Source organism: Dendropsophus ebraccatus, chromosome 2 (assembly GCF_027789765.1).
Source record: "Dendropsophus ebraccatus isolate aDenEbr1 chromosome 2, aDenEbr1.pat, whole genome shotgun sequence".
In the NCBI taxonomy this organism is placed as follows: domain Eukaryota; kingdom Metazoa; phylum Chordata; class Amphibia; order Anura; family Hylidae; genus Dendropsophus; species Dendropsophus ebraccatus.
This window is the reverse complement of record NC_091455.1, coordinates 49,998,423-50,202,121: the sequence shown is the minus strand read 5'-3', so window position 1 is coordinate 50,202,121 and position 203,699 is coordinate 49,998,423. Positions and strand designations below refer to the sequence as shown.

The window sequence follows — 203,699 nt, the reverse complement described above, 5'->3', positions numbered from 1 at the left end:
ACACTATTGGGATGGATCAAGCTTATCAGAATTCACACCCTTTTACATGAGGCTTTTTTGCAAGCATGTTTGCCTGAACAGCATGAAAACTGGGACTAGTGCCTGTACTACAATGGTGTATGATCTATTATAAAGGACTACAGCATCATAAAGCCAGACAGGAGCAGGACTCAAGTCTCAAGGGAAGAAATCCTAGGTGGCGTCTCCCTACTGTACCTTTGATAAATCTCTAGCCTATACCCAAACAGGGAGAGATCTGTCAGTCTGGGCAGAGCCAGTTGGGAACAACCTTCACACACCCCGCCGCCACCCTACAGACAGTTTTATAATGATTTCACAGAAACGTTGCAGATGTAGAGAGCAACTCATACAACATTGTAATAAAGGAGCTGCCATGGCGCCCATGCTTTGGGCGGAATAAAAGATATGTTTCCTTTAATCATTTGGTGTTCAAGTATAACTATACAGAAATTTAGCAGCATTTTTCTGAGCCTCCTTGTAAAAGCAAATACACATTAGTGTTCACATGCAGCGGCTCTTAAAGGTGCACACAAGAAAAAAGTGCTTTTGAATCAACTGCTGTCAGAAATAAGATATGTAATTTGTTACTTTTTCAAAATCTCAAGTCTTCCAGTACTTATCTGCTGCTGTATGTAGTGCAGAAAGTGGTGTATTCTTTTCAGTCTGACAGTGCTCTCTGCTGCCACTTCTGTCCATGTCAGGAACTGTCCAGAGCAGGAAAGGTTTTCTGGTAATTTGCTACTGCTCTGGACAGTTCCTGACATGGCAGAGAGCACTGTGTCAGAGTGAAAAGAACACACTTCAGACAGCACATACAGCAGCTGATATTGAAACTTAATATTTTCTAAAAAAGGGAGGGTAGTAATTTACTTCTGTATAACTTTGTGCTGCCAGTTGATTTGAGTTCCTTTTTAATCCAATGAGTGTTTCCATGTGAGTAAAGCCATCTCTGCTTATATTCTGAAGTGTTAGGGAAGTCCCAAACTATATTACAAATCTAAAGAAAAAAAAAAAAAAAAGTCTATATTGCAAATCAGCAAGACTCAAATATGTGTATGGAGTATATGTCCACAGTTCATACACCTGTATATTCTTATTGACCAAGTGTCAGCCATGATAAATGGAATGAGGTTACACAGTGACCCTGGCATGGTGTCCAGGTGCAGGGAGTCCACAGGGCTGAGGGGCTCAATATTGATTAAGGGTCATCACAATGTAAAGCCGCCATCTCTACAGACAGCTTTCCTCTATTTAACACATCCACGGGCTTCAGGGGTAAAGAAATACAGGGTCAGAGTCACCTACAGCAGAAAGAAAATCTGACCACTTGACCTTTAGGATGACCAATTTATCATCTGGCAGACTCCAAGTGTCAAACATGATTTATGAAGAGCTGGAAGGTGCAGTGATTTTCAAGAACTATTGATTTTAGGATGTTACATTGAGGAAACAACATGTCCAATAGATGGCCGGTCACTCCGTCTATACAAGACACATCAAGTTCATGCAAGCTAATAGGAATAATTACTAGACATCCCATTACTGCACACATATGGAGACTGAGGTACTTTGCTTGTTACAATGTACATTCTATTGTAAACCTAGCGTCAACTTATTTCAAAAGGATCAATAAATTGTATAATTATGGCTAGAGATAGGCGTAGGAACTAAGCAAATCACGTCATTCCTATCTGAATTCTGCTCATCAGGCTGCAGGCTTTGAAGTCTGCTCCGCGCCATTCCTCCCTGGGTGCTGGGAAAAGATGGATACAGTCCATTTCTAATTATTCTTATAAAAGGACCAGGAAAAACTGAAGTATTTCCATTTGGAGCATGCCTATGTTTATTGCTAGCCAACATGCATGATAATTGTTGTCAGCAGTGAAATGAGGTTTTGCGACAACTTTGGATGGAGGACTGGAAGTAGTGCTGGGGGAGGGGAGTAGACAGGGTGGGAGGGTTGCGATGAGCAGCTGAGGGAAGGCAATGCATCCTCTTTTGCAGCTCAATGGCATTGAAGTGAGTGGAGCTTAATTGTAATACCCCGCACAACCTAAGCACAGGGGTGGCGCCGTTTTTGCAACAAAGCAGCAATGTTATTTCTAATGCCAGATAACCCCTTTAAGTTCACATGGGCCCTTAGGACACTGACATGGTCCCAATCACATTCCGCCAGTTTCTAGTCTAGAAAAGCTGACGTGGCTAAGAGAACTGAACACACGCCAGGGTTAACAGCATGTGACATTTCTGGCACAAACCACTGGTATAAAGTAACGCAGCCACAAGGTTGGTGTAAGAATAAATAGCAGGCTGCATCATGTCCGTGCCTCAGTGCTATAAGCTATCTGGCATCTTTTCTGCCAGTCTGGTGGAATCTTATCTAGATTTAGGAGAGGATGAACTCGCCCAGCTATAGTACAGTCACCGAATATTCTCCCAGCGGACCTCTAGTAACCCACAATACTAACAGCACATTCCTGGAACAAAAGATGGAGAAGCTATAAAGGGGCTGACTGAAGAGGAATTAAAGGGGTTATCCAGCGCTACAAACACATGGCCACTTTCTTCAGAGACAGCCCCAGTCTTGTCTCCAGCTTGGGTGGGGTTTTGCAGCTCAGTTCCACATTTGCTGAGTACATTACTGTGAGCAAGAAGGGCTCAGCAACAGGTAACGGCACCAGTAGCTTTTTCTCTATCAACCATAGGACAGGCGCGCTCTGTTTTGGCAAGAGAGTATCAGAACTTTAAAAAGATTCCATTCCAGATAGGGAGGACATGGGGTTTTGTAGGAGGTCAGGAGTGATGTCATAGAAAGAGGTATATAGCTGGGTGCCATCAGCACAGAAACACAAGTCTGATAAAGGTCAAGGCTGCCCAGAAGGGGGTGTAAGAGGAGAGGAGGAGAGGCCCTAGAAGTGATCATTGAGGGCCCTCATCTGTAGGGACAGGGAAAAGGCCTGATCTGTCCCTGTCTCAATGCTGTGACCCTCACCAGTTATTAGAATGAGCAGAGAAGCACATAGCTGTGCACTTCTCTCCATCCAGATGCATCAGATAGGAATAGGATCCATTAGGTCTGTGGACCCGGTCTTATGAAAGTGAATGGAGAGAGCAGGAGTGAAGCGCACTGCCCCGGGCTTCCTCCACTTATTGTAATGACCCAATACTAAGAGCTCCAGCCTCCTGCGTGGGAGATCTCCACGTATACACCAGATAGGCAACAGCTATAGCAACATACAGACACAATGGGCAGCTGAGCTACTTATCACATGGGAAACACAATACACTCTACAGGTTAGAATATACATTAACCCCTGACCATATAACGGAGTGAAGTTCGGCAGTGCGGCGCTTCCCCCGTGTGCAGCGGGAGATGAAGCAGCAGCAGACACCGGCGCCGCTCATCCTCCTCCTCCTCAGCGCTGGGGCAGCCGCAGTCTCCTCCCCTCATCCTACCTGCCGCTCAGCTCCGCACAAAGAGACGAGTGCGGCCTCACAGCTGCGCTTCTTATCAGGCGCGACCATAGAGCCGCCAGCCAACCAGAGCGTCCCCCTCAACCTCCGCCATCTTCAGAATGGGCAAGAATCCGCTTGTAGTTCGCTGCAGAGCGTTGCTGAGATGATGCGGGCGATATAACAGGTGCTCCGCTTACCGCAGTGTGTCGTGGCTGAGCTGGAGCGTGGCGCTGCCAGTAACCAATATGGCGGAGGCCGGGATGTAATTAACTAATTGTTGTCGCATAGAAACCTAATATGAAACTCTTGCGGAGGGAGGACTGCCTCCATACTGACTGCAGGAAAGACGTAGGAGCTGCTGGGGTGGCAGCAGTCCCTTAAAGGGGAACTTCAACTTTTATGCAAAAATATTTTCATAGAAATAAAAAGTATCATTTGTGTAATCCAAAGAGATGGTTATGGGAATGCACTTGCTTAGCTATTATGTCTCCATGCAAGAAATACGCCACCTTTAGGGGGAATTCACATGTCCCAGTTATCTGAAAGGCTTACACCATGCCCAATACAGAAGAATAGAACTGTATCAGTGCATGTCAGCTCACCTTTAAGGGGGGCCACACACATAGGCATACCCCCCAACTTTTTGGACGGCCAAAGAGGGACACTTGTGTTTTATGCTAGAAAAGTTTTAGAGACATTTCTATACCATACAGGATGTGCTGCAGATTGCTGCATTTAGTTACATTGATATCTGCAGCAGATCCTCTATGTGTGACTGCATCATTAGGCCATGTTCCCACTCTGTAAGACATCGGCTGTTCTGTGACCCGGCCGGAGTCAGAAAAGATCATCCCGGTCTGTATTGCAGTACCGGACGGATGATCTTCACTGCCGCTGAATTCGGATGCTCAATATGGAGCATGCGGCCTGTGAACTGACAGGTTTTCTGTGGGCGCTATTCAGTGAATAGCGGCTGCAGAAAACTGACATGTCAGGTTTTTTGCAGCACAGCTAGCGATACCGGCCGGAGTGTACACTATGGGTGAGATTTATCAAAGGGTGTAAATTTTAGACTGGTGCAAACTACCCACAGCAACCAATCACAGCTCAGCTTTAGGCAGTGCTGAAAGGAAAGAGGAGCTGTGATTGGTTGCTGTGGGCAGTTTGCACCAGTCTAAATTTTACACCCTTTGATAAATCTCCCCCAATGTGTATACACTCCGGCCGGGATTCCCTCCCCGTCAGCACTACGTAAGTACCGTAGTAATCACGGCCATGATCAACAATGGCCATAATCACTACGGTACTTACGTAGTGTGAACATAGCCTTAGGCTGCATTTACACGATCCGTCCGGCGATCTGTAGGAGGATCCACCCAGCACGGACCCCCCCTGACCCCCTGCAGCAGAGATGACAGGAGTGTATGATGTGCGCTCCTGTCATCACATCTGACTACTCACCTATTCCCCCGTGCTGAACTGCTAAAAACACTCACCAGAAGTTGCCTGGACTACGCTCCCGGGAGAAGAAGGCATGGTAGTCCAGGCCACCTCTGGTGAACATGTAGCTGACCTGCACGGGGGAATAGGTGAGTATACAGTAGGTGAGTAGTCAGATGTGATAACAGGAGCGTACATCATGCGCTCCTGGCATCTCTGCTGCCGGGGGGAGGGGGGTATTCGGGGGCATTAGGACATATCCTATTTTTTCAGCATGGATCATGTGAATGGCTGCATTAGCCTTAGGTCCCATTCACACATCAGTAACCCTGTCTGTAATTACGGAATAGATTATGAATGTGTTTCAGTAACTGTCCGCATTTGCAGGGACCCACTGTCAAATAGGTGGTGTGGATGCACAATGGCTTAACTTTTTTTTTTGCGGCTCAGATCATGTCCCCAAAACAGATCCGTAACACCTACAGGCAGGGCCGGCGTTAGGGGGGGGCAAGCAGGGCAAATGCCCAGGGCCCCCATCCCCCAGGGGCCCCCTACCGCAGTTCCAGTAGGAGAGGAGAGCACAGACAGCGTCCTCCAGCGTCTGGGAGTGATCCCTGGCTGCTGCTATCAGGGGTCACTCAGAGGCTGCAGGACGTGGGCTCCGTGTCTGCTCCCCCTCCCCCTCCCCCTCCCTCCAGCTCCTCTCACTGCACGTGACTTCCTCCTCCTGGTGTGGAGCTGTCGGGACGATGGAGGAGAGGGCTGCCGGGTGAGGATGACAGCCTGCTGCTGCTGCAAGGTACATGAGGGAGATGCACCACTGCACCCAGCATGCTAGAGGGGGTAAGTATTCTGTACATGTAGTGTGTAATGTGTATGAATGTAGGTGTATAATGCATGAATGTAGTGTGTGTTACATGTCCTGTGTATAGTGTTTGGACTGGATGGTTTGTATCTTTATAATGTGTTTTCATGGGTGTGTGAGTGTGTGTGTGTGTATATATATATAATGGTGTGTGTATATATATATATATATATATATATATATATATATATATATATATAATGGTGTGTGTGTGTGTATATACTGTATATATATATATATATATATATATATAATGGTGTGGGTGTATTAGCACTGCTGACTCCAAGTGTTGAGGTGAATAGACTGTATATAGGAGCTGCAGCCATTCTCCGGCCTCATCAGTCCTATGTAATTGCTGCAGCTCCTATGTATAGTGTATGATGACATCACTAAGGCAATACGGTGTATTTTATTGAGAAAAAAATAAGGTGGTATTCAGTCCTTAGGTGGTGGTCACTGTATGGTGGTAATATTGGTCTGTATATAGTGTCATTATGCAGTGGTCACTCTTTGGCATTAATATTGGTCTGTATATAGCGTATATATATACACTCATTACTGCCATAGATTGACTACCACATAATGACACTATATACAGACCAATATTACCGCCATACAGTGACCACCACATAATGACTCTATATACACACTATATACAGACCAATAGTACAACCATAGAGTGATCGCCCACATAATATTGGTCTGTATATAGTGTGTATATAGAGTCATTATACAGGGGTCAGTCTATGGCAGTAATTTTGGTCTGTATATAGAGTCATTATGCAGTGGTCACTCTATGGCGGTAATATTGGTCTGTATATAGCGTATATATAGAGTCATTATTGCCATAGATTGACTACCATATAATGACACTATATACAGTACAGCCACAGTACAGTATATATAGTACAGCCATAGAGTGATCGCCACATAATATTGGTCTGCATACAGTGTATATAGAGTCATTATACAGGGGTCAGTCTATGGCAGTAATATTGGTCTGTATATAGTGTATATAGGGTCATTATGCAGTGGTCACTCTATGGTGGTAATATTGGTCTGTATATAGTGTATATAGGGTCATTATGCAGTGGTCACTCTATGGCGGTAATATTGGTCTGTATATAGAGTGTATATAAAGTCATTATACAGGGGTCAGCCTATGGCAATAATATTGGTCTGTATATAGCGTATATAGCGTAGAGTCATTACTGCCATAGATTGACTGCCACATAATGACTCTATATATACACTATATACACCAATAGTACAGCCATAGGGTGACAGCCACATAATATTGGTCTGTATACAGTGTATATACAGTCATTTATTATACAGTGGTCAGTCTATAGCGGTAATATTGGTCTGTATATAGTGTATATAGAGTCATTATGCGGTGGTCACTCTATGGCGGTAATATTGGTCTGTATATAGTGTATATAGAGTCATGCGGTGGTCACTCTATGGCGGTAATATTGGTCTGTATATAGTGTATATAGAGTCATTATGCGGTGGTCACTCTATGGCTGTAATATTGGTCTGTATATAGTGTATATAGAGTCATTATGCGGTGGTCACTCTATGGCGGTAATATTGGTCTGTATATAGTGTATATAGAGTCATTATGGGGCGGTCACTTTTATGGTGGTAATATTGGCCTATATATAGTGTGTTTTCTTCAATAACGGTATGGAGGTAATATTTGGTCCTGATTATAGTGATTTTTTTAAATTTATTTTTTTAAAGCAATTCATATAAATAGTTCTTGTATTTACACCACTAGGGGCAGTCCTGGCATTTAGCGGCAGTCCTGGCATGTAGGGGCAGTCCTGGCATTTAGCGGCATTCCTGGCATTTAGCGGCAGTCCTGGCATGTAGTGGCAGTCCCAGAATGTAGCGGCGGTCCTGGCATGTAGTGGCAGTCCCAGAATGTAGCGGCGGTCCTGACATGTAGGGGCAGTCCCAGAATGTAGCGGCGGTCCTGACATGTAGGGGCAGTCCCGACATGTAGAGGCAGTCCCAGAATGTAGCGGCGGTCCCGACATGTAGGGGCGGTCCCGACATGTAGGGGCGGTCCCGACATGTAGGGGCGGTCCCGACATGTAGGGGCGGTCCCGACATGTAGCGGCGGTCCCGGCATGTAGCGGTAGTCCTGACATGTAGCGGCATGTAAACTTCTAAACTGAGTAAGGGCCCTAATACATGGAGCGAAAATTGTCCGAATCAGGACGCTATCGCTCTTTGAGGACACTGGGGAACATAATCAGGTAGTATATATCACAGACAAGGCCTGAGGACACCGGGGAACATGATCAGGTAGTATATATCACAGACATGGCCTGAGGACACCGGGGAACGTGATCAGGTAGTATATATCACAGACAAGGCCTGAGGACACCGGGGAACGTGATCAGGTAGTATATATCACAGACAAGGCCTGAGGGCACTGGGGAACGTGATCAGGTAGTATATATCACAGACAAGGCCTGAGGACACCGGGGAACGTGATCAGGTAGTATATATCACAGACAAGGCCTGAGGGCACTGGGGAACGTGATCAGGTAGTATATATCACAGACAAGGCCTGAGGACACCGGGGAACGTGATCAGGTAGTATATATATCTTTATTGTTTACTATATACAGCAAGGATTGCACACACATCACTAATGATATACTGTATATATATATACACATAGGGGGAGATTTATCAAACATAGTGTAAAGTGAAACTGGCTCAGTTGCCCCTAGCAACCAATCAGATTCCACCTTTCATCACTCAGATTCTAAGATGGTGGAATCTGATTGGTTGCTAGGGGCAACTGAGCCAATTCTTCTTTACACCAGTTTGATAAATCTCCTCCATAGCTTTTGCTGTAGTCGGCTCTCTAAGCGAGCTCCATTCTACCAGATTGGCGCTCACTTCTGCAGAATATCAGGCCGTGTAATACGGCCTTAAAAGTGGCCGTACACTTCCAATAATTGCTGGCTGAACAATCCTTCAGCTGACAATTATCTCTCCCATCTGGTCCCGTCCTCCCCATACATAGAAATTTGGCACATCTGAGTTTTCCTGTGTTTTCTATGAGAGGGTAAAGCCATAGCCATACAGATCTGATGGCGGCTTATCTCTCTTAGAACAAAGAGGTTGGGCATTGATTTTCCATCAAGCTTGATCCCCTATGTCCACTGGTATCATCTATCAGAGGACTGTCCAGAGAGCCCCATACACCTTACACTGATGGCCGAACCCACCAGGAGCAACAGGTACCACCAACAAAAGAGTAAAATGTATGGGGACCTTAAATTGTTGCTAAAATATTTCAGCATTTGGGGCCCCACCTTTAACTTTGCCCAGGGCCACATCTAGTCTAAAACCGGCCCTGCCTACAGGTGTGTGTACGGGGCCATATGAACTGCATGTGTGAAATAATGTGTGACAGGGGCCATAATGTCACATCATTCATCTGAAAATAACAATTTTTAGGATCCAATTTACACCACATGATGGAATAATATGCAAGTTTGTGTCTATTAGGGTATGTTCACACTGAGTAAATTCGGCGGACATGTCAATTCTTTGAACAGAGAGCGGAGACGCTAGCCCTCCCATAGAGATGCTGTTTGAGACTGAGGTAGGCGGAATTCCGTGGCGGAGAGCTCCGCAGCGGTATTCCGCCGAATTTGCAAAGTGTGAATATACTCTTAAAAACCAGTAAGAGACCAGGCACTTTCTAGAGCAACATAAAAAGTTTATTAATGCAGATCTAGTTCCTAGGTCAAAAAGAGGGAGAGAGGGACTTGGCTTAAAAGTAGGGACACTTGGGAGGAATGACATGGGGATAACACAGACGTCTGTTTTTATCCACATTACTGCCACTATCAGGCTATGTTCTCACGCAGTATTTTTGCTCAGTATTTTGGTCAATATTTTGCAACCAAAACCAGAAGTGGATTGTAAACACAGAAAGGCTATGTTCACACACTGTTGGAAATTGGACTGTTGAGTGGATGGCCGTCATTGAAGGCAAATAATTGCTGTTCTTTGAAAACAACAGCCATTGTTTTGAAATAATAGACATTATTTGCCATATATTGACAGCCATCCACTCACTAAACAGTGTGTGAACATAGCCTTTCTGTGTTTTCAATCCAATCCTGGTTTTGGTTGCAAAATACTGAGCAAAAATACTGTGTGGGAACATAGCCTTAGTAGCTAAAGTACAAAAGTACAATTCCTATCGTGCCTAAACAGCCAAAGCTAAAGGCATGATGGGAATTGTAGTTTTGCAAAAGCTGGAGGGCGTAAGTTTGACACTGATGATCTAAATGTCTGTGCCCTGCAGGCAGTGCCAAAAACCTGCATCCCAGCGGTGTCATCCTGATAGGGAGATGCTAGATTTGCTTTGCAATGGCCAGGTTCAAGCCTGCTTCACACTGCCTTAAAATCACTGCCATAGACTTCTATAAGAGGGGGGGGGGGGCAGAAAATACACCATGTATATAGGTATATTGGCATTTTGGGGGGAGATTAATCAAACTGGTGTAAAGTAGAATTGTATTAGTTGCCCCCGGCAACCAATCAGATTCCACTTTTCATTTTTCAAAGAATCTGTGAGAAATGAAAGGTGGAATCTGATTGGTTGCTAGGGGCAACTAAGACAATTGTACTTTACACCAGTTTGATAAATCTCCCCCTGTCTTTAAAGGGGAAATCCAGGTAGAGGTTAAAAAAAATGAAACTTCTGCAGAAGCATAACGCATTACTTACCTATCTATTCCAGTTTTGAAACTACCAAAAATCCATTTGTTTTTGTTCTGCATTGTGTTTCTGTACTTACTGGTTAAGCAGTTCCCAGAATGCAGTACTGGTTCCAGAATGCAATGCTTTCCCTGAGCTGTTCATCACAGTCCACAGTCCTTGCTGCACCTGCTTCTGGCCGGTCAGAGATGGTGAATCACTCAGGAGATTGGGTTATCCAGCCAAGCCTCCTGCGACATCATGCCCTGCCGCCTGTCTGCATCATCAGCCTGTGCTCAGCAAACACACACAATGTGAGACAGAGGCATGGAATATTTGTCTCCTAAGGGGGAGAGCAGAAGGAGCAGGAGACAATTTGGATTGGCAGAGAGGCCATTTTTCTTCACTTCCTGGATTTCTATCAGCTACCAGTGTGGCAGAACCGTAAAGATACGGTAATACATTATATATAGACACATCTATATAACTTTAATGTACTTTGAATAGAAAACAATTTTTTTCCTATGTGGAGTTCCCCTTTAATAGAAATCTTGAAATCATATGAGGGGAAAAAATCACATGACAGAGAAGAAACTACCATGTGGGGGCACTTGTGGGGGAGTAGTTACTATGTAGGACACTATTGAGGTAATTAACAAGTGTATAAGGGAACTATTTGTGGGGACTGATTACTATACGGGGCACTTTTGAGGGGGACTGACAACTATATGGGACACTATTGAGAGGCTGACTACTGTTGGGGCACTATTATGGGATTACCTACTGCATGGGGGGCATAATGGGGTAACTACTGTGTGGGAGCAACTACTTTATGGGGCAGTATTAGGGGTTACTATTGAGGGAGCTAACACATGGGCTACAGAAGGTGGCATTTTTGAAGTTATGGGCACTATGGATGTGGAGCTTTTATGAAGGTGGGTAGGAGGTGCTATAAAGTGTAGTGCCTAAGGTTAACCATAGACATGACATGGGGACACCCCTGGTATAGAGTAACGGCTATAATTGATTACATGGGCCACCACCCCAGGTGTGAACAGAGCCTTGTGCCCATATTTGTATTCTGAGCTATATGCATATATCACTTCATTTAGCGAGGGCCCAGCTTTATGATGTTTTTATGCCTCTATAGGACCTATAAATAGCAGTTGTCCTTGTGGTGAAAAAAAAATTTGATTCACAATACAACAAACTTTTCTGAATAATTATTTATTTATATTAATTCAATCCAAAACCCTCCAATCCAATAGTCCGCTATGGGAATGATAGAGTTAACTTAAGGTTCAGCTTTAGCAATCACAATTCGACATAGTTCCCTTTAAATCTACTTGTCAACAGCTTACCTAGTGGGAAAATGTGTCCTGATACAGGATTTGTTTAAGAACGTCGAAACAATAGAAATTTTTTTTTCACATATTTCCTATAATGTTTGGTTCTACGCAAATAAGAAAGAGAAACTCCCAGGGACCGAGAATCACTTTCAATAAATGAGGACTATTGTCCCTGATCTGACAGCCCACTTAACATGACAAACTGTTTGCCTATTGTCACATGCATTTAGTGCAAATGTTTTCACTGAGAGCGCATAGCCTTCCAGCCAGGCATGACAATTCAATTCTCTTAAATAGACGAAATTCCTTAAAAGCATAATGTAAATAACGCCAAAAGCTTCTCGAGCAGATTTAACATAGCAGAAGGAAGCAAACGCTATGGCACGTATAAACATGTGGACGCACACAATATCGAAATTTACACATAGATAGATTATGGTTATTATTTCACATCTTTTACACAAGAAGCAGATAGGTCACTTTACAACACAATAAACGTTCATTTTTTACAAGCAGAAATCTCTTTGTATTCTTTCTTTATGTACAGTGCATGAAGAGGCGCGATAGGTCAGACATCCGGAAATGGGAAAGCATAGTGGAAGATATGCAAGAATTGCCATGATAGTCACAAGGTAGAGTATGATTGGGGTCATGGTAGTATAGATTATGAATGGCGGCTGTACTGGTGGTGGGTTTACTTTAGAGTAGGTTCACACGTGGCAGATAGGTTCATCTGAATGGGCTTGTTTTGGAAGCAAAAAAACTCAAGTCTTCCAGTACTTATCAGTAGAGATGAGCGGACTTTGACGGCTCATCTCTACTTATCAGCTGCTGTATGTCCTGTAAGGGCCCTTTTACACAGAAAGATTATCTGACAGATTATCTGCCAAAGATTTGAAGCCAAAACCAGGAACAGACTATAAACAGAGATCAGGTCATACATGAAAGCCTGAGATTTCTTCTCTTTTCAAATCCAGTCCTGACTTTGGCTTCAAATCTTTGTCAGATAATCTGTCAGATAATCTTTCTGTGTAAAAGGGCCATTATGGTGCATTTACACAGACAGATTTATCTGACAGATCTTTGAAACCAAAACCAGGAACAGACTATAAACAGGGAACAGGTCATAAAGGAAAGACTGGGATCTATCCTCTTTTCAAATCCATTCCTGGCTGTGGCTTTCAAAATCTGTCAGATAAATCTTTCTGTGTAAACGCACCCTTATGCTAAGTTTACACGGAGCGATAATTGGCCCGATCGCACGATTAACGATTTCGAAGTAACGATTTTTTTTTTCATAACGATCAGCGTTTAGACGATACGATATATCGTACGGAAAAATCGATTTGCGATCGTGCGCCCGGGGATGTCGGAAGACCTGTTGCGCGGAGCAGGTAACGTATGCTCTTGGCCGCGGCGGTGGGGGCGATCGGAGCTGCGGCGACCGCGATCGTAGTGGCAGCGGGGGAGGCGATCGGAGCAGCGGCGGTGGTGATCGGAGCAGCGGGGGTAGCGATCGGAGCGGTGCGGGGGTAGCGATCAGAGCGGCGGCGGCGGGGGTGGCGATCGAGCCGGCGCAGGGGGCTGCGGATGAGCGGGGGGGCCGGCGGCGAGCAGGGCGGCGGGCGGCCGGACTATCGCGCGACAACTATTTACACGGAACGATCGGCGAATTTATTGCCAACTACGAACATTTATGAACATGTTAAAAGATCAAAATGAACGATTTTTCGATCGTTCGCCCTGTTTACACGTACGATTATCGTTCGAATTCGATCGCTATCGCGAAAATTCGCCCAATAATCGCTCCGTGTAAACGTAGCATTAGGGTCCATTTACACAGAAAGATTATCTGACAGATTATCTGACAAAGATTTAAAGCCAAAGCCTTTATGACCTGATCTCTGTTTATAGTCTGTTCCTGGCTTTGGCTTCAAATCTTTGGCATTCCATTGTGAACAGCCGTTGTTTAAGGCTACCTATGGACGGAATTAATGTTTGTGATTATTAATGGGTTAAACAACAGCTGTTCACAACGTAAAGGCTGTTGAAGGTACATTGCGTGAACATACCCTTAAAGTTGCCTCTTTATATTATATTATAATCAGACTCCACAGCTATAAATAGATTAACCATTCTCCTTCCTATTGTCCTTCATTCATTCATACATTTTTAAACCTTTATGGTTCCAGTATCTGACACCATGTATGTTATATTCTTCCATTTATAAAGGCTTTCGGGCAGACTGTGATTCATGCAGAGATTCCAAATACAGAAGAGAATATTTTAGCACAATGAAAGTCCCAGCCTCAGCTTTCCGATCTTTGGCCGTTGTCCTCTTGGTCCAGCCCTTCTGATCCTGTGGATTGGTGGAGGAACTGCCCAGAGGCTCCAATATAAAGTCGTGATCTCATGGGCCATTTCTAAAAAGAAAGAAAGAAAAATCAGAAACTTTTAAAGCTTTTGGTGTTTCTGTGCTCTCCGATTCTTTTGGAGGATTTGTGTTGCCCAAGTGATGGGTAGTGTGAATTAAAGGGATTTAAAAATACATATCTATAATTATCCCTATATAACCATTAATAATTGAGGGCTGGTCATGGGCTAGGGTCACACTGTGTAAAAATGACATCTGTCTTTCATAACACAAAATAACGTTATTTGCACAATGATGGACGTTGTTATGAAAGACAGACACCTTTTCAGGAATATATCGGGTAAACTCAACTGACTTGTTAAAAAGACAGCTGCTAATAATGATCATTATATATAACATATTATATAACAAAACGACTGCGTCCCTAAGTAGGAACATGGCCTATCACAGACTGGCGTTACTGGTGCTCATGAGTAAATGCAATAATATGGATCTTCTTGCCAAGGATCTTAGCGCTGGCTACAGCGTAGCCTATAGTTATGTTCCCAGCTGCCTACACTTCACTGTTTCCTTTGGCATATAGAAAAGACTGAAGACGTGGCAGCTATTGTGAGACAGGCTTATTCCTTTTACATAGGCTGTAAACGTCTAGATATTTATGTATTTACTTTTTCAGCATCAGGCTGTGTTCACACATTGTATAATAAAATAAAATACAGCTGTATTTTCAATGAATATTGCGATCTATTGATGTCAATAGGAAATTGGCCGGCACTGTGCACACTGTATAAAATCACGGCAGTAATCGATTACGACTGGCCATATAATGAACATGCTCATTCATTTATTTTTTCATCTGTTCATACATTGTTTTATTTTCACTCCAAATTATGGCCGTATTTAGCGCCTTTTTTACTGTGTGTGACCTTGGCCTCAGACTGCAGTCAATACAATTTTTCATGGTATGAATTAGCTAAATAAAAGCATTATATGGCTAAGTTCCCACTATGGGAACCGGCCCTTTCTTAAAGTGTCACTGTCATTTTGGTTAACTTTTGACATGTCATAGAAATAGTACCCAATCGGTACAAGTAGGAACACTCCGTCTGGACGGATCAAAACTTTTGAGATGTCTCTATGATGTCTCTATGACATGTCAAAAGTTTTGCAAAACTACAGGTTCACTTTAACGGCAGAAGATGGTCATCTATCAATAATAATGGCAGTAAATAATGATTATGTCCTAAATGACAACCCGTTCTCGTAGTGGTAACATAGCCTAGCACACATAACAGATATATATTCTCTGCAAAGTGTGAACAGCCTGCTTGGGGGGAGATTTTTGCATGAAATCTACATTTTGTGGAGATAGGTGGATTAATGTCTTGTGTCTAATAATGACTATACATTTGGAAAAAAAAGGTTGATATGTATTATGAAATGCCTAAAAAAAACTTAACACAACATAATTTACCAAATTGAAGACATATTTACAGAGATGCACATACAAAGGTACCTTGGTTTAAGAGTAACTTGGTTTAAGAGCATTTTGGTTTAAGAGCTCACAGTTTTTCAAAATTGTGACTTGGTTTGAGAGCATTGCTTTGGTGTAAGAGCTCCCTGTACTGGGTGGGAGTGGGGGAGTGGCATGGTCTGCATAGCGGGGTCTACAGCTCTGTACTCTGACCCAGGAAATCTCCGTCACCTTCCAAATCATAGCAGATCCACTTCAGGCTGGGGCTTACATCAGGGGACAGGACTGTGGATGTAATCTCTCCATAGCCAGAGAGTGCTGTATGTATGTGCCCACATCTGTCCTGCTCATTCCTTCATGCTCCCTGCAGTCTCTGTCAGCCCTTGTGTTTCCCATCCTCTCCATTACTGTACAGTAACTTTTAATATCACATTCAGCTGTTTCTGAATGCTTGTTTTATTAAATTTTTACATGTTATTAAGAATAATAAATCATTATTTTGGGGTGTGGAACCAATTGTCTGCATTTCTATGATTACTTATGGGAAAATTTGCTTTGGTTTAAGAGTGGATTTGGATTAAAAGCATGGTGCTGGAACGAATTATGCTCGTAATCCAAGGCACCACTGTGTGTGTGTGTGTACATCCAAGTGTACATCTGGTTTCTGCAGCCCCAAGTGTATTTAAAAGCACAGACAATTGCTGTATAATAATATATATACTGCATGGTATACATTATCATTTTCTTAGTAGTAGTAAACTGCAGATGTATGTAATTGTATATGCATTTAGTTACATCAGGGTGCATAGCCTGAACGTGATGTGCACCTATCCTTAGTCGTAGGTCTGCAGAAAGTGTCCATGTTTGAGCACATCTTGATAGGTCACTCATGGCTGAGGATTACACTGCCTGCAAATATTAAACTTTTATGTCCCAGATATAAAATAATACCATGTAAGGCCTAATTTACTACTTGTAGCCTAATAAATAAAACTAATGGTGCGGTACATTGCATTCTAATTGTCCCTAGCCTGGTCTGCCAGTCCTGGCTATGAGATCTCATGGTTTGGATGGACATCATCTCTTTGGTGATCCACTAGGAACATATTCCCATACCTTGACAGGATGTAGGTATCCATCCCCACTGTGCAGAGTTCCTAGAAGGTCTGGACTGACACTGCCAGAGTTACTGGGAGCTGCGGACTGATGGCTGTGGCTGTTTTCATCTTCTTCCTGGAGACTACGGGTTAGGTGTGCAATGTAGGTGGTGGCAAGTATGAGAACATCCAACTTTGAGAGTTTTGTATCTGGAGGCACAGAAGGCAATGTCCTCTGAAGTTCTAGGAAAGCATGTCGCAGAGTTTGCACTCGGTTTCTCTCCCGGGCAGCATTGGCAGCAGCTGGACGACCCACCATGTTACTTCCTCCAGCCTTTGGTTCTTCTAATTTTCCTTTTCCCAAGGAAATCTGCAAATCTTTCTCAGAGCCCTCTGGAGATTCTTCTCTGCTGTGCACAAGACTGGTCACCAGAGGGCGCTGGACTTTCTCCACCATAGCCGCACTGAATTCTGCAAGGATGAAAAATAGAAAAAAAAAGTTAGTTTTTATACCTCATGAGAAATATTGAGAGAGATTCATAAAACATTTCATGTCAGAAAAAAAGTCAGACGCTCCAGATTCTGTGCAATAGTCAGAAAAAGGTTCTATAGAAGGTATAAACTAACCGCACCTTTGTGTCAGGAGACATTGTAGTATGAAAAGAGTTCAAAGAAGGGGTTGAAGTCATTGTGAAAAATATGCTGATGCATCTTTTCACATATTAGTCACAAAAATAACTTTAGCCGCTTCCTGAAAACTTTTGCTACTATTCACACCTATTCTACGACCCCTGGGAAAAAGTATGCAATGCCAACACAAAGGCAATGTTCACACCCACATTGGAAGTTCTGTTTAGCTTCTAGGTTGCAGGATGCTATGATATACTGACCAATCAAATCACTAACACTATTCAAGAAACCTGACAAACCCCCTTAAAGGGGTTGTCCAATAAAAAACTTTTTCTTTCAAATGAACTGGTGTCAGAATGTTCTATAGATTTGGAATTTACTTAAAAAGTCTTCCCATACTTATTAGCTGCTGTATGTCCTGCAGAAAATTGTGTTTTATTTTCAGTCTGACACAGTGCTACATACTACGCTTACGCCATTTTCACATCACATTTTGGCTATGTTCCCACTATGTGAGGCGCTGATTGCAATTAATCAGCGTCCGTTCTATTCTGCAGCAGCATTGCATTGAATTCAATGCAATGCCGTCTGCTGCGCTCCCACTTTGTTGTTTTAACGTCTGTTCTTTAGAATGGACGTTAAAATAATGAACATGCCTATGATTTCCGCACGCTTTTACCGAACTGCATCCAAACACAATAGCTGTTCGAACAATGTAAAGTACGTCCGGTGGCCATTCTTTTGGACGGCAGTCATTTCGAGCCCAAATAACGACGGTTAATTTAAATCAATGTCCGTTTTATGTAGAATAACGTCCATTATTTGGGTTCAAAATGACGGCTATCCAAAAAAAATAAAAAGACATTGAGTGAGTGTATGTGAACATAACCTAAGGGTGCGTTTACACAGAAAGATTTATTTGACAGATATTTGAAGCCAAAGCCAGGAACAGACTATAAACACAGAACAGGTCATAAAGGAAAGACTGAGATTTCTCCTCTTTTCAAATCCATTCCTGGCTTTGGCTCCCAAAATCTGTCAGATAAATCTCTCTGTGTAAACGCACCATAAGACAAAAGCCTATCGGTTTGTTGACAGATTTATCTGACAGATTTTTGAAGCCAAAGCCAGGCTGCAATCACACGTTCCGTGTTCCTGTACTTGTTTTAGGCTATTTGTATACGCCCATTGTACAAAAAGCTACAATGTTAGGTGATGTACAAAAGTAGCAAAAGGTACAGTGCAGTCTCCAGGATCTTTCCCCATCACCTTCACACCAGCCGTATTATCGGGCGGATGAACTGTGTGATATTATTTTTTCATGCTACAAAAGAAGAAGAAAGATTTAAAAGGAATAGGAAATCTTCTGTCCTTCTGACAAGCCGATGAAATGTGTCCGCTGCCTATATAAACTGTGCGTCTCATCTGACGTTATCAGACCCTGAATGCTTCTGTATTAAATGTTGTTACATGGCCAATGATCCCTGCTCATTATTTACAATATAAAGTCTAATAATAATAATAATAATAATAATAATAATAATAATTCCTTTATTTAATCTGACTTGGATTTGGCACAAATAATAGATACTAAAGTAAATTACATATATATTATATACCATAGACTGTACTCAGGTCATAGGCTCATATACAAATCATTTAGAATAAACAATTTTGCACAATCAGTAAAATCCAAAGGTTTATTAGAAGTCTGTGTATAAATCACTTAGAGGGTATGTTCATACAATGTTTATTGAGGCAAAAATACACCAGTATTTTGATAATCACAGCTGTTAATAATGATCATAATTTACGGCCACAATGAAAAAAAAATACAGCTGTATTTTTTCACTCAAAAACCTTTGTGTGAACATACCCTGAGGCTATGTTCGCACATTTGTTTTCAGTTGTATTTATGGACGGCCGTCATTTTAAGGCGAAAATACGGACGTAAACAAACCTTGGGGAAAGGACTATAAGGCCCTTAATCGTAGTACGGAATAATGGATGAACATACAGTATGTAAAAGCAATAGAGCGATAACTGGTATGGAGCAGCACATCATAGCGTTCTGATGGATATCTCTTATGGATCTGTATTGACTTTGTAAAAAAAAAAAACTAATAAAGTCTAATAAACTTTGGATTTAATTGGACGTGCTACTTTTTTGGGGGGGAGGGGGGGGGTCTGCTCAGGAGCCTCTTCACAACGCACGGCAAGGAATCATTTTCTCAAGAATATACTGTGCGAGTACTGAGAAAACAAATCGCGTCATTGTTATGAAGGAGAACGTGTTTTCTGTGTTTTATAAAGCAGAAAAAAATGTAAGGCTATGTTCACACACAGAAAACACAGCAAAAGAGTAAAATAGGTACAAAACATTAAAGTCTATTAAAAAAAAAAAAAACAATTCATCTGTGCACACATTGTTAAAAAAAATTTCCATAGATTTTAATATAGCACGTTATTAGAGAAAAATCACACAAATTACCTGCATTTCTAAGGTTAGGTTCACACATAGTATTTTGGTTATTTATTTGTTTTTTTACCAAAACTGTTTGCAAAAGATGTCCGAAAATAATGACCATGTTCATTATTTTGACGTCTGCTGTAAAAACGTCCGTTATTCAGTGCATTGTGTGCATTGGACGTCCGTCTTTCCATTAACTTCAATGCATTGCCATTGCAGTCAGTTAAATCGCGGCAATAACTGACGTTTGTTTAAATATCAAAATCATCCGCCTTTTCTCTATTTTTGACGTTGTGTGAACATAGCCAAACTCTGAAATTCTCTCCATTATACTTTTCTCTGTTGCTTCCACTCCGGATTTTGGCTACAAAAACTGACCAAAATACTTATAGAAATACAGACTAAAATACTATGTGTGAACACAGCCTAACAGTGGTTTTTGGTTGCAGGTTTTTTTTTTATTAATAAATGTGTGTGTCTTTTTTTTCTCCTACAGAAAAGCTTGTTACCAAGGTGTTTCATAATTTCCATCTGCAGGGAGCAAGATGCAAAAATGTTTAGTATTTTCTTTGTTTTGTTTTTCTTTCTATTTTTCAGAACCAAAAACCTGTGTGTAAACATGGCCTATAAGTGAGAAATTGGAAATACAGCTGAGGATGTGAGAGGTGTATTATCTGGGGAAATAGACTGGCTGAGGACTGTAAGTTATAAACCTTTTAGTTATTGGCTGTAATAGATTGCTGGGACTTGTAGTTCTACAGATCATCTGTTTATTACAAAAAGGAAGCCTATAGGCAGGATGCAGGATTCACACTGATTTGGGGTCTGTTTTATGGCACTAAATGGTCATATATTATACTCTATCCTGTAATCTATGTGCGATAATCCTGTATATAAGTAAGTGCGACAGTTCAGTATAGAAGCACAGTGTCTCTGTGTATAAGTACAGTACTATAACACTGCTGTGCACGGTATACAGTATATACCACTTACCAGAAATAGAATGGCGGATTGATCCGGCTACAGCTCCTCTATACAGTTACCTATATACCTGTCTCCTGCTCTGGTGAAGTTACACTAAGAATTACCAGGCTTAGTATATCAATATTCATTGACTTCTCTATATTACACTGCGGGCTGGACCCGCGGTTCCTGCAGCCGCTCAGTGTGATCGGGGCCCAATACAAGCGGGGAAATCAGTCACTTCTATCAGATATATAAGAAGCTGCGGTAACTGAGAGGAGGGATGTGACCCCCGGTCCGGACACTAGCGCTAACACAGGCCGTGGTGATGTGTCACATTACAAATTATATATATATATATACTGTATATGATGTATACAGAGTTGTGTATTATTTGCTTATAATTCACCATATTAGCGTATTAGAGCTACCTTCATGTACATGTAAATAGCCCAAAACATCAGATATTTAGAAGATAATAACAGCAATACAATGAAGGGGAAAAATAATAAACTATACTACAGTGCTACTTTTAGTGTATTGTTTTTCATGATTACTGTACATAATATATATATATATATATATATATATATATATTCCAGCTGATCTAACCTGACTGCTCCATATTCAAGTAGTTTTAACCCCATTTTTAAGGTCTGCTCTTTAAGACCCTAACATTTTTGGACCCTGGTGAACAGGACTAAACAGTTCCTGATGGAACTAATACTAAGTTACTGACATGGGAGACTTCCATTACATATGTCATAAAACACCCACAGCTTTTGCTAGTTTGCTCATGGACTTTAAGGACTTTTAGGTCCCTGTCAATGTATATATACTGTATACTAATGCTGACTATGTATTTCTTCCCATACATATTTCTGCTAATACAAAGGTAGGGAACCTTGGCTCTCCAGCTGTTGCAAAACTACAACTCCCATCATGCCTGGACAGCCAAAGTTAAAGCTTTGGCTGTCCAGGCATGATGGGAGTTGTAGTTTTGCAACAGCTGGAGAGCCAAGGTGCTAATAGGTCCTCCTTTATATTCACAGTCAGTATTCTAGTACTATGTATCTATACAGATAATAAACTGATTGTACATGAATGATGAAGATGAAGTTCAAATAGAACAAAATATAATAAAGTAGAAGACATAATAATGCAGAGCTGTGTGAGTGAGGTACCTGGCTCCAGATGAGACTCCTGCAGACAGTCAGAAGTATATGGGGTGCAGGGGGTGATGGGGAGCAGTAGGGAGATCTTCTGTCCTCCTGGTTATGAGCATGGGGTAGAGCAGGGCCTGGCTGTCCCCAGCTGATCTGTCATCACTGAGCACTCAGCTGTCTGTGGGGCTGCTCTCTGCCACTTCCACTCTCATCTGGACAAAAACCCCAGTAGAAGGGGAGGTGGTCCTGAGCTCATGTGAAATGTTCCCATTGTTGCCTGCCCATTATTCACACCCCACCCACAGATCAAATGACCCTAACTAGTCATGTACATAGCCAGCATCTAACCTGGCTCCTAACACTGAATGAAGAACTTTATATAGCAGTAGACACAAGTATCTGTCCTCCATCACATATCAGAACATCTAAGGGCCCATTTACACAGAAAGATTATCTGACAGATTATCTGTCAAAGATTTGAAGCCAAAGCCAGGAATGAATATGAAAAGAGGAAAAATTTCAGGCTTTCCTTTATGACCTGTTCTCTGTTTATAGTCTCTTTCTGGCTTTGGCTTCAAATCTTTGGCAGATAATCTTTCTGTGTAAATGGACCCCTAAGGCCGTATTCCACGGCCCGACTGAGGAACAAACGAGCGCTATTAGCGCTCGTTTGCTCCTCGTTACCCGCTTGCTGCCGCCGCTATTCCACACGCCAGCAGCAAGCGCGTAAGTACCCGGGCTGCCCGGGTTATTGCTAGATCGTCCGAGCAGCCCATAGGATACAGCGGCGATCTGCTGCTGCTGCTCCTATTCCACGGACCGACGGCAGAAGATCGCTGCTATATAAGTCGTTTGTCTTTCAAAATGTTAAAGGACAAACGACTTCAATGATCGTTCATGTCGGCTGATCGTTGCCTCCTATTCCACGGGATGATCAACGGCCGTAACAGCCAATATTGGCCAAATATGGCCGATAATCGTTCCGTGGAATAGGGCCTTAAAGATGAGACACATCATCAGTTGCATTACAGATAACAATACTCCAAATTCTTCCATTACTTATTATTGGAAACTGACCTGGTGCCATCACAAAACAGGAAACAAAACTGCAACACAACCTGATCATGTGTTTTCACTAGAGATTAGCGAATTTACAGTATTAACGAAACAAAGTGCTTGGTACGCTCAGCAGTCAGCAGTCTATGAACTCTGTGCCGCTCCTCCCCCGGTGCTGGGAAAAGCTGGATCCAGTCCTGCAAGAGTTCAAAGGCAGCCGACTGCTGAGATTAACAAGTGCTTTGCTGCATTAATACTGAAAATTCGCTCATCTCTAGTTTTCACCCTCAGGCTATGTTCACACACAGTACAATAGTATCAAATATGACAGCAAAAAAGGTATGAGGCTATGTTCCCAAAATGTAAAAATAAGGGCAAATAACATCTATTGTTGTAAAACAACAGCTGTTATTAACGATCATGATCATTAGTAATGGCTGTTGTTTTGTAACAATGGATGTTGTTTACCCTTATTTCTACAATGTGGGAACATAGCCTAAAACTAATTATCTACTAATGTGCTATATGATAGTCTATGGAATCCTAAGTATGCATTAAAAAAATATATTATACATATATATACAGTGGTGCCTTGGATTACGAGCATAATTTGTTCCGGGGCCATGCTTGTAATCCAAATCCACTCTTACACCAAAGCAAATTTTCCCATAAGAAATCATTGAAATGCAGGCAAACAGGATGAAGCTGCAGATCCCCATAATGCAGTTGCGTAGTAAAACAGGCTAGAATAGTGAAGCAGGGCTGCTGTCAGAGGTCTGTGTGGTCACATGACAGCAATGAGGAAGAGGTGTGTGTTCATTATGGACCTATCAGGAAGTGAGAATTAGAGAGCTGTGCAGGAGGACAGTGACAGAAACCTCTCTATACAGCAGTGTGAATGGCTGAGGGTGAGTGCAGGCACATTATAGCAGCAGTGTGAATGGCTGAGTGTAAGTGCAGGCACATTATAGCAGCAGTGTGTATAGCTGAGTGCAGGCACATTATAGCAGGAATGGAGAGGATGGGAAACACACGGGCTAACAGAGACTGCAGGGAGCATGAAGGAATGAGTAGGGCAGATGTGGGCACAGTATAGCAGCACTCTCTGTCCGGGGAGAGAGGGGTTACAGCTATGGAGAGATTACCTCCACAGTCCTAACCCCTGATGCAAGCCCCAGCCTGAAGTGGGTCAGCTATGATTTGGAAGGTGATGGAGACTTCCTGGGTCAGAGAAAAGTGCTGTAGACCATGCCCCTCCTCCACTCGTGCTCCCACCCAGTACAGAAAGCTCTTACACCAAAGCAATGCTTTTAAACCAAGTCACAATTTGCAAAACGTTGCAAGACGTTCTCAATCCAGGTTACTCATAAACCAAGGTACCACTGTATATATATGTTTTAATGTTTATTTCACTATTTTATATAGCCTCAAACTTATAGTTTCCCTATGTTCAGAGATATATTATAGCTTGAGATGAAAGCAACTTGAGCATGCTCGTATCAGATCATTCAGCATTTGATTACCGGTGGCTGAAGAAGTTGGATGCAGCCCTAAGGGTGCGTTTACACAGACAGATATTTGAAACCAAAGCCAGGAACAGACTATAAACAGAGAACAGGTCATAACGGAAAGACTGAGATTTTCTGTGAGATAAAAACACCATAAGACTTTGTTCCCACTTCGGGAACATATTGAGTAAAGATATGTTATGTGCTTATAATGATCATTATTTTCCCCTAAGTGGGAACATAGCTATAGGCTGTATATGTATGGCTTGTGTACATATTTCAGTGTATTGTATCTGATTGTGTTACTTTATTAAACCCTGCCTCTAAGAGATTAGCTGGCTGAAATCAGAGTTATCTCCAATCCCAGCCACTGCTGTACAGTGTCAGCTATATTACACAACTGTATTTTTTTATTATTTTTAATTTATTTTTATTTTTTTAAACAAGGTAAACAGGAAGTCCTTTTTTAAGTTAGTATATTAGTAAATCAATGTACAGTATTATAGGTCATATTGCATCAGTTTGTCTTTAGACCTATTGATATGTAATACAGATGTCCTTCTGAAGATGAAACTGAACTGCATAAGACAACCGCTTCTAAAATGTGCGGAATACTGATGCCTTACTGACGCAATACCGATTACATATCGATGCCTTCATATTTTAAACACTCTCTATGTCCATAAATATGCTTTTTTTCCAATATATGCTTGTGTGAAAGCAAACATTGTAAACTGCATGAGAATGGACTCACTTTAGCACATTTAACGTCCTTTCAATAACCATATGTACACACTCTTACATTAAGAAAAGAGCATAAAAGAAAGGCACTAAAATTACTTAAACATTCCCGTCCTGCCCAGATGCCTGGAATAGAACAGGGAACATTTCGTGTACAGTCGTCTCAGGCTATTGAGTTTGTGAACCTTGGCAGTCACCTATATAAGTCTATGGCTTATGCTTCTAATGTCGAATCTGAATAGGTTGACAATGGAGCCTGCAGATGTGTCAGTGTGTACTTTATACTGATCCCACTTTGTGTACGTTTTGCAGCTTTTCTACTATAGAAATAAGGATTGGACCTGACTGCTGACCCACCGGCTATTAAGTGAGGAAAAGTAAATATATTAGTTGACACAATGAATACTAGCCCATGGGCTGAGTGTATCAGGTTACCACTTCACCAGCATTCAGGGCTTTCTATGGCATGTTCCAAGGGACAATTCCCAGATTTCCCTTGGGGAGGACAACAAGGGCCGAGCCTTTGTCCACATTATCCTGGCCTCTTACAAGCTGTCACTCTCCCTGCTACTGACAGCTTCCCTGTGTCAATATATATAGAGGCCGAGGAACATGCACTCACCTGGGACCGTGAAACCCCAACCATTTATCAAGTGACAGAGCCAGGCTATGCGAGGCGAGTGCAGACTGAGAATCAGCGCTTTGTGTGCACCCAGCGCTTTACTAAAGGCCGTATTACATTACATGGACACCGGCTGCAGCAACTTCATCTACTGATCTGGGCTGTGATCACAACATGGGACGGCCATCTTTTAATAAATAAATAATGTTCATGACCATTTTTTGTGACTGTTATTTTGCTTAAAAAAAGACGCTGTGGGAACATAGGGGGAGATTTATCAAACATGGTGTAAAGTGAAACCGGCTCAGTTGCCCCTAGCAACCAATCAGATTCCACCTTTCATTTTCCAAAGAGTCTGTGAGGAATGAAAAGTGGAATCTGATTGGTTTCTAGGGGCAACAGAGCCAGTTTCACTTTACACCACATTTGATAAATCTCCCCCATAGCCCTAAATTTTATTACAATTTTATTATTTTCTTGGGGGATGAGATTGTGCAGTAATTTGTGTGCAATGTTTAATCACTCCATAAAACCAGTATATGGCTATGTGACACAACATAGGGTCACAGAACAGCCGATGTTTCACATAGTGTGAACCCAGCCTAAGGCTATGTTCACACGTCTTTATTAGGCAAAATAACATACGTTGTTTGATAATGAAGGCCATAAATAATGTTCATGATCATTATTGATGGCAATTATTTTTAAAATTACCATTATTTGCATAAAAAATATGTTGCATGAACAGTTCACACTATGTTTAACAGCGTCCTTTGCATAGCAACGGATGCTGTTAAACTGACGGCTGGCGGGTTGTATTCAGGACGTTCCTGCAGCCGATACCTCCTTATCGGCTGCAGGAATGTTCTTAACATTCTAAAGAACGGGCATTAACATAACCATGTGTAAACAATGCAATGCCGCCCCTGCAGTAAAAAACGGACACTGATTCCATTGCAATCAGCGTCCGTTCTTTACTGAAATATTATGTAGTGTTAACATAGCCTAAGGCTGGGTTTACACTGCGTTTTTGCAATCCATTTTTTTCATCTGTTTTATGCAAAAATTAGATTAAAAAAAAATGGATGAAAAACCATGCATTTGTGTGCATTCATTTTGATCTGTATTGACTTCCATTATAAAATAAAAAAGTGGATCAAAGTGCATCCTTTTTTTTAGCATAAACGAAAATGTGGTCGACTGTGTTTTTGTGTATGCTAAAAAAAAGAAATGATGCATTTTGATCCTTTTTTACAATGGAAGTCAGTGGAAAAACAGATCAAAATGGATGCACACAAATGCATCATTTTTTCCATTCATTTTTTATCTGGCGGGCGCACTTTGCATTGAGGTGAATGGTTAATTGATTTGTGGGCACACCCAACGGTGCCTGCAAATTGTAAAAGAAGAACATTCCTGCAGCCAACACAGAAGTATTGGCTGCTGGAACATGCTGAATGCAAAGTGTGAACATAGCCTTATAATGTCCTCCATTGAAGTCAATGGCAAATTGGCTCACACGCACAGTATAGAATAATGGCCGTAATTGATTACAACCATCTAAATAATAAACATGCTTATTTTTTACCACCTGCTTTTGCAGAATACAGTCAATTTACATTGATTTAATACAGAATACGCCCCTCATTTTGAGTTTTTGGATGTCCATTATTGCAATGGCGGCTATTGGTACATTATTCCAGATAAGGTGGACTAATTGCCCTTTGGGTGTGTCTTTAATAGAAAAGCCCATTGAACTTAATGGTAAAGATGGTAAAATGATGATGAAAAAAAGAAAAACTGTGTGAACAACTAAAAAATAATGTCCGAAAAAAATTGACAATCATTATTTTCATGTTCCCGCAGACAACATCCATAATTTTGTACACTGTCTACATTGGGCGGCCGTCATTTCATTGACTTTTTTGACAGATGTAATTTTTAAAAAGAAAAAGTGGATGCCCTTTCTTTTTTTTTTTTTTTTACTTAGTGTGAACATAGTCGTTGAGTATATCTGGGCATCTGCCGCCTGATAATTTTTATCTACCTACAGCTGATTTATTCCATTAGTAGCCCTATCTATCCTGAATGTCCTATATATTTTCACCTTTAACCAGGAAATAGGTTAATTTAAAATGATCAGCTCCATTGTTTGTTTCACCTTTATGACTGGCCGTGGCTGCCTCCTGTACATGGCTCCCCCCCCATCCCCCCTCCAAGTACATCATACGCAAGGTCACATAGCAAATTTAAAATGTATAATTTCTGTTGCTGTCGGATAAAGCGTTAGAGGTATACAGCATGTCAGTGGGAGCTATGTTCATCAACAGCCAAGGCCATTTAGGGAGAATGTAAAAAAAAAATTATATAATATTTCATAATTTCAGTTTTCACATTTTATTTCTAAGAAAACGATTATTTTACTTTTTGAGTATGTGAATACTGATCTGTGCTTTTTAGAGCTAAATATGGCCCTAATTGTGGGTGAAAGTAAAACAATGTGTGAACAGGTGAAAAATAAAGACATAAATTAACTATAGGACAGTTGGGGCATCTGCTTTTTCTTTTTAAAATAACGTCTGTCAAAAAAGTAAATGGAATGACGGCAGCCCATATAACCCAGTGTACAAAATTATGGATGTTGTCTGCGGGAAGGTGAAAATAATGATCTTGTCAATTATTATTCAGACGTCTTTTGCAAACAGTGGACATTATCTTTTAGTTGTTCACACATCATTTTTCTATTAAAGACACACCCAATGGGCAATTAGTTCACCTACACTAGAATAATGTACCAACAGCCGTCATTGTACACACCCAATGACACACCCAATGGGCAATTAGTTCACCTATACTAGAATAATGTACCAACAGCCGTCATTGTACACACCCAATGACACACCCAATGGGCAATTAGTTCACCTATACTAGAATAATGTACCAACAGCCGTCATTGTACACACCCAATGACACCCAATGGGCAATTAGTTCACCTATACTAGAATAATGTACCAACAGCCGTCATTGTACACACCCAATGACACACCCAATGGGCAATTAGTTCACCTATACTAGAATAATGTACCAACATCCGTCATTAAACACACCCAATGAAACACCCAATGGGCAATTAGTTCACCTATACTAGAATAATGTACCAACAGCCGTTATTGTACACACCCAATGGGCAATTAGTTCACCTATACTAGAATAATGTACCAACAGCCGTCATTGTACACACCCAATGGGCAATTAGTTCATCTACACTAAAATGTTGTTTTAAAAAATAATGAATGGAAAAGAAAAAATGTCATGTGAACATAGCCGAGTACTGAGAAGCCAGTTGTCAATAAGATGTGTGGGTTATATTTGTAGGTGTAACTGAACAGTTGTCTGATTTGTTCAAGATATGTATTTCCTTTTGCAAACACTTATTATTAGTATTTAATATATTACGCCTTTATTTTTATGGAACATCCAGGAGTCTCTATAAGTTGGTGTTAAACTGGTTAATATTATTTCTTCTTGGTTTTTAAATGGTAAGCCCCTCATGAAAGGAATGATTATACTGCATGAGTAATAAATTCTAATAGTCCCCGCAAAACTCTGTTTTTATTGGAGTTGGGTGACACAAGAGCTGCAGGCTAGTAACTGAGCCCAGGCTCCAGATCAACTCTTTCCTCAGTCTGATTTTTTTTGTTAGTACATAGAAGATAGATAGATAGATAGATAGGAGATAGATAGGTAGATAGGAGATAGATAGATAGATAGATAGATAGATAGATAGATAGATAGATAGATAGATAGATAGATAGATAGATAGGAGATAGATAGGTAGGAGATAGATAGATAGATAGATAGATAGATAGATAGATAGATAGAAGATAGATAGATAGATAGATAGATAGATAGGAGATAGATAGAGAGATAGATAGATAGATAGATAGATAGATAGATAGATAGATAGATAGATAGGAGAGATAGCTCTGTATACGAAACCAATGTACTAAAGAACCAAACTATGTTACTATGTGAGAAATAAAGAGTAGATGTGCATAGGTTTTAGGCAGGTGTTGCAAGCCTTCAGCCTACAGGAAGCTACCCACTGGGGGGGGGGGCAATGTAGCTAATGAAGGGACTGTCTACCTACTAGATAAACCTATGTACCACCAAGTCACAGACAGGAGAAGACTTTGTGGGGGTTTTGGCCAGATGGAGAAGAAAAGGAAAGAAAATCTTCACGTCATTAGATGTTACTGTACTGTAATCATTTTTACAGTCCCTAGAGCCCGTGTACAACTTATCTAGAACTGCTTCATGCTACCATCAACCATCGGGTCGCCAACTTATAAAAATCATGCGGCGGGGTAAATCAGAGAGTGTAGCATGGAACCATAACCATATCATATACTATGGAAGACTGTCTTCCTGTCAGATATTCCTCTGGCTCTCTTTATGTTTCAACAATATATTGTTAGACTACCAAACCAAGCTCAGGGGCTTCTTCTTCTAAGTATTCTACCTCATCCTCCAACAACCCGGAAAGCTCTCCAAAGGAACCTTGTTCCTGCAAGACAACGCCTCTGCTGTCACTGCACAAGCGACCACAGCAAAACTGGTAGAGCTAGGCTTCCAGCTGGTTGACCACCCAACTTATTCACCAGATCTAGCTCCCTCTGACTATCATCTGTTTCCAAACCTGAAGAAACACCTCAAGGGAAGTTGCTGTGTGCCCTACAGCAAGTGGTGTATTTATTCCAGTCTGGAGAGCAATTTCTATGGGGATTTGCTACTGCTCTGGACAGTTCCTGACATGAACAGAGGTGGCAGCAAAGAGCACTGTGTCAGACTAGAAATAATACACCACTTCCTGCAGGACATACAGAAGCTGATACGTAGTGGAAGATTGGAGATTTTTTAATAGAAGTAAATTACAAATCTCTGGCACTCTCTGGCACCAGGGAGAACCCCTTTAATTGATATCATGATTTACATCTACATATTATACTGCAGAACTGACTTAGAGGAATAATCTTGGTATCAATATCCTAACTAGGGATGATACTAGCTGGGCACGCAGTAGAGAAGACAATTGCAATTGGAAAGTCTTTAGGTCGTCTGGAAAGTGTGTAAGAACAATAAATACAGGTTTCTGTGACTGATTGTAAAACGTGCTGCTTTCTGTATTGTTATATTTCACACCAGGCAGTCTGGCGATACGCTTGAATTCTTCATATATACAAGTTTTCATAAACTGTGTGAGAAAAGACCAAACACCTTTCTGGATTTACCAATAGCAGTATAGGCATAAGCAAGACTTACATTATAAAACAGAAAACGAATATCTCATATCTAATGTTTTCATCTAATTATACTAAGCTTGATAGATGGACATACTATACAGTAGATACAGCTCTAGAGACAGCTATACAATCTATGGGGGAGATTTATCAAACATGGTGTAAAATGAAACTGGCTCAGTTGCCCCTAGCAACCAATCAGATTCCACTTTTCAATCCTCACAGACTCTTTGGAAAATGAAAGGTGGAATCTGATTGGTTGCTAGGGGCAACTGAGACAGTTTCACTTTACACCATGTTTGATAAATCTCCCCCATATGTCTTGTAGACAGTTATATAATCTTGGATGATGTACGCTGCACAAACTATGTTTCTCTTGATGCTCTTTATGCTTGTAATAGAAGAAAAGTTTATTCCTTTCTCATTAAAAAAAAGACTCAAAGGGGTTGGATTATAAAAGAGTGTAAAATATAGACTGGTGTAAACTGCCCACAGCAACCAATCACAGCTCAGCTTTCAGCTCTGGTAGAATAAAAGCTGAGCTGTTATTGGTTGCTATGGGCAGTTTACACCAGGTGTATATTTACACCCTTTCATAAATCTCCCCCATAGTATACGTTCCGGCCAGGATTGCACAAAGCCGCACAGAAAACTGACATGTCAGTTTTGTGCTGCCGCTATTCATTGAATAGCGGCCGCACAGAACTGTCAGTTCACACAATGGAAAGTGCAGCTTCGGACCCAATTCCCATTGTGTGCTATGGTTAATTGGGATGCTGGCTACTGCAGTACCGACCGGGATGATCTTCACTGACACCGGCCATTCTTTGACATGGCCGGTTCACAGATTGGCCGGTGTCATACAGTGTGTGAGCCCGTCCAAAAGTTATAATGTGGTAAAGAGCCATTGACCTCTTGCCCTGTCTCTTTCTCTTGTATGCTGCAGGCTTTAAAGCATACCTATCACTTGGAGACCCAGTGAAAAAATCCTGCAGGTACACTGCCCTCATCCGACAAGAGCGGGGGATAGAACTCCTGGGAGTGTAGCATTAACTGCATTGTAATACACTTAAGGCCCTATTATGCACGATAACAATCGAATTCGAACGATAATTTTACGTATAAACGCAGCGAACGATCAAACGACGAGCGAGAAATCGTTCCTTTTGATCTTTTATCTTGTTCTTAAATCGTCGTTTGTAAAAAATCTGCCGATCGTTCCGTGTAAACAGTCGTCGCGCGAAAGTCCGGCCGCCCGCTGCCCGACCCCCCGCTCATCCGCAGCCCGGCCCCCCCACTCATTCGCAGCCCCTGCGCCGGCTCGATCACCCCCACCCCCACCCCCCCCCCGCCGCCCCAATCGCCACCCCCGGCTGGGAATTTTCAAATGGCTCCTCTTCAGCCAATCAGTGCTCCTCTTCAGCACTGATTGGCTGAAGAGGAGCCGCGGGGGGGGCGATCGGAGCGGCGGCGGGGGTGGCGATCGGAGCGGCGGCGGGTGTGGCGATCGGGGGAGCGCAGGGGGCTGCGGTTGACGGTGGGACCGGGCTGCGGATGAGCGGGGGGCCGGGCTGCGAGCGGGGGGCCGGGCTGCGGGCGCAAAACGATTTTTCCGTAAGATATATCGTACCGTCTAAACGCTGATCGCTATGAAAAAAATCGTTACTCCGACATCGTTAATCGTACGATCGGCCAATTATCGTTTTGTGTAAACCCAGCATTACACATAGCGATTATCATTTACAAATTCGCTATAACGATCGATCACAAGTGATCACAAGCGATTTTGTTGCAAATGATTCTGAGGTTATTACATTCACCAATTACTGTTATGAACGATTGTATTTATGTCGTAATATGGTCGTTCCTCAGTCCTCAAGACAACCCACACAACATGTTTTATCAGCGAACGACTTATTACACGAACAGATATGCGAACGATCGGCAAACTACCAACAATAATTTTTCAACATATTGAAAAAGTGAACAATTTTTTTGTTCGTTGTTCAATCGTTGGGTGTTATTACACAGACAGTAGATCGCTCATTTTTGATCGTTATAGCAATTTCTTTTAACGATAATTGCTCTGGGAGGAGAGGGGTGTAACTAATGGATATCTTCTGCTAATGTAAACGGCTACTGCGGCATATCAGCAGGTTCTCTGGGAAGAACTGCTGATAGTGCTGCTTTAAAGGGGTATTCCCCCCAAGAGCTAAAAAAAAAAAATTCTGCTAAACCTAACCAGTCTTACTCACCAAGTCCCCCTGAGTATTTTGAGCCATCTCCCATCTTTCTAGCTGCTTCCGTTCCATAGTTACAAGTTTTTTAAAAAGCCGATCTATATCCAACATGGCGCCGGCCAGAAAACTACATTTCCCATCATGCAATGCTTACGTCTGATTGGTACATTATGTAGCTGAGCTGATATTCACAAGATATAGCAGTTGAGCAAGTGACATAGAGTTGAGTGAGTTGTATAGCAGTGTTGAATAAGTGATACAGCAGAGTTGAGTGAGCAAAACAGTAGAGTTGATTGTGTGATGCAACAGAGTTGATTGTGTGATGCAGCAGAGTTGATTGTTCGATGCAGCAGAGTTGATTGTGTGATATAGTAGAGATGATTGTGTGATGTAGCAGAGTTGATTGTGTGATGTAGCAGAGTTGATTGTGTGATGCAGCAGAGTTGATTGTGTGATGCAGCAGAGTTGATTGTGTGATGCAGCAGAGTTGATTGTGTGATGTAGCAGAGTTAATTGTGTGATGCAGCAGAGTTGATTGTTCGATGCAGCAGAGTTGATTGTTCGATGCAGCAGAGTTGATTGTGTGATATAGTAGAGATGATTGTGTGATGTAGCAGAGTTGATTGTGTGATGTAGCAGAGTTGATTGTGTGATGCAGCAGAGTTGATTGTGTGATGCAGGAGAGTTGTGTGAGTCGGGTGAGTTCCGGGTGCGGGGGGGTGCAGCCGCCGGTATGCTCGGGTGAGCGGCGGATGACACGGGTGTCGCGGATAACACCAGCACACTCTCACTGGTGACAGGGGGGGGGGGGAGGTTGCCACCGGTAAGCGGCGTCTGTATATGACAGGGGTGCCGTGAGTGACGGGGGGGGGGGGGCAGTGCCGCAAATGGTACCTGCGGGCAGTGCCGCGAATGATACCAGCGGGTGGCCGTTTGCCTGTAAGCGCCGCCGCGGGTGACGGGCCGGTTGCTGCGGGTGAGCGGCGTGAGTGAGCCACTGGTGACAGGGGGGGGGGGGGTAGGCGCGGACACCAGTGAGGGGGTATAGTCATCAGGAGGTGAGCTCTGGGGCTGGGGCCACACGGTGCGGGTGACAGGGGTGGCTGCTGTTAGAAAGGGAGACAGTGACCGCTGCACTGATCACTGTCTCCCTCTCTTACAGAAGCTATCCCCTGTCAGTGTCCTCCATCACTTCTGTTTGGCTGGGATAGAAGCGCTAACCCAGCCCATTGAAGAGACTGAGGACATGTGATGCCGTCTCGGAGGGTCGGGGCCAGGAGCAGGGAGCGTGTCGGAGTGGACTGAGAGCTGATGATTCTATGCTGATGATTCTATGATTCTATGTGGGGGTGAGTGCTTCTAGGTAACAGCAAAACTGTGCAGAATCCATTATAACTTTATATTGGAAAGATAGAAAGCTACGGGTGGGCAACATATTAATGCAAAAATAATTTTGAAAGGGATACCCCTTTAATTAATATTCATCTTTTGTGCATCAGAATTTGTTAGAGCTCTGAAGTGGCTTGATAATATTTTTTTTAAAGTAATAACATTAAAAGATATGGTGCTGATATGGCGGGCGTTGGGGATTACACGGCTTGCTGGATTACAGCCTGTATCAACATTCTGCTGAGCTTCAACTACAGTCAACATTGATAACTGCAGGATGGATGCATTAAACAAGGAACATCCATACAGAAAACTTAGTATAGAATACAAGCAAATCAACGATCAACTTTAAAGCTATGTAGTGCAATGTGTTTCAATTAAACTAGAAAAAAAACATATCCATATTTAGAACAGCTGGTTACCCAAGGATCTAATGGTCCTTTTACACGGAACGATTATCGTTCGAATTTTTGCGATAACAATCGCATTTGAGCGATAATCGTTCCGTGTAAACGCAGCGAACGATCAAACGATGAGCGAGAAATTGTTCATTTTGATCTTTCAACATGTTCTCAAATCGTTGTTGATCGTTCGCAAAAAATTCGCTGATCGTTCCGTGTGAACAGTCGTTCAACAATTTCAACAATGTGTGAGATAAGCAATCGCAAAACGGTCGCATAACGATTTTTCCGTACGATGTATCGTTCCATCTAAACACTGATCGTTATAAAAAAAAACATTGTTCATTCAAAATCGTTAATCGGGCGAATTATCGCTCCGTGTACTCCGAGCACTGTGCTAGACTGGAAAGACTACACCACTTCCTGCAGGATATACAGCAGCTGATAAGTACTGTAAGGCTTGACATTTTTTCTTAAACAGAAGTCATTTGCATATCTCTATATCTTTCTGACTTTTAAGGCCCTATTCCACGGAACGATTATCGGCTGTTACGTCCAATAACCGTCCCATGGAATAGAAGGCAACAATCAGCCGACATTGTTTATGTCGGCTGATTGTTGTGTCGTTTGTCCTTCAAACATGTTGAAAGACAAACGACTTTGATAGCAGCGATCTGCTGCCCTCGCTCCGTGGAATAGGAGCAGTGGCAGCAGATCGCCACTATACTCTATAGGCTACCCGATCTAGCGATCACCCGGGCAGCCCCCCCGCAGCTCCCCGTGGTCCCTCCTGCACTCACCCAGCGGGGAACGAGGAGCAAACGAGCGATAATAGCGCTCATTTGCTCCTTACTGTCGGCCCATGGAATAGGGGCTTTACTCTGGAGCAGCACTTTAACAAATACATCTGGGCCATTTCCTACTCAAACTCATTATATATATATTATATATATATATATATATATATATATATATATATATATATATATATACTTAGCAGGATTCAAATGTGCAGTAGACAGTGCTTTTATGTTCCACTGAATAAATGTATATGTGGGGGAAGTGGCCTGCACAAATTGACTAATTCACTATGGGGGTGCTATAAAGGTGCCTGTATGCTGTAGTATATACCGTACTGGCATAATGTGAATTGAATCCAGCAAAAATACATCCAAATACTGATGTGAAACAATGACTGAAATAGTGTTATAGTGGCATATATTGGCTATGTTAACACATAGTAAATTAGGCAGATTTTGAGCCATAAAACAAGTGTAAAATGGCTGCACCAAACAACACCTAGTAATGAAACCAGAATGATGCTGCCTCTCCAACATTACTACACATTTTACAAGGAGGGGCAGCTGAATGCATAGCAATAGTAATCACCCGAAAACAAACGGAAGAGCCACGTTTATTAGTTCGATCTTTTTATTTTTCGGCACATTACCTAAATTTCTTTTGAGGGCTTTGGGCTCTAGAATAAAGATCTTTTTCGGGTCAGGGTTTCATGACGGCACAGAACTGCCAATGATCTGCTGTAGAACTTCAGTGTTCCTCAATAGAAAAAGGCTGCAATTTTCATTCCAATAGTGAAGACTCCGAGATGGATCTATCACGCTGCATGGGCTAAACAGACAGCAAAAAGCCACAAAATTCAGTGACAGGGTACAGGCAGCTCCAATAAGACGGGATTTATTTAAAGGTGTGTGCAGTTAAGCAGTTAATGCACACAGTTCCTTAGATTGTTTGCAGAGATTTTAGTCAATGACTAGCTGGCTGTCCTACAGAACATTAGGGTAGAGATGATTAATGGAGCATTACATGGGAATGCCCCCCGCTCTTCTTTATGTACTCAGAGCACTACTTGGCTGCGTAGGTGTGGCTCGAGAACGTCTTGTCCAGGCAGTGAGCTCGCAGGATCCTTTACAGCTAATTGTCTGTAATGACAAAACAAACCACAGTATTACAAGCACAATTACATCGGTCAGACTGAAACAATAAACAGACAAACGTCTGATGCCAATGACAAATCTGTATTACACCCATAGTCTCCAATTCATCTTTCTTACAACACATGTCAAGCCTCTCAGGACTCTCTAAGGCAGGTTTATTCATTGCATAGAAACCTATAGGCAGGTCTTAGCAAGTAGCTATTCATATTTCTTATCCGTCACAAAATCCTTTAATCTACATATTTTTCCAGCATAATTTTATTCTTCCTTTTACTTAAAAATCCACATACACGTTTGTTTTAATACCAATCGGTTTGTTTGCCTGGGCTAGGACACTTGGTTGCTGGTTGCTGTTCAGACGAGACGTGACTGGGATAAAACCGAAAACAAGAAGTTGAAAGGAAATCAGCAGTTTAAAAAAAAACTGTGATACTCTTGTGGGTGATTCCAGTATGTAGTGGATACTACCTACCAAAAGTGGTCCAAGGAGGAACAGGGGAACCGACTTGGGACACCAAGGTCTATTGATGTGTGTGGGGAACAATGCCTTGCCCTTCTGGTCCAGCCCCACAATACAGTTAAAGAGCTATGTTTTTTTTCACACTTCTATTATAAAATAAATGGATCAAAATGCATCGACAGATGCATTTTGATCCCTTTTATTATAATGTTAGTCAATGGAAAAACAGATGCACACAAATGCATTCAGCTTAGTACGTAGTATGAACCCAGCTGTAGATAAATGTATGTTGGATGGACGAAAGGGACATGCGAGACAAACATAGATCTAAAAAACGTATTGTACTCATCATTACTGTATTCACTGCTGTTTTCGCTGATCTGTAGAATACACATATGTCCTCTGTGCTGCTTTCTATGGGACTCAAGTTCAAGTTTTTCCATATGAAAAAAACACTTGTGGAAAACGAAACAGAGAATAGATGTGAACGTGTTCTCAGCACGTGTCTTTATTTTATTTTTATTCAAACTACCTGAAATAAATCTCCAATGTAAATCAACTTATTATTCAGGCTATGATTGCTAGTGAATGAAGATAGTGTACCCTGGGGTATAATCCTTGTACTTGCAGAATAGTGATGAATAATTTCAGGTTAATATATGCCATTTTAATTTCTGAAATGATTACAGTAGCAATGCTCAGGAAGCCCGTCCCGTCAGCTTTATTAAGTGTACGTATTAGCAATGAGGCCAAGCTTATCAAAACACTACAAAGAAAAGAACATTTATGCCCAACTTTTTTGATTAATATCAAGAGACAAAAGTATCAAAGAGGTGAACATTAAATAATCTACATGTTGGTCCTATTTCTGCATATTTATGCATGTGCTCTGTCATGTCGGGTCACAGCTACCTGTCACAATGTCAGACTGTTACCCAGGCTGAATGGCCGTTCACAGAGACTCTTGTAGAATCGGCTGATTGATGGTGGTTTTATATATTCCTCCGGCCACAATGCAAATTTTGCTGTGGTAATAGACTACACAGATTATGTGTATTATTCATTACAGGCTATGGTGGCTGAATGACAGTACTGATTAAATCATTGACTTGAATGGGTTCCATAATAAATACGCTAATCATGGCTTCTCGATACAGGATGTGAGGGAGGTTTTGTGCAGAAATATGGAAAGTGAATTACAGCACAGTGTTAGAGCTAAACTGTAATAGGTGCCATGTAGACAGCAGAGAAGAGCATGCTGAAGATCATCCAAACCTGGAAGTCTCTGCATTTGACTCCCGACGGCTGAAGAAGTTGGATCCAACCCTAGAGCGACCTGAAAACATGGATGCATCCAACTTCTTCAGCCATCAGTCATCAAATGCAGAGACTTACGGGTTCTGATCGAGTTGCACTCATCTCTGCAGCAGAGCCATAAGGTACCACATATAGTGCCAAAGCTATTCCAGTGGCGCACTGTGCGTTACATTTAATGCATCTTGGTAGACATCTTATACACTTTTCTATTCCTTACGCCATATCTTGGTTAACCTCCTTTACTCCAAGATTTACACCGGAAGATGCACATCATTAACTCTAATACACTGTCTGGTGATGAGTAAAGATTCAAACTTGAGTCAAACTTGCGGCCCTCCAGCTGTTGCAAAACGGCAATTCCTATCATGCATGGACAGCTTTAGTTTTAGCTCTCCATGCATGATGGGAATTGAAGTTTTGCCATGGTTGGAGGGCCGCAGTTTGACACCTTTGGTCTAAAGCACATTACAAATTTGGCCAGATATGTCATGAGATGGTAGATGGATGGATTTCTTGCAGCAGTTCACATCTTTGCACCAAATTTAAAGATTCTTTTTAGGCATAATGAGCTTGATCAGAAATTCTGGTATAAATTTTTTTTATTTTACCATGCAGTAATTGTTTTTATAGTTTGAGTCATTATGGAAGCACCACTATCTGTTCTGTGTGCCCTTTTTCATTTGTTTCCTTGACATAATAAAGAATTTTTAATTGGAATTTTTTTTTTATTATTTTTTTTTACATTTACATTTTACATTTTTATTTTAACCCACTAAAGTCTAATAGGTGTACAAAAATGGCTGGTCTGGAGGCTGACATTAGGTTCCTGGCTACCATGCCATGACAACACATCGATGGCCTGCACTCTTGAATGTGAGCTGAAGGAGTGACTGAGCGGCCACTTGCACCTATGCTGCCTCTATGGGGTTAAATGACAAAGATCAGAGTTATCTGAGATCCAGGACACAGCAGTGTCAGCTGTAATATGTTAAAGTATGGCAGGTTGTGGAAAATACTTTGTGCTTCTCTCACTGTTCGTTCTCCTGACCACGACTGATATGAATAAAAAAAGATATGTTATGCCAGTGCCTTGCAGTAAGATCTTAGCCCTATTGTGTTTTCCATTCCTTTTATAACAAAACTTTTTGCTGATATTTTGCCCTGGAATATAACTTATCAAATGTGCCCACATACATAGTTATAGTACGGTACCATAGAACCACAGAGAAAGAAACGTACACATCTCTCGTCAAAGCTCTGAGAAAAATACAAAGTACATGGCTCATTAATCTCATCTGCCAAACAGTCTTTAGAAGAACACAAATCCACAGTGTAACACCGGGAATCTGAATAGGTGTTTTCTGCTGCGGTGGACACCTTGCGGTTAGTTTTTCTTGTCGTGTACACAATAATGCTTTCATTTATCATCACAGACTAAATAAATATAACGTACAACTGTAAAAGGGCTTTTCTGATTTCATCACTAAGTAACCCTTATATAACAGCTTCAGTAATATAAAGAGGAAGGGGCTGAATACACACAGTATTGAACCCTGCCATATACCAACAGGAGCAGCTCCAACTTCTTGTCATACGATGATAAATTCATTACAGCAAAAAGAAAACTAATTATGCTGAAATTCCCTTCCACCTATCACTCAAAGCCATAAAAAGTAGAATATTTGCATATATTCTTTAAGAAGAAAAGCTTCTGGATGAAGTCCCATGTAGGCATTGAGTTTGGGCACTGGAGCATGACATGGTAAGGTTCTACATTTTTAGACACAGCTGAATAAAAGTCTAGGAAATCCAGATAAATAAGAGGAGGAATAGTAGGCTAGAAATATACGGGGATCTTACAAGCCAACAATATACAGTATACGGGACAGATACACCTAAGGAAGATTTTCTAGGTAAATAGTTACAGTTCCAAGTGCTCTTAATAGGGCAAGGTCACATCAAAAAGCTTCTGACACGTAGTAGAGACATGTCAAAAGTTTTGATCGAATGGGGTCAGGGTGATCACTAAAACAAGCAGGGAGAAGGGCGCACTGAGCAAGTTCTGTCCAGGCTGTGTCCCATGTGAACCAAAGGAACGTTCAACCTCTGTAACATTTAAACCAGACTTCCAATGCATAGACATTCTGCAGGGATAGGAAGCAACCAGTCATGCAATTCTCTCCCTGCTAGTGATTGGCTGGGGTCTGAACAGTCAGACTACAACGTTTGACATTTCTGTATGACATGTAAGAAGTTTTTTTTTTTAAGTAACAGGTGCACTTTAAGCCTAATGCACATGACAAAGCCATTTCGGCTTCTCTAGTGAAGAATACTTCTGTAATACAGAATGCAATGGAACATGCCACCTTCAGTGGGAAATCTGGCGGCTCATGAAGGTACACAGTACAGGCCCAAGCGTTTTATAAAGAATCGATAATATGGCAATTGCAAACACTTTGCCTATCACCGCTACAAAGAGGGGAAGAGCAAATCTTCAAGATTTCTCAAGGCAAGAAATCAGACACCAGGACCATAGCCTCTGTGAACAGAGACAAAACAGATCCATAATATGGCAATTTGGTTTTGTTTGTTTGTTTTATTTTTTGTGGATTTTCAATTTCTTATCAAAAATTCATGTATCAATGTATTTACCCCAGTATTCTGGAGAAAATGCATAGAAAAATGTATTTAAGCCTGGCATCAGTTTAGAGTGGCGCTGACATTTTTAGACGTATGAGACCGCGGTTCCGTGACCTGGCCGGGTCATGGAACGGCTGGTCTCTGAAAAGATCATCAGTATCGGCCGGAGGATCTTTAGCGCCACAGAGTTCTGATGCGGGCGCATTCGTGCACGCCCGCATCAGAACTCCCCACAGCACACTATGCAGCCGCTCGCTCCATAGTGTGCACTGACAGGGTTTTCTGCGGCTGCTATTCACTGAATAGTAAATATACTAATATACTATACTAATATAGTAAATGCGAAAATCTGATAAAAATGTAAGAATATAACATTTTTGGCTCACCGTATATCTTCACTAATATTAATGGTTTTCTTTGCCATTGTTTTTTGTAGGTGACTTGGCCTGTAATCGCTCTGCATCTGAGGCATAAGGAAGTACTGCGGCTTGTCTTTGTCAAAATATCTCTGGTTCTGATACTGGGCCGGCAGAATGGACTGAGGATGATCCAAACCATCTGTTATAATAACAATAAAAATTGGTAAATACATAGTGCAGTACAGTCTGATGAATGAAGTCATCTTACCAAATGTATTACTGTTTAGTAATGTTCTGTACTTTTATTTTATTACATTCTGCAATGTAATTTATTACTGCAATCTGCCCCCTCAGTCTAAAAATCCAAGATAAACCTGTGCCCCCCCCCTCATATTATATATTACTACTGTGACATTACTAGGTTAGTCCTGATTCTCTCTCTCAAAATAGGTTCACCCTATGCTGTACCCCATGCATTCTGTTTCTAGCATCAGGTACAGCGGAGTATGCATTGCAGCTATGCTCTGCTGTTCTCGACTACTGACGTATAAAGCTGCGAGTTGCTCCGTACATTTATCAACAGTTTAGCCCCTTACATAAATAATATTAACCCCTTTACCACATGGATTCTAATATTAACCGGTTTACTGCACTAGATGGCAAGGTATGCTGATATTAGCCTCTTTAGTGCTCTAGATAAGCTGAGCTGCTAATATTAACCCCCAAGTTAGTTAAAGGGGTTATCCAGCGCTACAAAAACATGGCCACTTTTCCCCACTCTTGTCTCTAGTTCAGGTGTGGTTGGCAATTAAGCTCCATTTACTTCAATGGAACTGAGTTTCAAACCCCACCCAATCTGGAGACAAGAGAGGGGGGGAAGTGGCCATGTTTTTGTAGCACTGGATAACTCCTTTAAGACCTCCAATTTGTCTCTTACTTATCACCAATATTTCACCCTCACCACATAGACAAAGGGAGAGAAAAAAATGTCTCTCCAGGGGGTACAGAAATTCTAAGGGTTGTCCCACTTTATCTGGGTGCTGTATGCAATATTTCTACAGCCACTGTATAAAACTCTTTATTTGTGTATCTGGCGGTTGTGCAGTTGGTTATTTGGGCACTATATGGCAATCCTGGATAACCCCTTTGGAGAACCTTGTATGGTTGTTGTATTACATGTATAGGAACAAAGATTAAAATATCTTCAACATACAGTATACATGGAAAGAAGCAACAGAAACAGGAGAGGGTAACTAACATCCTGAAAAAATGTTACAAACATATACAGATACTATTGTCAGCTAATCATTATTATTAATATGTTACTTACACAGCTGCTGAAATACTAGTCGGCCAGCCATACTCTCCTCTCTGCTTTTCTTCCTGGCATCTTTTGAGGCCTTCCAGTTTATTAAGAATTGCCTGGCTGTTTCCTTGATTTCTCTACCATCCAGGATTTCTGTTGTGAAGAGGCACAGTGTATAAAAATGGCATAGCCATCATACATATAAATCAGTAGACAGGGACTAAAAAATGTGTGTATGTGTTTCAAAAGGACCAGTGACAATGTCAATTATCATATTACATTTCCTTTGCATCAAAAACACTTAAAGTGTCACTGTTGTTTCATTTTTTTTGGAGAAAGCAATAGTACAGACGATTTTAAGAAATTAAGAAATTTAAGAAATTTGTAATTAGGTTTATTAGGCAAATATGCCATTATCTGCATTCAAAAAGACTTTCTCCAGGTCCCTCCCCCCCTCCCTCCTCTCTCTCATTCACTGCTCATTATCAGGAAATCTCGACTCTTTTACATCATTCGGATCCTGTCTGTTCTATGGAGAGGGGGAGAGGGAGGAGGAAGGAGGGGGAGGAGGAAGGAGGGGGTTTAGTTGCCAGCAGAGAGCAGAGAACAAAGGATCACACAGTGGGAGCTGCATAAAAGCTGGTATTCAGAGGTCAGAGAGGTCAGTGCTGACTTCAGAGGACATAGCCTGGTGATGTAGCTGTAAACTAACTTTTTGTTGTCCTGTTTTGGTGCCTCATCTCCCTCTACCCCTCTCCTCTTCATAGAGAACAATGAAGACAGGGGGGAGAGTTTCAAACTGCTTTTTTATGATAAAAATGCATTTTTCGGCAAATAAACCCAATTACAAAGTTTCTTAAAATCGCCTGGACTATTGATTTCTGCAAAAAAAATAAAATAAATTAACGACAGTGACACTTTAAGAAGTGGGTTCCTGTTGTTAAAATAGGTGTCCTGTATTAAACCTACAGGACACCAAGGTCAGCATCTATTGGAGAGCAATATTAGGTGCTGGCCTTCGCTGGCAGATGCATTTACTGCAAATGACAACTAATATGTATGTGACTATACCAAAACTACAGTACATAGCTCACATCTCTTTGCATTGGATGTGACTGCGTGCCTGGGAAACAGTATTATGCTAAAGACACATAGCTGCCTGTTAAGGAAAACAGGTTCTTTATAGAAGAATTATACCTTGTATATGCAAGGTAAGTAGAGTAGAACAGACCTTTGCAGCTTTATCTAATGATCGGTGGGGGTCTGAATACCCAGACTGCGACCGAGCAAAACTTCTGACATGTCTCTGTGACCAGGACACTTCAGAGCATTTACTTACTTAATTACTTACTTACAATTAATTACTTTAGAGCAATTACACCCATATCCTCTAAAATTGCTACCTTTGTTATCACATAAATGTTCTGTATCACATGTTCTTACAAAGTTTTTAGGTAAAATAAAACAATGGTATACATTTACCCAGTGCCTTTGAGAGCACTATAACTTTATCTCTGTATTTTGGTTTCTGACAAACTGGATTTCCAGTGAGATCCATCCTCCATAGCCGGGGCCATTTGCCCAGAACAAATTCCAGATCCTATAGGAAAAAAATAAAAGATTGTCTAAGCAAATAACTCTGCTATGACAATGCGGACATTTTTACTTGAGGTTATTAAAGGGGTATTCACATCTCAACTAACATAGTTATACTTATAGGGCTAAATATTTTTGAAAATACATTAATTCAGCAAACTTGTCTCCTTCTTCTGATATACTCGCTCTCTTTTTCTCCCCTGTCAACAATGGGAAGAAAAGAGGGACATATTAAATTTGCTAAATGAATGTATTTACAAAAATATATTTTGATGAGCCCTACGAGTATAACTATATTAGGTGACCTATAACTATACTAGGCACCTACTAGTAAGGGTAACTAAAGGTGGCTAAATTGGATGACTAATAGATGAACCTGCCATTTACCTGGGAATGAGTGACTATATAATATGCATGAGGTATCACACGCATCCTTGGATGTGGAGGTAACAAAATAGCCAAGTCGCAGAAAAGTTAAAAGAAAGTCGCGTGCGACTTTGTTTCTATACACCTCAATGCAAGAAAGGATGTTTTGGTGACTGTTGCATTGCAGTCACATTATGTTGCAATGCAACACCACTCACTAACTGTTGCATGTGGCCCTCGCCTAAGAGAGTATTAGGGTGGTATTACACGGAGCGATTTTTAACGACTAACGATAAACGATCTCAAATGAGATTGTTTATCGCTAACCTGAAATCGTTCACCATATTACACAGGGCGATAATCGTTAGCTACGTTCGTTACTACGATCGTAATTGCAATCGTTACTATGATCGTTTATTCCTTCTGATCCCAGCAAAATAATGAACAATGTGCAATTACACTGAACGATTAGTGAAAAAATGCAGAACTTGGGCGAACAAACGTGGAATTACAGCGAATGATTAGCGAAGATTAACGATAATTTTAGGTTCAGATCTAAATCAACAATTAACGACGTACGAACAATTTTTCGATTGTTGCCTGCAATTACACAGAACGATTATTGTTTAAATTTGAACGATATAACAATTTTTCGCACAATAATCGTCCCGTGTAATAGGGCCCTTAGTAAATCTGCTTCAGTATTCTCACCCTGATCATTTAGAAGTGCATAGCACTGTTGCAATGTATATTTTCAGTTACTCCTGCCTTCCTGCTAGCTTGAACTGGTACAACCATTCTTCTCTCTATCAGGTAAATATACAAGAATTCCAGCTGACATACTCACACCACCCTGCCCACCATCAAACAATCATTCTACAGAGTCACACGGATCACATTTTGGTTTTATCCTGGTGTTCCATCCGAACCACAACCGAACCTCTTCCCCAGATGTTTTAGGTTGTTGCCACATGGCTGTATAACACAGGCATTAAAAAGCAGGAGTACTGTAACTGCTGGGTGTAGACACTGATACAAATCATACAGTCTAATGCTAAAAATTCATCATTAAAGAAAATCACTTTAGTAATTTCCCTGTGCGAGAGACACACCACTGTCCATGCTGAAGAAAACTGTTAAAGCGTACCTGTCCCTACATGTTTTTTTAAAGTAATCAACAAGGGTTGTGATCACAAGCAGTTTGGCAATATACTCACTTTTTTTAACGTTTTCTATGTTGCCAGGCTCCCTTTGTGCTGATATTTGGTCTTTTTAAAAAAGGAGACCAAACACAAGGAGTCCCAGTACTTTGTGCACTCACAGAAGGAAAGACACCTGCTTATCATGCAGGTTGCATATCAACTGAGGGCAATGTCCCTGTGAGTTTACAGAGGTTCTGGTACTGTGTGACAGGAGAGCTGACAATACAATGCGAGCACCCCCAGGATTCTGTGCTACTGAATGTGGATTTGCAGCAGCTTTTAACATGCCCAGTAAAGGGAAACATCTAGTGGCCATATGTATAATGGGATCACAGCCCCTGTAAATCTTTAAAGGGGAACTGTCAGCAGGTTAGACTAATCTAACCTGTTGATAACCCCCTATAGCCCCCAGGACACTGAAGAGGGAGGTATGTGTCTTACCTTCTTCTTCGGCGTCGCTCCCACGTTGTAAATTGGCGTAATCTTCGGCCAGGAGCAATGTTAGGAGCACTACCCCGCACCGCCAGGAGCCCGCTCCATTGATAATCAATGATCCTAACAGTGCTCCCAGCCTAAGATTACACCGACTAACAGTGTTGGACCAGAGCCAAGGAGGAAGGTAAGACACATACCTTCATCCTCAGCGTTCCAGGCACTATAGGGAGCTATCAGCAGGTTAGATTCACCTAACCTGCTGATAGTTCTTCTTTAAGCATTTAGGGGAGATGTTGTAAGTAACAGGTCACCACTGTGCGCTAATATCTCCCATTTTTAAAGTCCGTGTCACTGTTCCTTGAACTCAGCCTAGTGTTCTTAACACATACTAACAAAGAAAAGTCTTACGGCATTAGTGTTTATTTTTGTGGTTTTTAGATTAATAATGTTCATCAGAGAAAGGAGAAAGTGATACATTACAAAGAAACGCACAATTTGTAGCAGCGGCCCTTGATAAATATATTGCTCCTCTGAAGCACTGGTTGCTGGCTGCTACTCACTTGATAAATGACCCAGAACATGCCGGTCCCAGTGTATGTTTATCTTAGCATAGTCTAATCCTGCGGTGAAATATGATTACTTCTTTGGATACGCTCTAGTTGTTTATTGCCTTCCTGTCTCTAATAAAGTGCTCTCACTTTCCAGCCTTTCAATAACTATTACTAGAGGGACCGGCTCCTTCTTCTACAGCTCCTACTTGATAAATGATCATGTCACAACATCACTTAGAAGTTACTGAGAAATCATAAGTCGTCCACCAGGGACGTAGCACTGGCCGTAGCCTTCTCATTGTTAGCACTGCCCATTTATGAACTTGCATCTGAACAATGGAACATCACTTTTATTGGAAATGTTTAACTCCGATCCTTAACTAAGACCTCAGACGGCAATTTGTCACCCGTCTGACAGCTTGTCATAATCTCTGTGGGGGGAAAAATCTATATTGTCCGTCTTGGATGTGACTAAGACATGAGGTAAATGAATTCTTCTTCCTGATGATGTTCTTCCAATAATCAATACCGGGCAGAGGTTGAATACATTAAGGTCATAATGATGATAAATCCACTTAAAGGACTTCTCGACAACATAATCCCGAGCAAGGCGCAAAGAAAATAAACAGGGTACTTTACTTTTATGTTTAGCTGTTTAGGACTATAGGCAGATGTGAACAGAACCTAAAGGGCCTTTTTACATAGGGTGATTGTCAGCTGAATGGGCCAATGTGTACAAGATCAGCTGATGCCCAAGTGTAGAGGAGCAATTCCCTACAGTATGTCACATTATATAAAAAAGCTCTAGTTTAATGTAAAATAGCTAAATGTTCCCACAGTGTCATTTTAGGTAAAATAACAGCCGCTGTTGCTGTGAGTATGTCAGGAAACCTCCCCGTTAACCTCCTGCCGGCCAGAGCATATACATTACCTGCTCCGCGATCCGGCTTGCTTTAGGGGTTCCCGGGTGGACGTCCCGCTCAGCCAATCAGTGTGCTGGGGCAGCGCATCACACTAATTGGCTGAGCGGGACGTGTAGCTTTTCCCAATCTTTGGCTCTGCAGCTGTTGCAAACTACAATCCCCATCACGCTCCGACTGTTGAAAGCGGTCATGGCATGATGGGAGTTGCAGTTATGCAACTGCTGAAGAGCCACAGATTTGGCAAACATTTTATTGTTATTACCTGTAGGTTCTGATTCACCTTTCAGTGTTTCCATGAAGCACCATATTCTCTAAATATCTGTGTAATATGGCATGGGATGTTTTTATATAAGCCCACGAGAAAAATAACTTGTTTTCTTCCCAGTCTGACATAGTGCTCTCTGCTGCCACCTCTGTAGTGTGAGAAAAAAACCCCCAAAGGGAATAAGCTAAAATATCACCTTTATTGGTATGCGTAATAAAAGTATACTATATATACAGAATATATAGTATACTTTTATTACGCATACCAATAAAGGTGATATTTTAGCTAATTTGTTTTTTGTTCTTGCATAGATGATAGCTTGGGACTACTATTGTCATTATATGGTTAGTATACCCTACCTATACATACAACATATACACCTCTGTAGTGTGTAAAACAAGAGTCCGTGGAGCCTCGGTTGCAAGTCTCAAAACACAGGAATAGCCAGATATCTCTAGCCTGTTTCCACGGGGTGCCTCCATAATGGGGAGAGCACCACACCACCCTGTTAGATAGCCCCCTAAGACCCACTCGGTTGCGAGTATTGGAACATAAACAGGGAAACGACAGGGTGGCCCCTATTGTGTCAAAGTCTAACTTAAGGTGCGAGTATTGTGACATGACAAGGGCTTGCCAGGGCAGGCATCCATCCACAGACAGCCGTTTTGGGGTATTTGCCCGTTGTCAGTGTGGAGCAGGATTCTGGCTAGTTGGGGCAATGACAAATCAACCAACAAAAAACACACCAATAACTGAACTCAAGGAGAACAGTGAAAAATTCCAATGAAGTGCTCAATCAAGAGTCTCCACTGATGCCTCCAAAAATGTAGATCCTGCCACCTCTGTAGTGACAGGATCTGTCCAGAGTAGTAGCAAATCCCCAAAGGAAACCTCTCCTGCTCTGGACAGTTCCTCTCACAGACAGAGGTGGCACCAGAGAGCACTGTGTCAGACTGGAAAAAATACACCACTTCCTGCAGGACATACAGCAGCTGATAAGTACTGAAAGACATTAGATATTTTAATTGAAGTAATTTACAAATTTGTATAACTTTCTGCCACCAGTTGACTTGAATTTTTTTTGCCAGAGTACCCCTTTAGTGGTCATATAGGTAAGATATGGTCTTTTTTGAATGGGTTTACATATCAAAGCATTACTTAAAATGTGTATTCCTAGTAGCGTAAAGTGCATAATACAGTGGTAACTTACTATAACAGGTGCACAAATCCAATTCACCCATTGCTTAACAGTTAAAGATACTTCTGCCTTCTTCTCAACCCAGGCAAGATAATGTGAAACCAGAATGACCCAGGGTTAAACCTTCCCCACCTAGAGAGGCCCTGCCATGTCTATTTTATGTATACTTTAGTATAGCATGCCCCCAACAGCTTCTTAACCCCTTAAAGACAGAGCCAATTTCGTGCTTGTGCTTAAAAGGCCATAGCATTTGCATTTTTTCACCTAGAAACCCACATGAGCCCTTATTTTTTGCGCCACTAATTGTACTTTGAATTTTTTCATAAAGTACACTGCGAAACCAGAAAAAAAATTAATGTGTGGTGAAATTGAAAAAAAAAAACGCATTCTGTTTATTTGGGGGGGTTTTGTTTTTACGCCGTTTGCCCTGTGGTAAAATTGACTTGTTATATATGTCCGTTACGATTACACCGATATGTCACATGTATAACTTTTATTTTATCTGATAGCTTGTAAAAAATGCAAACCATTGTTAACAAATACAGTATATGTTCCTTAAAATCGCTTCATTCCCAGGTTTATATCGCTTTTATCCTTTGGTCTATGGTGTGAGGTGTCATTTTTTGCGCCATGATGTGTTTTTTCTATTGGTACCTTGATTGCGCATATGCGACTTTTTGATCGCTTTTTATTACAATTTTTCTGGATATTATGCGACCAAAAATGCGCAATTTTCCACTTTGGGATTTTTTTACGCTTACACCGTTTACCGTGCGAGATCAGGAATTAAATAAATTAATAGTTCAGGCGATTACGCACACGACGATAACAAACATGTTTATTTATTTATTTATATTTATAACATGGGAAAAGGGGGGTGATTCAAACTTTTATTAGGGGAGGGTTTTTTTTTATTATTAACAACACTTTTTAAAATTTATTTTACACCTTTACTAGAAGCCCCCCTGGGGGACTTCTAGTATAAGCACACTGATCTCTCATTGAGATCTATGTTGTATAGTTATACAGCATAGATCAATGAAGCAATTGAGTGCCAATCCGGGATCAGCGTCATTACGGCGCTGACCCCGGCCGGTGAGGGATGTGTGGATCACTCCTCCGGGACAACGTCCTGAGGGGGGCGATCCACCCCACTAGACACCAGGAATGAGGCTGCATAAAGGATTCAGATGCAGCTGTCAATTATCAGACCGTGCCCGGTAATTGCCGCAGTCCCGGGCTACATGTGGCACCCGGGACCGCGGCGGTACAGAGCGGGGTCGTCGCGCGACCCCGCTCTGAACTCCCCGAGGCGGCCGCAGGGTGTAAATATACCCCTGCGGTCGTTAGGGGAAAATGTGTATTTTTCAATGTATCCTTTACTACTGTTGCCGTTTGAATACACGTGCAACAATTTAGCGTTCTCAACCAAACAGTTAATACATATAAAAATAACAAATATGTCAGCATTTAATAAGAAGTCTAAAAGTCATACCTCAATATCATTAAGATGGTTGTCCACAGCCACGAGTTGGGTTATGTTCTCCAGAACTGCAAGTTCCTTCAGCTCATCAATATTATTATTGCTGATATTGAGTACAGATAGAGACTTGTGGGGGAAAAAAAACACACCAATAATTTTTTTAATAACAAAGTTGGTGAACAAATTAACTTTATTGTAGAACCATACAGGAAAAAATCACTGATCTTAGGAAGACCAGTCAAAGATAACACTGTCGGCTGCCGGTTAAAGTGCTCAATACAGTGAAATCCTAGGTGTAATGCTCCCTGGGAAATACAAATATGCAAAAAAGAGTCTGCGGAGCCTCATTCAAGAGTCTCAAAACAGAGGACTAGGCAGATATCCCTCCGGGAGTGACTCAGCCGAAGAATGGCTCCTGTAGGGAAACCACCAAAACCACCATATTAAGTGGACGATACTGTAAGTCAATTTAATGGCAATGGGAAAAACCAAGGCTAGGTATCCATCCACAGACAGCTGTTTCAGGGTGTTTCCCCTCATCAGTGTGGAGCAGGATTCTGGCTAGGTGGAAACAATGCCATAGAGCTATACGGGAAACAGATCGCTGATCTCAGGGAGACCAGCCAAAGATAACACTGTCAGCTTTCACTCAATGAAGTGAAATCCTAGGTGCATTGTTCCCTGGGAAATAGAAATATGCAAAAAAAGAGCCCGTGAAGCCTCATTTAAGAGTCGCAAAACACAGGACTAGCCAGAATCCTGCTCCACACTGAAGAGGGGCAACACCCTGAAACAGCTGTCTGTGGGTGGACACCTCGCCTTGGTTTTTCCCCTTGTCATTACATTGACTTATAGGGCCACTTAATATGGTGGTTTTGGTTGTTTTCTTACAGGAACCGCCCCTTGGCTGGGTCCTTCCCGGAGGGATATCTGGATAGTCCTGTGTTTTGATACTCTTAAATGAGGCTCCACAGGCTCGTTTTTTGCATATCTTTATTGTAAAATGCATTGAAGTAAAGACATTGAAGACAACCCCTGTCCATATGCCAGAGGAGGGCATATGAATGTGAGAAATGTGGGGTCCACTGCTCAGGACCCTCCTCTATAAGATAGAATGGAGAGTAGCTTCCAATGTGGTGGGCTTATACAGTTCACTGAAGTCGTGGCTTCCATGACTGAAATGGGTCTGCCAGGATTCACTTTTTTTTTTTTTTTACTGTACTACATGAAAAATGTGATGGAAACCCCAACAGCACCACATTTCGCCCACACATCACCAGTATACACCAGCAACCTGTCATAAAAATTAGTCGATGTATACTGCAACATGCACCTAGCACACCTGGGGCCGAACATATCATTTAGTGACTAAAATGTGGTCTCCTGTGCTTTTGAGCTTTATTCAAAAAAAAGTGTAAGTTCGGAAATAGAATGAATGCAGTTACTAGTTGATATGTTCAACCCATTAAACTCAATAGGCCTTTTGGCATTATGCTATGGTATACCTCAGCATACCTTTGTTTACAGGTTGCTGATGTATGCCCGACAAAGCTGGTCAAATCGTGGTGTGAATGGTCTCTAAATTATACTTGACATCTGCAATGTGATGTTTAGGCAATAATTCTTTTTCACAGTCTCTAATATACATTAATATTACCAACTTCAATGACTAAAACTATTACATCCAGATACTTACAGACAAGGAATGAAGCGTCCTGGGATCAAACAGTAACTTCTCTCCTGGAGGAAGCTTCTGGCTCTCAATGTGCAGCTCTCTGAGTTGCTCAAGACCTTCCAGTCCCTCAATGACAGTCAGATAATTCCCTCCCAAATACCTGTGGAGAAAAAAAAGCCAAATCTGAACAGGTTCAAGAGAAATAGACAAAACATAGTGTTCTAGTGACAATACACCATTGTTCAGCTTTAGTGAAATCAAAGCAAATACAAGTGGAAGAAGACAGATGGGAAACCACTCTCTCTTTTCCATAAAAAAGTTTCTTTAATTTTTTTTTTTGAAAACACCAAAAAGACACAAAGCAAACAGAGCTCATACCTGCAAGTTTTGGTGAGTTTAGATGACTGTCGAAGTGCCCTATTAAACACACACACAGTTTTATCTGACAGATTATTAAAGCCAAAGCCAGGAACAAACTATAAACAGAGAACAGGTCATAAAGGAAAGACTGAAAATTCTCCTCTTTTCAAATCCATTCCTGGCGTTGGTCTCATCAACCTGTCAGATAATCTGTATGTATAATAGGGCTGTAAGGTGTGTGGTGGACTCCTAACACTACACTGACAGATGTCGATGGAGAGGAGGGTCAGGCCAACCAAATTGTTCTAGGAGGGATAGGCTGGTGCCAGAGCTGACTGGCTGCAGCTGACCCCTCCCTATAGAGAACACATAATCAGCCGAAAGTTCATGTGTATGGGGAGGGAGGGACAGATAAAGCTGACAGCTATCGGAAATGGAATATATAGCCATGTTTAGAGAAAATTATTAAGAAACTATAGAAAAACCTATATAACACATAGAAATACTTACAGCTTCTCAAGTCGTTTGAGGCCGCTGAGACTTTCTATACAGGTAATACAGTTATTCTGGAGGTAAAGGTGAGTTAGCGTTGTTAGGAATCCAAGACTCCTTATTTCTCTGATGTTATTGTCATAAAGGTATAAGACTGTGAGATTTCTGCACGCAGACAGGTCATCCTGAAGAGACAAAGAAGACAGGATTAATATATAGAGAATTTAATCTTCTAGCCTGATGTTCTGGTTGTTACAGCTATAACTACCTCTTTACAAATATCTGAGTGCTTTTAGGTATATAGCCTTGTCCTGCCAGCCCCTAATATCATTTACTGACCCACTGAACAATATAACCTGCTCCCTGTGGATATCAGCTTCTATGTGCATACGTTTTTTAGACTCTTTAATATGTTCTAACAGTTCAAGGGAACAGCACAGGCCAAAGTCCTAGGTAGAAACAATAGATATAGAGTGCTCGTCTCACCAGACAGGACCCCTCCGTCCAGATGCAACTACTCAAAAATCAACCGGAGACAGCACTTCAAAGTGAAAAAACGTGATGCTTTTATTCACATCCTACTTCAGCAACGTTTCGGCTGGTTCTCAGCCTTTCTCAAGCGCTAGAGAAAGGCTGAGAACCAGCCGAAACGTTGCGGAAGTAGGATGTGAATAAAAGCATCACGTTTTTTCACTTTAAAGTGCTGTCTCCGGTTGATTTTTGAGTCTTTAATATGTTCGTCCATGGCTCCCAGTCATAGATATCACAATTTTTATTTAATTTCATATTTGTTTGTCAAGTTCTAGGCAAACATATATCCAAAGCTAAATCTATCAAGAGCGAGTATTAAAGGAGGCCCGGTCACACTACCGAATCAGCGCCAGAATTTTGTACGGAACCCCCCCTCTGCGCCAAATCCTGCCTTCCATCTGTTTGAATGGGAGGGCTCGCGCCTCCGCTCTCTGAGCCTTTCCACTCCAAGAATTGACATGTCGGCGCGATTTCGTATTGTGAACGGCCTCTAACAGAGGAGAGAGAACAAGGACAGGAAAAATAAATAAATAAATAAACAGGGGGGTGGAAAGTCAGCAGTTTTAATTTTTCTTTTTCCCTTCATCCAGTTACACTATCACATGTACCCCCCAAAATAGGGATCCCCATCAATCAGTTGTAATCTACAGGGGAATCTAACAGCAATTGTACAGATCCTTGCAGCGCTCCCACAGGGGAAAAAAGCATTACATTGTGCCAGCTGAGATCAAAGAGACATAATACATGGACATGGTGGGTCTCCTGGGGAGGGAGACACTCTCTATAGCTGTGATATGCTCTGGCAGATGTATATCTCAAATAGGAGACTTCCTTTATACGGTATGACATGGGGCATGCAAACAAGCAATGATCGATGATCGATTGTGCGGCCATTTCAGGAAGGGAAAGTGTCAGCACGGATATGCATATATACAGGGCAGTCGGGGGATCCTATTTCTACGATCTCCAGAGTGGGGGCCTGACTCTTTGATATGAGCGCTGAGTTGCACATGTGTGCTGCCATTCTATTCATTGTCTATAATGTTGCGGAGGATAGCCGAGTACAGCGCTCAATCCCTTGGGCAGCTATCATTGAGAATGCCCCATTTCTAACAAACAAATAGGAGGGGCAGAGTCTGGCCCTATGCAATCTGACATTCATCCCGTAAATAGGAGATAAGTTATTTCAACTTGGAATATTCCTTTAACTAAGAGTGCCATAATATGCTATTTGAAATTAGTTTTTGTAAACCGGACAATCCCTCAAATTTCTTAGCAAACACACATTGTTCTCGCCCTCGGAGACCAGACAAAAGGCTTTTGTAATGCAATTATTCTCCTTTAATTTAATAAACTGGATATATTTGGTGTAATATCCCAAAGGAACATTATGTCTGGAAGTGACAAGTTGCTGTAGAAACATTTATCATCAAGTGGTCAGAATGCTCTCCGGAGGATGTGGTCTTATGTAATACTAGAACATTATATTTGTGTGCAATGCTTTACATTAAATCTGACAAGTGCGCTACAGTCCTGTAACATACAGCGCATCACATCCTATGTTTGTAAGGCTTCGAGTCTCTCCATGAAAGTATTAAATGTCACCTGACATACAATTTGGGCAGTCTCCTTAGACAATGTCTAAAATAGTTAATTCACTTGAGTACAATCCCAGAACTAGCAGGAAAAGCTCTGCTGACAGAGGTGAACAAGCCAAGGTGAACCCACCAATTACCGCTAAACTGTAGTTCAGCTATGCGGAATAGCATGAAATGTGAACACGTCAATGTAATGGAACATGAAAGCAGAGCGAAATGTGATGTGTCATGGGAACCCAGGCCTGCAAAGCTACACAGGCGACACTGCCCTTGCACATACACCGCACACATATATAGCTCTATATTCCTTTTATTGTACAATGGACACATGTATGCTGATGACAAATGTCTCTTTCATCGTAATATTGGTTAATTTAAATTATTCTTAGGGTACAAACACACACACCGTATACGCAGCAGATACGCAGCAAATACGCAGCAGATCTGCAGTAGATTTGATGGTGCAGATTTGATGCTGTGTTCAGTTATTTAGATCTAATCTGCTGCGTATTTGCTGCGTATTTGCTGCGTATCGCAGCAGTAAATAGGCTGCGTATACGGTGTGTGTGTTTGTAACCTTAGTCACAGTCGAACGCTTGGTGGCCCGTTTGTATTGGTGTAATAATATTGGCACATTTTTAAACTGTCTAAAGGCCCTATTCCACGGGCCAACAGCGAGGAACAAATGAGTGATGTAAGCGCTCATTTGCTCCTCGTTCCCTGCTGGCTGCCGCCGCTATTAAGAATATCTGTCTACTGTGCTCCTTTCAGCTTTCCATGAACCATGACCAGTCTCTCCCTGTCCCAGCTACCGAAAAACTCCTGCACAGCATGATGCTGCCACCACCATGCTTCACTGTAGGGATGGTATTGGGGAGATGACAAGCAGTGCCAGGTTTTCTTTAGACATCTAAGAGTAGCATAAACTAGTGATAGAGAAGCTGAACAGAATGATGTATCACTTACGTTGTTCTGTACAGCTGATTCAGAGATATGCTCCTGAATAACAATGACTCTGAGCATTGCAAACTAGTCTTCTCCATTATGTGTGTGTGCTCAGTAGACCTGGAAATTCATGAGTACCAGCACACTCAGGCCAACTGCCAATCAGCCCTGCTGATTGGCAGTTGTCTATTTATACCGTGTGTATATACTGTGCATAGGCAGGCAGTCAGCTGTCAATTAACATCTAGAGGGCGGAGGGATTAGAACAGCACAAATCCCATTCTCCTGCATTTCAGGAGAACAACTGAACAGAATGATGTAATACACCAATCTTTCAGCATTTATTTCACTACTTTATGTTGCCTTTATTTAAGGCAGCATAAACCTAGTGATAGATAGAAAAAGTTTGCTTTCTGCAAAGCAATTCAAGGAGGCCTATAATCTTGTAGCCATACCACTGGCAAAGCTGAACCAAGCATATAGAAACGCTGCCTTTAGAAGTCAAATGGATGGCTACACTCAAGTATGAAGATATCAACTACTTAATGTGGACTTAGCTTCAAAATAAAATAAAAGTGATATTATAATATGCACCACTCTTTTATATTTGAGCTGCTGGAACATAAAATGTGGTCCATAATGCATTTCACACAGAATCCCAATACAAATATTCCTAAATATAAGATAGACAGGCATATAGATGGACGGGTGGATTTAACTAGATAAAACACTTACAAGACAATCAATATGTTTGCTAGAGAAATTCAGATGAGTCAGTCTTTTCAGGTACTGTGTGAGGGTTTCATCTTTCCTGTTGCGGAGGTGATTGTTGGTCCGTGCGATGAGATCAACTGTCAGACGCACCATAATTACTCAGTAGAAACAAAAGACGAGGAAGTTGTGTATGTTGTTAGGATATCTGGTTCATCGTTGCCCTAAAGAGAGAAGAAAATAACAATCAGCCATTGACTGTAGGTTTCGTGTTCGTTACTGATCTACGTATCACTGATCACACAAAAATGCCAATACAAAGTTACAGCAGAACATAAAATCAATACCAAGTTTCCCTGACATTTGGAGGTGTAATTCTCGATATCAGAAGACAAGGATTGACTAGCTGGCTATGACAGTGAAAGTCAACATAATGGATGTGATCCGTCCAGAGACAACACAGAAAATTAAAGGAAGAGTCCAATTTGTTAGAATAAGCCGTTCAGTTGCATTCAAATAAATTTGATTCAATATGGCCTATTTATGTAACAGACCCGCTGTAGCCTGTATTCACACATGACATACATAAGGGCCTCCTCCTCTATCCAGTCCCACAGTGGGCATAATGAGCTCCATATTTATTACATGTCCTATAGCCGTTATGGCCCCCCTGAGAAGTTACAGTTTTGCAACAGATGGAGATCACTTTCCTGTAGTTAGTGATTTTGTGGTGTTTTTCATCCAGTTTTCCTCATTGACGTCAATAGGAAAACCTCAGCATTAAAAACATCATGTACAAAGCCCTGCTTCTGTGTGTGGTACCTGAGTCAGAGAAATGGTTGTACCATCAGGTAACAGGGTAGTTGGCACATGACATCAGAGAGTAGCAGACTATGACGGGAAGATCTATAGGTGTCACACTATAAGAGACACCAGTGATTGGCACACTATTATAGAGGGCACCAGTGATTGGCACACTATTATAGAGGGCACCAGTGATTGGCACACTATTGTAGAGGGCACCAGTGATTGGCACACTATTATAGGGGGCACCAGTAATTGGCACACTATTAAAGAGGGCACCAGTGATTGGCACACTATTATAGAGGGCACCAGTGATTGGCACACTATTATAGAGGGCACCAGTGATTGGCACACTATTATAGAGGGCACCAGTAATTGGCACACTATTATAGAGGGCACCAGTGATTGGCACACTATTATAGAGGGCACCAGTGATTGGCACACTATTATAGGGGGCACCAGTGATTGGCACACTATTATAGGGGGCACCAGTGATTGGCAGACTATTGTAGAGGGCACCAGTGATTGGCACACTATTATAGGGGGCACCAGTGATTGGCACACTATTATAGAGGGCACCAGTGATTGGCACACTATTATAGGGGGCACCAGTGATTGGCACACTATTATAGGGGCCACCAATGATTGGCACACTATTATAGTGGGTACCAGTGATTGGCACACTATTATAGGGGGCACCAGTGATTGGCACACTATTATAGGGGGCACCAGTGATTGGCACACTATTATAGGGGCCACCAGTGATTGGCACACTATTATAGTGGGTACCAGTGATTGGCACACTATTATAGGGGGCACCAGTGATTGGCACACTATTATAGGGGGCACCAGTGATTGGCACACTATTAAAGGGGGCACCAGTGATTGGCAAACTATTATAGTGAGTACCAGTGATTGGCACACTATTATAGGGGGCACCAGTGATTGGCACACTATTATAGAGGGCACCAGTGATTGGCACACTATTATAGAGGGCACCAGTGATTGGCACACTATAAGAGACACCAGTGATTGGCACATTAATATAGAGGGCACCAGTGATTGGCACACTGTTATAGAGGGCACCAGTGATTGGCACACTATAAGAGACACCAGTGATTGGCATATTAATATAGGGGGCACCAGTGATTGGCACACTATAAAAGACACCAGTGATTGGCACACTATTATAGAGGGCACCAGTGATTGGCACACTATTATAGGGGGTACCAGTGATTGGCACACTATTATAGGGGGCACCAGTGATTGGCACACTATTATAAAGGGCACCAGTGATTGGTACACTATTATAGCGGGTACCAGTGATTGGGACACTATTATAGGGGGCACCAGTGATTGGCACACTATTATAGGGGGAACCAGTGATTGGCACACTATTATAGTGGGTACCAGTGATTGGCACACTATTATAGGGGGCACCAGTGATTGGCACACTATTATAGGGGGCACCAGTGATTGGCACACTATTATAGGGGGCACCAGTGATTGGCACACTATTATAGGGGGCACCAGTGATTGGCACACTATTATAGTGGATACCAGTGATTGGCACACTATTGTAGAGGGCACCAGTCATTGGCACACTATTATAGGGGCACCAGTGATTGGCACACTATTATAGGGGGCACCAGTGATTGGCACACTATTATAGGGGGCACCAGTGACTGGCACACTATTATAGGGGCACCAGTGATTGGCACACTATTATAGGGGGCACCAGTGATTGGCACACTATTATAGAGGGCACCAGTGATTGGCACACTATTATAGGGGCACCAGTGATTGGCACACTATTATAGAGGGCACCAGTGATTGGCACACTATTATAGGGGCACCAGTGATTGGCACACTATTGTAGAGGGCACCAGTGATTGGCACACTATTATAGAGGGCACCAGTGATTGGCACACTGTTATAGGGGGCACCAGTGATTGGCACACTGTTATAGGGGGCACCAGTGATTGGCACACTATTATAGTGGGTACCAGTGATTGGCACACTATTGTAGAGGGCACCAGTGATTGGCACACTATTATAGAGGGCACCAGTGATTGGCACACTATTATAGAGGGCACCAGTGATTGGCACACTGTTATAGGGGGCACCAGTGATTGGCACACTATTGTAGAGGGCACCAGTGATTGGCACACTATTATAGAGGGCACCAGTGATTGGCACACTGTTATAGGGGGCACCAGTGATTGGCACACTATTATAGGGGGCACCAGTGATTGGCACACTATTGTAGAGGGCACCAGTGATTGGCACACTATTATAGAGGGCACCAGTGATTGGCACACTGTTATAGGGGGCACCAGTGATTGGCACACTATTATAGAGGGCACCAGTGATTGGCACACTGTTATAGGGGGCACCAGTGATTGGCACACTATTATAGGGGGCACCAGTGATTGGCACACTATTATAGTGGGTACCAGTGATTGGCACACTATTGTAGAGGGCACCAGTCATTGGCACACTATTATAGGGGGCACCAGTGATTGGCACACTGTTATAGGGGGCACCAGTGATTGGCACACTATTATAGGGGCACCAGTGATTGGCACACTATTATAAGGGGGCAACCAGTGATTGGCACACTATTATAGGGGGCACCAGTGATTGGCACACTATTATAGGGGGCACCAGTGATTGGCACACTGTTATAGGGGCACCAGTGATTGCACATAGTGTAGAGGGCACCAGTGATTGGCACACTGTATAGGGGGGCACCAGTGATTGGCACACTGTTATAGGGGGCACCAGCTGGATTGGCACACTATTATAGTGGGTACCAGTGATTGGCACACTATTGTAGAGGGCACCAGTGATTGGCACACTATTATAGAGGGCACCAGTGATGGGCACACTATTATAGCGGGCACAAGTGATTGGCACACTGTTATAGGGGGCACCAGTGATTGGCACACTGTTATAGTGGGTACCAGTGATTGGCACACTATTATAGGGGGCACCAGTGATTGGCACACTATTATAGAGGGCACCAGTGATTGGCACACTATTATAGGGGCACCAGTGATTGGCACACTATTATAGGGGCACCAGTGATTGGCACACTGTTTATAGGGGGCACCAGTGATGGGCACACTAGTATAGGGGGCACCAGTGATTGGCACACTATTATAGGGGGCACCAGTGATTGGCACACTATTATAGTGGGCACCAGTGATTGGCACACTATTATAGGGGGCACCAGTGATTGGCACACTGTTATAGGGGGCACCAGTGATTGGCACACTGTTATAGGGGGCACCAGTGATTGGCACACTATTATAGAGGGCACCAGTGATTGGCACACTATTATAGTGGGCACCAGTGATTGGCACACTATTATAGTGGGTACCAGTGATTGGCACACTATTGTAGAGGGCACCAGTCATTGGCACACTATTATAGGGGCACCAGTGATTGGCACACTATTATAGGGGGCACCAGTGATTGGCACACTATTATAGGGGGCACCAGTGACTGGCACACTATTATAGGGGCACCAGTGATTGGCACACTATTATAGGGGGCACCAGTGATTTGGCACCACTATTATAGAGGGCACCAGTGATTGGCACACTATTATAGAGGGCACCAGTGATTGGCACACTATTATAGGGGGCACCAGTGATTGGCACACTATTATAGAGGGCACCAGTGATTGGCACACTATTATAGGGGGCACCAGTGATTGGCACACTATTATAGAGGGCACCAGTGATTGGCACACTATTATAGGGGCACCAGTGATTGGCACACTATTATAGAGGGCACCAGTGATTGGCACACTATTATAGGGGGCACCAGTGATTGGCACACTATTATAGGGGGCACCAGTGATTGGCACACTATTATAGGGGGCACCAGTGACTGGCACACTATTATAGGGGCACCAGTGATTGGCACACTATTATAGGGGCACCAGTGATTGGCACACTATTATAGAGGGCACCAGTGATTGGCACACTATTATAGGGGCACCAGTGATTGGCACACTATTATAGAGGGCACCAGTGATTGGCACACTGTTATAGGGGGCACCAGTGATTGGCACACTATTATAGGGGGCACCAGTGATTGGCACACTATTATAGGGGGCACCAGTGATGGGCACACTATTATAGAGGGCACCAGTGATTGGCACACTATTATAGGGGGCACCAGTGATTGGCACACTATTATAGAGGGCACCAGTGATTGGCACACTATTATAGGGGCACCAGTGATTGGCACACTATTATAGGGGGCACCAGTGATTGGCACACTATTATAGAGGGCACCAGTGATTGGCACACTATTATAGGGGCACCAGTGATTGGCACACTATTATAGAGGGCACCAGTGATTGGCACACTGTTATAGGGGGCACCAGTGATTGGCACACTATTATAGGGGGCACCAGTGATTGGCACACTATTATAGGGGGCACCAGTGATGGGCACACTATTATAGAGGGCACCAGTGATTGGCACACTGTTATAGGGGGCACCAGTGATTGGCACACTATTATAGGGGGCACCAGTGATTGGCACACTATTATAGGGGGCACCAGTGATGGGCACACTATTATAGTGGGCACCAGTGATTGGCACACTATTATAGAGGGCACCAGTGATTGGCACACTATTATAGGGGGCACCAGTGATTGGCACACTGTTATAGGGGGCACCAGTGATTGGCACACTATTATAGGGGGCACCAGTGATTGGCACACTATTATAGGGGGCACCAGTGATGGGCACACTATTATAGAGGGCACCAGTGATTGGCACACTATTATAGGGGGCACCAGTGATGGGCACACTATTATAGAGGGCACCAGTGATTGGCACACTATTATAGGGGGCACCAGTGATGGGCACACTATTATAGGGGCACCAGTGATTGGCACACTATTATAGAGGGCACCAGTGATTGGCACACTATTATAGAGGGCACCAGTGATTGGCACACTATTATAGAGGGCACCAGTGATTGGCACACTATTATAGAGGGCACCAGTGATTGGCACACTATTATAGGGGGCACCAGTGATGGGCACACTATTATAGGGGCACCAGTGATTGGCACACTATTATAGGGGGCACCAGTGATTGGCACACTATTGTAGTGGGTACTAGTGATTGGCACACTATTATAGGGGGCACCAGTGATGGGCACACTATTATAGGGGCACCAGTGATTGGCACAATATTATAGAGGGCACCAGTGATTGGCACACTATTATAGGGGGCACCAGTGATTGGCACACTATTATAAGGGGGAACCAGTGATTGGCACACTATTATAGGGGGCACCAGTGATTGGCACACTATTATAGGGGGCACCAGTGATTGGCACACTGTTATAGGGGGCACCAGTGATTGGCACACTATTGTAGAGGGCACCAGTGATTGGCACACTGTTATAGGGGGCACCAGTGATTGGCACACTGTTATAGGGGGCACCAGTGATTGGCACACTATTATAGTGGGTACCAGTGATTGGCACACTATTGTAGAGGGCACCAGTGATTGGCACACTATTATAGAGGGCACCAGTGATGGGCACACTATTATAGCGGGCACAAGTGATTGGCACACTGTTATAGGGGGCACCAGTGATTGGCACACTGTTATAGTGGGTACCAGTGATTGGCACACTATTATAGGGGGCACCAGTGATTGGCACACTATTATAGAGGGCACCAGTGATTGGCACACTATTATAGGGGCACCAGTGATTGGCACACTATTATAGGGGGCACCAGTGATTGGCACACTGTTATAGGGGGCACCAGTGATTGGCACACTATTATAGGGGGCACCAGTGATTGGCACACTATTATAGGGGGCACCAGTGATTGGCACACTATTATAGTGGGTACCAGTGATTGGCACACTATTATAGGGGGCACCAGTGATTGGCACACTGTTATAGGGGGCACCAGTGATTGGCACACTGTTATAGGGGGCACCAGTGATTGGCACACTATTATAGAGGGCACCAGTGATTGGCACACTATTATAGTGGGTACCAGTGATTGGCACACTATTATAGTGGGTACCAGTGATTGGCACACTATTGTCGAGGGCACCAGTCCATTGGCACACTATTATAGGGGCACCAGTGATTGGCACACTATTATAGGGGGCACCAGTGATTGGCACACTATTATAGGGGGCACCAGTGACTGGCACACTATTATAGGGGCACCAGTGATTGGCACACTATTATAGGGGGCACCAGTGATTGGCACACTATTATAGAGGGCACCAGTGATTGGCACACTATTATAGAGGGCACCAGTGATTGGCACACTATTATAGGGGCACCAGTGATTGGCACACTATTATAGGGGGCACCAGTGATTGGCACACTATTATAGGGGGCACCAGTGATTGGCACACTATTATAGGGGGCACCAGTGATTGGCACACTATTATAGAGGGCACCAGTGATTGGCACACTATTATAGGGGCACCAGTGATTGGCACACTATTATAGAGGGCACCAGTGATTGGCACACTATTATAGGGGGCACCAGTGATGGCACACTATTATAGGGGGCACCAGTGATTGGCACACTATTATAGGGGCACCAGTGACTGGCACACTATTATAGGGGCAACCAGTGATTGGCACCACTATTATAGGGGCACCAGTGATGGCACCACTATTATAGAGGGCACCAGTGATTGCACACTCTTTATAGGGGCACCAGTGATTGGCACACTATTATAGAGGGCACCAGTGATTGGCACACTGTTATAGGGGGCACCAGTGATGGCACACTATTATAGAGGGGCCCCCCAGTGATTGGCACACTATTATAGGGGGCACAGTGATGGGCACACTATATAGAGGGCACCAGTGATTGGCACACTGTTATAGGGGGCACCAGTGATTGGCACACTATTATAAGGGGGCACCAGTGATTGGCACACATTCTAGTGGGTCCAGTGATTGGCACACTATTGTAGAGGGCACCAGTCATTGGCACACTATTATCGGGGGCACCAGTGATTGGCACACTGTTATAGGGGGCACCAGTGATTGGCACACTATTGTAGGGGCACCAGTGATTGGCCAACTGTTATAGGGGGCACCAGTGATTGGCACACTGTTATAGAGGGCACCAGTGATTGGCACACTGTTATAGGGGCACCAGTGATTGGCACACTATTATAGTGGGGTACACAGTGACTTGGCACCACTATTGTAGGAGGGCACCAGTGATTGGCACACTATTATAGAGGGCAACCAGTGATGGGCACACTATTATAGCGGGCACAAGTGATTGGCACACTGTGTATAGGGGGCACCAGGATTGGCACCACTGTTATAGTGGGTACCAGTGATTGGCACACTATTATAGGGGGCACCAGTGATTGGCACACTATTATAGGGCACACTATTATAGAGGGCACCAGTGATTGGCACACTATTATAGGGGCACCAGTGATTGGCACACTATTATAGGGGGGCACCAGTGACTGGCACACTGTTATAGAGGGCACCAGTGTATGGCACACTATTATAGGGGCACCAGTGATTGGCACACTTTTATAGGGGGCACCAGTGATTGGCACACTATTATAGTGGGCACCAGTGATTGGCACACTATTATAGAGGGGCACCAGTGATTGGCACACTATTATAGGGGGCACAGTGATTGCACACTATTATAGCGGGCACCAGTTGGATTGGCCCAACCACTATTATAGAGGGCACCAGGGATTGGCACACTATTATAGTGGGCACCAGTGATTGGCACACTATTATAGGGGGTACCAGTGATTGGCACACTATGTAGTAGGGCACCAGTGATTGGCACACTATTATAGGGGCACCAGTGATTGGCACACTATTATAGGGGGCACCAGTGATTGGCACACTATTATAGAGGGCACCAGTGATTGGCACACTAGTTATAGGGGGCACCAGTGATTGGCACACTATTATAGGGGCACCAGTGATGGCACACTATTATAGGGGGACCAGGATTGGCACACTATTATAGGGGCACCAGTGATTGGCACACTCGTATAGGGGGCACCAGTGATTGGCACACTATTAGTAGAGGCACCAGTGATTGCACACTCGTTATATGGGGCACCAGTGATTGGCAACACCTTATAGTGGGCACCAGTGATTGGCACACTATTATAGGGGGCACCAGTGATTGGCACACTATTATAGAGGGCACCAGTGATTGGCACACTATTATAGGGGGCACCAGTGATTGGCACACTATTATAGGGGGCACCAGTGATTGGCACCACTATTATAGGGGGCACCAGTGACTTGGCACACTATTATAGGGGCACCAGTGATTGGCACACTATTATAGGGGGCCACCAGTGATTGGCACACTATTATAGAGGGCACCAGTGATTGGCCACACTATTATAGGGGCACCAGTGATTGGCACACTATTATAGAGGGCACCAGTTGATTGGCACACTGTTATAGGGGGCACCAGTGATTGGCACACTATTATAGGGGGCACCAGTGATTGGCACACTATTATAGGGGGCACCAGTGATTGGCACACTATTATAGGGGCACCAGTGATTGGCACACTATTATAGGGGGCACCAGTGATTGGCACACTATTATAGAGGGCACCAGTGATTGGCACACTATTATAGGGGCACCAGTGATTGGCACACTATTATAGGGGGCACCAGTGATTGGCACACTATTATAGAGGGCACCAGTGATTGGCACACTATTATAGGGGCACCAGTGATTGGCACACTATTATAGAGGGCACCAGTGATTGGCACACTATTATAGGGGGCACCAGTGATTGGCACACTATTATAGGGGGCACCAGTGATTGGCACACTATTATAGGGGGGCACCAGTGATGGGCACACTATTATAGAGGGCACCAGTGATTGGCACACTGTTATAGGGGGCACCAGTGATTGGCACACTATTATAGGGGGCACCAGTGATTGGCACACTATTATAGGGGGCACCAGTGATGGGCACACTATTATAGAGGGCACCAGTGATTGGCACACTATTATAGAGGGCACCAGTGATTGGCACACTATTATAGGGGGCACCAGTGATTGGCACACTGTTATAGGGGGCACCAGTGATTGGCACACTATTATAGGGGGCACCAGTGATTGGCACACTATTATAGTGGGCACCAGTGATTGGCACACTATTATAGAGGGCACCAGTGATTGGCACACTATTATGGGGGGCACCAGTGATGGGCACACTATTATAGAGGGCACCAGTGATTGGCACACTATTATAGGGGGCACCAGTGATGGGCACACTATTATAGGGGCACCAGTGATTGGCACACTATTATAGAGGGCACCAGTGATTGGCACACTATTATAGAGGGCACCAGTGATTGGCACACTATTATAGAGGGCACCAGTGATTGGCACACTATTATAGAGGGCACCAGTGATTGGCACACTATTATAGGGGGCACCAGTGATGGGCACACTATTATAGGGGCACCAGTGATTGGCACACTATTATAGGGGGCACCAGTGATTGGCACACTATTGTAGTGGGTACTAGTGATTGGCACACTATTATAGGGGGCACCAGTGATGGGCACACTATTATAGGGGGCACCAGTGATTGGCACAATATTATAGAGGGCACCAGTGATTGGCACACTATTATAGGGGGCACCAGTGATTGGCACACTATTATAAGGGGGAACCAGTGATTGGCACACTATTATAGGGGGCACCAGTGATTGGCACACTATTATAGGGGGCACCAGTGATTGGCACACTGTTATAGGGGGCACCAGTGATTGGCACACTATTGTAGAGGGCACCAGTGATTGGCACACTGTTATAGGGGGCACCAGTGATTGGCACACTGTTATAGGGGGCACCAGTGATTGGCACACTATTATAGTGGGTACCAGTGATTGGCACACTATTGTAGAGGGCACCAGTGATTGGCACACTATTATAGAGGGCACCAGTGATGGGCACACTATTATAGCGGGCACAAGTGATTGGCACACTGTTATAGGGGGCACCAGTGATTGGCACACTGTTATAGTGGGTACCAGTGATTGGCACACTATTATAGGGGGCACCAGTGATTGGCACACTATTATAGAGGGCACCAGTGATTGGCACACTATTATAGGGGCACCAGTGATTGGCACACTATTATAGGGGGCACCAGTGATTGGCACACTGTTATAGGGGGCACCAGTGATGGGCACACTATTATAGGGGGCACCAGTGATTGGCACACTATTATAGGGGGCACCAGTGATTGGCACACTATTATAGTGGGTACCAGTGATTGGCACACTATTATAGGGGGCACCAGTGATTGGCACACTGTTATAGGGGGCACCAGTGATTGGCACACTGTTATAGGGGGCACCAGTGATTGGCACACTATTATAGAGGGCACCAGTGATTGGCACACTATTATAGTGGGTACCAGTGATTGGCACACTATTATAGTGGGTACCAGTGATTGGCACACTATTGTAGAGGGCACCAGTCATTGGCACACTATTATAGGGGCACCAGTGATTGGCACACTATTATAGGGGGCACCAGTGATTGGCACACTATTATAGGGGGCACCAGTGACTGGCACACTATTATAGGGGCACCAGTGATTGGCACACTATTATAGGGGGCACCAGTGATTGGCACACTATTATAGAGGGCACCAGTGATTGGCACACTATTATAGAGGGCACCAGTGATTGGCACACTATTATAGGGGCACCAGTGATTGGCACACTATTATAGGGGGCACCAGTGATTGGCACACTATTATAGAGGGCACCAGTGATTGGCACACTATTATAGGGGGCACCAGTGATTGGCACACTATTATAGAGGGCACCAGTGATTGGCACACTATTATAGGGGCACCAGTGATTGGCACACTATTATAGAGGGCACCAGTGATTGGCACACTATTATAGGGGGCACCAGTGATTGGCACACTATTATAGGGGGCACCAGTGATTGGCACACTATTATAGGGGGCACCAGTGACTGGCACACTATTATAGGGGCACCAGTGATTGGCACACTATTATAGGGGCACCAGTGATTGGCACACTATTATAGAGGGCACCAGTGATTGGCACACTATTATAGGGGCACCAGTGATTGGCACACTATTATAGAGGGCACCAGTGATTGGCACACTGTTATAGGGGGCACCAGTGATTGGCACACTATTATAGGGGGCACCAGTGATTGGCACACTATTATAGGGGGCACCAGTGATGGGCACACTATTATAGAGGGCACCAGTGATTGGCACACTATTATAGGGGGCACCAGTGATTGGCACACTATTATAGAGGGCACCAGTGATTGGCACACTATTATAGGGGCACCAGTGATTGGCACACTATTATAGGGGGCACCAGTGATTGGCACACTATTATAGAGGGCACCAGTGATTGGCACACTATTATTGGGGCACCAGTGATTGGCACACTATTATAGAGGGCACCAGTGATTGGCACACTGTTATAGGGGGCACCAGTGATTGGCACACTATTATAGGGGGCACCAGTGATTGGCACACTATTATAGGGGGCACCAGTGATGGGCACACTATTATAGAGGGCACCAGTGATTGGCACACTGTTATAGGGGGCACCAGTGATTGGCACACTATTATAGGGGGCACCAGTGATTGGCACACTATTATAGGGGGCACCAGTGATGGGCACACTATTATAGAGGGCACCAGTGATTGGCACACTATTATAGAGGGCACCAGTGATTGGCACACTATTATAGGGGGCACCAGTGATTGGCACACTGTTATAGGGGGCACCAGTGATTGGCACACTATTATAGGGGGCACCAGTGATTGGCACACTATTATAGGGGGCACCAGTGATGGGCACACTATTATAGAGGGCACCAGTGATTGGCACACTATTATAGGGGGCACCAGTGATGGGCACACTATTATAGAGGGCACCAGTGATTGGCACACTATTATAGGGGGCACCAGTGATGGGCACACTATTATAGGGGCACCAGTGATTGGCACACTATTATAGAGGGCACCAGTGATTGGCACACTGTTATAGGGGGCACCAGTGATGGGCACACTATTATAGGGGGCACCAGTGATGGGCACACTATTATAGGGGCACCAGTGATTGGCACACTATTATAGTGGGTACCAGTGATTGGCACACTATTATAGAGGGCACCAGTGATTGGCACACTATTATAGAGGGCACCAGTGATTGGCACACTATTATAGGGGGCACCAGTGATGGGCACACTATTATAGGGGCACCAGTGATTGGCACACTATTATAGGGGGCACCAGTGATTGGCACACTATTGTAGTGGGTACTAGTGATTGGCACACTATTATAGGGGGCACCAGTGATGGGCACACTATTATAGGGGGCACCAGTGATTGGCACACTATTATAGGGGGCACCAGTGATTGGCACACTATTATAAGGGGGGACCAGTGATTGGCACACTATTATAGGGGGCACCAGTGATTGGCACACTATTATAGAGGGCACCAGTGATTGGCACACTATTATAGAGGGCACCAGTGATTGGCACACTATTATAGGGGGCACCAGTGATGGGCACACTATTATAGGGGGCACCAGTGATGGGCACACACCGTATTGGGGTATCAGTGGGGGTCACACTATTAGAAGGGGCATCACCTGGTGGCACGGTGCACATAACAGGCAGTGGGGCAGCATTTAGCAGTAATATTCCTTCTGGGACTCTGAGGACAGGGTGTACCCCCTCACATATCCAGCTAATGGCGGGTGTGCATGCAGTCCGGGGGTGATGTCCGGTATCCAGCACGGGCTGTGATATAACGTCCGGTGTACCGGGGCTGTGCCTGCACTCACCTCCCGCGGTCTCCGCAGCCTCTCGGTGCTCTCCCCGCTCCATGCGCGCTCTGTGTACACGGTCGGGCTCGGCGTGGGTTGCTATGGAGACGAACAACTGCGCAGGCGCACACACATCTCCCCTGCTGAGTGCGGTCCCTCTGTACCACTGATCCCAACCACACAGGCTGCAGGCACCGGCCTGACAACCAGAGAGGGCGCACTGCTTACAGGGTCACGTGCTGGATCCGACGGACAACGGGCATGCTGCACGTGGAACATTAACGGTGCTCAAAGCAGCCTAGTGACTGTGATTATATGGCGATATTGGTCACTACGGGGGTCGCATAACCAAAACGCCACAAGTGGCCATGACCCCGCAGCCTCAAGACAATTCATCTCATAAGACTGCGCCCCCTAGTGCCGCCTCATTGACCTGCACCCAACAGTGTGACATCGGGGCTTTAGCCTTGTGACCCTTAGGGCCAGTTCACACAGTAAATTTACTCCGTGTGAACTGGCCCTTTAAGCAAATTCATGTTTAGTATGAAATCTGTAGAAAGGAAAACCCCTAGAATTAGCAAAATGTATTTAATTCTTTCAATTTCACTAAACAAATATATATTTTTTCTGTTTTGCGAGTACATTTGTGGTAAAATGAAAAGTGTGGCTAGAAGGTACAATGGCTCTAGATAAAAAAAAAATATTAAAGGGTTATTACTATCTGACCTAAGGCTTCATTCTCTCATCCAGCAAGTTTGTCCGTAATTGAGGATCTGCAATTATGGATAAATTTAGGTCCTAATTATTCCAATTGGGCTGTTCACACTGTCCGTAGTTTTACAGATCCGTAATCCTTAAAAATTGTCGACAAGACCTGGTACGGACTGTAATTGCAACACGGATTCTCCCATAGAAGTTTATAGGAACTTCCATAAATTTAGCAAATTCTGTAATTTTTTATTTTTTTTTGTGAAGAAACATTCATCACGTCTGCAAATCTGTTTTGTAAACATTTTAAACCATTCCCACTTATTTTACTATCACCTTCTCCTTTTTTCCTGATCTATAAAAAATAATTACAGATTACGGATGCATTCTTTATAGATTGCGGATCAATCATAACTAACGACTATCATTCTGTGTAAAGGTCAATTTACACAGAAAGATTTGAAGCCAAAGCCAGAAATGGATTTGAGAAGAGGAAAAATCTCAGGCTTTCCTTTATGACCTGATCTCTGTTTATAGTCTGTTTCTGTCTTTGGCTTCAAATCTTTGGCAGATAATCTGTCAGATAATCTTTCTGTGTAAATGGACCTTAATATGGTGAACGATTTCAGGTAGATCTCGCTTGCGATTGTTTATGGTTAAAAATCACGTCTAAAGGCCCTATTACACAGAACGATTATTGGCTGTTACGGCCGATAATCGTCCCATCGATCAGCCGTCATGAACGATGTTGGGTGATCATTGCAGTCGTTTGTCTTTCAACATGTTGAAAGACAAACGACTCATATAGCAACAATATGCTGGCGTTGCTCCATGGAATAGGAGCGGGGGCAGCAGACCACTGCTATGTGCTATGGGCTGCCCGGACAATCTAGTGATCACCTGGGCAGCCCCCCCACACCTCTCCGCGCACCCCCCCCCCTCCCGGACTCACCCGCTCACTGCCGCCGCGTGTAATGACGGCGGGAGCAAGTGGGGAACGAGGAGCGAACGGGCACTGACAGCGCTGGTTTGCTCCTCTGCATCACCCCATGGAATACAGCCTTTAGGATGCCTTTACACAGAGAGATTTATCTGACAGAGTTTTGAAGCCAAAGCCAGGAATGGATTTGAGAAGAGGAGAAATCTCAGTCTTTTCTTTATGACCTGTTTGTTCTGTCAGATAAATCTGTCCGTATAAAGGCAACCTTAGGGTCCTATTACACGGAACGATAATCGCCCAAATCAGGCCAATTCGGCCAATTATCGCTCTGTGTAATAGAGACAACAATCAGCCGATGACAATGATCGCCGGCTGATTGTTGTTTTAGTTTTGGACCTAAAATCGTCCGGTGCCAACCGCACAACGCTGTGTGTAATAGCGATGCACGGCTGGCGATTCCCCAAACACCTGACACCTTACCTCTCCTGGTCTTCTCTCCTGTGCCCCGCAGCTTCCCGGTCCCGGCGGCTGCAGCGTCTGAGCGGCCTGTCAGCCTGGATCGGGAAGCTGTGGAGCACAGGAGAGACGACCAGGAGCGAAGGAGAGGTAATGTGTTTGGGCAAGGGCTGCATGGACATCGCTAAAGATGTCCATTCAGCCCTTACTGCACGATTCGGGCCGTCTAATAGGAGCTTGTTTCCTAAAATGATCAGGCCGCAGTCAGTCCATGTTATACGACCCAGTGATTGACAAGCAATAGACTGTGATGTTGCCAATAATATTGTTTTTTATTGGTCTGATCATATGACAGATGACCCCCGCAGAGAGGACAGCCATGTCGGTTTATTTTACTTGTAGGTGAAGACTATACACGATTGCGTCATGTATTCTTAGCTTCTATCATTCATTGCTATGATCACATTTGTTTCGATTTAACTATACTCTCCTTTTCCCCATGGCCAGGGGTATAAATGAAATGAATGCGTTTGGCCTAACTGGTGTAAATAGATCCAATGGGTCAGATGGATGTAATTATTAGTAAGTGTGTGTCCTTTGGTTTCTGCACATAGCACCATTTCCTATTTCATACATTATTGCCTGTGTAGTGATATACAAGCCCTAAGGTGAAGTGATCTAAGGTAAACAGCACATTTCTCCGAGGACGTGATAGATGACTTGTGTAAGAATCTGAAACATGTTTATATTCATGAGGGATCGCTCTTACAATAAGGGACACTGGCATCTTCTTGCATAGCTTCATTGCTTTACATAACTAGGCCATGTTCACACAATGTATATTTTCGTAAAAGTACGGCCGTTGTTGCCGATTGCAACAACGGCCGTGATTAATACGAAAATATACATTGCGGGCGCATCTGTGCGTGCCCGCATCAGAACTCTCTACTGCACACAATGGAGCAGGTGGCCGAAGCCGCACGCTCCATTGTGTGCACTGACATGTCAGTTGTTTGCGACGCCGCTAGAGATCCCGGCTGGAGCGTATACCATGCGTATACACTCTGGCCGGGATTCCATAGACGGCAAGGTAATGTATATTTTACTCAGTGGTGCTAAAGATCATCCAGCCCTTACTGGAGTACCGGGCGAGATGATCTTTAATGAGACTGGCCGTTCCGTGACCTGGCTGGGTCACACAACGGACGGTCTCATACAGCGTGTGACCGTAGCCTAACAGTGAATGTTGATGAGATGTTGTGGTAGCAATGTGTATCACTTTGAGCCAAAATATATCATGTCTGATCTGTGTCCGTAATCTCTAATCAACATAGATACAGTATATGGCAGAACACCCAGGGTTTAGCATGAGGAAGCCTAGTGGTGTTCCCCTAGTTTTTGCAGTGCTGGTAAATTCACATTCATTTATGAAATCTTATTCAGCTATGTTCCCACAACCAATAAACAGCGGCCGTTATTTGGCACTCCAAACAATGGCTGCTGTAAATGAAAAATTGCATTGAAGCCTATGGACAACGGCCGGAAATATATGACATGAACATTATTTCGACGGCTGTAGCAAACAACTGCCATTGTTCAATACATTGTGTGAAACAACCTCAACAACTTCAATGCAAAAAGAACGGCCGTTCTTTTCATTAAAAGTACGTTTTGTGAACATAGCCTACAGCTCATATGCAACAAATGTGTGTGAATGAGTAAAATAGTTACTCTAAAGTCTCAATCATATCATCGGAGCGACTGCTTACGTCTAAGAAGAGTCAGTCTATGCGTGTGAAAAAAGATCCAAGAGGACCAGAAGATAAGACGTTGTGACCTTTACATCTAACAGTTATTGTAAAAAGAATTTGAGTGACTAAGCTCCCAAACCTCTCACCGCCGGCTATAACCAAGTATACAGGCCAAGTGTTTATGCAGAGTAGCAACACTGATCACCCTGCAGGGTGTAAATAGAAACCCAGTCTGTGTCATGCGGAGTGGCTGGGAATCTATGCACATACAAAGCTAATAATACCTATATGGAGATTATTATAATGGTGAGATTATGGTGGGTTATAATTATTTATCATATTTAGGAAATTACAATTGATAGAAACATTAAATTCCTTAAATGGGTAATCTGGTAATCTGGATATTAACTTTTTTAAACATTGCTTTAGAACTTTATAATATAATTTAATTAAAAGTTCATAAACCAGTATACATTGAGCCGAAAGAGGCAACGCTGACCTCACTGCTGCCGCAAATGCTTATGGAACTGCAGGGCTGTCCAAGCCCTGGTCCCTGTTCTCCCACTGTGATCCAGCACTGCTGCACAGCTCTATGGGTACATCAGAATATATAGAAAAAAGGGGAAGTTGGCTGTCAGTAGCAGCAAGACAGTTATTACCATTACCGCTCTCTCTGTAGCAGTGGCACTAGATTTCTGCAGTTCAACTCCCATTCACTTTAATCAGAGCTGTGCTGCAGTCACCTATTTATTTTGTTATGAGGCCTTTTTCACACATTTTTGAGGTGAAAATACGTCCATATTTTGATCATTACGGACAAAAATAACAATCATCCTTTTTGTTTATGGCTCCAATTATCTATGGGTTATTAAGAGATTCTCAAGGAGCTACAATATTAATACAGCTTTAAATGGGCACTACCAGCACCAATAAATAATCGTAAATTAGCAGGGGTGGTGATATACTACATCTTTGCAATTTACTTCTTTGCAATTTACTTAATTTATTTATTCTTTTGCCTGTTTTTATATGAAATTCATTGCTATACATTCGGCCACTAGGTGTCTCACTTACTGGAAAACTGCAGTTGCGGCTCCATCACTAAGGCCATTTGATCTTTAGTAAAAGCAAAAAAGAGACCAAATGCAGGAAGTGATGTCAGTTTGCCAAGTGAGGATGAATGCTGATTGACCAGCAGCCCTGCACGTCCCTGTACACTGCTGCAGATGAGTAAACTGATAAAAAAAAGACCGCCCACCAGATCAGAGTGAAATGCAGAAGCATAAGCAGCACAATGAGGCACTAAACAGACAGCTAGAGCTGCATTATAACATTTTAAAATGGAAAACATACATAAGGCAAACGCTAACTATATATTTGCTGGCACTTTTAAATTTTTATATGTCACGACAGGTCCCCCTTAAGTACTGATATTTTATTAAATTAATGGGTTTCTGAACATACCCCAAATCCCTGCTGTGTTCATTGTGATGCTGGCTAGACCTAGATAAGTGATGCTTTCTGGGGTTTTTTTTGTTTGTTTTTTTTCAACTTACAAGAAGTGCCTGCTCAGCCAATCACAGGTCATCGCTGCAGCCACTTCCTGTGTATACATTTGCATACAGTCTTATATTACATTAAAATACATACAGTTAGAATTTTGTAAAAAGTAAAAAATATATATTTCTTCTGGCAGAGTTTGGGTTAAGTTCTGACACTAACCATAACCTTTCCCAGCCTTCAACTTGTCCTCCTCTTGGCAGCGGTGCCTCATTGGAATCACCAATCATTGGCTCTATCATTTTCTGCTTACATCACCGCCTACAGATACAAAGCAGAGCAGGGCCCTATCAGCAGATTCCTGCACATATGCATAATTCTCCCTTCTGTAATGGATCACTCAAGTGACAATGTGTCAATAAAGTCAAGTTTACTGGTTAGAGTCTGGCTGCGGTTTTGTTATGCCGTGTTTATTTGCACTCTATGGAGCATACAGTAGGAAACTTTATACATTATACTGGACTGCCTACACAACAATAGCCCAGACTGAGAAGTTACTAGAAAGTTTCTATATAAGTGCATTCTTCTGGGACTGGAAATCTCTTGGCGTGTTATAAATCATATATTGTAATGACTTCAACATTTTTTTTAGATTACACATGTTAACATTGCTTCATTTATTATGCAGACTAAGTGTAAGGCAGATATACCGGAAGTATGTGTCACAGGGATACTAAACCTATATTCTCCTGCAGATCCAGTTGAATGCAATCTATTGTTTTCTGCAAGCTGCCATCTCTGTCCGGGGCAGAGTGACTATAGTGTTCTTCAATAGGATGAATGACAAAGAGTTATGCCCCTATGAACACTAATTCATCTCACTTACCTCCAGTTTTGATAGCCCAGAGAAACAATGTCATACATATGTGCTTGATATGAGCTGTGAGGACAGGAATCTTTATATCAGGAGCTGTAGCATTAATCTCTGTGGTGTGTCTGGGTCCTCCGCCATTTTTATGACAAACTAGTCTCAACACTGATGGCCTGCTGAGACAATCACAGGGTAGCGCCACGGCTAGGGGTTGGTACCCCTTTAAGAATATGCGGGAAAACACACAAAATAACTCACACATTTACACACGTGTGCTTTCCTAGGTTTTTTTTTTCATCCTAAAAGGGCCTAGGGGAAGAAAAATAGCACAAACTGGCTGAAACCCCCCAAAAATCTTCAGCATGCTGTATGTAAAAAAAAAAAAAAAAAAAAAAACTACCATTGACTTAAAAAAAATAAAGTCTCTTAAAGGGATACACCGGAGAAAAAACTGGTATCAGAAAGTTATACTTGTATAAACTTGTAGAAAGTTATATTTGTATAAAGTTATTTTTGTTCATATAAAAAAAAAAAATTCTAGTACTGATCAACTGCTGTATGTCCTGCAGGAAGAATTGCATACAGGTGCTACCTCTGTCTGTGACCAGAGCAGTAGCAAATTCCTATAGAAAACCTTTCCTGCTTTGGACAGTTCCTATGACGGACAGAGGTGGCAGCAGAGAGCACCATGTCAGACAAGAAAGAATACACCACTTCCTGCAGGACATACTGCAAATAAGTACTGAAAGTTTTTTTTTTTTTAATAGCAGCAATTTACAAATCTGTATAACTTTTTGACAGCAGTTGAAAACAAGGAAAATTCTGAGCCATACTTATGACGGGAGAAAACATCATAAACAAAAAATATAGCATTGTGGCCAGAGGGTAGAGCTGCCTCTGACCAAAAGAGTGATTCACAGGGCTCCCGAGCCAGGTCACCCACAGCAATGCATTTACCTGTATACGCTACTAGTTAGGAGCACATACAATAAAAGGGCCAGCATCAGCACTCTGCGCTGGTCAAAACTGGCATGCAATGAATCCAGAATTCCAGACAGGTTGCGGATGCACATCTGGAGCGGTCTGGAATCTGGGATGCCTCCATAGGGTTCTTGGGGGCCTCCGTGATGGAATTAAACACAAATATAGGCCAGGTCTGACATTTTCTGGAGCTATTTTCCGTTATGGACACCCTTGAAGGATATCCGTGCTCCATAGAACCCTATGGGTCCGGAAATTTACCCAGATTTCTCAATAAATTCTTGATAAATTTTCGCTTTTAATTTAATGCACCTGCAATTTAAAAAGACACAGCTAAAGATTCCACTATTTGGATGCTGTTGTCCATCTCTTATCTGCATTGTGAGAGATTATTGACCGACTGATGTGCATCCACCTTCTACCTGTCAATGTATCTACTGTGGTGCTTTCAGAGAGATTAGTCATTGTCTGGGTGTTGAGAACAAGACAAATCATTCAAACAAGCTGGGTGAAGTGCACAACCGTGCCCTTCACTCACTCCAAAGTACAGGCTTCGTTGTAAGTCTTAGAAGCCATCTCCTGCAGTGACACAGCAATCGCAGGGAGGCGCGGGAGTGAAGCACACAGTTGTGCACTGCGCTTTGCTTGTTGTCCGTGAGGGTCTGAACACCTAGCATGGCATGGCAATTCATGGCAACACTACAGCATGGCATTCAGGAAAAATTGCAAGTGACCCAAAAAATGCCACCAAAGGGACAAAAAAAATCCCAGAAACACAAACCCACACTAATAAAAGACATGTTACATCCATGGTGTTTTTTTTTTTTTTTTTTTTTCAGAAAATGCCATGTGTGAAACCACCCTTAGCTTCTTTCCTTACCTCCATGCAGGTGGGTACCAGAGTTATCATGCAGCCAGGAGGCTGTATTTCCTAGGAGTGCATTGCAGTCTGGTCCTTAGTAACTACAGCTCTGTACTACGGTCTCCTCCACTGACCGGTAAAGAAAGTAGTCCCTGACACACAGCTCCAGTTAGGGCCCATTCACATGTCCACAATATATGGTCCATAGAGACTATATACTGCAGAACCCCTGGCATCCTTCATTATGATGCCGGCAGCTCCAACACGGGTGAATATTCATGCTACTGTACTGACACATCATAAATGCAGATTTATGATGTCAAACGTACACTGGAATTCAATCGATCCACTCACAATCAATAACTGCATTTGCTTACTATATCATCATGTAATTACTTTGCAGAACCTTGGGTCACATTGTGGGTAACAAATAAAATGACGGCAATGACAATCGCTTTTCTACACATGCAGTAAAATCTGTTGAAAATCTGTGAAGCATCACTGATGGAAGCTGCACCTTTCTGTATTCTTCTATGTTGGTCCAGTGTAGATTGACAGCTTACACAGGCAGCAATGTTTCCTTTGCACAATTCTGAGTTTGCATCTATTGACAATTCAGGATGTAATGGTTGGCACACAGATGTATTCGTTTTTACAGACGATGCAGTAGACGTAACATGGAACTCATTTTGAACACTATTTTATTAGGTCCAAAGCCCTAGTAATGAATTTAATAAAATTTAAACATGCATCAGAATTCTCTGTATAAAAGGTCTTATCAGATCCCATTAATCTGCATGCAGCTAGCTCCCTCTACTGGCAGCTGCAGGCCAGAACGTTATCAATTAAAGGGGTTGTCTCATAAAGACAACCCTTTCCCATTTGCCCTTAAGTGCAAGTATTCTTTCTTGTCAGTAAATTTATCTCTAAATTTTGACATAATTTGCTGTTATGTGAAAAGTTATATCACACAGTCCTGTGATTTGGCTTATTACAAGAGTTAAGCCCCATTATAGTCTATGGAGCCTGACTCCTGTAATTGGTTAGCAAACTGTGAAGCGGAGTGCATAGCAATGTACTTCCTCTGGCTATAACTAATGCACAGGGTGTCTCAGGCCCGAGACCTGAAGCAATAAAAATTTATGAGACGTCGAAAATGTAAATACCACCGACAGCATAAATCAGTAGCTAATTTTTGGGTAAACTGGGGCTTGTGCAAACATTGGGGGTGATTTATCAAACATGGTGTAAAGTGAAACTGGCTTCGTTGCCCCTAGCAACCAATCAGATTTCACCTTTCTTTCCTCACAGACTCTTTGGAAAATGAAAGGTGGAATCTGATTGGTTGCTAGGGGCAACTGAGACAGTTTCACTTTACTCCATGTTTGATAAATCTCCCCCATTGTGCACCAGAAAGATTGCATACAAGAATAGGATTGTTCTAGTAGGAGTAAAGACCTCTTTTGACCAATGTACAGAATTTGCTATGATCCCTTTTACTCATTTGAAGAAAACAATCTTGTACTGTTTGCACAAAGGTTTTATTTGCACAGAAAGCAACCCTGTTGAAAATGTTTGGTACTGCTGAAAAGTAGTGAAAATTTTCTATGCTTTCTGTTGCGCCAACAAGGGAAGTAAGTGCTATCTGGTGACATCTTACAGCTTCTGCATAAAAGAAGCAACTTACTGGCAGAAAAAAAATAAAATAAAAACAAAACATATATAGAACAACAAAAAAACACAACAAACAGCGGAGGATCGGCTTATGAGGTGTTAATTTGATTAAACAGTTTATCTTTTATCACTTGTGACATCAAGCCGTGGATTGCTTCAATTGTTGTTTTGCAGCTGAAAAAAAGGGAAAAAACAAACAATGAGTGATCAAAAAATGCTTCACGGTGAAACATGATCAAAGGTAAACGTTGGGCACAACAAAATAAATGTTTGTTTTTTTTTTAATTCAAAGTTATACAGATTTGTAAATTAATTCTATAAAAAAAAAAATCCCAAGTCTTTCAGTACTTATCAACTGCTGTATGACTACTGTATTTGAGTGGAGAGGCGCAAGCCCTCCCATTCAAACAGATAGGCAGTATTGGCGCAGAGTCCTCGCGCGGGGGTTCCACACAGAATTTTGGCACTGATTCTGTAGTGTAAACGGGTCCTAAGGGGTGTATTTTTTACAGTCTGACACAGTGCTCTCTGCTGCCACCTATGTCCGTGAAAGGAACTGTCCAGAGCAGGAGAGGCTATCTATGGGGATTTGCTGTTATGAACAGTTCCTGACATGGACAGAGGTGGCAGCAGAGAACCATATCCAGTTGGAAAGAATACATCACTTCCTGCAGGACACACAGCACCTGATAATTAGTGGAAGACTTAATATTTAATAGAATTATTCATAAATTTGTATAGCTTACGGACACCAGCTAATTTGAAAAAAAGTTTTTGCAAAAGTACTATTTTAAGGCCGTGTAAACGTTTGCTTATTTGTCGACTGATCACTGGCTATATTGCACAGAAGGATCAGTGCCCCATTTGGCAGATAATCTCTCTGTGTAATAGGGTCTTTACCATAAAATGTTAGGATCCGCCGGCAAACCAGGGAATAAAGTACACAGCTGAACATGTCTTCCACCTATATCCTGTGATTGTTAGGGGTCTTAAAGGGGTATTCCCCCCAAAATTATTTTTGCATTAATACATTGCCCACCCATAGCTTTCCATCTTTCCAATATAAAGTTATTATGGATTCTGTACAGTTTTGCTGTTATCTAGATGCATCCACCCCCATGGATTGCATAGAATCATCAGCTCTCAGTCCACTCCGACACGGCTCTGTGCTCCTGGCCCGCACCCTCCGAGACGGCATCACGTGTCCTCAGTTTCTTCAATGGGCCGGGCTAGCGCTTCTAACCCTGCCCATTGAAGTGATAGAGGACAGTGACAGCTGCTGCTGCAGATCACCGTCTCCCTCTGTGAAAGCAGGCCGGCCACTCCCCCACCCCTGGAACTCACCCGGCACCACAATCCAGCAAATCCACCCTGCACCCCCCCCCCACCACTGCTCCTCTCCCGCACCGGTCCTCAGAACAATCATCCCCGACACAGCGGCGCTTGTACGTAAAACTCTCGGGAACGGCAGCAGCTAGAAAGGCTCAAAATACTCAGGGGGACATGGTGAGTAAGAACAGCTAGGTTTGGGGGCATTTAATTTTTTTAGCTCTTGGGGGGAATACCCCTTTAACAGTAAGACACCGACCGAACAAAACGTTTGACGTATTAAAAAATATTGCAACTAATGAGGTCCCCTGATGTACGATGTACTGCTGCCACTGCTATGCATACTCACTGAAGCAGAGCATTCATGTTTACGGAACATTTGTTGGGTGAACAAAAACTCAAGACAACCCCCTCATGTATTTGATCAGCTTAAAGCTGAGTTTACACACAGATTTCTCAGAGATGTTTAAATACATCTAAAATTACCAATATCTTGATAGAATACCTGTCTCTTGTAGCTTTGGCTAATTTGTCTTCAGACTTTCTATCATGTGTTTCTAATCCCAACATGAAGCTTCCACGACCAAGCTGAGCCTCAGATTGCTCCAGTTTCTCAGACAGGTCAAATACCTGTCCCGTTGTGTAGTCAGCGTTCTATAGGGAGAAAAAAAAACACAAATGAATAAACCTGAGAACCACCATCAGCCTCTTTCCTTAGTACTATAGAAGAACATAAGTGATGTTTGGAGCCCATGGTGTGCCCTCCTAAACCAACTTGTTCTCTACTACAACCATTTACGCCTTCCTGTACGGCACAACTTGGACAGATTTTTGCAGCCAAAGCCAGGAATTGAATTGGAAAGAGGAGAAATCTGGGTCTTTCCTTTATGAACTGTTCCCTGTTTATAATCTGTTCCTGGCTTTAGCTTAGATCAGTATAAAATGCCATAATATCTCATGGTATTGTATAACGTGTGAAACATAACACACGTTACAGATCCACTGTGATGCTTATGCTCTTCCCCAGCTATACACATAAATCACACAGGACTATAGGAGAATGCAGATTCTTGAGAAATGGTAGTCTTGATTAATTAACTTTCGCATCTTCTTTTAATTATATAGAACCATGACACAAACAATAGGAATTCTAACCAAAAGGAACAATATGAACTAAATAAAGCCAAACACATAGAACTGTGAGACTAAGGCCAAGCATGTAATACTGCTTGTATTACTGTGTATAAAGCTAATAGGGTTCTATCAAATAATCTAAATGCTATATCGGATGCAGTCGTAGAGACACAATCCTGGCCTGAGATTAAAGGTACATGACGCATTTAAGTTGCACATCCAAAATAGAAGTGCAATTTGCTGCTGCATGACAAAAGTCACAGTAACAAAAAAACATGTATGGAGGTCAATGTTCTCAAGAATGTGTGTGACTTGTGACCAAAATATCCATCAAATACGGATTTTGGGAGCCTGTTGTGTCACGGCCATGGTATGCTGCAATGTAACCATGGCGGCAAACCATTAGATGCAATGTCACAATCTATGTTACAAAACCAAGGATGCCTTGTAGCCCTGGCTTTGCAGTTGTATCTTTCAGGAACTATTTGGCTCAAAGGAAAAAAAAAATTATTTAATTAAATTCTGAAATTATTATAAGCAGACAGCAAGAAATAAAAAAACAAGTTTTACTATACAACAGAAGCAGGATGCACTGAAAACCCTGAGGATTAAGCCATGGTTATATCTATAGTCATGGTATGGAGTAAAGTTTATTTGCCCTGAAAGTTGTACATGATGATAAATGGGTTTCAGTGCTTACAGAATACAAGTAGTCTCAGCCTGTTTACCCAGACATTAATGTACATGAGGAGAGTAAGAAAGCATTACCAAACACACAATGTTTACAAAGAATTTGTCTAACCATGAAATCCCATCCAGTCCCTCGGACTGCCCCCAGCTCTTGCAGTGACCGTAGCAGCTCGGTAAACACTGCACTAAATGCTACCACCCCCTCCTTCAGGCTCCGGCATGCCATTTGATTTTTGGAAATTTCAAATTTTGTTTGATTTTGTCAGAGAATACAAGAGTATAGCAGAGCCACAAAAAAGGCGAGACAAAAGGGACTACACGTTTACCAGTCCTTAGAGTTAGTGGCCCATACCCACAAATCACTCCATGGAATGTATAGTAATCTGCATGCCTCTCACATCTAAACTCGAGCAGTCTTACATGGGTCACTCATACTATGATATTGCAACCAATGTATTGCAGTTCTATAATATCATTGTGCAGGGGGAAACTAGGGTAAGACTTCTGAAGATTACATGGGCCATAGCAGAGAGATATGCCATTGATTTCTATTGCGGGAAAACAATCCAATCGCCAGGCATATACAAAGCGCCTTTTGAATGTCATTTAGTACATGTAAGAGTACCAATGATGAACTTATGTTTATGTAAAGGAGCAGGTCTCTTGGACACAAGACACTGGGCCAGCAGCCTTTAGCTTCTCCCTAGAAAAGGACCGATCCAGGCTGTTTTCTTTTGGGAGCCCATTGTAGAAAAAGCTGGAAAGATAAATGCTGTTTCTGTAACAACTAGTGATGAGCGAATAATGAGTTATTCGAATATTCGATATTCGTACGAATATTTGAATATTCGATCGAATACACGGTCCCATTAAAGTCTATGAGAACAAGTATTCGATTAGTGAAAAAACATCTATTTGACCATTTGAAGGGTGAAACCGGAAGCTGGGGGATTTGAACGCTTATCGAATATTTATCAAATATTCGCGGGATATTTGTACGAATATCGAATATCTCACTATTCGATCTAATATCTATTCAATCAAACAGTATTCGCTCATCACTAGTAACAACTAAACAGTAAAAAGTATACTTTAACACCTGACTACCATTTACATTAGGAATACCTACTTAGATAAGGAACCCTGTAAATATTTTTTACTGTAAAGCCCATATGCTAAGTGATCACTTAGGGGTTAAACTTAAAGCGGTTGGGTCATGAGGCAAAGAAAGTAAAAATCAGATGTGTACCATATATCTATCTATCTCTCTCTATCTATCTCTCTCTGGTTTCCTCTCTAAACTGTGATTTTGCTGCTGCCATGCACCAGTGCAGACACTTTCCACAATCCTCCTTGCTTGCATCCGAATTGAAGCAGGCCTTAAAGGGGTTATCCAGCGCTACAAAAACATGGCCACTTTTCCCCCTCTATTGTCTCTAGTTCAGGTGCGGTTTGCAATTAAAATGAAATTTAGTTGGAAACCACACCCAATCTGGAGACAATAGAGGGGGAAAAGTGGCCATGTTTTTGTAGCGCTGCATAACCCCTTTAACCAAGGGCAAGACATTATCAATGTAAGCAGCACATGGGGGATTAGTAAGTAGGCAGAAGTATATGAGATACTTACTGTTAGTAGACTGGAAGAGCTTAATGTATTCACCCAGTACTTATTCCACAAAAGTTCCAGTAGCTTGCGGTCAAGAGAAGATTTGAAGTATGTCACCTCCAAAGCATAATACCTAAGTGAAGGCAAAATAACATTAACTCTTTAACCCTTTGAGGACCAGGCCCAAAATGACCCAGTGGACCGCGCAAATTGTGATCTTAGTGTTTTCGTTTTTCCCTCCTCCCCTTCTAAGAGCTCTAGCACTCTCAGTTTTCTATCTACAAGCCATGTAAGTGCTTGTTTTTTACAGGAATAGTTGTACTGTGTAATGGCGTCATTCATTTTACCTTAACATGTATGATGGAATTCCAAATATATTATTTATGAAGATATAAATAGGTGAAATCGTAAATAAGAATGCAATATGGTAACGTTTGGGGGGTTCCTGTGTCTACGTAATGCACTATATGGTAACAGCGACATGACACTATTATTTTATAGGTCAGTCCGAACACAACCATATGCAGGTTACACAGATTCTCTAATGTTATGTATATATATATTTTTATGAAATCCTTTTTTTTTGGCAATTAAATATTAATAAAATGGGCCTATTGTGACGCTTATAACAGTTTTATTTTTTCACCTACGGGGCTGTATGGGGTGTAATTTTTTCTGCCATGATCTCTAGTTTTTATTAATACCATATTTGTGAAGATCGGACGTTTTGATCACTTTTTATTGATTTTTTTTAATATATAATGTAACATAAAATCGGTAATCTGCACACTTTTTTCCCTCTTTTCGTGTACGCCGTTTACCGATCACAATGACGCTTGTTATATTTTAATAGATCGGACAATTACGCACGCTACGGCATATTATATATCTATTTATTTACTTTTATATGTTTTATTTATATAATGGGAAAGGGGGGTGATTTAGACTTTTATTGGGGGAGGGGCTTTGGGGTAGTGTAATAGTGTTTTGAACTTTTTTTTTTTTTACACTTTTGAAGTCCCTTTGGGTGACTTTTACATACACTACTTTGATTTATACACTGATCATTGCTATGCCATAGGCATAGCATTGATCAGTGTTATCGGCGATCTGCTCATTGAGCCTGCCTGTGCAGGCTCAGTGTAGCAGATCGCCGATCGGACCGCGCGGAGGCAGGTAAGAGACCTCCGGCAGTCCGTTTCAACGATCGGGACCCCCGCAGTCACACTGCGGGGGTCCCGATCGGTAAGTGACAGGGGACTCCCCCTGTCACTTATACTTAAACGCCACGGTCGCGGCGTTTAAGGGGTTAATGACACGCGGCAGCGCGATCGCTGCAGCGTGTCATTACCGGTGAGGTCCCGGCTGCTGTTTGCAGCCGGCCCCCACCTGCTATGAAGCACGCTCCGCTCCGGAGCGCGCTTCATAGCGGGAGAAACACCCAGGACGTAAGGGGACAGACTTCCATGACGTAACCCTACGTCCAGGGTTGTCTAGGGGTTAAATGCAAAGCATTAAAGACTATGGACACCTTTGGGGAAAAATGTTTTTGCTCATTAGCATTAAACAAATGTTTATTTATATAAATTGCGTAGTTTTTGAACTAAAGATACAAATTGCAATATGTAAATGACCTAGTTTGGTGCATTGGGGGTGTTCCCCAGCCCCCAACTAATAAATATTAATTCATCTCTGTTCACTGTTGTGACTTGCACAGTAACACAGCCCAGCTGCTTTACCGCCAGTGTTAGCACTGGATCTGGGAATAAGATGCTGCTAATGCATCAAACCAGCTAATTTACATATAGCTCCAGAAAGGCTCAACAGATTGGGATAGACAGGTAACATTACAAGCAGTGTCGATAACACTACAGCTCCAAATAGATTTGTATGTGCAAACCTGATTGTCCCTTTAAAGATATATCAATCACAGGCATGTGGATTTCCACAAGACCCATTCAGGTGAGTGGACAGTCACAGAAATGTTCCCAACAAATGTACTGCGTGAAAATGTTTCCTAATAATGATCTGTTTATACACTGACATAATACGTTGCTTACTGTTTACAGTGCACCCCAAAATCTTCTATTTTATTCAAGGGGATAGTCTGGTATTCTGATGGACCTTCATCTGGAGGCTTGTATCCCTAATCATCAGAAAAAAATACAAGAGTTCTATGATCACATAACTAAAGTAACACACATATATACATACAAAGAAACACACACATGAAATATGTACTGTTTAAAGAGACTGTCAGTAGGTTTATGCTGCCCTATCTAAGGGTATAGGCAGTCTGTCAATCAGCAGCTGGAGGGAGGGATGTGGTAAGAATCCTATTCTCCTGCATATTAGGAGAACGGCTGAACAAAATGATGGAAGATCTATTTAGCATTTATATCACTGTTTTATGCTGCCCTCATTTAAGGCACAATAAACCTAGTGACAGATTTCGTTTAATAAACATGCTGTCTAAATATATATTACACCATGAACATATACAAAGGCATACAAAAATTGGCCAAATCTTTAGCATCTACTACTAAACACATTACCTTTGGGTATGTCCTGAAAGCTCCAAGATTGACTTTGCCTGCAGATATTGTCCTGGTTGGATCGATCTAAGGAAGAAAATGTGATGGTTATAGGAACAATTGTCATGAAAGGATCAGTTTGTAGAAAAGCTTTCAGACTTGTAGAACTGCCTTGTAGGACTTTAAGAGTACAAATAAAATCAGAACATAAGACGTAAAGTAGGACTAGTTTTACTTCTCACAATTTCATCTCAATGTGATCCTTTTATGAGGTTGAAGACAAAATACATTATAGATTGCAAGCCCTCACGGGTAGGGTCCTCTTCCCCCAAGTACCAGTCTGCCATTTGCCTTTATGTAATGTGTTTTTGATCTTGTATTGTTCCTGTTTGTTACCCCCTCTCTTGTATTGCGCTCTGGAATCAAGGGAGCTCTATAAATAAATAATAATAATAATAATAATACTCACCACGACAGCAACAAAGGGCTCCTGGAATTGTTGATTCAGCATTTGGGTACTGACATCTATTCCTGAAAGCCAGCAGCCATAGCCAGGGTGACTGTGGTACCAGCCAATCGCATTTTCAAGTCTTCCAACCTGAGGAAGAGAAAGCGATTATAATAGAGTCTGCTGCCCTCTAGTGACACACATTTAGTGCTGGACTTTTGAGTCAAAAACAAATAGAAACATTTTTAACATAAATTGTCATGTTAAATGTTTGCTCCTTGCTCTAAAGGCCCCCATACACACATACAACATAGAAATGTAAAGGCCACATTAGCTTTGGTGCCAGGGAGAAGAAGGATGGGCAACTTGACTGCAGACTATGACTTGGGCAACTTGACTGCAGACCCATCTCTCAATTTAGAACACAAAAACACTCAGCCAAGCATGGGCGGTGGATAAGCATGTGTGCTGCAGCCTGATTCAAACTCTATAGAACTGATAGAGATACCCAAGCACTGTATTTGGCCCCATAGACATTAAATGTGTGGCAGTGTGCATACTCAATCACCCCTCCATTCAGACAAGGCCACAAGGAATCCATGCGCTCATGTCTGGTGGGGGTCTTGGTGGTTCCCTTCAAAAGGTAACCTGTCATGTACATTAACCCCTATAAGCCATCCCGAGTATCCTACGTGCAGTGTCTAAATACTGTGCCCTGCTGCTACAAGATACTGGGAAGGGCTTATACAGGTTAAGGGACCTGAAAGGTTCCTTTTAAAGGGATTATCCAGCTCTACAAAAACAGACACTCTTGTCTCCAGTTCCGGTGTGGTGTGCAATAAAGCTCCATTCACTTCAATGGAATAGAGTTACAAAACCTGCACCCAGACTGGAGACAAGAGTGGTACTGTCTCTGGAAGAAAGTGGCCATGTTTTTGTAGCGCTGGACAATCCCTTTAATGGAGAAGTGAGGTTTCGCCAACTCTTCAGATAGGCCCAAACAGACTGAAACATACAGCAATATATTATCTTTTGGATGCTATATGTTTGGATCCATATTTTCATTGGAAAAAAAAAACAGTTATGTGAAGTAAAGGCTCATAGATCTGTTCATTCCACAACAATAGTACCTGCTTTGCATTTTCTATATAGGCAGCCATATATTCATAAGCAGCGGCCTGTGCGTTCACCCGGGTTTCAGTTCCTTCAACTGGTAAAGCAAAGCTGTCCATAATAATCATGGTTTCTCCATCCACCTTTCCCAGCATCAGACCCATCACCTCCAGGTTTCCTCCAGATCTGGCATGCATCACCATCTTCAGCAGTGCCAAGGCAGATACTTTGCAGTATTTGAAGTAATGATGACTGTAAAACAAAACCAGGGTACGGTGAGAAAGCTAAATACAGGAATTCTTACATTTTCTGAGTACTGAACTAATACCCAGTATTAGCCTTCTCTATATATTTTTTTTTTTTTAGCTTCTCATGTTGTTATATAGGGTAATGAAATATCTTAAAGAGGTGGCCAGGCGATTTTAAAAAACTGTCAGCCAGCAGGGGGGAAAATAATAACCAAGCACTACTTACCACTCCCCATGCCCACGATGCACCTCCTTGTCCCCCACCAGGAAAGCATTTCCCCCTCCCGAGTTGTAATGACGTCACAACTAGGGGAAAAATGCATCACAAGTGATTGGAGTGCCGTCCCAGTTACTGATCGGCTGAGAAGATGATCCAGGAGCCTGACGGGGGTCCCAGAGCGGCAATCCGGCGCTGGACAGGTGAGTAGTAGTGATTATGTTTCCCCCCCTCCGCTTCTAAAAATCATGGCAGTGCCTGACTTCTCCTTTAAGTGAGAAGGACCAGCTGCAGAATTGACAGATATATTAGGTGCTTAGATGTTACAGACCTAAACACACAGTCGTTGACCGTTGCTTTAGGTCAGGACCAAAAGATACGATCAGCTGATGATCATCGTCTCTATTACACGGAGCAATAACTGACCTGATTTGGACGATTATCGCTCTGTGTAATAAGGCCCAGCTTCAGTAGTTTGGAACATCAATTTCAGCTGACAGATTCCTGGCTGTACAAAACAAAGAGGGGGAGACCCCGTCCCATTAATACTTTGAATGGGTCTGTATGACCTATGAAAAGTGTTTAAAATTTGAACAGTCATTAAAAAAAAAAAAAACTTTTCACATGTCACAGAGACACATCAAAAGTTTTGATCAGCCGTGACACCACCATCGATTAGATCGAGTCGAGAGAAGCAAGTATTATAGCATTTCAAGCTGGAGCACTGTCACTGTGTAAAGTAATACAGTAGCTGTATCAAACACTATTAAAACAACATCAGAGGCTGAAAAAAAATGTAATTAAGCCTCTTCCACAACATTAAAAGGAGTAAAGTAGACATTGCAGACCCCAGACTTTTAGGGATTTAAAGAGGTTGTCCAGGAAAAATAAACTTTTCCCATATCCACAGAATAGGGCAAAAGTAGAAGGTCGTGGGGGTGTCCAACCTCTGTACCCCCCCCCCAACGATTTCCATATCAAACCCCACCGACTCTACTCATTTCTAAGGAGCGACAGAAAGAGCTGAGTTCTGCAGGTGATGCAGTTATTGTCCTAAAAAACAACTTTAAGGGTCTGTCCACACGTACAGACTTGCAGCAAGTCTGTCAGGTCCTGGCAGTTCCCTGTCACTACATACTCGCAGTGGTCTGAACTGAACTTGCTCTTGTGCCCGGCCAATCAGTGGCTGCGGCTGGGCAACACACTGATTGGCCGAGCGGGAGAGCAGGACAGCGGGACTCTGTGCAGGGAGGACAGGTAACATATATACAGACACAGCAGAGCGGCAGCAGAAGGGGTTAAGGGGACGGCAGAATTACATACATGCATCGTTCGTTCAGACCGTTGCGAGTTACATAGTTACATAGTTAATACGGTTGAAAAAAGACACATGTCCATCAAGTTCAACCAAGGAGGGGATGGATACAGGGAAGGGGGAGGGGTGATAGGTTCTATACATATGCATTTATATTATTTTGGTCTAAGAACTTGTCTAGGCTGGTTTTGAAGCCCTCTACTGTTGTTGCTGTGACCAGATCCTGTGGTAGACTGTTCCACAGATTCACTGTTCTCATGGTAAAGAAGGCTTGTCGCCTCCGGAGATTGAACCTTTTTTTCACCAGGCGGAGGCAGTGCCCTCTTGTCCTTTGAGGGGGTTTTACCTGGAACATCTTTTCCCCATATTTCTTGTAGGGCCATTTATATATTTAAATAAATTAATCATATCTCCCCTTAAACCTCTCTTCTCCAGACTAAACAAATGTAATTCTTTTAATCTCTCCTCATAACTAAGATGTTCCATTCCCCTTATTAGTTTAGTTGCCCGTCTTTGTACCCTCTCCAGCTCTAGAACATCCTTTTTATGAATCGGGTTCCAAAACTGGACGGCATACTCCAGATGAGGCCGCACCAAAGCTTTATAAAGCGGTAATATTATATCCCTGTCCCGTGAGTCCAGGCCTGTTTTAATGCATGACAATATCCTGCTGGCCTTAGAAGCAGCTGACTGACATTGTGTACTGTTCTGTAGTCTATTATCTACAAGTACACCCAGATCCTTCTCTATCAGTGACTCTCCCAGAGTAACTCCCCCCAGGACATATGATGCATGCGGGTTATTAGTACCCAGGTGCATAACTTTACATTTATCCACATTGAACCTCATTTGCCAAGTGGACGCCCAAACACTCAGTGTGTCTAAGTCATCCTGTAATATCTGCACATCCTCCATAGACTGTACTGTACTACAAAGCTTGGTGTCATCTGCAAAGATAGAGTATGTAGTGACAGTGAACTGCCGGGATCTGACACACTCGCAGCGAGATTTACGCTGTGAGTCTGTACGTGTGGACCCTTAAACTTACAGCTCTGTGTCAAACTAACGGGGCTTGGAGTATCTGTGCCCTAACTCTGCAGTGAAAACTACACAGGTGCCTTAACGATCCAGCCCATGTGCTGTGCTGACACGGGTGATGAATAGTAGAAAATCTGCCTGGGGCATTCCTAATGATAAGGAGGGCAGGGAGCAGAGACAGAGAGGTGGTGCCAGCCTAATGCATATACACAATCTAGGCCACTCCAGTTTGGCACAGGGCTGCCGAACGGACCCCAGGACAGATCTTGGATTAAAGGCAGGGGGGTGTCAGATTGTGGGTACAGAGTCGCTTGAAGCGTGATTTGAAGTAGACGCATTCACTTTACAATCAGTGCAGGACTCCTATTGAAAACAAGCAGAGCTCACATAGATTCGCATGGTTTTTGGCGCAGAATCCCCATGAAACTTAGTGAAGGCGGCCTTAGGGTCAGGACTGGCCGACTCCGTTCGTCCCTGCGCGCCATTGCTTCACCCTCTGCCTGTGCTATAGACTCCATTCTATGGTCAGGCAGATTCCGCCGTCCGTCCAAAGAATAAAAAGGTTAAAGGGGTAGTGCGGCGCTTAACATTTATTCACAAAACACTAGGGATGCACGATGCACCGAAATATCGATACTACTATCGATATTTCGGGCAAAAAAACGGTTCGATACCAGGATTTCCTGGTATCGAAACTTTAATTAGCATTATAGTGCAGTTTAACAAAGTATAGAGCAGAGAACACGGCCGGCGGCTATCTGAGCGCCGGCCGTGTTCTCTGTGTGCCGCCCCCTGCTCCCACCTGTCACTTCCTCCGCGCTCTCTCTCCCTCCGTTCCCGGCGGCGCCAATTTCAAATAGCCGGCACATAGCAATTGCTAGTGCCGGCTGTGTAACTGTGTAGATGCCGCTGTCACACTTGACAGCGGCATTAACCCCTCCTGAGCCGCTCCGTATGCTGCAGGGGTCGGCTACTGTGTGTAGCAGACCCCCGCTGCCGGTGTCTCTCTGATAATAGGGTCCGGCTCAGCCAGACTCTGTTATCAGAGAGATCATTTATGTGGCATGTGGAGCTGCACGGAGGAGAGCCGGACGTCCGGGAGAGGAGGACAGAGAAGGCTGGAGGTGAGGAAGCTGAAGACGGAGAGCGGGGGTCGGGGAGAGGAGGACGGAGGAGAAGGCTGGAGGTGAGGAGGCTGAAGAGGGAGAGCAGGCGGTCCGGGAGAGAGGAGGACGGAGGAGAAGGGAGAGGAGGTGAAGAGGCTGAAGAGGGAGAGGGGGCGGTCCGGGAGAGAGGAGGACGGAGGAGAAGGGAGAGGAGGTGAAGAGGCTGAAGAGGGAGAGTGGGCGGTCCGGGAGAGAGGACGACGGAGGAGAAGGGAGAGGAGGTGAAGAGGCTGAAGAGGGAGAGCGGGTGTCGGGGAGAGGAGGACGGAGGAGATGCGGCCACTCCATCTGGCTGCACTGTGAGGTGGGGGCCGCAGGACTGTGAGGAGGAGCGGCCAGGGCCCTCAGATAACTCCGGGGCAGACATCAGTGGGGGATGACCAGGAGGTCGGCCGTGCGCTGATGGGGGAGGGGGGCTGTAACCTGCAGATTACCCTGCCGCCCAGATCCTGGTCACCAAGCCCTGGAAGCACGAAATGTGCAACTACAACCCTCATCATCCCAATAGCTGAACTGTGTGTGTTACATGACTACAGCCCTCATCATCCCAATAGCTGATGTTTGTGTTACATGAATACAGCCCCCACCATCCTCCTGGTAGCGGAAGTGTGTTTTACATGACTACAGCCCCCACCATCCCCTTGATAGCTGGTGTGTGTTACATGACTACAGCCCCCACCATCCCCTTGATAGCTGGTGTGTGTTACATGACTACAGCCCCCACAATCCCCTTGATAGCTGGTGTGTGTTACATGACTACAGCCCCCACAATTCCCTTGATAGCTGGTGTGTGTTACATGACTACAGCCCCCACAATCCCCTTGATAGCTGGTGTGTGTTACATGACTACAGCCCCCACCATCCTCCTGGTAGCTGGTGTGTGTTACATGACTACAGCCCCCACCATCCTCCTGGTAGCTGAAGTGTGTGTTACATGACTACAGCCCCCACCATCCCCTTGATAGCTGAAGTGTGTGTTACATGACTACAGCCCCCACCATCCCCTTGATAGCTGAAGTATGTGTTACATGACTACAGCCCCCACCATCCTCCTGGTAGCTGAAGTGTGTTTTACATGACTACAGCCCCCACCATCCCCTTGATAGCTGGTGTGTGTTACATGACTACAGCCCCCACCATCCTCCTGGTAGCTGAAGTGTGTTTTACATGACTACAGCCCCCACCATCCCCTTGATAGCTGGTGTGTTACATGACTACAGCCCCCACCATCCTCCTGGTAGCTGAAGTGTGCTACATGACTACAGCCCCCACCATCCCCTGGTAGCTGAAGTGTGCTACATGACTACAGCCCCCACCATCCCCTTGATAGCTGGTGTTTTACATGACTACAGCCCCCACCATCCTCCTGGTAGCTGAAGTGTGTTTTACATGACTACAGCCCCCACCATCCCCTTGATAGCTGGTGTGTGTTACATTACTACAGCCCCCACCATCCCCTTGATAGCTGGTGTGTGTTACATGACTACAGCCCCCACCATCCCCCTGGTAGCTGAAGTGTGTTACATGACTACAGCCCCCACCATACCCCTGGTAGCTGAAGTGTGTTACATGACTACAGCCCCCACCATCCTCAAATAGCTGAAGTGTGTGTTACATGACTACAGCCCCCACCATCCTCCTGGTAGCTGAAGTGTGTGTTACATGACTACAGCCCCCTGGTAGCTGAAGTGTGTGTTACATGACTACAGCCCCCACCATCCCCCTGGTAGCTGAAGTGTGTGTTACATGACTACAGCCCCCACCATCCTCCTGGTAGCTGAAGTGTGTGTTACATGACTACAGCCCCCACCATCCTCCTGGTAGCTGAAGTGTGTGTTACATGACTACAGCCCCTGCCATCCCCCTGGTAGCTGAAGTGTGTTACATGACTACAGCCCCCACCATCCCCTTGATAGCTGGTGTGTGTTACATGACTACAACTCCCATCATCCCCAGCTAGCTAGTGTTTCAATTTCTATTCTTGTGAGGTTTTTTTATGTAATTTATTCAGTATCGAATTGGTATCGAGCATTGAAAAAAAAAAAAAGTTGGTATTGGTATTGAACTCAAAATTCTGGTATCGTGACAACACTACAAAACACCACACATTACAAAGTCATACAACTTTTTAAGTGTGTTATGTGAATGGCCCCCTTTCCCGTGTTAACCCCCACCCCGGAAGTGTGGTGTATTATACTCACCGCATTTGTGCCAACCCCGGCCACCATCTTGTGACAATGACGACATCTTCAGTAGGCCGGCCGAACCGCTCCAGCCGTCCCTCATGCCGGCCCCCCTTTGCTGCGTCATCAGCTGCTCAGGCGCGATTGGCTGAGCATAACAGTGCTTAACCAATTGCGGCTGAGCAGCTGATGACGCGGCAAAGGGGGGCCTGCATGAGTGACGGCTGGAGCGGTTCGGCCGGCCTACTGAAGATGTCGTCATTGTCACAGGATGGCGGCCGGGGTCAGTACGAATGCTGTGAATATATTGCACCACACTTCCGGGGTGTGTGTGTGGGGTGGGGGAGACACAGGGGCTATTCACTTACATAACAAAGTTGTATAACTTTGTAATGTGTGTTATTTTGTGAATAAATGTTTAGCGCTGCACTAACCCTTTAATTCTTTGGGCGGACGGCGGAATCTTCCTGTGCATAGAATGCAGTCTATAACACGTGGGAGAGCAGCAGAATCCGCCGGGTTCCATAGTGCACACATACACTGGAGGAGAGACCAGAAAAGCTGCTAAGTTAAAAGGTGCCCATAGCAACCAATCAGAACGCAGGTTTCATTTTCCCAAAGGTTCAGAAAACTAAGAGCTGGAATCCGATTGGTTGCTATAGGCAACAGCACAGGGCAGAGAGAAGGGCCGCACAGCAGCGGTGTATGTGATGAGCGCTCCTTCTGTCACCACATAGAATAACATCTCATCTCCCCGGAGCACCCTGCCCGCTGTCACCCGCCCACACAGCCCGTCCATGTCTCCGGGTGTCACCACTCACTCCTTGGTCCAGGGTTTGGCAGCCAAGATCTCCTGCTGCTGTTTCTTGTCATATTTGTAGATCTCGTCAATGCTCTGCACCTCCTGCATGTTATTGGAGAGCTCCCAGGTCTTCTGGGCCACACTGCTGCCGGCCGCCATCTTACCGGAGCCGAGACGCACACCTGGGAGTGCGCATGTCAGCAACCGCTATCCGGGCAGGTACCAATAGGGGGGGGGGGGGGTCTAATACAACTCAGGTGTTTATTTCTGACAGTACGCCTACTCATACCAAATCTATACTGTGCGAGTAACAATAATATTATAGAGCTAAACACTGTAGCAGACTAGGGTGACGGATATAAAAGCGTTTATTACTGCCGCTTCCCCTTCGTTGATAATGGTATGAGCCAGTGAGCCCGAGAACATGAACTGCAGCAAGAGCTCGTTCAGAAGAGCGCCACCTACTGATAACTCCATGTAATTACATTGTAGCGCACTAGTATAAAGAATTAGTCATATTCAATTATGGAACTGTTTTATTGCTATTATTTTCATGTAAACGTGATGAACATAAAGAGGCACAGGGTGATTCTAGGGTAGAGACAAGAATGGAGCTGATAGGAGAAGGTATTCATATGGGGGGAGATTTATCAAAACAACCAATCAGATTCCACCTTTCATTCCTCACAGGCTCTTTGGAAAATGAAAGGTGGAATCTGATTGGTTGCTAGGGGCAACTGAGCCAGTTTCACTTCACACCATGTTTATAAATCTCCCCCATGCAGTCTGTTCTGGGTAGAATAGACTAGAATTGGGTTGTTAGAAGGCAGTCAAGACCCCACACAGCTCCGTCAAGAAAATAAAAAAGCTACAGGTCTTGGACTGTAGAAAGAACCTATATTTTTTCAATATAAAAGTATTTCTGTCGTAGACAAATTAGTAAAATGTATAAACTTACAAAACCTGAAAACGATATGGATTTGGTATTGGGGTAATGAATGATTTCTCTGATGTCACGCCGTACCACGACGGTGCCGAAATGAATGTGCGATAAACAAAGACTGAGGCAGCTTGATAAGTTGTATGATCAAGACACATAAAAAGACATCAGGTAGGGTTCCTACTCTTTTACATAGGTAAAACAATCTAGTAATACCAAGACCATTTATTGTGGCCCTTCCCAGACTAATACCAGCCTGCTTCTGCCCCAGACCCGGAGCGCCATTATTTGATGCTTTGAGTCTGATCAAACCCAGCCCTTCCAAGTTCCCCTGCAGTAATGGTTACAGGGGTAATAATGCGGGGTGTGGAACCAATTGTCAGCATTTCTATGATTTCTTATGAGAAAACTTGCTTTGTTTTAAGAGTGGATTTGGATTACAAGCACAGTCCTGGAAGGAATTATGCTCGTAATCCAAGGCATCACTATATATATATATATATATATATATATATATATATATATATATATATGCTGTCTATTAGACAGCTTCCACTACTTAGCCTCTAGGGTGAGTAATAAACAAAACACTATATGGAGATTTTTTTCTTTTTTGGGGGGATTTTTTTTATTGAAATAAAAACACCCCTATACCCCTCATAAACCATGTTATAAAAAAAGAAATCTGCTTATTATTGACATAGTCTATCAAATCCAACATTGTCCTTAGGATACTGGTATGTGGAAAACAAAAATTGCCATGTCAGTGCACGCTCCATTGTGTGCACTGGCATGCCTTCTGCGGCCACTATTTTCTACGGTGCCGCTGGGGATCCCAGCCAGAGTGTATACCATGTGTATACACTCCGTCCGGGATTCCCTCAGAAGGCAGCACTACGTAAGTTCCGTGGGAATCATGGTCGTTGTAACAACGGCCTAGATTCCCCCAGAACTTACGTTGTGTAAACATAGCCTCATAGTACAAGGAAAATGCACACAGCATCAGGCCATGTTCCCACGTAGTAAGACAGCGGCTGTCCTGTGACCCGGCCGGGTCACAGAACGGCTGGTGTCAGAGAAGATCACCCTGGCCGGTACTGCCGTACTAGAGGGATAATCTTCACTGCCGCTAAATTCGGATGCAGGCGCATCTGTTCGTGCCCGCATTATGAATTCCCCACTGCACACAATGGAGCGTGCCGCCGGAGCCGCTCGCTCCATAGTGTGCACTGACAGGTTTTCTGACATGTCAGTTTCTTGCGGCGCTGCTAGGGATCCCGGCCGAAGTGTATGTACTCTGGCCGGGATTTCTTAGAAGGCAGCAGTACGTAAGTTCCGTAGTGTGAACATAGCCTGATGCTGTGTGAAATCGAGGACCCAACTTGTAGCTGGGAATCTTGAGACGGACATACTTGGCCGAGAGCCAGACTTTGTCACCTGGGAGAAAATTTGTGGCAGGTCTTCTCTTCTTATCAGCCTGGTTCTTCATGCGTTCAGAGGCTTTGAGTAAGGACTGTCGAGTCTGTTCCCAGATCGATTGAAGGTCAGAGATCAATTCCTCCAGGAACCTCAGATGATGGAGAGAGAGGCAGAGGAGGACGAGGGTGATGCCCGTAGACCACATAGAAAGGAGACTTGCCTGTGGAACTCGAGTCCAGATGGTTATAAGAAAACTCTGCCCATGGAAGTAGATCGGACCAGTTGTCTTGGCGGCTGGACACAAAATGACGTAGGTAGTTACCCAGGATCTGATTGACTCTCTCCACTTGCCCGTTGGTCTGGGGATGATAGGCCGATGAGAAGTCCAGCTTCACTTGGAGTTGCGAGCAGAGGGCACGCCAAAACTTGGAGACAAATTGAGAGCCTCGATCGGACACAATGTGAAGAGGAAGTCCATGCAGGCGGAAGATGTGTCGGAAGAACAGCTGAGCCAGACGAGGAGCAGAGGGTAGTCCAGGGAAGGCCACGAAGTGAGCCATTTTAGAGAAGCGGTCAGTCACCACCCAAATGACTGTATTGCCCGCGGATGGAGGTAGATCCGTGATGAAATCCATCACTATGTGGTGCCAGGGACGGTCCGGGACTGGCAAGGGCAAAAGTAGGCCGGCAGGTCTTTGACGGGGTGACTTATTCCTGGCACAGACTGCGCAGGAAGCCACAAAGTCCTTGACATTCTGATAGAGATTGGGCCACCAGTAGTGACTGGAGATCAATTGCCCGTTCTTTTGAGCTCCTGGATGCCCGGCCACCAAAGAGGAATGACCCCACTTCAAGATGCGTTTACGGAGTGCAGGGCGCACATAAGTCTTGCCGGGAGGCAGTCTCTGCAGAGTAGAAGTGGCAACTGGTACTAGGTGATCGGGAGGTATTATGTGACGAGGAGATTCCTCTTGCCCCATGACATCGGATGCTCGGGATAATGCATCGGCCTTTATATTCTTCTCGGCTGGACGGAAATGAATGGTAAAGTTGAACCGAGAGAAGAAGAGGGACCACCTGGCCTGCCGAGGATTGAGGCGTTGAGCCGATTGGAGGTAGAGGAGGTTCTTGTGGTCCGTGTAGATGTTAACAGGATGTCTAGCCCCCTCTAGGAGATGACGCCACTCCTCCAGTGCCAACTTAATAGCCAGGAGTTCACGGTCTCCAATCGTATAGTTCCTCTCGGCAGGGGAGAAAGTCTTAGAAAAGAACCCGCAGGTTCTGGTCTTGCCTGATGTGTCCCTTTGCGAGAGGATGGCTCCTGCGCCCACAGAAGATGCATCGACTTCAAGAGAAAACGACTTGGAGACATCCGGACGAACTAGAGCAGGAGCAGAGGCAAAGGTAGACTTTAGGCTATTGAAGGCTTGTTCGGCCTCTGGAGGCCAACGTCTGGGATCCGCCTTCTTCTTGGTGAGCCACTATGGGTGCGACCAGGGTAGAGAAGTGGGGGATGAACTGCCGATAGTAGTTGGCAAATCCAAGGAAACGTTGGATAGCTCTAAGTCCCACAGGACGTGGCCACTGGAGAACAGCAGAGAGCTTGGCTGGATCCATCTGTAGGCCCTGGTCGGAGACAATGTATCCAAGAAACGGCAGGCTGCGCTGAAGGAAAACGCACTTCTCCAGCTTGGCATACAAATGGTTGGCCCGTAGTCTTCGTAGAACCTGCCGTACATGGGACACGTGGGTCTGCTGGTCGTGGGAGAAGACCAGGATGTCGTCAAGATAGACAATGACGCAGACATAGAGGAGATCGCGGAATATATCGTTCACGAATTCCTGGAAGACCGCTGGGGCGTTGCATAGGCCGAATGGCATGACCAGATATTCGTAGTGCCCATCTCTGGTGTTGAAAGCGGTCTTCCATTCGTCTCCTTCACGAATACGGATCAAGTTATAGGCTCCTCTGAGATCCAGCTTGGAGAAGATCCTAGCTCCACGGAGACGGTCGAACAGTTCAGGGATTAGCGGAAGAGGATAACGGTTCTTGACAGTCACCTTATTTAAGCCCCGGTAGTCTATGCATGGGCGGAGGGAACCGTCCTTCTTCTGTAGAAAGAAAAATCCAGCGCCACCGCAATAGAGGCAGAGATTCAGCTCCAGTCGACAGGCCCTCTCATCAGTCGTCAGGCGAGCTCGTTCCACCTGCATAGGAACCTCTGGAGATGACTGGGGCATAGGAGCAACGGGATTCTGAAACACCGGGGCCAGCCGGGGATGGCGACGGGGCAGACTCAGACGCTGTTCTTGCCGGACCTCCTCCTCTCTCTCGGAAAACCTGGTGTAGACTCTGGTAGCCAGTAGAATGAGTTCGTTCAAGGAGGTAGGAAGGTCTCGGGCAGCGAGCACATCTTTCACTCGACTGGACAGTGGCAATTAGGGCAGCCTCATTCCAGTCTAGTTCTGCGGCCAGGGTGCGGAACTGGATGGCGTAATCACCAACGGAGGATGTTCCTTGAGATAGATTGAGGAGAGCAGTCTCAGCTGAAGACGCACGGGCAGGTTCCTCAAAGACAGAGCGGAACTCAGCCAGGAAGATTCGGAGATTGGCAGCAACAGGGTCATCACGGTCCCACAGCGGTGTGGCCCAGGCCAGAGCTCTACCTTCCAATAGGCTGATAATGAAAGCCACTTTAGAGCGCTCGGTGGCAAACTGACTGCTTAGAAGTTCAATATGCATAGTGCATTGGGTCAGGAATCCTCTGCACAACTTGGGGTCACCTCCATATTTACTTGGGAGAGCCAGTCGTAGTTTTGATGAGGCTGCAGGAGGTGATGACTGCTGGGCTGTGGTATGCTGCTGTACGGCTGCAGTCAGTTGTTGGATCAGCTGTCAGTAAAAGAAAATCACCTGGGCTCAGCGATGCAGTGCTCAATGATAGCTTTATTCTGTGATCCTTAGAAAGCAACGGAGACAATACATAGGCTCTCACAGTCTCACGCCAACATGTTTCTGGTACGTCACATACCCTTAATCATGGCTGAGGTTAAAGCCATACAGGTGAGTATAAATAGGTGGTCCGACTCCGCCCAGAAGCATGATGGCGTCAGAACTTTACATATACACACACCCATAATCAACAAAGTGCAGACTAAAACCAATTTTTGCGTTCTACTTGACAGTTGTAAACCGTGTCCAAACAATCAGAACACATCATATGCAAGAAATATAAATAAATGAATAGCACAATATGAAACAGCTAGTTTGAAGCTTCTAGTAATACAGTTGAAGTTCTCTGCGAAGGTTCAAGCCATGTGGTGCAATAGTATTTAAATGAAAGATCCAATAGGCTTCTTTTCTGGCTAAGGCATGTCTAATATCGCCCCCTCTAGGTGGCAATTGTACACGATCAATGGCAAAAGCTCTGAAAGAATCCAAATTGCCCTGATGGGTATGCACAAAATGGTGGGAGGCTCCAGATAGGCTGCGTGTGGTAGAATGTCCTATGTCATAAATGTGCTCCACAATGCGAGTTTTAAACTTACGTGTAGTGCAACCCACATAGATAAGATTACAATGTGTGCACAAAATAATGTACACTACGTGTGTACTGTTACAATTCAAGAAGCAGCCTATCTGGAACTCCCTGCCAGAGCTACTGGCAAATGACTTTTTGGGCAGTGCTACCGAACAGGTACGGCAAGGAACTTGTCCACACCTGTAAAAACCTTTGCAGCTAAGCCACGTTGAGGACCTCTGCTGTTTAGGGGCCGAAGGGGAGAGAACATCTCCCAGGGTGGAAGCTCTGCTGGAAACTACCCGACATCCTGACTGCAAGATGTGATTCAGTATTGGGTCACTCCCAGTGGCGTAGCCACCGTGGTCGCGGGGGCCGCCGATCAATTACTCTTGTGACCGCAAGCATTGTTTTGCTTGCGGTCACAAGAGTCTGGCTCCGTCTTTCCCACGGCTGCTACGCGGCTGCCGGGGGTGTCGCGTCTTACCCCCGGCAGCGCGCGCATCCCAGAACTCCCTGCGCGCCTTGGGCCCTGACTTCCGGTTTCCGGCGCGCAGGGAGTTCTGGGATGCGCGCTGCCGGATATAAGACGCAACACCCCCGGCAGCCGCGCAGCAGCCGGGGACAGATCGAAGGAGTGAGGATCAACGTGGGAGCGCGATGTCAGGTGAGTTAAGTTTTGTTTTTTTATCAGCCTGTACGGGTGGGGGGAAAGGAGGGGGCCATCTATGAGGGTGGGGGGAAAGAGGGGGCCATCTATGAGGGTGGGGGAAAGAGGGGGCCATCTATGAGGGTGGGGGGAAAGGAGGGGGGCATCTATGAGGGTGGGGGGAAGGAGGGGGGCATCTATGACGGTGGGGGGAAGAGGGGGGCATTTATGAGGGTGGGGGGAAAGAGGGGGGCCATCTATGAGGGTGGGGGGAAGGAGGGGGCTATCTATGAGGGTGGGGGGAAAGAGGAGCCATCTATGAGGGTGGGGGGAAAGAGGGGCCATCTATGAGGGTGGGGGGAAAGAGGGGCCATCTATGAGGGTGGGGGGAAAGAGGGGGGCCATCTATGAGGGTGGGGGGGGGAAAGGGGACCATCTATAAGGGAGGGAGGAAGGGGACCATCTATAAAGGGGGAGAAAGGGGACCATCTATAAGGGAGGGGGGGGAAGGGGACCATCTATAAGGGAGGGGGGGGAAGGGGACCATCTATAAGGGAGGGGGGGGGGAAGGGGACCATCTATAAGGGAGGGGGGGGAAGGGGACCATCTATAAGGGAGGGGGGGAAGGGGACCATCTATAAGGGAGGGGGGGAAGGGGACCATCTATAAGGGAGGGGGGGGAAGGGGACCATCTATAAGGGAGGGGGGGGGGAAGGGGACCATCTATAAGGGGGGGGGGGGAAGGGGACCATCTATAAGGGAGGGGGGGGGAAGGGGACCATCTATAAGGAGGGGGGGGGAAGGGGACCATCTATAAGGGAGGGGGGGGGGGAAGGGGACCATCTATAAGGGAGGGGGGGGGGAAGGGGACCATCTATAAGGGAGGGTGGGGGGAGAGGGGGCCATCTATAAGGGAGGGTGGGGGGAGAGGGGACCATCCATAAGGGAGGGTGAGGAGAGAGGGGGCCATCTATAAGGGAGGGGGAAGAGGGGGCCATCTATAAGGGAGGGGGTAGAGGGGGCCATCTATAAGGGAGGGGGTAGAGGGGGCCATCTATTTGGGGGGGCAACATAGGGGGAGAGGGAATACACAGAGGGGGGCATATATTATTAGGAGGTCACATAGAGTCAGGGCTACCCACTAAATGAGGGTGTAAAGGGGACAGTACAGATGTGCAGTGTGTATAGAGATGGAGATGGTGTCAGAGTGTGGAGCCTAATATGTCTGTCTGGCAGATTCTGTGGATTCGTGGCTCGGAGAAGTTCTCATAACGGCCTAGGACGGATGGAGAAGATGATGAAAAGGAAAGAACTCCGATCAGAAAAGACGTCTCCTGTGAGTCACCTGATATAACTGCACAGTAATGTATATGGTGTATAGAGCCTGTGTAGAGCTGGGGCCACCTCTATATGACTGGATGAGGTGATTTAGTATACTGGATTTGGTCAGTAACAATATGGTGGTGATGGTAGTGGTTGTGGTGTGGCGGTAATGTTTCCTCCCTATATACTGGTATTACTGGTAATATTGGTCTCAGTATACAGGATTTGGTCGGTAACAGTATGGCGGTAATAGGTAATATCTGTCTTGGTGTGTGTGTGTGTGTGTGTGTATATATATATATATATATATATATATATATATATATATATACATACAGTGGTACCTTGGTTTAAGAGTAACTTCGTTTAAGAGCATTTTGGTTTAAGAGCTCACAGTTTTTCAAAATTGTGACTTGGTTTAAGAGCATTGCTTTGGTTTAAGAACTTCCTGTATTGGGTGGGAGCGCGAGTGGAGAAGGGGCATGGCCTGCATAGCGGGGTCTACAGCACTGTACTCTAAACACCTTCCAAATCATAGCAGATCCCCTTCAGGCTGGGGCTTACATCAGGGGACAGGACTGTGGGGGGGGGGGGTAATCTCTCCATAGCTGTAACCCCTCTCTCCCCGGACAGAGAGTGCTGCATGTATGTGCCCACATCTGCCCTGCTCATTCCTTCATGCTCCCTGCAGTCTCTGTCAGCCCTTGTGTTTCCCATCCTCTCCATTACTGTACAGTACAGAATAATAAATATATTTGGGGTGTGGAACCAATTGTCTGCATTTACATGATTTCTTATAGGAAAATTTGCTTTGGTTTAAGAGTGGATTTGGATTACAAGCACGGTCCTGGAACGAATTATGCTCATAATCCAAGGCACCACTGTGTGTGTGTATATATATATATATATATATATATATATATATACACACACACACACACACACACACACACACAACAATAGCATCACTTGGTCGTGAAAGGAGGGGGGGGGGGGGGGCCCAAGTTGGCCTCTCGCACCAGGGCCTAGGAGACATTAGCTACGCCCCTGGTCACTCCGCAATATGTGGATATGTTTGAGGATGATGTCTCTGATCTGTCTGAACTGAGGGCTAAATCTGGTGACCAATGTAGGAATGTGTTGAGAAATTGGCTTAGGCTTCCTTACTAGCAAGTCATGTCTATCTCGATTATCCACCTTATTGGCAGCCCGCCCCAGCATCCAACGTGGGTATCCCCTGCATAGTAATCTATCCCATGTACATTTGCTATTTTCTCTATAAGCATGCTCCGTATTGCAGTTACGGCGCATGCGGGTTAGCTCCCCTACTGGTATGGATTTGATGGTGTGCCTGGGGTGGGAACTCGAGGCATGCAATGTGGTGTTGCCTGACACTGGCTTTCTGTGTGTTTTAGTCTCAACTACATGTGATGGTATACCCGTAAGTTCAAGGTCAAGGAAGATCATCTTATGTTTGTCAGCATTATGAGTGAAGCGGAGGCCCATACTATTACTGTTCACATATTCAACAAACAGTGGTACGTCAGATTCAGAGCCATCCCAGATGAGTAGCAAATCGTCTATGAATCTGGCGTACCACCGTATGGAATCCAAGAACGGGTTGTCGCTAGTGTAAATATAAATTTCTTCCCAATGGGACATGGTGAGATTTGCAAGCGACGGGGAATATTTAGCCCCCATAGAAACGCCGCTTGTTTGTAAATAAAACTTGTCACCAAATTTGAAATAATTATGCGACATGAGAAACCAAGTAGTGCTTTTGATGAACTCAATAAGTTCCCTGCTATATCCACTGTACTTATCCAAATGAAATTGGAGAGCTTGCATTGCCACCGGATGTGGGATACTGGTGTACAAAGACGTGACATCCAGTCCCAGCCAACAATATTCCGGTTGCCAAATGAAGTTCTCCAATGCAGACAATACCGTACCAGTATCTTTGAGATACCCAGGGACTCTCTGTACGAGAGGCTGCAGCAGGCAATCAGCTGTGACTGTTGCTGGATCTGTTGAGCCTGTAGGGCGACCACTCGGGCTACTTCACGGATATCAGGCACCTCGCCGGGATCCATGGTTGGAGCCTACTGTAACGCCTGGAGTAGTGGATCCACTGGACCGTCACCAGCGATGGCACTAACCTCACCAGGGAGCGGAGTCTAAGGGGCCGCTGGTTTTCACCAGAGCCCGCCGCAAGGCGGGATGGACTTGCTGCGGCAGGCGACCCCCAGGTCGCTACCCCTGGCTTGGTTGCTAGTGACGGCAGGCGAGGCGTGGCGGGAGCAGTAGGCAGGAGAAGGTGCTGGCAGAGGTCTGTAGGCGTAACCGCAGGTGACAGGCTGAACACAGGAGCAGTAGTGTAACAGAGGAGCAGGAACCAGGAACAAGGACTAGGGACCAGGTAGCAGACAGGAATCAGGAACAAAGACTAGGGACCAGGTAGCAGACAGGAATCAGGAACAACAGGGAGCTGGGCCAAACGCTATGGGAAGCATGTAGAGGCTCCAACACCTGGAAGGGGGCAGAGCTGGAACTTATAGGGGAGTGATTGACATGTGGACCAATTAAGAGTGCACTGCCCCTTTAAATCTGAGACAGCCGGCGCGTGCGCGCCCTAGGAGGCGGGGACGCGCGCGCCGGCCGGCACAGCGACGGACAGGAGCGCGGTGAGGTGAGGCGCCCCCCGGGGCCGAAGCAACAGCAGCGCCGGGTCCCTGCCTAAGGACACCGGCTGCTGCAGATGTAGGAGAGAGGGTGCGGCGGCGGTCCGGAGCACGGGACGCCGCCGTGGCCCTAACAGCTGTGTGCATTATCCTTACACTATGATGCTATGTGTATTATCCTTGCACTATGATGCTGTGTATTATCCTTACACTATGATGCTGTGTGTATTATCCTTGCACTATGATGCTGTGTGTATTATCCTTGCACTATGATGCTGTGTATTATCCTTGCACTATGATGCTGTGTATTATCCTTACACTATGATGCTGTGTGTATTATCCTTGCACTATGATGCTGTGTGTATTATCCTTGCACTATGATGCTGTGTGAATTATCCTTGCACTATGATGCTGTGTATTATCCTTGCACTATGATGCTGTGTATTATCCTTACACTATGATGCTGTGTGTATTATCCTTGCACTATGATGCTGTGTGTATTATCCTTGCACTATGATGCTGTGTGTATTATCCTTGCACTATGATGCTGTGTATTATCCTTGCACTATGATGCTGTGTATTATCCTTACACTATGATGCTGTGTGTATTATCCTTGCACTATGATGTTGTGTGTATTATCCTTATACTATGATGCTGTGTATTATCCTTGCACTATGATGCTGTGTATTATCCTTGCACTATGATGCTATGTATTATCCTTACACTATGATGCTGTGTGTATTATCCTTGCACTATGATGCTGTGTGTATTATCCTTATACTATGATGCTGTGTATTATCCTTGCACTATGATGCTGTGTATTATCCTTGCACTATGATGCTGTGTATTATCCTTACACTATGATGCTGTGTGTATTATCCTTGCACTATGATGCTGTGTGTATTATCCTTATACTATGATGCTGTGTATATTATACTTGCACTATGATGCTGTGTGTATTATCCTTATACTATGATGCTGTGTGTTATCCTTGCACTATGATGCTGTGTGTATTATCCTTGCACTATGATGCTGTGTGTTATCCTTACACTATGATGCTGTGTGTATTATCCTTGCACTATGATGCTGTGTATTATACTTGCACTATGATGCTGTGTGTATTATCCTTATACTATGATGCTATGTGTTATCCTTGCACTATGATGCTGTGTGTATTATCCTTGCACTATGATGCTGTGTGTTATCCTTACACTATGATGCTGTGTGTATTATCCGTACACTATGATGCTGTGTGTATTATCCTTACACTATGATGCTGTGTGTATTATCCTTGCACTATGATGCTGTGTATTATCCTTGCACTATGATGCTGTGTGTATTATCCTTGCACTATGATGCTGTGTGCATTATCCTTGCACTATGATGCTGTGTGTATAATCCTTGCACTATGATGCTGTGTGTATTATCCTTATACTATGATGCTGTGTATTATCCTTGCACTATGATGCTGTGTATTATCCTTGCACTATGATGCTGTGTATTATCCTTACACTATGATGCTGTGTGTATTATCCTTGCACTATGATGCTGTGTGTATTATCCTTATACTATGATGCTGTGTATATTATACTTGCACTATGATGCTGTGTGTATTATCCTTATACTATGATGCTGTGTGTTATCCTTGCACTATGATGCTGTGTGTATTATCCTTGCACTATGATGCTGTGTGTTATCCTTACACTATGATGCTGTGTGTATTATCCTTGCACTATGATGCTGTGTATTATACTTGCACTATGATGCTGTGTGTATTATCCTTATACTATGATGCTATGTGTTATCCTTGCACTATGATGCTGTGTGTATTATCCTTGCACTATGATGCTGTGTGTTATCCTTACACTATGATGCTGTGTGTATTATCCGTACACTATGATGCTGTGTGTATTATCCTTACACTATGATGCTGTGTGTATTATCCTTGCACTATGATGCTGTGTATTATCCTTGCACTATGATGCTGTGTGTATTATCCTTGCACTATGATGCTGTGTGCATTATCCTTGCACTATGATGCTGTGTGTATTATCCTTGCACTATGATGCTGTGTGTATTATCCTTATACTATGATGCTGTGTATTATCCTTGCACTATGATGCTGTGTATTATCCTTGCACTATGATGCTATGTATTATCCTTACACTATGATGCTGTGTGTATTATCCTTGCACTATGATGCTGTGTGTATTATCCTTATACTATGATGCTGTGTATTATCCTTGCACTATGATGCTGTGTATTATCCTTGCACTATGATGCTGTGTATTATCCTTACACTATGATGCTGTGTGTATTATCCTTGCACTATGATGCTGTGTGTATTATCCTTATACTATGATGCTGTGTATATTATACTTGCACTATGATGCTGTGTGTATTATCCTTATACTATGATGCTGTGTGTATTATGCTTGCACTATGATGCTGTGTGTGTTATCCTTATACTATGATGCTGTGTGTATTATACTTGCACTATGATGCTGTGTGTATTATCCTTGCACTATGATGCTGTGTGTATTATCCTTGCACTATGATGCTGTGTGTATTATCCTTGCACTATGATGCTGTGTGTTATCCTTACACTATGATGCTGTGTGTATTATCCTTGCACTATGATGCTGTGTATTATACTTGCACTATGATGCTGTGTGTATTATCCTTATACTATGATGCTATGTGTTATCCTTGCACTATGATGCTGTGTGTATTATCCTTGCACTATGATGCTGTGTGTTATCCTTACACTATGATGCTGTGTGTATTATCCGTACACTATGATGCTGTGTGTATTATCCTTACACTATGATGCTGTGTATTATCCTTGCACTATGATGCTGTGTGTATTATCCTTGCACTATGATGCTGTGTGTATTATCCTTGTACTGTAACATCCCTGTGTGTTAGTGTATTGTGATGCCATGTCTGTTATCTATGTGCTGTAATATCAGTGCAGCCTGCACTATTGAGCTGTGGCATGCCAGTTTCTACATCTAGTGACATTGCTGTGTGCATCATCCCCATACTCAGATATCACTATGTGCAATAATTCCTATAAAACCCGAGCGCCGCACAGCTCAGCCTGCATAGCCGTGTACCCGCGATCCTCCTCACCACTAGGGGAGCCAGAGCGCACCTACTAACCAAACACTCAGCTGAGCGCGGGGGGCGGAGCCTGTCACCACAGAGACGCACAGCTAACGGCTGTACACACACATAAGCGGCGGAGGGAGCAGCTGCGGCCGGAGCGCTCGGTAAGGATGCTGTGGTGACGCCTGTATGTACTGTACGTGTGCCGTGGTGTTGTGTGACCGGTTACCTGAGCACAGTTACCGTATAAAACATTCAGCAGCGCGGTGTAATGGAGGACGTGTCACCCGGTAGCCTCAGCCTCCCATAGCCCTGCGCTGTGTACTGTGCTGGAGCCGCTCTGCCCCCCAGGCTGCTCTATTGCCTGAAAGTAACCAATCAGAGCGCAGCTTTTCCTTCTAATTCTGTGCTTACGTTATGTAAGCTGCGCTGTGATTGGTTGCTGTGGGCAACAACAATGTTCATTTGGGCAGTTTCATTCATCTGCTCTTAGCAGTGATCATTTTGTGGCTATATATATATATATTTTTTTTTAATAAATCTTTATCGACATGAACAGTTCTGTATTCTTCTGTTTGTATTTTAATTCCTTACTATTTCCTCAAGATGTCTTTTTGCTGTCAGTAAATAGATAATCATAGGGGGTTTCCAAAGAGTAAGGGCCCTATTACACGGGACGATTATTGTGTGAAAAATCGTTATATTGTTCAAATTTAAACGATAATCGTTCTGTGTAATTACAGGCAATGATGACAAAATCGTTCGTATGTCATTGATTTAGATCTGAACCTAAAATTATTGTTAATCGTTCACTAATCGTTCGCTGTAATTCCACATTCGTTCGCTCAAGCTCTGCATTTTTGCACTAATCATTCAGTGTATTTGCACATTGTTCATTGTTTTGCTGGGATCAGAAACAATAAACTATCATAGTAACGATTGTAACTAACGACAATTGTTCTGTGTAATGTGGTGAATGATTTCAGGTTAAATATAAACAATCTTGTTTGCGACCGTTAGTCGTTAATCGTTAAAAATCGCTCGGTGTAATAGGACCCTAAGAGATCAGCAGTCAGGATACAATTGACCTCCATCCCTGTGGTCCTTGGGGGCCCAAGCAGTCAGCTTGTCCTTCCCTATATATGGGATAACCCACTCACCTTTATGGGTATGTTCATATGTACTGTATTTGCTGGGTAAATCAATAGAAAAAGTAGAACAAAGAGTAAAATCCACAACATATAAAGTATGTGTGTGAACATGCTCTAAAGTAAATAAATAGACAACATAACGTCTGCAGTGTGTAAAGCTGTTGTTTATAGTCACAGGGTAGTTGCTGATAGCTGAAGCAGGACTGTTCATGTACAGTACAGGATAAGTGTCTAGGATGTAAGGCAATGGGTTTGTATTCACTGACTGCAAGCAGAAATCTTAATAGTGATGTGATATTGCTACAAACCACAGTACCACCATCCATTGTTTGAGACATATTTACATAAGGGTGCCTTTAATAAATGCTGTTACTCCATTTATCCAGGTAATATTTGGCCCCTGTTCCCCAAATTGGTGGGGGTCCCCAATGACCCAGCTGGTTAAGCTTTGATAAACACTTAAAGGAAACCCAAAGGGTTTCCCACAGTGAAAAAGCTCTTTTCCATCTCACCTCCTGTTATCCCCCCCCCCCCCCCCCCCCCCCCTCCTTGCAGGGGACAGCTGTCTCGCCACAGTGGGTTCTGTATTGTGGTTGCCACATGTGGGCAAAGCATTCAAAGAACCTCTTTTTTGTTGGACAGGCTCAGGGCCACAGTGTGACATGACTATTTCTTCATGTAGCTAGGACGTTGTGGAGGTGTGACCTCAGCCATGTGATTCTTGAAAGTGAGAACATAAATTGATGTATAAATTGTTTTACTGTTTCTAATGTGTAAATGGGAAAAGTTCTGTGGACATCTGTGTAGTGGTTTCTCTTCTCCCCACAATGGACACCATCACTGGCTCAGCAGAGTGTGCGAGAGGCTCAGCAGAGTGTATGAGAGGCCTGGCATGTACTAGTGATGCAGGTGAGAGCATAGCCTGGTCCCTGCAGACCTGGTGCTGGAGCTGCATTGTATCATTCACTATCAGGAATCTATGCAGGGTGACACAATACAACCGCTCTGGCTGTAGATGAGATCAAAGCAGACTCGTATTATACTCTGTGCAGTAAAGAGGTGACCAGGATGAGCCCAGCATGTCAGCATTGTCATTGTACTCTTCTGTTCATAGTAGCAGTGTATCATTTTACTTTGCATCCATTGTGTCAGGCTGGTTCCTTATTAGATTTTCTTCATTGTGTCAGCCTCTCTGCATAGACTGACTATGTTGCTTGTTGGTGTGAGGCACATGAGAAGATGGACATGGTAAATGTGAATGTGTCTGTGTACATCAGCGATGGGCAGCGCCTGTATACTTTATCCTGCACAGCTCCGCATTGCTATGAGCATTCCTGGTGTCTAAGCGAGTCACAAGATGTTCTGCAGGCTGAGTGTCTGAATGACGTCAGATGCAGACAAGCTTTATGGGTAACACATGGAGATGTTATGATCTCATTTAAAGCAGAAGTGTGCTCACTGATGAAGATCTAATAGGGAAATCTCGCTGTTAGTACATAGGATGCTTAAAGTGTATCGTTTAATTTTTTTGCAGAATTCAATAGTACAGGCGATTTTAACCCTTTGAGGACCAGGCCCAAAATGACTCAGTGGGCTGCGCAAATTTTGATTTTTGTGTTTTCATTTTTTCCTCCTCCGCTTCTAAGAGCTTTAGCACTTTCAGTTTTCTATCTACAAAGCCATGTAAGGGCTTGTTAGTTACAGGAATAGTTGTACTTTGTAATGGCGTCTTTCATTTTACCATAACATGTATGAGGGAATTCCAAAATTATTATTTATGAAGTTATAAATTGGTGTAATCGTAAAAATGAATGCAATATGGTAACTTTTGGGGGGTTCCTGTGTCTACGTAATGCACTATATGGTAACAGCGACATGATACAATTATTCTATAGGTCAGTCCGAACACAACCACATGCAGGTTACACAGATTCTCTAATGTAATATATATGTATATTTTTTTTGGCAATTAATTATTAATAAAATGGGCCTATTGTGACGCTGGGTGTAATTTTTTTCCACCATGATCTCTTGTTTTTATTAATACCATATTTGTGAAGATCGGACGTTTTGATCACTTTTTAATTACAATTTTTTTTATTTATATTTTATTTATTTATTTATTTTATTTATTTATTTATATGTAACATCAAATTGGTAATCCTGGCACTTTTTTCCCTCTTTTCGTGTTCACGATGACGCTTGTTATATTTTAATAGATCGGACAATTACGCACGCTACGGTATATTATATGTTTATTTATTTATTTTTACATGTTTTATTTATATAATGGGAAAGGGGGGTGATTTAAACTTTTATTGGGGGAGGGGTTTTGGGGTAGTGTAATAATTTTAACTTTTTTTTTTTTTTAACACATTCTAAGTCCCTTTGGGGGACTTGTACATACAGTACTTTGATTTCATACATTGATCATTGCTATGCCATAGGCAGGCTCAGTGAGCAGAGCGCTTATCAGACCGCACGGAGGCAGGTGAGAGACATCCGGTGGTCCGTTACAACGATCGGGACCCTGCAGGCACACTGTCACTTACACTTGAACGCTGCAGCTTGTCATTAACGGTGAGGGCCAGGCTGCTCACTGCAGCCGGCCCCCACCTCTTGTAATTGGGTTTATTAGCCGAAAAATGCATTTTTATTATGAAAAAGCAGTTTGAAGCTCTTCCCCCTGTCTTCATGGTTCTCTTATGGAGAGGGGAGGGGTGGAGGGAGATGAGGCACCAAAACAGGGCAACAAAGAGTTAATTTACAGCTATATCACTGGGCTATCTCCTCAGAAGTTAGCACTGACCTCTCGGACCTCTGAATAGAGGCTTTCACACAGCTTCCCCTGTGTAAACCTTTGCTCTTTGCCGCCGACTAATCTCCATCCTTTCTCCTCCCCCCTCCCCTCTCCATAGATTAGACAGGGCCCGACTGATGTAAAAGAGTTGAGATTTCCTGATAATGAGCAGTGAATAAGAGAAAGGAGGGACCTGGGGAAAGTCTTTTAGAATGCAGATAATGGCATATTTGCCTAATAAACCCAATTACAAAGTTTCTTAAAATCGCCTGGACTATTGATTTCTGCAAAAAAACAAAACAAAAAAAAACACGACAGTGACGCTTTAATGCACCATGAGTACTTTTTGTTCTGTGGAGTTTGTAGTGTGTGAGTTGTACATACCTTTATAAAAGGGTTGTCCCAAAATTATAAGCACCATTTCATAGGATAGGTGATACAAGCATCTGAATGATGGTCATGAAAACAAGGGTCCCTTGTCCCCCAAGCTTATGTAATGACAGCACGCATGCTCGATTGCTGCTCCATTTGCTTCCTATGGGTCTGCCTTAGATATCCAAGTGCTACTCCCTCAGTCTCCTTGCATTGGATTCGGAACAATATACATGTCTGATCGGCAGGATTGGGGGGATGTGGGACTTCTGTTCTCTTGGTCATTAGGAGTCCCAGCAGTTATGGCCCCAATGATTTTACTGATGGTTACTGTTATTTGTGGGAAACGCCTTTAAAGTAAAATATACACCATTAATAGCTGTCAGCAAAACATTTCAATTATTTGGCCAACAACTATTAGGTTTTCAGTGCATAGAGGGAACAAGCCGCTGCTGGACACTTAAGCATAACAGTAAGCACCAGAATCTCTAGCAGATCTGCATGATTTGTTGTAGATTTGCTACCTTACATTTTGCTGTGGATTTTTCCCTGAGTTAAATTTGTAGAATTTCCTCAGTATATGGCCATACACTAAGCTGGGGTCCTGGTTGTTAGTTGCTGTGGTATTGGCACGTACAGTGTGTCCATACACTTATAATGCACCTTCGGCTGCCCCATCCTACACAATAGATGAGTGGCTGTCTTCATTGTTTACGGGCAGTGTAATGGCAGTGTGTGTCTGTATTGCAGTCCAGGTAGTTTATTCTGTACATTGCCTGGAGGATTGTTATAACATTTCATGCTGTAGTTTGTTTTTCTGTTTCTTCTGTGTGTGACCATCTGATGAGAAGTAAAGTCTAGTATTAGGGCCCATAGTTGTATCTAGTAGTGGATATGAGAATCTGTTGTATGGGAAATCAGCCTCTCCGGCCCATCCATTGATGCTTTATGAGGCATCCGCATTGTTTATGTGCTCAGCCTTCCTTTTTGTTGTTCTGTTGCCTTGGAGTCTTAGGGGCCAAGATCCAGCTGCATGCATGGCTTCCTCCTCATCCTAGCAACCTCGGCAGGAGGATCAACACAGCCGCTTAGAAGTGTTTGTATGGCACACAGGAGTGCTAGAGGGATACTGGATAATCCCCACCGGAGGTTTCTATCATGTCACTGTTTGTATTAGCCAATGACAGTAAAGACATACCTAGCTATAGAGTATTCCTCTTAGCAGGGAAATGTTTTTGAACTGCAGCGAACATTATATTTTCCCCTTTTTTTCTAAGTGTTTAGTGTTGCTTTCATCAGCCAAAAAACACAGATTTATAGCACTTACAAAACAAAATGACATAATATATAACACTGTGCAAAATGGCCCTGTTCAAGTTTCACCATCACACCCGGAAAGAATTTGAGTTGGCAAAATTGCAAATGTACTTGTTTTTATGCCTTATTACCTCTTATGGATTTTTAACTCTCTTAATGTCATGATCAAGTCTGATTGTAGTTGCACCCTTTGTAACCATGATTGCAACCCCCAGTGATGCTACAGACAAAGCCTGGGACCAGATTAAGAATCCAAAAGGGCCATCTCATGTAAAAACTGGTTAGGATGTGCCAGTAATATTCCCTAACAGGTCCATATTTCTGGTCGCACAATATAGGTATATTATAAGAAAAATGAAAGTCCCTGTATGCCAATTCTTTGGGCGTAGAGCGGAGGTGCACGAGAAATCCCATTGAAACAATGGGACAGGTGGAATTTCATGTGGCATCCGGGTACCGCTTGAAATTCCTCCACTTTTGCTCAGTGTGAACGGGCCCTTAGTGTAGGTCAGCCAAGAAAAACTTGACAGAATGGTGTTTTATTGCTGATCCCCCATATTGAAATGAATTATAAATGCGTATATTTACTGTATCTGCTCTACAGGTAGCCAAAATGGTACATGCAGAAACTACAACTTTATCCCATATTGCTATGCTAATAAAAAAATATTTGTTATGGAATGTAGAAATGAAAACCATAGTAGCAGAGTATAGGTCTTCTAACCTGTTGTTAGTTTCCTTAAAGCGACTCTGTACCCACAATCTGTCCAAAATGTGTCCTGGGGTCTGTTCGGCAGGGGATGCAGTTATTGTCATAAAAACAACTTTTAATCCGGCAGCGCTGTGTCTAACGTCCGGGGCTTACATTTGTATATGCATTAGGCTGGCACCACCTCTCTGTCCTTCCTCCCCACCCTCCTCATCATTAGGAATGATCCAGGAACATTTACTGCTGTTTGAGCTTTGCACAGGTGTCTTAACGATCCAGCCCATGTTCATTATACACACAGGTGGGGAATAGGAAGCAATCTGCCTGGAGCATTCCTACAGAGAGGGTGTGCCAGTCTAATGCATATACAAATGTAAGCCCCGGCCGTTAGACACAGTGATGCAGGATTAAAGGTTGTTTTTATGACAATGACTGCATTCTCTGCCGAATGGACCCCAGGACAGATCTTGGATTAAAAGCAGCTATTCGAACGTACAAGTGGTTTGGGGTGGTCAGATTGTAAGTGCAGAGTCGCTTTAAATGAGAAGTCAGATTGGGGGGGGGGGGGAATAATTTCAGGCAGGGGTTGGGGAAAACAAAAAAAAAAAGTATGCTTACTGGACCCCCAAGTTCCCAAACCCCGGCACATGTCACTTTCCTCCGGCTTTGGGGTACGTAACGACCTGGCTGAAACGTCACCAAAGGGTGGGATTTAGCCCGCTCAGCCAATCATTAACTGCAGTGGTGTCCTGCTCCAGTCACTGACTAGCAAAACGGGCCACCTGTCAGCCATGTCGTGATGTAGCAGCAAGGGGGATGCAGACTGTCAGTGGGGTCCAGGAGTGGGTTGCGGCACTGCCATCGGGACGGGTTAATATACCTTCTTTATTATGTTCCCCTGTCCAAAATGATTTTTACCCCGCGCCGGACTTCTCCTTTAAATGTGGAACTTGTTGTATAGACTTATTATTTTATTTTTTTCCCCCCACTATTGGGGTCTATATCGTGAAGTTTTGTGTGAGAGCCTTTTGGTTTTGGACAGTTTTGCTTATTAAATGTCTTATCATTTCTCATAGGAATCCATTTTAAAATGGGGGACGATTTGGATAATTTCCTTGAAAAGCAAAGGGTTAAACTAGCACAAGATAAGGCCGAGCTGGAGATGGATCCGCCGTACATGGAGATCAGGGTAAATTTGCTTTTTATTTTGTTTGATGGATGGAACAAGGAGATATTCCTGTAAAATCACATGAATTTACTGGAACCAATTCTTCCATTTACAGGATTTATAAGAACCTAAGATGCTATGATGATGGGGGGGTTGTCTTATCATTACCAACCCTTTGCACTGAAGCCTGACCACCCATCTGTTGCCGGTCTGTCTTGTTTTTACTGAGAGAAGATCTCGGTTGGTCAGACATTTACAGTCCTTGCTTTTCGACCCCCGAAGTCACATTATTCCATAGGCATTGTGCTAGACAACAACATTTTGCATACTGCAAGATTTCAGTTGCATGGAAAATTAACCCGTTAATGCTCATAGATGAAGAAGCCCTAATGTTGCTTTTATGTTACATATACTGATCCTGTGTTCTCGCTTTTATTGCACTGCTTTCACAAATCTTCGGGCTCCAGAGCTGAAAGCTCCCAGAAATCCATGCTTGCATATTGCCTAAACTTAATTTGCTTTAGTGATTTCCATTACCGTAAGTATTAGCTTTCAGTCTATTTTTACATTTTAATTTAAAATTTAAATTTTTGGGTTTTTTTTGCTAGACAAACTAAAAAAATACCAAGACACAATTCTTTTACATAAAGGATTGCATGGACAGCTACTCACAAATATGTATAGATCTTAAGTATCATCCCTCATGAACATACTTAGGAAACCTGGTTGTGCTTAGGATTTTTGGCCCTTCTGTATATCCTCTATGTCTAATATAGAGAGACTGACTATACAGGAGAGAAGTGCTGTATATCATGCTGCTTTTTGTTCTCTATATTGGAAATATCTAAATCTCCTTTTCTATATACAGTGGTGCCTTGGATTACAAGCATAATTCGTTCAGGGACGGTGCTTGTAATCCAAATCCACTCCTAAACCAAAGCAAATTTTCCCATTAGAAATCACTGATATGCAAACAGATGGTTCCACACCCCCAAAATAATGATTTTTTATTCTGAATAGAATGTAGAACAGATGAAACAAACAATGAAAAGTAGCGGAATATGTTATATTATAAGTTACTGTAGAGTATAGCAATCGGAGTATAATGTATAGTAAGGGCAAAAACCTGAAAAAACAGCATCAGTTTGTAGATACAGGATGGAACTGCAGATCCCCATAATGCAGTAGTGTAGTACAACAGGCTAGAATATAGAAGCAGGGCTGCTGCCAGAGGTGTGTGGTCACATGAAAGCAATGGAGAAGGGGTGTGTGTTCAGTATGGACCAATCAGGAAGTAAGAATAAGAGTTGTGCAGGAGGACAGAGACAGGAACTTTATATACAGCAGTGTGAGTGGCTGAGTGTAAGTGCAGGTACATTATAGCAGCAGTGTGTATAGCTGAGTGTGAGTGCAGGCACATTATAGCAGCAGTGTGTATAGCTGAGTGTAAGTGCAGGCACATTGTAGCAGTAATGGAGAGGATGGGAAACACAAGGGCTGACAGACTGCAGGGAGCATGAAGGAATGAGCAGGACATATGTGGGCACAGTATAGCAGCACTCTTTGTCCGACGAGAGAGGGGTTACAGCTATGGAGAGATTGCCTCCACAGTCCTGTCCCCTGATGTAAGCCGCAGCCTAAAGTGGATCTGCCATGATTTGGAAAGTGAGGGAGACTTCCTGGGTCAGAGTACAGTGCTTTAGACCACGAAATGCAGACCATGCCCCTCCCCCACTCCCCCTCCCACCCAGAACAGGGAGCTCTTAAACCAAAGCAATGCTCTTAAACTAAGTTACAATTTTGAAAAACTGTGAGCTCTTCTTGCAAAACGCGGTTAATCCAAATTACTCTTAAACCAAGGTAGCACTGTATATCAGGCAGCTGCTGTCTTTTCTGCTTATACACAGAGGCGACAGACTGGCTGTCTCCCTCTGTTTCTCTTTCTCCTGTATATATTAGTGTCTAACCTATATTTCTATACCACTTAGATTATATTCCTATATATAAACTGTATGATACCATCTTGAAAGTGAACATGCACTCTGGGCAGAACTTAGTACTCCATGCACCGCACTACCACATTCCATCACACTCTTGTCTATAGTACTGTTGTTTTAACTTTCTTCTATTTTTCAAATCAAGTTCTCAACTTCTCTCGCATTGTTTAAAGAGTGAAATGATAATATAGCATTGCCAATACAACCAGTAATGTTTGTATGAATGTGTAATGTACTTTGCATGAAGGAGAGGCGCATAGGAACATTTTATTATGGTCACTACCAACAAATTAGTTTCTAGCCTGCAGATCCTAGAGAATGAATGTATGTCTTACACAATACTGATCTCGTGTCCACAAGATTTCCAAGCAGAATATTCAACACACAATGTAACAGCGCCCAAGGAACACTGCAGTCTTTTTCCTCCCCTTTTTTCTTCAGTTTTTCATGTTAAATTTTTATTACGTTTTATTAAATTAATTTTTTTATAAAATTTTCAAATGATTAAAAACTAGACTTATATAGTTAACTACTTGTGCTGACAGCCTTCATATTACGTGTAGGGGCAGACAAGATGTGTAAGCTGGTTTATGCCGCATCATCTCATAGGATCATAATAGAATGCAGCCTACAGGATCCTGACCCCCTGCAACAATGGAACCCTACCTAATTTCCATTGTTTGCCTACCACTGTGTGTGTTATAACAGTCCAGCTTCTTAGTGATCTACAAGATGCCAGCTGAACTGTTATACTGTACTACTTTACTTTTTGTTACTGCAAAAAAAAAAAAAAAAAAAAAAAAATGATACCAGTCTTCAATCCTGCTTTTCTTAGTGAAATAATTTATCTTCAGTATGTAGTTGACTTTTATGGCTGAATATACCTACAGCATGTGTTTTTTTTTTTTTCAGAGCAAAAGGTTTGAGAATGCCCATGTAGCTGATCAGCCAAGGACGTATGCCAAGGAAAACATCCCACCAAACAGACAATCTCAAAAAGAAGTTGTACAGAGGCAACCAGGAGGTATGATACCAAAAATGTCTGCATTCACCTGTCTGATCATAGTCCTAGAGTGGGCTCCAGATTTTTTTTTTTTTTTTTTTTTTTTTATTGATGTCATTTTAGCGTTACCCTGATATCATTCCATACCTTTCAGATACCGGCTATGGATTGAGTTTACCTCTTGGAGAAGATTATGAAAGAAAAAAGCACAAACTCAAGGAAGAATTACGGCAAGATTATCGAAAATACCTCAATCAGGTAACCGCGATCAGCAGATGCTAGCTGTACTCTGGAAGGGGTTCACTAAGTGCTAGTCAGTCCTGCTGTATATACTCTATACAAATATATTTATTTATTTATTTCAGAGGAGGGGCTAGTTTACACCCGTAGTCATTACTGATATTAAAACTGATCTCTTTGAGAAAAATATCTGTTTTTATACCTTTTTATGTCTCCTATTTACTGCATGCGTCTCTCTGTAAGTCAGGCATGAGGGGCAGGAAGTTAGGTATTCTTCCTTAGAACAGAAGGATTGGGCAATTGAAACTAAATATCACTGAGCCTTTTCTCCCCTAACTTCATCTGTCAGGGAAGACTCAGTAAGCCCCATACATATTAAACAGCTGTCTGTCCATATAGCAGTCGCACCACCACTTGCCATCCACTCACATGTAGATCCAATCCACTCAAACATAGTCAAATGTGTTTCCACAAAGTAGAAATAAATGATTGCGGCACTCACCAACTTGATAGCTGTCATTTAAACCAGGTCACATGATACAAGATCTTTTTTTTAATAAATCACAAGATGGTGATGGACGCAACCTAATATTATACCTCAGCAAATATTCTGAAGACAGTTTAGGAGAACCATGCAGCAGTCACCAATGACCACTGTGAAGCAAAGAATCTTTATTGTGATCTCTTTCTCCACAGTAAAGTTTTATTTCTGTGTAATAGTGTGCTGTATTTTACTGACTTTTAGGAAATTGCTCAGGCCAAACGAAAGGTAGGAGGCTGCTGTTTGGCTTCATTCATGTATGGCTGTAATAGCTGTGTCGCAATGCATTTGTGCACAATTTTTTTTTTTTTTTTTTTTTTTTGTACTAAACCCATCAGTAAAATCAGTTGATTTTTAAGTCTTGATGTTTTTTTTTTGTTTGTTCTGTTTTAGTTATTTATATTAATCAAACCTGCACTGTGTGGTGACCAAAGGCTGGGTTCACTCTTGGTTTTGTGCTTACAATTAATGGGGTACTCCAGCAGAAAAAAATTCTTTCAGTTTAACTGATGTCAGAAAGTGCCAGAGGTTTGTAATTTACTTCTATTAAAAAAATCTCCAGTGTTCCAGTACTTATCAGCTGCTGTATGTCCTGCAGGGAGTGGTATATTCTTTCCAGTCTGACACAGTGCTCTCTGCTGCCACCTCTGTAAGTGACAGGAATGGTTGAGAGCAGTAGCAAATCTCCGTAGAAAACTTCTCCTGCTTTCCAGACTGGAAAGAATACACTACTTCCTGCAGGGCATACAGCAGCTGATAAGTACTGGAAGACTTGAGATTAAATAGACGTAAATTAAAAATCTCTGGCACTTTCTGATACCAGTTGATTTGAAAGAAATTTATTTTTTTTTAATCTGGAGTACCTCTGTAACGGACACATTATTATTCCCATGAAAAGGATAGAAACGTATAAAAACATAAACAATTACACCTATGCTGTAAGGTAGACAAACTTTTGTCTCTGTATCACTGATTTCAGTTTCATGTCTTTTTTTTTCTTTTTTTCCGCTGTCGTCATCACTGTTGTGTCCAGCGATAAACTGTGTACATTGCATTTTAATCTTTATGATGTAATTTTTAATCTTTGCAAGTCAATGGGAAATGGATTCTGTTGTATGGCATACACCATAATCCATTTAGCATCCGTTTAATGTATACGTTTTCATTCTTTTCAATAGTATAAACACATGTCTGTGAAATGTAAACCTAAGACGCAGTGTGAACCCAGCCTAATGCTTGTGTACTCACTGCGTGGCTTATTACCACTCGCCAATCATTATTCTGCCTGTTGCACACAATCCATTTTTGCTGCAGCTTCTTCACCCTGTAGTTGCTTTTAGCAATATTGTGTGAGCAAATAATACATAGCAGCTTGCTGCATGATGCAAATGGCATTAGTTTTTGCCTGTTATATATGTGTGTGTATGTATATATGTCCATTTCAGTTATTCAGTATCTATTGGCATTATGATAACCCTTGAGGTTTGTGATACTTCATCATTATTATTTAATTTTTTTTTTTACTGGTTTCAAATTTCAGTATTTATTTGTGAGCGGTGTAAGCCAAAAAGAATGTTCTTTACAGCTCTACGGAGCAGAGAGAGGCGTTCAGATCTTTCTCCTGATTGGTTATGGTCTAAAAACAGACCCTGGCCGATAAAATCTTTTGACATTTCAAAAGTTTTTTTATGGTGATGTTTATGACTGGCACAAACTGGTCTTACTAAATCTATCCCCCCTGTTTTGCTTCTGTGCTCTCCAACAGGTATCCAGAGCAACACCTGGTGCTGCCAAAGCATCTTCTCTGCCCAGCAGAGGAGGAGACTACAACTGTACTTACTTAGAATCTCTGCTGAGAAGCAGAGAAGATGCAGCAGCTTCAGGGACATCTGGCTCCTTGGGATCCTTCCACATACTCAGGGGAGAAGAGAGCAGAAGACTAAATATGTATGCCTACCTTTGCACATTCACTGAGGTGGACACAATAAAGTTATTGAAAAGATACAGCAGGTGGCGCTATACTAACATTCCTGGAATATATGGTGATAGCAATATTTTTGCTGAAGTGAAAATACAAACATATGTTCATTATAAACAAAATTCTTTGTATGACAGCCCCTTTAAAGGAGAAGTCCAGCAATTTTTTTTATTTAAAGGAGAAGTCCGGCGAAAATTTTTATTTAAGTATTGTATTGTCCCCCAAAAGTTATACAAATTACCAATATACACTTATTATGGGAAATGCTTATAAAGTGCTTTTTAACCAGTCCATTATTACTGCATCAAGGCTTCACTTCCTGGATAAAATGGTGGCTGCTGGAGAGAATGATGAAAGGGGGATGCTCAGTGTCCCTCTAGTGCCCTGTGTCCCTCTGCCATCATCCTCTCCAGCAGCCACAGCCCGCACAGCTCTGGGAGTCGGGTCGTGACATCACCATTTTATCCAGGAAGTGAAACCTTGATGCAGTAGTAAGTGCAGGGAAAAAAGCACTTTATAAGCATTTCCCGTAATGAGTGTATATTGGTAATTTGTATAACTTTTGGGGGGCAATACAATACTTAAATAAAAATTTTTGCCAGACTTCTCCTTTAAGCATTGTATTGCCCCTCAAAAGTTATACAAATCACCAATATACACTCATTACGGGAAATGCTTATAAAGTGCTTTTTTCCCTGCACTTACTACTGCATCAAGGCTTCACTTCCTGGACAACATGATGATGTCGCGACCCGACTCCCAGAGCTATGAAGGCTGTGGCTACGTACATTTTTATATTCTAATGTAATCTGTCCTGTAGTCCTCTGTACCAGTATCTGCACATGAAGTAATAACACTGTATGGCCAGTCATTTCTTATAAAGCTCTCTTCTCATTTAGAAGCACCTAAGAACTAATGGTCAAGTAGATCCACACACTCAAGGAATGTCTCTCCCCATTGGTGAGCGGCTGTCAGCCAAGGTAAGGTCTCCACATTGTGTTTTACATAAAGACCCTTTACATGGGAAGATAATATTCTAAAATAGTTACATTGACCATATGATCTCCAAGCGGGCTTTGATTAATCAATCTCTGCCTATTTGTGTATTGGGAGAGACCTATGAATCCAGGCCAGCGGAGAGGAGACAGCCCCAGGATTTGGAAACTTGTTCTCGGCCGCACTATTTCAGAAAGATTTATAGATGGTTATATTATGGGAGCCTGTCCCAGTTTTATATTATGGGAGCCTGTCCCAGTTTTAGATCGCCCATGGTTGGGGCAGCATGAAGCCTAACTTGTATATTTTGCCTCTGGGTACATGCAATACTCTTTGCTCTCCTGTTTGTCACTTGTTTATGATTTTATCCACATTTTATCTCATATATATGATGTTTTTATACTTAAGGAAAGACTGCGCCTTGAGAGGAACAGAGAATACAATCAATTCCTTAGGATGAAGGATGAGGAGCAGGCAAGGCTACATAAAGAAGCTCTCGAGGAGGAAAAATATTTTCTGGTAAAACAAAAAAAATATAAAAAAATCACTATGGTTTGCTGATTCTGTGGAGCCCAGTTATGTATTCTTACTTTTAAGGGAGTACTTTTTTTTTTTTTTTTTTTTTTTTTTTTTTAATACATTGCTTTTTTAAAGTTATATTACTTTGTAAGGGCCCGTTCACACTATGGATTTGGCAGTGATTCTGCCGGGAACCTCCGTCCACTGACTCCACGCCGAAGCCCTCCTGCTATGTCTTTGAATGGGAGGGCTTGCACGCCTCCGCTCTCCACTCAAAGGTGGGCAAATCCGTGGACAGAGGTTCCCGGAGGAATCTCCACGCCAAATCCATAGTGTGAACGGGCCCTAATATAACTTCATTAAAGTGAATGCTTTTTATTTTTAATTTATCCATTTTTTTCATCATGTTTTTTTTTTTTTTTTAGTAAGGGACAACATGGGCACTTCTGCTGCTAGAAACGTTTGTGGCAGGAACTATGCAGGGCTGTGCTGGTAATCACTGCAAAACGATCATAAGGCCTTATTCACACGTCCAGTGAAAGAGGCCTATGATTTCAATGAAATGTCCCATTAATATTTTATTAACAAACACCATTTGTGTTTCTGAAAGAAGCTTTCTTATGTAGGTCTTTGTCCTCTAAAAGCAGTAATATATATATATATTTTTTTTTTCTTTTTGCTTTTTTGTGTGTGACAGAATAATAAAAATCAGAACAGAGTAAAACCAGAATCGTACCCATCAGTGCCAGTATCAAGTCGAGACCAAGAAGTCCCCAAAAGGGATGCCTACACTTCTATGGAGGTTTATGAGCAGCTCCTCAATAAACGACGGTCTGAAGCTGAGAGGGCTGGGAGACGAGATAATCAGACTGAAACCGAGGATCCCTTCATAAGGAGAGCAGATGTAGACAATGACAGGATGGATCACCCCCGATACATTTCTAGAGACATAGAATCAGAAAGAAGACCCCTAAGACTAAATCTGAATAATGATGTGGATGACAGCAATACCAGCAGATTAAAATATGACAGACAAGACAGACAGTCCATGGGATATAACCCTCGTCCTGAAAGGTACTTGACTTTATAGAAAATGCATTCTTGTCGTGTCTGAATAGTAAAGGCTAGATGTTTACCTATGCTTTATGATGCTTTCAAAGTGTTTCCATATTAAAGGTCCCAGAAAGCTATACAGATTTGAATATTACTTCTACTTTAGAAAAAAAAAAATCCAGTTTTCCAGTACTTATCAGCTGCTGTATGTCCTGCAGGAAGAGATGTATTCTTTCTAGTCTAACACAGTGCTCTCTGCTGCCACCTCTGTCTATATCCTGAACTGCCCAGAGCAGGAGAGGTTTTCTATGGGGATTTGCTACTGCTCTGGACAGTTCCTGTCATGAACAGAGGTGGCAGCAGAGAGCACTGTGTCAGAATGGAAAGAATACACCACGTTCTGCAGGACATACAGCAGCTGATAAGTACTGGATGGCTTAAGATTTTAAAATAGAAGTCATTTACAAATGTAAATAACTTTCTGGCACCAGTTGAAAATTTTTTCGTGTAAAAATAATTCAGTGTACTTTCTTTTTCCTTAGAACCACTAACTCCCTTAAAGTGGGTTTTCAGGGATAACCCATTGATAATTTATCCATAGGATAGGCCATCAATATTTGATCAGGAGGGGTGATAACATCCATCAGCCCTGCCAATCAGATATTTTGCACAGGCTTGAAGTCTGGATGCAAACAATGTACAGAGCCAGAAGCCTTGGCACTGTACATTGTGTAGCAGCAGTGTTGGGTTACTGCGGTGCAGCTTTGGTTAAAGTGAATGGGAGTTGCACTCCGCTAACCTGGCACAACCACAGCACAATATTCAGAGCCTAGGCTTCTGGCTATGTACATTATGAGAATCCAGACACCAGGCTGGGCTGTACAGCTGATTGGTTGGGGTGATGGGTGTCAGCACCTTGACGATCACCTATTGATGGCTTATCCTGTGGATAGCCATCAATATTTTTTTTTACTGGAAAACTCCTCTGCTTGTAGTAGGAGGCTTTATTGTTTACATCTGGGGGATACATATCTGTCTTGTCCCACAAATGCAACATGCAGCACTGTTATAAGATCCTTCTAAGCACCTGTGTGCCCATCACATGACCATGACAGAAATTCATTAAGACTGTAAAACCACTGTATTCCACAATTTTTTTTGTCCCCCCCGCGCGCTGGCGCATATACTTACCAGAGATGATTGGTGTCTCACGGCGTGGCTTCATTCTGGTCCTGTGGCGCCATCCAAATCCCACGTGCGGTAACGTCACCGCTCTTATGACCCACCTTCTGTGTCCATGTCGATTGAAGGCCGGAAGTCACGCTCTCCAATGCATCTCTATGAGAGCGCTCTCATAGAGATGCATTGGAGAGCGTGACTTTCGCCCTTCAATAGAACAGTGCCGCAGGACCGGAATGGGGGGACAAATAAAACAATTTTGTGGAATCCTCTTTATATAAAATGTACACTGTAAAACAAATAAAGCTGTTTGATTTTTTATAAGATCGTAACTAATAGAATTAATTCATAGAGTATTACATCAACATGGTGATGTTCGGGAGAACCATGAATACCGCCCAGAACGAGCCTCCTACCTTCAGATTGAAAGGAGTGATCACAGGTAAGAAAATCTCATCAATTTCTTTACAAAATGTCTTATGAATGGAGTGGACATTTCTGAGTGCTGAACTTTGTTATGTTTGGAAGTCCTGTGGAGAGTGAATAGAGCAGGGGCAGAGTACGCACACTGCCATTCCAGTCACTTGTGGGACAGTTAAAGGGGTTGTCCGGCATTTGGCATTGTTTACTATATTGCTGCTGGTGCATATAAAACAATAAACATACTATGCTTACCTTTCTGTGCTCCCCTGGTGTCCTGTTGCAGTAGTTTTTATCGCTGTATTACAGCCTTTCTTTTTTCTGTGTGTGCTCTTAACTTTTACATAATAAAATTCTTCCTTGTATATTATTTCTGGATGTGCAGAGCAGTCTTTTTCTTCAGGCTTTTTTGTTTGTTTTAGTTACATTTTTCTGAGGTAGCTTGCACTCCTCACTATTGTCAATTATAGAGTGTGCGCTCACACTATACATGTTGTGGGTTAATCTGTTGCAGTGTTGTTAGTGTCCCCCGCTGACCGCAGAGCTTCCACTTCCAAGATGAACTTGTCTCGACTCTCGAGAGTGACAGCCCGCTAAGCCAATCACTGACGGAACAGCCCTGCGGCCAGTGATTGGCTGAGCGGGCTGTCACTCCCGATACAAGTTTATCTTGGAAGTGGAGGCTCTGCAGTCAGGGGAGGGACACTGGTGGCACCAGAGGAGGACACTGTTGTAGCGTGGAAAGGTAAGCATAGTATGTTATTATTTTATATGTTCCAGCAGCAATATATTAAAAAATGTCAAATGCCGGACAACCCCTTTAAGCTCTGTTATTGTGATTAGTGGATGTCCCAGTGGCAGGACTCCCACAATCATCCAGTTAGCTTCTATTCTGTGGATGTCCCCTTTCTAAGGATTTTTTTGGTTTAGAAAAGCATGGCTGCTTTCTTCCAGAAACAGCACAGCTCTTGTCCTCAGTTTAGGACAATTTCATTAAAGTAAATGAAGTCCCAGGGGTCCAAGCCCCCAACCACATAGAGGAAATTGCTGCAGCCCATGCTGCTTCCTAGGATCCTTTCTTTAGTATAGCACTATGATGGTCTGTGCTGGTGTAATAAAATTTTATCTGCATCTATCTTTAGATCGAGAGGCTGTTGGAGGTGATCAGAAAGCCAAAGACAGCTGAACCAGCTGTTATGCAGCCTATATAATTCCAACAGAGGATAATGGGAGCTACGCCAACTATATAATACAACTGGCTTGACAGTTTTTGGCTTTCTGAACACCTGCAGCAGCTACAGGAGGGCGAAGGCTGGATCCACATCTATCACGCATTTATGGAAGATCCTATGGATAAGCCATAAATGTCCAAATAGTACGCCCTTAATGTAAGCCCTTAATTTTCACACTTGGGTCATAATAGAAGCTCTTTCTTTCCTGCTTTTAACATGCGCCTACTGTAAACATATATAGTGGCTGGCCACCTAAGTTTTTTCATTTTATTTTGGATGGAATACAGGCCATATAAAGAGAGGAAAGATCGAGAGTATCCCATGGATTATGAAGATGATTTTCGAGAGCAGACAAATCGAAGGCCTGTTACTTCCCTTATGAGGAATAGGTAAACGTAGTCCTCTCCCTAGCGAGCAGTCAGATCTGGGCACAAAGTAGAAAGAAACCTCCAGCAATTCTTTTTCTACATGGTCTAAAAAGGCACCTAATGGCTTAAAGGTGTTTTTTCACCTAAACATACATATAATGCTAGCTGAACACATGGGGCTTACATACAGCGATCGGTATCCTTGGCCCATTGGGAGTACCGCTCCTCTGCTCTCTTAGCTGTTGCCCTGTCAGTCATGTAATCCCACCTCCCCACAGTCATAATTGGCGGCAGTAAAGTAGGCAGGACACATGACATCACTGTCCTTCCCTCCCTATCTCTGGAGGCTGTTCATGCCTTGGCGCTGCTTCTCTTTCTCTCGTTATTTGGGAAGTATTAGAGAGGGCCATTTACAGTCTCTGTGATCAGCAATTTCTTGATCCACATTAACATTTGTTCTGCCTGATTTTGGTCTTTGACTGTAATAAATGTTTCTATACTTTTCTGCCTAAACAGAGCAAAAGTTGAAATCCCGACACAACAGACGGAGCGCTCAAAATCTGCCAACATTAAAGACGAAAGCTTCTCCACTGGCCTTTTACTTGGTATGCCAAATCAGAAACACAGTTACCGTACATGCCGAAAGGAGAATTTCACACACATATTGCCCTGTAAATTTTTTAGAATGAATATAATGCATGCTAGTTACTAGGATAGCTATATATTTGTGCATAGGACTAAGTGTATTATTATCCTTTTCGACGATCAATGATTAACGATAAACAAACTCAAATGACTGCTATGGTGAACGACCTGAAATCGTTCACCCAATTACACAGAATTATGATCATTACTTATGATCGTTATTGCGTTCGTCTGGTCGTCGCCACTGCGTTCGCCACTACTGCAAACGACCGAACGTTGTCTTATTACATGCAAACAATCAACTATAAAAATAGGTCCAAATTCTACTAAACGACCAAGGATTGTTCGACTACACTAAACGATTATCGTTCAAATCCGAACGATTTAACGATTTTTCAAATGATAATCGTTCCGTGTAATACCACCCTAAGTAGCCTTGTGTGGGAGGCTGTAGGGAGCACTCTCTACTGCTGAGCCTTAGGACCCCATTATACTTGGCTATTATCAGCCCACAAAAATATGTTAGGCCCCAAATCATGGTTGAGGACAGGTCTTAAAGGGAATTTATCTCTAGGATATGACACCAATATCTAATAGGTAGAGATCCGGCCTTTGGAACCACCACTCGTCGTTGGCAGTGCTAGGAAAGTTCCCTGCCACTTGATCTCCTGTTGGTTTTGATTTTCTGTCTTCAGAGGTTGCACTATTAACCATGTGACTCTGGGATATTGAGCTTTAGCTTGCCTTTTTTAAATTTTTATCATAGGTGGAGGAGATAACGATGACATTCAAAAGAGAAGGAAAGAGCGCTACAGACAAGAACTAATGGAACAGATGGCCGAACAACAAAGAAATAAAAGACGGTACATGTGTAATTCATGACAACACAGAAACCTAAAGAGGATCTCCAGCTAGCATAATACTAAGGCTGCATTCACACGTTCCGGGAAGTTGTCCGTGCTCACGGATCCGTGCGCACGGACAATTTTACAGCCCATTGCTTTCTATTGGGCTATTCAGATGTTCCGTGATTTCACGGATCCGTGATCCGTTCCGTTAAAAAATAGGACATGTCATTACTCGGAACGGATGCACGGAAAGGATTCCCCATAGAAATCAATGAGATCCGTGTTTTTCACGGATGTGACATCCGTGTTCATCCGTGAAAAACACGGATGTGATGGAATCAATGTAATTTAAAATGCTTTAACACAGATCCATGAAAAAAAACGGACATGGATACAAAACGGATGCAAAACGGATGAAAAACGGACTGTTTTGCACGGATCACGGAGGTTGCTGTCGGACCACAATCACGGACCGGGAAAAACACTGAATGTGTGAATGCAGCCTTAGAGTGCTGGAGCACCTTCAGTTACAACCCTGAAATGTGCCAATCCTGTTATTCCTCCTGAAAATATATAAATAAATGTACAGCTGAGCTGTGAATATTCTCCTTGTCTGGGGTACACTTACTAACTGTCAGCGCTGGCTGTACAGTCTCACATTTGTGCAAGGATACAGCTCACTGAACTGGAAAATGGTAACACCCAGTCGTCAATGTGTTTATACATTTACAGGAGTAATGATACAGGAATAGAAGACTGCAGAATGGCCTAAGAAACATGTTTTACAATTGTTTTATTATTGTTTGTTTATTATTCTAAATTGTATACCATTTCTGAACTAGCATTAAAAGGGTTGTTTAGTTAGGGAAATACCCTGTTAGGGAATTCTGTTTGAAATTGGATTTTCGGATCCTTTTTTTGAAGTCCCCATTTATCAACCAGAGCAGATGGTGGCTACAAAGACTGTCTCACTCTGGAGGATGCAACATGTTGATTTCAGTGAGCACTGTGTAATGCTTCTATTTGACCTGTGGTGGTGCTGTAAGGAGATTTAGGCACTCGCTCTTAGGTTCTAGCACAGCTTTTAGCTGATCTCTGGGGGTCCCCACAATGGGGTCCACACTTTATGTGTACAGCCAAGTTATGTATCGATAATTAATGGAAATGGATTATAAAGTATTAGGTTTTTGTCCTTTGGTTTAGGGTTTTATTTTGGGGAGAATGGCACTTTCCTTTTCATTTTTGGAAAAACGTTAAAATATAAAATTGGAGTGCAGTAACTCCTGCGGCCAGAAGTTTGGGTAACTATGGATACGATCAAGCCAGGTCAGTTCCATGTACAAGCTCTATTCTGATCTAATAGGGATTGTGCATTGGACCGACCCGGCATGCTCATATCTATAGTTACCCGAATTTCTAGAGGAAGGAGTGACTGCACTCCAATCTGGTGAGAACACATCATCACACCCTGAGCATCTAAGTGTAACAATAAGGATCAGGAATACTGCTTTAAGTTATTCAAATTCTTACATTTATTTATGAGGATGAATCTTTTATTTTAGAGAAAAGGAACTGGAGCTGACAGTTGCCGCTTCTGGAGCCATAGATCCTGAAAAGCAGGTGAGAAATCTTATTTTTCCTAGTTTTGTACTTTAGAACTGCTTTCTGCTGCCTGTTTCCTATGTCTTGGCTTCCTTGTCTATAGTGTTGTAGGCTATATTTACCTCAACGCCCTATGACAGCACCCCTGGAGAGGACCTCCCACCGCAGGACAGGAAACCTGAGAATATAAAACCTTGACACGCCTCTCCAGCCTCAGTTCAGGTTTCCTGTCCGTGCGGATGGGAGGTCTGAGAAGACGCTCCCCCTCTGGGGGGCAAGAAAATGAAATTTTGACACCTGGCAGGCCGCAGACCCTCCATCTGCATTTGCAAGGGAGGTTACCTGCAGGCATAAGACTCTCGCTAGAGCAGCCTGGAAGTCTGGTGGGGGAGCTCGCCGGATGACCACCTCGCTCCGGGCCATGAGGACCGCACAAGCAATCCCCAGGGGTAGCGGGATCTCATGGTGGAACGCCGGCATCCGTGCGTGTCGGCTTCCGGTTTCCCTGGGCGTGACGTCAGGACGCAGGCGTGCGTGAGCACGCTGGCGTAGTGACGTCCGGCGCTCGTTGATGACGTTTTCCGGCCGGGACGCGTCACTTCCGGCGGAACGCCCAGGACGCAGTATTTGAGACCCGGGAGCGGGGGTTGGCGTCCGTAGCCTCGTGCGTCCAGTGGCTTGAGACCCCCATCAGCCGGCCCGTACTACAGCTACAGCTACAGACCTGTCTGGTACACCTCCTGCAGTGATGTCTGAACCTTCTGGAGGGGACAAAGGACGCCATGAAAAAAGGAAGACCTCTAGTCCGGTACCAGTGGAGACCTGGGGTGGTGAGAGGTCATGTTTATTTTACTTATTTTTAATAAGGTGTTTCTTGCTGTTTATGTTGTAGAGGTCACCAGCAAGTGCTAAGTCCTCTAGTAAAGAGAGACATCGCCGCAAAGAATGTGGTGAATGCAGGAAGGAGCTTAAGGAAGATTATAATAGATCCGTTTGCCCTGCATGTATTGATAAACTAGTGGCTCAAGAATCCTCTGTACTGGCAAATAGCATTAAACAGATGGTGAGAGACGAGATAAAAGCTTCTTTGGGTCAGCTAAATTTGACCCCCCAGCAGGAGCAGCCGGGTCCCTCAGACTCTCAGGAGGCTACCCCTGTCCCTTCAGTCACCTGGGTGGATTTAGAGGAAGGGGAAATAGAACAACAGGCAGAAGAGGAGGAAGGTTCTTTGCCTAGTAATACCTTATGCCCTGCTGAAGATACAGATCAGCTTATTAAAGCAATAAGGCAGTCTATGAACATGGAGGAGGTCACACAGCCTAAGTCAGCAGAGGATGCCTTATATGAAGGTTTAGGACCTAAAAGGATCCGTACATTCTCTCTACATGCTAATATTAAGTCTCTAATAAAGAAGGAGTGGGAGAACCCTGATAGGAAGTTTTTCATTCCACGCTTCTTTAAGAGGAAATATCCTTTCGAAGAAGAGGATTGTAAAGCATGGGAGAAAGCTCCGGCAGTGGACGCCCCGGTGGCCAAAATAGCCAAGAAAAACAGCCTACCCTTTGAGGACCTTGGGTCACTGCCAGACCCAATGGACCGCAAGGCGGACCATTACAACCGCAAAACATGGGAAGCCTCCACCAGTGCCCTGAGGACTAATGTGGCGGCTACATGTGTAGCCAGATCCTTAAGGTTATGGTTAGGAGATTTAAAAAGCCAGCTAATCAAAGAAAACGCTCCAGCTAGTATTTTGGAAGACTTACCAACTCTATCCAAGGCTGCAGATTTTCTAGCGGATGCGTCAGTGGATTCGCTAAAAATGACTGCTAGGGCGGCAGCCCTGTCAAATTCCGCTAGACGAGCAGTTTGGCTGAAGTCATGGAAAGGAGATATAGGGTCAAAAGGCAAATTATGTTCTATACCCTGTGACGGTGAATCACTATTTGGACCGGTGCTTGACTCCCTTCTAGAGAAAGCGTCAGAAAGGAAGAAACAGTTCCCAGGGCAACAAAGAGCCCAAGAGTCCACTCAGGGGAAAAAACCATTTAAAAGGCCCTTTCGTGCTAGACAAGACGCCAATAGGAAGTTTAGGGCCCCAGGGAAAGGGAAAGGTTTCCTTTTCTCAGGAAGGGACAAGCCCAAAGAGTCTCAATGATATTCATCAGGTGGGAGGTCGTCTGTCCCATTTTGTCCCAGCCTGGAAGGAGATTTCCTCCAGTCCCTGGGTACTAAACACCATAACTTGGGGTCTGTTGTTGGAATTCAACAACTTTCCCCCGGACAGATATCTTCCCACCAGATTAATTTCAGACCAAGAGAAGCAATCAGCTCTGGAGACAGAAGTCCTTTCTTTAATAAACAAAAATGTGATAATCCCAGTCCCTGTGAATCAACAGGGGAAGGGATTTTATTCCCCACTGTTCCTGGTGAAGAAACCGAACGGTACTTATCGAGTGATTATAAATTTAAAGGGACTCAATGCCCATCTGAAATACAAAAAATTTCGTATGGAAACTCTCAAATCAGCTATTCATCTTCTTTATCCAGGGTGTCTGATGGCGTCAATAGATTTAGAAGATGCGTACTATCACGTCCCTATCCATCCCTCACACCAAAAATATCTGAGGCTGGCAGTAAACATCAGGGGGCGGTGGTGCCACTTCCAATACAAAGCACTCCCGTTTGGGGTCTCTCAGGCCCCAAGAGTGTTCACGAAAGTAGTTGCGGATATGGCAGCCTTCATAAGGACCAAGAATATACTCCTTATTCCATACCTGGACGACTTCCTGCTGGTGGCAGACTCGTCACAGACCCTGACGCTCCAAATACATCAGGCTTCGGATATAATAAGACAGCTTGGCTGGAATATCAACCTGAAAAAGTCCAACTTGATTCCTTCTCCCAGTTGTGTTTTTCTAGGTTACCAGTTGGACTCAACATGTCAGATGACCTTTCTCCCGGAAGTCAAGCAGCAGGTAATCAGGAACAGAGTACAAACGCTGTTCTGGACATTCAGGCCATCCTTAAGAGAGGTAATGTCTGTCTTAGGACTTTTGACATCCTGTATACCGGCGGTAAAATGGGCTCAGTCCAGATCAAGAGATCTTCAACAGAACATCTTAACATCCTGGAAAGGAACCCAGGACACATTAGACCAGCCCCTTGTTCTATCCTCAAAAGCCAGACTATCTCTCCGCTGGTGGCTAAATCTGGACAATCTCTCCTCAGGGGTCCATTGGTCCCCTCATCCAATAGCAAGAATTACAACAGATGCCAGCCCATGGGGGTGGGGGGCTCACTTGGACAATCAGAACCACCAGGGGCGCTGGTCACCACAAACCAAGCACAGTTCTTCAAACTACAAGGAATTACTGGCAATACGGTTAGCCCTAGAGAGTTTCCAGACTCAAGTCAGACACAAACATGTGGTAGTCTACTCAGACAACACAACAGCAGTGTCCTACGTGAATCGACAAGGGGGCACCAGATCCCAGACACTTTTGAATCTGTCGTCTCAAATTTTTTCCTTTGCAGAAGTAAACTTGACTTCTCTCTCAGCAGTACACCTGAAAGGAAAGGAAAACAAGGTTGCGGATTTCCTCAGCAGGGTACAGATAAAACAGACAGAGTGGTCATTAAACGATCAAGTGTTCCAACTAATACTGAAGAGATTCGGCACACCTTCAATAGACCTGTTCTCAACAAGAGGAAACAAAAAACTAAACAGGTTTTGTTCCTTGAATCCCCTGGACAATCCAACGAAGGTGGACGCCTTCTCCCTCGACTGGGGAAGAGAAAGAGGTTATGCCTTCCCACCCTTTCGTCTGATCCCCAAAGTCATCAGGAAGATTCGGGAAGACAAAGCAATGACGTTGCTAGTAGCTCCATTCTGGCCCAGAAGGCCATGGATAACCTGCCTGAGGAAAATGTCAGTACAACAGCCATGGGTACTGCCAAACACCAAAGATCTGCTGTTGCAGGGCCCAGTACAGCACCCGGATACCCCGAATCTGCACTTGACGGTATGGATGCTGAGCGGGTCATCCTGAAAAGAAGAGGGTTCTCTGATGCAGTAGTTAATACACTGCTAGCAAGCAGGAAGGAGGTAACTACAAACATCTACTTTAGAGTCTGGCGTGCCTTTGTGAGGTTTTCCAAAGGGAAACAAGATCCGCTAGATCAGCCCAATATCCCTTTAGTGCTCAACTTCCTACAGGCTGGTATGGACATGAACTTAAGCCCAAATACCTTGAAGGTGCAGGTATCGGCCCTAAGCTCCTTTCTGAATGTTAAGCTGGCGGAAAATGCTCTAGTAAAAAGATTCTTAACTGCGGCTTCTCGTCTTAATCCCCCCAAGAAGACATTGGTACCTCAGTGGGACTTGAACCTAGTCCTGGAGGCCCTAACTGTGACTCCTTTTGAGCCCCTAGAAGATGTCTCAATCAGGCTACTCACATTAAAAATGGCATTTCTCCTGGCAATAACAACGGCCAGAAGGGTAGGTGAGATACAGGCTCTGTCGGCACACCCCCCTTACACCCAAATATTTGATGACAGGGTAGTTATGAAAACACTTCCTACCTTCCTCCCGAAGGTGGTATCTGAGTTTCATAAAAATCAAGAGATTATTTTACCATCTTTTTGTAACAACCCTAAAAACCAGAGAGAGGCGTCTTTCCATACTCTGGACGTTAGGAGATGCCTCCTTGAATATTTAGACAAGACAAAGGATTTTAGGTCAGCTGAGAACCTGTTAGTTCAGTTTTCAGGCCCTAATAAAGGGAAGGCAGCTTCAAAAGCTTCCGTGAGTAGATGGATTAAACAGTCAATCTCTCTAGCCTACTCTAGTAAAGGGAAAGATCCCCCTCTATTCTTCACAGCTCACTCCACAAGGTCAGTGGCAACATCCTGGGCAGAGAGGGCGGAAGCTACCTTGGATCAAATATGCAAAGCTGCCACCTGGGGCTCTGTTCACACCTTCTTTAGACACTACAGGGTACAGTTAAGACCAATCTCTGACCTAGCCTTTGGCAGAAAGGTTCTGTCGGCAGTAGTCCCCCCCTAATAATTTAGTTTCTATTCTAAATCTCCAGGGGTGCTGTCATAGGGCGTTGAGGTAAAAGCATGATTACTTACGGGTAATCTTGTTTTCAATAGCCCATGACAGCACCCCTCATGCATACCCTACCCTATATAGCGAATGTTGCTGGAATATTGTTTTAAAAATTATTGTGTGATGTTACCTATGTTGATTATTTCCTCCGCTGGAGTACTTTTGTTTGAACTGAGGCTGGAGAGGCGTGTCAAGGTTTTATATTCTCAGGTTTCCTGTCCTGCGGTGGGAGGTCCTCTCCAGGGGTGCTGTCATGGGCTATTGAAAACAAGATTACCCGTAAGTAATCATGCTTTTCTTTGCAGTTAGATATGTTTAGTAGCCTGCCTTGTGTGACTGTTATATTTACAATTTTTCTAAGGGTGGGTTCACACATACTAAATCTGCAGTGGATTTCGCGCTGCGCGTTCGCAGATAAGTCTGCTGCGAGTACCTTCACTGTGACTTTAATGAGATTCCATACACGCAGCAGGATTGTCATCCCGCTGCGAGTATGTAAAGGTTAGCCCCCTTAACCCCCCGCAGCCTGGTACTTATGTTACTGGGTCCGTGAACCGGCTTGCTTCGGGGGGCTCCCTGCGTCTCGTGGCGCTCAGTCATTCAGTGCGAGGGTCCAAGGGTTTTCCAGGATTGGAAAAACATGGCTGCCTTCTTCCATAAACAACAAAGCACCTACAGTATCTATGGGTTGTGTCTGATATTGCAGTTCAGCTCCATTAAAATAAATGTTACAGTGGGGGCCCTAAACAGTTGGACCCCCATTAGTTGAACATTTATTATATATGAATTGATAGGTTATAGTTTGTTTTTTTTTAACATGTTTTTATTGAATTTTCATAAACATCATTGGATAGGGTAGGGAAGGGGATGAGGTGAGGGGGACGGGCAAGGGGCAGAGGAGAGGGAATAGGTGGGGGACGTGGCAGAGGTTGCCAAAAGGAGTAGCTATATATTACCAATTACATAGTCATACAGTGCACAGTCATAAGACAGTAACAGTACAATGCAAAATACATAAACCAGGTTTCTTACATTGCGCAAAGTATGATGAGGTGTAGTGAATACGGCAACTTAAGATAGTTTACTTTGAGCGTATCTTTGTCACCCCTAGGGGAGCAAACAATAAGTATTACGAACTGTCAACCAAACAAAAACAAAACCAGGGAAATGCAGGCAAAGCAGTGCGGGACCAACAGCAAAGCCGCGAGCCGCCCTCCAAGAGGGTGAGAACAAAAGAAGGGAGTAATGGGAAAAGCAGTCGAGCACCAACTAGCTCATATCAAACAGGGGGATTGGACGAGAGTGACTGCTCCAAGTACCAAGTGGTATGTTGGAACGTGGTCCGTAATTTCTGTTGTATTTTAGTGGGCATAATTTGGATAAAGGAATCCCAGAGTAGGAAAAAGGCCTTGACTTTAGACTCTTCATGTAGGGCGGCCTCCACCCAATCCATTCTAAAAAGAAAGGTTCGTTTCTGTAGAAAAAGCCGTAGGGATGGAGGGGTCGTGGAGAGCCACTCCTGCAATATTGATTTCCTGGCAGCTGCGGATACCATGAAGAGAAGTTTTTTGGCTTCCCCTGAGCAGGGGTGGGCGGTGTAATCCACGTGGCCGAAGATGGCCCTATCGGGGGTTAGGGGCACATGGTTTAGCAGATTAGCACATGACAAGTCTTAAACTTCCTGGATCTCCGAGCAATCCCAAAAGCAATGATAAAGGTCCGCATTGGGGGCCTGACATCTGGGGCAAGCGGACGATGGAATACGTCCCATTATGTAGTTTCGGTGGGGAGATATATACGCCCTATGTGTAATTTTAACCGCCATATCCCAATAGGACGCAGCGGGGAGAAATTTTTTTGCCTTGTACAATGTGTTCACCAAATCCGATGAGGTGAGGTGGGGCATATGTTGCAGCCATTTGGAGAGGCCATGAGGGGAGGTAGAGTAGTCAAGGTTTGAACGTAAAAAAGTATAATAGCGAGAGATAAGATGTGAAGCGTTTTTAGTTTTCATCAGAAGATTGACTGTGAGGTCTTCCTTGTCCTGTGGCTTTACTGTGTGTAATATTTTCCTTGCATAACTAGTAGCCTGCAAGAACGGAAAGAAAGCAGAAGAAGGAAAGGCAAATTTAGATTGTGCCTCAGTGAAGGACAGAGTAGAGGTTAGCACAGGAGAGAGTATGTCCAGGACTTTAGATATGTTATGATGAGATTGCCAGGCGGAAAAGATGTGTGCAGGTTTTCCATCCTGGAAATTGGGATTTCCCAGGAAGGGAAGCAGCAAGGACGTGTGTATGGGTAAGTCAAAGAGCCTGCGAACGGCCTGCCAGGCCTTTATGGGTGGGGAAAGCAATGGATTGCGCCTGATGCTTTTGGGAAGTTGGTTAGGGGGAGCATGTAAGGCGTAGAGTAGAGAATGTGGGCCCACAAAGCTACCGTCTATGTCATGGGATGTATAACAGGAGAGGCCGTGGGTCCAGTCTCTAACTATGCGTAAGAGGGCTGCCAGGTTGTAATTTCTAAGATTAGGGAAATTAAGGCCACCATTATATTTCGTTTGTTCTAGGTATCGCATGGCTATTCTAGGAGGAGCATTATTCCATATGAAGCGTCTGTACGTCGCTGTAATTAGTTTAATGTCAGACTGTTTGAGGTACAAAGAAAAGGACTGCATGATGTAAAGGAGCTTGGGGAAGGCGATCATTTTGATTAAATTGGCTCTTCCTGAGAAGGATAAGGTAAAAGATTCCCAGGGTTGTAATAAAGTTTTAAGATGAGTGTGATAGTGTTTGAGGTTGGTGGAATATAGATTGTAAGGATTTCTAGTGATAAGGATTCCTAGATATTTTATGTGGGAACGTGCCCATGTTATGCCATGTCCTGCAGCCCATGTTGGGGTCGAGGGGCCCTTTAGAATCAGAGCCTCGGATTTATCCAGGTTTAAAGTAAAGCCTGAAATTGTCCCATAGTGGGTTATGAGCCGCAGGACGTGAGCTAGCGTGTGCCTAGGGTTGCGGATAAATAACAATAAGTCATCCGCAAAGGCCGTAGGTTATAGTTTTTAACAATTGGAATATTTTAGCATCACTATACATAACCTCAGTAATGTTTTAAAATTTGCAGAAAGACTTTATCCTATAATGTAAATTGTTAACAAAGGTTTTTACATGGCTCAATGTGTGGCCAGAACTGCAAGAACTATGGCTAGATTGTGTCGCCTTTTGATTTACATGGGGGATATCTGCCTGATTTGACAGATAATTGGCCCTTCGGTTACATAAATCATCTTATTTATGGACCTTTGGCCACTAAAACCTAAATTCATTTGGAAGCAACAAGAAACAAAACATTGCCCATAGCTCCACATGGACAATATCCCATCTTTCAAAGTTCAGAGAAGCTTCTTTAATACATTTAGCTGTTAAAAAAAAAATCAGATAATGGGGAATAACAGCAAAACGACATCCCATGCTTATCCATACCTTTTTTTTTTTTTACGTCCACTACATTGTTACACAAGCTCAATTTAACAATAACTAGTAGGTGGTTCAGTATATCTTTTATGCTGTGCTTTGTCTTGTGTGTTATTTTGCTAACTGTTCTTACGTGCTTTTTCTAGCTAAATGAAGAGGAGGTAAATTAAGCTGATTTTCATTAAAATACTATTTTTTCTCTCTTCTGCAAGGATTCTGTACAGATATTAAAACTAAGCTTCCTACCTTTTTTGCTTGCATGGTTTTATTAGTTTAGATCACATAGACCTTAGCACGTTTTTACATTTGCATGCATTTGGAATGGCTACTGGCAACAGGATATAGTGTACTAGACGAACTGTATTATACCTGACAACCCCCAGTGCCCCCTTCACACACTAAAACAAAAAAAAACCTAGCAATTTGTGGGGTTACATGTTTCGAGTACACTGAAGGACAAGTGGTAACAGCCAATATAATAAGAGCCTGCAGGTAATTGAAATGCAGAAATGTCTGATATGCAATAAAAAAAGGAGCTGTCCAGTGCCTGGGTCCTTTTAGTAAGGCTTGGACTTGTGCACACATTACTGGCTGGGCCCAAGATAGTTGCCTTAACACTGTGGTAGGGAACCTTGGCTCTCCAGCGGTTGCAAAACTACAACTCCCATCATGCCTGGCCAGCCACAGCTTTAGCTGGCAAGGCATGATGGGAGTTGTAGTTTTTCAACCCCTGTAGAGCCAAGGTTTCCTACCCCTGCCTTAACAATTCAGTTGTGTTTCTCCATGTCTAATGTCCAATCATGCAGGGGAGTGTGCCTGGACAATACCTTTAACCATTGGAATATGATACACATAACTTGTTGTTGGCCTGGAAAATCCCCAAATTGTCATATATTTATCTATTAACAGGCACATTTGACATTAGTGTGTATCTCAGCATAAAGAAATAGGTTAAAATCCCAAACTTGTACTGTGCATGTAATGGTGCGTTTACACAGAGAGATTTATCTGACAGATTTTTGAAGCCAAAGCCAGGAACAGACTATAAACAGGGTGCAGGTCATAAAGGAAAGACTCCCTATCTTTTCAAGTCCATTCCTGACTTTGGCTTCCAAAATTGGTCAGATAAATCTGCCTGTGTAAACGCACCATTAGAGTACGATTGGATCTAGTACCTAGTGTGCATTTTTAGAGGTCAACTAAAGGTTTGGCCTCCAAATATTTTCATTAAACGATTAAAAAAATTAAAAAGGGAAACTGGTTTTGTTTTGTTTTTTTCCCTTACTTTTCTCAATACTACAATCCTCACATTAACGCTAACATGATAACCATTGCTGAAATATTTCTGAATTTCTTTGAATAGCCTGACAGGTTAAGACAGTTTGGAGCAATTAACCGCCAACAGGAATCGTCAGACCGAAATGTCCCCTACAGACCTGGAATACTTGTTGACCCACAGAAGACAAGCAGAACAGTGATTGAAAAGAAGCCAGTCATTGAAGAAAGGTCTCCACCTGAAAGACCTAGAGTAGCCTTCCAGACTCCTATCCCTGAGCCGCCCGTCACTGGTAATGCCTTTCCTACAGCTTTCAATCCAGCCAGTGATGAATACCACAGAGGACTATCCAATGCGCTTGGAGAAATAGTTGCTCCCAGGTACATAGATTCACCCAGTTTTGGATCCATATGTATTTTTCCCCCTTTTTTTCTTTTTTCGTATAGCAATTGTCCATTATTATAGTTGGCCGTACACACTCATGTTGTTGGTTGGACAGCCATTTGGCTGGCAGCTGTTTCTTTTGAATCCACCACAAACATACAGTCTCTTATGGTGTGTTTACACAGACAGATTTATCTGACAGATTTTTGAAGCCAAAACCAGGAACAGACTATAAACAGAGAACAGGCCATATAGGAAAGATTGTGATTTCTCCTCTTTTCAAATCCATTCCTTTGGCTCCCAAAATTGGTCAGATAAATCTCTCTGTGTAAATGCACCATTAGTATACTTTATTCAGAGCAGATCTGTCAGAAGGAAAGTATGTGGCTAAGGGTCCTATTACACTGAGCGATTTTTAACGATTAGCGACTAACAATAAACGATCGCAAACGAGATTGTTTATGGTGAACCTGAAATCGTTCACCATATTACACAGAAAGATAATTGTTAGTTACAATCGTTACTATGATCGTTTATTCCTTCTGATCCCAGCAAAACGATGTACAATGTGCAATTACACTGAATGATTAGTGAAAAAATGTGGAACTTGAGCGAGTAAATCTGGAATTACAGTGAACGATTAACGATAATTTTAGGTTCAGATCTAAATCAACGATCAACGACATATGAACAATTTTTCTATCGTTGCCTGCAATTACACAGAATGATTATCGTTTAAATTCGAACGATATAACGATTTTTCGCACGATAATCGTCCCGTGTAATAGGGCCCTCAAGTGTTGAATAAGAGCAGATGGGCTGGCTAACCCTGGGCTCTTGCCATTCTGCGAACACCCCCTGGGTACTTAAGTGTTATATATTAACAAAAAGCTTATATCTGTAAAGGACTATGGAGGACTATACTCAACATGATAAATATGCAAAAGATTAATAGACGTCGGCTGCAGAGTTTTCTCTTCATTCAATACTCTAATCAACAGTACACACCTCACTGTAAGGATCCATTTACACAGAAAAATTATCCGGCAAAGATTTGAAGCCAAAGCCAGAAATGGATTTAAAAAGAGGAAAAACCTCAGTCTTTCCTTTATCGATCTCTGTTTATAGTCTGTTTCTGGCTTTGGCTTCAAAGATTTGGCAGATAATCTTTCTGTGTAAATGGACCCTAAGGTTGTGTAGTAATGAATAATTTTTCGGGCAGACAATGCCACAGTATGTATAGTGGCATTTATTGATAGGAAATCCTGCATTATTGCTTCATACCTCTTTGTTTTCTATCTTTGATAGGATTTCAGCTGTACCTCCACCTCAACCCCCAGTTCTTGTAGATAACTACCGAACACCTTATGACGATGCTTATTACTACTATGGTGCTCGGAACCCTCTGGACCCAAACCTGGCTTATTGTAAGGAACTAATATGTTCTGTAATAGTGAGTGCTTTTAATGGTAGCTGTCTATAATGCATTGAACGTGCAAAGTGACTGATGCTGTTTTTGTGTGTTTTTATACATCTGGTACTCTTTAAAGGGGTATTCCGCTCAAATCAATATTTTAATTTGTTGCTGTCCTGGTGAAGAACATAACAAACAGGCTATTCCTACCTTTCCGCGTTCCCTGGTGTCTCTGACGTCATCATCTGGTCCCTGGTTGAATGATCCTGTCTCCACTCACAAGAATAACTCGTCTCGGCAGTGACAGTCCACTCAGCCAATCGTTGACTAAGACGGGATAGTACAGCGGCCAGTAATTGGCTAAGCATGTATATTTACTTTTGTGCAGTTTTAGGCTATGTTCACACTACGTAAGTTTCCGTCCGTAGCGCGTTCCGTGAATAAGCGGCTGGAGATTTACGTAGTTTGCGTACAATGGAAGGTATACGATCTACGGCTGCACAGTTTACACTACGTAAGAACTTACGCCAGGATCATACGCGGCGCTGTAAAAAATGAACCAGACCATTGTTTGAGGACGAAAATGCTGTAACTTACGCCCGTAGCGTAACATGCGGTCCCGTACGTAGTGGTGATTTCTTCATTTTTGCACTTTTCTTTGCCGATCCAAAAGGTTCTGTGGGGTGTCCGGGGCTAGCCGAAGATTTCCAAGTAAAAGACCGCTGTCAGATCGCTACGTAGGGCGCTCGGGAAGCGTATGTAGACTACAGGCGTAAGTTCGCAGACCACACGTAGCCGGCCGCAACTTATGTAAATCCCCGGCCGGAGTTTAATACGTATATGTCCGGCCGCGAAAATATGCGGCCGGACATATACGTAGTGTGAACATAGCCTTAGGCTATGTTCACACGTTGTAAGACACCGGCCATTTTGCTGAATGTGTGCTGGACTGTCTAGTGGTAAATATATATGCCAAACAGCATAGTGAGTAGCACAGAAACCTTGTTGTGGTGCCAGCAGATAGTTTTGACCGGAGACCAGGATAATATATGTAGGAAAATTCCACAGCACTCCAAATTCGGTGGAAAAAGCAAACGTGGATTTATTAAACTAGTGCATAATACAGCATATCAGAGAGGACGCAACATTTCAATGGCATCGCGCTGCCATTCACAAGTATAACTCGTCTCAGCAGTGACAGTCCACTCAGCCAATCGTTGACTAAGACGGGACAGTACAGCGGCCAGTAATTGGCTAGGCAAGTATATCTACTTTTGTGCAGTTTTAGGCCATGTTCATACGTTGTAAGACTCCGTCCGTTTCGCGACCGGGCTGGGTCACTGAACGGCCAGTGTCAAAAAAAGATCATCCTGGCCGGTACTACAGTAGCGGCCGGATGATCTTTGCTGCTGCTGAATTCGCCTGCTGAATTCCCTGCTGCTCACAATGGAGTGTGCGGCCGGAGCCGCACGCTCCATTGTGTGAATTGACAGGGTAAGTTTGCTGTGAGTGGAATACCCCTTTAATATTACATCTTTTGATTTGTCAGCTTTAACATAATCTATACATTTTGCTGAATGTGTGCTGGACTGTCTAGTGGTAAAAAAAAATAAATATATATATATATATTTTATTTTATTTTTATTTATTTATTTTTATGTAATTTTTTTTTTGTAGTTTTTGATATTTTTTATGCAGTTTGAAGCTTTCCATCAGTGTATATTTGGATAGTAGAAATGATTTATAATTCATGAATGTATCCTTATTAAAACAGATCCCCCAGGTATGATGGCTGTGCAGGCTACTCCAGGTATTACCATGCCTGTGACACATGTCAACCAGAATTATCCAGAGCACTCAGTGTAAGTACCTATGATGATACTCTGTAGTTATTTTACACAGCAGCATAAATACATGTGATTATTCATACACCTCTCAGGGCTGCATCATGTCTACAGTGGTTAGCATACAGATTGCTTTTTTTTCCGGGTTTGGGGGGGAGAAAATCTAGGTAATCATTTTCATTGCTGAGGTTGGTAAATGAAACACTAACTAACATTATATTTTACACATCGGTCACTTGTTTCTGACAACACTTCTGTGTATGGAAATCGCGGTAAGAAAGCCATTTGTCTGGCTAGAAGTGTCCATGATCAATGGTTGATCGCTCTGGGATGTTGGGGGGTCATTGGCATGGCCTCTTTACAGTCAGTTATTTTGGGTTTTTAACATGTTACTAACAGACATTTTTATGGTTGTGTGATGTTTTTTTTTTTTTTTTTAACTGTTTCACAGTGAAAATAAACCAAAACCGGGTGCTGGAAGGGGGGCCAGTTTAGGATCATTTCCGGAAGAAAAGCCACGACAGACCCGAGAGGCCGTTCTTTCATATCAGGAGGAGCTTGAACGGCAGGTTTGTTATTTAACAAGATTTAAATAGCTATCATATCTCAAAAAGTGATGATATATTGCTACTTTATGCCATCACTTCATGATCAATCAGGATACCACATCTTTGACCTTGAGAAGGAAGGGGCCTATAGCTTAGCATTATACCATAATTATATGAGATGGTAAAACCCCATTCTTGATTTAAAGTTATTTTTAAAGGGAACCTGTCATCGGGGACGCGGGCACAGAGCTCACCCGACCCCCCGATGCAGCCCCCGGATACTTACCGACGAGTCACGTTCCTGGAGCCGTTCCCGGGACGAAGATATTGGCCCCCGAAGCTGTGCACGCGCGCCGCTGAGATGAGTCCGACGCCCATAGAGAATGAATGGAGCCGTCATTCTCTTTGGGCATTGGACTATCTCAGCGGTGCGTGCGCACGGCTTCGGGGGCTGATATCTTCGTCCCGGGAACGGCTCCAGGAACGGGACTCGTCGGAAAGGGTAAGTATCCGGGGGCTGCATCGGGGGGTCGGGTGGGCAGGTTCCCTTAAAGGCTTTTTTACCAAAATCTTAGCACTGTGATAGACCAAGTATAATACAATGTTCTCTTACAGATATGGGAAAGAAATGAAAGGCGCAGAAAAGAGAAAGAAGAGAGAGAACGTTATGATGCTAAACTGGAGGCAGAAATGAAAACGTACAACCCATGGGGTAAAGGAGGTGGCGGTGCTCCACTGAAGGATCAAAAGGGAAATCTTATTAGTAAGTGTCCTTTCTGAGCTTCTGAGATGGCTCCACCGATTGACATGCATGGGAATGACAAGATATACTAATGTATATTATATATTATATATATCATGGCTGCTAACAAAATAGGACGGGATCTGATTACTATTAGTTGGTTAGGCAGTTAGATATCCAACCATCTTTGGATTCCCTTTGTTGGTTACTTTTAAAATACACAAAAACATGGTCAACCACCTTTTGTGTACAGAAAAAAAAAATCAATGGAAGTCTATGGAAAAACAGATCCAAACGTATTGCACACAATTGCATCTGGTTTTTTTTTTCATAAAACGTATAAGTTAAACATACTGCAAAAACATAGTGTGAACGCAGCCTTAGGCCATGTTTACATGCTGTAAGAGACCAGCCGTTCTGTGACCTGCCTAGTCTCTGAAATTATCATCGCGGCCGGTATTGCATTACCGGCCGGATGATCTTTCCGGCCGCAGTGCTCTGATGTGGGCGCATCCGTGCGTGCCCACATCAGAACTCCCCACAGCACACTATGGAGCGTGCGGCCGTAGCCGCTCGCTTCATAGTGTGCACTGACAGGGTTTTCTGCAGCCACTATTCAATGAATAGCAGCCGCAGAAAACTGACATGTCAGTTGTTTGCAGCGCCGCAAGAGATCCCGACCAGAGCCTATACTATGTATACTATGATTTCCGTATAAACCACGGTCGTTGTATACAAAAATATACGGTGTGTGAACATAGCCTAATAGGTTAACTTGACATTTAAATGGTGAGACCCTTTGGGCACAGGGATGAATGAGAGTGACGACAAGCTCTGTACAGTTCCACAAAATATTTTGGCACTATATAAATAATATATTTTTTTTTTTGTCATGTAAGTAATAACATCCTTCCTTATTATTATTTCAGCTGACCTTAAGCAGATGCATAAGCATAATGAAGACGCTTATCAAAATCCTGAAACTAAAGCCTTTGAAGACAGACGGGCAGTTGTTGCAGTGGACACCAGTCTTGCTGATAATACACCGTCTACTGGCAAGATACCAGGTATATCAATGCTGTTTTTCATATAATCCAATCGGGTAAATCAGCATCATGTTAAATGTTAAAATTATTCACAACGAAGGTCTAGCAGATTAGCATGCTAGATGTTACTTGGAGCCACTTTATTTGTAATTGTCTTTCCCAAAGACAACTGTTCCTTTAAGATGCCATTTCTCACCTAGTTTAGAGCTAACTCTATAAATACCTCTCTAAAAATAGCTTATGTTTTTCCTTTACTTATAATTTTATACATACCTTTGCAACTTCTACTTATTAACTTACAATTTATTTTCAGGATTTTCATTTGCAAATAATTCCCAGTTTGCAAGAGGGAATGTATTTTCCGAGCCAGTAACTGAGCAGCACGTGCATCAGCAAGAATCCTACAAAAACTTCTTACGTCAACAGGTAACTGCTGTAATATCTTCTTTTAGAAAAGATATTGTACAGGTTAACAGTAAAGGAAAAATACCTATTGTTTTAATAATTTTTATGTTAAACATATATTGTTTTCACAATTTTTGGTGATATATTTTCTTTTTTTAATTCTACTATTATATTATACACCTACAGGATCTGCAGCTGATTTTCTGCTGCAGATCCGCAGCAGATTTCATTTAAATAACTGAACACAACATTAAATCTGCACCATCAAATCTGCTGCAGATCCTGTAGGTGTGAACGCACCCTAAAACTACCCAGAGCTCTTGCAGTTTTCATTCTCACGACTAGGCATAAAACTAGGCTGCTGTAATATGATTTGTACAGCATTACAATGACAAGTTACACCAGTAGATACTGGACGTCATAGATGAAGCTCACAGCTCAGCCTTCCCCTCCTTGTGTAAAGGTTACACAGAGTATGCCCAGTGTTCTTATTTATGAGACAGGTTTGGTTCATTGTCATCTATGCTGGAAGGCATATTACTAAATGCTATTAAAGACAGCTCTGGCAAGGCTACAGCATAATAATGTACAAAAATAAAAACAGTAAAACAAATCTAGTTGGTACATTTCCTTTAACCATTACCAATCCTACTGCTATCTTAAGCCATGGTTATAGCTAGTCTCAGGAAATACTAAGGATGTAAGCATAAAAAACATGCATAATCTACATTCAGATTGAAGAGAAGAGACGAAAAGAAGAGGAGGAGCGAGAACGAATTCGTCTTGAAGAAGAAAGAGAAGAAAAACGCCTAGCTGAACAGAGGGCCAAGATTCAACGAGAATTTGAAGAGGAACAAAATAGGAAGAAAATGAAGGAGGAAGAGGTAATAGAAATTGTGTAAATTTCAAGGAAGCAAATCTGCCTTGACTGCATAAAACTGTAATGCTTTTGATACAGCTTTAAAAAGTGCAGCAAAGAACTGTATACAACAGCAAAGTGTGAACAATTATGAACAGCACTGAACCAAAAATTTTAAACAAGGATAATATTGTGAATTGAAATTTAGGAAAAATTTCACAATATTAAATTACTTCTATACATCATGTCCTGTCTGTCAGGGCACGAGATAAACTAGAATTTTCAGTTTTCATACCATAAAACAGATGTTTCTGAAGCTGCCCAATTTCTGCAGTATGGGTTATAACACAAGGATTTTTTTTTTTTTGCTTACAGTTAAATAATATAATTTATTTCATTATTTTAACTTATTTTTAGCAACGGCAAAAAAATGAAGAACTGGTCCGTCTGGCTGATGAAAGGCGGAAAGAAGCAGAAAGGAAAAGGAAAGAGGAGGAAGCAAAACACGATGAAGAGCTGAAGAGATTATATGAACAAGAGAGAGCAGCCAATGTAGTTGAAGAACAAGAGAAAGTAAGTAGGAACATAAAGGCCCTTTTACACAGACTAATTATCAGCAAGGAGAGTTGCCAGAGTCATTCCTGTGACTGACAACCAACTCTTGGAAAAGTGTCAGAGATCAGCTGAGAAGCAGGAAAACACCCGCTTGCTGGTTGATCTCATCTTTTTTGTGGCTTTAAAATTTATCGCTAAAAGGTGCGTTTAGTGTGCAAAATATTTTGTAAAAAAAAAAATGATATGGCTATAATCACAACAACAACAACCTACATAATAAAGTCAACAAGTCATTTATACGGCACAGTGACTGTTGTAGAAAACACAAAGAATAATAGCAGAATTTCTGAGGTTCTTTATTTTCATCCTCCCTGTCAAAAAAAAAAAAAAAATCCCATTCACTGCAGCTGCCTATAGTAAGCAGATCCTGCAACACTGCCTATAAAGACAATGCAAGAAAAAAGTGTTGCTCTAAAAGCGATTATTAACTGAACAGGCTGATAATACCCTGTGTATTAGGACCTAGTGATCAGTTGACAAATGAGAAAGTATCTGTCAACTGATGGTGTGTGAAAGATCGAGTCTTGTAAAGGATTGGTACACATGCACTGATCACAGAGATTGGTGTTTGTTTACAGACAGACTCAGGACGTCCACCACGGCCCTGACATGACCATCCCCAGTCTTAAAAGATAGGAGGTAACTGGACTAATACCACATGAATTAGTAGTGTGATCAGCGCTGCATCTCTGTGTTTGTCATGTGCATTCACAAGCTGTACTACACTAATGAATATTCTTTTACAGCTTCCAAGACCGCCATCACCAGTAATTCCAACTTTACAACACAAGCTCTCATCTCGTTCACAGAGGCCACCAACCGCAGAGAGTCAAGTGTCCGTCCAGTCACAGGTACATTATATCATAAGTTACATAAATTACAGCAATACCAGTAACTTTTATAGAAAAATCAACAGATGTGCAATCAAAGCTCATCTTCTAGAAAACAATGTACCTGCTTAACCTGCCATCACACTCTTAATGTCACAATCTTCCCGGAAGATGGTTATGTTGTTTTATGATGGACTAATATCTATCTGGTGCTCTCTAATTTATGAAACAGGGTGAACCACAGTCCAGGACAGCATCTCCTCCAGTCCCAGCAAGACGAAATCAGCTTAGAGCTCATGGTAAGTGTAGAAAAATATCCAGGAGGAGACTGTAAGTAATAACTTTAGTAAGAGATCAGGGTGTCTAAGTTTGGGTTGAAGTCAGCCCTGCAGCCATCCAGAAAGGGGGCAAATGGATGAAGTTGAGATTGTTGGTCTGCTTTAATACCAGTATGTGAATATACAGTTTTGTGTGCTTTCTGTTTCTTTTTTGTAGGAGTAACAGATGAGAAGAAGAGTGTTATCAGTGAGCTGACTGAGCTGAGGAAGCAGCTGAGAAGTGAGCAGAGACGTTTAGAGGGTCGTCTGCAAGATACAGAGAGGGATAATGATTCATTACCTTCAATGAGCGGGTACTGCACTCTGTGTTTACCTAATATGTGTGTTCACCTATAATTCACCATTAGATTAAAAAAACAAAACTGTGTACCACAGGCATTAGATTAATCTGTAAAAGGAAAAGGATATTTGGAAAAAAAAACTGCCTTTTAAGTAAATGATCAATCTGGTTGTGGAGGGGGTAGATGAATGCAACGATGTCCACTTACCTCCTTGGTTCCAGTGTCTGGTCCTGCATTGCAGATTGCTTGAGATGTGATGTTTCCAGCTTACTCAGTCATTCACACCCCTATCGTGAATGGCTTTTTTATTAAATCAATGAGGGTTGTGATTACAAGCAGTTTTGCAGTATACTTGCTCTATTTTATTTTTTTAAGTTTTCTATGTTTTAATCAACATTATACATACAGCTGCTAGGAGTCTCCCCTCCTGTCAAACTGCAGTCCAATGCCCCTTTATGCCAATATTTGGTCTTTTCACAAGTCTTCACTGCGCATGTGTACAGATGCTTTGCGTCCACATTCAGTAGCTGAGAATCCTGGGGGTGCTTGCATTCTATGGTCAGCTCTCCTGTGACACAGCACCAAAACCTCTGTAACCACCAGTAATATTATACTGACTGAATTGTTACACAACAAAGAACATTCTCTCCTGGTAAGCATGCAGAGCTGATAATAATTAGCCTAAGTTAACTGTTGATTTACAACCTGCATGATGACCAGGTGTCTTTGCATGAGTGAGCGCACAAAGCACAGGGACTTCATGTGTGCTTCACGAAGGGAGTATGGACCATAGTTTGGCTGTACGTTTAACATTGTTTTAAACATAAAAGAGTGAAAAAAATAAATAAACAGAATACATTGAAAAAATGCTTGCGATCACAATTCCTGTTGATCTCTTTGAAAAAAAATTGTGATGGGTAACTTTAATGGATTTAAATGAGGATTAACCCCACCAATCCACCCTGCTTAGCTAGTTGCTTGCCGGTGCGCTGTCCCTTCTAAGTCAGTGTCATTGCCAAGATGGCGGTGGGTGTGGACATTCTACAGTGGGGGGGGGGGGGAGTAATAATAAAATATTTATTAAGTTTTATTTAAGAGCAGCATCATTATAAGTGCCGGAGTACCCCTTTAAGGGAAATGGATTTTGGAGTTAAATATAGTGCATTTTAGTTACTTATTTAGTCATCCTGCCCAACATAGGGGCTTGTGTTATCATGAAGCTCTCTTCATCTATACTGCCATTGACTAGTCCTTTCATTTTATTTAAAATACTGTATATGATTTTGTGTCACAATATATCCAATTCATATTTCAGAAGAAAAAGGGAAAAGAGTTCAGCTGATGTCTTTGATCTGGCCAGGCAGAAGCTTCAGGCTACTGTAAGGAGGCCATCTTTAAAGGGTCTGGATAATGTGAACATGCAGAACATCAGAGAATTCAATGACCTAAAGTACAGGGGTAAGAGCTTAGTCAAGACAACAGACATACACTCTGACGCCATTTCCATTCTCATTTTGACTAATCCAAAATATAAACGACAATCCACATTTGATGAGGTTATTAGCTGTTTATTTTTATTTATTATGTGGGTACCATTTTGTGGTACGTACGACTTTTTGACCAAATGAAAAGCAATTTTAACTTTGTGTATTTTTCCACCAAGACAATCCTTTAGTCAGTCTATACATCGCTTCCTGTGTCAGATGTCAGGCAGGGGCTAAACAAAATTAGCAGTATCCTTAGTATATGATGAGATTGACTCTATTAGTCAGTGGAATTCTTTGAACATGACAGGATTTTTTCTGCCGATGTAAATTGACACAAGGGGGGGAATTTGTGCCTATTTTTGGTGAATAATTGGATTTTTCACCAATTTTTGGTCTAAGTTTTATTTATGAACCAGTATTCAACAGGCAAATATTTTTTAGAAGCAACTTTTTTTTTTAATCTGCCTGTTTTGAGTATTCAAAACAAGAGTCCGTGGAGTCTCGGTTGCGAGTCTCAAAACACGGGATAGCCAGATATCTCTAGCCTGTTGCCACGGGGTGCCTCCATGATGGGGAGAGCACCACACCACCCTGATAGATAGCCCCTAAAGTCCCACTCGGTTGCGAGTATTGGAACATAAATAATAAAGGGAACATAAAGGGAAACAATAGGGTGGCCCCTTTTTGTCCCATGTTTTTAAACTAGCAACCAAGGCTCCACGGACTCTTGTTTTGCATATTTAAATTTTGGGGGGCATCAGTGGAGACTCTTGATTGAGTACTTCATTGGAATTTGTTTCACTGATCTCCTTGAGTTCAGTGATTACTGTGTTTTGTTGGTTGATTTGTCATTGCCCCAAACAGCCAGAATCCTGCTCCACACTGAGGAGGGGCAAATCCCCCGAAACGGCTGTCTGTGGATAGAAGCCTGCCCTGGCAAGCCCTTGTCATGATCGCAATACTCGCACCTTGAGTTAGACGTTGACAAAAAGGGGCCACCCTGTTGTTTCCCTATTTATGTTCCAATACTCGCAACCGAGTGGGACTTAAGGGGCTACCTATCAGGGTGGTGTGGTGCTCTCCCCATCATGGAGGCACCCCGTGGCAACAGGCTAGAGATATCTGGCTATCCCGTGTTTTGAGACTCCCAAGACAACCAAGGCTCCACGGACTCTTGTTTTGCATATTCAAATTTTGGGGGCATCAGTGGAGGCTCTTGATTGAGTACTTCATTGGAATTTTTTTCACTGATCTCCTTGAGTTCAGTGATTACTGTGTTTTGTTGGCTGTTTTGAGTATTCACCCAAAAGTTCACATAATCTGGGATTAGTACCCAATTTATCATTTGCAACTTTTTAAAAAGTTGCACAAACTGGTGCAAGCCTACATCTGGTTAGTACCAGGTGAATATGCTTGCGCAATTTTGCGACTTTTTGTGCGACTCTTTACTTAGATACATTCACTGAGGCAGTGCTACATTTTAATGAATCAGTCACAAGATAATGGAACAAAATATACACCAATCCTTAGATTGTCTAGTTGCACATATTAGACTCCTTAGTAAATGTCCCCCATAGTTTTGCCTTATACTATAGTAAGTGAATTTCTCTTGACAGATACTGATACTCGTGAAGGTGTTAGGATCATGTTTCCTGATCCTCCAAAGGATGATCAGACACTAGAGATCCAGCAGCAGGCACTACTGAGGGAGCAGCAGAAAAACTTGAACAAGATAAAAAGAAGACCAGCGATCCCTGATGGTAAGAATTGGCTGTTGCTTTATGAGATAAGTCGTATATGCCTTTTCTATGTTCCAATGATTTTCTGTGTTCAGTAATCAATAGAAATACTGCATGTCAGCATATAATTATCACTACAGTAAAATAACGCTTGTTTTCTGTGAACTATATTATAGAATTTGGACCAGTCCGTGCATACGGTCACCATCGCACTGGTGTGGTAAGTAACTGCTCCCTGGGTTCAGCAAAGATCCCTATCCCAATGACTTCTGACAGCTGCATGTATTTTATGTGGTTAAATACCATTTATTTTAACTGATAAATGAAATCCACTATTACTGTTACTTCTTCCAAACTTCTGTGAAAACACAGAGGTGCAGAGTGCATTTAAAGGGAAGTACATTCCAAACTGCTGACTCTGCTAAATAGGCGTCAAGGAGACACGTGGTACCTTATATAAGTCTGTCTGTGCTTCCAGGATATAGAAAAAAGTGTTCCAAAGCTCCTGAAAAGCTGTGCACTTGAATGTCTCCTCTCTCCTCCCTCCCTGCTTGACTGCCACCTGGAGTCCCAAGCAGGGTCAGGTATGGGAGGGGGGAGTAAGGAGGTGTTACAGCTGAACTTCAGGAGCTCGGCAAAGCCTCTTTGATTCTATTTACTATACAATAAAAGCATTATCTGTGTTCTGGAATCACAGGAAGATATATGGAAGGTACATTGTGTCTCCTTGACCTAACAGCTCTCTAATAGTGTCAGCAGTTTGCAATGTAAAATGCAGCTGACAGACTTCCTTTCATTTCTTTAACCTTTACTTGTTTTCCTGTCCTGACCATAGATCAGTGATCCATCGAAAGACCTTCTAAAGACCTCACTGCTGGAATCTGAGAGTGCATTCATAGGTAATGAGAGCTGATCTAATAGCCATTCTTTGTATATGTGTGTCATTTGTACTATTTTTTGTTTAGAATACTTATTGCCTATGTGTGTCTTGATATACTTTGTTATGCTAATGTAAGTTATATGCAAACATTAGATATTGCTTAGTTTCTACTATTCTGCAGCCTGAAGGCATGCAGTAGTATGATGTAGTATAATGTGCTCTGACCAACAATACCATCACTATCACATAATGCAGTCATTCTTCTCTTAGTTATCCAGGCTGTATAATGTACAAGCACTTAGAAAGCATATATGGTATTCCTATAATCACTGTATACTTCTTTTTAAGGTGAAAATGGAGAACCGTATCCCTCATTCTTTGATCAATTTCCTGATTTACATGCATTACCTTCTGCCAGAGAACGTAGGAGGAACAAGAATAAGGTTTTGGACTATGAAGTATGATACTGCTACTTGTATATGTTAATTTTAGTCTTGAAGATAATTTATCTTTGTTTAACCCCCTTTGGCCCCCAAAGCCAAATAAATAGGCTTTAGTTACAAATACATTGAAAGTTAAAGGGTTATTGCAGGGAAACCCAATAGTTAACTCTGTCTCGTCTTACCCCCCCCCCCCCCCCCAAAAAAAAAAAAAAAAAACCAATAAGTGCCAACATAATAACATGGCTTCAGCTTCCTGTCACTGCTCCTGTTTTGTTCTCCCAGTGATATTCTGGTCCCCATTCATCAAATCTAAGGGGAGAGCAATGCTGTTGGGCTTTCTTACTTTATATACTAAGAAGCCACCCTCTGGTATTGTCAGCCTCCTGGCGTCCATTTAGTTTCTACCTTGCTATATGGTGCTGTGTAAATATTGTACATTTTCTTTAAGGGGTACTCCAGCGTGGGGACTATTTTTTGATCTGGCCGGGGAGGAGGTGGCTGAGAGAAAAGACCTCCACTCACCGACCCCCCCCCCCCCCCCCCCCGGTTCCAGAGGCGGGTCCCGTATCGCAGCGCTCCGGTCCCCGGTTCACGGATGCTTCCTGGTGTCTGACGCGGGCCAGAGTCGTCACGTCTCAAGCCCGCTCAGCCTGTCAGTAACAGAGGCGGGATCCGTTTCAAGTCCGCTCAGATCCCGCCTCTGTCACTGACTGGCTGACCAGGAAGTGGTTGGGAACCGGGGACCAGAGTGCCGCAATACGGGACCCGCCGCTGGCCAGATCAAAAAACAGCCCCCACGCTGGAGTACCTCTTTAACCTTTAACATTTATTATTGACAATGTGAGATTAACTTCTTTAAAGGACAACTCCGACCAAAAGTATTTTTTAATACGTTATTACTTATGGAAAGTTAAACAAATTCCTAATGTACATTAATTATGGGAAATGCACATATACTGCCATTTCCCTTAATTTAGTAGATCATGGAGACTTCAAATTCTCTGAAATATCGTGACATCACAAATTAGGTGTAATTCCAATGGGGTATCCAGCAGGGGGCGCACTAAATAGAATTCAATGAGTACCATTGACTTCTATATATAGTGCGCCCCTGCTGGACACACTATGGAATATGGAATCAATGGCTGTCAAGATCAATGGAATCAAGGTCTGTATGCAAACATATACACTGTACTACTCCCCCATCATCTACTCATAGTATGAGCAGATGATGGGGGAGTAGTACCAGGGCTATCGCCGATGCCGAGCCTGCCACTGCACCTGTTCCTGGAGCCACATATGCACTGGTACTATTTCCCCATCATCTGCTCATACTATGAGCAGATGATGGGGAAGTAGTACCAGGGCTATCCCCATCGCCGCTGATGCCGAGCGGGTCCGCTGCTGTAATTGAGGCCCCGGTCTCAGGGAGAAAGTAGGCCTGAGACCGGGGCCTCAATTACAGCAGTGGACCCGCCCGACACGCCGGACGTACGAGTGACAGCAGGGGCGGCGGCGATAGGGATAGCCCTGGTACTACTTCCCCATTATCTGCTCATAGTATGAGCAGATGATGGGGAAGGAGTACAGAGCACATGTGGCGGCAGTGGGGGGGCCGGATTAGTGATGGGGATGGCCCTGGTACTACTCTCCCATCATCTGCTCATACTATGAGCAGATGATGGGGGAGTAGTACAGTGTATATGTTTGCATACAGACCTCGATTCCATTGGTCTTGACAGCCATTGATTCCATAGAGTGTCCAGCAGGGGCGCACTATATATAGAAGTCAATTGTACTCATTGAATTCTACATATAGTGCGCCCCTGCTGGACACTCCATTGGAATTACACCTGATTTGTGACGTCACCGTATTTCGGAGAATTTGAAGTCTCCATGATCTACTAAATTAAGGGAAATAGCAGTATATGTGCATTTCCCATAATTAATGTACATTAAGAATTTGTCTAACTTTCCATAAGTAATAACATATTAAAAAATACTTTTGGTTGAACTATTTAGAAAAATGCAAGAACATTTTACTATATTTTTAAGTATAGTATATTAAAGTGTAGTATAGTTTGAGAAAATGATCTTTAATGTCATCATAGGGATGAGTTTATATCATCCATAAATAAGGTAAAGCTTGCCATACACTACCGCTATAATCCTATAGTGGGAACAAAGCCTGTAGATGTAGTGTTTCAGGTTACCAGATGATTTTTTTCATGACCAAGTATGTATCCACAGAACGACATCCCTCCCGTGCCTCCCATCCCCTTACACCAGGCAGACCGATACTCATTAAACTCTGTTGAGAGCTTCAATGTGGATGACGTGCGGACCAGAAATGATGAGCGTCTCAGAAGATTAAATAACCTCCAGAAAAGCACAGTTAGCATAGGTAAGCGCAACACTGCACAGTAAACTCCATAGCTATGGAAACTCTGTTAATGATAGACAGTGTGAGTATGTTGTTTCTAGATGCAAGATATTTTCTTTTGGGGGGAATTACACATAGATTTTTAAGGCTGCCACATGGGCAGCCACAGATACGAAGGATTTTTTGATAAGCTACGCCTCTGAATAAATTAAGCACAGCAGCCACGGGTGGGATTTTTAATGAAATGCCATTCTTAGTAAAGAATCCCTTTGTTTCTTGATTTCTAATTTTTTTTTCTACTTTTCTGACCTCTAGATGACGATCCAGACAACTTTGGAAATGCAGAGGATTTCCTGAAGTCATTTCCTACAAAACCTGTTGACAGACCTCAGTCTGTGGACACAGTCGCAACAGATCCATGGATGCGCCCTGGCACATCAGAGACACTTAAAAGGTTCATGGCTGGGCAAATAAGCCATGACAAACCTACCAATGACAATGCCTTAACCTTTAACTGGCAGGGCCTATCAACCGCTCATGGGTAATTGGTCTAAACCATTGGTGATTTGAGGCAATTGACCCTTTCATTCCCAGCCTTATTTTTCACCCTTAATTGTGGCTGGATTATAAGTAATGCACATTACCTGTCTCAGATCTGATCTCTCAGCACAGCCTTTCATGTGCCTTTTCAAAGAGACTGAATGTCAATCACTAAAGCACTTTCTGTACTTGTAGCTGATAATGAATGTTACATAAACATTTACATCCAGATGCTTGATAGTAGGCTGATTTAAAATCTTATGAGGCCAGTTTTATAGTTTTAACTATAGAGCAGATACGCTTCAAGGGCTCATATTCATCCAGGGCTGCTATACAGCACATATACTCCAGAGCATGGCAATTTGTACTAATTCTGGATCTCAATGTCTAAGAATTAAAGGGGTTATCCAGCGCTACAAAAACATGGCCACTTTTTCCCACTCTTGTCTCCAGTTCAGTTGTGGTTTGCAATTAAGCTCCAATTAAGCTTCAATGGAACTAAGTTCAAAACCCCACCCAATCTGGTGACAAGAGAAGGGGAAAAGTGGCCATGTTTTTGTAGCACTGGATAATCCCTTTAAATCTTCCACCAACAATAATGTAGTGGAGATGACTAAATTGTAACATGTACACTGTTCACACAATGATCTTGTTTGTAAGAATTATAGTAGATGCATGAGCTATGAGCTGTGTGTGACTCCTCAGCGGCTTGTGCTATACAGTATGGTTAGCTGATGCAGAACCATTGTACTACTGACCTCTTCTGTGTGCTGACCCCGTGATTACAACTATATGTCACATGTCTTATGTTTGCAGAAGTTCTTGAAAGTAATGTGTATGCGTTTTGTGTTGTCATTTCAATGTAGGAAACATACAGCTGCTCCATTTCCCCTAAATATATTCATTTGGGACAGACCAGTCCTAGATGAATTCAGGCTAAATCGGCAGATTATCGCTCAATGACAACGATCATCCGTTGATTGTGTTTTTAGGTCCCGACCTCATTGGCCACTAGGTGTGCATCGCTACGTGTAATAGTCCTGCGCAGCCTCTCCACGCTCCCCTGTGTCTTCCTGTCTTCTCCATTCTTTCTGCTGCTGCCGGTGCAACTTCAGAACCGTCTCTGAAGTGACAAGCTGCTCAGCCAATAACTGGCTGGGACAGATCGGCACTCGTTTATGGGCCGTCTAAAATGGCCCTTATCCACACATTGACTCCATACAGAAAAGGCAAGCCTGTGTCGTTTTGTTTTTCAGTAGATGTTAGCATCTAGTTCTGGGAGTTATACCTCAGAACATACTATATACTTGAATTACAGTGGAATACTCCGATTTTAAATGAAGAACAGATAGCTGTATAAGGCTGCAGTCACACATTGTAGTGTGTTGTTAATCAGACTAATCAGGGAACGGCTCTATACCTTGGACATGGGGATTTTTATCCCTTAACAAAAAAAGGATAAAGAACAAATGTAACACAACTGCAAGTGTGTGAGTGCAGCACTAAAGGGGTTTTCTGACTTGTATTTGTTTAACAGAAGTGTGCTTAGCCTGTGGGGAAAACATAAGACACCTTATACTTACCTTCCTTGTTCCTCGTCAACAGTGGTCTCCTAGCGTCAGTCCCGTTACAAAAAGTGCTGTGCAATAGGATTAACTCTGAGAGAACAGTGGTGGTGGGAGGAAATGTGTAAGGCAAGTATAGAGGTTTTAATATCTTTCCAGGCTTAGAAAGAAAAATAAAAGTTGGAATACTCCTTTAGGGTACGTTCACACTTACCGGATCCGCAGCGTATTTTCTGCTGCGGATCCGCAGCAGATTTCATTTAAAATATCTGAACACAGCATCAAATCTGCACCATCAAGTCTGCTGCGGATCCTGTAGGTGTGAACGCACCCTTATGGTGCGTTCACACCTACAGGATCTGAAGCAGATTTTCTGCAGCAGATTTCATTTAAATAACTGAACACAGCATCAAATCTGCTGCAGATCCTGTAGGTGTGAACGCACCCTAAGGGTATGTGCACACTGAGCAATTCTTGAGGAATTGAAGCAGAAAGTTTTCAGGCAGAATTTAAATAAAGTACAAAGTTTTAGCAGCATTCACTTTCATTTTTGGAAGTGCTGGATTCTTTCACCTTTTTTCCTTTGAAAGTTTCTTGTATCAGCGGGCTGGCTACCCGGTGATACAGGTGAGCTGACATTTGTTACTATATCTACAGAATTTAAGCCCTCCATTGACTTCTATAGGATTCCTCTAGCAGATCTACAGCAGAAAATTCTGCTCGGAAATTCGCCAGTGTGAACAACAGAGCAGAAAACCCATTGAACACAATGGGATTTTGCTGTGTACATATTTTACGGGAGGAATTTCAAGCTGAAATTCCTCTTCAATTCCTCACCTAATTCCTCGCCTTTTCCTCAGTGTGCACATACCCTCAGGGTGCGTTCACACATACAGGATCTGAAGCACATTTTATGGCACAGATTTGAAGTTGAAGATTCAAAGCAAATCAAATCTGCAAATCTGCTGCAGATCCTGTACGTTTGAACACACCCTTAATTTATCAGTTTTTTTCTGCTGATAGCTTACAAGTTTCTAATCTAAGAAACAACACTATGTTAATGATAAGCTTGTATTGGGCTTTATGGAATATTATTATTGTATATATGTGTTTCACGGTTTGTTTGCCCTTGTTTGCACTGAAACTATTTTATTATGAATCTGGTGATGTTATAAGAAAGTATGTTTTCTAACTTAATAAAATTATATTTTATTACCTTCAATCAGAGCAATTTGTCCTCATTGTTATTTCTTCCCACTGAATATTCTTTGTTTCTTAGTGATTCAACTCAACCTTTTTTTATTTGTAATAAAACATTTTTAGCAGCTTCCAAGATAAGGACCAAATGAGATCTGTTAATTTATTCAGCTGTGGATTTAAACAATGCTGGATACAGTCCTGTAAGTATCACTTTGAACTTATTGGCATGGGTACAACTTTTTAGGTCTCCATACACATTAACTTAAAGTGATATTGTCACCCCCTTTCCATATAAGGAGTTCTCAGCACCCTTCTTAAGCTTTTATTCTAGACATTTCATATATTACCATATAACAGATTTCTTTGTTGTCTCTTCTCTCACAAATGCATGTTATTGTTGGTGGAAAGTGGCATGGGACGGGGCTTAATGGTCATGGAACCCCCATGTATCCGCCCACATTGGCAACCTAGGTCCCGCCCCCTCTGTGACATCATCAGTGTCTAGGCCCTGCCCCTCCAGCATCCATTGGAATGGGCCAACCTAGAGGTGATGAGGTCACGGAAGGGGTGTGGCCTACTGCGCCAATGTGGGGTTCCACTGCTGTTAAGCTCCGCCCCTAGGGCACTGTTCACCAACAAATACATGCATTTTTGAGGGGAGAGAACCCAAAGAAATCCTTTATATGGTAAGATATGAAATGTCCACAATATAAGCTTAGGAATGGTGCTGAGAACTCCTTATATGGAAAAGGGGGTGACACTATCACTTTAACCGCACCTGCCTAATCTTTTTGTTCTCAGACAAATAAGCCACCACCACAGCTGTCAGGGGCGAACCCCAGCCCACTCCATTCCATATACATGAATGCTTAGCCAAGCTGAATGTTTATGTGTATGAAGGGATTGGAACTGATAGCTGTTGGCCAAATTATCAGCCAGATTATCGGCTGTATTTCGTGTAATAGAAGGCAACCATCAGCCTACATGAATGATGTTGGCTGATTGTTGCAGTCGTTTGTGTTTTAACATGTTGAAAGACAAACGACTCATACAGCACCGATCTGCTGCCGTCACTCCGTGGAATACGAGCGGCAGCATCAGAACTAATAATGCCTTGTCTAAGGCTCTGTTCACACTTGCAGTAGCTCTTTCCATAATGTTTGATAGCAATAATGATGCAGCATGCAGGAGGGACACTTATCCCAGTATCCTTCTGACACGGTGTACATATATTTGAAGGTCACTATACACCTTAAGGCCCTATTCCACGGGTCGTTTAGAGGAGCAATATCGTTCGTATTCGGCCGATAACGGCCGCTACGAACGATATTCGTCCCGTGGAATAGAGTGCAACGATCAGCCGACATCGTTCATGTCGGCTGATCGTTGCAGTCGCTTGTTTTTCAACAAGCGACTGATATAGCAGCGATCTGCTGCCGTCGCTCTGTTGAATAGGACTGTCGGCAGCAGATGCTGCTATATCCTATGGGCTGCCCGGACGATCAGCGATCCCCCGGGCAGCCCCCCCAGCAGCTCCCCGCCGCCCCTCCCGCACTCACCCGCTCGCTGACGCCGCGTTGAATAGCGGCGGCAGCGAGCGGGGAACGAGGAGCAAACGAGCGCTAATAGCGCTCGTTTGCTCCTCCAAACAACTCGTGGAATAGGGGCATTAGACTCTAGTCGGCTGTAGCCGCTGATCGTGGCAGGTCAAGCTGTTATTCTAGGATGTATGGGGCACTCACAAATGACCACTGACAGACGATGTCGGTGGAGATAGGGGTTGGGCGTGATGGAAACTGACTGCTTGACCCCTGTGTTCAGGGAGAGAGAAGCCGCAGTCAGAGAGCTCTGGCTGCAGCTTGCCCCTCCCCATAGAGAGCACAAACACTTGGTGGTGCCCAACATTCCTGTGTGTGAGGAGGGCATGTGCACACCTTCAATAACTCTTCTTCTCATCATGCACAAAAATGGCCAAACATTATTGGAGACTCGGTAGGCCCCCATACATCTTATAGTGATGGCTCAGCCCACCACCAGTGGAGGGTTTGACCGACTCTTGTATAAAATGTATTGAACTTCACAGTGAATTTTGGTTGTGCAGGCATAACTAATTATAGTGGAGCCAAAGGCTACAGGATTTTTATTAGAAAATGTAAATTTAGTCATTTTTGATATTCTAGACTACAGAACGGTAAAATGACAATCACTCTCTTACGGCATCATGAAATTTTTTATTCTACTCTGCTCTGTACAGATGATGCCATCCACTGTATCCCCCTTAGTCTGACCTGTGTAGTGGAGGGAGGGATGGAAACAAGCATAATACAGGATCATTGATAAAATACCAAGTCCCAAAGTCACAACTGTAGCAACGCTGAGCACTGCAAATATAAAAGTGCGTGCAAAGGCAGGTCTGAGGTAGAAACACAAGGTGAGGATCCCCGATGTGCTTAAGACCCGCACAAAATAATACACAGATATGGGGACTCTTGTTTTAGACCCTTTCACATTAAAAAAAGTAAAAATAAGGATGATTCCTACTACAGCCCTGTATAGTATTTCCATTCTTTTGGTGTTGCAGAAATCTGTATCTAGCATCCAAGCCCAGCAAAGGCCAGCGCCACCTAACACAGCCAGGAGGCCAGCAAAGACGTAAGTATTGCAGGTGAGAAGAAAGACCACGCTGACAATCCAGGACATCAAGGTGAAAAACTTATAGATAGTGTAGAAGAGCAGAGGAAGTCCCATACTTATTCCCTTTGTTCCTGGGAGGGATTTTCGTAATGACATTTGGTAATCGACAGTAGACCATGAAATGCTGAAAACAGACACCAAGATCGAGATATCTAAAAGAAAAGAAAAGACACTTGAGACTTTAATATACTGGGACAGATTTAGTACTTCAAAAGACATAAAAGCGTCGATCAGCTGAGAAGTGGGAAAACGCCCACTAGTTGGCTGATCGCGTCTTTTGTGCGGTTTCAAAGTTTATCGATATTGGATGCCCATCTTCCTGTGTATACAGGGAATGTGCGGCCGATAGCAATGCATGGCTGCACGAAGAATACAGGGATCGTTCATTTGGCCTGGGTGTGCGATTAGTGGTGCTTTCTGAAGGCACTGCAAATGAACATCGATCTCACTAATAGGCGCTTGCTTGCGTCCATGCATGGCCCCATATTGGGCTAAGTAAAAGGACCCTTAGACTAGTCAGTTTTCAGATGCATCGGACTGATCAAAAGCTGGAGTCACTGATAAATCCGGTGCATTTGAAGATATGTGCATTAGGCTATGTTCCCACTACGTAATAACAATGACCGTTTTTTTGTGAACGGTCATTGTTTAGTGCTAAGGGACTGTTCACACTGAGCAAAACAGGCAGAAATTCTGAGCGGAACTCGCACCGCGGACTCCACTCGGAATCCTACCTGCCTCACTGTGATTTCTCATGCGCCTCCGCTCAAAGAATTGACATGTTAATTTGTTGAGCAGAGAGCGAGACATCACATTGAGACGTTGAGGAAGGCGGGATGCCGAGCGGAGTCCACAGCGCGTGTTCCACTCAAAATTTCCGCCTGCTTTGCTCAGTGTGACCAGGCCCTAAACCATGGCCGTTTTTGTAAATCATGAACACTAATGATCATGAACACTAATTCCTTCAATTGTTTTACAACAACGGCTGTGGTTTAAGCTTATCAGTACCTGTGGAGCACAGCCTTGGTAAATTCCCCCATTGTATAATTTCGCTTTCATTTATATTGATCATACTAAATGGTGTTTTTGCAAAACATCTTATTCTTAGGGCCCTATTACACGGAACGATAATCGGCCGATTATCGTTCCGTGTAATAAACACAACGATCCACCAATGACAACAATCGTTGATTTAGGTTAATTGTCGGGCGCCGACCGTGCATCTCTGTGTAATAGCAATGCCTGGCCGTCGGCTGACAATTTGCAAAGTGTATACATTACCTATCCATGGTCCAGGGCTCCACTTCTCCCCGTATCCTGCGCGCTGCAGCTTCAGAGCTGTCTGTCAGAGCTAACAGGCCGCTCAGCCAATCACTGGCCGAGACCGGCGCGGCCAGTCATTGGCTGAGCAGCCTGTCAGCTGAGACAGGCCGCTCTGAAGATGCAGCGCGTGGGACTGGGGAGAAGCGGCCCGCAAGGGGAACCCTGGACCATGGACAGGTAATGTATGCAGTTTAAGCAAGGGCTACAAGGACATCGGTAACGATGTCTATGCAGCCCTTGTTAAATGATTATCAAGCTGTGTAATAGGCCCAGTAAACGAGCGCCGATCTAGCAGATTGGCGCTCGTTTACAGTTATCGGGCCCCCATCGGCCCGTGTAATAGGACCCTTAAACTTAAGCTGCCCCAGATGGCATAGCTTCAGCTACCCCCCCCAGTGATTAGCGTTACTACAAGGGATGCTGCAGATGGCCATATGATACTATAACATATGCAGTGTCCCAGAATCTATGTGCCACTGCTGGTTCTGTGTATGTGTAGGTCAGCACTAAAGGTATATATGGTATTGGGTATTCTGTGGATGCTAAAGATAGTAATGCATATATGCTAGATGTCACTGTATATTTTCTATTCTCTGTAAAGCACCGCTGAAGGTAAAAAGGTGTTAATAGTGTATTGCTGCTTCCAACACTACAGCACAATTATTCATATTCTCCACTGTCCTGCTGTTACAGATCAGGCATGAGAAGCACAACATACGAATAGTATACCACTTAAGAGTAGTTAGCTTGGCTTCAAATTGAGCAATGTGGTTAAAAAAAACATTGGGAATGGGTCCAAAACACAGGAAAAAGATGCAGATATTTCCATTATATTTCACTGTGTTGGTTTCACTGATGTAGGACTCACCAAAATATATGTCAATTTCTAGTGACAAAACATATACATTTTGTCAGCGAGAAAACCGACAATGTTTCTCTGAAGAATCCATTGGTGATTTCCTTATATAATAGTAACTAGGTAAGCATTTCCAATGCCATCATGCAATAATGAAGTGTATTTCAGATTCCCAGCACTGCAGATCTGTCAGCAGAGGTCACACAGGAATGACAGCAGGAATATGCTGTCTCTATGCCATGGTGTAGGTAAGCAATCTTGTCTGACAGATTACCAATGTGTAACTAGTGCATACAGGGAGAACATGATGGGTATATATATTGCATATTGTTAAAAGAGTTCAAAGCTGAACATAGACATAAGAGAATGTATTACGTACTATAGTTCTACTTACACTGCAGTATAGTAATCTGACCAAGCTCCATGAGTATGTAAAGCTGAAGTAATAACTGGGGAGTGCTTTCCAGGTAAGTCTTAAAGAACCTCAGCATGCTCAGGTCTGTCATATCGTACACTGCTTGCTTCTTGGTCTCCTCCTCACACTTCTGTCTTCCATGTTTATATGTTGCCTGATATCCATGTTTCACTGCATACCAGTATCTAGATGGGAAGAGGGTAAAATAGTGGATGCAACATCAGTAAGTAACAAATAATAAAACATTTATTTACAAATCCTACTTTATGGATTCTCATATAGAGGAAGAGGAATCGTCTATGAGCTTTACAGCCATGACTTGAAACACAAAATGGGTTATGTATTAAAAAGGTTGTCCAGTGCTTCTTCATTATCAATCCTTACACAGCCAATTTTAGCTAAAATGTATTGATCAAAAATCAAGCTTCATTTCACCAGAGCAATTTGTAAGATTAAAGCTGAGCTGTGATTGGATACTATGAGCAAATCTGAGAGTTTGGGTTTCATCGATAATAAATCAGGGCTAAGTTCATTCTGTGGCCCGTCATAGTACAGTAATGCTCAATCTACTTACTTATTTTATTGTAATAAATACAGTGGTGGCTTGGATTACGAGCATAATTTGTTCTGGGACTGTGCTTGTAATCCACATCCACTCTTAAACCAAAGCCAAACTTCCCATAAGAAATCACTGATATGCAGACAATTGGTTCCACACCCCAAAAATAATGATTTCTTTTTATTCTGAATAAGATGTAGAACAGATGAAACAAACAATGAGAAACAGCTGAATGTGTGATATAAGTTACAGCATGTGGAGTATAATGTATAGTAAGGGCATAAACCTGATAACACATGAGTATTTTGTAAATACAGGATGGAACTGCAGATCCCCATAATGGAGAAGATAGGAAACACAAGGGCTGACAGAGACTACAGGGAGGAATGAGCAGGGAATATGTGGGCACTTTCTTTCCCGGGAGAGAGGGGTTACAGCTATGGAGAGATTACCTCCACCGTCCTGTCCCCTGATGCAAGCCCCAGCCTGAAGTGGATCTGCTATGATTTGGAAGGTGAGGGAGACTACCTGGGTCAGAGTACACTGATGTAGACCCCGCTATGCAGACCATGCCCCTCCTCCACTCTCCCTCCCACCCAGTACAGGGAGCTCTTAAACCAAAGCAATGCTCTTAAACCAAGACACAATTTTGAAAAACTGTGAGCTCTTAAACCAAAACACTCTTAAACCAAGTTACCATTGTATATGTAATACAAATACAAAATATTTTGCATCGTCGTATTACTTAAGCATTTTTTCTTCTATAGAGTGTGGAGGCTTAGCTTTTATTGGTACCATTTTGGCATAGAGGGGACATTTTATTCCATGTTTTTATGGGGATTGTGCAGTGACCAAAACTTTAAGACATTTGTTGTTTATTTTTTTACGCTTTCACCATTTATTGTGCAGGATAAGAAAATGGTCTGAATGCATATCTGCCATACTTGTACAGCGCATGTCGCTTAGGAGATAACAGGTTAACTATAAATAATAAAGTTAAACTGTATTTAAGAAACAATGCTACACTAAAGAGATGATTTACAGCATGTGAAATTGGATGAAAAATATTACATATCACAGCAGCCACAATGTATTAAACCAGACTACTAGTGAATGCATTGTCCTTCTAGTATTGTCTTGTTGCCACACATTGCCTAATACCTATTCGCTATTTACTGTGCCTGTACTGCATGTTTTGTATTGCTCCATACCTGTTCTACATGTAATGTACATGTGCCCTTACCGCACTGTCCTTTACCTGTACAACATGTAAAGCACTGCCCCATATCTATACAATTTGTCCTGTTCTCTACCTGCCCTCCATGTTTTGTACTGTCCCATATCTTTACTACATGTACTGTCCTTTACCTGTATAACATGTATTGCATTGTCTCATATCTACACTATTTGTACTCTTCTCTTACTGTACTATATCCATTAGAACATTGGACTGTTCTCTACCCATAGTACATGTACTATACTGCCTCATACCTATACTTCATTTACTGTTCTCTACCAGTACTATAGGCACTGTACTGCCTCATACCTATACTACATGTACTATTCTTATTGTGCTACAAGTATTGTACTGCTCTCTACCTATACTGTGGTAATAACATTTCTTTCTTTCTTTCTTTTTCTTTTTTTGCTAACTTTGAAGTACAACTTGATATTAAACATGTACTCCACAGAATGGACTAAATGAGCAACGTGGTTTCTCTGCGTTTTTGTGATCGAGGGTTATCAGTTTTTATAATCAGTTTTTAATGTGTCTTTTCTTGTCTGTTTTTAGTTTTTAAAATTTACATACTAATGCTGGAGAGTGAAGTTCGTGATGGTGATATATAAAAGAGGAATAACATCTATTATGAGAAGGAAAGGGGGACTGACATCTATCATGAGCAAGATCAGGATTGGAGCTGGGATTTGATGAAATATACTATACAAAATGTCTTTGGACTGTAATGGCCGATATTAAATCACTTTTTATTATATGTTTTTTTCACTTTGTGTGTTCTTATATCTTTTAGTTTTATTTTTTGTTTTATTTAGCACATTTTTCTTGCCTTGATGGCATCTAACACTTATAATAATCATATTGATTTTATATTTTTTCATTTACGATGTTAGAAATGTATATGAGTAGTATAAATGCACTTGCACTTTATAATCATTGGCACGGTCACTTTATATATGTATTGCACATTAATATTTGTTTATATGGTATTCAATTGTGAATGCAGTATGCACAAGGCACTTAAACTAGTAATACGGTCTAATGATCATTACCGATCAATTTACATGTGGGTAGTTATGTCCTATATATTGCACTTTATTATAATTATTTATTGTGTTATTTAGTTGATTACCTGGGAAGGGTTAAGACCAAGTCCATTGGTGTAGAAGAGGGGTCAAGATCTAATATAGCCCAGCTCCGGTTGTGCGCATGTCTGCGATGTGCTGGCAAGGGAATCTTCCAGTCTGGTGACAAGAAGCGTTGTGCGCATGTCCGCCTGCGGTCCACGCGGCGGATATGCGTTCCACGCTGTCTGCCGGAAGCGGAAGATGATGTAATATCCTGCCTCTCTCTCGGACAAGCGCCGCTACCCCCGGAAATGACGCTCTATCTCACAGCATATTTAAGTGGCACATGACAGCTTGTAGACACGCCCCCTGAGGAAGCGCCAAACGTGAAACGTACGTTGGGGAGACGCTGACATGGGTGAGTGGTGATTTGATTACGGGCTCACAGGGTTTATGGTTCTCTTGGGTGGAAGTTAGGAGGTAGTCCCCATTGTGGAAAGCTTGTGCTTGGTCTTATCCCATCCCCCTGTGTATAACCTATGCTTATACTGCACTGAGCACTTTCGGAGCAGTTGCCTGTTTGAGCCTATGCTACCCATCTCACTGTGTCAGTTTATCTGGATTGCCATAATACACCATGTAATGTAGTTTTTTTTATATTTTTTATCATGAGCAGTGTTATTGATTAATAAAGATTTCTTGTCATTATACTTGGTCCCTTTTTTGTATATAATGTATTATTATGGACTAAAAGTTTGGTTAAATGGACATTAGGCTAGTGTTATGCTGAGAAAGGGCGGTGCATGTCCAGTGGAATTTAAGTGTATAATTTTCTATCTAGTAGCTGTAGAAGCTAGATGGGATATGGTTAGGACGTTAGGTAATGACTGCAAAACTATATAATAGCCAGATCATCATACATAGGATGCATGTGGTCATCACAATTTAAGACCTATGTAGAATTTTTCCTGTTAATAATTATGATAAGAATAATTGACTTTTCTGACTTTTATATGTAAGGGCTTGGTTTAGCAGTATCCTTGCATTATGCACTGGAATAAAACATTTTCTCCTATATAACCTTTAGGAAGACGACACACCAAGTATGGTAAGAAAACATTTTGGCAGGCACACCTTACACACACAATACATTTGCACCACACCAGCAAATGAACAGTTCACAAAATGCGCTGTTTTACAAATACTGCCACCCTTAGCTGAAAGCCAACAATTATCTGTATCTTTAACTCTGATAAATTCCATTTACTGATGACAGCAACCCAGGGGCGTAGCTAAAGGCTGATGGGCCCTGGTGCAAAATTTTAGCTTGGGGCCCCCCATCTCACCCGATCAGGCAAAGTCCTATCTAACGTTATATCCAATTACTCTAATGTGCCACCATGTTCTAATGCCCTGTCACTGCCTCCACCTCATGTACTGCACTACTGCCCCCTATAATTAATGGACTGTACTGTGTCATTGTCTAATCATTGTATTCCAATCTTTGACTCTCCAGCTGAAAAACTACAACTCTCATCATGAACTGCCAGTTGGATATGATGGGGGTTGTTGTGCTGCAACCTGAAGAGCCAAATGCTGCAAAACTCCCATAACAAACTATCAGCAGGGCACGATGAAGTTTGAACTTCTGCAACCTGGAGAAGTCACCTGATATCACCTGCAGTCCTATGTAACACCACAGATAACACAGTAATATCTGAGTACAGATAATGTAGTAGTCACCTGCAGTCCTATGTAACACCACAGATAACAGTGATATCTCTGAGTGCAAATAATGCAGTAGATGTCACCTGCAGTCCTATGTAACAGCACAGATAACACAGTGATATCCCTCTGAGTACAGATAATGTAGTAGTCACCTGCAGTCCTATGTAACAGCACAGATAACACAGTGATATCCCTCTGAGTACAGATAATGTAGTAGATGTGTCCTGCAGTCCTATGTAACAGCACAGATAACACAGTGATATCTCTGAGTACAGATAATGTAGTAGATGTGACCTGCAGTCCTATGTAACAGCACAGATAACACAGTGATATCCCTCTGAGTACAGATAATGTAGTAGTCACCTGCAGTCCTATGTAACAGCACAGATAACACAGTGATATCTCTGAGTATAGATAATCTAGTAGATGTCACCTGCAGTCCTATGTAACACCACAGATAGCACAGTGATATCCCTCTGAGTACAGATAATGTAGTAGTCACCTGCAGTCCTATGTAACACCACAGATAACACAGTGATATCTCTGAGTACAGATAATGTAGATGTCACCTGCAGTCCTATGTAACAGCACAGATAACACAGTGATATCTCTGAGTACAGATAATGTAGTAGATGTGACCTGCAGTCCTATGTAACAGCACAGATAACACAGTGATATCCCTCTGAGTACAGATAATGTAGTAGTCACCTGCAGTCCTATGTAACAGCACAGATAACACAGTGATATCTCTGAGTATAGATAATCTAGTAGATGTCACCTGCAGTCCTATGTAACACCACAGATAGCACAGTGATATCCCTCTGAGTACAGATCATGTAGTAGTCACCTGCAGTCCTATGTAACACCACAGATAACACAGTGATATCTCTGAGTACAGATAATGTAGTAGTCACCTGCAGTCTTATGTAACACCACAGATAACACAGTGATATCTCTGAGTACAGATAATGTAGTAGTCACCTGCAGTCCTATGTAACACCACAGATAACACAGTGATATCTCTGAGTACAGATAATGCAGTAGATGTCACCTGCAGTCCTATGTAACACCACAGATAACACAGTGATATCTCTGAGTACAGATAATGTAGATGTCACCTGCAGTCCTATGTAACACCACAGATAAGACAGTGGTATCTCTGAGTACAGATAATGTAGTAGATGTCACCTGCAGTCCTATGTAACACCACAGATAACAGTGATATCTCTGAGTACAGATAATGCAGTAGATGTCACCTGCAGTCCTATGTAACAGCACAGATAACACAGTGATATCCCTCTGAGTACAGATAATGTAGTAGTCACCTGCAGTCCTATGTAACACCACAGATAACACAGTGATATCTCTGAGTACAGATAATGTAGTAGATGTCACCTGCAGTCCTATGTAACACCACAGATAACAGTGATTTCTCTGAGTACAAATAATGTAGATGTCACCTGCAGTCCTATGTAACACAACAGATAACACAGTGATATCTCTGAGTACAGATAATGTAGATATAGACCCCTATGTAGCCCCCTCCCACAGTATAGACCCCCTGTGTAGCCCCCCACAGTATAGACCCCCTGTGTAGCCCCCCACAGTATTGACCCCCTGTGTAGCCCCCCACAGTATAGACCCCCTGTGTAGCCCCCCACAGTATAGACCCCCTGTGTAGATCCCCCACAGTACAGACCCCCTGTGTAACCCCCCTCATAGTATAGACCCCCTTTGTAGCCCCCCTCCCATAGTAAAGACCCCTTTTGCATCCCCCCTCATAGTATAGACCCCCTGTGCAGTTCCCCTCATAGTATAGACCCCCTGTGCAGCCCCCCTCATAGTATAGACCCCCTGTGCAGCCCCCCTCATAGTATAGACCCCCTGTGCAGCCGCCCCCGCATTGTATAGACCCCCTGTGCAGCCCCCGCTCATAGTATAGACACCCTGTACAGCCCCCCCTCATAGTATAGACCCCCTTTGCAGCCGCCCCCCCATTGTATAGACCCCCTGTGCAGCCCCCCCATTGTATAGACCCCCTGTGCAGCCCCCCCCCATTGTATAGACCCCCTGTGCAGCCCCCCCATTTTAAAGACCCCCTGTGCAGCCCCCCACCATTGTATAGACCCCCTGTGCAGCCCCCCCCCCATTGTATAGACCCCCTGTGCAGCCACCCCTCATAGTAAAAACCCCTTGTGCAGCCCCCCCCCCCCTGTATAGACCCCTTGTGCAGCCCCCCACATTACAACAGACCCCTCAGGCCTGGCAGCTTCTCTTTTAAATTCTTAAACATACCAGTCCTCAAAGCAAAATCTGATAATATGTGTCAATTTATTGTAATAAAATGTAATAAAAATGTATATAAATATATAATAAAAAAATAAATAAATCTTAAACCTCAAAATGTCTTTCTGTCTAGTCCAGGATAAAATACTTATAAACACATTAAAAGCATAAACCATACAAATACATAAGCCCCGGGGCCCTTATAGTACAATGCATCAACACAGAGGGGTAGGGAGTGCGGTACAAAAGCATATGAAAACAAATAAAAGAAAAATGGAAGAAAAAAGAAAACAAAACAAAACATAAAGGTGTAAAAGTGTATAAAACAACTAAATACTCATATAAATAGCCATATAGTCATTGTACTGCAATGCTTCAAATATATAATCAGCACAAAAAGTGGTAGAACTGGTCTTTTGGTTCAGACCAAGAGGGGGATTCCCATCATCCTCTCACTGACTTGTAGTAGAATCACACAGTGAAAGCAGGCAGATGGGGGTAGTAGTCCTGGCTCACTGGACTGATCCCACTTTGATGTTAAAATTCAAAAGTCAGTTCGTTTGTAGATTACGATCCAAAGTAAATGAACTCCTTGTGTGGAGTGTATAGTTATTAGACCAGTATAATAGATATCACTGATCCCTGGTGTTCTGTCTGAGATGTACTGCAAGCACTGGATCTGAGATGTACTGCAAGCACTGGATCTGAGATGTACTGCAAGCACTGGATCTGAGATGTACTGCAAGCACTGGATCTCTCTGGCTCTATCACTGTTTGTTGTCATAGGGGAGGATTCATACACATTCACAAGTTTGGTGCATGTGCACCGCTCACCCATACAGGATCTGCGTCTTCTCCGGGGTCACCAGCGTCCCGGTCTGCCCACGGTGAATACGGTGACGTCACCAGTCTTGTTCCTGGTCTGTGTCAAAGCGTGGCTCTGCTGCCAGTAGTGCAGTAGACAAAGTCACTGTTGAGCCAGCTCCTCCCAAACTTAGAGAGATGGGGAATAGATCCAGGGGTATGTTCAGGAGGCTGTTGAGGGGTGTAGGCCAATGTTAGGTGGCTTCCAGACGCGTTTCGAAGCTGCTAGCTTCTTCCTCAGTGGCTGTGAAATGGTGTGAGCACAGCCACTGAGGAAGAAGCTAGCAGCTTCGAAACGCGTCTGGAAGCCACCTAACATTGGCCTACACCCCTCAACAGCCTCCTGAACATACCCCTGGATCTATTCCCCATCTCTCTAAGTTTGGGAGGAGCTGGCTCAACAGTGACTTTGTCTACTGCACTACTGGCAGCAGAGCCACGCTTTGACACAGACCAGGAACAAGACTGGTGACGTCACCGTATTCACCGTGGGCAGACCGGGACGCCGGTGACCCCGGAGAAGACGCAGATCCTGTATGGGTGAGCGGTGCACATGCACCAAACTATGTGAATGTGTATAAATCCTCCCCTATGACAACAAACAGTGATAGAGCCAGAGAGATCCAGTGCTTGCAGTACATCTCAGATCCAGTGCTTGCAGTACATCTCAGACAGAACACCAGGGATCAGTGATATCTATTATACTGGTCTAATAACTATACACTCCACACAAGGATTTCATTTACTTTGGATCGTAATCTACAAACGAACTGACTTTTGAATTTTAACATCAAAGTGGGATCAGTCCAGTGAGCCAGGACTACTACCCCCATCTGCCTGCTTTCACTGTGTGATTCTACTACAAGTCAGTGAGAGGATGATGGGAATCCCCCTCTTGGTCTGAACCAAAAGACCAGTTCTACCACTTTTTGTGCGGATTATATATTTGAAGCATTGCAGTACAATGACTATATGGCTATTTATATGAGTATTTAGTTGTTTTATACACTTTTACACCTTTATGTTTTGTTTTGTTTTCTTTTTTCTTCCATTTTTCTTTTATTTGTTTTCATATGCTTTTGTACCGCACTCCCTAACCCTCTGTGTTGATGCATTGTACTATAAGGGCCCCGGGGCTTATGTATTTGTATGGTTTATGCTTTTAATGTGTTTATGAGTATTTTATCCTGGACTAGACATTAAGACATTTCAGGTTTAAGATTTTTTTTTTATTATATACATTTTTATTACATTTTATTACAATAAATTGACACATATTATCAGATTTTGCTTTGAGGACTGGTATGTTTAAGAATTTTTTAGTTACTGTGTACATTGGATGGTGTATTCCAGTTAACCTCAGCCAAATCAGATACAGGTGAGCTGCACCTTAGATCGTTACTGTGCAGCTTCTCTTTTAAGTTCAGTGAGCTTCCGGGACGCCGGCCCCAGCCGGAAGCTCACTGATGCAGGACCACGGCGCCCGGACTTCTCCTCTCTACTGCACGCAGCTGACATGTGACGTGATGACGTCACATGTCAGCTGCCGAGGAGGAGCGAGGAGAAGTTCGGGTGCCGCGGTCCTGCATCAGTGAGCTTCCGGCTGGGGCCGGCGTCCCGGAAGCTCACTGAATTTACAAGAGGTCCAGCGGCAAGAGGTCCAGAAGGGGCAAGGGGGGGGCCGTGCGGGCCCCCCTAGCGTAGGGGCCCGGTCGCCATGGCGACCCCTGCGACCCCTATAGCTACGCCACTGCAGCAACTAGGGATATGTGTGCCGACAGCCCACCACACACCTTATATACCCACCAAGCCAATGTCAAAGGCAGAAAGTGGTGTTAAAAAAAAAAAAAAGGGACTTGACTGTGTATATCTAACCTCTTGACAGATGCCCTTGTCACAATATTTTTGGCATAATTCACTTAACCTGTCAATGGTTATATAGTATTCGTCTTTGACTTACCTGAGCAAAGTTCCTGCCAGAAAGACGTGAAATAAAAGGACGTATTTCATACTTCCATGACTGTGCACAGCAGAATCGTCTTTAAACCACGAGTAACTAAAAGCTTGTACTATTAGTGTTGACGCAAGAGCAAAAAATATGGTTAAAAGTCCAAAAAGGTAAAGTTCTTGTTGGAAGTATTTGATTGAAATCCACAGATCTACTCCAATGTCGAATAGGAAAGAGAAGATCCCAAAGACGGTCATGATAAAATTCCATTTTGTGAAGCTCATGCTTCTGAGCCCCGGCAGGACTGAGTGTTACATTATTTTACTACCACAATGTCTCCTTCATGTCATAACTGCAGTCATACTAGAGGCTGTTCATGATGCTCTGATACTTTACAGTCATTTTGTTGAATTTAATATTGCATTATAAAAAGTTCTGAAACAAATCATTCTGAATGACTGAATTATTGCAGTCGCTGGCGGGATGATGTACCTGAAATACAAAGGGAAGATGTAAGAACCGAATAAACCTCTCACACAAGGATGGGCCCCATTTATCACACTCATTTGATTTCTTAAATGGAATCTGTCACTAGATTTATGCCGCCTCAAATGAGGGTAGGATAAACTAGTGACAGAAATGCTGAACAGATCAGATCGATGTATTGCTTACATAGTTCTGTTCAGCCGTTCTCCTAATATGCAGGAGAATAGGATTCTTGCCACACCCCTCCCCCGCCCTCCAATATCTGATTGACAGCTGACTGCCTATACACAGCATGAATAGATAAATGCCAATCAGTAGCTGGTGGGTGGAGTTTTCTGCTTCTCATGAATAATGAGGACTACTGGGCTCATGCACATAATGGAAAGGACTACTTATTGTCCATGGTATTCAGGAGGATATCTCTGAATCAGCTGCACAGAACAATGTGGGTAATACATTCTGTTCAGCTTCTCTGTTACTAGTTTATGCTACCCTTAGATAGGACAGTATAAACCTACTGACAGAGTCTCTTTAAACTGGTCTGAGGAAAGAGGCTGAGCTCTGATTAGTTGTAAGTTTGATCAGAGGTGAACAAAGATGGCAGAGGAAGCATTTATGGGGCCCTTGCTCTCCAGGAGTTCACCATAGAGCACCTCCCTTCTGTCTCCCTACAGGCTATATTACATGTCTCGACCCGTGGTGTAAGCGAGCGCTGATCTGCAAGATGGGTGATCACTTGCACAACCTAATACACAGCTCTATAGTAGCACTGCCAGTTGTAAGCGTTGTTCCTGGAGCCCTTCCCTTAAATTTGCCGCTGGCTGCACATCTCTTACTACAACGAGGGATGCATGGCTGACAGTGAATTATCTTTTGTCATGTTAAGGTGAGCAATCAGCCGATGACCGAGCTCTATTACATGGGGACATATCTGCTTGATTTGATAGTACAGAAAACCGGGCTGGCACCACACAAAATAATATGGGGAGTGCCAGATTTCACAGCCTAAACAACATATGAAGTATATGAAGTATTAAGTGAAGATAATCAAACAAAAAATAAAGAATACAAAATACAAGAATAGTAGACCAAAATATAAAGTGAGCACTGCTGCCCCAGATAGAGTCAGACCAGAACTCCCCACGCGTTCCGTCACCAGGACTTTCTCAAGGGTGTTCTGGTCTGACTCTATCTGGGGCAGCAGTGCTCACTTTATATTTTGGTCTACTATTCTTGTATTTTGTATTCTTTATTTTTTGTTTGATTATCTTCACTTAATACTTCATACTCTTTGCGTTTGGGGTATTGGGATTTATTGATTGCGGTTATTATCACTCTTTCCTTGGTCATTAGCTCTATTTTTTTCTGCTGCTCCTCATATATGTTTATGATAGGTCAGTTTTCACTGTGTTGTATCGGAACCAGTGAACAGTATTGTAACATATATACACTTATTGTGTTTTTAAATGTTTGTCCTTTTTGCATTTGATGTGTATTAAATAAAGACTGTGAACATTTTTCTACTATTGGGATGTGCAGTTTGCTTTTTCTAGCCATTGGTTGTTAATAGTTCCATATCTGCTTGATTTGGACTTAATCTAGTATTTAATGCAAGCCGAAATACTCCCTAACTCAGTCCCTTACATCTAACTTAATAGACATTAGGAAGCGTTTAGTTGCTTTTAAGATGTCAGTGGGCTCGCTGACCTTCCAGGCCCCTGTACAGCTACACTGTATGGTATATCAGCTCCTGAGTTTGACAAACTGTATACAATTAAAAAAAAATCATTATTGCTCACCCCCCCAGATCCCCCACACCTGCTCCAACATTGCCCTGCTGACCTCCAGTTCCTTGTACCTGGCCTGTACCTGGACATATGAAATGGCTGGCAATACTAAATCAGCCAAACACTGACTTAAGGCCCTATTCCACGGAACGATTATCGGCCGTTATGGACGATAATTGTCCCGTGGAATAGGAGGCAACGATCAGCTGACATCGTTCATGTCGGCTGATCGTTCATGTCGCTTGTCTTTCAACAAACGACTTGCCAACAATCTGCTGCCGTCGCCCAGTGGAATAGGAGCGGCAGCAGCAGACCACCGTTATATCGTATGGGCTGCCGAGACAATCAGCGATCACCCGGGCAGCCCCCTCCCGCACCTTCCTGCGGCCCCTGCGGGCGGGGAACGAGCTGATAGCTCTGGTTTGCTCCTCAAAGTCGGGTCGTGGAATACGGCCTTTAGGGTCCTATTACACTGAGCGATTTTTAACGATTAATGACTAACAATAAACAATTGCAAACGAGATTGTTTATCGTTAACCTGAAATCGTTCACCATATTACACAGAACAATAGTCGTTAATTGCAATCGTTATTGCGATCGTTACTTTGATCGTTTATTCCTTCTGATCCCAGCAAAACAATGAACAATGTGCAATTACACTGAACGATTAGTGAAAAAACATGGAACTTGAGCGAACGAATGTAGAATTACAGCGAACGATTAACGATAATTTTAGGTCCAGATGTAAATCAACGATCAATGACATATGAACAATTTTTCGATCGTTGCCTGCAATTCCACAGAACAATTATCGTTTAAATTCGAACAATATAACGATTTTTCGCACGATAATCGGCCAGTGTAAGTTAGGACTTGCTGTGGCTCAGGGTGCACCTCCTGCAGGGAGAATGCATCACAAAAATTTGTGAGAGGGGATCAGGTTAAGTGAGTTTTCTTATGCTACGTTTACACGTAACGATTATCGTGCGAATTTGCGCGATAACGGTCGAATTCGAACGATAATCGTACGTGTAAACGCAGCGAACGATCAAACGACGCGCGATAAATCGTACATTTTGATCTTTCATCAGGTCATCAAATCGTTGTTCATCGTACGCAAAAAATTCGCAAATCGTTCCGTGTGAACAGTCGTTTGCCGATTTAACCAATGTGTGAGATAGGCTTAAACGATCGCAAAACGATCGCAGTGCGAATTTTCGTACGATATATCGTACCATCTAAACGCTGATCGTTATAAAAAAAAATCGTAAATCCGACATCGCTAATTGTATGATCGGGCCAATAATCGTTACGTGTAAACGCAGCATTACTTCTATATTTTTACACCAATCACAGATACAGTATATTTACTCCCTGAAACAACCCCTTTAATTGACTATTTAGCTTTCCCGGTGAAAATGTGAGAATAGATCTATGAAACTCACTAAAACATTTGAATATAGTGCATATTTTTTGCTTATGTAAAAAGACACAAGGGCATACAGTCACAAATACAACGTAGTCACACCTAAACCTACTTGTGTCTGTCTACATTACTCACACATGCATTCTTTTCCACTATAAACCAGTTTCTCTGGATAGCAGATTCTCTTACGGGTGCTTGGGGAATAAAACAAAAAACACCAAGCATTTTTCATCTTTACACTTCCCTCTCCGATTCCTTTTCCCTAATAGCACACGCTTCATACCCTTTGTTCTCCATAGGGCAGCATCTGGTATATTGACAGGTTACAAAGTTTTTCAATCCTAATATTGCCTGTGCAGCACACTATTATCACTATTCATTCTCTTTAAACAGATAATCTGTCCTGTACCCAGTGTTTTATGCTACCAAGATGACATAATAAAAATGTACTAAATAATAATAATATTTATTTGTATAGCGCCAACAGATTCCGCAGCGCTTGCAAATCTACGAGTGCCTCTCTTTCCATTTACCATACACCCTAGTTACAACCTCTGCCCAGTGCACACTCTATAGATCTTCAATTTTTGCAGCTCGGAATCTCAGGTATTAGTAAACTAGAAAGCATTCACTTGCATTGAGTGAATTTTAGTGTTTTGATGTGTGCATTGATGAGTTTACTATTAGGTGTGGCTGTTAGTTAGGAAAGAAGACTCTAATGGTGCGTTTACACAGACAGATTTATCTGACAGATTTTTTAATCCAAAACCAGGAACAGACTATAAACAGGGAATAGCTCATAAAGGAAAGACCATTACCTGCTGATATCTCACTTTTGCGCATGGGATGCTGAGGTTGAATTTTATTTTCTTACCTTCATTCTCTGCGCTGTTTCCATGATATTAGCAGTTTAATCCATATACTTATTAGGTGTTTTGGTGCACTGAGGGTGGTAGTCCCGCTCACAGTGCAATAAATGTCTAATTAGCATATAGAATAAACTGATAATATGACAGAAATGGCACCGAGGGTGAAGGTAGGAAACTTACCTTCATCCTCACCACCCCGGTCAGTATAGGAAGATATCAGCAGGGTAAATTCTTCAAACCTGCTGTTAGTTTTCCTTTAAAGGGGTTATCCCAATATTAAAGGGGTTATCCAGTGCTACGAAAACATGGCCACTTTCTTTCAGAGACAGCACGACTCTTGTCTCCAGTTCAGGTGCGGTTTGCAATTAAGCTCCATTCACTTCAATGGAACTGAGCAGCAAAACCCCGCCCAAGCTGGAGACAAGAGTGGTGCTGTCTCTGGAAGAAAGTGGCCATGTTTTTGTAGCGCTGGATAACCCCTTTAAAAGTTAAAGGAATGTACTACTTCACTAGATAATTTTTTTTATGACCTGGTCGGCGCCGTCACATAGATCCTGGTGGTGCTGTCCATTTATCAAATCGCTGCCCAGTTTCCTTCATCAGTTTGTTTATATGCAAATAGAGCCGCTTGGTGCACTGCAGGTGGGCCCAGCGACCCCACGTGTACCAATATCCCCTCCCGTTGGTGATGCGGCCAGACTTGCAAGTGAGGGAAGAGCAGATGGAGGGAACTGAGCTGCAATTTGAAAAATATAAAGCGCCACCGAGATCTACACACCGCCACCTACCCGGTCATATAAAAAAATTCTTTAGTGAAGTGGTACATTGATTTAAAGCATAAGGAGATGTTATACCCATCTACAAGAAGGATAGTAGACCCAAACCAGCATGGCTTTACTGAGGGAGATCATCTTAGATTAATAGATTAAAGGTGGTGCCGTAGATATCGCCTATCTGGACTTCAGCAAAGCCTTTTATACAGTTCCCTTTAAAGAGCTGATAGAGAAATTAGGGAAAATTGAATTTAAAGGGGTTATCCAGCATGTTTTTTTACATACTGCTGGCCTGTAGGTAAACATAATAAACATCATATGCTTACCTCTCCACGTTCCCCCAATGTCGCCAGTGTCCCCCACTGAATGCAGCTCCACTACTTCTGAGACAAACTTATCACGGGAGTGACAGTGCACTCAGCCAATCACTGGCTGCAGGGCTGCCCTGTCTTAACCAGTGATTGGCTGAGCGGGCAAGTTCATCTCGGAGGTAGCTAGGCTGCAGTCAGAGGGGGACACCAGCATCACTGCATCGGGGAGTGCGGAGAAGTAAGCATGACATGTTTTTTATATTTATCAACAGGACAGAAATAGATATAACATCTTTAAATGCTGGATAACCCTTTCAATCCCTGGATAGTTTGGTGGATTAGTGGTTGGCTGATGGATAGATATCAGACAGTCGTTGTTAATAGTGCAGTCATACCAGAACTGTAAGATGGAGGTGCCGCTGTGACATCTTGCACATGTGTACTGATCTGGTTGCCCTGGCATGTTAATGCACATGTATAAGACTTCACATATTTGCATATAGAATTTTATAAAATTATAAAATTATTTACTGGATCGTAACAGTAATGTTCTTCAGTAATGTAATTTTCAGTAATGATATACCCTACTCACCCACACCAGCAGTTTAATGTAACTAAAACTGATAGTAGACTAACTTGAAGTTTAATATTGGGACAATCCCTTTAATTATCACTTGTACTTTCTCATCTTAAAAGAGTTGTCCAAGGAAAATCTTTTTCTTTCAAATCAACTGGTGTGAGAAAGTTATATAGATTTGTAAATTACTTCTATTAAAAAAATCTCAAGTCTTCCCATACTTATTAGCTGCTGTATGTCCTGCAGGAAATGTTGTTTTATTTTCAGTTTGACACAGTGCTCTCTGCTGACATCTCAGGCCGAGACAGGAACTCTGTCTCGGTTTTCTATGAATCCCCGTAGTAAACCTCTCCTGCTCTGGACAGTTCCTGTCTCAGCCAGAGGTGTCAGCAGAGAGCACTGTGTCAAACTAAAAATAAAACAACATTTTCTGCAGGACATACAGCAGCTAATAAGTATGGGAAGACTTGAGAATTTTTAATAGAAGTAAATTACAAATCTATATAACTTTCCGACATCAGTTGATTTCAAAGAAAAAGATTTTCGCTGGACAATCCCTTTAAATAGATAATATAGATTTTTATGACATCTTTTTATGTACCACTTTATCACCACTACTGCAGGCAGGTGATGTAATTTGTGTCAGAGTCTTCTATTACCAGACAGATCTATTAATGAACCATCTGTGAACCTGAGGTGACTGACCTTATAATATTACATAACTGGAGCCCATTGTCTTCTTATTGTTTACCATCTAGCTTATATGCATTGTCATTTTGTGTAAAAAGTGTTCTTACCTCACAGATAATAAATTGTAATTGGAGGGAGAAGAGGAGAAGGCAGTGAGCTCCTGAGGAGGTCTGACACAGCCAGGAGGAAGCGGTGTAAGGAAAGTGCACACACACAGCAGGGAAGGAAGTGCTCTGTGGGTTTGGTCGGGGCTGGATGGTTTCACTATACAAGGTTACTGTAGTAACAAAGTATGTCAGAGGCTCCTCCTGGAAACTGGAAAGCCCATGGCTCAGGTGACCGAGGATCTCACTATGAAGAGTGTGGCCGCCTCTTGCAGTAATCTAATACTGTCCGGCCTCAAGCACGCTTGCTATTTCGACAATGATTTTGTGTAGAAATTTGCATGAAATCCACATCGCATAGATTTCAATGGGAAATTTTAAGAATCGACATGTCAGATTTTTTGCACTGAAGTCAAATGGACTTTGAAAATCCGCACCAAAAATTGTGAAAAGAAAAAAAACGGTCAAAAATGCATCAAAGCAAAATCCACATCTTAAAAGTCCTGTGCAGAGAGCTACGATATAGGCGCTCTACTGTCCCCCTGGTTGTGCAACACACAGCAATCCTCTAAGGCTGTATTCCCACGTTCCGTGATCCTGACGGATCACGGACGTGGAATGCATGTACTGGAGCCCCCCCCTGCGCCCGGACAGCATCTGTAATTAGATGCTGGGAGCGGGGGAGACTGTATTCATAAGCGCCGCGCTGTAGTAACAGCACCACGCGGCTGATTCAGTACAGCGCGGCGCTTATGAATAGAGTCTTATGAATAGGGGGCTCCAGTACATGCATTCCATGTCCGTGATCCGTCAGGATCACGGAACGTGGGAATGCAGCTTAAGGGTCCTATTACACTGAGCGATTTTTAACGATTAACGACTAACGATTAACAATCGCAAACGAGATTGTTTATCGTTAACCTGAAATCATTACACCATATTACACGGAACAATAATCGTTGGTTACGATCGTTACTATGATATTCCTTCTGATCCCAGAAAAACAATGTGCAATTACACTGAACGATTAGTGAAAAAATGCGCAACTTGAGCGAACGAATGTGGAAATACAGCGAACGATTAACAATAATTTTAGGTTCAGATCTAAATCAACGATCAACGACATGCGAACGATTTTTCGATCGCTGCCTGCAATTACACAGAACGATTAATCCCGTGTAATAGGGCCCTTATACAGTCAGCGATTCCCTGGATATCTAGTAGCCATTCCTGCTCGACTTTGGGGGGGACCATGTTATACCTGCAGGAATGGCATGGAAGTAGAAGGGAGCAAGGTGGACATCTGTCTGGATCAGTGGTCAGGACCAGACTTGCATCTGTAACATGGGCTCAAAAGTATTTTTCTTCCAGAAATTTTCCAGAATTACTACTAAGTCTCGGCTTTTTCCAGAAACAGGGCTCCATCTGTCCAGACAGTTTATGATAGAGCTGCACTGCCCGACAAAGGGGTGTCACACTCAGGAAACTCCAGCTATTGCAAAACTACAACTCCCATCATGCCTAGACAGCCAAAGCTTTAGCCCCTGCCCCATGGACAGGACTAGTGCCATTCCTGAATAAAGGTAAATCCTTGTTATTAATCCTGAACAAAGATTTCAAGGCAGTTAATCCCATACTGATCACCAATATGGCATGTATGGTGGTCACTATGGTTCCTTATTCCCACCTATATAAGACAGGAATAGGCTCAGTGCTCCCATGCCAGGTTTCATGGGAGATTAGGCAAAGCTCACGCTACCACTGTGCCTTCCCAGGTACAGATATAAGTGGGGACCCCATTTATTTCTATGGCCTAAACAGAGTCAGGTAGTAACTAAGGGGGAGAGTTATCAAACATGGTGTAACGTGAAACTGGCTCAGTTGCCCCTAGCAACCAATCAGATTCCACTTTTCTTTCCTCACAGACTCTTCTGGTAAATGAAAGGTGGAATCTGATTGGTTGCTAGGGGCAACTGAGCCAGTTTCACTTTACACCATGTTTGATAAATCTCCGCCATGTTTCAGCAATTTCTCGCACACATAAGTGTTTCCAATCGGATTCAAAGGAGCAGCAAACTACACTTTTGAGTAAAAATGTGCAGAAAATGACCTGAACATGGTTGTTATCCGGCTACTTTCAGCCATAGATGTAATTGGTGTCTGTGCCGGTCTGTACACCGCTATGTTGGCATCCGACAGGGTGCAGACATATATCCATACCTCAGAAGGTACAATGGTGGTGTGAATGACCCCCCAGCTGTTACATGACTGCCGCTCCTGCTCTACTAGGAGATAAGAAACCTTACATCTGCTTAACCCCTGAGCTGCTGTGGTCATATTGTGCAGCAGCATCTAAGTGGTTTCTGGGAATCTGTCTCTATACTGCTATGACAGAGGCACAGCTGGATCGATTTCCTGTTGGCGTATGCTGAGACCTATTTCACTGCACTACATTATATGAGTGATCAAGACATCGCATGTCATAGTCCACTAGTGAGACTAGTAAACAAAATTAAAGGGGTAGGTCACCAAAAAATATATATTTCAAATCAACTGGTCCCAGAAAGAGCCAGAGATTTGTAATTTACTTCTATTAAAAATTAGTTATTTGTATTAAAATATCCAGTCTTCCGGTACTTATCATCTGCTGTATGTCCTGCAGAAAGTGGTGTATTCTTTCCAGTTTGACACAATGCTCTCTGCTGCCGCCTCTGTCCAGATCAGTAGCAAATCCTCATAGAAAAACCTGCTCCTGTTCTCCAGACTGAAAGTAATAATAAGTGATAAGTACAGGAAGACTTGAGATTATTTAATAGAAGTAAATTACAAATCTCTGGCACTTTAAGGCACCAGTTGATTTTAAACACTTTTCTTTAACTATCCCTTTAATTCTTATACAAACATATAACTACAGTATATGTATTTGTTATTGTCAGGTCCAAACCTGATAAAATCATATGGAAACATTATATCAAAGCATATTCCCTATGGTGAAGACAAACACAAAACTAACCCAGAATTCCACAAATAAAATGTATTCTGCTTCAAAAAAAAATAAAAAACGTGATGATTCTATGTAACCAAAGAGTGCAGAGCCGAGCATAAGGCTATAATAATAATATATATGTTATAATACACAGAGCAATAAGGCAGCAGGACAAGCTACCGGGCCCCCCCGCCCGGTATACGGGCACAGCAGCACTCGCTTCTCCTGCGTCATATATCACGTGACATTACTCATCACGTGACGGGCAGACGTCAGAGGAACTTTGTATCTACCATATTGGAATCCAGGATGGCGCTGTCAATTCTGCCCCGGGTAGAGCAGTTGTCCTCCCGGGTGGTCCGTGTGCTGGGCTGTAACCCGGGGCCCATGACGTTACAGGGAACCAACACTTACCTGGTGGGCACCGGACAGAGGTAGGTAAGGCTCGGGGATAGCATAGCGCCTCTAGCGGCTGTCTTTGGTAGGACAGGCTCTTACCTGTGCAGCAGTCACCTAGGGCTCGGGGATAGCATGGCGCCTCTAGCGGCTGTCTTTGGTAGGACAGGCTCTTACCTGTGCAGCAGTCACCTCTGTCCTGAGTGATGGATGAGGAATGCTGGGACTTGTAGTGCTGTGGTGACTACTAAAGCTGTGAGCCTAACACCTAAGACATGTCTGACAGTTTGGTTGTCCCTAGTAACCATTCTGGTCCTTAGCTACAACCATAAGTATTGATGATGGTTAGTAGAGCCTACAGTGGTCAGCTCCACTACTTCTGAAATAAAGTGACAGCCTGGCCCGGCAGCAATTGATCGCACCTTCTGTAGGTCCTGCAAACAACCCCCCGATCCAGCTGATCTCCTTGCATCCTTGCACAGCCCCATATGTAAGACATCCCCAAGACATAGGACACAGACTCTTTATGTCTTTGGTAAACTAGATTTATTCGAGTACTCTCACAGTTAGGGTCCTTTCACACACAACCCCATAAGTGAGCGCTGCTCTGTGCCTTCATTAGGCCCGATAAATCACGCTGCTGGGCTGCACGAACGATCACTGTATTGTTTGTGCAGCCGTTTAGATGTATTGCTGTCAGTAATACATTTCTAGCAACGCTCTTCGACAATAATTGGCCCCTGTTAAAGGGCTTTTACACTGCAGATTGCGCTGCATTTTTGCACATGTGTTTAACGTACCTGTTTTATGGGGGGAAAAAACAAATGCAAAAAACAGATGCAATTGTGTGCCATCTGTTTGGATCCATTTTTCCATTGACTTCCATTATAAAAAGAAAAATGGATCTAAACAGATGGCACACAATTGCATCTGTTTTTTGCATTTGTTTTTTTAAAACACGGTTGACCACTTTTTTCTCTCTGTTTAAAGTAATTATTTAAAAAAGAATCAGTTAAATGGACTGCAAAAAACAGCATGAACCCAGTCTTAAAGGGGTTATTCAGGGAAAATCTTTTTCTTTCAAATCAACTGATGTCAAAAAAGTTATATGGATTTGTAACTTACTTCTATTAAAAAATCTCAAGTCTTCCCATGCTTATCAGCTGCTGTATGTCCTGCAGGAAATGTCGTTTTATTTTCAGTCTGACACAGTGCTCACTGCTGACACCTCTGGCCGAGACAGGAACTCTGTCTCGGTTGTCTATGAATTCCCATAGAAAACCTCTCCTACTCTGGACAGTTCCTGTCTCAGCCAGAGATGTCAGCAGAGAGCACCATGTCAGATTGAAAATAAAACAACACTTCGGACATACAGCAGCTAATAAGTATGGGAAGATTTGAGATTATTTTTACAGAAGTTAATTACAAATCTACGTAACTTTCTAACACCAGTTGATTTTAAAGAAAAAGCTTTTCGCTGGATAACCCCTTTAATGGTGACTGCCACAATACCACACTACATGCTTTCAACAAATTGGCAAGGAGAATGGCGGCTTACACAGGGGGATGGAGCCCACAGCGGGGGACAGGGTTGCCTTGTAATCTATATAGTGTGCATTTACTCTTATACTGAGATCTGTATTTTATCTTATTATTTCATATGAGCGTAATGTAAGAGTAAATGTTGTATATCCATACAGGAGGATACTGATAGACACTGGAGAGCCGGCAGTACCGGAATATATTACCAATCTGAAACAAGTTCTGAATGAATCCAACACTACAATCCAGGAAATCCTTGTCACCCACTGGCACCATGACCACTGCGGGGGCATTACTGATATATGCAGGGATATCCTCAATGGTAAGCTGATATTCCTCTAGCTTAGGTTAGCATTGATAAGAATGATACACTTATATGTTCTTTTTTGTGGATTTGTTGCAGATTTTCCCAATTAACTTTAATGGGGAAATCAGATTCTGCAGTTTATGAACTTAGCCATGCAGCATTCTCACCATAAGCCCATAGCTGTTTTATGGATAACTATTGACCCACTCTTGTATTCCTTCTTTTTCTTGTTGAAGCAAATCTGTCGGCTCTACATCATGTCAGTCAAGCAATACTCGCCCCCTTCCTGTAGCATCCCTCCGTACATGGCTTCTACCACTGAGCCCTGTACATCATTCAGTGATGATAGGGAGGGAGAAGTAAAGCATGCTGCAGCCTGGCACTGCCTCTTTGACACTAGAGCTCTGAGCATGATGTAGAGCAGACAGATCCATCAATCTTTATTCACACATACCAGGTTCACCGTGCATTTCTTGCTGCGACTTTCACAGCAAATTCACTGTGATACTCAATACCATTATAGCCTATGGCCCTGCATTCTCGCAGCGGATTTTCATTCCACTGTGAGAATTTAGTGAAGGCCTTGTTTAACTATTTAAAGGGGTAGTACAGCGTTTAAAAATTATTCATTAAATAACACACATTACAAAGTTATACAACTTTGTAATGTGTGTTATGTAAGTGAATGGCCCCCTTCCCCGTGTTCCCCCCCCCCCCCCATCCCTGGAAGTGTGGTGCAGTATACTCACCAGATTACTGTTGACCTGGCCGCCATCTTGGGTCGAACAACGTCATCTTTGAGAGGCCGGCCGGACCGCTCCAGCCATTCCTCATGCCGGCCTCCCACTGCCACGTCATCAGATGCTCAGCCGCGATTGAACCTGCTGATAGCCGCCTAATGCATATGGGGCGCCAAGGAGTAAGGCATGTCTCTTACCTTCCTCTTTGGCGCTGTTCCTGTGCTGTTAGTAGTTGAATCCTCGGTCGGGAACACCAGTTGGGAGCACTTTGCACCAATGCGGTCCGCCCACCGATTATCATTACAAGGAGCAGGCCGGCTTGACGCGATGGGGGCAGGGTGCTCCTAACGGGGCTCCAGGCCATTGATTCAACTACTAACTGCACTGGAAAGGTGCAGAGTAGGAAGGTAAGAGGCATACTGTACCTTCCTCCTCTGCACCCTGTGCGCATTAGGGGGCTATCAGCAGGTACGATTCATCTAACCTGCTGATAGTTCCCCTTAAATATTAACATGTTTATGATAATTTTCTAAAAAATGTCATAAAGGGTGCAACCTGGCTCAAAAAAAACCCTAATTTATCTACATTCATGCTCTCCTAACCAAGACAAGTTTCAACCATAAGTGTTCACTGACCCCAAGCAGGGAACTGTCCAGGATTGATATACATAGTATACAATTCATAAGCTTTATTTACAATTCCGAATAGTTTCAGTATTAATGGATTATCTCCATTGTGATAGGTTCAGACTTCAGTATCAGCAAACTTCCCCGCAACCCATATAAAGATGAGGTCATCGGGACAGGAGAGCAAAAGTACACGTATCTTAAAGATGGCGATATGATAACAACAGAGGGAGCTACCCTGAAGTAAGTACAATGACTGCTCATAAAGCTGAACTGCTGGGAATAAGAAGTCTGGAGGCATGGAAGTGTTGAGTGAAAAGACACTAGTGTGAATACCTGCTAGGTGTTTCACTACTCAAAAGAGAACTTGGCAATGACAGTCAAGAACTTTCTGACCTGTCATAGTGAGCCGAGACCCACACCAGTCACTTAAACCTTAGGCCCTTTACACGTGCACATTGGGCAAATGAGTATTCCTAATAACTGGCCCGTGTAATGCTGCGTTTACACAGAACGATTATCGTTCGAATTTGCATGATAACGATCGAATTCAAACGATAATCGTACGTGTAAACACCCACCACTGGCTCGATCTGATTCTACTTTGCACAGTAAACACATTATCTAAATTTCTATTTTTCTGTCTATCGATTCATCTACATAGATATATCAGAGAAAGTAAGAGATGAAACAACAGTTTCTTTATTCCCCTATACTGCTCAGGAGACTCTGTTGTTTCCCCACCTTTGGCCAGATGATCACTGTGTGATGTCAGTGGTGGGCTGGTTACAGATGGGGTGTTACAACTTGCCTGGCAACTGAAGAGACAGACATCATGTGACTTCTGTCTCAGAAGGGAGGGGGAGGACAGAGGAGTGGAGACAGAGTGGATCAGAAAGTGAGGATTTTTAGCAGCTTCAGGGTAGATGTCATGTAATAGAAGCCTATTGCAAACAAGCTTAGATTATGGGTGGGGATTGAACAGGGTTAAATCTTTCTTACATTGAGTTCACCTTTAAGATCTCAAATTGAATGCATATGTGGAAACCTGGCCTTAAGCAAGAAGGTGTGTGTGTAATATAGTTCCTGTTACAATGTTCCTTATAGGAAAGGAAATGTGAAAAGAGTAGCACTACCCTTCTGTTTTGGAAGAGCAAGTAGTCCTGGTAGCTTGATCATCACTAACAGAGTTAGTTATTCATCACTAACAGAGACAGACAGACTGATGCGTATGTGTCTGTGTTGTGTTCAGGGTTCTGTTCACACCTGGACATACAGACGATCACATGGCTCTGGTTCTATTGGAAGAAGATGCCATCTTCTCGGGGGACTGCATACTTGGAGAAGGAACCGCTGTGTTCGAGGAGCTGTACGACTACATGATGTCTTTAGAAAAGCTACTTGATGTAAAAGCTGACAAAATATACCCAGGTTAGTCTAATAGTACTTTCTTCCTCATCAGTCTTTTCCCCCTTCTCACAATCCTGTAACTGTATCAGCACTTGTTTGGCCAACATTTCTTCTTCCAAGCATCCTATACACATAAATAGATCAGCTTCTCGTATGGCACAGTGTTCCATTATCAAAGCAACAAATAGCAATACGTCCTTCACCCAACATCTGTCATTGGTGGTGAGTTAAGACGACTCTCTACACACGTGACTTTCCTCTGTGTGACTTAAAGGGGTACTCTGGAGACAAATAAAATGTTTGATTGTTTTTTGGCTAATACATTGCTTTGATAAGGTTAAATTACTTTGTAATATAACTTTATTAAAATGTATAGTTTTTTCTTTACATAGCTACTTTGGTTGAGTGGCAGCAGTAAGGCACAGTCCCTTCTGTTGCCACTAATGTTTGTGTCAGGAACTGTAAGTCCTAGATCCCCTGCTCTAATCAAACAATACTGCACAGAGAGCTATACAGAGCAGGGTTCCATTACCTTCCACTTTTTTTCCAAGTCTCTGGAGTGCCCCTTTAACTGATTGCAGCAGGAGCCTCCCCTCTCATTAGATCACTGCCAATCACTAGACAAAAAAGGAACAGATTGGCAGGAAATTATTCCCTGACGCACCGTGGGAGCAAGGTTATCCCCTGTATACCTCTATCTGTCATTTCCTTTTTAGTGCACCTTACAGAGATTTCTAGGGTTTATTATAATCTCGGCCTCCTACACAGTATCGGACTGGCCCACTAGAGCACCAGAGGATCCTCTGGTGGGCCCCCAACTTTAAAACCTGCACTAATACTGACTGACATGTTGTTTCTCGCTGGTTCTTCATTGGTGGGCCTCCAGGATCATTTCCTCTGGTGGGCCTCAGATACCCCAGTCCGACACTGCTTCTACATACTCTACACACTCCGTTACCACAAGTCAGACTGTGCCAGAGTTGAAGCCTTATAATATATAACTTTGTACAAACTGTAAGTGAAAGATTTGCAGACAGTCTGATCTCTGACCGCTGAAATGTCAGGGTAGATTTCTATCATCCATTCTTACTAAGTCTGGGGGTCCGTTCTCAGTCAGGAGGAAGTTATATCCTATTTGAGTCATTACTTTCCATTCCCTTCCCAGGTCCCCTGCTCTGGCCATTATTTCTTGTTCTGTTCCTTCAAAGATGAAGCAGAATATAGGAACAGAGATAATAAACACTTTGTATTAATAATAATAATAAAGCACCCTTGATTCCACAGCGCTGTTCAAGGAATAGAGGGTGACTTACAGAACAAGATCTAAACACAGATGCTATTAGTAATACAGTTTTTCAGTTACCTTTTGTTAGGTTTCTTTATTCCAGTAATATTTGTTACACGTCAGACATTTATCCTTATGATTATATTTCAGGGCACGGTCCTGTTGTTCAGGGTGCAAGAGCCAAAATTCAGGAGTATATTTTGCATAGACAAGCTCGAGAACAGCAAATTCTTCAAGCTTTGCAAGAGAATTCTGGGAAATTTCTGACTGCCATGGAACTTGTTAAAATAGTGTACAAGGTAGGTGAGCACGAGATCTCTGCTGCGTCCTGAAGCTTCTGACCTGGAAAGGGGTAACAGTGCCCTCCGTCATTGTTGGCTTTTCTATGGTTCCTAGGTCACTTACCCTACAAGGTCTCCGTCTAGTGCTCCTTAGGGGCCCAGAGGGCTCACATAATGGCTTTTTCCCCATGATTTTGTTAAAGACAGAGCAAGGCGCTATATTCCAGTGACTAAAACCTATTCCTTGTCCACAGGATAGGGGCTAAGTGTCTGATCACAGATTCTCCAACCTCTGGGAGCTCCCACAATGCCCTGAACAGGAATCAGACTCTCCCCTTGCTGAATGGAGCAGTATAGTACAGTGCTCCACCATCTGCATCAGCTCCATAAGAAATGAATTGTGTGCGTGCTGATCAGTCGCTTCAATCATCCAGAGGTCTCCATGTTGAAAGCATTGTAGGGGTCCTGTAGAATGGACCCTCCCTGTGATCAGACAGTTATCCTCTCTCCTATAGACAGGAGATATGTTTTTAGTTGCTGGATTTGGGTTATTCCATTATACAAAAAGTAATTTGGATTGGAAGTATGCAGTACGAAGAAAGAATGAAAGATCATGAAATCTTTTCAGAAATTTGTCCATTAATGGAGAAGTCCGGTGGATTATAAAATTAATTAATTACAAGTACAGACTTACCTCTCTCTGTGCCCGCGATCAGCGCGAGATCGGCCATGGGACCTCCGATGGAGATGACATGTTACGACCCGGCTGATGAACTGGCCGCTCAGCTAGCCATTGACTGGGGCGGAACGCTCCTCCAGTAACTGATTGGCTGAGAGGCCAGTCCACCACCCGGGACAGGCCTTTTCCCCTGAGTGGTGATGTCATCACAACTCAGGGGAAAATGCCTCCTGGCGGGGGTCCCACAGCTGGTTCCGCCACTCACCACGGACACGGAGAGAGATATGTTAGTACTTGTAATCAGTTTCCCCCCTGCCGGCTGTTGGATTTTATAATCTGCCGGACTTATCCTTTAATCACACCACATATTATCCCAAAATGTGATGTTTATAGCCTTTTTGCTTAGGGTAACTACCTGTAGCTATGCCTGCTACCAGCGCTAAGAATGTGAACTGTTAGGTCTATAAAACAGTAGAGGATGGGAACTAGGAACTCATTTAAGAGGTTCAGCTGGACGGGAGATCAATCCATACAACCTGCAGCTGCAACTACTTGTAGGGGGAATTAGCATACCTACAATCTACGACACTCAGGCCTCATTCACACATCCAGTGTTTCTTTCTATGTATATTATGTCCGCTATTCTTGTCCCCAATCCGCTAAAAAAAAAATCACTATTGTGCATTCACAATCAGTATTTTTTTGCAGATATGCTGAAAACCACATGTGCTACTGTAATTATGCTTCCAGCTTGTGGTTGCTTAGAGACCCAACCTTCCAACCAGTGACGAAATGCAAATCCGCTTTTTTTCTGAACGCAAAAGCGTTACCATCCACAAAAAAATAGCATCTCCCATAGACTTATATTGGCGAATCTGTAGAAAAATCTAGGTCCGTACTTTTTTTTTTTTTTTGGCAGATCATATTGTGTACTCGCGAACTAAGGATCGTGTGAATAGCTCAATAGAAATCAATGGGCACAATTGCCCATCCGTGTACTACAGTACTTAGTATTACAGCCACTAGGGGGTGCAAGTGGCAGATAACTATAGTGACTCATGTATGGTCAGAAGAATTTACTGCTGGTTGTATTGGATCATCTTTAATAAGGGTCCATGTAATTTGTCCATATTTTGTTAACCATTAGAGATAAGCGTGTTTTGAGCATGCTTGAGTATGATTGCTCGGCATTTGAATACCAGTCAGCCATAAGCTGTATCCATGTTTCAAATGGTTGGCTTGCTCAAGTTGAGCTAGTCTCTATTAACCATGACAATTTTACCTGTGATATGCATGTAGGCTCTGTATTAACTGCATATGACCTCTCATTCTTCTTCATTCTGTTCCTATAGGATACTCCAGAGCATTTGCACACAGCTGCAGAATTCAACCTAACCCATCACTTACACAAACTAAAGAAGGAAGGAAAAATAAGTAAGTTTTACAAGTGTTCTAACATCTGAAAATGAAAGCTTTCCATATATTTAGGATAGCTATTATCCCTCCGCCCAAAGTGCTTATGGCTATATCTTCTGCACTTCCTGCTGAGGAGGCGAGAGTAAGCTGCTGCCAGACACAGCTTATATAAAAGCAACATGCCCGACTGTTATTTCTGCCATCAGGGGAGAGCCGGGACGCCACTATACACCGTTGAGCTCTTTTTTTTTTTTTGTTTACTGCAGTAGTTTTTTCCTATGTTTTACCTCGTTCTGTAGTATGCTATCTACGCGGTGCTGCCCTCACCAGTGGGAACCAGTATGTAGCTTATGTAAGCAGCAGTAAATCTCCCAGTGACTACTATCTATAGCAAAGGTGTTCTATTATTTCAGAATTATATTTTTTGTTCTTTTTGCAACCCTCCTGACACAGGTGAGACAAGCTGTCCTGCTGCCCAAGGTGGCTGTTACCACAATGCTCTGCCATTGCTGTTTATCTTCAGTTTTGCCTATAAGAAATGTTTAATTTTCAGTCATAAAGTTTGGTGCTATTCGCTGTTATTTCATGGCAATCTGAATACCCAGGAGATTTACTTGTGTATATCCATTTTTATTGCAGTACAAGAACAGTCACCAAGTGTCAGGTGGAAAAGTCAATTATAAAGAAGCAGCAAAGGAGCCTTACAGAGTGCATCACTGGAATGGACAAACCCTGAATATCTTAACTTTCACTAACTTTTTCTTTTTTTTTTTTTTTAATGATGTGATTTAGCTGATTGTACTTAGCAAAAAAAATTGAGTTATTATAAAGCCTTAATATATTTTTTAATAAAGTAAGTACATAGTAAAATCGTAGGAGTTATTTAAAATTGGTTGTCTCTGTTGTACCCTCTCCAAAGAGTGGTCATACAAAACTTCCACCGGAATTAAAGGGGTTATCCGGGGCTACAAAAACATGGCCACTTTCTTCCAGACACAGCAGCTCTCTTGTCTCAAGTTTGGGTGCAGGTTTTGCAATTCAGTTCCATTGAAGTGAGTGGCGCTTAATTGCAAACCACATCTGAACTGGTCATCTTGTCTCTGGAAGAAAGTGGCCATGTTTGTCTAACACTGGATAACAAATCACCAATATACACTTATTATGGGAAATGCACTTAAGGTGCTTTTTTCCCTGCACTTACTACTGCATCAAGGCTTCACTTCCTGGATAACATGGTGATGCCACTTCCTGGATAACATGGTGACGGCACTTCCTGGATAACATGGTGACGGCACTTCCTGGATAACATGGTGATGCCACTTCCTGGATAACATGGTGATGTCACGACCCGTTTACCAAAGCTGTGTGGGTTGTGGCTGCTGGAGAGGATGATGGCAGAGGGACACTGAGGGACACAGGGTCCTGGAGGGACACTGAGCATCCCTCTACCATCATCCTCTCCAGAAGCCACAGCCCCCACAGCTCTGGGAGTCGGGTCGTGACATCACCATGTTTTTCAGGAAGTGAAGCCTTGATGCAGTAGGAAGTGCAGGGAAAAAAGCACCTTAAGTGCATTTCCCATAATAAGTGTATATTGGTGATTTGTATAACTTGTGGAAGGGGGGTGGGGGGGCATTACAATACTTTAATAAAAATTTTCACTGGACTTCTCCTTTAGGTATAGGGCACCTTTGCTCTCTGCTGAAAGAATTGATGTGCCAGTTCTTTCAGCGTAGAGTGAGGGCGCAGTACAATACTTTAATAAAAATTTTCGGCCGGACTTCTCCTTTTAACATTGAGATACTGCGGCAGGCGGCAGGGGTTCCGCTCGGGATTTCCACCTATTTTCCTCAGTGTGCACACACCCTAGAGAGGACCTGTAGTCAACCAAAAAAACCCCAAAAAAAGCATAGTTACTACGAGGGCTGTGGAGTCGGTAGGCTGCAACTCCGACTCCTGAATTTTATCAGGACCGACTCCGACTACTGCTCCTTCACAAATGGCCAGTCAGATACCAGGGGAGTTATTTATCACACTGGCTCAGCAGCTTCTCCCTAATGTCTTACATGATCCTGGGGCCACTTCTGAGGGAATGAGGAAAGATATAAAGCAGATTCTGCTGTGTGTGCAGTGGATGCAGCCAGTCTCCAGCCTCTATGTCCTGAACTACTCAGAAGTAGACTAGATGGAGCAGGTGGTCTTTTCCTGCTGACAATCTTCTATGTTTATAACTAAATATTCACCATATACACAGAAACACTGCTAACAATGCCAGATACTTGTAATATAGATGTCAGCCATAGTGATATAGAGGGGTTACTGTGGGTGTGGGGGAACGCCATAGCGCACACACACACACACCCTGCTGCAGCCATAGCATACACACACACACAGCCTGCGGCAGCCACAGCACACACACACAGCTGCAGCCATAGCACACAGAGTCCTACACACACGCACAGCCTGCTGCAGCCATAGCATGCATACACACACACTCACAGCTGCAGCCATAGCATGCATACACACACACTCACAGCTGCAGCCATAGAACACTGAAGAAAAACACCACAGTGAGGACAGAGGTTACTGCTACACTACTTATGACGATTTCTCCTCCTCTATATTGCACAGGATATCTTCATATTACACTGCTGCTCATATACAGTCATCCAGCATCCAGGAAGAGACCAGCACAGATCCCCCCCCCCCCAACTTTTCCTCAACCACCCTTATCTAATAGGGCCAGTGCTTTATTACTGATATATTCCTCGACCACCCTTATCTAATAGGGCCAGTTTCCTATTAGAATGTTGCTCATAACATTTATTGATGAGCAAAACTTATAAAATTCATATCAAACTCAATTTTAAATTATTCTAAGATTTTTTTTAAAGCTGGAGTCAGAGTTGGTACATTTTTTCCGACTCCGTTTCCAGCCAAAACTAGTTCTGACTCCACGACTCCAACTCCACAGCCCTGGTTACTACAGGTAACTAAGTCTTACAATAGCCAGACTTACATGTTGATCACTGGCGAAGCAAATATTTACCAAGGACATGTCTAGGCGAAGCAAATAGTTGTCATATTACAGGTGCTGTAAGGGATCTCAACCAGACCCCTGAATGATAAATGTATTTTATGATTTTGTAATTTTTCATAACAAGGCAGATTTAACATTCAAGACTTTGGACAACCCCTTGTTGGCAGCTACATTCGTTTTTATCATTTACACAGAAACTGGGTGCACAATGTAAAACTTAAAGGGATATTCTTTAGTCAACTAACATAGTTTATACTTGTAGGATTTATCTGGTTAAATACATTAATTTAGCAAACTTGTCTCCTTCTCCTGATATGCTGCTCTTTCCCTCCCATTGTTGAAAGCTCATTACAAGGTTACAGACCACCACTCTGCTCTAAAAAGAGTGGTCTGGCTAGTGTATATATAGTTATAATATACGTAACACATATTGAGATGAGAATATCCCTTTAAGTTTTACTTTAGTATTTATAACAAACATCCCCGTAACACAAATAATGTAAATGATCTCATGAAATTACAAAGAGCAATAGTATACAAGCCATCCATCAGAAAACAGTAAATACCACAAAATGGTAAGATCAACGCTCAATTTCCCCATCCGTGACGGCTGCACCATGTTCACATAGCTGATGGTAACATCTGCGACAAGGGTTGCATCAGTTTCATAAGATAGACCAATCCAGAAATGGTTAACCCTATGGAGGCCCTAATATGATTGTATGCTGGCAAACCCTACCTGCACAGGGTATGCTGGGGAACTCGTCCTTAAAAGGCTGACCCCTCTACCCCTTGGTACTGCCCCTAGTTAGACAGACCCTCATAACATGTCCTACTCCGAAGTCCATTTCCGCCAAGTAGTTGGTATCATCAGGGAGCGAGAGATAAGGCAGTGGTAGTACACAGAACACAGTGACTGCATTCTGCTCATTTGCGGGACGTACACGGCTTTTGTGCAGGACTCAAAAGTGTGGTCGACTACACTTTTGAGTCCTGCACAAAAGCCGTGTACGTCCCGCAAATAAGCAGAACACTCCGTCCTGCTCATTTAAGTCAATGTGGCTGTCGGCCGCACGCCAGGCTGCATGTCTGCATCCTTTTTGCACTGATTCCTGACGTGTAGCCTGACGTGAGGACAAAAAACGAGATGTGAACATACCCTAACATGTTAGGCCTAGTTTAAATATATTAGTTGCATCCTTTTCGTTTTTTGTAGATATTGACCACAACTGATGTCACAACTGATGCCAAAAAGGCATCAGTTGTCATCAGGTTTTCTATCCGTTTTTCAGATTCTATCAGCTGTATCAGTGTCCATACGTTTATTTCATCAGTTTTTTTCCCACAGCATTACAGGGTGCCATCTATATAGGGGGGCAGCAGGACACCAGAGCCCTCTACCTTGGGCAGCAAGACATGTGGACTTCTCCTACTACAGGGGTAGGGAACCTTGGCTCTCCAACTCCCATCATGCCTGTATATCCCAGACATGATGGAAGGTTCCCTACCCCTGTCCTATAGTGCTGCACCTGTACAGAGGAGCTGGGGGACTGCCCTCCCTGCAAGGGGGAACTCTGTTGCAGAGTGAGGGTCACAGGGGGGCAGGGACAGGGACTTCTCTATGGAGCGCCAAAAACTTTAGTGGATGGGGTGCCGGATAGCCTAGCGGGCCGTAGCCAGAACGCTGCATGCTGCGTTCTCCCGTATGGGCAGTCCGGCGGCATCAGTTGTAGAACAGATCATCCGAACTGTCCCATTGAAAACAATGGGATCAGTTCAGAGATGCGTTTCCCTCCGGTGCTTCTCTCCTGCACCGGAAGGGAAACGCTGCCAGATATGTGTAAACTAGGCCTTAGTTTCACCACAGGGCGGATGGCGAAAACACAAAACATCTCAAGATGAATTTTTTTTATTTTTATTTCACCACGCAAATAATTTTTTCAGATTTTGCAGCATATTTTATGGAAAATTAGGGGTAAAGTTGATCTGTATGAGTGCCACCTACTAACCGACTGTCATTCCTAGCATAGCTCACACATGTCTACGTGTTGTAATCTTCAGCCGCGGTCATTTTGCTAGTAGGCATAGATAGGAAGCATACTCAGAGCAAATGAGGGCCAATAGGTATAGGGTTCAACTTAATCCCTTTGTCTTTCATTACGGCCACAACTATGCAATGCACTAAATAGAAGGTAAAATAGGCCAGGCCATAGTTGGAAATACATCCAATGACTAATTGCATTAGGGCCCAAGGCATATTGCCAGTGCCATTAAGCACCAGTTCACACCCTCCATCCAGGGTCTGCAAAACCAGCGTCCATAAACAAATACACATAAGTGCCTACCCGATGGTGCGGTCCCCATAGCCATCCCTCCAAAGTGTAGGTAAGTAAAAGCTCACTTCAACTCAAGCAGATGACAAAAAAAAACGAATAGTACCAAATGCAGTGGTTTGTGGTGCTCTGTTCCCTCTTCCATACCATCAACCTTCTAGGATTCTAGGAGGACTAGGCGATAAGAAATATAGGGTTAGAAAAATCATATAAAATGTACTCCTATAAAATCTGAGGTGTAATTTTTTGCGCCATGATCTGTACTTTCTATCGGTACCTTGATTGCGTACTGTATATATATATGCAACTTTTTGATCACAGCAATTTTTTTATCACAGCAATTTTGCACTTTGGAATTTATTTGCTCCTACACCATTTACAATGCGAGATCAGGAATGTTATAATTTAATAGTTTGGGCAAATCCACATGCGGCCATATCAAAGATAGATAGATATAATTTCCCCTTGGGGACTTCTATGCTCACTGCACTGATCTCTCATAGAGATCAGCGTAGTACAGTGCATCGCCCTGGATGTACAACAATATCGACAACAGATGTAAATATAGTGTCTATGTATTTATATTAGCTATAAGCTGTTACAGTAAGTAGAGACAGATGTCCCAGGTAAAAGATACGTGGTATATATTTTATAACCCTTTGCTCCTATTAGATTAGCTTTATGATGGAGATTTGCAATTATACCCTAATCACTGCATCAAATATTTATTTTACGTTTGATAGGATATCAATGTGTGTATTTTTATTATTAATTTATTTTTAAAGTGCCCTTGATTCCTAGTGATAACTATCCATGTTCTATGGGATAATTGTAAGTTATCTATGTGTGGTGACATTTCTAGGTGCCTTTTCAAGTACATACTTAGATAAAGTGTGGAGGTAGAAGTTAGGGGCCCTGTTATACCAAACAATTATCGGACGTACTTGGCCGATAATCATTTGGTGTAATAGGTCATCTTAAAAGGCTACGATAAGCCGACATGTGTGATGTTGGCTGATCGTTGTCTTAAACCATGTCCTATCAAAACTACAAAGATAGTGATGGTCTGCTGACCATTGCTCTGTGTAATAGGAACAGCAGAAGTAGACTGCCACTATCTTCTATAGCAGGGATGGGGAACCTCGGCCCTCCAGCTGTTGCAAATCTACAATTCCCATCATGCCTGGACAGCCAAAGTTTTAGCTTTGGCTGCCCAGGCATGATGGGAATTGTAGTTTTGCAACAGTTGGAGGGCCGAAGGTTCCCCATTCCTGTTCTATAGGCCTCCCGGACTCTGACTATCTGAGGATTGTCCTCCTCCTGCTCCGCATGCACCAGACAGGCCATTGCTCAATTGCTCCTTATTATCAGGTTATGTTATGCATCCCTTATATCTGGTAGTTATTGCTTTAGGTTGCCCACTAGTAAGTACAGTTAGGGACACCATTACATATTTTGCATTGAGGTTCACTAAACTCATGTCATGCCACTGTCAAGATGAGAAGCCAATTCCAATGAGAATCCAATGCAGTCTAGAGCAGGCAGAAACCTATACGACTTATATGCTACTATGCTACAATAGAAGCAAACACCAGTTCTACCACATGTTGACAAATTAGTCAAAGACCATAAGAATGTTGGCTAGTAGCTAGGCTGAAGACCTGGGATTTACATATAGCAGTTGCTTTTCCTGGGTCCTAACTATGGCTCCCAGTACTCAAATACCCTCAGGACTTTAGTAGAGCAGAACAGAATGACCAGCAAGCAGTCACAGGAGAAACCAATATCCAGGGTAACAAGAATAAGATGGCAACTACCTTTTGCATGAGTGGAACTGGAGAGGATACAAATGAACAGGATCTATGAACCACATATGCTACATGGACAGGATGGGAATAAAAGCTGGGAATGACAGCTGGTAATAACATGATAAGGACACAAGAAAAGGTCCTAAATAGCTCTCCCTAATCTTTCCCTAAACAAAAAAAGCTAACCTTAGTGATCCAGTAATGTCCCTGCAATAGCCCTAGGCTAAACTAAGCCAAATGAAACAACCTGACACCACTAAGACCCAGAAAAACACTTCTGAGACAGAAGTCTAAAGATTGCAAGAGAAGATTTATCAAACATGGTGTAAAGTAGAATTGGCTCAGTTGCCCCTAGCAACCAATCAGATTCCACCTTTTTTTTCCCAAAGAATCTGTGAGGAATGAAAGGTGGACTCTGTGGCAACTGAGCCAGTTTCACTTTTCACCAGTTTGATAAATCTCCCCCTGTGTGTCTTCTAAGGGTGGTATTACACGGAACGATTATCGTTCGAAAAATCGTTAAATCGTTCGGATTTGAACGATAATCATTTCGTGTAATAGCAGGCAACGATTAAACGACCAACGAGAAATCGTTGATCGTTTAATAGGATCCGGACCTATTTTTATCGTTTGATCGTTCGCTCATCGTTCGCACATCGTTCGCACATCGTTCGGTGGAATAAAAATTCACAGCTGAAACGTACGCAATAGCGACGACTAAACGACCGCAAGAACG

General features: G+C 43.0%; 6 protein-coding genes across 14 annotated transcripts; 2 read left to right on the top strand and 4 right to left on the bottom strand.

Moving 5' to 3' along the window:
* Nucleotides 1-14,082: 14,082 nt before the first annotated feature.
* TCF24 (transcription factor 24) lies at nt 14,083-17,273 on the bottom strand. Its single transcript, XM_069957506.1, has 2 exons — nt 16,836-17,273; nt 14,083-14,294 (listed from the first exon to the last, which is right to left on the bottom strand). Exons 1-2 carry the CDS (start codon nt 17,271-17,273, stop codon nt 14,181-14,183), a joined length of 552 nt encoding a protein of 183 aa, XP_069813607.1. The 3' UTR covers nt 14,083-14,180.
* Nucleotides 17,274-36,981: 19,708 nt separating this feature from the next.
* Nucleotides 36,982-71,534, bottom strand: PPP1R42 (protein phosphatase 1 regulatory subunit 42). 2 transcript variants are annotated; one of them, XM_069959980.1, is made up of 9 exons: nt 71,379-71,534; nt 57,695-57,894; nt 53,904-54,070; nt 53,055-53,193; nt 51,371-51,484; nt 44,822-44,939; nt 43,364-43,492; nt 42,061-42,232; nt 36,982-37,242 (listed from the first exon to the last, which is right to left on the bottom strand). In XM_069959980.1, the coding sequence occupies exons 2-9, from the start codon at nt 57,824-57,826 to the stop codon at nt 37,158-37,160; spliced, it is 1,056 nt and encodes a 351-aa protein (XP_069816081.1). In that variant the 5' UTR covers nt 57,827-57,894; nt 71,379-71,534; the 3' UTR covers nt 36,982-37,157. The 2 variants fall into 2 exon arrangements, with proteins under 2 accessions (XP_069816081.1, XP_069816082.1); XM_069959981.1 differs by lacking the exon at nt 71,379-71,534 and adding an exon at nt 71,184-71,350.
* A 9,414-nt stretch (nt 71,535-80,948) lies between these two features.
* Nucleotides 80,949-97,130, bottom strand: COPS5 (COP9 signalosome subunit 5). Its single transcript, XM_069957527.1, has 8 exons — nt 96,946-97,130; nt 89,975-90,209; nt 88,866-88,994; nt 88,418-88,483; nt 87,923-88,008; nt 85,884-85,995; nt 82,938-83,086; nt 80,949-81,277 (listed from the first exon to the last, which is right to left on the bottom strand). The coding sequence occupies exons 1-8, from the start codon at nt 97,083-97,085 to the stop codon at nt 81,193-81,195; spliced, it is 1,002 nt and encodes a 333-aa protein (XP_069813628.1). The 5' UTR covers nt 97,086-97,130; the 3' UTR covers nt 80,949-81,192.
* On the top strand, nt 96,826-162,089 carry CSPP1 (centrosome and spindle pole associated protein 1). Of its 8 annotated transcripts, none has more exons than XM_069957514.1 (32): nt 96,826-97,145; nt 117,997-118,109; nt 120,998-121,109; nt 121,243-121,346; nt 122,074-122,097; nt 124,747-124,827; nt 125,252-125,362; nt 126,060-126,436; nt 127,947-128,036; nt 129,534-129,635; nt 130,131-130,219; nt 131,026-131,122; nt 132,670-132,727; nt 142,659-142,951; nt 144,264-144,382; nt 146,144-146,231; nt 146,665-146,782; nt 147,377-147,524; nt 148,433-148,570; nt 148,863-148,975; nt 149,689-149,838; nt 150,231-150,386; nt 151,175-151,279; nt 151,491-151,557; nt 151,754-151,889; nt 153,193-153,335; nt 154,981-155,124; nt 155,280-155,323; nt 155,939-156,002; nt 156,332-156,441; nt 158,677-158,830; nt 159,125-162,089. In XM_069957514.1, the coding sequence occupies exons 1-32, from the start codon at nt 97,121-97,123 to the stop codon at nt 159,352-159,354; spliced, it is 3,903 nt and encodes a 1,300-aa protein (XP_069813615.1). In that variant the 5' UTR covers nt 96,826-97,120; the 3' UTR covers nt 159,355-162,089. The 8 variants fall into 8 exon arrangements, with proteins under 8 accessions (XP_069813615.1, XP_069813619.1, XP_069813616.1 ...); XM_069957518.1 differs by lacking the exon at nt 96,826-97,145 and adding an exon at nt 97,315-97,403; XM_069957515.1 differs by lacking the exon at nt 96,826-97,145 and adding an exon at nt 97,880-98,037 and having other exon boundaries at nt 156,332-156,426.
* A 1,693-nt stretch (nt 162,090-163,782) lies between these two features.
* XKR9 (XK related 9) lies at nt 163,783-184,222 on the bottom strand. Its single transcript, XM_069959979.1, has 4 exons — nt 184,118-184,222; nt 177,104-177,583; nt 167,382-167,587; nt 163,783-164,960 (listed from the first exon to the last, which is right to left on the bottom strand). The coding sequence occupies exons 2-4, from the start codon at nt 177,373-177,375 to the stop codon at nt 164,326-164,328; spliced, it is 1,113 nt and encodes a 370-aa protein (XP_069816080.1). The 5' UTR covers nt 177,376-177,583; nt 184,118-184,222; the 3' UTR covers nt 163,783-164,325.
* A 3,132-nt stretch (nt 184,223-187,354) lies between these two features.
* LACTB2 (lactamase beta 2) lies at nt 187,355-196,652 on the top strand. Its single transcript, XM_069959978.1, has 7 exons — nt 187,355-187,534; nt 189,197-189,360; nt 190,828-190,954; nt 191,964-192,142; nt 193,557-193,705; nt 195,719-195,800; nt 196,422-196,652. Exons 1-7 carry the CDS (start codon nt 187,410-187,412, stop codon nt 196,463-196,465), a joined length of 870 nt encoding a protein of 289 aa, XP_069816079.1. The 5' UTR covers nt 187,355-187,409; the 3' UTR covers nt 196,466-196,652.
* Nucleotides 196,653-203,699: the final 7,047 nt, after the last annotated feature.

Excerpts from the sequence above, each read along its gene's own strand:
- TCF24 (XM_069957506.1), bottom strand. The coding sequence starts at position 17,273 with ATGGTGGAGAAAGTCCAGCGCCCTCTGGTGACCAGTCTTGTGCACAGC. Across the intron at positions 14,295-16,835 it reads GATACCTACATCCTGTCAAG|AAATGGCCCATGAGATCACG; the intron begins GTATGGGAATAT and ends CTTTCTTTTTAG.
- PPP1R42 (XM_069959980.1), bottom strand. The coding sequence starts at position 57,826 with ATGGTGCGTCTGACAGTTGATCTCATCGCACGGACCAACAATCACCTC. Across the intron at positions 51,485-53,054 it reads GGACGCTTCATTCCTTGTCT|TCTCTATCTGTACTCAATAT; the intron begins GTAAGTATCTGG and ends TTCCCCCACAAG. Across the intron at positions 42,233-43,363 it reads ACTAGTATTTCAGCAGCTGT|ATGGTTTGGATCATCCTCAG; the intron begins GTAAGTAACATA and ends TTATTATAACAG.
- COPS5 (XM_069957527.1), bottom strand. The coding sequence starts at position 97,085 with ATGGCGGCCGGCAGCAGTGTGGCCCAGAAGACCTGGGAGCTCTCCAAT. Across the intron at positions 88,009-88,417 it reads CTTTCAGGACATACCCAAAG|GGATACAAGCCTCCAGATGA; the intron begins GTAATGTGTTTA and ends TCTGATGATTAG. Across the intron at positions 85,996-87,922 it reads TTTGGGGTGCACTGTAAACA|GTATTATGCTTTGGAGGTGA; the intron begins GTAAGCAACGTA and ends GCCTTCACTTAG.
- CSPP1 (XM_069957513.1), top strand. The coding sequence starts at position 98,010 with ATGATCAAGACACATAAAAAGACATCAG. Across the intron at positions 128,037-129,533 it reads ATTGAAAGGAGTGATCACAG|GCCATATAAAGAGAGGAAAG; the intron begins GTAAGAAAATCT and ends GATGGAATACAG. Across the intron at positions 132,728-142,658 it reads CCATAGATCCTGAAAAGCAG|CCTGACAGGTTAAGACAGTT; the intron begins GTGAGAAATCTT and ends TTCTTTGAATAG.
- XKR9 (XM_069959979.1), bottom strand. The coding sequence starts at position 177,375 with ATGAGCTTCACAAAATGGAATTTTATCATGACCGTCTTTGGGATCTTC. Across the intron at positions 167,588-177,103 it reads CTGGCAGGAACTTTGCTCAG|ATACTGGTATGCAGTGAAAC; the intron begins GTAAGTCAAAGA and ends CTTCCCATCTAG. Across the intron at positions 164,961-167,381 it reads TCAGATTACTATACTGCAGT|ATATCTCGATCTTGGTGTCT; the intron begins GTAAGTAGAACT and ends CTTTTCTTTTAG.
- LACTB2 (XM_069959978.1), top strand. The coding sequence starts at position 187,410 with ATGGCGCTGTCAATTCTGCCCCGGGTAGAGCAGTTGTCCTCCCGGGTG. Across the intron at positions 187,535-189,196 it reads CTGGTGGGCACCGGACAGAG|GAGGATACTGATAGACACTG; the intron begins GTAGGTAAGGCT and ends ATATCCATACAG. Across the intron at positions 189,361-190,827 it reads ATGCAGGGATATCCTCAATG|GTTCAGACTTCAGTATCAGC; the intron begins GTAAGCTGATAT and ends CCATTGTGATAG.